Source organism: Pleurodeles waltl, chromosome 3_2 (assembly GCF_031143425.1).
Source record: "Pleurodeles waltl isolate 20211129_DDA chromosome 3_2, aPleWal1.hap1.20221129, whole genome shotgun sequence".
NCBI lineage: Eukaryota > Metazoa > Chordata > Amphibia > Caudata > Salamandridae > Pleurodeles > Pleurodeles waltl.
The window spans coordinates 71,608,626-71,896,983 of record NC_090441.1 but is presented as its reverse complement, the minus strand read 5'-3'; the positions used below and the strand labels follow the sequence as shown (position 1 = coordinate 71,896,983).

Below are 288,358 nucleotides of genomic sequence, written 5' to 3'. Positions count from 1 at the left end.
AAAGATCATCTCTGTTTCTTTCACAGATCATGCTACTGCTTGCTTCCGACCATGAGTGTGCCGTGTGGTCTCCCCTCAGGCGCGTGCAGTCGGGAGGAACAGCACCCCCAACCTGAACCTGATTAATCAATCACGTTGTGCAACGATCCTGCTGCTTTTGAAGGGCAATACCTATGGATCGATTTGGCACTAACTAAATGTGCTTCACAGATCAAAGTTCTGCATGAGAATAATGCAGAGTACCATGGATGTTCTATCAACCTGTTTGATTGCAATTCTAATGGAACAAACATCATGGCTTGTTATCACCTGATCATAAAACACAAAGAGAGAGTAATGGGAGTGATACTATCCCACACGAGCTCCCAAGAGAAATCTATGTAACGACTAAAGGTGTGGGATAGTTGGGGTTGAGGGTGGAGTTGGACCAGTGTTCCCTCAATTGTCAGTACCGGTTGGGTTGGGGTTCGTGATGGGAGGAGAGCTTGTGTGGAGAGTGTCTCTAGAACGGATGGCTGTGTTGAATGGGGGGGGGGGGAAGTTCCTTTACGGACTAGGTGGTCTCACACACATAATAGTGTCTTGCTTCATCATTTGACCACCTAGCCCCACCCAAATAAGATGATACTACTTGGGCGGACTCAACCTCTTTGTTAAAAGAAGAGGGAGTGCTGAAATTAAACTTACTGGATAAATAACAGGGATCCAGATAGGGTGAGAATAAAATTACCATACATGTCACCTATATCAATTAATTAAACTTTAATGGAGGTGCATGTTGGTAAGGTTAAAATAGGGGGAGAGAGAAGGCTCACTAGAGATTAATGTCTCTTAGAGTCTAAAAAAGTATATGTATGACCAACATGTTTCTGCCCTCTCGATGTGCTGGAAGGTCAGGGGCATTCGTCAGGGTCTAGGATCCCGGAGCACTACTGCTAAAGGGTGTGCTCGCTAAGTGAAATCTAAAAGCCTACCTGAACAGGTGGTTCATGGTACGGTAGGTCTGTAAGGTATAATAGATAAACTGCAGATTATAAAAAGGTGAAGGGTGGCACACCACTGCACACAACACAGCAAAATATGGAGGTAATATACACGAAAAAAAGTGAAAAAGAACACTCAAACACACACGCAGTGATGACTTACCCTGGAAATAGGGGCGAATGGCCTCTGGTCTGGGTAACACCGGGGTGGGGTTTTCCCTTGTAGCCACACTCTTGAGGGGGGGCGGAAAGGGGAGAGATGCCAAGGATAATCAGGTCCAAGTAGGAGGCGGAAAGAAAGAAAAGGAAAGTAGGAGAAACGAGGGAAAACAAAGGAAAAGAGAGAAAGACAGCAGGGCAGAAGAAAAGGGGAAGGCACTCACCAGGTATTCCCTTTGGAGTGGTAAGTTTTTATTCCCGGTCCTGTGGCAACCCCACCAGATACCAGCATTTATTTTTTATTTATTTTTTATTTTTTATTCTGCTGGAATCTTCCTCTTCTGCCTGTGAGAAGTTGATTTTAGGACTATCGGGTATATGAGTCATTGGTCAAAAGGGTGGAGTGGAGTGATATTTATGTTTTGACCACTGACTCTATGTTGCACTTAGTTCAGCAGCACACCGTCACATTAGTGACCACCAGCTTAATTTTGCCTATTGATTATTTTAGCATTAGCCACTGCCACGTTAAAAGCTGCAAGTATTTTTCCACATTGTGCAATGTGCATGTGTTCTTTCCCACGAAGGGCTTAGGCTGACAAAAGTGTACTAAGACGGCAGGGAACGGTCTTGTTTTGTAGTGGCACCTTAGGATTGTGGTCAAGTCCCGACTTGTTATTTTCAAAGCTGGCCTAAAGCAATCAGCTTTTTTTGAATAAATAAACTTCTGCAGTGAGAAGGAGGTTTTAGAGTTTTCCTCTCTTGTCTGTTCAAAGTATAGGAAGCCGAGACCAGACAGACCATGGACTGAGTGTGTTTGCAGGTCTCAGGCATATCCAGGACGCTGGAGTGTGTAATCCTTCCAGTGAGGATAATTGTTATATATATATATATATCTCTCTCTCTCTCTCCTCAATCGATTCTGGGATCTGGCGATCTGATGCTGAATAGGAGGGAGATGAAGCAGCTGGGCCCTTGCCTCATGTTGATGCATAATTTTTAATTCATTATTTGCTTTGCATTATAATAAATATACATATATTTGCTGTGTATGTTGCAGTGGATAATCATTTGTACATGTTTTCATTTTATTGCTGTGACCATTTTTAAACATGCTTTCAGCATGCTACTCTCCTTTTACGAACCTTGCGATGCTCAATAAAAAATGTCTTCTTTGGACTAAGAAGCGCATTCCAGAGATTTTTGTCAGTGCATGAGTGTTTCAGCTCGGTCATTAGTGAAGCAAAACAACAAGGAAGGGAAACCGCCTGAGGAATGCTCTTTCTACAAGCTGATCTCACTTCTAAACGCGGAAGCCAAAATATTGCCAAAGTACCAGCCACGTGCTCAATGAAGTGATCCAGTCTCTGATCCACCTAGATCAATCCGGGTTTATGCCCAACCAAAGCACTATACTTAACCTCTGACACCTTCATGCCGTGCAGGGCCAGAGGAACAACATATGGGAGCAGGTCCTGGTCCTTTCACTAGATGCCAAAGTGGCATTTGATAAAGTGGACTGGCTAAACTGGGTTTCAGCCCAACCTTCAGGCAGCGGGTGTGCCTCCTCTGCTGAGGTTCAATGGCGCAGGTCAAAGTTAATGGCAGACGCTCCTTGGGATCTGACTTCAGTAAGGTACCAGGTAGGGCTGCCAGCTGTCCCCCACTGATTTTTGCATTGGCTCTTGAGTCCTTGGCTACGTGGAGCCGCCAGGATCCACTGGTTAGAGGACTGCTATGGAAGGGACAGTGGGAGCACAAAATATCACTTTAGGCAGATGAAGCGCTAATTTATGTCTCTGACCTGGAATATACATTGGCCAGATTAATGCAGAGCATTACAAATTTTAGCAAGTATTTAGGCTACACGATTAACTGGCGTAAACCTGTGATTTACTCACATATGAGGCCATCAATTCATACTTCAAATAGACTGAGGGAGAGGTCTGCTCACTGCTATGGGCTGGTGGCCCAGCAAGGATTTAACTGCCCAAGTTAACGAGAGGCTGGTACGATGGAGGCATGGCTTTACCGAACATTCGGAAATATTACGGGGCGACACAGCTCACAACAATTAATAGCTGTATCTTCCTCCCGCAGACAAAACCAGCATTCCACATGGGTAGGTACATGCTGATACCCCGGGCACACTTGAATGACCTATATGGTGATGAGAGGGTAGTAGACTGGCCTGAACTCCACTAGGATGGCAGTGCAACTTTGGAAGATAGCAAAACATACTTGGGGTGGAACAACACAAAAACAGAGGCAACTCTGCTCTGGGACTCTTGGGTACATTAAGGAAGCACCCTGGTTTCTACAAGTGGGACTTTATTGGCATTTCCACATTGTGAAACCTCTAGACCCAGAGAGACGTCACCCCCAGTCAGACTTACAGAAAGAAAACCCACTAGCACCCTCCAAGACATACAGGTATATTCAGCTCCAGCATGCGATTAGAGCGGTGCTGACATGCAGAATCCTCCCCCATGGAAGATAGGCTATTAGACAAGCTCATGCCACAGAAGGCCACTTCACTGACTAATAAAAAAATAAAAAAAAAGAAGTACAACACCAATGGAATCAATGGGATCAGGAGGTGGAGGGCTCAATGACAGAATAAGAAGAGGCCCTAGCAGCCCCCAGAAAGGGCGAAAGACGCACCAGGTCTACGCATGTGTGGATAGATGGGCACCTTTTTTCATAACCTTTGGGAATGCAGTAATTCAGGAATTATTTGTGGGCTAAAGTGGTGCAGTGCTTTGGGGAGGTGAGCAGAGGGGGCATAACGGTATCCTCCAAGCAGTATGTTTTGAATATCTGGGGAGAAGCAGGGCTGAATAAGGGCACAACAAACATGGATTACCTTGGGCCGGGCAGTGGCAAAAAGAAACACAGCTAGGTCATGGGGGGGGGGGGGGATGGGCAAGCCCCAGAACTGGGAGCCTGGCAGCAGGATTTTGACTGGTGCATGTTGGCATAAAAGGTGTTGTACAAAGTAGAAGCTATCCCTGGGAAGTAGGGTAAAATTTGGAATGGGTGGAACTCCTCTAGGGGCCTGATACAAGGGACCCTGGGCCTTGGCAGGCAAAGATTCAAGTGGGTCTCTGAGAGAATAGGAGGATGAGGGAGGATGTATCAAGGAGGAGGTGCAGAGCGAAATCGATGCCTGAAGATCTAATGTGGCGTTCAACAGTGCAATATTTACGGATTGATATTATATTTCAATAAAAAGATCTGGAAAACAAAACAGGCACTCCAGTGTTGTGTTAGCAGCTTTGGCTCTGGTGGAATCAGTCTTCAGGCCTTCCGGAGGCTGTTTCTTGGCTATAAAATAGCTGATCTTTACACAAAAAAGAATCTATCTGGAGAGGGTTCATTTTTTCATGGCCTGCCCAATGTTAAAAGGTATCATAATCTTTGGGAAGAAGGATGCCTTCTGCCTTAGTACCAACTACCATGAAGGTAGTGTACAGTTGCAGGACACAAAGTGCTTGCTTACATACGCGATGAGCTGATGTGATCACTATATGGATCACTGTTTAAGTGAGAAACCTTATAAGACAACTGTGCATTCACTCAAATGTGGTGCACATAAAGAAAAATCAGAATCAGACTGAGGTCCTACTGGGGCATCAAAGAAGGGTTTTGGCAAGAATACATGGACCAGCCCTTTCAAAAACCACATCATAAAAGGTGACTTAAAGATGGTTCATCAGGCAACTGTAGCAAGGACAGGGCTGACAAATCTTTAACTGTTACACAGAAAGTTCGTGCCAGGCTAGAGACAAGGAAAAAAAGAACATCATCTGATAACTGGGGATGTAAAGTTTGATGTGCTGAGAAGAACACTGTTAGACCTGGCATCCTTAGGGTGGTCTTACCCTAGACTTTTCGCCTTCCCCTCCTGTTTTGTTGCTGTATCTTTTTTTGGCCTTAGTACTCTGAGCACTTTGCCACTGCTAACCAGTGCTAAAATGCATGTGCTTCTCCCCCACATAAATTGTAACATTGGTGTAGCCACAATTGGCATATTTAATTTACCTGCAAGTCCCTTGTAGAGTGGTGTATTATATGACCAGGGCCTGCAAATTAAATGCTACCAGTGGCCCTGCAGCACTGATTGTGCCACCCACTAAGTAGCCCTGTAAACATGTCTCAGGTCTGACACTGCGGACCCTGTATGTGCAGTTCCCCTGCCACCCCGGATTGGCATTTAAAACCCCTTGCCAAGCCTTACACTGCCCTTTTGCTTACATCTAAGTCACTCCTGAAGTAGTCTCTAAGGAGCCCATGGAGCCGGGTGCCATGTAAGTAGAAAGGCAGGACATGTACTGTTAGAAATGGTGTTTCTGGATGGCTAGGGTATACACCTAAGCCAGGCAGAACACACCACTCTAGTCAGGGCGAGGGAGCTAAACACCCAAGATAACCCTCTAGCGAACCGCCTTGGTAGCTCGGTACGAGCAGTCGGGCTTATCCCAGAGGCAGTGTGTAAAGCGACTGCACAACATACACACACACGTGTGACGCAATAAATACACAATAACAAGTTACATAAAAATAAACTGTATTGCATAAAACATCACTAGACCAAAACACAACATGTATCAATAATACCCTGCTACATAAGCAGTTGTCAGAACATCACATAGGTTCCTACTACTCTGCAGAAGCAAGCAGTATTCAAGTAAACATATAGGGTATTAGTATTCTGCAACACCAGTAGTAGTCAGGTTGTCATAACCACCAAAGGGCATATGTCAGAATAAACATAATATCATAGATGCCAAGACATCATCATGAATACACATAAGATGAAACATCCCCCAAATGGAAGGTCATCAGTGACACCAACATAGATGCACATAACAGGAAAACAATTCCAGATGGCAGGTCATTCTCACCACAGTAAATGGAACCATTTCCAAAGGGGCAAATGTCATAAAAGAAAACTTTACCCTCCCACTTCATACAAGGTAGATCCTGGAAACAGGTGGTCACCATCCTTATCATGAATACAAAAGAGAAAAACCATGCCCATGTTGCATGTCATGAAAAAACATTACTCCCCCAGTTCACACTAGGCCGATCCTGAAATATACTTGTGAGCCCACCAGGAGACAGACATAGTAAAACCTCAGGCCCTGTGACACTGGGGGCAAAGGAAGTGTAGACTGGGCACCCAGAAAAATGAGAGGGCCTCGTCCAGGAGTAGATGGGGCAGTGCGCCTATTACAGGTATGCCTGTAATCCAGTGCAACCCTCCATCGAGGTCTTCCCTCTGGGATTGCACTAAGTACGTATTTACCCAGGTGGCGGGGAGGGGCTGGGGGGCAGGGTGGGTGTGTGTTGGGGGGGAGGGGGGAGGGGAGGTTGGGTTGGCGGACACGTAGGCTACAGGGAATCACGGGGAAGCCCTCATCGGGCCCCGCACACTAAATATCACAAGAGACAGGGACCCCTGCCCACACGGTCACCTGTTCTCTTTGGGCGCTGTTGGGGTGGATGCCCATGGGGGCACACACGCAGCCACTAGAAGAAGACATAGCATGTCCTTCTCCTCCCCCCTAAGTCCAGATTGTCATCCGGGCCCTTCACCACAGGGAAGGGGAAAGCACATGCATCAGAGAGGGTTCCCCTACAATGGAGATTGGAACTGCTGCACGTGTCCTCTGGCCATGCGGTGCGGCGGCCACATTCAGTACCTTCTCCCCACCATCACTACCTTAGATGGGGCCTCAGCTGCAGCCCCAGTAACCAGCACCTGGCCAACGCCAACTCCCCTGGCATCCCTCCGTATATGGAAGGAGATGTACCACGCTGGAGTCCTCACGGTGCAGCAGGTGCTTCTCTGGTAGTGGCACACCGGCCTGCATGGCAGGGCCCTTTAGGGGTGTTCTCAAGGTGCGGCGGTCGCTTCGCTTGGAGCAGCGCTCCGGGCACCCTAACAAGGCCCCCCTTTGAGGGTTTTTTGCGAACTGTGGCGGTTGCGGAGTCCAGCAATGAAATCTGCTTCACTCTCCAGTCTGCTTGCACCATAGGAGATGCTCACCACAGAGAAAGTATAATGTGCTCTCATCCTGCACTAATACCATCCTTATGAAGCGTTCTTTACGCGCTAGTAAAAGGGTGAGGGTGAGGTGGCTTGCTTGAGCTGGGCCAGCCACACCCAGCAGAATACTCGTAGTTAGGATTACGCAGGCAGGCCAGCACATGTAGGTCACTATGGCGGTTCCTCCTGGCAGTCTGCCAAAATCTAGGGGCCCCACACTCAGGGAGCCACTGGCAGCAGGTCAATATACAGAAAAGCAATACTGATAAGTCCTTTGTGCCACCTGGCAGACACCAGGTGGCAGGGCAACAAACAGAGGGCAGTGCAGATGAGTCCTTTGTGTAGTCCAGTAGCCTCTCTGGCAGTGGTTCGGTCCCAGTTCCAAAAGGGCTCTGGAAATGTGGGGGAAGACCCCCTTTACTTCTACTAATTTTGAGCAGTCTCCAAAAAAGGGGGGAGAAGGGGTTCCAATCAGTACTAACTGCTTCCAGGAGTGTCACCTTTCTCCTCCAGCAAAGACTCCGGACACCAGTGGGGGGTAAACAATCCCTTTGTGTGAGGCCAGAGCACAGCCTTTGCAAATGCAGGTGTTCCCCGCCTCTCCCTCTCAGCCCAGTAAGACCATTCAGTATGCAGATGCATCTCTGACATTTTCACCCTCCCTGTGTACAGGCTGTATGATAAATATGCACAAAGCCCAGCTGTCACTCTGTCCCAGACGTAGACTGGATTCAAGCTGTAAAACACCAGAGTCATAAGCACAGAGGAATGCCCACTTTCTAAAACTGGCATTCCTACAATGGTAATATAAAATCCACCTACACCAGTAAGAAGCATTTTGCACTACAATTACAACCATACCAACATGCTTATGGCACCCCTCATAGATCAGACAACACCACTTAGACATAACATATGTTAGGGCATTTCCAATGCACTCCTATGAAGGAGGCAGCACCCACAGTAGTGAGAAACCAAATAGGCTGTTTGTCACTACCAGGACAGGGCACACGACTAGGCACATGTCCTGCCTTTTACTCACACAGCACCCTGCCCATAGGGCTAGCTAGGACCTATCTTAGGTGTGACCTATACGTACTAAAAGGGCGTGCTAGGCCTGGCAAGTAAATTTAGATGTCATGTCTTTGTGGCAGACAACTGCGCAAGCAGGCCCTGCGGTAGCAGGCCTGAGGCAGGTTTGAAAGGCTACCTGTGTGGGTGGTGCAAGCTGCACTGCAGGCCCACTAGTAGCATTTAATATACAGACCCTGGGTATAGGGATACCACTGTACAAGGGACTTGCAGGTAAATAATATGTGCCAGATAGCACATGCACTTTAGCACTAATCAGCAGCGGTAAAGTGCCCAGAGTCCTAAGGTCAACAAAAAAGGGTCAGAAAAAAAAAATAGGAGGAGGAAGGCAAAAAGTTTGGGGATGACCCTGTAAAAAGGGCCAGGTACAACACAACCCCCCACCAGCCTAAAGCCAGGGGAGACCAATCAATACCTTGATGGGCTTCCCTGCTTGGGGCAATAGAACATAGACCCTGGCCCGCAACCGCAGGGGCATGTTCCAGTTCTACGCCAATCTGACCCCAGTTAGATCCCTCTGTCCATGCTTCCCAGATAATCAAAGCTAACCCACAGAGACTTCCTGGCTGTCAGTGGCCAGAGCCAGATTAAGGCCACCCAGGGGCCTCTGGCCTCTGAAACCTCTGAGTGGGGGGTGGTAGCCCCAGGTGCATAGCATCCTCTCTCCACTCCATTTCCCACCAGGTGACGGGTTCTCCCCTGCCACTGGTCCCCAGCCTAGGGCCTGGACCTATAGGCTGGACAGGGGCCAGGGGTGAGACTTTCCTCCCCCTGCCCCCCATTTCTGGGATTCCGTACTCTCCTGTTAGGAGTGTTACCCCACAGAATCTAGAACTACCAGGGTGCTGGTGTCAGTCGTCCTGCTCAGCTCTCCCACCACCTCAGATGAGTTACTCTGCAACTGGTCTTCCAACCCAGGTCTGCATCCTTGGGCTGGAATGGGGCTAGATGAGTCCTCCCTCTCCTTCAAATCCTACCCTCCAGAGTTCGGCACCCTCCCATCAGGTGTGGCACCCCTAGAAGACAGAATAGTAGGGATGCTGGTAACAGCTGTCTCTACCCACAGGTCAAGGGGGATTCCCTGGATCTGGTTCCCCAACCTAGGGTCTGTGCCCTTAGGGGGGACAGAGTTAGGGGAGGGTCCTCCCCCTACCTCAAACCCCTTAATCTGGGCTTCTGCACCCCTCTTTGCGGAGTGGTATTGCCAGACAGCAGAACAGGTTGGACGCTGGTCCCAGTCACCCCCTCTCCCAAGTTCTCCTGACACTAGAGGATCCCCCTCAGTGGATGGTCTACCGGTATAAACTAAGTTCCCTCCCTGGGGTCCCCTCAGGGTACTCTCCAGGGTCTGGGGCTGGGCATTGGACAATCTGGAACCTGCACCTCCCCAATAGGGGACCTCTCTGGGCTACTCTGAACCTCCTCTACCCTTGATTGGAGGGGAACCTGAGCCACTCCCTTTAGGGTCACCCCCAAGTGCCTTATACTAGACCCTCTGGCACTCAGTCAGAGACCTGCCTCCTTTGCAAGTTAACTGGGATCAGAGAACTTACTCTCCAACAGGTGCCGGCATAGCCCTGGAAAACAACAGAACGTGCTCACTGACAATCAGATTGAACAGCCCTTCAAAATGGTTAGCTGTTCCATTGCCTTCCAGTGCCATGCAGCAATTTTCCACAAACTCCCCCCCAAGACTGGTGAGACCGCTTTCTCCTGCCCCTGAGCCTCAACCTGTAGTCTTCAGGGGTGAAGTCATACCTCTTTATAAGTGCCTCTTTCATGAGGGGATACTCCTGTCTGTCACTCCCTTCCAGGTGCAGCAGGACATCCCTCCCATCCTCAGAAATATAGATCCCCAGGCAAGTCCCCCAATCCTTCTCAGGGATCCTGCACACTACCAGAGTCTCTTCATACTCCCTCAGCCATTGTTGTATGTCTTCCCCTTTTCTGAACTCAGGCACCAAGTCTGTGGGCATGTGGGGATTGTCCCCGAGACTACATTTACACTTGCTGCCACCACTGAAATCCACCTGCAGTGTAGGTGAGTCCATACTTGTCAGAATGTGCTCAAAGGTGAGTCTTTCCTTGGCAAAGCCTCTGCTATCCTCCCCTGGACCAAGACCTTCTCTCCCTCAGCCCTGCTCTCCTCTACAGTCAACTGTGCAAACTGCAACCTCAGGTCCCTCTCTTCCCACCTATCTCTAGCTCTTCAGGCGACAGTGAATGGGAGCCTACACAGCTTCTAGGACAGGACCCTGTAAGGGACTCACTATCTATGGGGTCCTCTCTCTCTCTCTCTCTCCTGGCATCCATGCCCAGTCATCTTCTCCCACTGCCTCAAACTCTTCAACGTCACTGTCCCCCTGGGGTGTGAACTGGGAACCCTCCCACTCAGCTGTCACAAATCTTGGGGTCCTCCGGAGGGTCTTCCTCAAAATCACTACCCCCTTGGTTCAATCTTGCTATTGCCCCCTCATGCCCAGAAGCCAGCCGGGTATTCCAGAGATCCAGCTGTGTGGCTTCCCCACTCACTGCTAACCTTTTCTCTCTGCAAAAGCCCTTTAGCTCTTCCACTGTGTAATACACCAGTTCAACATTAAAAGGTTGACTTGGGCGTGGCCAAGATGGCGGCCGGAGCGGACGCTGGAGCTAAGAGCTCCGCTCTCGGCCCACCAAAATCTGCCGTAATCCTGTTCCCTGCAATGCCCGATACTAATCCACGTAATGGGTGAAGACCCCTACACAAGTAGGGCCGTTGCAAGCTTCGACGAAAAACAACGCCGACCGCGCGGGATCGAAGCAGCCGACGTGAGCGCTGGAGGGGCCTGGGCCGCGGGCCCCGTTTGGGTGGTGAGCGCGGATCATCGTTGTGCGCGAGCCTCCCGAGTCCCTGCCCGTGCTCGCCCTCGCTACCTGGGGGGGCCGGGTCGGTCTGGCGAACCGTGTGCATCCGGCGCAGAGCCCCCCAGGGTGATACGCCGTCCTTACTGCGACCTACCTGAACTCTCTGGGGAGCCTGGCCCGCACTGCCTGGAACGGGAGCGGACGCCGCCGGTCCCCGGCGCCGCATCCCGACCCCCCCATCTGGGCCTGCTCCCGCGGCGGCGGCGACCGGGATCGGGACTCTCGGGTCGCGGGCGCCCAAGCCTGGGGCCCCCTGGGGGAGCTATTGAGGGAGCGGTGGCTGCGTGCAGGCTCGCTGACGCGGAGTCGGTGGCTCACCCCCCGTTGGAGAGCTGCATACGCACCTCCCTCGGAGGGGCAGAGGAGCGGAACAGGTTGGGCGGTGGCCCCCGAAACACAACAACACAATAATTATATAAAAAAAAAAAAAAGAGAGGAAAAAAAAAGGGAAAGAAAAAAAAAAACGCGCCATAAACCCAAGTGAAACTACTTCCCCTTTACAAAAAGAGTCATAAACCCAGGCTTGAAACTAACAGGATCCCACCTGTCCTCCCAGAATCCAACATACGGATATAAGTTAAAGCCGCAAAGCATACACACGTCTGGACAGGAAGCCTAATAACTGCTTCTTCATTATCAGGACATCGCGTTGGATTGGGTGGCTCAACCTGCCACTCCTCAAACATTTGTACAGTGAAATAAGTAACGTGGAAACGGAACAGAAGACAGTACAATAGACAGGAGGCTCAATTGGACAATATAAATTTACTCCCACAACTGGTCCTGGATAACATATCAACTCACCAGGTACGCAACGTGCATGATTCACAGCTTTGCGCTGGCCTTCCAGTACTCAGCTACTAACGGCGGAACGTCTCCGGACCCCACTCACAGGCAAATAAGCCCATACCAAGCATCATAGAGGAACAAGCTCTTTGGAATCTACAAGAGGGACATAATCAAGGTGGCTTGTACAACTTGCAAGGTAGTCCGCAACTACGAAATTAATCAGATTAAGACACCAGCATACCCTCCATTCTACAGGCAAATTTAACCGACACCAGCCTCAGCAAGTAATCCAGCAGTGACCGCTGCCAACAATGGTCAAGCCAAAACCTCCCAAACCGGGGAGCCACATGGACGGTGGTAACCCACCCTCTGTAAGTGAATCCGACGCACAAACTGCAACACTTCACCAGGTGAACGAAACACTGCGTACCCATTCTCTGCAATTTGACAAACTCTTACAGGCAATAATGGACACCAAGTCCTCACTGGAGGGCAAAATTGACACGGCGGTCATGGAGGTTACACTACTTCGTGCAGACCATCACAAACTATTAGACAGGGTCAACAACACAGAACTAGCACTAAAAACTGTCCAACCTGAGATCGCAGACATGAAAACTAAAATTCAACAAATGGAAATGACGCTACTACAACGCAAGACCGAGGAAGCGGAGGGCCGCTCCCGGCGTAATAACATTAGATTCCTCAGTATACCAGAACGAAAAGAAACACCCAACGCTGAGGAATTCCTAGAGAACTGGCTGAAAAACATAATGGACACACAAGACTCAACTAAAACACCAGTGATAGAAAGAGCACACAGAATCTCCGGCAGACCTCCGCGGCCAGGCGCTCCACCTCGCCCTCTGATAGCGCGTTTCCTAAATTACAGAGTCAGAGACCTTGTACTCCAACATTTTCGAACTACAGGCACAGTCAACCTGGAGAATAGTAAAGTCACTGCCTACCTAGACTACACAATGTAAGTACAACGTAAAAGAGCATCATACATCAAAATCAAACAAATATTGCGTGAGCACAAAATCACTTACTCACTTATGTTCCAAGCTCGCCTCTGAATAATAATGGATGAAAAAACTCTTATGTTCCCAACCCCTGAAGACACATGGACATGGTTACATGCTAAGGGCCTAGCAGTATTGTCCAACGAGGATACAGCAAAAGAGGAATGGATCACTCCCAGCTCTAAGAAAAAGAAAAGGAAAAGCACCGCAGCGCGTACAACCAAATCACAAATAGCGGCTGATCAAAGCAAAAATCGTGAGTGACACTAGCATATTTACGCGCCTATTACCAGACACTAAAGATGAAACAGATTTAAACGACAGTGGCTCATTGCGCAGTGGCTCCAGCTCCTCCCTCTCCCAGTTACTGGGTGGCCCTGACCTCCCCCCACGCCTGGCAGACGAAATCTAAAGACTCGCAGAAGGTGTACGGAAAGAACTCACCAACCCTAGGATAATAGGGGCCGCACCCGCTCCCATCCAACATGCGGGAGCGGACACACATGAGCATCACACAAAGGGACCAGACCAGGCGCAGATTTTACAAGTCTCAAGAAACTAAAGCCACACATCCAGAGTTGTCGCAGTGGAAAGAAGCATCGCTAGGGTGGGCTGGCAAAGTGTCTGCACCAGTTAATCCACGTCCCCCACCACCTGGACGGTACCCGAATGGAACTGAACTGTACAGACTTAAGTTTAGGCACCAATTGTGCCACTGTTCAAAACTGGGCACTGGCCCAAATATCCCTTTATGTTGTTTTATTCACCTCTTTTTTTCTATCACGGGGTCTATCCCAACTACTTAAGGTTGATATCATCTTGCGCAGGGATCGGTATGGGGGGGGGGGTGGAGACTATGAGAGCAGGCTTCCATGGGGGGCTCACGGCAGGGATGGCGGGCACGGATCGGGGGCTTCTCGCGCAATGTGGATATGCAGTGCTTATATTATAATATACAATGCACAAGGAGTCTATCTATAACATACTAACTTGGAATGTGAAGGGTATGGCGGGAATGCCCAAACGCAATAGAGTATACGCGCACTTAAAACGCCATCACATCTACATTGCCATATTGCAAGAAACGCATCTCACACCAGAAGACATTAAACACATAGGGAAGAAATGGGCGGTGTAAAGAAATGGCTCCTTGTTGCAGTTACCCCCCACTTTTTGCCTGATACTGATGCTGACTTGACTGAGAAGTGTGCTGGGACCCTGCTAACCAGGCCCCAGCACCAGTGTTCTTTCACCTAAAATGTACCATTGTTTCCACAATTGGCACAACCCTGGCACCTAGGTAAGTCCCTTGTAACTGGTACCCCTGGTACCAAGGGCCCTGATGCCAGGGAAGGTCTCTAAGGGCTGCAGCATGTCTTATGCCACCCTAGGGACCCCTCACTCAGCACAGACACACTGCTTGCCAGCTTGTGTGTGCTGATGGGGAGAAAATGACTAAGTCGACATGGCACTCCCCTCAGGGTGCCATGCCAACCTCCCACTGCCTGTGGCATAGGTAAGTCACCCCTCTAGTAGGCCTTACAGCCCTAAGGCAGGGTGCACTATACCACAGGTGAGGGCATATGTGCATGAGCACTATGCCCCTACAGTGTCTAAGCAAAACCTTAGACATTGTAAGTGCAGGGTAGCCATAAGAGTATATGGTCTGGGAGTCTGTCAAAAATGAACTCCACAGCTCCATAATGGCTACACTGAATACTGGGAAGTTTAGTATCAAACGTCTCAGAATAATAAACCCACACTGATGCCAGTGTTGGATTTATTAAAAAATGCACACAGAGGGCATCTTAGAGATACCCCCTGTATTTTACCCAATTGTTCAGTGCAGGACTGACTGGTCTGTGCCAGCCTGCTGCTGAGAGACGAGTGTCTGACCTCATGCGGTGAGAGCCTTTGTGCTCTCTGAGGACAGAAACAAAGCCTGCTCTGGGTGGAGGTGCTTCACACCTCCCCCCTGCAGGAACTGTAACACCTAGCAGTGAGCTTCAAAGGCTCAAGCTTCGTGTTACAATGCCCCAGGGCACTCCAGCTAGTGGAGATGCCCGCCTCCTGGACCCAGCCCCCACTTTTGGCGGCAAGTCCAGGAGAGATAATGAGAAAAACAAGGAGGAGTCACTGGCCAGTCAGGACAGCCCCTAAGGTGTCCTGAGCTGAGGTGCCTCTGACTTTTAGAAATCCTCCATCTTGAAGAAGGAGGATTCCCCCAATAGGGATAGGAATGTGACCCCCTCCCCTTGGGAGGAGGCACAAAGAGGGTGTACCCACCCTCAGGGCTAGTAGCCATTGGCTACTAACCCCCCAGACCTAAACACGCCCTTAAATTTAGTATTTAAGGGCTTCCCTGAACCTAAGAATTTAGATTCCTGCAACAACAAGAAGAAGGACTGCCTAGCTGAAAACCCCTGCAGACGAAGACCAGAAGACAACAACTGCCTTGGCTCCAGAAACTCACCGGCCTGTCTCCTGCCTTCCAAAGAACTCTGCTCCAGCGACGCCTTCCAAAGGGACCAGCGACCTCTGAATCCTCTGAGGACTGCCCTGCTTCGACGACGACAAGAAACTCCCGAGGACAGCGGACCTGCTCCAAAAAGACTGCAACTTTATCCAAAGGAGCAGCTTTAAAGAACCCTGCAATCTCCCCGCAAGAAGCGTGAGACTTGCAACACTGCACCCGGCGACCCCGACTCGGCTGGTGGAGAACCAACACCTCAGGGAGGACCCCCGGACTACTCTACGACTGTGAGTACCAAAACCTGCCCCCCCTGAACCCCCACAGCGCCGCCTGCAGAGGGAATCCCGAGGCTTCCCCTGACCGCGACTCTCTGAAACCTAAGTCCCGACGCCTGGAAAAGACCCTGCACCCGCAGCCCCCAGGACCTGAAGGACCGGACTTTCACTGCAGAAGTGACCCCCAGGAGTCCCTCTCCCTTGCCCAAGTGGAGGTTTCCCCGAGGAAGCCCCCCCTTGCCTGCCTGCAGCGCTGAAGAGATCCCTTGATCTCTCATTGACTTCCATTGCGAACCCGACGCTTGTTCCAACACTGCACCCGGCCGCCCCCGCGCCGCTGAGGGTGAAATTTCTGTGTGGGCTTGTGTCCCCCCCGGTGCCCTACAAAACCCCCCTGGTCTGCCCTCCGAAGACGCAGGTACTTACCTGCTGGCAGACTGGAACCGGGGCACCCCCTTCTCTCCATTGAAGCCTATGCGTTTTTGGCACCACTTTGAACTCTGCACCTGACTGGCCCTGAGCTGCTGGTGTGGTAACTTTGGGGTGGCTCTGAACCCCCAACGGTGGGCTACCTTGGACCAAGAACTGAACCCTGTAAGTGTCTTACTTACCTGGTAAAACTAACAAAACCTTACCTCCCCCAGGAACTGTGAAAATTGCACTAAGTGTCCACTTTTAAAATAGCTATTTGTGAATAACTTGAAAAGTATACATGCAATTGAAATGATTCAAAGTTTCTAATGTACTTACCTGCAATACCTTTCAAACAAGATATTACATGTTAAATTTGAACCTGTGGTTCTTAAAATAAACTAAGAAAAGATATTTTTCTATACAAAACCTATTGGCTGGATTTGTCTCTGAGTGTGTGTACCTCATTTATTGTCTATGTGTATGTACAACAAATGCTTAACACTACTCCTTGGATAAGCCTACTGCTCGACCACACTACCACAAAATAGAGCATTAGTATTATCTATTTTTACCACTAGTTTACCTCTAAGGGGAACCCTTGGACTCTGTGCATGCTATTCCTTACTTTGAAATAGCACATACAGAGCCAACTTCCTACAGGCGGGACTAATATATGGATCAGGGACATCAACTTTTGCAAGAGGAGTACTGATTTGGATAGCCCCAGGGGTCCCATACATAGCAGAACACACCACAACGGATAAAGATGGCAGGTTTATACAAATAGTAGGCTCTCTAGATGGTGAAAAGCTAGTAATTAATGGGATATACGTCCCGAACATCAAACAGGGCGAGTTCCTACGCAACACAATCGCACACTTATCTAATGATTTGACCGCACCCAGCATATTGGGGGGGGGGGGGGGGGGGGGGGGGAGGGTGGGGGAGAAAGACATGAACTGCGTCCCACATATAGATATGGATACCCCCCACTGGTGGCCGCCCCAGTAAGAAAAAACTCTGAGATGCTACAGTCATGGATAGCAGACTGTCACCTAATAGATATATGGAGACATCTGCACCCCCAAGAAAGGGAATGCTCGTACCACTCCCCTGTGCATCTGTTACATACCCGTATAGATTTAATACTCACAGGACTTAACGCATAGAATCATGAGCACAGAATACGCTGCAAGGGTTATCTCAGACCATAGCCCATTGGTCGTTCACATTAAATGGGGTAGACCACGTGCTTGTATCCCAACCTGGTGTCTCCAACCAAGATTGCTGCAGGATCCCCCTTTTAGAAAAGATATAGCTACTCATATTGCTTCATATTTTACCCTAAACCATGGGACTACAAGCTCTAGAGCAAATGAATGGGACGCACACAAGGTGGTCCTAAGGGGCACATGTATATCGATGGCTGTGGGAATACGACAAACACTGATGCTGGAGCTTCGTCAGCTAGAGCGGGATGTCAGAACTGCAGAACGCAAGCAAACAGAGGACTCCACCGTATCGACAGATCTTAATAGACAACGAACAGAATGGTGCAAGGCGGATTGGTGCCTAAGGCAGTATGACTACCGTCATTATCTGGCTCGTGCACACGCAGAAGGTGATAGACCTGGTAGATTGTTGGCATGGCTGCTAAAGAATGAAAGTCGCAATTCCCCAATTGGGGCAATCAGCCTTGACACTGGGATAATAGTAAACACCCAAGTGGAAATAAATAATGCCTTTAGAGAGTATTACAGCACAATATACAGGGCCCCACCCCCTCCATCAACAGAACAGTTAAAGAAGTTCTTCAATGGGATAGAATTAAATCGCTTAAACCCAGATCAGGTGGAGGATTTTTTTTTTTTTAAACGATAGATCTGGCGGAGATACAGCTAGCTCTGCAACAACTAGCGCACGGCAAAGCACCAGGCAATTATGGCATTCCCATAGAGTACTATAGTATATTCTCTGCACAAACACTAACCCCATATCTGGGAATGCTGACTGAGGCCTTGAAACTCGGTCAGCTTCCCATCACTTTAAGGGAGGCACTGATAGCGGTACTGCCCAAGTCAGGCAGAGACCCATTAGATGTACGCTCATATAGACCATTATCCCTGTTAAACACAGACTGTAAGTTGCTTGGAAAAATCCTGGCAAATCTGCTGCTCCCGTGGGTGTCGGACCTGGTCCTCCAAGATCAATCCGGTTTTAAACCAGGCCGCAGTACTTTTACCAACATACAGAATCTGCTGCGACTAATGGCAAATACCCCAGAGGGCGAATACAGTCGAGTAGCAGTATCATTAGATATTGAAAAAGCATTCGACACTCTGGGATGGCCCTTCCTTATAGAAACTCTAAACCGCATGGGATTTGGTAAGACTTACATAAGCTGGGTTAGGATCTTGTACTCTAGCCCAACAGCGAGAGTCAAGACAGGCGATATAATATCCGAGAAGTTCCCCATAGAAAGGGGCACCAGACACGGTTGCCCGCTATCCCTACTGCTGTTCGCCCTCGCCATTGAACCACTAGCCGCCCGGCTACGCTCATTGGCTTCGGCATGGGGCATCATGGACGGACACACGCATCGCATAGTGTCAGTATACGCAGATGACGCATTAATATTTTTACGAAATCACTCAGAATCTCTACCTGACTTGCTGGGGTTACTACACAAATTCGGAGTGGTATCTGGGTTAAAAGTAAATTGGTCAAAATCCTGCCTATTCCCTATGCAACCGGTACCCGATATACACTGTTTGACTTCCAGCCCGGGGAACCTGAAATGGTGCTACACCACTTTTAAATACTTGGGAATAAATGTATATCATGATCCCCTGGATCTCAAAGATAGAAACCTGGGCCAAGTGATACGCTCCGTTAAGGGTTCACTATCTTTCTGGTGCTCGTTCCCACTCTCTCCCATGGGCAGAGTTGCTATAGCAAAGATGTTAATACTACCGCGTCTGCTGTACTTCTTCATGGCGCTCCCACTCGTACTCCCCGCTTCTTTTTTTAAATCATTGAACAGCATACTAATAGACCTAATATGGGGCAAGGGCCGCCCGCGTGGCGATAACGAAAATATATCAACCACTCACAGTGGGAGGGCTAGGTGCACCAAGATTTGAATTATATTATGCTTCTGCCCAGCTACAATGGGTGTTTAAATGGCTTGGAAATCCCACAAATGCAGAAACGCAGATGATACTCGTGGATCTAGGTCACACTAGTATACTACAATATTTGATGAACGGAGAAGGATCAACGCACACACAAAACATCCAACTAGATATCGCCCACTGGATATGGGGATGCTTCGTACTAGCTGGGGACAAAAAGCCACAATACTCCCTCAAGATCCCACTACTGGCCATCCCAAAAATCGGAAACATAGCAGGAAAGGTAAGCCTGTGTACATGGCCATAGAAAGGCATACAAACAGCGGGCGATATCTACAGCAAAGGACGCTTCTCAACATACGATGCACTGGCCAATGCCCATAATTTGGGGCAGGGAAGCTTCATAGCATACGGTGCATTACAACACTTAGCTCGCTCAACCTGGAACTGTGGGCAAAATGAACCAAAAATTGCCCCTACACTACATGATTTGTTAGATAGCCCATTAAATGTATCCAGAATATATAAAATCCTGACAACGCACACTGAACACGGACAGGAGCAAGCAAAAAACAAGTGGGATCAGGTACTCTCGGAGCCGCTCCAGGCACAAGCATGGAACCAGGCTATGAAAATGATTCATTAAGTGTCACGTAATCCCCGATTCCGCTACACCCAGTTCAATTATGTACATCAAACATATTTGTCACCTCACCGACTAGCACGCATGTTCCCCCAAATGCCACAGAGTTGCCCTAAGTGCGGCGCCGTAGAAGCTACCTTTTTTCATATGACATGGGAATGTCCACCAATTCAGCGCACATGGAATGATATAATAAACTTGTTGTCCGAGAGGACGGATATCCCAATGTCCCCTAACCCCGAGCTATGTCTTCTGGGTATAGGGGCAAGATCTAAAAGATGGAAGCAGACACACAGATGCATAGCACTAGCACTAGTGATGTACAGACGCCTGATAGCTATGCATTGGAAAGCACCCAGCGCGCCTAGCATACACCAATGGCAAACGGAGTTGTTACGCTGGGTAAAGGCAGAAGAACATACACTGCAATCACTTCAGGACACGGGGATCCAGGTCAAGGGTGTATAGGCATGGAGCTCCTTTGTGACACTTCTAGAAGGCAAAAATTATAAATTAGCCCCCTGAATAGATGTCACGAACAGATAACAACTAACAATCATAGTATATACTTGGAATGACAACAGAATTAGCACACTAACAAACGCAGGGTGGAAGCCACATAGAACGCAGGAACTGTAACCGTAGGAATCACAGGTAACATCTTGGCAGACGCGATGTGACACAAGCGCATCACGCAATATATTAGAGCACATGGATGGAAGGACATAAATGCACTCCCTATCGTTACCGGCCTGGGCGTGGGGACCCCGGACCACAGTCACGCTCGCCTCGTTTGCTGGGCCCCTCGTGCCTGTATGATTGCTGGACCGCCTCTGCGTGTCCAGACCCGAAATCACTCCAAGAACACATATCATCCCAGCCTGGAGGATGACGAAGGGTCTGCTCGAGCACGGCGAGTGCGTCCTGTGCTTCGTCGTCCTCCTCCTCCTCGTACACTCATTTTTACCTCTCTTGACCTCAACCTCTTTTTTCTTCCTTCTCATCTTTAGGCTTTTGCATTCTCTTTGTACTCTCTTTGTTTTTTTACATATGTTACGAGGTACATAATGATTATTATGTGCATAATGCTCCAAAAACCCTCACCTACATGACAAATGGTAATTGTACTGTTAACATGTGAAACTAAGTGGGATAAATGTCGATACATGGAAATAATTGGGCAATTAAGCAAACTTGAACACACTGTAACTTCCTTTTTTGGCATTGTTGGTATAATAACAATAAACATATTAAAAAAAAAAAAGAAAAAAAAAAAAGGTTGACTTCATTTTGGCCAGGTGAGTGCAACAAACCAAAAGTGTAAAACTACAAGAACCCCAAGTGTAAAACTACAAGAACCCCAAGTGTAAGAACTGACACAGGAAAAATGACTAAATGAGAGAACCAGTATAAACAAAATGTAATGGTCTAAGAGCAGTTTGTAGTGCATAATGAGTCACAATGGAATTGTGAAAGTGCAAGTCCTATCCTCACCGCTGATCACAAATGTTAGAAATAGTGTTTCTGGTTGGCTAGGGTACACACATACGCCAGGCAGAACCCACCACTAGTCAGGGCGAGAGAGTTACACACCCAAGTTAACCCCTGATCACCGTCCTTGGTAGCTTGGCATGAGTAGCCAGGCTTATCCCAGAGGCAAATGTGTAAAGCGATTGCACAACACACACGTGACGCAATAAATCCACCACAAAGGAAACACAACAACGTTATATAAAAATAAACTATATGGCATAAAACATCACTAGACCAAAACACAACAAGTATCAGTAATACCCTGCTACATAAGCAGTTGTCAGAACATCACACAGGTTTCTAGTACTCTGGAGAAGCAAGCAGTAATCAGGTAAACATATAGGTTATTGGTATTCTGCAACAGGTTGTCATTACCACCAAAAGGGCACATGGCAGAAAAAAAACATAATATCAGGGATGCCAAGACACCATCATGAATGCACAGAAGCTGAAACATCCCCCAAATGGCGGGTCATCAGTATCACCAACGTAGATGCACATAACAGGAAAACATTCTCAGATGGAATGTCATTATCACCACAATAAATGGAACCATTTCCACAGGGCATATGTCCCACTTCATACAAGGTAGGTCCTGGAAATAGGTGGTCACCATCCTTATGAGTACAAAAGAGAAGAACCATGCCCATGTTGCACGTCATGAAAACAATTACTCCCCGTGCACTCTAGGCCGATCCTGAATTATACTTGTGAGCCCACCAGGAGACAGGCATATTAAAACCTCAGGCCCAGTGACACTGGGGGCAAAGAAAGTGTAGATTGGGCACCAACAAAAATGAGAGGCCCTCGTCTAGGAGTAGCTGGGGCAGGGTGCCTTTTACAGGTATGCCGGTAATCCGGAGGAACCCTCCCTCTAGGCCTTCCCCTATGAGACTGCACCAAGTAGTGCCCAACCAGGTATGCTTCTGTGCAGGGGCACGCAGGCTACAGGGAATCAAGGGGGAGGCCTCCTCAGGCCGCGCACACTAAATGCCACAAGAGACAGGGACCGCTGTTCACGCTGCCACCTTTTCTCTAAGAGCGCTGTTAGGGGGTGGCTGCCCGCAGACACGCATGCAGCCACTGGAAGGAGACATGGCACGTCCTTCCCCCTAAGTCCAGATTGTCCTCTGGGCCTGTCGACGCAGGGAAGGGGGAAGCACATGCATCGGAGAGGGTTCCCCCCACAATGGAGATGGGAGCTGCTGCCAGCGTCCTCTGGCCATGCGGTGCAGCGGCCACACACAATACCTTCTCACTGCTGTCACTACCTGAGACGGGGCCTCACCTGCAGCCCTAGATACCAGCGCCTTGCCCACGCCAACTCCCCTGGCATCCCTCCGCATGTGGGCCGCGCTGGAGTCCTCACAGTGCAGCGGGCACTTCTCAAGTGAAGGCACTCCAGCCTGGATTGCAGGACCCCTTTAGGTGGTGGCTTCTCCAGGTGGGACGGTTGCTTTGCTTGGAGCAGTGCTCTGAGCAGCCTAACAGGGAACCCCCCTTGAGGGGGGGATCTGGAGGTGTGGCAGTCGCAGAGTCCAGCGACGAAGCCTGCTTCACTCTCCAGTCTGCTTGCACCATGGGAGATGCTCACCACTGCGAAAAGTATTATGTGCTATCTCCCTGCAATAATACCACCCTTATAAAGCGCTCTTCATGTGCTAGTAAAAGTGTGAGGGGGCTTGGTTGAGCTGGGGCAGCCACACCCAGGAGAACACTTGTAGTTAGGAGAACACAGGCAGGCCCGCACATGTAGGTCACTATGGCAGTTCCTCCTGGCAGTCTGCCAGCATCTAGGGGGCCCACACTCTGGGAGCCACTGGCATCAGGTCAACATACAGAAAAGCAATATTGATAAGTCCTTTGTGCCTGACACCAGGTGGCAGGGCAACAAACAGAAGGGCAGTCCAGATGATTCCTTTGTGTAGTCCAGTAGCCTCTCTGGCAGAGGTTCGGTCCCAGTTCCAAAAATGCTCTGAAAGTGCCCTGTACTTATACTAATTTTGCACAGTCTCCACAAAAGGGGAAGAATGGGTTTCAACCATTACTAACAGGTTCTACTGGTGTCCCCTTTCTCCTCCAGCATAGGCTCCAGATATCAGTCGGGGGTAAGCAAGCCCATAGTGTGAGGTCAGGGCACAGCCTTTATAAATGCAGGTGTGCCCAGCCTCTCCCTCTCTCAGCCCAGGAACACCATTCAATATGCAGATGCACCTCTGTGACACCTCCACCCACCCTGTGTACAGGCTGTCTGAAAAGTATGCACAAAGCCCAGCTGTCACTCTGCCCCAGACGTGGACTGGAGTAAAGCTGCAAAACACCATAAGTCATAAGCACAGAGAAATGCCCACTTTTTAAAAGTGGCATTTCTATAATGGTAAAAAAAAAAATCCACCTACACCAGTAAGCAGCATTTCTCACTACCATTACAACAATAACAAACACGCCTACGCCACCCCTCATAGATCAGACATAACATGTTAGAGCATTTCCAATGCAATTCTATGAAGGAGGCAGCACCCACAGTAGTGAGAAACCAAAAAGGCGCCTTGTCACTACCAAGACAAGCCACACAACCAGGCACGTCCTGCCTTGTACTCACACAGTACCCCGCCCATAGGGTTAGCTAGGGCCTACCTTAGGGGTGACTTATATGTAGTAAAAGGGGAGTTCTAGGCCTGGCAAATCAATATAGATGCCAGGTCCCTGTGGCAGTAAAATGTGGTAGCAGGCCTGAGACAGGTTTGAAAGGCTACTTCTGTGGGTTTCGCAAGCTGCGCTGCAGGCTCACCAGTAGCATTTAATCTACAGGCCCTGAGTATAGGGATCCCACGGTACAAGGGATTTACAGGTAAATTAAATGTGCCAATCAGGTATAAGCCAATCATACCAAGTTTAGAAGGGAGAGCACATGCACTTTAGCACTTATCAGCAGTGGTAAATTGCCCCGAGTCCCAACGTTAACAAAAAGGGGTCAGAAAAAAATAGGAAGAAGGCAAAAAGCTTGGGCTTGGCCCTGTGAAAAACCCCTCAAGTGTTTTTTCATTATTGTGAGGCCTACCCCTCTTATAAGCCAGCATTAGGAATTCCTTATAATAACTAAGTTATAATTCCTGATCTGAGAGGAATGGCTGGGTCATGTTTAGTACCATTGGAATGGTAATAATAAATCCTCTTTACTGGTAAGGTTGGATTTATTGCTGCAAGTCTAGAAATGTCATTTTTAGAAAGTGGATATTTCTCTGCACTCACTGTCCTGTGAGCCTACAGTCCTCCTCCAATACACATCTGGCTTGGTTGGGGTGACAGTTCCACTTGTGCATTCCCTTCGGACACCCACAACACAGGATTCTCAGCAATATCCGCATCCATCTGCATACTGAATGTCTTCCTGGGGAAGGGGTGGGGATGATCTCACACTTACTTCTCAAAGGGTAAGGGCTGGGGTCTATGAAAGAGGGCTAACTTGAACTGGTGACTAACTTGAAAGGGAGACCTGCATACTTCACAAGCATTCTTTTTTAGTCATCCCCCACATCAAAGGCACTTTTCTGTGTAAGTAATAGGCCCCGGACCCACTTCGGAGATCACAACTGGACCCAGAAGAGACTCTGCCAGGAGTACTGGCTGCTGTGTAAACAGGATCACCCATGCGCTGTGTTGACAGTTCCCAGGAATTACTGCCCTGTCGCTCTGAGCTGCCCTGTGACCTGCTGACTTTTGTCCGGCATACTCAACTTTCCAAATATTGCCAGAGTGACTCCAGGTCCTTGTTGCATGCCCTGTCCCACCAAGAACTATGTTCCATAATGGACCGACCAACTGTGCCCCAGCCGCCTCCTGAGAATGCGGAGACTCACCCCTCCCGGATGGCACAGTAACCCAATTTCACACTGCTTGCCCTGGCCAAACGACTAGTCACTCTCAGCAGAAAAACCTGCCATTGCGGCCCCACTCCTGCTGATGGAATTACTGGAGCAACTCCAGACGAGATCACCCCGGCCAGAAGGGGACAAGAACACAGCGGTGCTGTGTGTTGGCCACCAGAAGACTGCAAGAACACCGCCACGAGCCCCGCAGTTACTACCAGCTGCGGTGCCCTCTCGAACGCCACAAAGCGTGCCCTCTCTGGATGGTGAGGGTACCCTCCGGGCTTGCGCTCCAGCTCAATAGCGTGGTGCACCGGGCACACCTACCCTGGGGAAGCTGCTTCTCTCACGTAAGTGGACTCCAGCAATAAGCTCCCTCCCTGCCCATCCCTCACTGGGACAGGCACATATGGTGGGGCCAGGCTCGACCAACACCGCCTGTCCTCCTCCACATACGACGCACCCACTAGGAAAACTTGGCCCAGTTGTTCCTGATTTTGCTTACAACACTGAACAGGAGCAGTAGTGGCAGAAAGGGTACCGGAGTCCCGATCTCCAATCCAGATGAAAGTCACCTTCCAGAAAGAACTGCCTCAGAAACCCCAACATGCAAAAGTTAGGACACTGCACATTCTCAGCAGTGGCAAAAAAGACTGATCCAAGGTCCCCCCCATCATTGTAAGACACCCTGTGCCACCTCTGAGTGCCGCCTCCCTTCATGATCCATTTAGCAATGCTGACAGTTTGTCTGCCCTAGGTTTTAAAGATCCTGCCAGGTGTTGTACGACTAGGGAAATGCCCTGATCAGTTCCAAACATGTAGAACCTCCAGCCACAAGATCCACAACCCCACCCAGCCTGGTTTGTTGCAGTACCACATGTTGGTGGTGTTGTTTTTATGAGGACCTGCACCCGTTCTCTCGATGGATGGGAGGAAGGAGTTCAGTGCCAAACAGATTACTTGCAACTCCAACAAGTTGATGTGAAGGTGGAATCCTACCAGAGACCAGAATCTTCTGATTGCCACCTCTTTCAGCTACCCTCCACCACACATCAAAGATGTATCCAGCACAACCATTAGTTCAGCGTAGGATAAGGAGAGGGTCTGCTGCCAGTCAAATTGCAGTCCAGCAACCACCACTGCAGATCTTTCACACTGATGGAATCTGAAATGTTTCCCTGGTGCAGAGCCCTCTAAGACTAAGTAAGACCCCCAACACAGAGCGCACATGCGCCTTCTGGCACGGTCCACCAGTAAGGCATGCAGGAGGTCAAGAAGTTTCAGAGCCATTCTCACTGAGACCCTGGACAAAAGTTGATACATTGGTATCGCAGCCCAAATATCCCAGACTCGTTGAAGCGGAGGGAAGGCTTGAAACACCACCATGACTAGTATGTCTCCAGTAAAGAGGGGAGTCTGAAGGAGTCGGGTGTTATTTGCCATTTTGATACAAAATCCAAGAGATTTGGTTGACGAGTGCTTGAGGCTAGCCCACCTTTAGTAACCAGAGGCCAAGGTATGGGAAAACTGGTATTCCAAACCTTCGAAGAAGGGCAGCACCTACCACCATCACTTTCATGCCAAAGAACTGAAGGAACTCATGTCAGACTTGAATCTCAGTCACAGTCTGTGGAACTGCAGGATGGGAATGTGGAAACTGGTGTACCACCATTCTAACGCAACCATCAAGTCGTATTAAACTAGGACAGACAGAACTAGGCCCAGAGTGAGCATCTTGACCTAGTTTTTCTCGAGTAAGATGTTCGGCAGGCAGAAGTCTACAATACGACGAAGCACTCCACCCTTATTTGGCCCCAAAAATTAACAGAAGTAGCAATCAGTCCGATCATCTGGTGCCAGCACCCTTTATATGGCTCTCTTCTCAAACAGAGCTTGAACTTCTTGGAGAATGGACACCTGATCCTCCAGAAGGTTTTGTGGTGTAAGATGCATGTTTGGAGGGGTGGAAAAGAAGGGTAGGGTGTAGCCACATGGGTTGATTTGAATCTTTCTATCCAATGTGATGTCTTGCCACCCCTGGAGGAAATAACTTAAACATCCTTCAACTGGGTGACACTGTTACTGAGGGTAAGCTAAAGAGGTTTTGCAGCAACGGGGGATTGGGTGGTTCATTGCCTTAGGGGACTTGGATGTTGTCATGCAGATCCCAACCTCTGAATCAAAAGGCTTAGGAGATCTGTTGCTGCAAAGTTAAGGTTTGACGTGTCCTGGGGAAAATCGATGTGCTGGTGGAGCCAGGCTGAGTGAGCGCTGTCATCTTACTCTCTTTGAAGCACTCACACGCTGTGTCAGACTCACCTCTGAAGAGTCAGATGTCATCAAAAGGCATGTCCATGAGTGATTGTTGAGTGTCATTCAAGAATCCTGTGAAACGTACCCGGGTGTGCCGCTGATACCACGTTGGGATCAACAGCCTTACCCAGTCTGTAGTGACCAGACCCAACCCAAAAAACATATTTCACTGCGTTGTGGTTATCCTGTATAATTTGTTGAAGGTTCCCTTTAAGGTCATCCAGGACCGCAAGCAAAGTGTCTGCCACCTTGTCCCACAACACATGCAAATAACGTCCCAGGAGGGAACTAGAATTGGCATACCTGAAGGTAAGTCTACCAGAGGAGAATGTGTGTTTGCCAAACGCCTCCATGCATTCTGACTGCCAGGCAGGATGTTCCGGACTTGGCTGGCTTGTGGAGGCCTGACATACCAGGCTTTCAGGCGTTGGATGTTGCTGGACGAAAGATAGGCTGTTCCCCAGAGATCATCTGTGTCTCCTTGCTATTTGGTGCTGACTAGAGGGCTAGAGATCGTGACTTCGCCCAGGTGCCAAAAGCGTGTCCATTAATGCCTCATTGAAGGATAAAAGGTGCTCAAGAGAGGTCTGCCCTGGCTGCAGTATCTCTATGACACGTTAGCATTTACTTGCTCTGAAGGAAGCAGGAGGTTGAGTACTTCAGCTACTCATCCGATTAATATGGCGAAAAAGGCAGGCTCATCTGTAGAGGCTAGGTGGAGAATCAAGGGCAAGGTCTGGTGATTTATCAAGGTCACTAGTCTTTTGTAGATCAAGGAACAGGTTTTCACCACCTGACACTTGTGAGATGTCATCACCACCACCTTGTGGTTCCTGGTCAGAAGAAAGATAATGCAGGGGGAAGAGTTTCAGAATCAGATGGGGTAGTGGAATAGGTCTAGATGGATGAGACTTCAGATGAGATCTCATCGATTTTTCTTCCGAGCTAGAAAGAACTATGGGGTATTTCTACTGCATCGGTGGAGTCGCTGCCAGTGTTGATGCACGGCGCCCCGGTACAGGTCTTAGGGGTAGGCGTTGGGCTCCAAATGAGGTTGAGAGGCACAGCTGTCATCTGGGACAGGACTCTGAAGATATCAGCTGAGGCATTGCTGATGGACTGGGGAACCTGGGCAGCATCAAGCAAATGGCCGGGATCAGATCCCAAGTGGAAGGCGAAGTCTGTAATCTCGAGGTTCTCTGACGTCCATGTGGCTACTCCTGACAAGAGTGGTGGGAAGAAAGGGAGCCATGCTTGGATTTCTTGCATTTGTTTTTCTTCAACACACCTTAAGACTTGGAGTGTGACAACAACCTCTCTCTGGAATGAGAATGCATCAGCTTTCTCGACTTTGAATGGGACCGGGCCTTCTGAGCCTTCCCACAGTGCTCGGTTATTTAGAGCTTGGCCTCACAGACCCAGATGGCTTAGGATCCATCTGAGCACAGACGCTGAGACTTGTGAGGAGCGCAGGTACCCAACACAGACCTCTTTAGAGCAATTCAGGATGGGTTTAAACCCTGGAATTTTAGCAAGAGATGTGTCCCTTGCACATTGGTAAAATGTTCAACATTTTTTAAAAATGAAAATCGGTCAGGTGACAGATCGAGGAAGCAAGCTCTGGATCCACCTTGGAAGGGGCGGAAGGAAAGGGACTGATGTAGACTTGCAGAGGTGGTGGTTATATTGTGGCTCTGACGTCACTTCCGGGGCATAGACCCAATGTACGGCCACATACAAGGGTGTAAGGCAATTGCTGAAAAAAGTTTGCAGATCCAATGTGGTGCTTGGAGGTATTCATAAGGTGAAGAATCTGCAGTTAGATCTATCCATCAGATTTTCTTCATATATTGCTGCTCCTCTAACAGGCACTGTGCCTCTATCCTTTAGATCTGAATGGACTCTTAAGGCTGTAAAATCGAGGGATTTGGTTCTGGCATCAGTATCGAAGCCAATGGTGGCAAAGGCTTAGCTGAAGTTGGAGCCAGCACCAATGAAGCGAGCAGCACCAGTGGCATGAAGGGTGTAAGCGGTGCAGCAACAGTGGCATGAAGGGTGCAAGCTGTGCAATGGAAAAACCAGCCACCAAAAATCTACAGGTCAAGTCACAGGGACCCATGGGTCCAAAGGCGCTCCAGAGGGGTCCTCTGCCCATCTAAAAACCTCATGATGTTTAGGTACGGCGCCTGATCCAAACTGGATACTGGGAAGCCAGTAATAGGCTGTGTATAGGCAGGTGGAATTGGCAGTGGTGCCAGATCCAAAGTGGGCTGGAATTCAACCAGCTCTAGATTCGAGGAGAAGTCTCATGGGAGAAGGTAACACCCCCTGAGACTTACCTCTCTTTTTTATCACAGTTCTCCTTTTCTTTTGATAGCTGTGGGAAGACCTCGCAGGCAATGATCCTTGTTATCTCAACCTAGACCTGCATCTGGCCCTCTTGTCATCCTTGGATGGAGTCTTACAATGTTAAGCCTCCCTCTCTCTATTGGCCATCTGATGCATACTCTTGACAGGACTGTCATGGCTCGCAGGCCTGAGGGGTTAATAAATGAAATCTGCCCCCTACGCCAATCCTTACAGGTATTAAATCCTGAGCAACAGGGGTGATACGTTCGTTGTTGCACTTGCATGTAAGAATATCTGTGTGAGAGAAATATCTCTCAAGAGCTTTGGACCACTTCTTAGGCTCAGAAAGAAGAGAACAGATATCATCTCGATAGTGGAGGCACTTTATAGTCCCTGTGATGCCACATGACATCACTTCCAACATCAGAATGAACCCGGAGCCCACTATCACCAAGGCAGAGCTATGGAAAACGTTTTCCAGACCAGTCAGGCTTTGGGATGGATATTCAAGAGGTGAGAAATCTGTAGGGAGATGTATCCATCAGAATGATCCTAACTTACAAAGAACATAATCCCATACTGTGTTATCCCTGTGCTTTAAAGGGGATATAAAATTCATAACACAGAAGCTAAGTGATACATTTATTTTATAATCTGAAACTGTAGATATATATATTGCACACTCAAGTCTTTCACATCACGGTTTACACAAAAACTTGGGTTTTGGTTCAGCAGGTGAAGACCCTCCTCAAAAACAACCACAATCTCGGTCAGGGAAAACCACAAAAATCACAAACTTAATGTGTGCTGAACCCTCTTGTAGAAGTCAAGTTTTTTAACAGCAGGACTACACAAACACCAAATGGACAACATAACACAAGAACAATCCAACACCAATTTTAGAAAATCGAGGCACTTTTCATAAATAATTTGAGACCAATATAACAGAAATTAAATCAGTAGAACTGGAGGTATACAATGTCAAATTTTTAAGTAAGTATAGCATTTAAAAGCACAAAGCGCTACTCTGGGTCATCTGGTTGTGCTAAACCGGGGGAAGTCACAAGTTCAGGCCGACTGCGATAGAGCAATGGCCGGCTAAAGGGATCAGGATAGTCCTCGTGAAAAAGTTACCTTTTCAACGTCTGGTGCAAAGAGTCCATTTAGCAGTAGAAGACGCTACGAGAAGCGAGGAAAGGGTTGGAGACAGTCGGAGCGGATGTCGTGGACGATCATTGTAGCACAAAGATTCGATCGGCACTGTGGACGGTCATTTCTGGGGTTTTGTGGGGGTGATTACTGCGGGCTGTCGCATTAGCACGAAGTGCAGATCTTGCTTCACCGGTCACTGTAGCACCAAGAGTCGGTTTCACCAAATCTTCAAGTTGGCAGTCAATTTGGACAGCAAGGTCTCAACACGGAATGGGCCAGGATCCCTCCCCATCCTCACGGGAGTAACACAACTGATCCAGCCAAGGCTCCAGGACATGGGGAGGCACCACTTGGGGATCAGGAACTCACTTCGGCAGAGGCCTGCAGGGCTCAGGCACGTCTGGTGCAACAGGTAGTCCTGCGATCAAGGAGCAAGGCCGGACTCAAGCAGCAGGGTACTTCTCAGAGGTACAAAGCAGGCCTCAAACAGCAGGGCAGTCCTCTAAAGTATAAAGAAATCGTTCTGGGGGTCTCCGCAGGTCCAGGAATGAACTGAAGAGTTGGACTGAGGCTCCAATATTTATACCTGGTGCCAGCCTTTGAAGTGGGAGAAACATCTAGATTTCTTTCCACATCTGGTTCTGGAATTGTCCTCCTCCCCTGCCCATACTAGAAGGGTCTAAGACACTGGTCCAGTGTCAAGTTCTCTGCGAGTATGCTGATGCAACCCCTTTTAAATATAAGTGGGGCAGGGAAAAACTCCACCCTCCCAACACCTAGTCCCCCTTTGTCTCACTGCCTTAGATAAATAAATAAAAAAGGCCAACTACACCCAGTCATGGGACCTAGGACACATGCTGCAGGCATCTAATGGTTAGGACAAGAAAATGCCAACCCTCTAAAGGTGCAATTTTGTGACCTGAAATCTCACTTGACATTTAGAAGGTTTTAACCTGCAATTCATTTGAGTGCATACATGACATTCCCACCTGCTCCTAATCAAAAGTTAGGACTTATTAAATGCAATAATGTAATCAAATGTTATCCTATGGGAGCAGTATGCCTTACAGTAGTGAAAAACAGATTTAGGAGTTTTTCACTACCAGGACATGTAAAACCTAAAGTACATGTCCAACTTTTTAAACACACTGTATCCTGCCCTATGTGCTGTGTAGGGCCTAATTTAGGGGTGGCTTATTAGTATTAAAAATGAAGGTTTAGGCCTGACAAAAGGTTTATTTTGCCAGGTTGAAGTGACAGTTTAAAAATGAATTCGAACTGCAATAGCAGGCCCGAGACATGCCTTAAAGGTCTACTTAAGTGGGTGACACAATAAGTGATGTAGCACCACTAGTAGCATTTAATTTACAGGCTCTGGGTACCACTTTACTGTGGACTAATAAGTACACTAGGTGTGCCAATCACATTTAGGACAAGTTTACCATGGTTTAAGGAGTGAGCACAAGCACTTTAGCACAGGTTAGTAGAGGTAAAGTATACAGAATTCTAAAGCCAACAAAAACTAATAGCAGCAATAGGTGGTGAGTATTAATAAAACATTTGGGGATGACTACCATAAGGGCTGTCATGTCAAACACTGTCTGATCCTTGCAGAGCCACTAGAATCCAGCTGCAATAAATCATGCCATTAGTTTTCTACAAAGAAAACTAGCAAAAAAAAGTAACCTTATATATCGGATTTCACTCAGGGCATTATACAGCTTCTAAAAATTCAGCTTTGTTGAGAAAATGTACTTTATATAGCCATTGCATTAAAACAGGTAAACCAGCCAACGCATCTCGTCCCTTTTTCATAAGGACTTCTTTATAAATAGCTTAGTTTATATTTCAAATATGTTTCACTCAGAAAATTCTGATTGAAAAAATAAGGAAGTGTCAGAATGTAAAGCCCAACACTCAATATACTATACACAGGATCCATTTGCTTCTCTGTAGTAGCACAGCGAGCAGATGTATGGGCGTCCAGGCGAAGTCTCATCCAAAGTACACATTCTGCCTCAGAAGCCAGCCAGAGATAAAACCAAACCAGCCTTCACTATCTGCCTTCACACATACCTCAGCAAAATATCCCTGTTGCTGTGCTTCTACAGACAAACTGGGATGGTGAGGGTGCAAGACAGCGCATGGTGTGGTGAGAATTTGGGGGGGAGCAGCACATGAGGAAGAGTGCTAAAAACAAATGTATTTTGAAAACGTTCTGAACAAGAAATAAAAAGTAGCTATCTATATGAGCAGTGGAAAGGTTTAAGTCAGCCAATAAAAAGGATTGTGCTTCAGTGGAAGGACAAACAAAAGAAGAGGAAGACAAGTTATCGAATAAGAAGCAAGTAGCTGAGTGTGACAATAAAGCAAGCCAATGGTAAGCAATGGATGGACTATAAACCCACTGTAAATTAACAATAGGTCTTTCACAGCCAGACAGCTTGCACATCACCCTAGTGGCCCCTTCCTATCCAATGGTCTCACTAAGCTTCAGCTGCACAACCAGTGGCACCATTCATAGTATGCATTTACCCACACCGCAAGTGATCACATTTCTCATATAGTTTTCCTTAGCCATTCTTTTGTTGTTTTTTTGGGTCTTGTAGACTATTGCCATTTTTGGTGGGTAACGGCGTAGAGGGCACAGTGCATGATGTTACTCCTATGCAATGGAAAGTAAGAGTTACTTACTCTACTAATGTTTGATCTTTAGTTTTAAAGAAGACAACCTCCAACTACTCCACTTCACTATTCAAGCTTAAATTCCATCTAAAAAAATCTAAGAAAATTTGAAACATTATTTATAAAATGTTACAAAGTTATTTAATATTTTTCAACCACTTTTCTTTTTAGCATAAATTCAAAACCCACTGATATTTCGTACATAGATGACAAGTAACACTCTGCCATGTTTGAAAGCTTCAGCTACCCATTGCTTTTCTGCAATCTGTGACATGAAGACCAAGATGTGTAGCAGTTAATACAAGTAACTATTACTCAGAATGCAAATTACTGATGCTATAATGCCAAAAATAGTTGAAAGTGTGGCACAAAGCATGGGGTATCTGGCACCTATTTTTGTGCAAGAACATATTTATAGTCATATCATGTATAAACCCAAGCTTTGCGATATAAGCAAGCACAAGATGGGCAACTTTTATAAATATTGAGTATATGACTCACTTGAAATGAAGAGAATGTGGCAAACAGTATTGGTAACGTGGGGAGAGTAACAGAGAGAAAGACAACAGGGAAGCTTGGGAAGGAAAAAAGGGTCACAAGAAGATAGATGAAGGAGGAACAAGAAAATGTTGGAGAGCATTAGACTGTTTTGCTACATCAAAGGGTTTCTCTTCATATAGCGCATGTCAACCACTGATTAAAAGATTGCCTTTTTTCACAAAGATACAGGAAAAGTGCCTGTTACCCAACCTTTTATAGGTGCCTTAAACCCTAGCTACCCTGAGCAAGCTAAAGAAACCACATATATCTGACCTAGGCGGTCATTCCGACCCTGGCGGTCATTGACCGCCAGGGCCGGGGACCGCGGGAGCACCGCCAACAGGCTGGCGGTGCTCCCAAGGGCATTCTGACCGCGGCGGTACAGCCGCGGTCAGAAACGGAAAACCGGCGGTCCCCCGCCGGTTTTCCACTGCCCTGAGGAATCCTCCATGGCGGCGCTGCTTGCTGCGCCGCCATGGGGATTCCGACCCCCTCACCGCCATCCTGTTCCTGGCGGTCGTGACCGCCAGGAACAGGATGGCGGTGAGGGGTGTCCTGGGGGCCCTGGGGGCCCCTAAAAGATTTTCAGTGTCTGCATTGCAGACACTGAAAATCGCGACGGGTGCTACTGCACCCGTCGCACCCTTCCCACTCCGCCGGCTCCATTTGGAGCCAGCCTCCTCGGTCGCCCGCCAGCCCAGCGGGAAACACAGAATAACCGCGGCGGTCTTCTGACCGCGTAGCGGTATTCTGTTGGGGGAACCAAGGTTAGAATCACCCCCATAATGTTGTTACTATCCAAACTACCCATTCCAAGGTCACGTAACCGCAAAAACATGCAAACAACTAGATAACAATAATCTAAAAAAAAAATTATATGCACAAATGTAGTGGATCCTATTTAATTTTCATGGGAATCAGAAGTTTAGCTTAGCCTTCTGGCTTGCAGGCCTGTGCCCAGTCACCTACTGACTTTTAACCTACTTAGCTTGCTCTTTCTAACCTATTTATTTATTTATTTCAAAATGGCTGCTATGTTTATAGTTAGTGAAATGTTTTGAATTTACGTTATCAATGCCACTCTGTAAAGGCGGCACTATCAGCGTCAAAGTAAAGTGAGATGCATAGGTATTCACATCATGCCCCTTTCCCGCTTACATGTGACAGGAACATAGTGTACTTTTGATGGGAACTGTTTATATAATTGCTGCCCAAGCATTCCTCTGTCTATTGTTGGGAACATACCTGCATCAGGGGTCCTTCAAGATCTGTATAAATACATCTCACACAGACAAGGTTATCAGAGGGATTCCTACCAGATGCTATTGTCGTCATCTATGCTGCACGTCTCCTTGATGCAGACCCAGCCTTAGTGTCCCCACAGAGTCTGATCTAGAGACCTCATTCCAAGGTAAAGAGGGTTGGGGGTGCTTCTCATGGACCTAGTACTGGCAGATTAGGTTTATCACGCCTAGCTATTGTTAGGTTAGAGATCAGGTTATCCATGCTAGGGTTTTAGGGATATTTTACATCTTATGTTCATTGCAATATGGTGAGGGTCTTTGTATTTACGACTCACATCTTTACCATTCTGCATTTTTCATTACCCTAATCATTGCAGCTCATACATTTTGCAGTAGATTGCAGTTTTGTTAATACAACATTTTGAAAACTCCACTGCATCTCCTTCATTGCCTGTGTGACAGACTTGCTGCTCATGTGAGAAAAGGGTAATCTCCATTTTAACCACGACTCCCCTGAGATGTCGCACTCTTGAGTCCATGTGTAAAGGCTGCCAGAAATCACCTTTTACTGTTTGGATTTTTTGGTGAGGTACGGATTGTGAGCCAAGAGGGTTGGGCCAACAATTGTGACTTATTGTAGAACTGGCTTAGTCTCCTACAAACAAAAGTGCTGTTGTCTCTATGCCAGCAGTCTCGCTTAAGAGTAAGAGTCCAACTACTACATGGCGCCACCAACGATGGTGTTTTGGCACTAATTTACGGATGCCCGCAGTACCTCTGTCTCACACACAACAGGTACTCTAAGTGCCATGACACAGAAATGTCTGTCTGTGGTCTTGGGGAAGACCCTCCTCAGCTGAATAGGGAGCACCTAAAAAGGCTGTAGGTTGCTTAAGCTAAAAACTCTTAAAAGGACTTTCACCCCATTTGGTGTTCCTTCTCTTTACCCATTATCTAACATGGCTAAGGCCATAGACATTTCAGAAAATGCTAGACATGCATTAACATTACAGCTAATAGTGCATGGCTTTAAAGATGATGACGGGGATGTCACATTCATAGTAGAAGCTAATGAAGGTTACCAAACAAACATTCTATTCCTGGGTTACTTTTCCTGAGGAAGACACTACAACATACACATTTAACACATATGAAATAGCGAACGTACCACAACGGTACCAAGCTTACCAGTATCTTGAAATACCAAATACCTATCAAGAGCATCAGAACTGGTTTAATGGCACCCTATGACACGTAGTACAACTACTGAGATTAGGTCTCTTAAGCAATGAGTTGCCAATGTTTGCCACGTATACACCACATCCAGGTGTACAAACAATACAGGCAGCTGATCTGCACAATCTTTACAATGAATTAGTAACATTATATAGACGACTTGTTCAGTTCATATTACGAAAATTGACCACAACATCAGGGCATCCAGCACCAAACTGATACCAATTGGCCGTTACTGGGATTAACCCACAAACATTACATTCTTTCATGGGCAAGGTGCCCATGAAATGAGAGAAAATCCCATTCTGGATAGCACAAAAAACTAATCAGCTGGAAGCCCATACGGGGCCACAGGAAAAACAGACTTCTCGCAATGTGCATGCCATTCGGAATGGTTCCTTCAGAGAACAACTACACCACATGGGGTATAGTCTTTGCTGCAATATAGACTACAACACATGGTACCCTGACATGCAAAATTCCTGGAAGTGTTAAAACAAATTCAGAATAAGCATAGGGATGCATCAGCCCTGGATTTGGGGATGAAACTGATGTGTAACTTTGACACAGTCTCCTCAATAATAACATTAAAGGAACAGGAGCATCAACTACCGAAAATGATCTCCGACATCTATACTAGTATAGGATGAGATAGTTTGGGAGCAACACCAAAAAAAGCCTGAAATACACAGTACCACCCCTAAGGAAGGTACTAAACAAATATAAGAGGGTTCTAAAAAGCGCTGGGATAAACAAAAACAAAATAAAGACAAATGAAGTCAGAGAGCAGACTCTCCACACCTGGAGACCTCCGAAACGTGATATAATCTCAGACATAGAGAAAATATAAAAGCTTCTGACAGATATACGGATTCTCGTCCCTCACTTTCCTTTCAGGACGCACCAGTAGACGTAGCGAAATAGTGAGCCAGTCAAAGCAACGTCCTGACTACGTGAAACAGAAGAAAGACTCACCACAGTTTTCAAAGAAAGAAGACAAATCCCCACAAGAAAAGCCACAATTAAAAAAGAAAAAGGTGGCAGCTATATTAATTAAAACATTCCAGCAAACTCGAGGACATTGCTGAAGAACAAGATGTGAGCAGTGACCCTGCTGGACAGTGTGGCAGAAGTCATGATATGTCGCCAGAGTCTGAAAGATCATCTGGATGCGAGAGCAACTAGGGACTTTATTGCAGTCGACACTGCGAACGGGCACGTTCTCCCACCAGACAGGGTTTATGATGTAAATATCCAAACTGAGGGGGACAGAGCGCACTAATAGTGTACTTTTTTGGGATGAACCTAATTGTGACATCCTATTGGCTGAAAGAGAGTGGCAAACGAGCATGTCCGTACACTCCCACATGGGGAAGATGTAATTTTGCTCTCTTTCTCAGATCTTGTTCCAGAAGCAGTAAAAGAAGCCTAAGCGGTTGAATTGGCTTTGGCGCAAGCAACCATGCTATACTACAACCACGCAGGGTGGGATTGGGTTTTCCCTACCATATAATGCCCAGTAGGTCTACACCCCAGCCTCAGCCCCAAAATCCTGTTAAACACAAGGCTAAAGCTCCAGTGAGGAAGATCCTCACTCAGCTAGGGTACCAGGGTGTAATTGAGCCCTGTGTCTCTGCAATAAATAACCCGTTATTTCCCATTGCAAAACCTGACCACTCATATAGAATAGTCTTAGACTACAGACAAACAGTCACACATGCACATATGCAATACAATAAAACTCACATAGCACTAATTAACAACATAGCGTGTAAAAAAATACAAAACAACCTTGGATATCTCCAATGCTTTTTTCTGCCAGAATTAAGCACATGAAAGTCGGGACCTGACTGCATTCTCATTCGGCTCCCACAAATGCTTCGGTCATTTGCCCCAAGGCTACAAGAATAGCCCAGGGTTGTTCTCCTGCCTGTGTAACATCAATATTGCACAATATGGACCCCTATGCTTTGCCTTATGTGGATACAGGCTGGTTGGGCTGGGGCCAAAGCAGTTGTCGCCGTCGTCTTGGCAGGGCTTTCAGGTCAGCAGGCCTTCTTCTTGTTTCAGGCTGCAGGAATCTGATTTCCTGGGTTCTGGGGTGCCCCTAAATACTACATTTAGGGCTGTGTTTAGGTCTGGGGGGCAGTAGCCAGTGGCTACTGTCCTGGAGGGTGGCTACACCCTCTTTGTGCTTCCTCCCTGTTCCTATTGGGGAATCCTCCAATCTCAAGACAGAGGATTTCTAAAGGCAGGTGTCACCTCAGCTCAGGACACCTTAGGGGCTGTCCTGACTGGTGGGTGACTCCTCCTTGTTTTTCTCATTATCTCCTCCAGCTTTTTATGCCAAAAGTGGAGGCAGTGGCCAGAGGGGCGGGCATGTCTACTAGCTGGGATGCCCAGTGGTGCTGTAACAAAAGGCATGAGCCTTTGAGGCTCACCGCCAGGATTTTTACAGTTCCTGCAGGGGGAGATGAGAAGCAGCTCCACCCAGTACAGGGTTTGTTCCTTGCCACAGAGTGACAAAGGCACTCGTCCCATGTGGCCAGCAACTCGTCTGGTCAGCCTAGCACTAGGAGTCGGACTGGTATTCAGGGGGCATCTCGAAGATGCCCTCTGGGTGCATTTTACAATAAATCCCACACTGGCATCAGTGTGCATTTATTGTGCTGAGAAGTTTGATACCAAACTTCCCAGATTTCAGTGTAGCCATTATGGAACTGTGGAGTTTGTGTTTGACAAACTTCCAGACCATATACTCTTTATGGCTACCGAGCACTTACAATGTCTAAGGTTTTGCTTAGACACTTTAGGGGCATAATGCTCATGCACATATGCCCTCACCTGTGGTATAGTGCACCCTGCCTTAGGGCTGTAAGGCCTGCTAGAGGGGTGACTTACCTATGCCATAGGCAGTGTGAGGTTGGCATGGCACTCCGAGGAGAGTGTCATGTCGACTTAGTCATTTTTTCCCCCACCAGCACACACAAGCTGTGAGGCAGTGTGCATGTGCTGAGTGAGGGGTCCACAGGGTGGTTTAAGACATGCTGCAGCCCTCAGAAACCTTCCCTGGCATCAGGGCCCTTGGTACCAGGGGTACCATTTACAAGGGACGTATCTGGGTGCCAGGGCTGTGCCAATTATGGAAGCAAATGTACAGTTTAGGGAAAGAACACTGGTGCTGGGGCCTGGTTAGCAGGGTCCCAGCACACTTTCAATCATAACTGGCATCAGCAAAAGGCAAAAAGTCAGGGGGTAACCATGCCAAGGAGGCATTTCCTTACATACATCAACAGTAGTGACCTGTTTGCTGCTTTTAATTTATCCAGGGAACAACAGATAATGGCTAAAGGGGAAGCATGTTTCACCATGCTTCATGTACAAACACTGCCTGTCACGGTAGCAGAAAGTCCATAAACAGTATGGCTCATACTTGGCATTATGAATCTACCTATTTCCACCTTTCATTTCACAAAATGCCAAGGGCAGATGCGAGCGGTTAGGAGATAGCTATATTAAAGAAGAGTTGAAGCTGCCTTTCAAGTTCAAATGTGTCAATGGCGAAACAGAGGTCTTTCTCAGCGGAAGCGAATGTGATACTACTGTTAGTTATTCTATGATTTGCAAACATGTGTCCCTTGATAGCCTTTGCAATGCAGGGGTTGCGAACTTAGACTGTTTTCTAAAGGGTATTCCCAACCCTTTGATTGGTCCAGCATTTCATATACTTTTGAATGTAAGTTATGTGGTCCTGAACTAACAGAGCAGTTGTGGTATGAGACATAAAATTGCTTACACAATTTCAGTCTCCAAGATTGTGACTTGTTGCGGACATGTTATATTCCCCCCCACCCCACACTAGCAATAAGAGTAGCAGAAATGTGGCCTCACATCGATACTACTAATGTAAATTATGGCATGCTGAGCAGATTAAAAGTGTTACTGTTCCAAAAGCAAGTGGCATAGACATTGGCCAGAGAAACGTATGCTCTCCAGATAGCAAGATCACCAGCCGAGATACAATCCCTATTAAATACTAACTTCCCCAAGCACTTTGGAGAGCTGGTTTCCAGAATATTTAACGCCTCGAGCAGTACAGAGATTGTGCACTTCTTTAAGGCTGTTGGGTCTGAATTTGTTTCCATCTTCCAGACTGTCTTCGGATTCATTTCATCGGCAATCCACTCACTCTTTTCAAGTGTGTTTGGCGGCTTTCCAATGACTTTGGCATTGATAGGCGGGGTACTGCTGCTGCTGTTCTTGATTTGCAGTGGTTGTACCTTCTCAGCTAAGCAGACTGATGGAGCTACTACCACCAGCTCAGTTGTGCCATGATCACATGGTGCAGTTCTTTGGTGCTCCGTTGCTGGAAGAATTGGAACATGATTGGTCTCTGTCATTTTAGCCAATCCTATGGTGCGTGCACCGTCTTCCACTGCACCTGGTGCTTCTTTGAGTGTCTACCTTTGGTGTGCCTTGCTGTTCCGCCAATGCCTCCTGTGGACCTAGAGCTGCTAGTGTTCCCGTTGAGGGTTCATTTACAGTTGTGCCTCGTGAGAATGACGCTGATTCGCGAGGCCACCTATGAGCTACCCCTTGTCAATTCTTGCTCTTCAGGCACTTTGGATGGTACTGTCTTCGCGGGTGATCCTGCATTTGAGGCTGCTGCGCACTTCTGCTCCATGGACCTGTCTGTCAATCCTGTCATCGATCTGACATCTGACAATGTGGAGTCATTCCTGGATGCACTTCCTTTCGATGACTTCGGAGACAGTCTTCAAGATCATGAATATTGTTAGCTGATTTGACCACTTAACTGTTTTAACTAGTTTTTAATAAGATTTGAACTTGTTTTTAACTCAGACCATTTTAGCTTGGACTCGTACACCTTTTATGGTGTCATCACTGTGGCGTCATCCTTGTTCCAGCAATGGGGAGGGTGTTGTATATGTAGTGGGAATCAGGAGTTTAGTTTAGCCTTCTTGCTTGCAGGCCTGTGCCCGTCACCTAGTGACATTTAACCTACCGAGCTTGCTCTGTCTTAGCCTATTCATATAGTTATTTCTTTCAAAATGGCTATATTTATAGTTAGTGAATTGTTTTGATTTTACGTTATCAGTGCTAATCTGTAAAGGTGTCACTATCAGCATCAAAGTTAAGTGAGCTATGTAGGTATTCACATCATGTCTCTTTCCTACTTATGTGTGACAGGAACGTAGTGTACTTTTGGAGGGAATTGTTTATATAATTGCCGGCCCAAGCATGCCTTCTCATCTATTGTTTGGGATCATACCTACGTCAGGGGTCTTACAAGATCTATAAAAATACATCTCACACAGACAAGGTTATCAGAGGGATTCCTACCAGATGCTATCAATGCCATCTATGCTGCACTTTGCCTTGATGCAGACCCAGCCTTAGTGTCCCCACAGTCTGATCTAGAGAACTCACTCCAAGGTAACAAGGGTTGGAGGGTGCACCTCATGGACCTAGTACTGGCAGATTAGGTTTATTACACCTAGCTCTCATTAGGTTAGGTTCTCCATGCTGGGGTTTTTGGGATATTTTACATCTTATATTCATTACAATATGGAGTGGTAGTTTTTGTATTCACGACTCATTTTTACCATTCTGCTTCTTGCATTGTTCATTATCCTCATCATTGCAGCTCACACATTGTACAGTAGATTGCAGTCTTGTTAATAAAACTTCTTGAAAAATTCACTGCATCTCCTTCTTTGCCTGTGTGTGACAGATTCATTGCTCATGTGGGAAAAGGGTAATCTCAGTTTTACCACAACTCCCCTGAGTTGTTGATTTCTTGAGTCCATGCGTAAAGGCTGCCAGAAATCACCTTTTATGGTTTGTTTTTTTGGTGAGGTACTGCTTGTAAGCTTGGAGGGTTGGGCCGACAATGCAACTTGTTGTAGGAATGACAGTTGCCTACAAACAAAAGTGCTGTCATCCCTAAACCAGCAGTCTCACCTAGGGCCGAGTGTCCAACTACTACACACGAAATGGAACAACATTTGTTCCAAGTTGAACCTTCAGCTTGACCATGGTCTGCAATAGGGAAATTCTCCATTAAAAGTAAATATTGCTCATACAGGCTCAATGCAAACATACACAAATCCTTTTTGACACCCAACCATCTATTTAAAACAGGACTGCTAAGTCGGACATATGTTTGTACCCCCTAGAATTTATTTGGGGCGTAGAACACATGCTCTTTTAATGTAAAAAACGGGTTCTTTTTGGAGAAAACTGAACAAACTATAAACAAAATATTTCAAACTATTATATCATACAACTTTATTAATACAGTCCTAGGCCCATGGACTTTAAAAAATATATATCTTTATTAATTAACAATGGCAAACAGAGGTTTTGTGAGAGACATGCATCATTATCAGTGGGAGGCAGCACAATACATACTTTGTATTCGTCATATGTAAACAGTACAAAATTGAAGATAATACAGCGAAGGCCCAAAGCATCAAGTTGTACATCCCTCTCATATTCCTGTAATATTATTGGAGTCAAACAGGTGTGTAATGAGAGCAGGTGGATGGAGGCGGTAAGGAGGGACCTAATCTTGGGGAGAAACTCCAGGGCAGTGCATTACAAGTGTTAGAATCTCTCGTTCATCTAGAGTCAGTGGACCATGGAGGACGTCCAGTTCCATCCTGTTAGATCCATGTAGCCCAGATTAGACCTCCCTACTACAGTTAGGATGATCACAATAACTGTGTTACATTCACCTGTGGGCATATATCATTTTTTTGCTTCATTGTTCACTATGTATAGCTCCTAGTTCTCACCGCGATGCTAGCAATGCCCTTGGCCTGCATCTCGTGAAGCACACTGGCTTCCGCCTTAGCCCACTGTAACAAACCAGCCAACTATTTCTTTGTGTCTGGGGTCATGGCCGCTTTCCAATGCATTGCTATTTGTCTCTTAAATAAAAGAGATGCTTAAACCAATAAATCAATGTAGATGTTTCTCCCCCTTGGATTTAGGCCCTCCCACCTCCCCCAGATTTCACTCAAACGCCCAGTAGACACGACTCGGGAGTAGCCCCCAGTATGTAGCCTGTTATCTCCACTGTAATGGCAGTTATCTCCATCCTTAATGGTTGCAGAGGTGGGTATTCCCATATCAAGTGGTAAAAAGTGGTTTCAGGCATTGTGCATCTTGGGCACTCGGGTGCTGACGTGGGAAAGATTTGCTTAATTTGCTGAGGTGAGAGGCAAGTGTGGTGTGTGTATAATTAAATTTTGTAAAGCGAAACCTAGGTTTTCCGGATACCTCCTTTAGATTTTGTACTGCCTAAGCCTGGTGTGTCAAGGGTTATGGAGGGACTGCGTTCCATCAGTCTAATGCTTTCTGTAGGACTGTTGCAGTAGAAGTCATTAGTACAGCATATTATTGTGATGCAGATCCATGCAGTCCACCCCCTGTTAGGAGCATGTGTAGAAGAGGAGATTGGGTGGGTTCTTCCTCTCCTGCCCCCCATGTGGATTTCACTGCATGTACCACTGCAGAGTATGTCAGAAAATGGCTAGTACTCAACTCAAACATATCCGGCATGGCTTCAAAAGATAATAGAGTGTTCCCTTCGAACAAGGCTTCCATATACTAGATTGTGTTGGGAAGCCACTGTTTTCATTGCCAATAATTTGTCCGGCAGAATTAATGGAGTAGGAAAGGGTAGGGCCTCACCCATGTATAAACAATGTCCAGCATACTCGTGTTACACACATCAGGTTTGAGCCTTTCCGAGTAGAACATAATATATGGACACATAGTGGAAAACAGATCATTGGTGCCAGGTGTAGCAGCTGCGGAGAGCACCCCTTTCAACCCATCCATATCTAGTAAAAAAACATGTGCAGCGCCCTCTTAAAAAGTTCAAAACAGTAAATAAACAACAATATTTGAATCCCCCCCCCCCCCCCCAAAGATCAGGAACTCCATGCACATCCCGGCCAATTGCCCCATAACAGGTGTGAATAGAATACCATTCAAGAGTCCAATGGCAAGGCCCGGAATAAAACAAACTCTACCCATTTCATCTGTAGTGCTCAGCTTACCAGTGAAACACAGAGTCAACGTTGTATGGGTTACCCCAAAAATGCTGCAAGTGATGAAACCTCACGTGGTTCATAAGCCATCTGTGGATCTTGCCCTGCAGGCCATCAGTATCCGAGTCGGAGATTGGTGGGTCATCCATCTGCAGCATCGCAAATGCATTAGTGCCTGTTCTTCTGCTGCCTGCTCACACAACAGTCTTAAGTCGAGCATGCACCGCCTTCCGTTTTGCAGGTCTAGTGTCAGCCAGCCACCAGCGGCCAACCCCTCCCATCAGTTGTGCCGATCCCTTGGTATGGAGCTAGGTCTATACCTCCCTCCAGTGAGAACACCTGGGTCCTCTCTCCATCAATGACCTGTAGCTTCACTGGGAATAATAGTGCATACTTTAGATTTAGTTCACATAGGCGTTGTTTCACCTTCTGGTATGAGCTCCATCTTATTTGAACATTAAAATTTGAAAATTTGAACATGTAAAATTTGCGTAGGCTGTGACCTGTGTATTTTTGTATTGCCAGGGGCCTTTGGCTCGAAATTGCTGGAGCAGGAGATCTCTGTCCCTCTAATTAAGTATGCTTGAAATAATGGGGCATGCATGCAGGTGCGCCCTGAGGAAGTGGTCTGCCAGGTACCCAATGAGCTCTTTCAATGGAGAAAAACTTTGGCACTTTGTCCTCTAGCACTGTCAACGAGGAATATAGTTCTACATTTGGGCCATAGGTGTGTTCAGGAAAACCCAGCAGGCGAAAATTGTTACATCAAGAGCGGCCTTCTGCATCTTCCGCTCTTTGCTGCAAATTAGACATCTCGTCTCCCATTTTTTGGAGCTGCTCCTATACTTATTTTTAGTGGGTAGTAGTCCTGCTAGAGTTGACTCAGTCTCGTACATCATGTCCAATAAGTTACGATGATCTGTCCTCTGCAAACTGACTTCTAAATCCACACGTCCATTCGGGTCTCCAGTGAGGTTTTAGTGTCTTATATAGCCTGCAATACCTTTTCAAATTGTGTAGAGGGGGTATGCAATGTGGTTTCCAGGTGTTGTAGGGTAGTAAACGCACGGACGCTGAAACATCTCGGGGTGGAGAGTCACTATCAACTTTTGAAAACATTTTCCAGTTTTTGGGTTCACCATGGTGAAGTTGGTAGGTTTATAATTTCGCCACACTGCTGAGTTAAGTGAAGTGCGCTCCTACAGTTTGATGTGAGGGCCGCAGGTGGCTAGCAACTATTGTGTGTCACCGTGTGAGGAATGGCAAGCCACTTAGATGAGCGTGTTCACGTAAAGTATATCAGCTCCTTGCAGGTAACACCTGCTAATAGAGAGGTACTATTATTCTGCAAATTTTATGAGGATAAAAAGGTAATTCTATGTCAGGGCCGGAGGCGAGGATTATGCAGTTCTTTCTTCACTCTTTATTAAATAGCAAGTTCAAAATGTTCAAAACAAAAACACATAGCAACTACAAGTCCCATGAGTCTGCTTCCACAGCAACCACTGTCCACTGAGACTGATCTTGTCAAAGGTATAAATGCCCTCGACCACGTCATTCTCCCTCTTTCTTCACTGCTTCAGTGACAGATAAGTGCCCTTACTGCCTCTGAGCGTTTTGTCTTTACTGTGACTGTATTTTTTGGCTTGCTTTTACGCTTGTGCACGTTTGTTGGTTATTTCTTGGTGATTGTTGTAGCAACAAGTGTTGCTGGGTCATGTTGCCATAGCGCGGTAGGCTCTTTAGCCCGAGCGCACTTTCGGCACCCAGTGACACGTGGGGCCCACTAGGGGGGGCGCAAGTCAGTTAAATTGCACATTTTCTATAGCGCTCGAGTCGCTTTGCGCTCGGCGCTTGATTTTTTCTGCACACTGGGGGTTTCTTTAAGAGCCTAGGCTCTCTTTTACCCCTCCAACCTCCCACGTACACCGTTTGTGGTCTGTGTAAAACCCCGAGCCGGAAGAGCGCTCTGAGGCCGAATTTGGACGCGTCCTTGCGAGCGTGTCTTTTTTCTACAGGCTTTGCCTTCTCATTTGGCTGTGTTTGGTGACAGAGGGGTGGGGCGGGGCTACCCCCTTTATTCTTTTGGGTGTGTCTTCTGTCAGCTTGCCTCCTGAGTTGAGTGATGCAGCCTTCACAGGACCACGATTCTTTTTCCCTCATGTCTCCTGGGTGGATGTGTTGCTTTCACAGGCTATCGCCCAAGCTCTAGCACCTATCAGGGAGAGCGTGGCGCAGCAAGTGTCCAAAGGGCCAGGCATGTTTGGGGCGACGGGCGTTGAGGCTAAGACAGCACCCAGGAAATTGCACAAGCGTAATGCAGGGCACCTTGAAGACGTTGAGCTTTCCGCCGATATCTCCAGTAAGAGTGAGTGAGCGCGCGCAGAAGCGCAGACCCTTCCGGGAGGGCTCTCTACCCGGCGTAATGGGTGAAAAGCTTCACCACCTGGGCCTTGACGTGAGTCACCTAAAGGCTTCACAGGCGACTCAGATGGGGACTCCTCCTCGGTGGAGGACGAGGAATCTGGCCGCCCTTGGCACCCTGGGGCCTCTTTACCAGACCCACAAGATCTGGGGGACTCGGACATGTTCGAGCCTTAAGGAATATACCACCCTCACTCATCGAAGTGGCGGTCGGAACAGGAAGTGGCCAATTATGTATCGAGCAAAATTCGGCAACCTCTGGGTACAGAGGTACAGGCCCGCCTGAAGGCCAAATGCCCGCGTCCTACCTTGCCTGACAAGGTAGCCGCTACCCCAGATATTTCCCCAAAATGTGTACTTTCTTCGCGAAGTACATTAAAGACCCCAAGAAGGGTATTGATCAGTGTTGGAGGGCGTGTCAGGACAAACTCATGGACGTGTTGGGACCCCTGACTGAAATCATAGAACTGGCGGAGCGTGCCAAGCAGTCGAATACGCCCCTACCGACAGATGTCGTAGCTGGGTGGGCCCAGAGGGCAGTGTGTCTCCTGGGCAATGCCAATTGCGCCATTTCAGCCTATAGGTGCTGGTCCTTGCTCATCAAAATAGACCCCAAATTGGGGGAACTGTCTTCCTCGGAGGCAGGAGCGGTCGCCCAGGGCAACTTATTGGGGACCCTTTTGTTAAGGAGTTAGGAAAGTTTGCTGTCACCTTCTCTACACTCGACAAGACACAGCCTTCTATTAAGAAGATATTCCCGGGCAAGGTTTTAGGAGGGGCCGGACGAGGCAGGGGTCGCTCATCCGGCCGCCAGTACCAGCAAGGCCCCGGTTCCTACAGGAACAACAGATGGCGGGATGGTCGCCAGGGAACCTTCATTCCCAAGAGGGGCAAAGGGAAGGGCAGAGCAAACAGGTTTGCCCGGGAAGCAGCCAACGCCCCAGGAGGACCTTCGGGTAAGGATTATCCCTTCTTCCCCTCAAAAACTTGGGAGATTACGTTTTTTTCAGACACAATTGGGAGCTCATAACCGCCGATGCTTGGGTGTTGCAGACCGTGTCTGGCTTTTACATCGAGTTTTGGGGAACTCCGATCCAGGAGAAACTTCCCACGCCTTAAGTTTTTTTCAACAGGGGATTCCACCCTAATAGATTCAGAGGTTCAGGAGCTCCTTCGCAAAGGAGCCATATGCAACTCAGCACTCCACCCCGGAGGTTTTGTGACCAATCTTTTCCTTGTGGAAAAGAAGGACAAGGGGTTTCGACCGGTGATCAATCTTCGATCATTCAACGAATGGTTGATCTACAGACAATTCAAAATGTAGGGTATACACATCTGCTCCCAGATATCCTCTTGCAGGGAGATTGGATGGTCCGTCTGGACCTCAAGGATGCGTATCACGCAGTGCCAACTTTCCCTCCTCATCGCAGGTTCCTACAGTTTCTGTGGAAAGGTCAGGTGTTCGAGTTCACCGCTCTCCCATTCGGACTGTCGTCAGCTCTTTGGTGCTTTACCAAACTTCTCAAGCCGGTGGAGAAGTTCCTCCGGGGGATCCGCCTCATCGTTTACCTGGACGATCTCCTCCTGATGGATCAATCCAGGTCACAACTTGTATCCAATGCGAACATGACTATTGCTCTCCTTCAGGACTTTGGGTTTGTGATAAACCGACAGATATCGGAGCTTCTGCCTTCGCAGTCGATGTTTTTTCCGGGGTTCCTCATAGATTCCCAATCGGCTTCTCTCAGTCTCCTGACTCCAAAGATCTCCAAGGTCACGAAGGAGTTAAGGAAGGTATTGAGGTATGACAGGATCTCACTACAGCAGCTTACCAGAATAGTGGGTCTGGTGTCCTCGTCGATTCAGGCCATTTTTCCAGGCCCTCTTCGCTCCAGGGCTCTCTAGCGCCTCAAAGCCCATCACCTTTGCCGCGGTCTGACGTATTCCGAACTGGTCTCTCTCACCATGGAGGCGAGAACGGAGTTGCAGTAGTGGCTAGACCACATGGAGATATGGAATGGCAGGGCCATTTTCGGGCCTCTCCAGACCTAGTCATAGAGTCGGATGCCAGTTGTCACGGATGGGGAGCCCAATGCAGGGACATCTCATTTGGGGGACGCCGGACCACTCAGGAGCTCAGCATGCACATCAATTGTCTGGAACTCCTTACTTGGGACATAATCTCCTGTGTGGTTCTTCTTTGGATGGACAACGTGTCAGCCGTGCAATACATAAACCGCCTTGGGGGCACTCAGTCGAAGGCCCTGGCGGAGTTGGTGAAAGATTTTTGGCAGTTTTGCCTCGAACATCAGATCTCCGTCACGGCTGAGAATCTTCCGGGTTCCCAGAACACTTTAGCGGACTGGAACTCCAGGTTCCTGTCAGACTCCAGCGATTGACAGCTGGATCAGGTGATTTTTCAGGCGATCATGGAACGGTGGGGTCCTTGTTCAGTAGACCTCTTTGCGTCCAGGTGGAATACCCATCAACCTCTGTACTTCAGCTGGCGCCCAGATCTGGGGAAAGCAGCAGTGGATGCGTTTCTGCAGAACTGGAGTCCACACCAGGGGTATGCGTTCCACCCCCCTTCCTTCTGATTCAGGGAGTATCAGCCCAGGTACGTTGTCAGGAAGCAACTGTAGTCTTAATAACCCCTCTGTGGAGATCCCAGGCGGTGGTTTCTGTCCCTTCTGGAGCTATCGTGCAACTTTCCAATCCATCTTCCGGTTTTCCCCTCAATTCTTTGGGATCCGGCAGGACACTTCCATCCACTGGTCCTTCAGGGCAATCTATCGCTAGTGGCCTGGAAGATTTCAGGACTCGCTGGCAGGATTGCCGACTTTCACAAGAAGCTAAAAACTTAATTGCACAGGCCTGGGCTCCAGGGACTGGTAAGCGGTATAGGTCTGCATGGACTAGATGGACTCGCTGGTGTGTGGGTAGGCATACCGATCCCATGGGGGCCCACATTACAGATATCCTAAATTTTCTGGTGGAACTAGCGGGGAGCTGGTTTGTCTTACTGTACGGTAAATTCCTTTAGATTGGCCATCATGGAGGGTCACCCCCATCTCGACAACCACCCTTGGGTGTGTAAACTTCTTAAGGGCATCAGACTTTCCAGACCTCTGAGCCTAGGTACTCTGAGTTATGGGATGTCAACCTAGTTCTTTGTCTGTTACCCTCGTGGCAGGACAATCAATACCTTTCTAGGAAAGAATTGTCAGAGAAGCTCGCTGTGTTATTGTGCCTCATTTCATGCAAAAGGGTGTCAGATGTCAGAGCCTTAGATGTTTTGGATAGAGTGTTCTCTCCAGAAGGAGTATCTTTCACCGTTTCTCAGAGAACCAAATGCAATACCAGGTCAGTATCGTACCATGCGTTTCCTCTCGCCCCTAAACTTTGCGTAGTGCGATGCTTAAAGACTTACGAGGAAGTAACAGCTGAACTTCGTCCTCCTGGGAGCATCAGCTGGCAATTTCCTTGAAGAAATCTTTTACGGCAGTTTCTTCCCCTTCCATCGCCAGGTGGATCAGATGGATCTTGGCGGAAGCCGGCATCAACATACAGGTGTTCGGGGCACACTCTGCTCGAGGTGCCATGGCCTCCAAGTAGGCAGTAGTTTGGAGGACATCATGAATGCAGCAGATTGGTCCTCTGAGCCTACTTAAAAAAAAATAATAATAATCTATTTCAAACCGATACACGAGGCAGCCTCTTTGGTGGTGAGTAAGCTTTGAACTTGCATAATCCTCGCCTCCAGTCCTGACATAGAATGCGAAATTTCCTAGCTATCGTGAAGGAAAAGAACGGAGGCGAGGATTATCCCACCCTACACGTGATACGTGTTCTTCCCACCCGGAGGTCCTTTGGAGCTTGTACGGAGTTGGAATATATATATGTTTTCAGGACTGATTATTGTTGTAAGTGACCATATCTGGAATAATCACATTTTTCGTTTTTCCTGCTAATGTATGGTCTAGGATGTCTAGAACGTTTCTAGTTCTAACAGGTTCTTGAGGCATTGTTTAATGACTGATCATGGTTATGCCCGGATTAATCTTTCATGTTTCTCCATAGGATCTGAGGCAGCGGCCACTTGAGAAGTCAATGTTGCCTTTCGCAGTGAAGTTGAGGGAGGATGACGTGGTCGAGGGCATTTATACATTTGACAAGATGGGAGTCTCATTGGACAGTGGTTTCTATGGAAGAACACTAATGGGACTTGTAGTTGCTATGTGTTTTTGTTTTGAACTTTGAAGTTGCTATTTAATAAAGAGTGAAGAAAGAACTGCATAATCCTCACCTTTGTGTCCTTAATAGAATTGAAACTTTCCTTCACAATAGCTAGGAAATTTTGCATTCTGCACAACACAGTCCTCCAGGGGCATTCACCTCACAGCAGGCTCCCGGTCCACAGTGAGGAGGAGCTCAGGGCCCACATATCGCAACACGAGCAGTACTAGCCAGGCAGTTCAGTATAGTGCGCAGCAGTTAACCCTGCACATAGGTGATTCCAAGTAGCTATAGGTTGCAGAGTGATTTTAAAATAATTGTCACTATGCAAATAATAAAGGCAATGTGTTTGCAGACTCACAAATCAGAGAAGCAAAGGCACCAGGCAGTTCTCCAAACTTCCAGCTTTTTACTTCGTGAGCTGTACGTGCCAGGCTGCATGGTGGAGCATCCGCTGTAACTAGAAACAAATCTGCGAAGGAGAACAGACAGGATCAGTTGTTGTCACGGTTGTCCTGGGGAGTCAAGTGCAAGGCATAAAGGTAGGTCGCACGCCAGAATTGTGTCCACTCAAAGTCTCTGCTGGGAACGCCCTGGGAGGCTGCTTTGTAGTAGTTAGAGGCAGCGGAGTCCAGAATACAAGGCAGGCTGGGCTGACACAGAGGCCCACCCCCGCGCCTCAAGGCCAGTCAGCGTCTTGGGAAGCCTTGCGGTCGCGAGCTGTCACACAATCCACCCCTCTCCAGACCTCTCACAGAACACGTTAAGGGTAATCGCCAGTACCACCTCCTCGACTTGCCAGAGTTGCCAGTATTACAGTCCACTGAGCGGGGAGCGAAGCCCCGCAGCGCCATTATAATATTGGCTGTGCGACTCACACTTTACGCACATCACCTCCGGTGGTCCACCGGACCGCTCCCTCAGGCTCAATTCCCACAGTGTTTTGACCACTAATACAGCATTTCACGTCCCCTCCTCAAGGAAAAAGACAGCGCTGGGGCACGACGGTAGTCTCGGGTAGATGGTGCAGTCAGAATACGAATGGATGGGTGGGATAAATATAGAATCAATGTGAGGCCTGCCTCAGAGCTCCTCAGCAAGCGACCGATGCGGCCTCCATCTTTGCCACGCCCATGGACTTTTAATCCTATTCCATATGTTACACCAGACATTCTCCTTCTTGAGCTACTACTAAATGTAAGCACTAATTTGTGAATGGAAGAATTCCAAAAAACAGTCACATTACACCAGGTAGGCCAGTGTCTGCTTTATCATAAGCACTCAGAACATATTATATATGAAAATACTTTCAAACTTAACTCCCCCGCTACCCGCCCCAATGTGCCTGGATCAAACTAGGCTCATATCTGCAAAAATCGAAACCCTGTGGCCTCGACACCTCAAAATGGCTGCCTAAAATGTTTGCTCACCTGATGCATGTCATACAAGAGATTACTTGCTCAAACCCCACCACCATTCCCTTTCCTCTGTATCATGCATACTTCACCAAAACTTTATTATGTATGTCCAGGTTTCAATCCATTATTAGCTGTACTCTTAACTCTCTTTCTTTCCACTTTCTCCAGTCTAGCTCCTCCACTTTTATATAAGCGATACATAGTTAAGTACCAATGACCGAAAAATTGTCAAGCCATACATGTACTTGTCAGAAACTACAAGAATGCAGCAATAAGTAGACTGCAAAAGTCTATTATCATTTACTGTGTAGCCTGTGTATGTTTTTCCTTCTGTATACTTCATATAAAATACCATTAAGAAAAATACAAAATTAAACGAAATAAAAATAGAAATGTGATTCCACACAATGTTTCAGTTGTCCATATATTTTGAGAGGCAGAACAGTACTTAATGCATTCAATTTGCCCTGGGTGTTCTGTTAAATTATATAATGACAAACATGTAGTTGTTTACGGAACAAATACCACAAAGGTTACTATTTAAATAAATTTCCATTCTGAAACAACTTCGTTTTTCTAAGGCACATAAGTTTACATCATCTACTCTGGAATTACCGTGCAATAAATAGGCAGCACAATTCCAAGATGGGGCCTCGATTACCCACGTCAATACCACTGATTGCTGTGAGCAGTGCACTGGGGACAGCCTGCAAAAGGTGAACTTCCATCAGTCAAACTGTGCAACAGTTACTGTGGTTGTATCCTTGCCTTTCAAAAGTTCACTTCTAACAGTCTTGCGACAATGGTCTTCTGTTGTTGAAATTCAGATCAATTCTTCATTATTATTATTTTTTTACAATGCACTGGCCAAACGTACTATTTCAATAAGGTCACTGAAAATTATAGACATTTTCAGACAAATGTACGCAGAACGTGGTTGGGTCTTCCAAATAAGGCTCCAATGATCATAGCCCTTACCGATGTGGAGTACGATTGTGTTAGAAACACAGTGGAAAGGCACTCCTCAGAACCACAATGGAAGTGTCCTGCCACCGAGACAGGCACTTGCATCCATCCAACCTCACTTTTTCAGAACTGAAATGGCATGCTATACAGTGAGATTCATTGTTTCATTACTGCAGTGATGGTCATCTTTCAGTACTGCACTAGTGATCTCCTTGCCAGTGTAAATATCCTGGCCTGTGTAAGAAGTACTCGATTGAAACTTAGTGAAGGTACATTCAGGGATTCAGTGGGTTATTTTGTTAAATAGGAGGCTGATTTTTCATGTCTTGCAGTGAAGGCCACCTCCACTACTGAGGAGGGAAGATGATCGCAGTGAGGAATATTTTCCAAAATAATCACCAGTAGTATGGTAGTGGTTCTGCAAAGATGTAACTTCTGAAATCCATGCATCCAGTACATCACAAGCACAACTCATGAGATTAAGGTGAACTCTGATTTGCAGCTGGAACACAATACTTGCCATATTAATGTGCACGTGTCCCCAACAAGTCTAGAAATCGCTACTCTTCCATCGGTCAAAGTATGCCTTTCCACTTTTCCAATGTGTCCACCTTTTTTAAGCATGTTCTGATGGACCATTGTCTTCTTTCAGTCACTGCAAGTACAAAATAAGATAGTAACCAAGACAACTATTTTTTGTGCATATCAGACTTCTAGGAAGGTACTGGTGTTGGTTGCACAATTACTACATCGATCGCCTATTATTTTTTTGTCACTGCCCGTGATCTTCAGTTTGAAAAGGGTCCCAAATGTTATGATTTGGGACACTGGGTTTTCTGCAGAATGCAATCTTAAAACAAGGGTGTGATGCACACATCATTATGAAAAAGAATGAGCAGTCGCCTGCACACCACATCTTCATCATGACAGCCAGTGCAGGAGGGAGTGTCAGGCACTCCTAGAGAAGGGGCGATCCAGCTGTCCCTGACTGTGCACAGGAGATCACCCCGTCCCTGGGGGTATTCAGAACATCCGCTCCTCTCCCCTTAGTCAGCAAGTTTGCACTGGGCTCCAACAGTCACACGATGGACTTCATGCATGTTTACATCTTCCTGCCTCTTCGTGCCTTATCTATATGCACCCCAAATGCACGGATGTTAACCAGACGAACCTTCAAGTGTGTACTGGCGACACACAAATTCCCATCCATCAGCAGGGAAGGCAGATGAGCACAAGCAAACGTTAACAAGCCGTACACCATTGGTTGAAAGAACTTCCTCGGCCTCAGTAGATTGTTGATCCCTTCAGACAGATCTCTGTACCGTAAAAGGGGTGGAACATCATCGAAAGAGAGGTCTATACCCCCAAATTAAGACAGTACAAAAAATAGATCAGCTTTGGCTATATTGCATATACCAAATTAACACTGTAGAGGAAGGCGTCAATTTACAGCCACATCCTCCCATGAAACTGACAGGTGTTTGGCGGTTATAAGGACGAAAGAACAACCAGGTTTGGGCCTGTGTTTGAGGCGTGGGGGGAAATGGTAGTCTTGGGTATGGAGATGCGTTTCTGGGTTGGAGAGTGAAAGAACAGCTAGGTCAGATCTGAAGGTGTTTGGGGGGCTGTGACAACGGCAGCAGGAACAAATGAAGAAACAAATAACATCATGGCCAAGACCTTAGAAGGTCACCACAAAGTGACTGGAATAGCTCACATATTTTTGGACTGAAAACTATACTCAACTAATAAAGTAGAATAAAATTAAATGGCACAAAAAAAAAAAAAAAAAAATGATAATCATGCACTGTGCAATATCCTATTTTCTGCAAACTTTCCTAACCAAGAACAACCCAACACGCTCCATCTCCAAGAACAATTTCTGAAATTAAGACAGTTCACAAATTCCTTCTCTTACACAGTCAGCGATTAGTGTGCATCGATCAATGCTGAAATGAACCTCACTCACTACCTGCCTCTCAATGAAACCTGAACACGCTACAGAACGTCTAAATAGCTGAACACGGCAGGCAGACTCCCCCTGGTCCTTGAAGAAAAAAAAAACGAAACAGTACTTCATACAAGCTTCGGACATCCATAATGGAAAAACCTCCCATTCCACACCCAGTTCCTCTCTCATTCAGGATACCCTTAAGCAGGTCCTCTTTCCTGCCTCAGGCTGACCTACCCCTAAAACAAAATGTACACTCATCCACGCAGCCTCCAGCAGCATGCCATCAGCTGCTGCAGCAGTTCGACCCCGTGAATCTCTGCTACTGTTCTAAGTGAGTGACCGCACCCTGAAATGGTTGCTCCGACACATGCTCCGCAAATTTAATAATACACTTGAAACCTGTGACCTGCCGTCTACACACAAATCTCTTAAACAGAAGCACAACACTGGCAGATTTTCTTTCTGAAATTTGACCAACTATCCTGGAAATTACTCAGGTCCCAGAAGCATACCGTAAATTCACATTCTTTTTGACTGTAGTTTTACCCACATCTTGCAGGTCTGCAGCAGGTGTATTTTACCTCTTATATTATCTTGCCAGCGTTTGAGCACGTCAAACAGGAAAGGCAGAACTCCACAGCAGGCAACCAATGACCTGAGCTACAGCACTGAGATGAGAAATGAAAAACGCAGGTCAATCCCACACACATCTCTGCAACAGGCTTTCAGTAAAAGGATCTCAGGTTGAACTGCAGCCTCGACCTGCAGGTTACAAACAGAACTTTGCATCAGTCTCCTTAATAGCTTAAGGTAACATAACTGCATTCAAATGTGTGACTAAAAAGATAGATGTAGACCCCAGAAGCACACTTCAAATTTGACGGCAAATAGAACTGATTCCAAAAAGGTGGTCACTCAAGTAATAAGAAAATCATGCTAATATTATCTTATGCAATTGCAGTTCCATAGTCAAAACTGAATCATCACGAGTAACAAGCTCATGAAGGCATCGCCACATTATTCTCAAATCATCAGAAGCCATCTCAACATGCCGATGACTGAAGGATGAGACAGGCGAAAACTTGTTAATGGCTTGTCTTCAATCCTCTCCCTTTCGGGCCTTTGACAACTCCTTTCCACAAGACATCATTCACTTATGTTCAATTTCCTCATTATGCCTATAGTCGCATCTCCCACACTCCCGTCCCTCTTGACATCTCCGCAGCTAGTGATCACTTAAGTATGCAATAAACAATTGTTACTTTATCAGTCACTGCTAAGACAGTGCTCAATCGTACATATCCAACTGCTCTTTCAGCATCTTTGAGGGATCTGAACATTCCCTGTCGGCCCCACTACCAGTCAGGCTCCAACGCAAATTCCAGGGTCCATTCTTTTCTCCTCGTGAGATCTCCTTTGTGCTCTTCCTCCGATCTTTTTCATTACCATACCTATATACAAAAACCTCTAACTGTTTGTCAGTCATCTAGAGCTGCACGGCTCACTGCCCCTTCAACTCAACTACTCAAAATCCATGCTTACCTTTCCCATCGCCCTCTCCCTGAACATCGTCTTTCCCCACTGGGTTTCACTTGGACACCCTGCATGCAAGCCAGAGACCTCCGGGTCACCCTTGGCTTCCGTCACTAGGCTTCAGCTAGTACGCATCAGAAAAATGAATCCACGCCTCCCTTCTAGACTGGTAAGTCCTTTGCCATGAGCATGGTGGATTACAAGAAACTCCTAATAGCTAAACTCTTGCAATGCTCATTCTCTCTTCCAAGATCAAATTAACTTCTACATAAGGATACTGGTAACCTTCCTGAATTTTCTCCCACATCACTAAACCCACACCATGCCATCCAAACACAGGCTACTATACAAACATGCCACAGTAGTTTTTAAAGCCCTCCTCCGTATTGTGCGCGCGCACACACGCGCACACGCGCACACGCGCACACACACACACACACAACACACTTCAGCCAGCCATTGCCCTCTCATACAATGTACTCTGTAAACAACTCCAGCACATCCCTACCCTCCCTAAATTCAGAAATACCATCAAAACTCTTCTTCTTACTCTTGAATAACTCAGTGTCTATTCCTCCTCTCTACTAATTGCTATCGTCACTACCCCGGCCACTAACTGTAATCTATTCCAGTATGAATATACTGCACGTGCTGAAGCTTGTGTCCCATCCTTTATCATCCACGCATCATCCCATGCCTCTGCTAGTATACATGTGTTCCTGAATAATGATTTTTACAGTATTTCAATTAAAAGTGTTTCTTTCATCTATAAATGCAAATAAAATAAGTGAATACAAATCCAAACACTAAGCGAAGGTTTCTGAAGTCATTCTGTTTCGCATGGGTAGACAAGGCCCAAACATCTGGGAGGAGGAGACATCAGATGGAGTCTGATCTGATACCTGCCTGTTCTTAAGGCTGGCACTGAGGAAAACAAAAAGGCAATAAGTGAAATGCTTGAATTAATGTCAGCCATTGGTAACTACTAACAGCATCATCACAAGCCTTCTTTTTAAGGTTCGGTGTTAGTGAAGACTTTTGATTTTAGAAAATAAATATCCATAACAGAATTAGAGGGACTTTCGTTTGCTTACCATGCGTCATCCACATATTTCTTCTACCTATACAGTACACCGCATGGTGCAATGGGCCAGACCACTTCATCCACTGGCTAACTCCACTGTGAGTGAAGCCATCCTACTTTCACAAGGAGCACACCAAACAAAGCAGCTCCATTTAGTGTGAGGGATTACCATTGCAATGTGTTTTTTTTTTTTTTTTAAACACACCCAAAATATTTTTGCTTTCAGCCATTGTTCCGTTTTAATGGGCGAATGCGGTCTATTGAGATTCACGATACTTAGACCCCCCCTTCCCCCTTTTAGTAATTTCTCCGTCATGTTCCCCTTCCAAGCAGAGCCTACTGAATTTCGACCCTTACATTTCTTTCTCTCATCCCAGGTTAGCCAGATCAGCTATGCTTAACACCAACATGTCCTTAAAATAAGTTGTTTCGCGTATGTAACACATAGCAGGCGAGTGGGCTCACAAAAATTATGTTGGTGTAAAATCCACCCTAAAGTGACCTAGAAAACAGCGGACAGCACCCGAACAAATTTCCCATCAACCCCGTGGTGGCACCGCAGAGGCTGATAAGTTAGAATATACTGACGCCTAGAGGCTAAAGTACAATAACATTCTGTGTCAACTAATAGGATTTTGGGTATATAAAAACAAATTTACCTGCCAATAGAAATGTGAAACTAATGCCATCTAGTGGTGTAAACTAAAACTTACATTTATAAGATGTCAGTGACTTAATGTGTGTGAAACGTACAATTCTGTAATTTACCAGTATAATTATCACCTAAATAGGAATTTATCAGATGTTGCATGTTCAAGTCATCTGATTTCTAACAATCTCCTTTAAAAGAAATAGCAGTATTATTTCTGCGTTCCTCTTCAGAGTCGCTACTTTTGGAGCGAACAAAATCCCTTGGTCGAGAAAAGTTCAAATTAACATAAAATTTAAGTCATGCGACCCTCACTAAGGTTCCATAAATGGGGCTGGCATTCTCCGTGCCCATGCCTGTTTTTTTTTTTTTTTTTAAGTTTCTATTGGTATAGGACACTAAAATGGGAAGTCCCTGCTAACCTGGAAAATAGTAATGCAGAAGAAAGCGTCTGATTTCTTTTCCCTTCAAATGGTATCAACAAAGGGTTTGCCTTGCTAAAATTACCATCTTTCCAGTTTTCAGGAACAGACAGACTTTAATCAGAAAAGCACATTTTCAGCCCAGATTTGGTATTTCACTGGGACATAGCCCATTTTTCTTATTTTTGTGCTTTCAAACTCCTTCCAGTTAGTGGTAGAAATGGGTGTGAAATCAATGGTTGATCCCGGAAAGCTAGATATTTAAGAAAAGTAGACAATTCTGAATTCAGCAAGGTGTCATTGTGTACATCCTTCAAGGTGTTCATATGGAAAGCAACAGTTTAAACATTGAAGAGAAATCGGGGGAAAGGAAAAACTTTCCTGCCCCGCCGGTGGCTCTTTGAAACCCCTCCACCCCTCCCAGGAGTAAAACTGACCTTTCTCCACCGGCTTCCAGAGCCTCCAGGCTGCTCTGAGGACTCTGGCACATGGCTTGCACACTGACATCATTAGATAACCTGGGGCAGGGATGGCAGCAGAAGCGCTTCCCCTGCCATCCCTGGTGGGGGGTGTAGAGTGGCGGTCCACAGGGGGGAGTGCCAGAACTTCCCCAGTGGTTGGGTGTCAGGATGGCCAGGGGCAGTCCAATGCATACACCAACTGCAGCGTCTGATGGCTCCCGGTCATCCGACGCACACAAGGGCTTAATAGTGCTATGGAGTAATGCTTGTCCTTTAGGATGAGGATGAATACTGTTACAGGCAAAAGCTAAAGGAGGCCACTCATCACCTGCTTCACTCCTAGTTCTGCATCAGCCAGCACAAAACTACCTGGCCTACCTTTTTATGTTTTTCCACATTAAGAGCCCAATACAGTGCCTGCAACTATGATGCTGCAATCCGTTTCACAGATGGAACCAGCGATGAGGTGTCCACATTTAATTGTGCTCATCCGGACTTACAGTACAAGGCAAAAAAACATTACTTGATAATTAGTGCGTTACAGCCAGGTGACATATTCAGTGCAACCAGTCAAGTTTATGCTGTTGGGTTCTCATTTATTTTCCGATTTGCACATACATGATGGACCTCTATGGTGAAAATATGTTCATAAGTACTGTGTCGGCGGCTTAATTAGAATTTGTAAATGGTTTCCATACCACCTCACTTATGTGTTCTTTAACAAGTGGAACTGCTACTGCCGGGTCTCACAACCAATCAGTAAGCTCGGAAGTGAGGCATCCAGAGCCAACAGCCTCGCATGCTTTATGGCAAAGGTTTCCCATAGTTGGAAATGAACAATCGATGGTAGACTCTTTGCCTGTGGACATCTTCTTGGGACGTTTGATGAGCTGGACCGCCGTTAGAGATGTGGTGTTGAAAAATCATAACAATTAACAAACTGACTTAGCATTTCACGGCAGTAATCTTAATCATCTGTTTGCCAAATAAATATCGGCTTTGCAAATTAAGTGAGTAGACCATTTGCCCAATTCGGGCCTACTTATTTGGGCACAGGAGCAACACTGATTTCATACTCATGTACTATAACCGGTCACCTTTCATGCAGAGATTTGTGACACACTAACTCTTTTATAGCATTAATGCCCCTCAAAGTGCAGAGTTAAACGCCAACCTGTGGGGCACTACGTGTAAGCAAAGTATAGCAGAAAATGAAATTAGGATGGTACGTAGTAACAGTCCCTGTAGTAAGTAGACCACCCATCGGTGGGCAACCAAAACCCTGGGTATGGTTCGATCATAACTGTACAGTGGCCTATGCTGCACTTTAGCAGCTTTGAAAAGAGAGAGGAGATCAAAGTTATAGATATCAGCATGTAGAAAGACACAGAAAATGGTTATTCAAGCCCATTCAAAATGCAGCAACCCACCTGGTATTGAATGTACCTAAACGCCTCTCAGTCGGGGAAGGCAGGCCTCTCTGCACTGGCTGCCTGTCAGGAAGCAGGTGACCTTTAAAGTGGTCTGTATAGTTGATTGGGCACTGCATCTCCACTGCATCTGAGGTCAGTAGTTCACTAGTACTCTCCTTAGAGATGGCCGAGAACTTCCTCTTTGAGGAAGGCAAACATTCCTAGGTTCCGGGAAGGCAGATGGGGTGTGTAGCGAGCCACTCGGGCTCCCCTGTACATTGTAACCCTACACAGACACGTGGGTGGGTGACGCGGCTGAGGTGTTAAAGATGGGCGCTGCACCTCCGGCAGTTGCGTTACTGTTGTATTCTATTCAAGGGAATCTTAGGGGGCTGCTTAGCAACTGGGATGGAGCTGGAATGTTGAGATTAGATTGTAAGGCAGGCAGTTGTTCATAAGACCTGCCAGGGTTGGATGTGTATTTCTTATCTGAAGAATAAAGAAGAAAAAAGAAGCATCCGTGGTGCAGTGATTTCTTTACAGTGGCGACGAGGATGGGATCATAAAGAAGAAGACGTGGACCAACCCTGGCAGCATTGTACTGTGACTGGTGGTGCGAGAAATCAGTGATCTTAATGACCATCGATTTAATTTTTGTGATGGATTTTTTTTTTTTGTGATGGATTTCGAACTCGGTTTGTCAAGTTGACCGAGTTGTGGAGGTAGAGCGTTTTTTTTTAGGAAAAAAAAAAGTTTGTGCCGTTGGGTTGGCATTTTGAATGAGGCGCTTACCTGAAGAGTCTCGCGGATGTTGTCCTGAGAGTCCTCGTGCTGCATCTACACTGTGGATGATCGCGGCTTCAGTTGGATGTGACGTTAGCGACGTCAGCGGTGTTAGCGGCAAAACAAGGGAAACCTCTTGTAGAAAGAGGTCGAAGCAACAGTAAAAACATAACTGTAACATATTGCCTTCGACTTTTAACTTTGCAGCGCTTTCAACCTTCAACTCTGCAGTGCTGTATTTCAGTTTACTCAACGGTGACAACGGGAATAATCAGCCTAAGGACGGTGACAACGGTGACTACTTTATGTAAAAAAAAAAAAAAAATTCTTCTCTCGTCATATTTCATTAGCTTTCTAGATTATTTATGGGATTCTTTATGCTCATAATACTTAAATAACTTACGTAGCAGACATGCAGTCGATTGCACCACCACATTCATTTTTGAGCATGCCTGGTGAACCAACCATGTCATGGGAAGATTGGAGGGAAGCATTTGAAACATATTTAGAGGCTTTGGGAGGTGCCATTTTTACGGACAAAAGGAAGTTGGCTTTGTTAAAATACAATTTGGGCGTGAAAGGTAGAAAGATTTTGAAAACGTTGCCATTTGCAAATTTTGTAACGAATAACGATGGAAGGTCTGAGGATGAGGAGAATGACAATGAGGACGATGTGTATATAATGGCATTGGGGGTGTTGGAGGAACATTTTAGTAAGAAAGTAAGCATTGTTGTAGAACGCCACAATTTTTTTTCTAGGACCCAAGCACCTCATGAATCTGTCGATCAATTTGTGTGTGCGTTACGTACGCTAGCTAAATTGTGCAGGTTAAAAGACTTGCATGAAGAAATTATTAGAGATCAATTAGTAAATTGTACATGTTGTTTGAAAATTCAGGAAAAGCTGTTAAATTTAAAAGATCCATCTTTGGAGGAGGCCATAGCAGTGGCTAAACGTGTTGAAAACACATCTAGGTATGTTAAAGAGTTAAGTAGAAATTATACTGAAGGAGCACTAGTACAAGCGGTAAATTCTGTGAAAATCAGCAAAAATACCACTGTAATGGATGAAAGGAAGAAATGTTTTAAATGTGGGAGCATAAAACATCTGGCATCCTCGATGAATTGTCCTGCAAGAGATGCTAAGTGTTTCAAGTGCGACAGAAGGGGGCATTTTTCGAAAATGTGTAATCAGAAAAAAAGTACTCACAACAGAAGAAATGTAAATTGTTTACAAGATGGTAATCAAGGACAACAATCGTATTCTAGCGGTCAGATGTTGTGTTCCGGTGAGGAGGAGGGAAGGGATAACCATTTTGAAATATTAATACTTAATGTTTTATCCATGGAGATTGCTTATAAACCTCCTAAGTGTGCGATAAGCATAAATGGTGTGGTGATAAACATGTGGGCTGACTCATGTTCACCCTATACCATAATTGACAAAGCAACGTGGAAAGCAGTGGAGGGTGGCGAATTGGCTAAAGCAGAGGTGGATTTGGTGGGTTATAGAGGCAACAAAATTTCTGTGTTGGGGTATTTTCAAGGAGAGGTGTTATTTAATCAAAGACAGGCAATATGTGATGTTTATGTAGTTGAAAATGGCCGATGTTTGTTAAGATGGAATGAACAAAGAACGCTGAAGATTGTGTTAGATCCAAATAGTGAAAGACAGGTTTTGTCGGTAGGGGAAGAGAGTTCAGAAAAATGGAGTAAGAAGTTTCCAAATCTTTTCAATAGCAAATTAGGTTGTTTGCAGAAGTTTCAACATCGTATTGTGCTGAAAAGTGGGGCTGTTCCCAGTGTACATAAGGTCAGGAGTGTGCCGGTTGTTCTGAGAGATGCATTAAAGATTGAATTATCTAGATTATTGAGTTTGGGTGTGATTGAGAGAATTGAAGCATCGGAATGGTTGAGTCCAGTGGTTTTAGCTCGCAAACCTAATGGCAAGATTAGAATGTGTGTAGATTTGAGGGACCTTAACAGTAAAATATCGGTAGACAGACATCATATTCCTAATATTAATGAACTATTGAGTGGTATTCAAGGGGGAAAGGTGTACTCAACCCTAGATTTATCCAGTGCGTATCACCAAATAATGTTGCACCCAGCGTCCAGGCATCTCACGTCGTTTATAACGCCTGAGGGAGCTTTTAGATTTATGCGCATGCCGTTTGGGCTTGCGTCTGCCTCAGCTGTTTTTCAAAGGGTTATGCAAAATCTACTTGGTGGTGTAAAGGGTGTGAGGTTTTTTCAGGATGATGTGCTAATATGGGCTAAGGATTTACAAGAGCATGATACCATTCTGGAAAAGGTATGCCATATTCTTGAGGATGCAGGTTTGACTGTTGAAGCTAGCAAATGTAAATTTGCATGTCACAGTGTTGAGTAATGGCCATACTATTTCATGGAAGGGTATAACGCCCAAGGTTAATCTTATGGAAGCAATTGAGCGGGCACCAAGTCCAGTAAACAAAGATCAACTGAGATCATTCCTTGGATTAGCGGAATATTATGCTAAGTTTGTAAGAAATTTCGCTGACATAGCATATCCTCTAAGAGTTTTAATGAAAAAAAATCAAAAGTATATATGGTCGGATGAGTGCCAACAAGCGTGTGATAAATTTGAAAAAAAAACATTATAGAAGCAGTTGAATTAAACCCTTTTGTGGCTCATTATCACACAATAATAACAACGGATCCAAGCATGTACGGGTTGGGTGCAGTACTAATGCAAGTGCATAATGGAAAGGAACGTGTGGTAGCGTTCGCTTCACGTACATTGAAGGGAGCGGAAACAACATACTCTGCTGTAGAAAAAGAAGCTCTTGCTTGTTGGTGGGGCATCACGTACTTTAAAAACTGTGTGTGGGGAAGAAGCTTTGAATTACGTACAGACCACAAACCGCTTGTGGATATTTTCACTACTTCAGGTGCAAGTCATGCTTCTTCTAGGATTGCCAAGTGGTTATATAGGTTACAGGAATACACTTTCACAGTAAAATACTTACCTGGTATAATGAATGTAAATGCGGACTGTTTGTCGAGGTTGCCATTGGAAAATGTGTGTGGAGAAGAGGAAGAATGGGTTGTGGCTGACCTGCAAGACATAAAGACAAAGGCTATCAGTGAGGAAGTTTGGAAGGCAGCGGCTCAGGAGGATACTGAATTTCAGGCAATAATAAGGAATTTGCATAAGTGTTGGTCTGAATTGGGTGATGAAACCAGTATGTTTCCAAATTTCAAAAGTGTGTGGTCTGAGTTGTCATTACAGAGTAATTTACTCAGGAGAGGTGATAGGTTGGTAGTGCCACATAAGCTGAGGCAGGCTGTTTTAGAGATTCTACATGAAGGACATGGTGGTATGTCGGGTATGAAGAAGAAAGCCAGGGAGGATTTTTGGTGGCCAGGCATGGACAAAGAGGTTGAAAGATTTGTTAGGAATTGTGTAAGCTGTGCTTGTAGTGACAAAACGCACGTGTGCGAGAGAACACCTGTCATTCCTGTACCTTTTCCTGTTAAACCATGGCAAAAGATAGCAATAGATGTGTGTGGCCCATTTAATTTTGGTGATGGTGGAAGGTTTATGCCATGGTTATGGTGGATTACCACTCCAAGTGGCCAGAGGTTAGTATCGTCAAAGACGCTAAAGCTGGAGTGGTGATTGAATTTTGTGAGGAAATTTGGAAAAGGGAAGGTTATCCCGAGGAGGTGGTGACTGACAATGGGACACAATTTACTTCGCATGAGTTTGAGGACTATTTAACATTGTGTGGAGTGAACCATGTGAGGACGGCTGTGGCACATCCAAGAGAGAATGGGTTAGTAGAAAGGTTTAACAGAGTGTTGTGTGACAATATTCAACTGTCAACTCAGACTGGATTGTGTTGGAGGACTGAAGTGAAAAACATGCTATGGAATTATCGGACGACTCTGCATTCGACGACGCGAGAAACCCCGTTTGTTTTGTTGAAGGGAAGGAAACCGTGTACCAAAGCTGTTTCTGGTTGGATGGGGAAAGCTGGTAAAAAACGTGTAAGTGTAAGGAATCTTGCATTTAGAGTGGAGGGGGTGCAAGAGAAGTATGACGAAAGTATATTGAGAAAACCGAAAGAATGTGAGGTGGTAGTTGGGGAAAGGTGCAAACCAGAGTATGGCATGGCGGCAGGAAGGGTTTGTCAAAGTGGTCAGAACCAAAAATGGTTGGGGGTGTGAAGTGTTAGTGTGGTTTTAAGCGACGGTAAAAGATGGAATATGGCTGATGTTGTCAGATGTAGTGATATGGAAGTAGCTGAGTGGAAAAAGCAGGTTGGGTGTGGCCGTGGTGTTGAGGAGTCAAGAGAGGTGAGAAGGTCACAGAGAGTGTTCAAGAAACCAGAATATATGAAAGATTATTATACAGAGTAGTTGTGTTTACGTGTTTTCTTGTGTTAGTTTATGTTATTTTTTTTTCTTGTGTTTTTTTTTAGATAGTTTTGTTATTGTAAGAAGGGAGATATGTTGTATTCTATTTAAGGGAATCTTAGGGGCTGCTTAGCAACTGGGATGGAGCTGCAATGTTGAGATTAGATTGTAAGGCAGGCAGTTGTTCATAAGACCTGCCAGGGTTGGATGTGTATTTCTTATCTGAAGAATAAAGAAGAAAAAAGAAGCATCCGTGGTGCAGTGATTTCTTTACAGTTACACACCTCACTAATGTGTCTGTCGTTCCGGTCACACCAGCGTTTACCTGTGTGCGCACTCCCCCCACCCCGACATAGGGACACGCCACATTGGTGATCAGGATAAACTGATTACGGGCGTGCAGCGGCACGCATCTCAGTGTGTGACCCCAGAGGGCCAGCAACGACGGTGGGCCTACCGTCTGACTGGGGTACCGGCGGAGCTGTACGCGAGTACAGCGAGCAGTTGCTCTCTTACCTGCGGGCTGTCACCTCCTCCCGCGTAGAGGCCTGGTTAAGCATGCGGCCCTTGGAGGGTGAAGGAACATGCCCACTGCTGACCCACCTTTGCAGTGGGGTCAGAGGCGTTCCGTCGGAGCTGCGAGTGGCAGCGGGTAAGTGAAAGCACCTGCCCTGCCATGTGGCTGTGTGGGACGTGCCTGTCTCCGACAGGCAGTCAGAAAGCAAACGTGGAGTGCTTCGACCGCTGAGGCCTGCCCGGCAATCAGCGTGCGTTGGCCTGGGAGCACTTTGAGGCTGCAGCTCGATTCCTGCAGGTGCTTTCCAGGTGAACTGCTACACACTGAGCACCAACCCGGTGTGGGGGCATTCAGGAAGTACAGAGAGGACAAGATAAAAAGGGCTGGGAGTGGTGGCCAGCAGTAAAGAAAAAGAAGCGAGAAAAAAAAGTGGAAGAAGACACTGTCAAGGGTCCCCCTGGTGTGAGCATAGACTGAGAGCAGTGGGGCAGTACAAACAGAGAACCTCATAGCACTCCCTGCAGAATCGGGATCAACAGCCACCACCACCCATTTGGGGGGGGGGGGGGGGCACTTAGTGGCAGCGTTACTCCCCCTTTACTCAACTGCAGACCCCGGTGGAGCCATCGGCTTGGCAGGCTGGACAACTTTTTCTGTGCCACAAGGGAAACGGACGGTGCTGTGCGACAGTCGCTCATGTTGCACATGGGAGGTGATGAACTGCACAAGCTTTTCGGCACACTTCCAAACACAGGAGCAGCTGATTATTTCAATACAGTGGGGGCAGCCCTGAACTTGTATTTTGATCCCCAGCTGAACCCCAATTACGAGAGGTTCAAACTCCGCCAGGTGCAGCAAACTAATACTGAATCAGTGGACATGTTTTATGCTAGGCTGCGGAAGTTAGCCAGCACCCATGTAGACCTCCACCAGCACGAGGAGATTAGAGCGCAAGTAATCCAAGGGTGAAGTTATAACATGCTGCAAAAACTGATACTTCGACAGCCTGGCATGACGTTAGACGAGATCCTAATCCTGTTACGCTCCCATGAATTTTCGGCCAGTCAGGCCGATGACATGGGTGCAGCAAGGAGACATTCTGCAGCTGCATCTAGAGAGACACGCCTGACGGTCGTGAAAGAAGAGCAGGTGGATGCCTTGCAAACCAGTCCGGATCCCCAGCGTCTGCTACAACCCCAGAAGCCAGGCAAGAGAGACTGCAGCAGCTGTGGGCTGGAACATAGGACACCTGGCGTTTGCCCCACGAAGGGAAAAAGTTGCAACAAATGTGGCAAAAGATAATGACTTTGCTAAAGTACGCCGGGGAGGCTGACTCAAGCAGACGTTGGCATTGGAAAGGACGGCGGCGTCAAGACAAATGATGCTTGAGGACCGCAGAGATGGTGGCGCAGGGGAACGAGGAAACACATGGTGTGCTGAGGAGGAGGACATCTTTGTCATTTCATTTGCAGGTGGAAGACAGCAGAAGCAACATCCACACCCCATGTGCATGGTAGACATTCAGGGCATCACTGCTGCAGTGCTTATCGACACTGGTGCGCCAGTCAACGTGATGGACGATGTCTTGTCTGACCAGCTATCACGGCGGCCGACGCCTTGCACCACGAAAATACACCTACGATGGACATAATCCCCTACCTTTGAGGGGAGCCATCAAAGTGACTGTCACCAGCCAGGCCTGCTCAACCAAAGCCAAGTTCCATGTGGCAGAAGGGGACCTTGGGACCCTACTGGGGTGCCACACGGCTGAAGACCTTGAGGTCTTCTTTGCACAACAGGTCCACGAGGCCCACACAGACACCATGCTGAATGACTTCCCCAACTGTTTTGTGGGCTATGAAAGGTCAAGGGGAAACAGTTCACGCTACATATTGACCCGGAGGTCACGCCCAGGGCGGTGCAACACCGAAGAGTTCCATTCCACCTCCGACCAGCGGTAAAGGAGTTGCAGGCACTGGAGGACCAAGGGGTGATAGAGAAGATCACGAGCCCCACTCCCCGGGTGTCGCAGTTGGTAATCGCTCCCAAGAGTGGGATCCTTCCCTTTCCTGGCTGGTGGAGTGGGATCCGTCCCTTTCCTGGCTGGTGGAGTGGGATCCTTCACTATCTTGCCTCCATAACCAGGAGGGTGCCCCCACTGCCCCCTTTGTCAGACTGGCTGAGGTGCTGGGGTGGGTTGTTGGGAGCCTGCTCTTATGGGCAGGACGGGAGCGGGGGAGGGAAGAAGTCAAGTTGGGCAAGGAAAAGCTTCTTAGGGACGGTGGGGTGGGAGGAGGGATGGGAGTGGAGGTTGGGGGAGTGGTTGTTGGAGGAGCACGTCTGCTGGACTTGGGTGCAGGTGCATGGGCAGTGTGCTGATGTGAGGTGGATGGCTGTTGGGTGTCTGAGTGCCTGCGTCTGTATCCTTTAGGAAAGGAGGGGGGACAGACTGGGTGGGAGAGGACACGGGACGCGTGGATGGATGTTGTGGAGGTGTCTGCTAGTGAGGTGTGTGTGTATGTGTGTATGTGTGTGTGTGTGTGTGTGTGTGTGCTGCTTGGTGTGGTGATGCTGGTGTTGGCTGTTGAAGCAGTGCATGCAGGTGTGAGTGTGGACATGACTGAGGGAGGATGAGGGGGAGACAGTGGAGGAAGTGGATATGGATGTGTGTGCAACTGTCTGTTTGTGTGAGTACTTGTGGACCGAAGTGTGATGCCTGTGTTTGACTGTGCCACACTTGTGTGATGCCTTGTGTGCATGCTCGTCTGTATGTGTGGATGGGATGGGTTGGGGTTGAGGAGACTGGGACTGGGAAGTGGTAGTTAGAGGGAGGACAGTAGGAACAGGGGCAATGGCTCCATCAGAGAGGAGGCCAGAGCCTGAATCGATCTCTACTGGGCTGCCAATCCACTGTGGATGCCCTCCAGGAATGCACTGCTGCATCTAGGTTGCCAGCCCCTGGATGGCATTCACAATGGCTGACTGCCCTACAGAGATGGATCCCAGGAGGTCAATAGCCTCCTCACTCAGGGAAGCAGGGCTCACAGGGGCGGGGCCTGAGGAGCCTGGGGCAAAGGAGATGCCCACCCTCCTGGGTGAGCGGGCACAGGCAACTCGCTGAGGGGCTACTGGGAGGGCAGTGCTGGTACGGGGTGGCGGCTGTAGTTGCAGCTGGGGTGGTCACAGAGGTGTCTGCCACCACCAGGGAGCTTCCATCAGAGGAGGTATCAGAGTCTGTGTTGTCACCTCCTGTCTCCGCCGTGGTCCTCCCCTCGCCCTCCGTCCCACTGGTTTCCTCGGCGGACTCTGCCTCCTGGGTCGTGTGGGATGCAGCTCTCTCTGTAGCCAGTGCCCCTGCTTCTCCGCCAGATGATTCTAATGCACACATTGACAGGATGACCGAAGCAGAAAGGAGGGGGGAGGGGGAGAAAGGGAGCACTGGGTCAATTACAGCACCAACACAACAGTTGACATACACAGCACCGTCATACACAGGGATCAGGATTGAGCACTATGCATTGCACTGGCATAGAATTGGCTAGATGCCACAGCAAGATGAGGGCCAAACACCTCCTGGGACCCACAAAGCCCTGACTGACATGGAATGCAAACGAGCTATGTTACCTGCATTTGCCATACACATATTACCCTTGAGCTGGATCACGCTGCAATGTCTGGCCTGGCATTAAGGGGCACCCACTAACTCACAACCACCACCCAAATCCCATGCTGCCTAACAATTACTGTAGTAAGGCCCACAGTACTCACCCACTTGTGGCTGCTGTGATGCCATTACGCGCCCATCCAGCTCTGGGTAGGCCACCGCCAGTATGCTGGCCACCAGGTGGTTATGTTCCGACGGGCACCCCTTCATTGTTGGGAGGCCATCCCCAGCTGGGCCTCCGCAGTCTTCCGTGCCCAGCGTCTAAGGTCCTCCCACTGTTTCCTGCAGTGTGTGCTCCACCTGCTGTAGAACCCTAGGGTCCCCATGTCCTTGGCGATGGCATGCCACAATCCCTTATTTTGATGGGAGCAACCTGCAGAGAGAATACAGACAGGAGGACAGCCTTACATATACAATCCAGCCTGTCACACATATGGCCCACAAATCCCGTTTCCAACTCCAATGGTACACACATCGCATGGCGCACACCATGTACACTACCACCCCACATAGGACACGATGCCTCCACACACATCTCCATGCAACCCTCCCACATCCATCGTGGCCAAGGTGTACTCACCTGTTGGTCTGGAGGCCCGTACAGCTGTCCATACTGGGGCAGGACCCCATCCACCAAGTGCTCCAACTCCATCGAAGTGAAGGCACGGGCCCTTTCCCCAGTCACACAGGCCATGATAGGTTCCAGACACAGGTCACAGCAGCACACGCAATATATTTGTTGTCCTGTGGAAAGTCAGGTATCAAGTGAGGTTATAAACAGAAAATGGCGGTTACATCCGTGGCGGTGTACCCAGTCTCTGCGGACGTTGATCCCCATTGGCCACTGTACTCCATAGAGACCCATATTAGCAAATGAGAAATTGCATGGTGGTGCAAGACCACCTTCCGCCACGACACCCAACAATGGCGGAGAGTTACCTCACTTCCACCTTTCCATAGATACAGGACAGGCTGTCGCCATTTCATGGTGGTGGACTACATACAGATCTTTCATAACTGCGTCATTTATGGAAATTGCACATACATTGCCATTCCCACTGTCCCATCACATTAATGCTGTATACACACTGAGGTGGTGGTTCCATTGTACAAATTGTGACAGCCTACCCACTCTTCTGTCCCTTAGATACCTACCACTGCAGATGAATAGGAGGAGGAGACAAACCCCCATGTACAGACCCCTTGTGGACTTGGCTACACTGGAGGACAGGCACATAATCCTCACCTATAGACTGGACAGGGCCACAATCCCAGAGCTGTGTGCTCAACTGGAGCCTTACCTGATATCAGCTATCCATCATCCCATTGGGATTCCCCCCTCTTGTGCAGGTTCTATCAGTGCTCCATTTCCTATCAACTGGTTCTTTCCAAGCGACGGTGAGCTTGGTAGCAGGAATGTCACAACCAATGTTCTCAATCGTGCTGGCAAGGGTATTGTCTGCCCTGGTGAAACACTTGTGCAGCTACATTTCTTTCCCCCAGGTGGAAGATTTGGTCACTGTGAAAGTGGGATTCTATGCAATGGACATATTCCCAATATTATTGGGGTCATTGACAGTACACATATTGCGTTTGTCCCACCCCCCCCCCCCCATTGCCAGAATGAACAGGCGTTCAGGAATCGGAAGCGTTTCCACTCACTCAATGTGCAAATGGTGTGCCTGGTGGACCAGTACATCTCTCACGTTACTGCCAAGTATCCTGGGTCAGTTAATGACACCTTCGTTCTGAGGAATAGCAGCATCCCAAATATGATGTTCCAACTACAGAGGCACAGGGTGTGACTAATAGGTGAGCCTGAGTCCCCTTCCACTGTATACCTTAAAGTGTTATCACCCCAGCATTGTGTAAGGTTAAATTTTGTCCCTCAATACTTGCAGGCGACTTTGGCTACCCAAACCTATCATGGCTCCTGACCCCTGTGAGTAATGCCAGGACAGGGGCTGAGAACTGTTAGAATGATGCAAATCAGGAGAATAATCGAGAGGACCTTCCGCCTCCTGAAGGCCAGGTTCAGAAGCCTGCATCTGACAGGTGAATCCCTGTGCTACTCACCCAAGAAGGTCTGCCAGATAGTAGTGGCATGCTGCATGTGGCACAACCTGGCCCTCAGACCACATGTGTCTTTTTGGCAGGAGGAGGGGATTGGAGATGACTCTGTGGCAACAATGGACCCTGAGGACAGTGAGGATGAGGAGGCAGAGGATGAGGACAACAGAACATCAGTTATACAACAATATTTCCAATGACACAGGTGAGACAGTGGAACTGACCATTGCTCTGACTATTGATGCTTTCTGTGTGGCTGTATCATGAAGGCATTCACTTCCTTTGCATCTTGACTTACTGTCACCTATGGCTGGTCATTTTACAGATGTTGGTGAGATAACAACTGTGCCCTGGTGTGTTTACTGCAGACAGCTACAGGTCATAAATTGAATGCCATCACAGTGTCCCGATCATTTGCACTTGATGTGACTGTTCCCATAAATGCACATTTTAAACACAAACAGTGTCACTCAAGTTGTGTTCAAGGGTGTTTATTGTAGTGCAAATAAATGACTGAGAAGTGAAATGTTATGGGGTGATGGTAGAACAAAGTCCAGGGTATTGTTCCAGTCTGTTTGTAGCACAGGTTCAGTGTCCAAGGGGCCATAGGAAGGAGAGCAAAGGCAGTTCAAAGTGGACAAGGTGACAGGGTGGGACAAAAAGGGGGAAGGGGTGCGGGGGGGCAATCAGGAGAGTTTCATTTCCTGGCGGTGGTTTACCGCCATTGAATGTCTGCCGTGGTGATTTGTGGGTCATAATGTGGTGAGAGTTGTTTAGTAATGGTATGGGTGTTGGCACCGCCATTTTATCACTGACCTCTGGGCTTGTGTATGTGGTAGTATTCTGTTGGATTTGGGGGGGGGGGGAAGGTGTGTGTGTGTGTGATAATTTGGCAAACAAATGTTCACCTCCGCAGCGGTATGTTAGCAGCCTTCACCACAGCAGTAAGCGGGATTTACCACCAATGTCATAATGACCACCAATATATCATTTTGACAAATGAAAAACCTCCCCTATTTCAGGGAAGAGGAAGCCCACGCCATGGAAGTGGCTATACCTATACAGTGGAAAATGCACTTCAACACATTAAGAAACAGAGCACTTTTATCTGTGAGAGGCTTAAAGAAATTTAAGAAGGATTTTGGCTGGTCATCAATAACTCCAGAGATCGCTGCATATAAGGTATGGTCCCCATTCAAATGTTATGTGGTAGAGAAATAAGTGAGACTGAAACACAATTTCAATAAAATGCATAGTTACTTTGCTAAACATTTTTTAGGCCTTTCCCTATCGGCCATGGAATAAGCAATTTGTGCAGAAATTGGTCTAACGTCCTGGAATTGCACAGCAGCAAATATAACTTACACTATTGGCATAGAATGCCGGTATATCCGAAAGTAAGCGTCATAGCTCTGTATGGAAAAAATGTGCCAGAGCAAGTTGGGTTGGGCAAGAGATACAAAAGTCATCTTAACGAACTGGCCCTTTTACTCAATTTAGAAGATATGAAAAGTGATGCTTCCATAAATTATACAAAAAAGGAGCTAATGGAATAGCTTGTCACAGAATCTAAGGCTAGAGACCCGAGTTATCTCAAATCAAAGAGCTCATTCAGTTCTTAAAAATTAATGCCTGGAATGCACATCTTTCAGATCTATTGAACCCAGCATGGAGTGGAGCGCTCATGAAACTTCGGGTGGGTTAAACCCAGGTTTTGCACTTTTAGCTGAGGGGGAAGTGCATGATTAATCAAGAACGCAACTGTGGCGGTGGTTTTAACATTAAAGCGGTCAGTAGGCACATTTTAATGTATTGTTTATATTTTATTGGAATAAGGTGTCAGTTTTTAAGACAAATTTGAAACAAACATGGTGTTAAGATGAGATCTGAAGCAATAACATTTTATACAATATGTCCTTTTTCGACATAGTGAGTGCAGTAGGTAGGTTTTGAGCAGCTCTAAATGCCTTAAAAAGAAAGGGATGCAGAATGGCAATTGTTTATTAGAAGTTTTTGACTTGGTTTTAATTCATTGTCTTCGCCGTGGCCACTGAAGTTTTTTCTAAGCATCATGATACTGCTATGGATAACCGTAAAGGGTATTTACTATATGTGCTATACTGTGCAATCTGGTCAATGCTATACTGTGACAATGGTCAAAATAAACTCTGAATTTTTACTTTTGTCATTTCTTTGCCTAGACTCGCTTTCATCAAACCTGTGCTAAATATATATATATATATATACATATATATATATATATTTTTTTTTTAACTTTACATATTTTACAATCTGCGGACGTTTTCCTGAATATAGTACATTATATTAGACAAGCCTTATATATTAGAATACAATTGGATGGTTACTATCAATTGTCTTCGTGCGGTGTTAAATGTGCCTTGGATTTTGTGATGCAACTCACACTGCAACTCAACCGATGGATATAGTAACTGATGCTATTTAAAGTGCTTTATGAAGATTAATTATTAAGTAACACTGTACTTCTATGATTTCATTAAAAAAAAAAAATCAAATAAAATTTATATTAATTGACTTACTCAGCATTTAGGACAGTAATAGTTACTTGCCTGGCCTTGAGACATGCAATTTATAATGCCAATACATTCTAATATCTACATGGAGAACATAAAGAACTTTTTCAAGCAGCACTTGCCAGCCATTGCTCATCCATGTTGGAAGTGATGGAAGGTCAAGTACAGTACCTCTCAGACATGTCCCGGGTCAGCATGACAGCGGATGCTTTAGCAATGAGGGGGGTCAGATGTAGGGAAGACCATTGTTGTTCATCATAACCCATGACCATCACGTCTGTGACTGACATACTGATGCTCGTCAGAGTTACTGTGCATTTTATATTTTTCTGCGTTAACATGCAGAACATGGATTTACTCTGGAATTTACATGTAAATATTGACATTATGTTAATGCATTTGAAAAAATGTATGTCTTGTCAAAGTGTGTTTTTCTGGCTTCTGTAACCTAAACCTCAACACCATCTTGCTCAAAATGGATGACTCCACCTGCAAGTTCACTGTTCATTATTTCTGCATTACACAGTCAAGCAGAGTCATGTTTATTTCCATTGACATTGTTTTTCTCAAAGAAAACTTTCCAACATGGGCACAGTAATTTTTGCATTGGTTAAAGCCCTTCCACTACCTCACTGTACTGTATTCATTCATAGTTTGCTATTGTTCTTGTAACTAGTTTGTCCTGCCCTCTCGGATGACAGTTTCATAGACTGGACAAAATCAATATTCACGTAGCGCCTTGATACACTCAGGTTTAGTGCACTCTATAAATGATAATAATCAAGGAAAGTGTTTAGATGCTAAGGCGATATGATGTTTCATGGAATCATGCTTTGATTTGCTGAGAGAATAATTATTTTGCTCACACCATGATGATCTTGCAGAAATGAATGATTTCCTATGCAAGACAACTGTATAGAAACCCTCTATTTTGAGGGTGAGTCACAAAACGTTCTGATGCTAATAGGAATGCTGTCAGTTTTCTTATTGATTTTGCTGTTCATTTGGGACTTAGAATTTTTCTGATTTGCACATATTTATGAATTGTCTTATTTACAGAGAGCCTTCAAGGCACTGATTCTTTATACATCAGCACCTTATAGTTTCTGTACTGCAACTTCTTAATTTTTGTCATAAACCTTTAAAATGTTATTCCTCCTCTAGAAATAAAATAATTGAGCCAGTTGTTACTTAATTGTATTTTTGACATGCTGTAAGATGCCTTATCTAAGAAACTGTCTCGTGAAAACTTAGGTTTAACATCACCTCTGATTTATCCACCTGTTGGCATACCTTTGAGGAATTATTTTTATTATTTTTGGGGTATGCAATTTTAGGGGTTCCTCGGGCCTACAACTCTGAGCTACAGCTTGGAGTATGCCATTTGTGGGCACAGACTGGTGAGGTAAGCGAAGACTATAAACAATATCTCTAAGAAGCATAAATACTCTTCCTCCTTTCACAAAGGAAGCCCTCCTTCTAGGAGTCATCTGGAAGGTAGCAGTATTTCCAACTTCCTAGCTAGAAACAGAAGCAATCAGTTAACGCAAACCAGCTGAAACAGTGTCCACCCTAGACACAGAGGCAAAATGTTTATAAGTGTGTCATCCATGGCACTTCAAGACCAGTTAGATGGAGAATCCATCAGTTCCTACTTTCATGGGTGGCACGTAATTCAGGTGTCTCACAGTTCCACAGTATGGATGGGTATACAATTCTCCACCCTTCTAATGATCTCTGGGACAGTCACAACACCATGGTCAGAAATTGTGAATGAAGAACATTATCTGTCCAATTTCCTGGACAGATAATGTTGTCAGAGTTCACCCAATCAATCTACAGAACAAAGGTTTTAAGCTCAAATTAGGATCTTTAAAACAGCAATACTATGGAGAATCATTCCTCTGGTTACCTTCTGGGAAACTGTTCTGATGCTAAGTTTCATTGTCATCTACCTCCATATCACATCACCAGTGATTTCACCACCGAGAACAGACAATTTTAATTTGAGGTGCTCACATCGGGTTCAGGTTTACCTCTCATACATCCAAAAAAAACTCCCTCGTGCATGCCCTCCTCCACCAATGGGGTTGGTAGATTCTTTAAAAACATTATTTTCAATTACAGTAGGCATAAGAAAAATCAAAAGTAACTCTGTACTTTTACTAACCTTGCATGTTATGGAGTGCAGCTGCAAATGTGTGATAATTAACAGTGCAAATCCCTCTGTTAAAAACTTAATTAAAATTCTTAAGTTTGCACAGGAGAGCTGAACAAATCAATACCTTTTTCACACAGCAAAATAATTATTACAACAGGGATGGCCAATTTACCCATATTTGGAATGTTTAATGCTTCCTCTCCACAGAAGATGAATAAGGTATGACACTGCTGGAATAGATTTGGTACAGTTGGTGGTCTCAGGTATTTGTTACCATCGCACCCGGGGAAGAAGATTCTGGTATTGACTGGGAATATTACAACCACAGCATTCACCAACACGTGGAGTGGCATTCAATGACTATTCCTTGGCCCATTGGTATTTCAGCAGGGGACCGATGAAGAATTCCATCTTACAGTCATGTCTCCTGTTCACACTGGGGGTATGAGAAACACCCGGCCAGGTCAGCTTAGTAGGGCATTTTCAAGATGACACACTTATTTTTTTTGAAATGGTGAGGTCTATTACTGGAAAGTTCAAGGGGGCATTTCTGGACTTTTTTGAGTGACTTAAGAACAACCCTTCTCACATGATTTTGTTTCTAGTTTCCAGATCCAACAGCATGGCGGTGCATGGTACAATGGTCAGTGAACCCAACAACTGCTATTTGGCTTTACAGTCATACCAAGTTATTAACACTTCTCGGAGGGGATGGGGGGGGAAGACATTTTTATTGGTGATCGCTTTTAGACCTGGAAGATCTTGGTTCCCACTGTTGCAAGCACTTGCCATAGAACCTGCATAAAGGCTTCTCTGTCCTCCCTCGCATCATTCCTAATTCTGGGCGAATAAAAGCTCCCTGGAGATGAGTGTAGTTAGTATGGAAATTATGATGGCGGAGCTTCTATAATCAAGAGATGCCCCAACACCCAACCTTAGTACTCCAATAATCTAGCAAAACGTACTCAAGACATAGGACAAGGTTCCAGAATTTAAGTGACGTTAGGAAGGTTTTTGCTATTCACTTCGACTTTCAGATGATTCTACCATTTCCCACTGATGAGGTTTCTTTGTGAACTTTGTGATGCCAGTGCATAGGTAATCAAGGCTTGTATGTGGTTTCTGCACTACCCAAAACCTGGACCCTACTCTAGTTCCCAGAACTCTTCAGGCCTATTACATTCAGCCCTAGGAGGGAGTAGATTTAAACTTCTTTGCTGTGATTATTAATTTCTTTGTAGCAGTGAGTGTGAAGATCTGGACAGTGGTGCTCTGGGCACATCTTCTGGCCTCTTGGCCTCCATCTTTCAAAGTGGTCAGGTGAAAATCAACAAGCTGCTTACCTTCAGTAATGCTCTTTCTGACACATACTCTAACAGCAGATTCCTCAACTTTAGAATATTTCTCAGGTGCCGGATTGGATCTGGAAACGTTCACAGCAGTATGTATGCTTGCTGTTTGGTAGTGCTGAGCAGGTCCCGATGGACTTTGTTCCAGACCAAAAGTGACAGACAAGAGCCCTATAGAAGTGTAACCCCTGCTTGGCAATGTAGGTTTCTTCCTTGACTCATGCGCCCGTGAAACACCAAATAATCACCAGTATAGAGATAGTAATTGTGGCTGTATGTGTCACCAGACACACCAATTTGTCCCCCATATCTGGCGGCCCGTTGCCTCCATGGAGCCCTCGTTGATCACTCGTTGCTTGACCATTTTGCTTTTGGGTTTGCTTCCAAATTCCAGCATGCACTCATTTTTGAACAGTCACAGTAGCCCCAGGAGGAGGCAAGGGCGTGAGAGAGGGCCAGGGTCTGCAGTGTATCACTAATGTTGCGTGACCTCCCCAGCAATGCCACAGTCACCAAGCTAGAGTGTCACCTCTCAGCGTACTGTTGGTCAGCCCCCAACTACAGCTTTACCCGTGGAACTACACAGGGTATCCACTCAGTTCAGTATCACCAAGGTAAATGGCCTGTACTCCCACACGGTGTTATTAGCTTGGTCAAGGATCATTTGTCACCTCACTGGTGAAAAGGCGTGTGTGCCCACAGGAGAGAGAGAGAGAGAGAGAGGAGGCATCAGTCAGTCTTCAATAAAGGTAATGGTGCCCCTGACCAGGAGGCGCAGTTATTGCGAAGCTGCATTGTATTCATAAAAACGAGCAGGCACAATGTCTCTATTATCAGCAAGCGGAGTGGAAGCTAACAGCTATGCAACCACGCTCCTTTTTCAGCAGTACCGTTGTGAGTGGGAGACTGCAGTCGCACAGCTTAGCTGCTCCACATCAGAGGCGGCGGCCGTGACTGTGCTGGATAATCCAATTCCACTTGAGGCCCGGCACTCCCATGGAGATCCAAAGCTCTCATCGCCAGCGCATCAGGCGTCCCTCTCAGCTCCTCAGCAGAGAGTCTAGTGCACCATTCATGCAGCTGTCTCGCAGTCACCACCCTCCTCCGGGGGCCACATCTGGGGCGGAAACAACAGCAGGCAATTGTTGGGACACCTAGAGGACTCTTCACAGGTCTCCAGGTAAGACTACGTGTTTCAGGGTAAGTCACTGCCTAAGGCAACAGTCCTGCGATGTAGGCAACGGCCACGTCAGCAACACCAGATGACCGCCATTTTAATTATCTCCGGCCACTACGCAGGCCAATTCACCCACCATTCAGCCTCTACAGATGATCCCTCAGGGTTCCCCAGCCTCTGTTGTAACTCCAATGGCAATCCTGGCAGAGCAGATGGCACTACATAGCCCACAAAAAAAAAACAGATTTTTGCCAGAGGGGCCTCCAACCAGGCTGGGAGCTCCAGACTATGCTTCCATCTCCATTGTAGACTTGCCACATCCCGTGGTCATGATTCTTGATACAACTTTACCTGATGGTAGGCCGCCATGTCTAGCACACTGAATATTTTTTCACCACCCAACATACTTAACATCTGTTATATTGGTTAGGGCTGCCTATCTACCCACATGTTTTTATTAAGGGCTTGTAAATCAATGCATAGGCTACTTTTGGCTCCCGCAATCGGGGTCACAACAATAAGCACCAGCCATTCAGATGATTCAATGTTTCTCAGCATGTAGCTTATTCAGTTTTTGTTGCAATGGCTCCTTCATTAGAAATTGCACTGACCTAACCTGGTGGTGTTTCCGCTCAGTATTATCCTGCATGTCAAACCCTTCAAAAGTCCTAAATTATCTGTGAAGACTCTGAAATCTCTTCATTTTCTCCTCTCAATCAATACCTGTTATTCGACTCTCACTTGCTGGTTTCACCACCATTACAGGCTATTTGGCATCTGGCTACAAACATCTTTCTGATGACACCATTCCAGAAGGTCAAACCCATCACTTATGTAAACATTACCACTCTCACCTTGTTCTTATATGTTATTTCAATCTACTTTATTCCCGATATCTCTATCCTTTTTTCCTTTAAAACCCATAGCTTTCATGTTCGGTTGCAGTAAATCTTGAATCTTCTCTCCCTATTTCCTTTCATCAGTACTTTTCGCTAATAAGGTAAAGAGACTTACTGAATCAACTAACGTTTTAATTTCAGTAGCTCCCAGTGCACTGTTGAAATGTGTTTTTTCTAATTGTCACAATTGTTTTCATCACTCTTAATTGACGGGTTCACCCATTAACATATTCCACAATATAATTTTGCCCAACAATTGAAAGTTTAAATTCCGGTGCATATTCACATACACCCTCTACCGTTTTCATATCTTGGTAAGTCCCTTTTTTTTCTTAGGATTCTTGGCTGGATGGCCCTTCTGCCCACAATTTCTACAAATTACATTTCTAGCTCCACACGTAGTACTTCAACTGAAGTGTCCCGGATTGCAACATTGATACCACATAATGGTCGTTAGGTCATTGTCATATTAGTTTTAACTTTCTTCCTTTACTTCAATGTTTTTCTTCCACTTGTATTTCTTAATTTCTTTATGTCCATCAATCTCCTTCAGCCAAACTGCTGTACACTCCATACTTCCAGCTATTTGAAAGGACTCTAAGTTGGGGTCCTTAGAAAATAGTCTTTCACTCTTATTATTCATACATCTTACTACTTGATCTCACATTAATGAGTCTGGTAAGCCTCGCCTCACACGAAACAGCCAATCCTCTCATGTAGCTACAGAACTCTATGTCTTCATCTATTCTCTGTGTATGGGAAAATAATGTAGGTCTTTCAAATACTAATTTACTTTTGGAGTGAAATGCTTTTCCAGCATTTGTAATAACATTTCATGTACATATGAAGCTAGGCCAACCCCCATTGCTAGTAAACATTTCCAGGCGATCACAGAGTCTCCTTCCTTCTATACTCTATGATCAGTCAAATAGCTGGTTTCCCAACTAGTCCTTATTTGTCTATTCCTCGGACTAATTGATGTTAAGAATATATTTTCTCATAGTTTCCTTGGGTTTATCGTTTTTTAGGTGTGGGTAAAAAGGTTGGTGATGCAGCCATACTTTGCTGTGCCATTTGTGAAACTAGTACAAAGTAATAAACTAAAATAATGTATTAAAACAACCAACTAACATGATGAACTAAAACAAGCGACTAAAATACAAGATTAAAATAATTAATCTGGATACTATGTTTTATGTAAATTCTCCTTTTTCAGTATTCTAAGTAGTTTTTCTTTTGTTTTATTAATTGCATTGCACCTGTAGTGTGTACCGGTCATCGAAGGAACACTAACTTGTAGCAAGATCTTTAGTTTATACAAAGGTATTAGTTAACAAGGTGTTTAATCAGTGCAGAGTTCAGTTAATTAGAAACTTTGAAGCTTGATCATGTGTTTCGCCTACTCAAGCTCAGGACAACGATTTCCAATCATGAATTTAGCTGGTTGCTTAGCTGTTCAAGCATTATGCGCTTCTGAAGTTAATTTTCACATGCACACTGCTATTCTTCTACTGATCAGGTGCATGAGGTAGCATATAACTCAATGTTTATTTTCAAAATGTCCCCGTAATATGTATAACTTGCAGGCATAAGGTTGAGTGTATTTTCTCCATTGTTTCTTGTAGAAAGCCATACACCTTGTAGTAATTACATTGACATGCACTATAGATAGTAAAAAGAGTGCATATCTTTCAGCTCGACACTAGCACCCTGATTAATTTCCTTTTATATTCTTCCAAAGGAATGATTAGATGCATAAGTAACACATTTAGTGCACAGCACATTTTTGTGGAATGTACTTATGATTTTGTTGTTTTCTCAATGATCTTTTCCCGTTTGGATCACTCAATATCTTCGACTGTTTATATAACTTCACAGTGCTGAATGTTTCCAAGGGTGAAGGTCAGTCTGATATCTGGCCTCTGTGCATGCCACTCGTTGCTAAAACATTTAGTAACTCACTGAAGATCACTTATCAGGAACCAAATTTATTCTTCGAGGGACGGTGACCTCCAACAGCAGCCTCGTATTCGATTTACTTCAATACCACACTAAACACATTCTATAATGCAAGAATTCCCCATAGGAAGGTATATTTAACAAATGGATTCAAATCCAACACCTCTGTTTCTAACATCAAAAAACTCCAGGCATCTCACACTTTTCAAATGCTTAGACATTTTTTTTTTTTTTTTTTAAACATTGCGAGTTAGACGGCCAATCAAAATTCTGAGAATGCAATCCTGGTCTACTAGTAGATGCCCCCAGCTTAAACTCTCAAAAAGACAACTGGCTAAAGGGGATGGAAAATGAAAGTGGCAAATGAGCTAGCGCAACAAGTGTAAATATTATTATTGACCTTCAAAGTGGTCAATAAGTATGCATTTTACAGCCCATTACCAAGGAATATAATGGATCTTGAAGGCTGAAAACCTAAATTACAGGTACAAGCCACAAGTGAGGGAATAGAAAAAAGGAAGAGGGCCTTTAACCTTTATAGCCCTTGGCAAAAAGTCTATAATGCTATTAGAACAGTGGTTCTTAACCAGTGGTCCGGGACCCCCAGGGGTTCCGCAAAGCCTCCTCAGGGGTTCCGCAACTGCTTCGAAAATTAAATAATATTAACAGATTTGTTCCCTAGCTTTTAATAATGACTCAGTGAGGGGTCCTCTGATTGCACCAATGGTTCAGTGGGGGTCCCCAGGTTTCAGTAATGATGAAGTGGGGGGTCCACGAAGTGAAAAGGTTGGGAACCACTGTATTAGAACATTCCACCCATTGAAGGTAGAGAGAGAGAAAGAAAGAAAAACAATTACACAATGGAGCAGAAGGTCCATACCAGCCATTATTTGCACCAAGTCCCAATTATCACTATGGTCACAGTTTTGGTGAAGGCCGACAACTCTGTCAATATTGCCAGTAATGTTTTAAGCTAACGGAGAACTGCATTTGCTTTATTTTTTAGCAGATGGTTCGGTACCATAACTCTCAGACTTCTGCCCTCTCTCATGGGTCCCCGACACCACCCACAGCCCTTAACAACCATTCAACCACCCTAATGCTAGATACAACATCTTTCTGATTTAGGTACACCACAATTGCTGAAGGGAATCTCAAACTCGTACTAGAATATTTCACCGAACAACATTCACTTAATTTTCTTTTATTTACCTTCTATTCATGTGCTGCTCTGCATGTTCCTTCTGTGGTTTGTTTTAGAACAGCGTGTTGGTGAGGCCTTGAGCCAGATGTTTTTTTGTGTTGCCTTGGCGGACTGTCTCCTTTCTGTTCCTTTATTTTATGTATTTATACACGCAGGATTCCGGTCATGTTCACCGAGGGGATTAGGGGGCACAAGACCAATGAGGGAAGGAGACTGCCACATCAGAGAAAGAATAGGGAGAAGGGAGATAGAAGGACTTAAAGGGCTGGTCATGGCTGCTGGGGCACAAAGGGAAAGCCATGAACACCGATCATTGAGAAGCCCAGACAGAAGGAGAATTTAAGAATTATTAGAAACCATAGTCCACTGCCTTGGAACTGATTAGCTGTATGGCTCTCCAATGTTAGTGCCCACTGGATCTCCTTGTTTGCACCTTTGCTGTTTCCACCTTCCGTTCCATGTTTCCTCTCCCTTGCATGTCTACCTTTGCATACTCGTGCTATTTAATGTCTGACCATACCAGTTGAGCTCCAAATCTACCTGGCTAGTGTGTTCCTCCTGTGCTTACTTATATACGGTTTCTTTGGCTTCACAGGTGTCAAATCATCTGTTTTCTAGTTAGCAGGCTCTCTTGGCTGCTAGATGTTTACTGGTACTCTTGGTTTGTTAATGGCACTTCTCTACTGAGACCCTATTAAGTCTTGGACTGGAGTGGGGGTTGCAGCCAGAGGTGGTTTTGACTTGTATTAACTGCCTCCTATGTCCTTTTATATAAACGGTACTGTAAGGACATGTGCTAGCAGATGTGTGTCTGACGACACATGAATAAATGCAAAGCCGATATGAAGCCACCGAAGACTCTTCCCGTGTTTCACTAATCCTTACCTTCAATTTCTCCAATCAAGAGTGTGGGCTCTGAGTTTCTGGCACTTTGTATTCCATTATTCCCTATGGGTGGAGTCCTTGGTATCTGCATCAGAATCCACCAAATGTATCCTTTTACGTTTCGAACCTCACAGTTCTCCTCATACTTCTGATTTTAGTTTAGTCTTTATGGGGTAACAGGGTGCCCCCACACCCTTAGGACTTGCTGTATGTCATCCTCTGCTTTTTCTCCATTGGCAGCCTGCAACTGCTGCACTGTTGTATGCTTCAGTACTGAAATAGCCTGCACTGATGAATATGCAACAGGAAGGCTGCATGCTCTCAAAATCCACCTCTCCAACCCAGTCCCATGGGCTTACGCTATCTGCTCCCAGTAACATCTTGCATTGCCTTGGCAGAAAAGATTCTGGTGGTTTAGGGCAGAGGAGAAGCCAGGACTCCAGGTACTGCTCCTTCTCAGACAGAACACTGCTATCATGTTTAGAAGGTAGCGACTGTTGAAGCAGTATTAAGTACCCAGAGCTTTCACCGAGCAGAAACACTAACCGTATTGACACCAGATTGCTAGTCAAATAATGTGCCCTTCTGTGAGGCTGCACTACCCACAGAGCAAACAGGCCAACGCATGGAATGGTCCTCTTTGTATTCTGATACCATGAAACAGATCTCTTTATATTCTGGTTCCGTGAAAATGTTTGAAGTGAGATTGTCATTTGACAACTTGGACATCAAATCCTCTATGTCCCCCATGTGATAAGCTCCCAAACCAAAAGGTATTCATTTCCAGCATTAAGAAAACTTGAGGGTGGTATTCACCCACAGATGTACAAATACAGCAGGGCTTGCTTTGTTTTTTTTTGGATGGGGGAGGGTTGATACACGGGGAACAGATAACAGATGGTCTAGAGTCTAAGCACTAATAAAGATACAATAAAAAACGGAATTTTCCAAATAGTTAACTTGTGTACCAGTGTATGTATTAAAAAATGTTCATATTGCCTTTTACAGACAGGTTATCAATGTCTTATTGAAACTCGCAGCATCTATTAATCATTGAAATCTAATCTACAGTGCATGGAAAAGGGTGAACACATTTTGAGATCCTTTATGTAACTGAAAATCTGCATATCTGAATTAGCATAAATTCTAGGCCCCCACCAGTAAATGTTTACTGCTTTACAGAACTCCAGCAGTTCAGACTTCTCTAGCAATGGTTACAGACAACAAGTAATTCATACTTCCTTATGCAGTGCATTATCTGTCTTACTAGATTCAAGGTGCAAGTTTTTTTTTTCTTCCCAGAAGTAGCTTATCTGACCATCCATCCTTCTCCAGTACCTCAAGTGCTACAGAAATCCAGTAGAATTAACTTCCTCTACATGACCCATAGCACAGCTAAGTGTGAGGTTCTTCCAGTAACCCCTTCTCTGTGCTATGGGACTCCAGCAATACAATCAAGCACTGCAAGAATAGCTCTGCCCTCTACTCATATGCCCCCAAGTACTACGCATTCTTCCCTGTGGTTCTTTTTCTCCTTAACTGGATGCACGTCTGGCCATTAACAAGATTATGTTGGAATGAAATAGATAAGCATTAACTTGCTTTTCAAGTGCTAAGAAGCAAACCAAACTTTTGTGCACAATGTAAGCTTGTTGACAGAGACTGTATGACTATACATTTGATGAGTCCAAAGTAACTAAAACGTTAGTCAAAACACTATCTTGAGAACAATTTCCTTCGATGGAGTAGTTTTACACAACGGAATGTTTCCTCCCCCCACCCACCCAATCAGAATATGACCTTTTACAGAAATAAACCCTTTGTGACACATTTGGTAGCTCTGTACAGAACTCTAGATTCGGACACAGGGACTTCAAGAATGATAGTTCTGTTTGTCTCCTAACATATTCTCATGTGGCTAATGCTTTCTACAAGGGAGAATACACTTCCTACGTGCCATCATTTGTCATCATTAACTGGGCAAAATTACTAATGATTCACTAACCATGCACTTACAATATATACAATTACATAGTTACGGGCAGCAGTATCCCAGCTAATCTTGCACACATGGCCATAGTAAAGATGCAACACGTGCAGTTCTTTGAGAGGGAAGATGGCAGATTGGTTGGTAGCTTCAGGAATTTTAACGGTTTTACAAAAGGCTATACACCATATGCAGATCACTGACAACTGCACCTTCAGCTGATGGATAAACATCTATGGTCAACGAGGGTACTGGTAAGGATGCCCGTAAAATAACGTTCCAAGCCGGTAGCTTTCTGAACATGCTTGGCTGAGAGGAACCTCCTCCAATCACAGCTTTTATTCAGTATCAAACTGTGGCACAACAACAAAAAACACACAATTAGTATGTGTGAGCATAATCTAACTCAACTGTGTCCAAGCAAGAATAATTTCCAAAATATAAAGTTTTGCGGCAGATTATCAACTGCTACGTGCGGTTCCAACCTTTTTTCCCCCGTTGTAAGTCAAAATGTACTGCAGGTATACTCTGCACAAATCACTGCTCCCAGCAAATGAGGGATCCATCTTTGAAAGCAATAATGTCTTGAGAATGAATGGTTGTTGAGAAGGAAATTTGCTTGGAATTTCCTAAACAACATCTTAAGCAATCTAGAACATGAGAAATGAGCAGATGCATAAACTTCTGGGATTTACAAACCCTCTTTAAACTGGAGAATTCTCAACAGCCGGTGCAGTGAAGGAACCTGCAAAGTTCTCCGCATCTGAGGAAAAAAAAAAAAAAAAAAAAACGTCAGGCAGCAAACAGAAGCATAACAAGAACCTGCGGCCTAACCGCCTTATTCTCAGGAAGACATTTTTATTGGGTCAAATACTGTCTGCGAAAAGGTTTACCACCTAGATGGTGACTAATAAAAGCAAAGATTATCACAACAAACACTAGCTCAATATTGCTTTCGACACCATTTCGAAAAACATACCACACCTTTTCTCACCGACTGTGCACCCGGACTGCTCACCTCTACTGACAATCACTTGACTATCGGATATGCTGCGTCTGTGGCTGTAACAGATGTTTTAACAGAGCCACCTCGACGCTGCCACACATCTAACTCTAAGTTCAGAAGATAAATGTACCACTGGCGAAGGACCCACTATGGTCCGAAATGCACTGGGGCATAGAAAAAGGACTGATATCAATTCACAGGCACTGTTAAATCATATATCACTGAAGATACAAAAATAGAACACCACGTTTTTAAGAAATGCTCAGAATAAATCCAACCTCAATTAGCCAATAAAAATAAGATTTATCACATGGAGTGATGCTGAATATTTCTGATAAACTGTCAGTGGGGATTCTAATTTACTGAATGAAAAAAAGGCCTTCGGGCTGTACGCGAAAGGACTTCCATGAGAGGGCAGCATGTTTCTCAGACATGACATGGTAAAAGACATGGCAGAAAGTAAGACACTTGGTGGAAGTAAGTCCAAGTTAACATTCTAAGAGTACTAGAGTCATGTGACCCTGTGGAAGGTAACTGCTACGGGCCACAAAACTATGAGGTTCTTTGCAATATTCTTTTCATGTACACTTGAGAACCTCTTCTTTTGGTTATATTGTGTAGGAGAGGGGAGGGTCAGGAGAAGAGACAAGGGATGTGAGAAGGACTGCAAAGTAGCATTGAGACCTTTAGTTATTTTCAAGCGCTGCCTCACTACTTTTTTTTTTATTTAAACATTGCTTCTCTCAGAATGTGGCAGTAGATTTAAGAAACAGCCCCAAATGCATTAACAGGCTGCCTATCCATTATCACTGCTACCAGGGTCAGAGACAAATTACACTCTAAAATCAAGGAGCAGCATTATTTTCACAAAGGTGCTCAACAACATACTATCTAAGCAGAGAAGTCTGAAGGTGAAAGCAGTTCTATTATACCTTAGGGCCATTCATCATTGCCACAAGAGGGCGAACAACACAGGCCAAGCCTGGAATCTCTGCTGCATCTCCACACCTTCTGCACATACCCTACCTCAATCCTGTCCCCGCGCTGGACTCGGGGGGGCAAACATCCGGCAGCACATTTGTTTTTGCTTTTCCATGTAATCCCTATAACAGCTGGAAACAAGATACTGCATTAAACATCACATATCTACTAAAAAAGCTTAAATAAAAAACAGAATCGTTAGTATTCTAGGTAACACAAGCTTCCCTGATATAGTCTTCCTCACATTATCAGTGCTACGTTTGTGGTGAATCTTGTGTGCAGAACCCTGCATACCAGTTCTCAAAGTCATGCCTGAGGTCTCCTCTGTAGCCCATGCCTTGGGATTTTTGAGTAATTACTTTAAAACCACAGCCACCAGACCACGGAAATACCATTCAGAGCCACTGGGAATCTGCCAAGGTCTCAACAGCCAGCATCCTCGACAAATCTAAAGTGAACTAGTACTCAGATCAACGCTCAATGTCCACAGGTAGAGGAGTGTTGTTGGCATGTGCAAAAAAGAGAGGCCTAGAGGCTGGATGCTTTGTGCGGACCATAAAAAACAAGCATTGGCAAAGCTAATAGGTTTTGCCTATGCCAATTCTCTTGAATGTCAATTTTTTTTTGTTAAATTTTTTTTACATGCTGCTGTGCAGTATAACGAGGTTACAAATAAAAACTAAAAACACCATGACTGACAATAAGCGAAACCTATTGGCTTTGCCATTGCTCGTTACTGTGCTGAGGACCGCCGCTGCAGCAGGCGTGCTGGAAAAGCAGTGTCTATAAAGCTTTGTGGAAGGCCAAATGAAAATTAAGTGTTTTCTACTGTATTGTATTAAAACCAATCTTTAAGCTGGAAGTCATTTAAGCGCTTTTCGAACTCGTCACCACAAACAATAGCCGTCTGAGTCTTAATGTGGCTCTGAAGCGACAGCCTAACATTCGCCCACTGGTCGTTGGATCGATGTTGCGCATGCCTTTGAGCCTCGGTGGGGACATTTGGAATGGACTGTGTTATGTAAATTGTCTGCCCCTGCCAGTGCCCACCCCTATTTCTACTTCAAGGCTGCGCTTCTTTCCCTCTGTCGACACTACCTGGATTGGAAGGGGTGCCCTATTGGTGCCTATTATGACTCGCCCAGCGGTTATTCGTGTCAAATTCCCTCAAGCAGTTTTGATCACACACAGCAGGGGGAAGGCAGTCTGGAAACGCTGTACTGCTATCCGCATGCTGGGAAATTTATTTCAGCAGTGATAGATACATACATTTGTAATACATTTGTGATCATTGACAATTAATTGATAGCCACAGATAAAAATCCACAAAAATAATTGCCTCAAGACATTGCGCAAACTCGACCCGAAGGTATTGAAGCACTTTACCTGAGCACCAGTTAAATTACAAGAGGACACATTCATTCATTTTTTTGTAGGCCCGGGAGATTAAGTGATGTGCCCAGAATCACAAGATGTTGAGCCAACGCAAACACTCAAACCTGGTTCCCCAGCTCCTACGTCAGCAGCTATGACACTTATGCCACATTCTCTCCCTTGCTCTGTTGTGACTGCTTTACTCTGTATTGGATTGTACAGAAGGAAAGGATTGCACACAGGTTTGCTATGTATACTGATGAGCCTGGGTGCACGGTAGTGGTCAGTCACCAGTGAGTTTGAGCTAATCCACACTGATGTGGCCCTTCACGGATAACCTTAAAAGTAGGACATAGACCAGGGGGGTGTTAAAGTGAATGGCAGAGATACCAGGCCAGTGAGGGGCAAAAGGAGTCAGGGTGCAGCGTAAGGAACACTATTTGAATGCAGAATAAAGGTGGAGAGGCTACCGTAGAAACACAATAACAAAGCAAACAAAACAGCCAGTGCACAGTGGAGGAAGGGGGACAATGAAGCTGCTCGCAATGGCCGTGACTATGGCTCTTACCTCCTGGCCACTGTGGGGGCTGCTACTGATGTTGGGCACATGACGTAATCTTTTCAGACCTAGCAAGATGGCTGGCGCTGCTTTGGAATGCACAATGGGAATGCATTTTAACCCCTTCGCTGCCAGGCCTTTTCCCCCTCCTGTGCCATGCCTTTTTTTGCCTATTTGGGGCAGTTCGCGCTTAGGCCCTCATAACTTTTTGTTCACATAAGCTAACCAAGCCAAATTTGCGTCCTTTTTTTCCAACATCCTAGGGATTCTAGAGGTACCCAGACTTTGTGGGTTCCCTTGAAGGAGGCCAAGAAATTGGCCAAAATACAGTGAAAATTTCGTTTTTTTTAAAAAAAATGGAAAAAGTGGCTGCAGAAGAAGGCTTGTGGATTTCCCCCCGAAAATGGCATCAACAAAGGGTTTGTAGTGCTAAACTCAGCAGCTTCCTAGCTTTCAGGAACAGGCAGACTTGAATCAGAAAACCCAATTTTTCAACACAATTTTGGCATTTTACTGGGGCATACCCCATTTTTGCAATTTTTTGTGCTTTCAGCCTCCTTCCAGTCAGTGACAGGAATGGGCATGAAACCAATGCTGGATCCCAGAAACCTAACCATTTCTGAAAAGTAGACAAAATTCTGAATTCAGCAAGGGGTCATTTGTGTAGATCCTACAAGGGTTTCCTACAGAAAATAACAGCTGAAAAAGAAAAATATTGAAATTGAGGTGAAAAACACATCAATTTTTCTCTATGTTTTACTCTGTAACTTTTCCCTGCAATGTCAGATTATGGAAAGCAATATACCGTTACGTCTGCTGGACTCCTCTGGTTGCGGGGATATATAGGGCATCAAGAACCCGAGGAACCCAGAGCCAATAAATGAGCTGCACCCTGCAGTGCGTTTTCATTCTATACCGGGTATACAGCAATTCATTTGCTGAAATATAAAGAGTAAAAAATTGCTATCAAGAAAACCTTTGCATTTCCAAAAAGGGCACAAGATAAGGTGCTGAGGAGCAGTGGTTATTTGCACATCTCTGAATTCCGGGGTGACCATACAAGCATGTGAATTATAGGGAATTTCTCAAATAGATGTCTTTTTTACACACTCTCCTATATTTGGAAGGAAAAAATGTAGAGAAAGACAAGGGGCAATAGCACTTGTTTTGCTAATCTATGTTCCCCCAAGTCTCCCGATAAAAATGATACCTCACTTGCGTGGGTAGGCCTAGCGCCCGCGACAGGAAACGCCCCAAAGCGCAACGTGGACACATCGACAATTTTGGGAGAAAACAGAGGTGTTTTTTGCGAAGTGCCTACCTGTAGATTTTGGCCTCTAGCTCAGCCGGCACCTAGGGAAACCTACCAAACCTGTGCATTTCTGAAAACTAGAGACCTAGGGGAATCCAAGGAGGGGTGACTTGCGGGGCTCGGACCAGGTTCTGTTACCCAGAATCCTTTGCAAACCTCAACATTTGGCTAAAAAAAACACATGTCCCTCACATTTCTGTGGCAGAAAGTTCTGGAATCTGAGAGGAGCTACAAATTTCCTTCCACCCAGCGTTCCCCCAAGTCTCCCGATAAAAATGATACCTCACTTGCGTGGGAGGCCTAGCGCCGGCGACAGGAAACACCCCAAAGCGCAACGTGGACACATCCTAAATTTTGGAAAAAAACAGAGGTGTTTTTTGCGAAGTGCCTACCTGTAGATTTTGGCCTCTAGCTCAGCCGGCACCTAGGGAAACCTACCAAACCTGTGCATTTCTGAAAACTAGAGACCTAGGGGAATCCAAGGAGGGGTGACTTGCGGGGCTCGGACCAGGTTCTGTTACCCAGAATCCTTTGCAAACCTCAAAATTTGGCTAAAAAAAACACATGTCCCTCACATTTCTGTGGCAGAAAGTTCTGGAATCTGAGAGGAGCTACAAATTTCCTTCCACCCAGCGTTCCCCCAAGTCTCCCGATAAAAATGATACCTCACTTGCATGGGTAGGCCTAGCGCCGGCGACAGGAAACACCCCAAAGCGCAACGTGGACACATCCTAAATTTTGGAAAAAAACAGAGGTGTTTTTTGCGAAGTGCCTACCTGTAGATTTTGGCCTCTAGCTCAGCCGGCACCTAGGGAAACCTACCAAACCTGTGCATTTCTGAAAACTAGAGACCTAGGGGAATCCAAGGAGGGGTGACTTGCGGGGCTCGGACCAGGTTCTGTTACCCAGAATCCTTTGCAAACCTCAAAATTTGGCTAAAAAAACACATGTTACTCACATTTCTGTGGCAGAAAGTTCTGGAATCTGAGAGGAGCCACAAATTTCCTTCTACCCAGCGTTCCCCCAAGTCTCCCGATAAAAATGATACCTCACTTGTGTGGGTAGGACTAGCGCCCACGAAAGGAAAGGGCCCAAAACACAACGTGGACACATCACATTTTTTTATAAAAAGCAGTGCCTACCTGTGGATTTTGGCCTGTAGCTCAGCCGACACCTGAGGAAACCTAGCAAACCAGTGCATTTTTGAAAACTAGAAACCCAGGGGAATCCAAGATGGGGTGACTTGCGGGGCTCTGACCAGGTTATGTTACCCAGAATCCTTTGCAAACATCAAAATTTGGCCCAAAAAACACTTTTTCCTCTCATTTCGGTGACAGAAAGTTCTGGAATCTGAGAGGAGCCACAAATTTCCTTCCACCCAGCGTTCCCCTAAGTCTCTCGATAAAAATGGTACATCACTTCTGTGGGTAGGCCTAGCGCCCACAAAAGGAAATGGCCCAAAACACAACGTGGACACAACATATTTTTTCACAGAAAACAGAGGTGTTTTTTGCAAGGTGCCTACCTGTGGTGTTTGGCCTGTACCTCAGCCGGCCCCGGGGGGGGGGGCAGAAATGCCCTAAAATAAATTTGCCCCCCCCAACCCCCACCCTCCCCCGCCGGGAGCGACCCTTGCCTACGGGGTCGCTCCCCCTGCGTGACATTGGCACCAAAAAACAAATCCCCGGTGCCTAGTGGTTTCTGCCCCCTTGGGGGCAGGTTGACCTAAACTCAGCCAATCTGCCCCCAAGGGGGGCAGAAATGGCCTAAATACAATTTGTCCCCCAGGGGAGCGACTTTTGCCTGATGGGTCGCTCCCCATCTCTAAAAAAAAAAAAAAGAAAAAAAAAAAGAAAAATTCCCCTGGCGCCTAGAGGTTTCTGCCCCCCCCCCCGGGGGCAGATCGGCCTAATAATAGGCCGATCTGCCCCCCGGGGGGGCAGAAATGGCCTAAAATAAATTTGCCCCCCCAACACCCACCCCCCCCGGGAGCGACCCTTGCCTACGGGGTCGCTCCCCCTGCGTGACATTGGCGCCAAAAAACAAATCCCCGGTGCCTAGTGGTTTCTGCCCCCTTGGGGGCAGATTGACCTAAAATTGGTCAATCTGCCCCCAGGGGGGCAGAAATGGTCTAAATACAATTTGCCCCCCCAGGGGAGCGACCCTTGCCTGATGGGTCGCTCCCCATCTCTAAAAAAAGAAAAAAAAAAGAAAAATAATTGCCCTGGCGCCTAGAGTGTTCTGCCCCCCCCCCGGGGGGAGTTCGGCCTAATAATAGGCCGATCTGTCCCCCGGGGGGGCAGAAATGGTCTAAAATAAATTTGCCCCCCCCAACCCCCACCCCCCCCCCCCCCGGAAGCGACCCTTGCCTACGGAGTCGCTCCCCCTGCGTGACATTGGCGCCAAAAAACAAATCCCCGGTGCCTAGTGGTTTCTGCCCCCTTGGGGGCAGATTGACCTAAAATTGGCCAATCTGCCCCCAGGGGGGTAGAAATGGTCTAAATACAATTTGCCCCCCCAGGGGAGCGACCCTTGCCTGATGGGTCGCTCCCCATCTCTAAAAAAAGAAACAACAAAAAAAAACACACAAAAAAAAAAATTGCCCTGGCGCCTAGAGTGTTCTGCCCCCCCCCCCCCCCCCCCCCCGGGGGGCAGTTCGGCCTAATAATAGGCCGATCTGTCCCCTGGGGGGGCAGAAATGGCCTAAAATAAATTTGCCCCCCCCAACCCCCACTCCCCCCAAACCCCCCCCCCCCCGGAAGCGACCCTTGCCTACGGAGTCGCTCCCCCTGCGTGACATTGGCGCCAAAAAACAAATCCCTGGTGCCTAGTGGTTTCTGCCCCCTTGGGGGCAGATTGACCTAAAATTGGCCAATCTGCCCCCAGGGGGGCAGAAATGGTCTAAATACAATTTGCCCCCCCAGGGGAGCGACCCTTGCTTGATGGGTCGCTCCCCATCTCTAAAAAAAGAAACAACAAAAAAAAAAACACACAAAAAAAAAATTGCCCTGGCGCCTAGAGTGTTCTGCCCCCCCCCCCCCCCCCCGGGGGCAGTTCGGCCTAATAATAGGCCGATCTGTCCCCCGGGGGGGCAGAAATGGCCTAAAATAAATTTGCCCCCCCAACCCCCACCCATAGGCCTAATAATAGGCCGATCTGCCCCCAGGGGGGGCAGAAATGGCCTAAAATAAATTGCCCTCCCCCCCAGGGAGCGACCCTTGCCTAAGGGGTCGCTCCCTTTGCGTGAAATTCACGCAAAGAAAAAACTCCCTGGTGTCTAGTGGTTTCTACCCCCCTTGGGGGCAGATTGGCCTCATCAAAATAGGCCAATCTGCCCCCAAGGGGGGCAGAAATGGGCAAAATATAATTTTCCCCCAAGGGGAGCGACCCTTGCCTGAGGGGTCGCTCCCCACCAAAAAAAAAAAAAAAAATGAAAAAAAAAAAAAAAAAAAAAAAGGTCCCTGGTGCCTAGAGGTTTCTGCCCCCCCCTGGGGGCAGATCGGCCTAATAGTAGGCCGATCTGCCCCCAGGGGGGGCAGAAAAGGCCTTCCCGAAAATATGCCCCCCCTGGGAGCGACCCTTGCCCAAGGGGTCGCTCCCTTTTGTCAATAACAATTAAAAAAAAAAAAAAAAAATCCCTGGTGTCTAGTGGTTTCTACCCCCCTTGGGGGCAGATTGGCCAAAATATAATTTTCCCCCAAGGGGAGCGACCCTAGCCTGAGGGGTCGCTCCCCACCAAAAAAAAAAAAAAAATGAAACAAAAAAAAAAAAAATAAAAAAAAATGGTCCCTGGTGCCTAAAGGTTTCTGCCCCCCCTGGGGGCAGAAAAGGCCTTTTAAAAAAAATGCCCCCCCTGGGAGCGACCCTTGCCCAAGGGGTCGCTCCCTTTTGTCAATTTCAAAGAAAAAAAAAAAAAATCCCTGGTGTCTAGTGGGGTTTCAAAAGCCGGATTGCAAGCAATCCGGCTTTTGAAACCCTCGGAGGGACTTCAAAGGGAAGGAAATACTTTTCCTTACCTTTGAAGCCCCTCCGGGCCTCCCAAGTGATTGAAAAAGAAATGCTTTTGCATTTCTTTTTCAATCGCGCTGGAAGCAGAGCTTCCAGCGCGACGAGGGAGGCCCCTGTGACACATCAGCGCGCGCGCTGACGTCACGGGGGGGTGGGGGGGGGTCGGGGGTGGAAGGGGAAGGTCTTCCCCTTCCATCCCCGACTTGGGGGGGAAGGGGGGTGCACGGGGGGCGCGCTAGAGCGCCCCCAAGTTCCCCTGTGCCATGGACGAGATGATCTCGTCCAAGGCACAGGGGAACTGTAGCCTTGGACGAGATCATCTCGTCCAAGGCACCCAAGAGGTTAATTGCACATTCTAAAGGAGTGTCAACCATCTTCTATGCTTTTCTCAAGGGAAGAGCATGTGGCATAAGGGCTAGAGCCTCCGACCGTGAACCTGGAGAAACAGGTTCTAATCTCGGTGGAGGCTTGACATCCAATGAGTCTCCGCAAATCTCTAAATTTATCATAATGCAACTAGTGCCTGTGCAAAGTGCTCCGATACCTTTGGGTAAAGTTCACGCTATGTAAAATTGTATACCTAAATAAAGAAGGAAATTAAACAAAGAACAACATGAAGGAGTGGTAAAAAAAATACAAGGGAGTGTGTAACGAGAGGGGGAGGTGAGAGGCAGCATAAATGCACAAACAATGTGCAGTGGAACGATGGAACACATCCACTGGTATGGAATGTGGTGACAAAAAAAAAAAAAAAAAAAAAAAAAAAAAAAAAACAAGTACCTCAGGAAGCTTGCTGCCAGTAGAAGGATACTGCCCCCGCCAGTCACTAACTGGTCAAGTGGAAAGGGTACTTGGTCCATGCGCCACAGAACAGCAGCCGAAGCTGGGGAAAGAGAGGAAGTGCAGCCTGATGATGTCAGAAAAGGCTGATGACCAGTGAGAAGCAAAAGAAGAGTGGCCGGCAGAGCTTAACAATGGTAAATAATGTGCGCCCCGTGGGCAGGCTGTAAACCCAGTTTAAGATTTTTCTTTTTTTTTTAAATCTCAAAACACAGCACCAGCGCTGTGCAGGCATCACCTAAAATGGATGAGGGTTCCTAAGCACCTCATCCTTTCTGATTTAGAGTGCAAGTCAGCAAGGAGAGGTCTCCAACAAGTAGCTGGTGAAAACTGTTTTTCAGAAAGTGTACTTCGATATTAAATTTACAAACGGGTTTGCAACTGCAAAAAGAAATAAAACAGGTTCCACACTCCTGTTCTCACCATCTCCAAGTAGATCTTCTTGCCTTTCTTCAACGCCACTAAGTTACCAACCAATCTCCTCCAGGGGATAGGAACCTTTCAATGCTCAAGATAAAAGGGCTTGGTCAAAACCTCTTTCAGAGTGCCACAGGGCACGCAGGAGCTACTGGGCACAACTGTGAGTTAAGGTCTTTTTCTCCAGATTCATGGGGCACGACCTACTATGGGGCTATCCCTTCAGCATTTGACTCTGTGGTACCACAGGTCAAGAAGTCCAAGGTACATACAAAGTAGAAAACTCAAAAATGTGCTCAGCAATCCCCCCCCACTCCAAAAAAAAGTCCACCCAGATAATTGCTTTTATGAATAAAGGTATTTAACTACGAACACAAAGTCAAATACGCCACACTACAAATAATACACACAATATTTGGAAGGTCATCACTCTATCATGATCCAAGCATGAATTTCACTTCCTAGTCTACTGACTGGCTATTTTCCATTTAACAAGACAACAATTGAGGTAGGCCCCAGTAGCGAGTAGTAGTCTTAAACGTTCCACTATGGCTTGTAAAGTCAACGTGCCTCAATGCCAAAATCATATAGTCTGTGAAAGTCCCCAGATGGGCTCTGCGGCCCATGAAGCAGTCTTACCTGCTCCCTCTGGCACTGCAAAATTAAATGTCTGGGAGCATGGTGGTCGATGTCAGCAGATGCCGGCGATGAGCAGTAGCCTAGTCACTGCAGGCAAGGTGGCTACACGCCACCAACCTTCCTCTGGTTGCTCAGTAAGTCCTCCTAATTGCAGCTGCAGGTCTTGGGCAGCTTCCGGTTTCCAATGGTAAACTCAGAACCCTTGTTACACGGGTGACCAATCAATATGCTTCACTTTTATATGCCCACAAGTGTAGCGGCCCTCTGTCTTTGCTCTTCGACCACCACTTGGCATATGTGGGTCATGAACAGAGAGACGCAAGGCAAAAGCTCTTTCTGATCACTTAGCTGCTCAGAGGGACAGCAATGCACCAGGGCAATAGTCATTAATCTTCATGGCGGCCCCAACTGGCATTTAGGGTGACCGACTAGAGCAGCTTATACGGACATATGGCCCGATCAGTCAGCGGTCCAGTCTAGATCGTGAATCACACACTTCAAAAAAAGAGGCCACTCAACAGGATCCCCACTTGATCTTGCTCCTGCAAGAGGGGGGTTCATCCTCACAGGGACCTCCAGTCTTCGAAGGCAGGCAGATGCTAGTGCTCTAGGCTCCAGGACAATGGTCTTGGCTCTCCTGGGTGATGTCCCCTCACCTAGCAGAGAGACTAGCAAACCTTGGTCCCCAATCCTGGTCACAGGCAGAAGTCGTGCTGCGCTTCTCCATTCTGATGTACCACTACAGTTTGACAATTTGGGAGACTTAAACCCCCCTTTTTATACTCCGCTTCCACAAAGATGTGATTCAGTTTAAGTCTTTAAAGGAGACAACAGCCACAGCATGAATTTCAAAGTGCCCACTCTTCTTTCCTTTCTTTTGTCCAGGGACCAGTCTGTCACAGGAAGAGTAATTCCAATTTTGAGAGTCCGACACCAGAGGCCATGGGAGTGACCAAAGGATTACATTTGGATGTCACCCACACTTATATATGCCTAACAAAAGGCTACAAAGGCCCCAGCCCTGCACTTTATGATTCCTTATCTCTGCAGTGCTTCACCTATCAGCCCCATCATCTCTCTGACAATGTGCCCAGGCCCCATACACTAGTGACATTTCCAGAATCAAAAAGCCCTTTTGAAGTGTGGCTGCTAAGTTTTGCCGCAATGTATTTACCAACTTGGAGCTATGTCCCGATACAAGACTTAGAGAGACTGAGGGAGAATACCTCTTCAGGCCAGGAAATCGCCCTGGAGACACCAGCAACTACAGGAATAACTGCCTGCCCTTAAGTCACGCAATGCACCTTTGGCCAGTGGTACAAAGAGAAACTTCACCAATAAATGGATACTACAAGCCTGCCATTAACCCAGTCTCTATACAGAGCTAGAGGCTGGCCCGATTTTATTTAGCTGATACAGGGCAAATAAAACTTGGGTGTCACCTAAAGAGTCTGTTGTGCCTTGAGAAACTGAAGGTGGGAGGGCAGGGAAGTGGTTAGTGGGAAAAGGGTGGGGCAGGTTAAAAAAGGAGGTAGGCGGGTAAATAGAGTGAAATAGTTTGAGAAGTATTTTATGTGCACAACCAAGATAGCCCTTCGGTGTATGACATTCATCATAACAATGCCTGGACAGGTTACTGTACAGCCATACAAAGGGTAAAATATTGGGTGCGGCCACGAACTGGCTTCAGGCATGGTTGAAAAGTGGTAGAAAACAACCATAAAAAAATAAATAAAAAAAAAGGACTGGACTATACTTGTTCCATGAAAGTTAAGAAGGAGGCCATGCTAACTGCAAAGCATAAAAAGTAATGCAAGAATGGTGATACCCTTAAAGAGAAGTCTACATGGTGACCATTATGCATTTGAGATGTAGTAAAGTTTGGGGCAACAGGACCATCATAGTGTTATAAGGATAAACATCACACACTTACCTGTCTAACTTTTTTAGTTCCTTGTTTATATCCTGGTTGAAAGGTTCACGTCGTTGAGCTCCAACTAAGAAATTCCTAGCACGCTCGTATTCTGTCAAAGCTAAACAAGCCTAGATAAGAGATAAGGAAAATGCATTTAAAACGGTGGGGAGAAGACAGTTAATGTTACTTATCCAGGACAAAAGTTCCTCCGCACTGGATTCTTCTAAAGGTACACATCCACACGGCAGAACACCCTGCTGCAATAATGAAAATGTCACTTACCCAGTGTACATCTGTTCGTGGCATTAGTCGCTGCAGATTCACATGTTGTGCATAGTCCGCCGTCTGGTGTTGGGTCTGAGTGTTACAAGTTGTTTTTCTTCGAAGAAGTCTTTTCGAGTCACGAGACCGAGGGGGGACTCCTCCTTTGTTCCATTGCGCATGGGCGTCGACTCCATGTTAGATTGTTTTCCCCGCAGAGGGTGAGGTAGGAGTTGTGTATGTTAGTAATAGTGCCCATGCAATGGATTGAATAAGTATGTACCAAATAAGGTTTAGGTAATATATTTACAAATGTACAAATGTTGAAGATAACTTCCAAACGGCTACAGGCTCCCGGGGAGGCGGGTGGGCACATGTGAATCTGCAGCGACTAATGCCACGAACAGATGTACACTGGGTAAGTGACATTTTCAGTTCGATGGCATGTGTAGCTGCAGATACACATGTTGTGCATAGACTAGAAAGCAGTGATCTCCCCAAAAGCGGTGGCTCAGCCTGTAGGAGTGGAAGTAGTCTGAAATAAAGTTCTTAGTACAGCTTGACCTACTGTGGCTTGTTGTGCGGATAGCATGTCTACACAGTAGTGCTTAGTAAATGTGTGAGGCGTAGACCATGTGGCTGCCTTACATATCTCGTTCATTGGAATGTTTCCTAGGAAGGCCATGGTAGCGCCTTTCTTTCTGGTTGAATGTGCCCTTGGTGTAATGGGCAGCTCTCTCTTTGCTTTGAGGTAGCAGGTTTGGATGCACTTAACTATCCATCTGGCTATACCCTGTTTTGATATTGGGTTTCCTGTATGAGGTTTTTGAAATGCAATAAACAGTTGTTTTGTTTTCCTAATTTCTTTTGTTCTGTCAATGTAGTACATTAGTGCTCTTCTGATGTCTAATGTATGTAGTGCCCTTTCAGCTACTGAGTCTGGCTGTGGGAAGAACACTGGTAGTTCTACCGTTTGATTTAAGTGGAACGGCGAAATAACTTTTGGTAAAAATTTTGGATTGGTTCTTAGGACTACTTTATTTTTGTGTATTTGAATAAAAGGTTCTTGTATAGTAAACACCTGTATTTCACTTACTCTTAGAGATGTGATGGCAATGAGAAATGCAACCTTCCACGTTAAGAATTGCATTTCGCATGAGTGCATGGGTTCAAAAGGTGGGCCCATGAGTCTTGTTAAGACGATGTTGAGGTTCCATGAAGGAACAGGTGGTGTTCTTGGTGGTATAATTCTTTTTAGGCCTTCCATAAACGCTTTAATGACAGGTATCCTAAATAGTGAAGTTGAATGGGTAATCTGCAGGTATGCAGATATTGCTGCGAGGTGTATCTTTATGGAAGAGAAGGCTAGATTTGATTTCCGTAAATGTAGTAAGTATCCCACTACATCCTTTGGAGATGCATGTAATGGTTGAACTTGATTATTATGGCAGTAGCAAACAAATCTTTTCCATTTGCTAGCATAGCAGTGTCTAGTGGATGGTCTTCTAGCTTGTTTTATGACTTCCATACATTCTTGGGTGAGGTTTAAATGTCCGAATTCTAGGATCTCAGGAGCCAGATTGCTAGATTCAGCGATGCTGGGTTTGGATGCCTGATCTGTTGTTTGTGTTGTGTTAACAGATCTGGTCTGTTGGGCAACCTGACATGGGGTACTACCGACAGGTCTAGTAGTGTAGTGTACCAAGGTTGTCTTGCCCATGTTGGTGCTATTAGTAGGAGTTTGAGTTTGTTTTGACTCAATTTGTTTACTAGATATGGAAGGAGAGGGAGAGGGGGGAAAAGCGTACACAAATATCCCTGACCAGTTCATCCATAGAGCATTGCCTTGAGACTGCCTGTGTGGGTACCTGGATGCGAAGTTTTGGCATTTTGCGTTCTCCTTTGTTGCAAATAGGTCTATTTGAGGTGTCCCCCAAATTTTGAAGTAAATGCTTAGAATTTGGGGGTGAATCTCCCATTCGTGGACCTGTTGGTGATTTCGAGAGAGATTGTCTGCTAGTTGATTTTGGATCCCTGGAATAAATTGTGCTATTAGGCGAATGTGGTTGTGAATTGCCCATTGCCATATCTTTTGTGCCAGGAGGCACAGCTGTGTCGAGTGTGTTCCCCCCTGTTTGTTTAGATAATACATTGTTGTCATGTTGTCTGTTTTGACAAGATTGTATTTGTGGGTTATGATGGGTTGAAATGCTTTCAACGCTAGGAATACTGCCAACAATTCAAGGTGATTTATATGCAGTTTTGTTTGATGTACGTCCCATTGTCCTTGGATGCTGTGTTGATTGAGGCGTGCTCCCCACCCTGTCATGGAAGCATCTGTTATCATCACGTATTGTGGCACTGGGTCTTGGAAAGGCCGCCCTTTGTTTAAATTTATACTGTTCCACCATAGAAGCAAGATGTATGTTTGGCGGTCTATCAACACCAAATCTAGAAGGTGACCCTGTGCATGTGACCACTGTGATGCTAGGCACTGTTGTAAGGGCCTCATGTGCAGTCTTGCGTTTGGGACAATGGCTATGCATGAGGACATCATGCCTAGGAGTTTTAATACCGTCTTTGCCTGTATCTTTTGTGTTGGATACATGGCTTGTATAACCTTGTGAACATTTTGAACCCTTTGTGGACTTGGAGTGGCTATTCCCTTTGTTGTGTTGATTGTCGCTCCCAAGTATTGCTGTGTTTTGCACGGCAGAATATGAGATTTTGTGTAGTTGATGGAAAAATCGAGTTTGTAGAGGGTTTGTATGACATAATCTGTGTGTTGTGAACACTTTGTTAGGGAGTTGGTCTTGATTAGCCCATCGTCTAGGTACGGGAATACGTGTATTTGCTGCCTTCTGATGTGTGCAGCTACTACTGCTAGACATTTTGTGAATACTCTTGGTGCGGTTGTTATACCGAACGGCAACACTTTGAATTGGTAATGTATTCCCTTGAATACGAACCTTAGGTATTTCCTGTGCGAGGGATGTATCGGTATGTGGAAATACGCGTCCTTTAGATCTAAGGTTGTCATGTAGTCTTGTTGCTTTAGCAGTGGTAACACGTCTTGTAGCGTGACAATGTGAAAGTGTTCTGATTTGATGTAGGTGTTTAGTGTTCTGAGATCTAGGATTGGTCTCAGTGTTTTGTCCTTTTTTGGTATTAGAAAGTACAGTGAGTAAACTCCTGTGTTTACTTGTGTACATGGTACCAATTCTATTGCGTCCTTTTGTAGTAATACTTGAACTTCTAGTTCTAGAAGGTTTAAATGTTGTTTTGACATATTCTGTGTTTTTGGTGGGACATTTGGAGGGAGTTGGAGATATTCTATGCAATAACCATGTCGGATAATTGCTAAGACCCAAGTGTCTGTTGTTATCTCCTCCCAGGATTTGTAAAACTGACTTAGTCTTCCCCCCACTGGTGTTGTGTGAAGGGGTTGAGTGACTTGTGAGTCACTGTTTGGTTGTAGGGGTTTTTGGACTTTGAAATTTTCCCCGGTTTCTAGGGAATTGTCCTCCTCTGTACTGGCCCTGAAAGCCTCCCCTTTGGTACTGTCCCTGGTAGGTAGACGGTGTTGATTGTGAGGTGCTGGCTTGTGTGGCTTGACCCCGAAACCCCCCTCTGAAAGTTGTTTTGCGGAAGGTGCCGAAAGTGCCTCTGCCCTGCGGGGAATAGAGTGCGCCCATGGCCCTGGCTGTGTCAGTGTCCTTTTTCAATTTCTCAATTGCCGTGTCCACTTCGGGTCCAAACAATTGCTGTTCATTGAACGGCATATTGAGCACCGCTTGCTGTATTTCCGGTTTAAAGCCAGATGTGCGCAACCATGCGTGCCTTCTTATGGTTACTGCGGTATTTATTGTTCTTGCAGCTGTGTCCGCTGCGTCCATAGAGGAGCGTATTTGGTTATTGGAGATGTTTTGTCCCTCCTCAACTACTTGTTTTGCCCGTTTCTGAAATTCTTTGGGCAGATGCTCGATGAGATGCTGCATCTCGTCCCAATGGGCTCTATCATATCGCGCTAGGAGCGCCTGAGAGTTCGCGATGCGCCACAGGTTTGCAGCTTGTACTGCGACCCTTTTCCCAGCTGCGTCGAACTTTCGTCTCTCTTTGTCCGGAGGTGGGGCGTCGCCTGATGTGTGCGAGTTGGCTCTCTTGCGAGCTGCCCCTATCACGACTGAATCTGGTGGCAGTTGTGAGGTGATAAAAGCAGGGTCTGTGGGCGGTGCTTTATATTTTTTCTCCACCCTTGCAGTTATCGCTCTACTCTTGACAGGTTCTTTGAAGATCTGCTTTGCGTGCCTTAGCATTCCTGTAAGCATAGGCAGGCTTTGGTAGGTGCTATGGGTGGAGGAGAGAGTGTTGAAAAGGAAGTCATCCTCGACAGGTTCTGCGTGTAACAACACGTTATGGAACTCTGCTGCCCTAGCTACCACCTGTGCATACGCTGTGCTGTCCTCAGGTGGCGAGGGCTTGGTAGGGTACGACTCAGGACTATTGTCTGATACTGGGGCGTCGTATAGGTCCCAAGCATCTTGGTCATCTTGGCTCATGGTGGTATGAGCCGGTGAATGTGACGGAGTCTGTGCCGGTGATGTGTGAGTTACAGGTGGAGGAGAGGGTGGCGGAGTTACCTTCTTCACCATTTTTTGTGGTGTTTGTTCTTGAGTTTGGAACTCGAGTCTCCTTTTTCTCCTGATTGGGGGAAGAGTGCTGATTTTCCCTGTCCCACTTTGTATGAAGATCCGCTTTTGTGTGTGGTCTACATCAGTGGTCTGTAACTCTTCTTCAAATCTGTGTTTGCGCATTTGAGAGGACAGTGATTGTTCCTCTGTATATGAGCTGGCAGTTGGTTCGGTTGCTGGTCGTTTTGGCACCGAAACTGTGTCTCTGCTTGTTTTCGGCTCCGAGGCAAATTTTTTATTTTTCGGCGTCGAGCTTTCTCGGCGTCGATCTTCCTCGGTGCCGCTGTCTCTGCGCCGAGCAGCTTCGGTTCCGCTGTCTCGGCGTCGACCTTTTTCAGCAGCACTTTCTCGGTCCCGAGATTGCTGCGTGCCTGTATCTCGACCCGAGTCGGACGATCTCGGCACCAGTTCGGCCTTTTTCGGTGCCGATGGACGGTCACCTACTTTATGGGTTGAGCCATGGCCTGTTGGCAGTGGCGTCCCCTGGGCCTTGTCTGTTTTCTTGTGTGGTGCTTGCTTCGACGTCTTACTCACGGTTTCTTCGACGTCGAATTCCTCCGAGTCAGATTCATGGATGGATAAGGCTTCCTCTTCTTCTCCTTGTCCCTCGAACTCTCGGTGTCCTGTCGGCGTGGACGCCATCTGCAATCTTCTGGCTCGCCGGTCACGGAGCGTTTTTCGGGACCGAAACGCACGACAGGCCTCACACGTTTCTTCCTTGTGCTCGGGCGACAGGCACAAGTTACAGACCAAATGTTGGTCTGTATATGGATATTTATTGTGGCATTTAGGACAGAATCGGAACGGGGTCTGTTCAATCAGTGTCGATCTTACACGCGGTCGGGCCGACCAGGCCCCGACGGGGGATCAAAATTACCCCGAAGGGCTACCGGAGCTCTTCACGATTTGGTGTCGATTCTATTCTAACCCGATACCGAACGAAACAATACCGACGTAGTTTTCCGAAGTTTTGACTATCTTTCCGTCCCGAAACCCGGAGCGAAAAGGAACACGTCCGAACCCGATGGCGGAAAAAAAACAATCTAACATGGAGTCGACGCCCATGCGCAATGGAACAAAGGAGGAGGAGTCCCTCGGTCTCGTGACTCGAAAAGACTTCTTCGAAGAAAAACAACTTGTAACAATCCGACCCAACACCAGACGGCGGACTATGCACAACATGTGTATCTGCAGCTACACATGCCATCGAACATACTAATTCTAGTTTAAGCTGTGAATTCGGACTTTGTGCAGGAGCGGCTCGCAGTGCTTTGTAAGGGTGGCGCGGTATGAATAAAAATAAAAAAAAGTATCTTTATTGCCGCCGCTGCCACTGCGCCGCTCTCTTGTTGCAGCTGCAGGCACAGGCTCCCAGCCTGCCCTGCAGCCAATCCGAAAGCTGCTGACATGCTGCTGGGAGACTGGGAGCCTGTGCCTGCTCTCTCCAGCCAGGCAACACAGGAGAGAGCCCAGTGCGCATGTGTGTTTGGCCGGCACAAGTCGGCCAGCTAAACATACATGCACACTGAGGGAAGGGTGCTGAACACTCCCCCCTCCATTTTTTTTATTTTTTATTAATTACCCCCACCCCATACACTATGTCAAATAAAATTGTAAAAAATAAAAATGAATTAAATATTTAAATGTTCTGCATATTGGTGTTGGCAGGCCATAGACTACTGATAATTATTTCAAAAGACATACAGGTAAAGTGGGATTTTGGAGTTTTTGTGTCCTTCCCCCTTTTCCCAGACCTAAACTCAATTCATATGGGGTACCTTTTTCTTATTTATGTGACATATACACCTAGCGCATGCAATTCACTGAAGGCCAGAAGTTTTCACAATCAGTAACATTCTCAAGATACAGCTATGCTTGGTCTCCACGGATGTACACATCAAAAACAGTAAAAACCCAAATGAGATCCCAACTGTAGAATAATAAAGGGCTTAGGTGAAAACACACCTAAGCCCTTTCAACACATGTATCACAAGAGGTGAAATAAAGACGGCTAATCAGGCAGACTTAGAAAGGCAAAAAAGCCAACTAGTAACTTTAACAGTGCACACAGCAAAGCTTTGCCGGACTAGGGACAGAATGAATAAAGGAACATCAGACAGCTTAGCCTGAAGAAAGTCACGCTCACAGTGTTCACAACAGGTCACAAAAGTAGCCCAACTGCCAGAATAGATGGTGACTGGGTGGCAAGCATCAAAAATCATATCCTTTACCTCTGATGATACATCAAAACCACTCAGAAGGTTCCAATCAGCTTTAACACATGTAGGTGTAGATTGAGGAGGTTTTGTTGTAGATACCTTGAACTACATCGATATGCAGAGGCCACTGTTGGTCGGCAAGAAAGCACCTGCTGAGTTCATCAGCCATGATATTGTGGAAACCTCTGGGTGACTAATCGTCATGGATATCCCGTGAATTGAAAGTGTTCTGACCCCACAGCAAATGGAAGGAAACATTAATGGGACTGCAGGACTGGAAAATGACAAGGGGTATGCTGCATGACAAGGATTCCATCCAGTCTTTGGGGTCCGAAGCAGACAAGATCTGGGCTAAAGTCCTCATCTGGGATATTTATTCAGAAACATGAGGTCTAAAATCAATCTCAGGTCCCCACTCTTCTAGGACACTAAGTAGTATCGGGCATTGCACCCGCGTACCCTTCTCCACCTCAGGAACCTTCTCTACTTCACATCTGTTATGCAGTGGCTGACCTTCTCCATCCACAATCCTGGCATGATCTGCCAAAGACCAGGAGCAAACTGGAAGAATGTGGGAAGTGGTTGACAAAAATTAAAGAGTGGAACCGGATTGGTCTGAGGAAACCGCACATCAGCTAGTTAAGCAAACCGAATTCTGCCTGGTACAAGTCCCAGGCTACTTTTAGAGAGAGAACTAAGGCAGCTTGGAGGCAGCTGTGGTGGGCGAAGGTGGAGGAAAAGGACTTCTGCAACTACTGGTGCACATGGCCTGTGCCATCACTCCTTTGGGAACCTCTAAAAGACTAAGCAGGTTGCTGAACAGGGGTGTGTAAGGGGTTGGGCTGGGCTGTCTCTGCCGGTAGATAAGTCCAAGAATAACCCACAAACTTCTTGTACTCCTGGATGAATTATCAGACAGGTGACCTCTTCGAAGGCATGTCCATCAAGGATACCTAAACATCTCTAGAAACGGCCGGTGGCTGACATCCCGGTATGAAGCAGAACCATAATGCTGGTATCATGTCCCTATCCATAGTGTTCAGACCAGTCTGCAAGATTAATTTGAATGCATTCTGACACTGCAGTTTGTGCAAAGGTGTTTTCAAACTCCTCTGGAAGGATGTGCATAATCTAACTCATCATGTCCCAAAGCGCATTATAACAATGACTAAAAAGAAACACAGCATTAAAGGATCAAGAGGCCAAACTGGTAAATTAAAACATCTTCTTGCTAAGGGGATTTATGCATTTTGATTCTCTGTCCAGAGGAGCGAAAGGTAAGGTGCCAAGATGCACCTTACTTGCAGACATCTAAACTACAAGGTCCTCCAGAGTTGGATGTTGTATCAGAGAAGCCAGACCCTTCCGAACTATATGTGCTTTTGTAATCACATAGCTGTCACAGGTTCGAGATGCAGGAGACTTCTGGTCCTGACTCTGATGTCAGATTCAGAACTGATCTGGAAGCAGCACCTCTTAAGCCAAGACCAGACCAAGTCAGCCAGAACTAGCAAGGCCTGTGGCAAAGAATCAAGGAACAGCCTGGCAGCAACATGGGACTGGCAAAAGGCAGAAAAAAGGTCAAGAGCTCCAGGGAACGTCTTGGTGGCCCAAGTCCACAAGGATGCTTGGCAGATCCGAGATGCTTGAAGACGCACCATAGAGACACAAAATTGCTTGACTTCAACTTGCTATAGAGTCGACAATGGCAATGTGAATTCAGGGCATATCTGCTCCACTCTCAGAATTTTGTCCAAATCAGATGACAATGGCAGAGTTGGGTTTTAAGAATGCTGAGTACGCAACTCCACCCGGAAGCGAGAGCAGCATGACGGAACAGATTACAGACTTCTTGCGTTTACACAGAGACTTGTTCTTGGACCTAATCTGCAATCTGGACCTGGATCAGAAGTGACCCCCCCGAACTCCAAATAGGACCAACTCCAATTATTGTCCTCAGTGATGTAAAACTTCACACTCCCAGGTGGTCTATGGGTGCATCAGTTAGCACCTGTCAAAGGACATATAAAAGTCATCCTTCGGCAAGCACCAAAGACACATAGGCCCTCATTACAAACTTGGCGGTAAATGCCACCTATCACTGTGCTGACGGCCGCCAACATACCGTGACCGCGGCGGTATACCGCTATGGGTATTATGACCCACACTGAGAAATCTGCCACTATACAGACACCCACACAAGTCCGCCAGACCAAAGGTCAGTGATAAACTGACGGTACCAAAACCCACACCGTTACGCCAACAGGAATACGCCCACAGTATCAGGACCCACGAATCACTGCAGCGGTCTTTCAACCACGGTAAACCATTGGCGGTACACACCGCCACGCTCAAAATACATACATGTTAACAGAACTCCACCACATTGGACAATTCAAACCACACACACACACACCGGACACACACACACACACACCACAACCACAACACTATAAATCACACAACCACATTACCCACAACCCTTTCTACGAAAAAAAGATAGCAAACAGAGAGAGACAAGCCAGGAGCACCCACTCAGTCAGAGCCACAAAACACCATCACCCATACACCGTCCATGAACCTCACACCACACATCCCAACATCACCCCACACAGCCTCACACATACCACTCACACCACATCCATGGCATCCCAAAGACACCCCAGGTTTTCAGGGAAGGAGCTAAGGGTCATGGTGGAGGAAGTCATCCGGGTAGAGCCACAGCTATTCGGATCACAGGTGTAGCAGATGTCCATTGCAAGGAAGATGGAGCTATGGCGGAGAGTCGTTGACAGGGTCAACGCTGTGGGACAGCACCCCAGAACAAGGGATGACATCAGGAAGAGGTGGCACGACCTACAGGGGAAGGTGTGTTCCGTGGTTGCAAGACACCAGGTAGCAGTGCAGAGGACTGGCGGTGGACTCCCACCTCCTCCCCCACAGCTAACATGGGAGGAGCAATTCTTGGCGATCATGCATCCTGAGGGCCTCGCAGGAGTAGCAGGAGACTGGACTCTGGTAAGTCAAATCTTTACTACTATCACCCCCACCCTACCTGCATGCCATCACGAACTCCTATCCCTGCCCTCACCCCCATCACTCACAAATACCCCAATATCACACCCACCCACCCCAATACCAAGCCATGCATGCAACACCCATGCATGGACACCCATCAAAGACCTGCATGGACACCCATCACCAAAGCATTTCCATTAGAGAGAACCACCACGCACACAAGGCAAAGCTGACAGGGCTATCACAACCCTACAGTGAAACACACCCATGCATAGAGTCACAAGACAACAGGGAAGCTGGGAGGACAGGCCCAAGGAACCAACTCTCCACGAGGCACATGCAGGGACCCAGTTGACCTTGGGCCATATACTGGCCAAGTTGAAGGAGACCCAGCGGCTGCAGGAGGAACAGAACCTGGGGATCAGGGAGGGCCTCAAACACATCTACATCATCCTGGTCACCATTGCTGGGGTGCTGGCTGACATGGCCAACACCATGAGGGAGGCAGTGGCACAACAACGGGACCATCACACTAGCCACAGCGATGAACAGCCCTCCACACCTCCGCCGGCACTAATGGACAGGAGGCCCGCCACTGGAACAACAGACACCAGCACCCCACCCCCTGCAGAAGGAGAACCACCCTGCAAACGGTCCCTGCGATCCAGGCAGAGGCCAGAGAACATTGTCAAGACCCCCGCCAGGAAATAAGACTCTCCTGATTGGACCCCTTCTGTCACCCTGTCCACCTTGAACTGCCATTGCTCCACTTCCTATGCCCCCTTGGACAATGCACCTGTAATACCAAGTAACTGGAAATTTCTCCACCATCACCTCAGCCCATTGCAATACCCTCTATACTTATTAGCACTTAAATAAACACCCTTGGAACAAATACAAACCTGGAGTCTGTCAATTGATTGGAATATGTATTAATACAACAAACATTTCAATTCATATGTACAGTCGTATGTACATTGGTATGACCTGTAGTGGGCAGCAGTAAACACATCAGGAGCCAGAGTGGGGCACAGAGACCTGAAAAAAGGAGATGCCAAAGGGTACAGTAAGTGGCCATAAACATAGGGAAATCATGCTGCCAGGTCCAATGTCCTACACAAAACTGAAATAAGTGAAGTTACAGTGTCTTACCGGTGTGTCATTGGAAATACTGCTGTATGATAGTACTTCTGTTGTCTACATCTTCATCCTCTGCCTCCTCTTCCTCACTGTCCACAGGCTCAACCGCTGCCGCAAGACCATCCCCAGGCTCATCCTCCAGCAGAAAAGGCACCTGACGTCTGAAGGCCAGGTTCTGCAACATGCAACAATGATTTGGCACACCTTCTTGGGTGAGTAGTACAGTAGTGTCAGATGGAGGTACTGGAACCTGGCCTTCAGGAGGCCGAAGGATCGCTCAATTATCCTCCTTTTACGCCCATGTGCCTCATTGTAACATTCCTCTGCCCTTGTCCTGGCATTCCTCACTGGGGTCAGTAGCCATGAGAGGTCGGGGTAACCAGAGTCACCTCAAATATCGAGGGATACCTGTTAGACACACACCAACCCTTAGTGAAAACCCCATACTCAAACACCAACATATACTGGGTGGGGACCTTGGGCTCACCTATTAGCCACACCCGGTGCCTCTGGAGATGGCTCATCACATATGAAATGCTGCTATTCCTCAAGATAAAGGAGCCATGCACAGAGCCAGGATACTTGGCATTCACATGGGAGATGTACTCGCCACCAAACACACCATCTGCACATTCATAGAGCGATAGCTTTTTCGATTCCTGAACACTTGTTCATTTCTCGGGGGAGGGGGGGGGCAAATGCTACACGTGTACCATCAATGGCACCAATAATGTTAGAGTTATGTCCCAGGGCATAAAAGTCAGCTTTCACAGTGGCCAAATCCTCCACCTGTGGGAATACAATGTAGCTGCACATGTGTTTCAGCAGGGCTGACAACACTCTGGTCAACACGTTGGAGAACATTGGCTGAGACATTCCTGATGCAATGGTCACTGTTTGGAAGGAACCACTTGCCAGGAAATAGAGCACTGACAGGACCTGCACTAGAGGGGGAATACCTGTGGGCTGGCGGATAGCTGACATCAGGTCTGGCTCCAATTGGGCACATAGTTCTCGGACTGTGGCCTGATCAAGTCTGTATGTTAGTATAATTGTCACAAGGTCCACCAGGTGTCTGTACACTGGAGGATGTCTCCATCTCATGTTCATCCTCAGCGGTTGAATCCTATGGAGGAAAACGGTGAGCAGAGGGTCATTATCACACATCTATTGCAATAACGATGCATTTCTTCATTTACAAAACCAGTATGTGAATCCGGGAGTCATTTGCTGTTCCAATGTCTGCTGTGACGCAGTTAGGCGCCATGGCATGTGCCCCCCTGAAATGGCGGCTGTCTGACCTGTGAGAAGGGACAAGTGGAAATGAGGTAATTCCGCTGGCGTTGTTGATGACCGCCGCGCAACTTCGCATTTGTTATCATTGGGCCCTATGAGTTCCAGGAGCCAATGGAGATGTAGGTCAGCGGTGATGGTACTGCGGAGGAGACTGGTAGATGGGGTCCTACCCAGTACACTTTACTCTACGGTCCTCCAGGCAAACAGGTGAGTACACTGTAAGCATGATGCGTGGGCCATGAATGTATGGAGTGCTGTGTGTGTAAGCCACATGTGGGGGGCGTCCTGGACAGAGTGCTGCATGTATGGTGGTCAATGTATGTGTGTCAGGGGATGGGAGGGATATGGTGGGCCATCAGTGTGACGGTCCGGACGGGTAACTAAATCCCTCTTCTGCTGTCTTTTTCCTGCAGCTCAGCGCCCATCAGAAAAAGGGTATTTGGCGTGCCATCACCAAGGAGGTGCGGACCCTGGGGGTCTTTGACAGCCGGAGCACCCACTGCCGCAAACGGTGGGAGGACCTGCGCCGCTGGGCAGGGAAGACAGCGGAGGCCCAGCTGGGGCTGGCCTCCCAACGAGGAAGGGGTGCCCGTTGTACCCTGACCCCCCCTGATGTTCCGCATCCTGGCGGTGGCCTATCCAGAGTTGGATGGGCGCTTGAGGGCCTCACAGCAAGGCGGGGGGGGAGCTGAGGGAGGGGAGTACAATTTCAGATTCCTTACTATGCGAGCATTAAGGTTTTACCTGGGTGGGGATGTGGACTGTGGGTGCCCCTAGGCTGGGGCGAAAATGCCAGGGCAGGTCCCTTATTGGGCAGGCTCTGAAGCACTCCAACCCCAATAGTGTTAGTGGGCATCTACTACTGGGCAGGTGTGCAGCTGATGGTGCTAGGCACTGTACCCCATGAGCTGGTGACTAGCATTGTAAATGGTAGTGCATGGCCTAGTGCATAGGGTTTTTCCCTGTGAGTTGTGTACGCCAACGGTAGTGTTGTTGCTGGCATTGACCAAGTGTATCCTCTGTCTCTCCCCCCTTTTTTATTTTGTCACCCTGTCCTTGTGTGCATTAGCATCATCTGGTGGAGGAGCAGAGGCACTGGAGATGGAGGGAGCTGCATCCTACATGTTCCTGGAGGCCAAATCCACCAACGGCGAGAGTGCCAGTGGGACGGAGGGCGAGGGGAGCATGACGGGGACAGGAGGGGACACCACAGACAGCGACTCCTCCGATGGAAGCTCCCTGGCGGTGACCTCTGTGCCCACCCCAACAACAGGTACAGCCACCACCCCCTCTACCAGCACCGCCCTCCCAGCAGCCCCTCAGCGTGTTTCCCGTGCCCGTTCACGCAGAAGGGTGTGCATCTCCTTTACCTCAGGCCTTGCCCCAGTCAGCCCTGCTGACCTCAGTGAGGAGGCTATTGACCTCCTGAGATCCCTCACTGTTGGGCAGTCAACCATTCTGAGTGCCATCCAGGGTGTCGAGAGGCATTTGCAACAAACAAAAGCATACCTGGAGGGCATTCACTCTGGCGTGGTGGCCCAACAGAGAGCATTTCAGGCTCTGGCCTCCGCACGGATGGCAGCCATTGTCCCTGTCTTTAGCCTCCACCTCCAACTTCCTCTACCCAGTCCCAATCCCCTCAACCCCAACCTATCCCAAGCACACCTTCAGACTAGCATTCACCCAAATCAACACACAGAAGTGGCTCAGGCAAACACAAGCACCACACTTAATTTCACAGGCACTCACACAAGCACCATCCCCAAGCAAACACACCAACATCCACTGCCTCCACTGTGTCCCCCGCCTCCTCGTTGTCCACCTCCCTCCCAGTAGTGTCTCCACTCACACCTGCATGCACTACATCCTCATCCACTACCTCAATCACCAGCACGCCCATCACCACACCAGTCACCACCCCCACCATCCATGCACACGTCTCCTGCGTCCTCTCCCACTGTGCCTGTGACCCCTCCTCCCAAAGAACACAAACGCAAGCACCCACCCACCCACCCACCCAACAGCCATCCACCTCACAACAGCACCCAGTCCATGCACCTGCACCCAAACTCAGCCGAGAGACACCTCCTACAACCACTCCCTCTAACTCCACTCCCAAACCTTCTCCCTCTTCCCGCCCCAGTGTCCCTAAGAAGCTTTTCCTGGTAAACATTGTCTCCCCCCACCCACCCCCTGGTCCTTCCCCTCGGGCCTGGGTGCCCAGAACACAGCCCAGCACCTCAGCCACTAAGTCCACGTCTGCTGTGGTTCCTGCACCTGTCAGACCAGCCAGTGTGCCACCAACCCCTGCCAGGACAAAACCATTCCGCCACCTGGCAAGGTGAAGGGGACAGCATCCAGCAAGGGGAAGGAGCCATAACCACCCATCAAGGCCACCTCAAAGACTCCAGCTGCCAGACCCATGGTGACACCATCTGCCAAGGTCAGGAAGGCACACAACACCAGCCAAGGCACTTCAGCCATCCAAGCCTGCAGGTGAAGGCCTGGTGGCTACCTGCCCAACCACCAGCACCGACACCTGCACCGTGGCCAGCACCACCGGCAGCCCTGCTGCTAGAACCACCACCTGCACCACTGCAAGCACCACTACTGTCAGCATCAGCAGCCCCAGTGGGCAGCCGTCTGAGGCTGCAAGAGAAGGGCTGGTGCCTCCCCCCACCACTGACAGCACCGGCACCGCAGCCAGGACCGCCACCTGCACAGCCACAAGCAGTGCCGCAAGCCCTGCCGCAAGCACTGCCACCTGCACCGCTGAAAGTAGCACCACTGCCAGCAGCAGCAGGACGACTGGGCAGCCGTCTGAGGCTGCAGGAGAGGGGCTGGTGCCTCCCTTCACCACTGGCAGCACCCCCACCAGCACAAGCACTACCGCCACTGTGCAGCCGTAGCTGCTGCCGGATGGCCTCTAGCCCTGCCTCCATGGACTATCATGCATCATGGGCACTGCAAATCTCGTGGCTCAGGTACCCAGTTGAGGGACTGTGGACTGTGAACTGTGAACTGTTCCCCCCCCCCCCCCAAGTGTTGCATCACTGGGCACAGAGTCCCCTCCAGAACCAGTGGAGAAAGGCATCCACTCACCCTATCCTTAGCAGAATGAAGCACACTGGGCACAGAGCCCCCCCTAGAACCAGTGGAGAAAGGCATCCACTTGAGACTGTGGCCTTGCACTCACCAGGACCAAGCAGTTGGCAAAGTACCCACTTGAGAGACTGTGGCTTTGCACTCCCCAGGACCAAGCAGTGAGTAATCCACCCACTTGAGACTGTGGCCTTGCACTCCCCAGGACATCGCTGTGGGCATACAGCCCCTCTGAGGAGCAGTGGCGCTGTCCCATCTTCCGGCTGAGGTGCCCCCCACTCCCTTCTCGGTCCCCCTGAGGTGCCTGTGTGTTTTTGAACTGATGCCCCTGCAATGTTCTCTCCGTATTGAGGCAGGAGTCAAGTGTGGCTTTGGCCCAGTGGCCCACAGACATTTTGAGTGGACAATGTACCGCCTTATGTACATATTGTATAATTTTGTAAATACTGTTTTTCAACTTATAACATATATCTGAATATTTCAAATATAACATTTATTTGACTCAATTCCTTTTGTCCTTCCATTCTTCCAGAGGGTTAGGTGTATATGTAATGTTGATGCATGCGTTTGTGTGTATGGTGTTGGGGGTGAGGGTGGGAGTGTTGCGTGTGTGTGTGTCACACTCTTTTTCCTTCCCCCTCCCCCATGTGCTAGGTGCAGTACTCACCATGGTAGTCACCACCGCTGGTACTCCTGGTAGATGAGAAGATACACCAGCATGGGCAGGACATGCTGCGGGGGCTCCATGGCGTCCTGGTTTTTCGTTGAGTGTCGAGAGGTGAGTGGTTTCCCTTCCAAGTAATGTTTCCACTGTGCTTTTGATGGTGTTGGTCCCGCCCCAGAAAAGCTGTCGGATGGGCGTGTTGTAAAAGGGAGGGCAGTGCATTGTCTTCCGCCTGGCTGTTGGTGGTTACCACCCGGTGTTTGTTGCTACTGCCGTGGTGGTCGGCGTGTTGAAGTGGCTGTATGTGTTGGCAGTTTCCACTGTGGTCGTGATTCCAATTTTGTTACCGCCGGCCTGTTGGCAGTATTACCGCTGCTTTAACACCGACCGCCAGGGTTGTAATGAGGGCCATAGTGTTGATCTGTAACAGACATCAACTTCTTGCTGGTGCATCATGGTTTCAACTGGTTGTCTTCAGACGGAACAGTTTCCTAATACACGGTTCCGAAAAAATAACTTGGATGTCCATAAAACACCAACAATGTTGGGAGTGGAGCTCCAGATTCCCATTGTAGGGAAAAATAAGAGGATTTGATGTTACTGTGCAGGCGTGGCACCTGTGACTCAGTGTTGTCACTTCCAGGGGTGAGCCAGAACCACCATGGTGGTGAAACACACCACCTTCCAGAGAAATCAAGCTATTTCAGTAAAAGGTTCCAGATCAAGTCTGCCACCTGGTGAAATTTTAAAGGCAAGGAATTTGTAGTTGGACGTCTCCACCAGTAATCCTAGAGGAAACGGACTTGACCAGAATCAGAGTGTGGTCAAATGGTAACTTAAGTATGATTTTCAAATTATTCACTAAAGGTCAGTAACTTTTAAATATGCAGTCTTACTCATGCGCGCACACACACCCCTGTCCCCCCCAAAGAAATTCTTAAATCCATCAGCAAGGTCACCCTGCTTCATGGTTAGCTTGTGGCTGGAACATTAACAGGAACAGATTGTAATAGCACATACAGGCCATGACTAATTCTGACATTACATCCTTAGAACGCTATTGGTTATTTGCGAAAATGATGCCCAAATGGACCAAACTAATTTAAAATAAACAATGGCAAAGCAAATAGGGCTGGTATTGCTAAGGTGCCCAACAGTTAAATTAAGGGATCATGGACTCCCGCCTGTGAGACACTATTGTTTACTAAAATGGCTTGGAGCTCATCAGTTGCTTATCATTTGTTGGTTTCAGTGTCCATTCTCTTCCCAGACTCCCTAATTGGCCAGTGGTGGTTTAACATCACTTTCAATACTTTCAATGGAGCAGGAATCACGTACAGATTGGTTCGAGTTAATCAGTGTTCACCTTTCCTAATCCTACTCGCTCTCCCTGCTGCTCCTTCCATAGTATTTATTTTCTTGTTCAACAAACAAGGCATAAATGGAGCGTGTGAAGCTGTGCCCACACAGGTTCTTCCTCCTTACACAAACTTCCTCAGAATCTTCACTTGTGTTCTTATGGAAAATCTTTTGAGCAATGCAGGCAGAGAGAGCACTAGCTTGCTGATCGGTCAAATGAGCTAAGAACATGCGCTCATCAGGAAGCATGATATTTCAAATCTTTTTGTAACATAACTATTAATTCAGCTTAGCTTCTGAGCTTGCCTTTCTTAGTTTAGTCATGTTTTGTACCTGGGGTAAAACACATGCACAGCATAAAGATGCAGGCAGGTGTGTGATTAAGAGGGAATTACATGTACATATTCAAGCTTAGTTATTTTAGGACAAATAAAATCACTTTGTGGGTAAAATATTTAACCTATAGCGTGGTTCTAAAGTAAACAGAATGTGACTGATTCCACCAGCTGTAGTTTAAAATAAAAAAACTGCCACTTTCTAAAGCACACAGAATATTAACAGCATTTTGAGTACCCATCACAGTAAGTTGTAGGCCAAAATATAGCACAGCTTCAAACCTTCCCTGTACTAGGGTCCATGCTACACCTGCTACAATGCTGCTCTCGTTTCATGAGTCTGAGTGACCAGAGACCTAGACCCTCATTACGAGGCTGGCTGTCAGACCGCTAGCCTCACAATGGCGGTCTGACCATTGCAGACAGGGCGGTCTGACCGCCCCATTATGACCCTAGCTGATTGAAATAGTATATACAGAGCCAACTTCCTACAAAGTAAGAAATAGTGTGCACAGAGTCCAAGGGTTCCCCTTAGAGGTAAGATAGTGTCAAAATTAGATACTTCTAATGCTCTATTTTGTGGTAGTGTGGTCAAGCAGTAGGCTTATCAGAGGGTAGTGTTAAGCATTTGTTGTACACACACAGTCAATAAATGAGGAACACACTCAAAGACTTACTACAGGCCAATAGGTTTTTATATAGAAAATGAAAATGTCACTTACCCAGTGTACATCTGTTCGTGGCATCAGTCGCTGTAGATTAGCATGTTTTGCATAGCTCGCCATCTGGTGTTGGGCCGGAGTGTTACAAGTTGTTTTTCTTCGAAGAAGTCTTTCGAGTCACGGGACCGAGTGACTCCTCCTTTTGTCTCCATTGCGCATGGGCGTCGACTCCATCTTCGATTGTTTTTCCCCGCAGAGGGTGAGGTAGGAGTTGAATTGTAGTAATAGTGCCCATGCAATGGATTGACTAAGTATGTACCTATTTAAGGTTGAGATGATATATATACAAATAGTTGAAGGTAACTTCGGAACTGCTACAGGCTCCCGGGGAGGCGGGTGGGCACATGCGAATCTACAGCGACTGATGCCACGAACAGATGTACACTGGGTAAGTGACATTTTCAGTTCGATGGCATTTGTCGCTGTAGATACGTATGTTTTGCATAGACTAGTAAGCAGTTATCTCCCCAAAAGCGGTGGCTCAGCCTGTAGGAGTGGAAGTAGTTTGAAATAATGTTCTTAATACGGCTTGACCTACTGTGGCTTGTTGTGCGGATAACACGTCTACACAGTAGTGCTTGGTGAATGTGTGAGGCGTAGACCATGTGGTTGCCTTACATATTTCTTGCATTGGGATGTTTCCTAGAAAGGCCATGGTAGCACCTTTCTTTCTGGTTGAGTGTGCCCTTGGTGTAATGGGCAGCTGTCGTTTAGCTTTAAGGTAGCATATTTGGATGCATTTAACTATCCATCTGGCTATACCTTGTTTTGATATTGGGTTTCCTGCATGAGGTTTTTGAAATGCAATAAATAGTTGTTTAGTCTTTCTGATGTTCTTTGTTCTGTCAATGTAATACATCAATGCTCTTTTGACATCTAATGTATGTAGTGCCCTTTCAGCTACGGTATCTGGCTGTGGAAAGAACACTGGAAGTTCCACTGTTTGATTTAGATGGAACAGTGAAATAACCTTTGGCAAAAATTTAGGATTAGTCCTTAGGACGACCTTATTCTTGTGTAGTTGTATAAAAGGTTCCTGTATCGTAAACGCCTGAATCTCGCTTACTCTTCTTAGGGAAGTAATGGCGATGAGAAATGCCACCTTCCAGGTTAGGAACTGTATTTCGCAGGAGTGCATGGGTTCAAATGGTGGACCCATAAGTCTAGTTAGGACAACATTTAGGTTCCATGAAGGAACAGGTGGTGTTCTTGGTGGTATAATTCTCCTAAGGCCCTCCATGAATGCTTTAATGACTGGTATCTTATATAGGGAAGTTGAATAGGTAGTCTGCAGGTATGCAGATATTGCTGCAAGGTGTATTTTAATGGAAGAGAAAGCCAGGTTAGATTTTTGTAAGTGAAGCAAGTAACCCACTACATGTTCTGGAGTTGTGTGTAATGGTTGTATTTGATTAATATGGCAGTAGCAAACAAACCTCTTCCATTTACTTGCATAGCAGTGCCTGGTGGATGGCCTTCTGGCTTGCTTTATGACTTCCATACATTCTTGGGTAAGTTGTAAGTGCCCGAATTCTAGGATTTCAGGAGCCAGATTGCTAGATTCAGCGATGCTGGATCTGGGTGTCTGATCTTTTGGTGGTGTTGTGTCAACAGATCTGGCCTGTTGGGCAATTTGATGTGGGGTACTACTGATAGGTCTAGCAGCGTTGTGTACCAGGGTTGCCTTGCCCAAGTTGGTGCTATTAATATGAGTTTGAGTTTGTTTTGACTGAGTTTGTTTACCAGGTAAGGAAGGAGAGGGAGAGGAGGAAAAGCGTAACCAAATATCCCTGACCAGTTCATCCATAGGGCATTGCCTTGGGACTGTTTGTGTGGGTATCTGGATGCGAAGTTTTGGCATTTTGCGTTCTCCTTCGTCGCAAACAAGTCTATTTGAGGTGTTCCCCAGAGTTTGAAATAGGTATTCAGAATTTGGGGGTGAATTTCCCATTCGTGGACCTGTTGGTGATCTCGAGAGAGATTGTCTGCGAGTTGATTTTGGATCCCTGGTATAAATTGTGCTATTAGGCGAATTTGGTTGTGAATTGCCCAACGCCAAATTTTTTGTGCTAGCAGGCTTAACTGCGTGGAGTGCGTCCCCCCTTGCTTGTTTAGATAATACATTGTTGTCATGTTGTCTGTCTTGACGAGAATGTATTTGTGAACTATTATTGGTTGGAAAGCTTTTAGTGCTTGAAAAACTGCTAGAAGTTCTAGGTGATTTATATGCAGTCTTGTTTGATGTACGTTCCATTGTCCTTGTATGCTGTGGTGATCGAGGTGTGCTCCCCACCCTGTCATGGAAGCATCTGTTGTTATTACGTATTGTGGCACTGGGTCTTGGAAAGGCCGCCCTTTGTTTAAATTTATGTTGTTCCACCACAGAAGCGAGAGGTAAGTTTGGCGGTCTATTAACACCAGATCTAGAAGATGACCCTGTGCTTGAGACCACTGTGATGCTAGGCACTGTTGTAAGGGCCTCATGTGCAGTCTTGCGTTTGGGACAATGGCTATGCATGAAGACATCATGCCTAGGAGTTGTAATACCATCTTTGCTTGTATCTTTTGTGTTGGATACATGCGTTGTATGATGGTGTTGAAATTTTGAATTCTTTGGGGACTTGGAGTGGCTACTCCTTTTGTTGTGTCTATTATGGCTCCTAGGTATTGTTGTACCTTGCACGGCAGAATGTTGGATTTTGTGAAGTCGACGGTGAACCCTAGTTTGAAGAGGGTTTGTATGATCTGATTTGTGTGATTTGAGCACTCTATTAACGAATGGGCCTTGATTAGCCAGTCGTCTAGATATGGGAACACATGTATTTGCTGCCTTCTGATGTGTGCAGCGACTACCGCTAGACATTTGGTAAAGACTCTTGGTGCGGTTGTTAATCCGAAAGGCAGTACCTTGAATTGGTAATGTATTCCTTTGAATACAAACCTTAGGTATTTCCTGTGCGATGGGTGTATTGGTATATGGAAATACGCGTCCTTGAGGTCTAAAGTTGACATGTAGTCGTGTAGTTTTAGCAATGGTAATACTTCTTGTAGTGTGACCATGTGAAAATGGTCTGATTTGATGAATGTGTTCACTATTCTGAGGTCTAGGATTGGTCTCAGCGTTTTGTCCTTCTTTGGTATCAGAAAGTACAGTGAGTAAACCCCTGTGTTTATTTGTGTGTTTGGCACTAATTCGATTGCATTCTTTTGCAATAGTGCCTGCACTTCTATCTCCAAGAGATTGGAATGATGATTTGTCAAATTTTGTGCTTTTGGTGGTATGTTTGGAGGGAATTGTAGAAATTCTATGCAATAACCATGTTGGATAATTGCTAGAACCCAAGTGTCTGTAGTGATTTCCTCCCATGCTTTGCAATAATGACTTATTCTTCCCCCCACTGGTGTCGTGTGGAGGGGATGAGTGACATGTGAGTCACTGCTTAGTAGTAGGGGTTTTGGGGCTTTGAAATTTTCCTCTATTCCTAGGGAATTGCCCTCCTCTATATTGTCCCCGAAAACCTCCTCTGTACTGTCCCTGGTAACTGGACGGTGTTGCCTGTGAGGTGCTGGCTTGTGTGCTCTGACCCCGAAACCCCCCTCTAAAGGGTGTTTTACGGAATGTGCTGTAATTCCCTCTGCTCTGCGGGGAGTAGAGTGCGCCCATGGCTTTAGCAGTGTCCGTGTCTTTTTTGAGCTTCTCAATCGCTGTGTCCACTTCTGGACCGAACAGTTCTTTTTCGTTAAAAGGCATATTGAGAACTGCTTGCTGAATCTCTGGTTTAAATCCAGACGTTCGGAGCCATGCATGCCTTCTGATAGTTACAGATGTATTAATTGTCCGTGCAGCTGTATCTGCAGCGTCCATGGAAGAGCGGATTTGGTTGTTGGAAATGGTCTGTCCCTCCTCAACCACTTGTTTTGCCCTATTTTGTAGGTCCTTGGGCAGATGGTCAATGAGATGTTGCATCTCAACCCAATGGGCTCTGTCATAGCGCGCAAGTAGTGCCTGGGAGTTAGCGATGCGCCACTGGTTTGCAGCTTGTGCTGCGACTCTTACCAGCTGCATCGAACTTGCGGCTTTCTTTATCTGGGGGTGGTGCATCTCCAGATGTGTGAGAGTTGGCCCTTTTCCTAGCTGCTCCTACAACGACAGAGTCTGGTGGCAGCTGTGTAGTGATGAAAGCCGGGTCTGTAGGAGGCGCCTTATACTTTTTTTCCACTCTTGGTGTGATTGCCCTGCTTTTGACCGGCTCCTTAAAGATTTCTTTTGCGTGCCGGAGCATACCAGGGAGCATAGGCAGGCTTTGGTAGGAGCTGTGGGTGGAGGAGAGTGTGTTGAATAAAAAGTCATCCTCGACCTGTTCTGAGTGGAGGCTTACATTGTGAAATTGTGCTGCTCTAGCCACCACTTGAGAATACGCAGTGCTGTCCTCTGGTGGAGATGGCTTCGTAGGGTATGCCTCCGGACTGTTATCTGACACTGGGGCGTCGTATAAGTCCCATGCGTCTTGATCTTGGTCACCCTGGCTCATGGTGGTGTGAGCTGGGGAATGTGATGGAGTTTGTGCTGGTGAGACGTTAATCACAGGTGGAGGAGAGGGTGGTGGGGTAACTTTTTTCACCACTTTTGTTTGTGGTGTCTGTTCAGTTTGGAACTCCAATCTTCTCTTTCTTCTAATAGGGGGAAGGGTGCTTATTTTTCCTGTCCCCTGCTGTATGAAAATACGCTTTTGCGTATGGTCTACATCAGTTGAGTGTAGCTCTTCCTCAAACCTATGCTTTTGCATTTGGGAGGTTAGCGAGTGCTCTTCTGTATAAGAGCCTGAAACTGGGTCGGTTGCAGTTTGTTTTGGCACCGAAACCCTGTCTGCATCTTTTTTCGGCTCCGAGGTGACTTTTTTCTTTTTCGGGGCCGAAACATCTCGGCGTCGATCTTCTTCGGTGCCGCTGTCTCGGCGTCGAGCCGTGTCTACACCGGTATCTCGGTGTCGATGCTTGTTTCCAGCACTTTCTCGGTCCCGAGAAGGCTGCGTGCCGGTGTCTCGACCGGAGTCGGACGATCTCGGCACTGTTTGGGCCTTTTTCGGTGCCGACGGTCGGTCACCGAATTTATGGGTCGAGCCATGGCCTGGTGGCAGTGGCATCCCCTGGGCCTTGTAAATCTTCTTCTGAGTGGCTTTCGACGTCTTACTCACGGTTTGTGTATCGTCGAATCCTTCGGAGTCCGATTCTTGGATCGAAAAGGTTCCCTCCTCTTCTTGTTCCTCGAACTCCCGGTGGGCTGTCGGCGCGGACGCCATCTGAAGTCTTCTGGCTCGACGGTCTCGGAGTGTTTTTCGGGACCGGAACGCACGACAGGCCTCGCAAGTGTCTTCACTGTGCTCAGGTGACAGGCACAGGTTACAGACCAAGTGTTGGTCTGTATAGGGGTATTTATTGTGGCATTTGGGACAGAAACGGAACGGGGTCCGTTCCATCGGCGTTCTTCTGCACGCGGTCGGGCCGACCAGGCCCCGACGGGGGATCGAAAAACTACCCCGAAGGGCACCGGAGCTCTTCGATCTTCGATGCGGTGTTGAATCTAACTACGCCGATCCCGAACGCAACAATACCGACGAAAATCTTCCGAAATTAGCTATCTTTCTGTTCCGAAACTCGGAGCGACAGGAACACGTCCGAACCCGATTTCGGAAAAAAAACAATCGAAGATGGAGTCGACGCCCATGCGCAATGGAGGCAAAAGGAGGAGTCACTCGGTCCCGTGACTCGAAAGACTTCTTCGAAGAAAAACAACTTGTAACACTCCGGCCCAACACCAGATGGCGAGCTATGCAAAACATGCGTATCTACAGCGACAGATGCCATCGAACATATATTTTCTTAAGTTTATTTTAAGAACCACAAGTTCAAGATTTGAAGTAAATATGTAAAATGCAAGGTACTCCACACAGGTAACTTAGGAATTTTGAGTTAAAGCAATATCATATACAGTCTGTTAAAATGCCAATAAGCTATTTTAAAAGTAGACACGAGTGCAAAAATAAATCAACAGTTCCTGGAGGAGGTAAGTAATGGTTAGATTGTGAGGTAAGTAAGACACTTACAAGTCTCAGTTCCTGGGCATAGGCAGCCCACTGTTGGGGGTTCAGGGCAACCCCAAAGTTACCAGACCAGCAGCTCAGGGCCGGTAAGGTGCAGAGGTCAGAGAGGGGCCCAAAACACATATGCGGCTATAGAGAACAGGGGTGCTCCGGTTCCAGTCTGCCAGCAGGTAAGTACCCGCGTCCTCGGGGGCAGACCAGGGGGGTTTGTAGAGCACTGGGAGGGGGGGGGGGGGTGGTGTACACAAGTAGGCACACAAAACATACCTTCAGCGGCACAGGGGCGGCCGGGTGCAGTGTGCAAAGCAGGCGTTGGGTTTTAGATAGGAAACAATGGAGAGATCCGGGGTCACTAACGGTGCAGACAGGCACGGGGGCTTCTTGGGACAGCCACCACCTGGGCTAGGCAGTTGGTTGCCTGGGGGGTCACTCTTGCACTGAGGTTCAGTTCCTTCAGGTCCTCGGGCTGCAGGTGCAGTGCTTGGTCCAGGAGTCAGTTCCCTTGTTACAGGCAGTCAAGGTCAGGGGGGTCGTCTCGGGCTACTCACGGGGTCGCAGTCGCCGGGAGTCCTCCCTGTGGTGTTTGTTCTCTGGATGTTGAGCCGGGGGCGTCGGGTGCAGAGTGTGAAGTCTCACGCTTCCGGCGGGAAGAGTGAGTTCTTTGGAAGTTGCTTCTTTGTCGCAAAGATGTAGCTGTTGTTGGGCAGAGCCGCTGCTCACGGAAGTTTCTTGGTCCTGGGGGTTAGGGCAGTCCTCAGAGGCTTCAGAGGTCACTGGTCCCTGGTCCCTATTTGATGCGTAGCTGGTTGCAGGTTTTCGACTCTGGAGACAGGCCGGTAGGGCTGGGGCCAAAGCATTTGTCGTCGTCATCAGTCGTCTCTGCAGGCTTGTAGGTCAGCAGTCCTCCTTTGTAGTTCAGGTTGCAGGAATCTGATTTCTTGGGTTCTGAGGTGCCCCTAAATACTAAATTTAGGGGCGTGTTTAGGTCTGGGAGGGCAGTAGCCAATGGCTACTGTCCTGGAGGGTGGCTACACCCTCCTTGTGCCTCCTCCCTGTGGGGAGGGGGGCACATCCCTAATCCTATTGGGGGAGTCCTCCAAAACTAAGATGGGGGATTTCTAAAGGCAGGGGTCACCTCAGCTCAGGGCACCTTAGGGGCTTTCCTGACTGGTGGGTGACTCCTCCTTGTTTTCCTAATTATCTCCTCCAGCCTTGCTGCCAGAAGTGGGGGCAGCGGCCGGAGGGGCGGGCATCTCCACTAGCTGGGGTGCCCTGGGGCGCTGTAACAAAAGGGGTGAGCCTTTGAGGCTCACCACCAGGTGTTACAGTTCCTGCAGGGGGAGGGGAGAAGCACCTCCACCCAGTACAGGCTTTATTACTAGCCACAGAGGGACAAATGCACTCCCCCCATGTGGCCAGCAACTTGTCTAAGTTGTGGCAGGAACTTGTCAGCCTACACTAGTAGTCGGATTGGTATTCGGGGGCATCTGTAAGATGCCCTCTGGGTGCATGTTACAATAAATTGCACACTGGCATGCGTGTGCATTTATTGTGCTGAGAAGTTTGATACCAAACTTCCCAGATTTCAGTGTAGCCATTATGGAACTGTGGAGTTAGTGTTTGACAAACTCCCAGACCATATACTCTTATGGCTACCCTGCATTTACAATGTCAAAGGTTTTGCTTAGACACTGTAGGGGCATAGTGCTCATACACATATGCCCTCACCTGTGGTATAGTGCACACTGCCTTAGGGCTGTAAGGCCTGCTAGAGGGGTGACTTACCTATGCCACAGGGAGTGTGAGGTTGGCATGGCACTCAGAGGTCATAATGAGGGCCTTATTGTTTACATATCAGTAGGCTTACAAGCCGCCCACAACATACCATTGGTTGTTTTTATAGTTACTCATTTGCAATTTTTTTAACTGCTTAGCTCCCATAGGCTTCCCTTCTTGCATTAGCTCCTCCCTGAAGCGCGGACCAAGTACATGTGTTATAACTTATTTTTATCCTTGTCTTTTTACAACACACTATTGTTTTTAAGTGTAGGTGGTTTGTTATCATTCCTGGCTGTGCAATGCCCTTTCCTACTTTTAACAGGCATAGAGCGTCATATTTATGTTGTTGTAATACTATCTGTTGTTCTCTATTGCTGTTACTTACACCAACCCCACACCACTCTGTTACCCCACTACACCACCTTTTTCAACTCTACACCACTCCTCCAAACCAGTCTACTGAACACGGAACTCATGCCACTCACATCACTCCTCTCTAAGTCACTCTACTCAATGCCACTCAACAGCACTCTACTACACTCTAAGTTACTGTATGCCACCCTATTCTACGCCACTCCATGCCACTTTATGCCACCCCACTCCATACAATGCTACTCTATTCCTTACACTCTACACCATGCTACTCTATGCCAGAATTCAACACCCTGCTAACCTACACCACTCTATGCCACTCCACTCTATGCCAGTCTATGCCACTACATTCTACCCTATACCACTCAATGCCACTTCACCTTCAACCCACTCTATTCCAGGCATGTCTATTCTATGCCACTCTACAAAACTTCACTCAATGCCAGTCTACGCCACTCCATGACACCCTTTTAAAAACTCTACGCCACTCTGCCCCTCTATGCCACTGTGTGCTGCCATAGGCCACTTTACTGTCCTCCACTCCACATCACTCTATGCTATGCCACTCCACGCCGGTATACACCACTCTACATCACTCCACACCAATCTCCTTCACTCTCCTCTATGGCACTCGACTCTCCACTAGGCCTCACCACTAACTTTTAGCTACGCTGCTGTACAACATGCATACAAGACACTGGAAAAGCCAATGGTTCTCACATATGCAAGGCCTATTGGCTGTGCCAATGCATTTTTTTTTCCTGAACACATATGCCACAAAAAGAAAAATGCAAATTTAAACCTAAACAGGTCTACTGCCTGCTTGCGTTAAAAATGTTAAATTTAAAATACATTGGGCCATTTTACTGGCGATTTGTTTGTTTAAATAAACCTTTTAGTTGGGATATGCATTTTATTATAATTAGTATTAATATTTGTGAAGGGGGCACAAGAATAAATCATTGCACAACCAAGCACTCATAGCTCAGGCAGCTACAATGTTAAATACTTCATAACTTTTTTTAAAGTAGGATAATAAAATCACTATAACTGAGCACCTAAAGTCCAAGCAAAAGAAACTGGATTTAACAAAAATATACAAAATAAAATAAAACAGCATACTTTTCAGCAGCTTTGTCACTGAAGAGAAAGGAAGTATTTTTAGGCGGGTGTGAACAATGTGCAGTTTGTGAAGTCAATCAAAGTGAACTGAGTCAATGTTAAAAGTGGATTGACAAACTGCTCCAGGCCGTATGCTGGAGTAGGCGGAAGCTAAATTTTAATGACAATTTAACAGATCAATGGATAAAGCCCTCTGACAAAAAGCTATGCCTAGTATGCATATTATGAATTATTTTGGGAAAAACCAATAACCTGCAAAGGAATTAAATCTACCTCAACGGCCAGACCTAAATACTTTATTTTTATTTTTTATTTTTAACAAAGGAATGATCGCTTAATGAACTCGGTTTCAAGAGTCTTCACAGCACTGGCAGGGGATAATGCTCATGACACCTCAAGAAGTATAGCTGCTTTGCTTTTTAGTGAATGAAGGTGTAACCATGGAAGGTGGGATATCGAATACTAAATGAACCAGACTGTCATGTTCATTTAGAAATCAATATACCAGCAGCCAATATACAAACCACCTATGTGACAGCAGCTTCATAGGCTTGCCATCAGTGTCACGCTGCTGCTGATCCCAAAATGGAAATTCCTAAATTCTATTCATAATAACCAGATCAATATCTGTCACGCATCTATGGATGGAGCACTACATCCACTGGTGCAAGCAGAGGGACCTGCTCCTACAGAAGCCATTTGTAAATCTTCCAGTATTCATGTATCACTCACTTTCATCCAGCCCACCTGAGGAACCATTGAGGCTCGATCAGTGCTGAGCCCTCCCTGCTCTGGAATAATCAAATGGCGCAACACCATTTTGGTTTCGAAAGCTTTTTTTAAAAATAAAAAAAAGTAAGTCTCATCAAGTTAGTTCTGAAAGAACACAACTCATCTAATGAGATAATGAGAACACTGTGAAATTGAAACACTCTTGGATGGGACAAACACAAGAACAGGAAACAATGTCATCAAATCAGACCGGGAAGCCAGAGAGACAGCAAGGCATCCAATCATGAGCAAGAGGCTGACCTAAAGTCCATTCAAAGTAAATGATACATATTTGAAACAATACGTCTGCCAAGAAACAGCTAAAGCTCCCTGTTTCGGAGACAAGAAAAACAAGCATTTTCAATGCAACGGGTCTTGCAGTTGCTCGAGTTAGAGCTATTAGCGTTGTAAACTCCTAACCGGACTTGAAACACTGCGCGATCGCGGTGAAATTCAAAACTGAAAAACCGAGCACGATTGCTCTATGTAAACCCCAGCGAGATCACGCTGTGTGGAAAATAAACAGATAAAGTAGTCCAGAAACCAGGCTGAAAATATGGAGCCTCGAATGGTTTCAGTAGTTTACCGGTGCTGTGTAGGTGGGCTAAACACCGGAAAAGGCATGACGTATGCATGCCTTTCACAAATGAAAGCAAGCAGTTTTTAAAAGGCATGCCCAGGTTTTAAAAGGCATGCCCACGAGCCAATGAAAGTGACTGACTTGACATGGGCGTGGTTGGGAGCCCAAAGAGAGATTACAGCCCATTAAAAATGATGCTGTATCATTCCCTAGGCAAAGCCAATGGGTCAAAAAGACAAGATCTATCAAATTTACGAATTCTTGTTTTTGTAGCTTTCTGTGCGTGGTTCCAACATCGCAACTCTATTGCTAGTTGCTTGCTGTGTTTATGATCCTCTTGTGTGCTACTGATTCCGCCATAATATCTTAACAGTAAAATTAGTAGAGATCAAAAAAGGCAATATGAAGAAGTGTGGGAAAAGGCCACAATGTAAGCATCTACAGTCTCTGTTGCTGGGGCTCCCTTTATTACTCATATTCAGCTTACATCTTTCTCTGTAGCTGTGAGACGACAACGTTTTGGGTGCACTCCACCACATTTTGCTGGGGTTTTATTTATGTCGTTGGCTCAATATTAACTTGAGTTCTTATGTGGTATATCTGTTTTGTGTTTGTGGAGAAACTTGAGTGCCTTTGTTCCATGTGTGCATGATGAGTGCGGCTGAAGGATGCTCAGAGTGATGTTAACAGCGCAGTATCTTATTTCTTTAAGTTGAGGGCAGTGTTAACTTACACTACTGCTATTTGTGCTGTTATTCCTCTAGGAGTGAAGCGGCACTGCTGCTGATTATACTTGTCTGTTTTGAGGACCAAGCAGTAGGTTGCACTGTTTCTGCCCGTACAGTACCAGCTCTGTGAGCATAGAAACATTGCACTAGACTGGTGTTTTTAAGTATCTTATAGTATGTTTCAATCTTGCACTGAAGGAATTTGGGATCACATGTACAAAGCCTTTTTTGAGGTCGCAAACAGGCCTATTTGTACCAAACCCAAATGGTGATTCGGTAACCGGTTATCGAATCGCAATTCAGGTTTGCAATTCGATATTAGGAAGGGGCATCTTGAGAGTGTCCTTTTCTAATACTGAATCGCAGTGGTATGTATGAATGTTTTGGAACCGAAATGCAGTCACACAACATTTGCATTTTACCACCAATTTCAAATTGGTGGTAACCCATTCGCAAATTGGAAGGGTTCCCCAAGGGACCCCTTCCCTTCTGTGAATGTTTGTAAAAGTATTTTTGAAGAGCAGGCATTGGTTCCAAGCACCACTGCCTACTCCCCAAAAATTAAAAGAATTTTTTTTTTTTTTTTTTTTTTTTTTTTAAACGCATACCGTTTTCCTTTAAGGGAAATGGGCTGCATTGAAAAAAAAAAAAGATTGCTGTATTTAAAAGCAGTCACAAACTGTGTTCTGCTGAACCCAGGAGGCCACCATCCTTGTGATTTTAGCAATTTCCTAATGGGTTGCAAACCGAGACCTACCTCATTAACCCCTTCTATGCCACAAAATAAATTCTCATCCCACATACAATGTGCCAAATCCACATTGAAAAATTGCACAGTAACATTATTTATCTTGAAAATGAGATGATTGGTGTGTCAGTTGCACTTAAAGAACAGTGATCACATAAATTCAGTGAAAATGTGGGACGACAAAACTAAACTCCAGCTCTATTCCTTTGTTGCATTTCGTTATCTGTGTGTAACTGAATCCAAGACAGGATTCCCAAATTCTCTCTTCTAACACTGCACCAAAACAATTTATTGTGCTTCAGATTCTCGAAATATAACGAGCAAGTGATATAAAATGACCTAATTCACGGAAAGTATGAATGTCTCATTTTGTTTAAAAAAAAAAAAAAACTCAATTGTGTAGTGTAAGATCGTTTGTAAACCAACCATACCTGTGTGTTTAAATGCGCACCTCTATAACTCAAAATAACCCATTTTAAGGCCATTGAAGAAAGGAGGAACAGCATCCTAATATTGTCTAAAATGCATAAGAATGCATCGTGTCTTTTATGTAACAGTAAACACGGCATAGGACGGTGTGTAGTGTAAAACGTCATTCACAAGCACTTCATTGTGATGTAGGCACGCCTACATCAAAGTCCACAGGAGGCAACCTAACTATAATAAAATGTAGTTAGAAATAATCTTGACCTATTGGAAAGCAGTGTGCGCTGTTGAGAACAAAAAAGGAACAGAATTATGCATGTTAATTAACTACTTTGCGATTGCAAAAAACTGCAAAACGTCTTTGCAAAATGGCTGAAGTATAGAAAAATAAAATGAGAGAATCAATTAAGATGTATAAAATTTAAGATACATAGTAAATATCTAGAAGATAGGTTTAAGATGCAATAATGAGTGACAACAAACCTAGCTCAATATACTTCATGCCTGCAACCTCATCTCCAGAACAGGACTGCTGGGAAATAACTTGTAATTTGCCACAAGCTTAGACTAGTGTTTGCAAATCGTTTGTCATTTCGAATCAGTGCACAAAATAAAGAAGAGGAATGCTGTGCAGGTGGCATATATAATGGTTATAAAAATCTCCAGTAATAAGAGTTTTTTGCATGGATGCAAAATACCGGGTCAAATATACTTTACATAAAATAAAATGTCAAATATAATTTACTTTATAAATGATTAGCAATGCAAGTTTACAAACAATGCTATTTTTGTAGTAAATACATTGACTGTTCCTGACTGAGCTGACAGCTTCTGCCCTAAATAGTGAAGTCTCCAATATTTAAAAAGGTACAAATACATTGTTCTGGAATCTAATAGAAAAGATTCCTGCAGATGTAGGTGGTTGTTTTTGCACAGGGGTGGAATATTTATTTTAGTCAATGTACACAGGACTAGGGAATATTCCGTAATACGAAGATCAGTATAAACCTTATAGCTATACATCTCAGACATAAGGTGAGTAATTGACACCCACTTGTTGTGTCTAGGACTTGGAAGCTCAAGACAGACTTGGAAGACTGCGAGAGTGGTTGTGTTAGAGAAGGTCCCTTTGGGATCCTTTACCGTTGTTTGGAGTGGGATGGCATCATGGCACAATTTAAACAAATGTTTATTAATATGTATGTACTGCACAGACAGTGACTGAATATACATTACCTGGCAATTCTGTGAGTAGGTCTCACCTTGGTGTGATGTGTATAACATATGCAGTAGTGTGGGCTGAAGAGAGGTGACAGCCGGGCCCCTATGCTGATCACGCACATTGTGGAACACGTGTATTTCACATTCGCTATTTATAAAAAGCATTCCTTTAAGTCAAACCTAGACTGCACGCACTGAAAAGATAACGCTGGAAACTAAAAAGCTTTTCGTGTGTTTTTGTCAAAAGAAAGATGTCTGGTGTTGAAAACGCACCACCTTTTCATTGGACAATTGTTAGCGCAGTCAGAGAATTCATGCGCATTACTCTTTTACGATCATAAATTGAATGTCCGTGAGCCCAAAATGTAGCCCTAAATTAGGATACTTCCCTTTTTCCGCATAGCATGCAAATCCAAGACAAGTAATCTCCTACATGGATAGCGCTTCCTCATGGAAGAAGGGGCGGCATTACAGCGCTTATGTGCTCACAATTCATTCACACATGTTCTAAGTACGAAACAACGACACAAAATATACATTCATGTTAGAGCTAATAGCGTTGTAAACGTAGACGGCAAAAGTGCAATTATCTACGTAACCGGAAAAAATGCACTAACTGTGTAACAGGGTCGATATTATGCAACGCGCTCGACTTCTGCCAAGCGAGATCGCCCTGCAAAAATAGAGAAAAAGTAGTCCACGAACCGGATGGAAAACAGTGAGCCTCGCATATTTTCAGTACTTGGCCGGGGCGCTTGAGGAGGGCTAACCACCGGAAAAGGCATGACATACGCGTGCCTTCCACTAATGAAAGCAAGCCGATTTTAACAGGCAAGCCCACGAACCAATGAAAGCCACTGACGTGATGTGGACGGGGCTCCGAGCCCTTTTTAATTCCTAAAGCGTCTCGCTAGCGAAACGCATGCGCAAGCGCATGGGACGCAGGCTCTACCCTAAACAGCTCAGTCCTGCCAGCACTGTCATTTACAGATGAAGAAAATGAATACTATATTCAAATAAAATTGTTAATTCAGTACTCATGCCACATGAAGAATAAAAAGAGTATCCCGAAATTAAATACACTGCATTAAATCTCCTGAGATTAAAGACCAACGGCCTGATTTAGAGTTTGGCAGAGAAGGTACTCCATCACAACTGCAAAGAAGTACCCTCTACACCAAACTAAGGATTTGCACGCCTCAGTCAGGCAGATAGCTTGTCACTGACATACTTCTCCAACAGCCCGATGGAGTGAGGGCCATTGGTGGTTTGGGCATTTGACTGCCTGCACGATTTAGTGTGAGCTGTCAAATGGCCAGTTTTCACAATCGTCATATAGACAGTTTTCGCTATCTGACACTGTCAAGTATGACACCCATACATGGGAGAAAACTCCCATGGTGTGAGGGTCAATCATTTTACTATTTTCACAAACAAAATCCTGCTTTGGGATTTTGTTTTTGAAAATATATTTTTTTTTAAGTCTGATGGGTGCTACTGACTTGTTGACAGAGACGCCAGTCAATCTTTTACAAGAAACGCTGTGATGGTGGTTCCTGCCTGTGTAAGAAATGTCCACTGAGGTGGCAGGCATCCTTAAATTTGGGGTGCAGGCAACAGTGTAATTTACTTAATCGCCACGATGGAGTAATAATAGTGCTCTGAAGTCTAACCCAGCCCCAAAGTAATTAATTGATCCAAAATATTAAAGATCCATTTAGAAACATAAAAGAAAATCTAAGGCACCTCTGAAAAGATAATTTATATCAGACATGCCAAAAGGCCAATGTTATTGAAAATCTACTGCATAAACACTAAACAATTATTTGCAGTCACATCCCTGCACAAGACATGCTGACACCTTCGGTTCTGATCTTGAATCTTCAATTGTTCTTTGTGTCCCTACCTGTAAAGGCTAAAGCTAGACACTGGCTGTGAGGGAGTTTCTACCTCCTAGTGCCATCCTTGACGCTTGTCCTTGGTACTCAAAGCTAGGTACCCAAAGAGAGTAGCAAGAATACTAAACTGAAGTGCAATTTTAAGTCTGAACGTGGGGCACCAGCGAGGGAACCGTAGTATCCACGCAGGATACTGACCAATAACTACAGACTGTCTCTGGACCTCAAGAAAGTGGCCTACTCTCATACCATAATAAAAATAAGGTGGCCACACCTGTTGGATTACTTTTTTCCTGTCTGCCATCTGGGAAGGAAGGCCGACTACTGGTAGCTCAGCGAAATCTATTGTGTTTTCTCTATGGCTTTACACAGAACAGAGAAACAATAGGAGTGCTGCATTGTGCTCTTAAAGGGGTAGCAGCGAATTTCCTGCACAGGCTCCAGTAAAAGTTGTATTTTTTGATAAATTCTAACCATTATGATCTGGAAGTATTCCAGATGAACGCTTGACTTAGTGATATGTACTGCTATGAACACAGTAATTATACCCGGGTTGCAGAACCATCCCAGCTACGCATAAAAAACAGTCTCTTACAAAACAGGGCAGGATGCTAGCTTAAAAGCGTAGCTTAAAAAGGTACATTCCTAGAGTCCAACAGCAAGATAGCAGCTCTTATTTACTCCTCAGTTATTTCTTACTTTAATAATTCCTGGTCTCCTTAAGTGTAATACTGTTGCTCTACCAATGCAGAGATCACCACAGGAATGAACTCAAACAAATGTACCTCCTCGGAGGCAGAATAAGGGGTAAGGATAGAAGTGGAAGACAGACTGAGTAACTTTGGGGCCAAGAGAAATATTTCACAAGGTCTGTTCTGGCACAGTTGGTGAGTGATGATGATGCAAATAAGAGGAAGACAGACATGAGCAGAAACAAACACCCAAAATGCTCGAGTCCCTCCAATGTATAATAAAAAGTAGGAGCAATAAGCCTAGCACATGGATGCCCAACATTCTATGCATGCTCAGTTACAGAGAAGAAAGGGAGAACCCCTCACTAGCAATTCTCACACGTAAGTGAAGGCATCAAGCATGCTCAAAAGTATTTGTATAGTCTTGATCCCCACCTGTTTAATCCCTTACATGCTTATGTCCTTCAAGAGGCCAAGGCTATTTCTGAACCACATGCTTTTAAACCTGTGGCAGGAAACCCTTGTTTGCTGTTATTTTGCCTGTGTAATACTGCACCCTATTTGCTTCCAAGCAAAGAACACATTTCCAGAAAAATGGCCTTCAACTACAGAATGAACACACAAAAAAAGCTAATCTCACTAGGATCATGGACAGTGAACCCTTAGACAGCCCAGCTTTATCACCAGCAAAACTGGTCATGATGTAAAGATGTGCACCTGGGGATGGAAAGTAACCCATGACAGCATGCTCCAGTTCAACAAGCCTCACAAAGTGCTGAGGGAGAAAGGAGCCCTCACACACCCAAAATCCAATACCTGTGTACAGTGAATTTTCAGAGTGCAGTGGTTCACATCCAAAGGAGAGTAAAGGGACCATCAGAATATAAGAAACCATCAGGCACACTGGCATGCTGAAGGGAAAATATGGATGACCAGGTTTCCAGTAATACTACCACCACGTGGTTGGATACAGGCCCTGGTTGCTAATCAGGTTTTGTACTAAACTTTTCACACACATTTAATACCCACAGCACGCTGCATTTAGCCATCTGCAGGAGCTGCTGGCCGTGGGGCAAATGCACCGCTGAGCATGAATGAAGGCATTGTATATGGTATAAGAGCCATGGTCTGCATGGTGGTCATGCATATTATGGACAGTGCTCTGAACCATAACTCGTGAACTTTAGTGTTTGTTCTGGTTTAATCTGTAACCATAACTCCACTTCAACTTTAAGTGAATTTCTTTAAATATACATCGAGATGTTCTAACACGAATAACTTCAGGGACATTAATGATGACATCACAAGTGACATCATTCATTACAACATGAACACCCTCACCATTAACATTGTTTGACCCATAACTTGTACCACTTAGGCTTTTGCAGTTTTGTATTAGCTGACCCATAACGAACCTTCAACTACGTTGCAGAGATCAACTTCAAGTTCATCACCACAGCAGAGCAAAACCCACAAGAGAAAAACAATTTACTGCTTCAGACAGCATGTTACAATTGCACAGGAAAGCAATTTCCCTTATAGTCTAAAGACCTCTTCAAGGTAATTTTACCTTATTGTACAAATCTGTCCCCTTGCACCTTAGTTACGGGTACATTACTCTCTTAAAACAACTGCTTGTGACAGAAATTACATGGCAAAAAAAATGGGAGTGTCAGAAGTTGCTAAAACAAAAAAATAAGTTACTTGCCTGTAACAGTAGTACTCCTGTATTGGCATCTTTCATATATTCTCATGCTTGAAACCTTCCCAGTCATGCACTATATAATTGGAAAGCTATACAGTATAATACACGTAGCCTATAATGACTACACACCATTCTCTTATCCACATCATATATTAAGAACCAAACTTCAGCCAATCAGGCGACAGCAACCTGCATAACACTCCCCACAGAGGCTAAACTCCCTCATTCTGGCACTAGTGGGGAAAATATAATCCCATGAGAATCCGGGGAGCCTCTACGGGGAGGTGTGTGTTTCAAATGTGAACTTATGAAACATGCCAAAACCAAAGAACTACAGTTACAGGTAAGTAACATTTTCATCTCCATTATTGGATATTTCAAGTATTCACACGCTTAAATCAGTATCGCTAGCAGTTAGAAGACATGCATAATTACAATGACAATAGCGGATGATAGGATAATAGAATAAGCAAAGGCTCACCTTACTGGAATAAATGATGCAACACTGCTTGGCCCACAGCCACATCACTCTGCACTGACTCCAGGCAGTAGTTTTGTGTGAACATGTGCCTGCCCTTTCATGTTGCCGCTCAACATACTTCCTCGAGAGATACACCAGCAGAAAAAGAGGTAGTCATAGAGACAGCTCTGAAAGGGTATACTAGTACCTTGTGCGTTCAAGGTCTTCCAGCCTTACTATGACATAGCTGGATAGCCACTGAAATCTATCCAGTGTACTCTGCATGGAAACTGGAAAACTTTCGATGGTGTCCATATTCAACCAGCACTGGTCCTTTTCCCTAAATTGTCTTATCTAATGTAAATAGAATTTCAGACATCTTTTAACATCCAAAATATAAAAGGAGCTTTCAGCAGCACCCTGCGGGTTTGAAAAGAATGTCTTCAGGACAATTGGTTTATTCAAATGACTCTGTTGGGACTTTATGGGATTGGTTTTCAGGACCACACTATTATCACTGACATGCATAGATGATTCTTTAATCGTTATGGACTGTATTTCACTAACTGTTTTTGCTGAAGTCCGAGCGAATAAAACTGCCATTTTCCACATTATAAATTTCACATCAGCTTTGTGAAAGGGTTCAAAAGGAGCCTTCGCCAGTTGTGCAGCACTGTACTTAACTGCCAAGATGAAGGAGGTTTCCATTTTGGAAGAGACTCTGTAAAAGCCTTCAAGAAGTTGTCTGACCACCTTGCTAAGCCATAGGGATGGTGAACAATCTCGAAATTGCTGCTAAGTGCACTTTAATTGAAGCATGGTGTACGATGTTCCAGTGGTGCCGATCTAGAGTGAATTTCTGATTTGAGACCATAAACAGAAACAATTCCATTTCAGCTTGTATATCCTATTTGTGGCATCAGTTCTGGCTTTTGCAAGAATTTCTCTACAATCTTGTTCGCAAACTCAATGTATTCAGGAACCAGGCCGACAAGTGGAAGGATGTTGGGTCCGGATGAAGAAAATGGTTGTGGCTCATGGTGAGTAATGTAGGCACATGTTTCAGCCAACTATGACTTTTCTCCAATAGGAGGAGTAGTAGTTCAGTGAACCACTGCTGTCTGGGCCATCACAGCACAATCAAAATTATTCTGCACAGTTCTCTTTTCATTTTGCTGAGACATTTTGGTAGTAAGAGGAGCGGAGGAAAATCTGACCGCCAGTTGAAAAAGTGTTCCGCCACAACCCCCGCTACGGGCGCCAACATGAATAAAACCAGAATTTTCTATTATCATGCGTCACGAAGATCTAGATTTGGTCTGCCCAAAATGCGGTCTAGAATTTCCCGTTTAAACTCCCATTCACGACAGCTGTTCCTGGTTCGGCTCAAAATATCTGCTAGAACAGAGCTTTTTCCTGAAACATGTTACGCCTTGATTGTTATGTGCTGTTGCAGAGTCCACACCCAAATTTCTTGTGATAGAGCTAGAGATCTTGTATCCCCTTGCTTGTTTACATAATGCAATTTTGTGGTGTTGTCTGTATGCATCAATACTGGCTACCCTTTTATCCTGGGTAGGAATGACCGTAGACTCAATTCAATAGCTCAGAGTTCCAGCAAATTTATATGCAGTTTCATTTGATGCAGAGTCCATATCTCACTGATTCTTAAATCTTGTACGTAAGCACCACAACCCTCTAGGGAAGAGTTTGTGGTAATAATAAAAAAATTAGGCTAGATGCAAAAGGAAAGGTAACCCTGTTGAAAGATTGGCATCCTGTGTCCACAGGGTAGACTCATGTTTGGAGTGATCTGGATTACATTAAAAAATGTTTGAAGCCATTGTTTCTCTAACCCTTCCTGCAAATGCCGCAAGCCAAGGTGGCAAAACACCACTAGATAAGTGCAAGAGGACATCATCCCCAGATGTAACTTGACTGAGCAAACTCAACTGGACTTTCTTTTCAGTAATTTCTGCGCCCAGAGTTGGAGTCTTATTCGCCTTTCTTGTGGCAAGAATGTTTTACCTCAAATTGTATCCAGAACTGCTCCCAAGAACGTTATCTTCATTGAAGGATTGAGCATTGAGGGTAAGACTGAGGTTGTTGAAATGCGTTAGACAGACTCCTGTGTTGTATCATTGCCTGACAAGAAGTTGGCGCCTTTATCATCCAATCATCAAGGTATAAGTATACCTGAAAGCCCAGGTGTCATAAATGAGCTGCTACTGAAGGCAAGCATTTTGTAAAAGAAATATGGCCCACCGATTTCAGCACAAAAGGTAATGAATTGATAATGAGTGGCAGCCACCATGAATTTTAAGAATGTGCAATGTCTTGGGTGAATTGGGATGTGAAAATAGGCATCCTGTAGATCCAATGCTGACGTGTAATCTGTTTGAGGAAATGCATGATTGTTGAAAAGCGGGCATGCAAAAGGATTGCTTTCTCAGGTGCTTAGCTTCTGCAGATCCATTCTCCTGTTTTCCTTATTATCGAGAAGAATCAGAAATAGAAATTTATTCCTTTCTGGATGTGGGGTACCCTTTCTATTGCTCCCTTGCTAATCACGGTTAATATTTCCTGCTTAAGCAGGTGCAGATGAGGTGAGGGTGCTCCCTTCAGAGGGGGGATTTGGTAGTCTTTGGATCTAATCATCTATGGTCAATGTATGACCCTAGGGGATTAGATCCAAAACCCACCTATCAACCGTTATCAGTTTCCGCTGACTTTGTTGGGATAGAGGGGTTGTACACAGGCACATCAAATTTGTCGTTTTTGACCAGTGTCCCTTTCTTGAGAAGTATGCTTCCATCTCGGAGCTTGTTTGTTGTTTGCCGCAGTTGCCGGTTGCCTAAACTGCTGCTGGGGATATGAAGGATGATACTGCTACTGACAGGGCTGACACTGATACCTATATGGTCGATATCCTCCTGTGTGTGAAAATTGCCCTCTTGCTCCTCAAAAAGGCATTTTGCATCTGCATGGTACCTAAGGATTTTGTGGCCAGTGTGTCTGCTTTAATGGCCTGTAAGGCATCCTTCATGTGCTTGCCAGATAATGCGTCCCCCATCATATGGCATGTCCAAGATTTTACTCTGGAATTGTGGTCAGAAGAAATGTAGCTTTCAACCAATTCATGCTTTCGGAGAACAGCAGCACCTGCCAGCTGGCAAACCCTGTCAATGCGATGTCTAGTGCACAGTCAGTCATTTCAGATGTAGTTCTTTCCCCTTCCTGTAGGATCTTTGGTTTCTCCGCTTACATCTTCTGGAAAGAGATCTATGTATGCAGCGATATCTGACCACATTTGCAAGTCATAACTCCAAGGAACAGCCAATGAACTGGAAGCTCAAACAGTGACGTTGAGATGGGTGAGGACAGGTTCTTGGATCAATGTTGAGCTGCTGGCGTTACAACAAAATCTGGTTTTGAATGACCAAGCATGCTGTTGAACTTTCTTGTGCTTTCCATTTTTTTTATCCAAACTAGGTATAAACTGCAGAAGCTGTAGCTGGGCTCTTCATTATTTTGGTGTGACCCCCTGACCTGTTTTTGGCCATGAGTCCACTTAGCTCCACCAGTCTGCCTCCGTGCCCCTGACTCCGCCATCTACCGCTAGAAGTTCGAGGCTCTCCACCACCCGCAGGCACCTGCCTGCGCCTCATCCCTGGTGCCTAGTGGTAGGCATAGCTAGTTGTGCTCTGCACAAAATCGTTTTTCGTTGTCTGCACGGTTTTTAAATGCTCCAGTGCCCTTTTTGAATTCCACTTCGTTTTGCCCTTGTTGTTTGCACTGCCTGTTTTCCAGCTGGCTCTTGCCAGTCTCCTGATCCCTGCCGCTGCATCCCCGCCCCCCTCGTGCCCCCATTGGTCCTTACCTCCCGCCTCCCAGCTGCTCCTCCCTCCCACCTCCCCTTCTTAATGGCGTCCGCTGTGTGGCCACACCGCTGGCGCGCCAGAAGCAAGCCCGTCTGCACCCGTCCGTGCCCCCTAGCCTTTGCTGCTCAGACCCCCCCCCCCCCCCCGGTCCCCCTAGCCTTTGCTGCTCAGACCCCCCCCTCCCCCCCGGTACCCCTAGCCTTTGCTGCTCAGATACACACACCCCCCCCTCCCCAGGCAGCAGCACTACTCCACACCCTCAACCCAGGACAGCATTACGCCTGCACCCAACCCCAAGCACACACATGCCACTCATGTCGTTTTTCCTGCACTCACACAAACTCCACCAACACGCACCACAACACCACCACCAACCCCCACAACCACCTTGACTGCATACTCCTTAACACCCGCTCCATCCACAAGCACGCCATCGAGCTCTGGGACCTGATCACAACATACTCCCCTGACATTGCCTTTCTCACGGAAACATGGATGAACCCCTCATCAGAACCAGACCTAGTCATCCCAGAAGGCTACAAAATCTACCGGAGGAGGTATCGCCATAATACACCATCAAAATCTCCACCAACACCATCGATACCCTAGACAGCGCAGAACACATACACTTTTTTAATACACATCAACGCCAACACCACCCTTAGAGGAACCCTCATTTACAGACCACCAGGACCCACCCCCCCATTTTGCGACGCCATCGCAGATACTATCAGCTCCCACGCCCTCACCTCCACAGACCATACTCCTTGGTGATCTCAACATCACCTGGAAAGCACCCACGACCGCAACTCCACAGCCCTGCTGGACAACCTCACGAATCCCGGCCTCAAGCAACTGGTCACCTCACCCACTCACTCACTCAGCAGGACACACGCTTGACTTTCACCCCCAGCAGCCACGTCACCTTTACCCACACCACCCAACTCCACTGGACTGACCACCACTGCGTCCATTTCTCCTTCATGAAACCACCCCACCCACCACCAACACACCGCACCCTACCTAAAGTGGGACAAGATTTCCAAAGAACATCTGATCGCCAAGCTCACACAAGCTCCACCCCCCATCACCAACGACCCCAACACTGTCGCCCACAACCTCACACAATGGTTAACAACCTGCACAGACTCCCTCGCCCAATTGAAAAGAAACAACAACACCCGCACCATCAAGACTGCCCTCTGGTTCACCACAGAACTCCAAGCCTCCAAACGTGAATGCCGCAAAATTGAGAAAGCATGGCGCCACGAACCCTCAATGAGCAATTTCTCCACCCTCAAAACAGCCATACGCAAACACCACCATCCGGACCACCAAACGGTCCTTCTACAAAGAACGCATAGACAATAACTCACATAGTGGCAAGGAACTCTTTGCCATCGGCAAAGAGCTCACCAAACCCAAATCCAGCACCATCGACCCCCCCCCCTCACACCCAAAACCTTTGCAACTCCCTCTCCAACTACTTTCACCTCAAAATCGTAGATATACACAACAGTTTCACAGCATCAGCACCCACCATCACCACCACCGACACGACCAACACAACAATGCCCCCCACACCAACCAACTACACACCTGGACCCCAACCAACGACGAAGAAACCGAAAAAACCATGAACTCCATCCACTCAGGCTCCCCCACAGACCCTTGCCCCCACCACATTTTCAACAAGGCCAGCCAAATCATCGCTCCCCAGCTCCGCGCCGTAATCAACAGATCCTTCGACACCGCAACCTTCCCAGACATCTGAAAGCACGCCAAAGTCAACAAGCTCATCAAAAAACCCGAAGCAAACCCGGAAGACCTCACAAACTACCGTCCCATCTCCCTTCTCCCCTTCCCCACCAAGGTTGCTAAGAAGATAGTGAAAGCCCAACTGTCTCACTTCTTAGAGGAAAACAACACAGTCAACGCCTCCCAGTCTGGATTCCGAAAGAACCACAGCACTGAAACCGCCCTCGTAGCTTGCACAGATGACATCAGAACCAGAGTGGACAAGGGTGAGACAGTCTCTCTCATCCTCCTGGACCTCTCCGCAACGTTCTACACTGTATGCCACCAAACCCTCCGCGCACGCCTTTTTGACGCAGGAATCTGATACAAGGCCCTAGACTAGCTCACCTCCTTCCTCGCCGAAAGAACCCAAAGAGTTCGCCTCCCTCCTGTCTGGTCTCCAGCCACCAAGATCATCTGCGGGGTCCCCCAAGCATCCTCCCTCAGCCCCACCCTCTTCAACATATTCATGGCCCCCCTCGCCAACATCCTCCGCCCCCACAGAATCACCATCATCTCTTACGCAGACGACACCCAGCTCATCATCTCCCTCACCAGGAACCCTTCCACCGCCAAGACAAACCTGCACGTCGGACTCCTCGACATCGCCAAATGGATGACAGCAAGCCACCTCAAACTTAACTCCAACTAAACAGAAACCATCATCTTCAGCCCCAACAAGATAGCATGGGTTGATTCCTGGTGGCCCACTGCCCTTGGACCACCCCAAACACCCACCACCCAAGCATGCACGCAACCTCGGCATCGTCTTAGACTCATCTCTCTCCATGGCCCAGCAAATCAACACCATATCATCCTCCTGCTTCAACACCCTTCGCATGCTATAGAAGACTTTCAAATGGATTCCCTTAGAAAAAAGAAAAACGGTCACCCATGCCCTCATCAGCAGTAGACTGAACTACGGCAATGCCCTCTATGCTGGTACCACAGCCAAGCTTCAGAAAAAACTCCAGCGAATCCAAAATGCAGCCGCACGCCTCATCCTCAACCTCCCCCACCACGAACACATCTCCGCTCACCTCGGATCCCTACCCTGGCTGCCCATCAGCAAAAGGATCATCTTCAAAGTCCTTATCCATGCTCACAAATCCTTCCACGACACAGGACCAGCCTACCTTAACGAACGAGTAAACTTCCACATACCTACTCGACTTCTCCGCTCCTCTGTCTTTGCCGTCGCAACAGTCCCCCGCATCCAACGCACCACCTCCGGCGGCAGATCCTTCTCCCACCTCGCCGCCAAGATCTGGAACTCCCTTTCCCACCAACCTACGCAAAACCCAGGACCTCCTAACTTTCAGAAAGCACCTCAAGACATGGCTTTTTGTGCAGTAAACAGCAACCCTCTCCCCCACAGCTCCTTGAGACCCTAACAGGTGAGTAGTGCGCTTAATACATTTTTTGATTGATTGATTGATTATTTTCACATCTTCCTCCCAAATAAAATCTGTTGTAGGGATTGACATGACTAAATGTTTTTAGCAGGGTCCTTAAAGGCTTATTAAAAAAAACGAAAAAAAAAAAAAACGGATTGTTTGATGGTCCATGATAATTGAAACATCTTCAAGGCCCTTTCCATCAAATTATAAAATTCTCCTATACTATCCAGTGGAGAGTCAACCAGTTGTGGTGCCAGTTGAGATGGTGCTAAAATTAGGTAGTTATCCTATTCATTGGGTGTGGACTGATTGTCAGGGGATTTCCTCTTCTTCTCTACCCTCATCCGAGGATGCACCATCATCTGCAGGTGGAATTGCAGTGTTTAAAGTTGATGCTCTTTTGGTTGCTTGAGGCGTAGGTAAATTACGCGTTGTGTGCAGAGTGGGGGTTTATACTTGTTGGGATTGTGGTGGTCTCATTGGCTGTGATGCAGCCCTTGTAGGTTACAGAAACCTGCAATCCTGCAAGATACCTCGGAGGTTGTTTACTAAAGGTATGGTCACCTGAACCATGCCTTCTTGAAGCGGATGAAGACCATAATTGTTGATATTGGTTATTATACTGAGCAAATTTTGCAACATATTGCTGTGGTCCTGAGGAATAATAATGTTCATAGTATTCCTCTGCCTCCTGATATTTAACATTTAGTACAGCAGGACTATGGGTTGTTCCAAAAGATCCTTTGTCTTCTGAATCCTCCTCATCCAGTAAGTGGGTTGGTAGGAGAGCAAAAAAAAAAAACTTTACTTGGAGAGAAGTATTAAGGCTTCTAAGTGTCAGATTGTATACTTTCTCTTGTCAACAATGTTGATGACTTAACAGTCCTCTTCATCATCAGCGAAGTCACCTTTTCCGTTACTGACAGTGTTGCCAATGGTTTCTTCATCAACAAGGCTACAGTCAGCGATGGTGCAGTCAACGCTGTTGACATAGTCGTTGTCCTTATCAGTGTTGGCACGGCCGGTGTTGATGACGAGGCTACCGTCAACAATTTTTTGTATGAATTGGCAGTCATCATTTAGAAAGCTGTTTCAGTCAACAGCACTAAGGAGAGCTTCTTCCTCTGTAATACCAGACTAGGCGAAGGCATGGTAGGCTCAGATCTTAATTTTTTCCTGAGGAGACCTTCTCCTTTTTTCTGTATGAGACAGAGTCCTCCTGAAGTCCTATGCACTCCTAAAGGCCCACAATGGGTCTTTGTCAATGCCTTTTTTTGGTGATTCTGAAGGCATCTGATCATGTGAGCTTTCTATGTTCGAGGCCTCATTTCTGTTTTTGGCGAAGCCTCACTATTCTCCTCAGAAAGCAGAGTTACTTTAGATTTTAGAATCAATTAAGCCGCCTCCCTTCTCAATCCTTCAGTGTCTTAGAAGAAAAGGTATGGCATATCATACAATCGTTAACCTGTGTGACGGATATAGACCGCATATATACATTCCTTGTGTGGATCCTCAGAGTGTAGTCTTTTCCTCCCACATGTACGAAAAGGTCTCAAAAGTCCTTTCTTTGTTGATTCGGATATCCTGAGTTGTGGGACCTTGGTAGGCAGCGGTTGGAACTGGATTTCCTGATGAACAAGCCCCTATAAAAGAGAAAATTTGTAACAAACCGAGCAAAGCTCTAGGACACTCCCACCACATGACGTGCAATAGAAAATCTGAGGGAGTGAGGCCTCTGTGGTGAGTGTTCTAGATGGTGCTGTCACCTGATTAGCTGAATCTTGGGTCTTAATAAATGTGGGTAAGTTAGTGAAGTGAATGTTTTCTTGCCATTAAACGCAGTGTGTATTACACTGTACTGCTTTTAAATTCCCACAAGAATCTTTGCTCTCCGAACAGACAAAAATAAAAAAATGCTGAAAGAGTTACAAACCTGCCTTAAAAATAGAAAGTTAGTCAAGGAGGTTCCACTGTTTGGTGTGGTGCAAACTGATTCATTAGTATTTAAAAAATATTTTGTGGTGGGCTTCAAAAAGGTTTAAATGTTAGAGATATTTAATTCAATTTGCATTTTTAAAACGCGATACTCACCCGTAGGGTCTGAAAGCGCTGTGGGATAGATCCTCAAGATTCAGTCAAAGAGCTAGGTCTTAAGGTCCTTCCTGAATTGAGGTAGAGATGGCGACTGCCTGAGATGGAAAGGCAAGTTGTTGCAGTATTTTTCTGCAAGGCAGGTGAAAGATCTCCCTCCAGCCGAGGACTTCCTTATGCAGGGGTATGGTGGCGAGCGACTGCTGGGAGGAGCAGAGAGGTCTGTCAGGTAAGTAAAAGGTGATGGAGTGGTTTAGGTAGCTGGGTCCAAGGTTGTGGAGGGCCTTGTAAGCGTGTACGAGGAGCTTGAAGTTGATCCCCCTTTGCGACAGGGAGCCAGTGGAGATCTCAGGTGTCCTGTGATGTGCTCTCGGCAGGGGATGTTTGGGATGAATCTGGCGGAGGTGTTCTGGATTTGGTGTAGCTTGCTCATGTTCTTCCCGGTGCTTCCGGCATAGAGGGTGTTGTCCTAGTCAAGTCTGCTTAAGATCAGGGCGCGTGTTACCTTCTTGCGCAGTTGTTTGGGATTCATCTGAAGATCTTGCAGAGGAGTCCGAGGGTGTGGAAACCGGTGGAGGCGAAAGAGTTGATCTGTCTTGTCATGGTGAGCACTGAGTAGAGGACCACGCAGTGGTTGCATGCGTGGTTTGTAGAGGTGGAGGGCTGCCAAGTTTGGAGGGCCACCAGGAGTCGTCCCAGACTGAGGAGGAGGGTCCCAGGACAAGGATCTCAGTCTTGTCAGAGTTTAGCTTAAGGCAACTCTCCTTCATCTAGGCGGTGACTGCTTCCAGTCTTGGAAGTTCTTCTTGGTCGTTGTGGGGTTTTCTGTCAGGGAGATGATCAGCTGGGTGTCATGAGCGTAGGAGATGATGTTCAGTCCGTAGTATGACGATTGGGGCAAGCTGGGCCATGTAGACATTGAACAGTGTGGGACTCAACAAGGATCCTTGGGGTACTCCGCAGCTGATCTCTGTAGGTACTGACAGGTGTGGTGGGAGTATGACTTTCTGCCTGTCAGGAAGGAGTGTATCCACCGAAAGGCCATGCCACGTATGCCTGCTGCGTGGAGTCTGGCGCATAGGATGTGGTAGGACACTGTGTTGAAGGCAGACAATAGGTCCAGTGGGATGAGGGCTGCTGTTTGGCCACGGTCGAGGAGAGAGCAAATGTCATCTGTGGCAGCGAGCAGGGCGGTCTCGGTGCTGTGGCTAGTTCTGAATCCTGATTAGGAGATTTCCCGGATTTTGTTGTCATCGATGTGTTGGCAGGCCTGAGCATGGATTCATTTTTTGGCAACCTTGGCTGGGAAAGGCAGCAATGAGATGGGGCGGTAATTCTTGAGATCCGTGGGGGTCTGCTGTGGATTTCTTCCAGAGAGGGTGGATCTCAGCGATCCAGTCCTCGGGGAAGGTGGCCAACTCTAGGGAGCAGTTGATGGTCTTGCAGAGCTTGGGTGCAATCGAGGCACTGGCTTTGTTTTAAGATGCAGTGGGAGCAAGGATCTGTGGGGGCTCTGGAATGGATGCTGTTCTTGATGGAGCGAGTCTCGTCTGTTGTGAGAGGGGGGAGGTCTAGGTGTGCAGAACTGTGGGAGTTCAGTGGATCCGAGTTGGGGAATTGTTGGTGAGTTTGGAGAGTCTCAGGGTCTGAAGCGGTCGTTGATATCTGATTTTCCGACGGAAGGAGGAGGCTAGTCTGTTGCAAAGGTACTGAGATGGAGGGACGTTAATGGTTTGATGAATTCCTTGATGACGGCAAAATGTTTTTTTGGCCAGCGTCCATCTCTCCTGCGTGGCCACCACTGCTGCCGCCACTTGTGTGTGCCTTGTGTTTGAGGCCCATCTACACCTGCAGGCACCAGCCTGTGCCTCATCCCTGGTTGCCTAGTGGCAATCTGTGACTGTTTTTCTCTTTTAACTCCTTTTTACTTTTTCTCTCTTGTTCTGCACTTTCACTCATTCCTGCTTTTGGCGCTCTGCCTCTTTGCAGCTACCGCACTTCACTCCCTGCCACTGCTGCACCCGTGGCACTGCCCCCACCATCTGAGCTCTTAAACCAATCTCTTCCTTTCTTATAGCAGTGGGTGCACCGCTGACGCGCAAAAGGCAAGCCAGTCAGCACCCATCCACACCTGGACCAGGCCCAGCGCCACAGACCCCGGTTGTCGCACCATCCACTGATACGATGCTGAAACCTTCTGTGCACTGAACCCAGGATGTTCGACCACCTGCCACCTTACTTCCCCTAGAGGCACCCATGGACCTTTTGCTTGCCGCAACTGCTACCTCACCTTCTCCGCACTCCAAATGCCAAAATGCAACCCCATTTCCCCCCTCCCCCAGCCACAGAACCGTCGCACTCCCATCCAGATCACCTCAAGTGCATCCTCTTCAACATCCGCTCCCTTCACAACTTGGAACTTTGGGACCTGATGGACTCAACCTGCCCCGACATCACCTTCCTCCCCGAGGCATGGACAAACAGCATCAGAACCGGATATCACCATCGCCATCCCCAGCGACTACAAACTGCTCAGCAAAGACCGTCCTTCCAGACCAGGCAGCAGATACACAGGAACACTCCTCCCCCCCACCCATGGAGCACCTCCACTTCCAGTCCACGTCACCCTGAGGCCACCATCCGCAGCACCCTCATCTACAGACCACCCTGCCCCTGCCCAGCCTTTAGTGACTCCATAGCCCACCCCCACACTCTCCTCCACCAATTACATACTCCTGGGAGACCTCAACTTCCACATCGACGACCTCAACACCTGCTCACTATTCGAGAACCTCGACACAATCGGTCACCTCACCAACGCACATCGCTGGATACACACTCAACCCCCTCTTTTCTGCCAGCAACGTCACCATCGACGACTCAACACCGCTACACTGGACCGACCACAACTGCATTAATTTCTCCATCACCACATCTACAGCTCGCATCAACACTAACCCCTTCCCCCTCTCCCCTCTTCTTCCCCCCCAGAAATGGAACCAGACCACAGAGGAGCAACACACCAACACCCTCAGCAACTCACCACCCCCCCAACACAACAGATGCCAACACTTCAGCATGGATCCCTGATTGTGCTAACACCTAGCGCCACTCCAAATGACCATAGGGAAACACACCACCAAGAAAGCCAGCTGGTTCACCCCCCACACTCAAGGAATCGAAGCGCACCTGCAGAAGACTGGAGAAAAGATGGAGAAACACCGAATTCCCGGAAGACATTGCACCCTTCAAATCCGCTACAAGATCCCACCATGTCCTCAAAGCTACCAGAAAAGAAATGCCCTGCTTAACGGTATCAACGTGACCACTGAAAACAAAAGATATCTAGACCATTAGTCCACCAATGGCTGTTCAAGGAAAATAGCCGGCCGCAGCTTGGAGAAAAAAACATTACTGCCTTTATTAAGGGACTCAAGGACCTGGACTCAGATTCCTGAAATATAAAACTTAAAGAGCCATAGGGATCAAGGGGAGCATTGCCTGACACTCTGGCAGTTAGATGGGGGCAGAGAAACCATCCCAAAGATCCCACTTGAGTAAACAAAAACAAAAAACAAAAAAAAGAAAATACATTTTGCTCACAAAATTCACAGATCCTGAGCTGAGGCTGTAAGCAACCAAAGTCCGCTAAACAAGACCAAACACCACTCACCAAACAAAGCTTATGTACTCTCAATAGTTATACAAATAAATAACAATGCTTAAAATCACAATATAATTAAATAACACTTATTCAAACAGAAAAGGAAAACTTGCTTCATAGTCCTCTTTCACAGCATTACTGGTAACATATGTGATCTCATTTGTAAGATCATTTATGACATTTATAATTGCATCTCTCATCACTGGTGAGGCCGTAGCATTACATTTGCTGTGCAAGTTATGGTTTCAGTGGCTGTTCTGAGGTATATGACTTGCAGCACTAAACATAACTTGAGAATTTTAGTATTTTAAATGTGGGCACCTGCCATATTTTGCACTCGTTTATCTTTTTTTTTTATCTTGTGCCATTATCAAAATGGTTTATATAGCTTGCCGAGCAGTTTGAGCTATGGTACAAGTTGCATACCATACCTTGCAAAATTCTGAGGTTTTGTTTGTTTGAATAATCTTTAAAGGACAGGTTACTTACCTTCAGTAATGCATTATCTTGTAGAGACAATATCTAGTTGCAAATTCCTTACCTTTAAATTTCCCCAGGCGTCAAGCTGGATCCAGAGATTTTGATTAAGCAGTAGCCCTGCATGCCATTAGGTGACACTGACTGATTTCTTGTCAGTCAATCTGCTCTGCATCCGTCATTGTCCTTGACGGATATCACGTCACAGGTCCAATAAAGGCACCACCCCGGCGTGCTGATGTCTGTGCTTCTGGCGTGGAAATTCGTGAAAAGAAACTAAGTTATGAAGAACACTGACAACTGGCCCTGAAAGAGTGCCTGTCCCTAGAAATCAGTTCACAGAGCATTGGGGATGGTTGGGTCAGTAAGGAATTTAAAACTAGATATGGTCTTTACCAGATAAGGCATTACCAAATGTAGGTAACTTGTCAATCAGAATGAGACATCGCTTTGCAGATTCCTTACAATAGATATACAAGCAATTGCATACACGAAGGTGGGCCTGCCAACTAGGTTCATATTAGAAAGTCCTGCATGACCGAACAGGCAAGGTGCCTGTCCCTACAGACCCACCTGTCCAGGAAGTAATGTTGGGTAAACATGTGCCGAGATGCCCACATTGCCACCTGACGGATGTCAACGACTGGAACTCCGCGTGCAAACACGGTAGTCACAGCTTTAACACTGGTAGAATGAACATGCAAGCCTTCAGGGTGTTGCTTCTTAGCCCTTTTAATGCAGAGTATGACCCTTCTGGAGATTGTTCTCTTCTGCACTGCCCCACCTTTCTTCTCACCCACATAATCAACAAGGAGTTGATCATCTACCCAGAACTCTATGGTACTATCAAGGTAGAATGCCAATACTCTTTTGGGTGCAGGCGGTGGAGTCTCTCCTCTTCCTTAGAACGATGCAGGGGAAGGGCGTAAAAAGTAGGCAAGACAATGACCACTTTCGGCAAAAAGGAAACCTAGTGCAAAGCACCACTTTATCAAGACAGATGGAAAGGAAGAGTGGCTTAGATGATAATGCCTGAAGCTCACTCACCCTGCGGGTACAGGTAATGGCCACAAGGAAGGCTGCTTTCAAAGTGCCTGAGAGGACAATTGTGGAGAATGTGTTAAAGGTGCATGCATCAGAAATGCCAAGATCAAATTCAAATCCCACTGGGGCATAATGAATGGAGAAGGAGGAAACATGAGTAAGGCCTTTCAGGAACCTATTTACAAAACGAGATTTTAAAACATTGAAGGTTGGTCAGGCTACTGCAAAAAAGCAGAAATGGCAGACAGATAACCTTTGAGAGTGCCCATAGCAGAGCCTTACTGAGACAGAGATAGGACAAACAATAAGACCTCGGAGGCAGAAACAGGATCAACAGACTTGTTTGTGCACCATGTCACAAATTTATTTTCCTGACAGACATATGTGGAGGACGCCTGGCTGCCAAAATTACACTACAGACTTTGGGGAGAAGGACAAAAGCTGTCAACTGTTGCTGTTCAATCTCCACACAAGAAGGCAGAGACTGGACGGGTTCAGATGGAGAACGCTCCCCTGCTGCTGCAACAGAAGATCCTCCAGAAGGGGCAGTCTGATTGAGGGATTGATGGCCATGCTTGGTAACTTGGAATACCAGACTCTTCTTCCTCAGTCCAGAGCCACAAGGATTACTTGGGCCTGGTTGTTCTTGGTCTTCCTGAGAACTCTGGGCAGAAGTGGATTGGGCGGAAAGCCGTACTGGAGGCCTGAGTTCCACTTAAGACAAAAGCGTGGCTGAGAGACTGCCGCCTTGGAAACTCCAACACGCAATACTTCTGACATTGCTCATTCGCTACAGAGGCAAACGGATCTAACCATGGCTTTCCCTACTGCTGAAAGAACTTGCACCACCTCCGAATGGAGCCCCCATTCGTGATCGACTAAGCATTGTCGACTGAGTTTGTCTGCTCTGGTGTTCAGGGAGCCTGCCAGATGTTGAACCACCAAGGAAATAACCTGTTCTAGCCAGGTCCTGAGGCGCAAAGCCTTTTGACAAAGCGTCCACGACCCTCCCCTGTCCCTCTTTTGCAGTATAAGATGGCGGTGGTGTTGTCCATACACACCTGCACTACTTTCCCTTTGAGAGAGGGAACAAATGCCTTCAATGGTAGTCTGATCGCCTGGAGCTCCAACAAGTTAATGGGGAGTCCTGACTCCACCCCAGACCACAAACTCCGCCTCTCCAAGGTGGCCACCCCATTCCAGGAGTGACGCATTTGTTACAACTGTCAGATCTCACTGGGGAAGGGAAAGCGATCTGCCTCTGGCCAATTACAGTTAGTTAGACATCACTGCAGATCTCATGCAGTTCTTTCTGAGATCTGGACCATGTCCGAGAGATTTCCCTGATGCTGTGCCCACCGGAACTTCAAGTCCCATTGCAGAGGCTGCACATGCCACCTGGAATGTGTCACCAGCAGAATGCAGGAGGCCATGAGGCCCAGCAACATCAGTCACTCTCACCGAAATCAAGGACAGAGACTGAAGTATTGAATATCCTGGACTTGCCACTCTGGAGGATAAGCCTGAAACTGCACTGTGTCCAGAACTGCACCGATGAAAGGGTGCGTCTGGGAGGGAGTCAGGTGTGACTTCGGCACATTTATAGTGAATCCCAGCAAATCCAGGAGGTCAGTCTTAATCTGGAGGTGAGAGACAACAGCCTGGGGTGAGCCCCCCCCCTTCAACAGCCAGTCGTTTACATAGGGGGAAGACTGAAACCCCTGATCTGAGCAGATGAACTGCGACCACTGCTATTACCTTTGTGAACATCCAAGCGGCATCAGTAAGGCCTAAGGGGATCACAGTGAACTGAACGTGCTCATGGTCTACCATGAACCACAAGTAAAGTTTGTGGGCAGGCAGGACGGGAGTATGAAAGTAAGCATCCTGCAAGTCCAACGCTACCACCCAGTCTCCAGGGTCCTGGGCATATAGAACCAGAGCTACAGTGTGCATTTTGAACTACAACTTCTTGAGAAAGACTGAGGGAATAGAAAGTAGCAGGAATAACTACCATGACCTACTCCTGGCACAGGGACCCCCTCTATGGCTCCCTTAGCCAAGAAAGCCATAACTTCCTCTCGGAGAAGTGCCAAGTGATCCTCCGTCATCCGATCGTAGGATGGTGGCATGGATGGAGGGGTCGTCTCAAAGGAGGAGTAGCAGCCCCTTTTGACTACATGCAAATGGACAGCCAGCAGAGCAGGTGATGGCGGATCCTGACTGGTCCTTGGTGAGGAATGGTCAGACTAGGAAGGTTTGGAAGCAACTGCAGGGGAAGAGGTGAACAGACTGGCCAGACCGCTGGATCCCATGCCCCTGGCCACAAAGAGGCTGGGCAGCATGCGCAGCACAGTGGCTGGAGGTGAACGGACATAGCTTGGCACCCCTTCCACAGCCACAAAAGGGGTGAAAAGCAGACTGAGGGGGACAGGCAAACTCAGCACAAGAATCCTTGAAGCACTTTAACGCAGTCTGCTTTTTCTCCAAAGAGACGTGAGCCATCAAAGGGCATGTCCATGTGATTGGCTTGGACATCCCCGAAAAGCAAGCAGACAACGGAAGTAGAGTTGTTCAACGCGACCTAACGGCATGAAGGGGTACTGCTTGAGAAAAAGCTCCAGATCCAGAATGTTACCTGGGGAAATTCGAAGGTAAGGAATCTGCAACTAAATGTATATCAGAATGTGCTTCTAGTGAATTTCTATAGGTTTTTATAATGCAATACTTTCATATGCCATGTACCCATTCGGTGCTATGCACAGTCTTTGGTCATGAGCAGCTGGGATCAGCTAGACCTTGGGCCCAGCCCACCACGGTCAGACAACTGTCAGCATCAAGCAAAAAAAGTAATAAGATCAAAGCAAGTCACAGGCTGTAGATTACAGTGTGGACAACCCAGTAAGGAGGGTTAAGAAAGAAGCCTGGAAGGTATGAAACCAGTCTATGAGATTCCCAGGATCATGGAATTTTGTACCTCTGGTCCAGTGCAAGAAATAGCAGAAAAATTAACCATGGTGCCTCACAATCTTCTTGAATGTAAGACTTCTGCCGGCATTTAGCTTATTCAACATCCAGGGTTTCTGCACTTTTGTTATTCTCCTCCCTCTGTGGATTTTTCTCTGTGTAACTGCCAAATGTTCCTGCATATCATATTTTTGCTTCATACTGCAATTCAGTGAAGACTCCTCAGCATGATTTCCTCACAGAATCCATCCTGGCATTCCTGTGCTGATGTAACATGGGATAATACAGTCACTGAGGGGTTCTAGGGACACCATAAACCACGGAGGTGAAAGCTCAGTGTGTTGCCTGTATGATGTACTTGTGGGTGCATACACCTTAAATCCACCCACTGAGTAAAATGCAGTCCATAATGCCCATTGTAAAAGGCATCTGCAGTCCATGCTGGAATGTTCTGTTATCCTATCAGAATTGAGAAACAAACATAGCATGCCTCCTGAGGAGCTGAACTAAAAAAACAAAACAAAAAACAAAGAACTGATGGAAAGGAGGAGGTGCCAAAAGAAAAGTCAATACCAAATTCTTGCTATAGGCAGAAAAGTTAGAAAACAGAAGAAAAAGAAAATAAGAAAAAAAAGGAACTGGCATGGGACTATGTTTGATGCACAGGTAGGGTGTAAGACCAGTAATGGCAGCACAAGTCTTCTCAGTGGTTTGTAAGATTTTAACAGTGACAGCATTCCTTTGAAGACTTTTTCCTGCCCTGCCTGTTGCATAATCAATTTCCAGCAGCTCCTGAAGGTGGGACAGCAGAAAGAAAAAGTAAGCAGTAGTATTATATGTGATTTGTAGTGTATGACTATTGTCAAACCTGCACAAATGTAGCCCTGAACCATTTATCCGAAATTTAGAACTGTCAGCACTACTTCTAATTATTACATAGTCTTGTACGATGGCTCTAGTCAGACCAGTGTGATTCCGAGCAGCAATGTTATTAATTTCTGACAAGCGCCATGCTTGTCTTAAACTAGTCCTGAAACACTAACCAATTTCTTAATTAGTCTTAAAGATCTAGTCTGCCGTCATAAATATCCGTTCATCAAGCTCTGGCATCTTGTTAATCAAAACTCTTGTTGTGACTTACCTGTCCACACCTAAAGAGGGCTTTGGGGTTGCTCCGGTCAATTTCAAGGGCCCTTTCACCATACAGAAGTGCACGGGAAGGGCGCTCCAGCTTCATGTATGTCAGTGATAGGTTCAGAAACACCAGCAGCCTTGCAGTCCCAATCTGATGTTGGTCGCTCTCATTAACAGGACTACGGCCTAGGATCGAGGAAGCCTAGCATTAAGTAAGGGTCAGAAAAAAAATAGTTATGAGAAAGAGCATAATAAGATTATTTAAAAAAAAAAAAAAAGGGGGGGCATAGTAAGGTTGTATTTACCCTACCAGATCTCCAGATTCCTACACTATCCTTTCCAGCAAAACTCTGGACTAGACCGCATCAGCGACTACTGGTAAACGCAAAATATGTTCTTTAGCAAAATTAACCTGCATCAAGAGCTTCTCAGTGCCCAACACATGCCAACATTCAGCTGCTCAAATAAAGTTATTATGTTGGTGCCTTAACGTATAGCCTATGTTGCATAAAAACCTGATGAGGCAAGTGAAATTGCTACTTGCACTCAAATGCCAGGACATTTTTGCATCACTCATTTAAAACTCTAAAATTTTTACAGAAGCTCACAAACCGGACTTAAACAAACTAATGCAGATGACTACAAGTTAGACACATTCCATTTTAGCACGTACCTTTCTGCCAGCTTCTGTAATATCTTACCCGCTTGTATCGATCCTTGGCATCATCGAAGCGATTCTGGCGGAAGAGGTAATTTCCAAACTCTCTCTCTATGTTAGCAACCTTCAGTACTTTCTCCAGAGGGAATGTACTCTGCTGCTCCTGAAAGCAAACAACACGTCAAACAAATGTTCTTTACATGCATACCTAAAATGCCTTCTTACTAGCTACTGGTGTATATCTGGGACAGAGAGAGAAGTAGGGAAATCTGACTGACTACGAGAGAACCCTCCTGCTCTTTAACAAGGGCAAACACCATTTGATTGTGCTCTTTGAACTATCTGCTACTGTCAATGGAATCAATATAAGATCCTCCACACCCTGTGCACAAGAACTTCAAGTGCATGGTACAGAGCTACTTTAAAGTATACCTGTCCTACAGAACTTACTACATTAAAAACAGGAAGCTCCCACTATTGTATCTGGTTTATCACAAGGATCCACACTAGCCTCTCTACTACGCAACCTGTAAGACGAACAATTAGGTGATGCCTTCTCAAAAGCAGGTACTGAATTGCACCACTATCTACATGATACACAGCTACTTTGACACTCTGGCTCAATGTCTAAACAACATCTGCAGATGGATGAAATTTTAACTAAAACTCCAAAGAGGGAGTTCCTGTTACTATCCCCTAACACTCTAATATCTACCCTCCAGAAGGCACAGATAAATTCCAGCACCTAAACAACATCCCCAAAACTGCGAACCCTGCTAAGCTCTGTACTACATGCTAGCCAAATCACTCAGCACTGACCTTAGCATCAAACAAATTAGTAAAAGCACTAGATTCCAAATGAAACTATTAAGGAACATCAGACATTTCATCCCTAACAGGATTTTAAGTCTGCTGCCCAAGCTCTAGTGAGATCATACGTCGAGAATGGGAAATCCCTCAGCCATTTTACCTAAATCCTGCTTATTCAACACTCATTTGCCAGTCTCCTAGCACAAACACATGACAAAGTCAAAACTGCTCTAAATTTGCTCATATGGTTAACACACATCTCACTCTAATCACAATACTACCTGTCTCACTTATTCATCTGTACACTTATCCCCCAGCTTCTTCCCAAACACCTCAACTCGCATTGAACTGGAAGGCAAAGCCAGAACCCTAAAAAGCACATCAAACTTTCTCAGGGAACACACCTAGAATTTGAAATGCCTTACCCATTAACAGAAGACCTGACCACTCATTGCACATCTTCAAATCTAAAGGAGCACCTACATAGCATGAATTAACAGTCTGCACTCAATAGAAATGCCTAATCATACTCTGTTGAACTCTAGAACCACAGTTTTTTTATCGTACAGTATTAAATGCTGATACTTATCGAATAATATTCAACATTGATAATATCATACAGTTTATTTCCTACACTGTAAGCTGCAACAATGCTCAACTCCTCCCCACCTCCTCGAGATCCAGCCTGACGTCTACTTTTTTCTTAGCCCCATCCTTGTCATGCTTGTATACCAAGACTACTAATGTACAGATATTTCAGCAGACTGTCTACGGTATTTATTCTAAAGACAGATGTACTTCTGTGTTATGTACAGTTGTTAAATGCACTTTATCGAGATCGTCTGTTAATCTATAACATGCGCATACAGCTCTCCTCAGGATGCAGCAGCTCTCTATTTAAGCATTAATAAAGGGACGTTTCTGCAAACAGATGTGGCTTATTCCTGATTTTCTAAAAATACATCAGCCCTACTGGTGAACTTAGAGAATAGGGCCATTGAATGTGAACTAGTGCACCCACAAAGAAAGTGAAAGTGGGTGCGTTTGTCTGAAGGAGAGGTGGGGTTGTCAGGAGATCATGAATTACCAACACAATGGCAATTATCTTGCGTGCACTGGCAAGCCAAATACCCCTTTCTGTAGGTTCATAGGAAGACTGACAAGCATGAGATTCTACAAACGAGTCAACGTTCTAAGCAGTATCTCAGTGAAAGAAATTAAGATTCTGGCCAAAATGGTTACTGGCCTAACTGCAGAATATTCTCTGGAGAAGGTAGAGCATCAAATGTATAGCATTCTGAAACGCAAGCGACCACCAAATGAGTAACGGAAACCTACTTACCAGGCAACAGAAAACCTGACTGAAGAACAGATGTAAGGTCCAATTGAATTCAATATAACAGTGTCGACGCTACTTGGAGAACTGACTGGGGGGGGGGGGGGGCTTGGGCAGAGGCTCTGAAGCACAATATTCTGGTTAACATAGATATCTGAAAATAAAGGACGGGTAAGGAGAACCACCTTGTCTCCATCAAAAATCATAATCTCAGAGCAAGAAAGATTACATCATCCATTCTCTGTGTAAAGGTAACAAAGAAAAAACAATCTTATAAATACCCAGTTTACCATCCATAGACGCACAAACAGAAAGTACCAAAGTGAGCTCATGCATATCAGGGCTCTTGAATCAGAAGGTGCACATTTGAATGTCTGTAAAAGGGGAAAATGTGTGGGCCAACCAGAGCCAAAGATGACCATGTTTGCTGGACTAGCTCTTGAACTTTAATCTGTCAGAGCATGCAGCATAGGGTAGCGCTGTGGCCCAAAGGCCCCATTATTATGCAGCAGACTACAAGAGGCAGCTAGGCTCATGGATGAATTGCAGGTTTCTGAAGCACAGGGTCTATTGAGTTCTCCTTGTAAACACTTAAGTATACCCACGAAGTGGCTCTAGTGATGGTAAGCCAACCACACACATTGTCCTGTGGCAGTGCAGTCTGGTGGCAGGAGAAGTAGGATGAACTGGGGGTGGCAGGAGACACAGGAAGTGCATACAGCTAGACAACTACTACAGGTCAGAGCTATGAGCTCCTTCCAGACCTTGGGCAGGCAGAGAATCTCACCAGGGAGACCGTGATCGCAAGCAGAGTTCCCCATTAAAACACCAAGAACCACCTCACATTCCAAGCAAGACAGACTTTGTATGTTCACATGCCTCAGGGACTTGGATAGCAACTACAGGTAAGGCCTGTGCTGCAAACAGTTACTTGCCCAAAAAATGTTACTATTGGCTCGTGACAGGGAGAGGGGGATTTTCCTCCATTACAGGGTCAGTGTCATTACAGTCATCTGCCACAAATTTGGAGATTTCACAAAACAGGTCTTGCAGCAAAAAGAAGGGGCTCCAGAACAGTGGAGGAGGACTCTATGCAGAAGTCACCAGGAAAGAGAAAGCAGTTCTAAAATCTTTGAATGCACTCCACCTTTGAGAAGAAATTACACAATACAGAACACTATGCATTAGGTGGCGAAGAAAATGGAAGAGATAAAGAGGTATAAGTCAAAAAGAAGCAGCAAGATAGTCTATAACAATACAGAGGCTGGAAGCCAAGAGTAGAGAACCGAACACGATTTGCCAAGAATGTCCACATTTAAGTGTTGGAGAAGTTAGGTGGTTGTAGAAGTGGAGTGAAATGCTGCACAATATGAGGAAGAGTTCAAGCGAAGGGTGTCAGAAATTCTCACCACTACGAATTTGAGGTCCGAGATACTGAGGGATTTGCTCACAGGTCAACAGAGTAAAACACCTAAAAAGATAGTGTGCAAAGAGCACAGACTTCATGCAATGCCAGCAGATGGCAAGGAAGCAGGTGGCATGGTGATTAGGGTCCTTGATGCACCAGAGACACATTAGAGAGCAGCGATGCAGAGAAGTATGTAGTATATAATAATTGTGTGCCTGAACACTCTAATCAGGGAAAGAAGAACTGATGAAGGTCAAAATAGCTCTAGTATCCAGAAACAATGAGGTGTACATGGGGATTTTTAATGCTAGTGAAAGTGTCCTGCTAAATGAATGAATTTATATTTTCACTGAGAAAGGCAACCAAATCTACAGGGTCCAGATTTAGGCTACAGAATGATATCTTAGGTGGCCATGGGCGTTTTCTTTGTGTCTGCAGCCTTGTCCAGGCATGGAGGGGAGAATACTTCTGAATTGGAGGTATGCTTGCAGTGTTATTATCAATTGTAGAAGGGGATTGGACATTGTTTGGCGGGGGCTAAAAAGCTGATACTTATTTTTTCCACTCTGCTTTTTTCCACATGAGCCCACCTTACATTCCTGTGTGGTTAAGCAGCCTTCAACAATTATATTGTGGTCAGCTGTATGAGGCCAAGGGACAAGAATATTTGTGCTAAAAGGTTTCGAATCTCCTCTTTCAACCTAAAACAAAGATACTGAAACTTAAAAGGGGGTAGGTTCAAAGCCTGGAGTAAAATCAACATTGTGCCTTGTGCTCCCTTTAACAGCTCTGTCATTTTGGGCAGCATTCGGGTACTTGAAGGTGCTTGGACTAATTACTAGAGAGAGATTCCATTTTTGGTGAAGCTGAAGGTTCAGTTTAAATATGTAGTGATCGTGGAGGCTTATAGGACAGGGGGGCAAAGAGGGACTCTTCCGCAACAGTCGAAGGAGAAGAAAAACTGCAACCCCGGCTCAGGTGAGGCTCCGCAAGCTTGGACGCTGCCAGTGAGAATGTTGCGCCATGTGCACTACCGATCAGACAGGAAAGGGATATTTCAAAAAGGACTGTTGGGGGGGGGGGGGGGGGGGGGGGGGGGGGGGAGAAGGGGGGGGGGGGGGGTCCATTGACTATACATGGATCTGGACTGATTCACTGGTGCCATAGCATGGCACTGAGCTGGTGAAGCTTCAAAGTAACAAAAGAGAAAAGGGTTGGTAAGAATTCTCTGTGCCAGATGAGTGGAAGTCTTGTGTGTGGGCTTAGATGCAATGTGTCAGCTTTACTGACCCAGCAAGAAGAGGCCATGCTGGGCATGAAGAAACAATGTTAAGAAAACCGATTATTTTTGTGAGAAGAGACCTCTTTTTGACCGGATTAGCCCCCACTTTGTGTATCACCTGTTGTGATGCACTGGCACAATTGGAGACACCTTTAGCTGCCACCATAAGTCTCTAGTAAATGGCACTTAGTACCTCCTGCCCTGGGTATGCCCCTGAGGGCAGCAGCACTGATTGAGCCACCCTCTAAGGCCATACATTCAAGTGCACCCAGCAATGCCTTTGCAGGTTAAGTGCCCTAAGGCAAACCTAAAATGCAAGTGCGAGATGGCACACTCCCTGTGTTCCCTGTCCACTACATACTGTATACAGTATGGATAGGTCACCCCTCTGGCAAGCCTGCCAGCCCTAACACAGGGTACACTATACTGTATGTATGCATGAGCACTATACCCCCACTGTGCCCTTGCCAAACCTTAAGCATAGTGAGTAGACCGAGCAGCCATTTTAATACATGTGCTGGACATTGGTCAACATGAGATTCACAGCTACATGATGGCCACTCTGAACCCTCAGTTGTTTGGTATCAAACAACTCAGAATGATAAATCCAAACTGGTGCCAGTATTAGATTTGTTCCTAAATGTTCCCAGGTACTTCGAGGTACCCCCTGCAAAAGCCAACTACCCTGGATTGGTTGTTGACTGATTCGAACCAACCTGCCACCGCCAGACAGCCAATCTTCTACCTTGGGGGTGAGAGATTCTTCTCTCTGCGTTACAGACAAAGCCGTTCCTGGGAGGAGGTGCTAACACCCCCACCCTCATGAATGTGCACTGCCCTGGCGGCAAGTTTCAAGGTGCTTACCTCCTTTAACACCCGACCCCCAGTCCTGCTGCTAGCAGCAAATGGCCACCCTTGTTACAAACCCCCACTTTTGGCGGCAGCAACAGTGGGAAAATACACAAAGGGTAGGAGGAGTGGCACCAATCAATCAATCAGGAATTTGTGAAGCGCACTACTCACCCGTGAGGGTCTCAAGGTGCTTAGGTGGGGTTGGGGGAAGGTGGGGGGGTCAGGGGGTGAGCACCGGGCATGCACCACCCCTAAGTTCACTCCATTTAATTTTGCTCCATCTTGGATGGAAGGAAAATAGCCAATCAGTTATAAGGAAGCAACCTCTTCCCACAGGAAGCCACCCTAAGGTAGATGATCCATTGTTCGCTATCAGGTTCCCCTAAATGCCCACTAAATGCAGTATCTGATGGGCATCCCTAGACAAGGAAACCAGATTAGACTGACAAAAGACGTCCAGCACCAGGAAGATTCAAAGCATGAGAACTGTGGACCTGCTGCATCAAACCCTGTCTGCTGCACCCAGGACCAGACAATCGCCACTGAGGAACTGTTGGACAACTCAACAAAAACCCTAGCGGACCGTCCGGCTTCGCCAATCACTAGAGAACTCCCTCAAGAGTGGAGGTATCACTCTAACCGCACAAGAAATCATCAAGCCACTGAGGGTCACTTCACCGGCCCAGCCGCTAGGTCCCAAACTGGACTCCGCAGCCCAATGACCACGAGGACGAACCCTGTCAGTGTGCCAAGTTTGGTGGCACTGCGACCTCCAGCAGCAAAACCGTGCCTGGGGTATTGGTCAGAACACGTCGGGCATCAGGAAAGGCAACCCACCTGGGGCTGAAAAAGGACTAGGACGACGCCCCAGTCAAGGGACTACAGAAGCAACCTGGACCGCCAGCCAGAGTGCCCCCATTATCCTGTGAACAACATTAGAACCAACTTAGGACATTCTTGTGCACAGCTCCTGGCTCACTGATTCACTCTGCACCCGGCCACCCAGCACCGAAAAACCGACTGTGCTTTAAGGGTCCTCCACCCCTTGCGACCTCGACACTCCAAGGAGACCCATTCCCCCCACCCACCCCCCAGGATTCACAGTTAAACTTACCTGTGCAGCACATTTCTAAGTGGTCCACCACAGTGGTGCTGCACCACCTCCAGAGACCTTCTCCCGCCGGAACCAGCAGTCGCCCCAACTTCTCCAGCTGGCACAGTGTGCCCACTGACTACCTTGATCAACCTCCAAAAGAAGAACTTGGTAAATCAACTGTACGATTTCAAATTTATTTTTTAAGGTGATCCTCTATTGATTCCTATGGTGTATAATTACATATAAAAAGACTATTTTTAATAAACTTAAAAAATTCATATCTCGAAAAGTACTTACCCAATTCCAATGCTCCTGGTCTTAAAGGAATAACTTGAGACCAATTTATAAAAATACTTCAATTTCTATATATATTTTGAGTGTGTGAGTTGCAAGATTGATGCTCTGGGCGCAACAAATGCTTTGCACTTCTCCAAAACTGGCCTAACTCCTAACCAAGCTACCTTAAAAATTAGAGCATTTGATGATCCAGTTTTTACCCATGTAAATCAATGTGTAGATACCTTGACCCCCTGCACAGTGTGCCTAGCTTTGCACACTACATAGAGGGCCAGCTTCCGACAACTTTCAACTACAGATAAAGAGGAAATAGTAGTAGAGAAAGAAGAAGATGGGGGGCATTCCTGGTGGATCTGGTGCGAGTCCAAAAAGAAATGATAGTGGCAAAAAAATTCACAGTGGGTGATGAAAGCTGTGAAAGCAATTGAGTCACAGGCCCGAAGTCCATGGTGTCTACTGGGGAGTCCAGGGAGATTAGAGGAGCATTCCTATGTTGCTGCGAATGATCTGATAACTTACTGGCAGGTTACATTGGGGGCCTTTCGTCATCTATAATACAGGCTTGAGATCCTGGATTACCATCTACAGTGGTTAATGTTATAGTACATCATTGACTGCAGAGGCAGATTTTACTGTGGTAATGGAGGTAATCATTTCAGAGCGTCTATATCACTCTGCCCACCCTCAACCTTTCAAGATTAACAAGTATTATAGACTATCCTCAGGATGACGGGGAACACCTACCCTCCAGATGCCGCCACAATCATGGTCCAGCTCGAAGATCATAACTGGTGTAACCCTTTTCTAATAAGTGCAGCTGCCTTACAGCATCATCTACATGTATGCATCAGTCACATTCTGCTGCGATAGTTTGTGTTTTATAACTAAAGCCCTAAGACAAAACAGCTTTAAACAAAGGACTTGATTTAGATATTGGCAGGCAAGTTACTCGGTCACAATGGTGACAAATCTCCTTTTTGCTGACATCTAAATCCCATAGGATATAATGGGAATTAAATTATGGAGGACAGGATATTAGTCACCTTTGTGTTGTCCGCCAATATATAAATCATGCCCTATGTATTCAAGCATTGCTGTTGAACCCAGCAAGACATAAGGTAATGCATGATAAGCTTCATGTGAACGGAAGAAGCTAAGTTGCTTCACAACAACTTGAAAGGTTTTTCACAACTCTAAAATTAAGATGTCTGCGTTTTTTAGATGCAGAGGACAGCTGGCCTGCTCATCCACGGCAGTGTTGCCCAGAAATAAAAGCAATGCCGAGGTATGGTACACTGGGGCCTAACACTATTGTAGTGTTCTGCTTTGGTGAATGATTGTAGTAGGTCTCTTTTTCGCTATCTAAAATCTCCCTCCATTCCTTTTCATTGCGTTTTTTCAATCATTTACCTTTTTACTCCTCTACTTTCCACTGAAGTAATTTCATCTATTTGTCAAAATGGAAATATACGAAGAAGGCTTTATGGTTCTGTTTCGAGAATATTTCTCAAGAGTGAAGGTATAAGGACTATGTGGCTGCATTTGATAAGACCTGTTTTGGTTGCTCACTGTGAAGCCCAGTAGCCCATTTTGCACTTATCCTCTGGTGATATTATATTATATAAAAAAAAAAAAAAATGTTTAAGTATGCAAAAAAAAAGTCCTCAACAGCAACAGCACTCTTCTAACGAATCTTTAGAATCCCTCAGCTGTACCTACATAGAATCTACAGGATTCCACTTATACTCCCTAGCTGCCTGAAGGAAGACAACAAGAAAAAAAATAAAGATTTTGCCAAGCTCCAGCACCAGACACGGATACAATGCAAGTCGCTCTTGCATTGGGTTTTACAAGACTGTCTTAGGAAGGCTGGAGGATAGTGAAGTTGTCAGCAGAAAGACCCAAATAGTGCAGATAGCTAACCTGAGACCAAGGTCAAGGATGTAGCGGGATAATTAAGCATCTATTGAGAAAGCTTAACTCAGGTGACCTTAGGAGACAAGGGAAAGAAGTGGAGAGCTTATACAGCATATATGGGGGATGTTACTGCTTCAGTGACAGCATGGTCAGGCACTTTTCAGATGGCTTCTGATTTTCCACTGGAGGTGTAGGGTAAAAAAGAAATCCAAGAATTAGCTCCAGGGGTTACATTGGAACCCATGTCCGTTCAAGTCAGCACAGGCCTGAACGGAATCATCATAGTGTTAAGCTTGATGGTTATCCCAGAACAGAAATTTCAGTGAAGTCTTGGCCAGAGGGCACTCTTGCATATTTGCGGCTAGTAGACACCTCAGAGGACACCCCAGGTTAGGAGAAAAGCGCATCTCAGAGTTCAAAATTTCTTCATGTGGGACATTACTGTCTGATTGGTGGTCTGAAGAACACTTCCACAACTGTCAAGCTACACTCTGAGAAAAATTGATTATTTAAACTACTTACCAAAAAAGATCATTCACCTTAGACCAATTCTGTAATGCAATAGTCTCCTGAAGAAAACAAAATGGAAAGCCACATAAGAAGCCAGTAAACTATAACCTTGAAGAAGGAAAACACCAGTGTGTACATTCAGGCTAGGGGTTCTGGGCTTCCTGCACAGCATGCACCAATGGAAGAGGCAAGCTCCAGAGAACCTGAATCTCAAAGTTCGCAACAGCGGACTCTGAAGGAAGAGGCTGCTAGAGATATGGTTTCAAGGAAGAACAGAAAAAGCAGAGAAGACCTTCACACCTTATAGAAATATGTTAGTACCTTAAGCAGAATAAATGGGAGGTGGGTATGGGGTGATTACAGGAGATCCAGAGAGCCTCCTCAAACATTTAACTATACCGCAGGTGTTCTGGTAATCTAGGAGTACGGAATCAGGCTGGATATGGAAGCACTGAAAATGAAAACTAACATAAGTAAAATGTGAAATAGTACACTAAGCACCAGATGCACATTCAAATGTGCTTAGCCATTTCATCACTACCACAGTAATCTGCTTAATAATTAAAGGTGTGGTTGCTTTTAACATGCTGTTGAGGTACTAAACCTGCTTCTAAAAAGCAAATTGTACTTGTCTTTTCCAGCTTATAATTTCAGAACTGATCAACTTGCAACGTCTGCAAGAGTCTGTGGGTCTGATAAATTAAGATTCCTATTAGGAAATCATAAATTGCATCAAATATTTTGTAATTTGTGATTTCTTAATGAAAATCTACTAAAATCCATTTGGTAGAAATGGGTACAATTTGCATACTGACTTTTACCGGACACATGGATATTTTGTGAACAAACCTATGCATTACTAGGTTGTTTAGCATAATACCAATATATAGTGGGTCGCAATTCGACCTACCTCATTAATATGAGTTACTAGGTTGCAAATTGAGACCCTCTACGATTGGTTAAAGTCACAGGTATGGTGGCCTGATTGGGTCTGTGACTGCTGCTAAATTATATATTTTATATCTGCAGTCCATTTTCATAAAGGGAAATGGATTTATTATAAAAATGAATACATTTTAAAACAGTTTTTATTAGCAGGCAATGGTCCTAAAGACCAGAGACTTCTCTTAAAAAAAGTGTTTTGACATTGGGGACCCCTTACATTTGCAAATGCTTGCCAGCACTTTTGATTTTGTGGGGGGGGGGGGATGATTTGCAACCCGATTTCGGGCACAAAGCACAAATATATAAGCTAATAAATCTGTATTCTGAAGGGGCGCCTTTTACACACCCCTTCCAAATACAGATCCTATATGCATTCTAAAACCCAAACTGTGGTTAGGCAATGTGTCATGGCACCGTAATATGGGTCTGGTACACATAAAAAAAAAGCCATATAGTAGTTGAAAAAGCTCAAATTTTACCTTTGCGACCGTAAAAATCATTTGATGCCTCACAAATAGTATTTTTGAATTAAAGGAGAAAAAAAATTGAGAAAGGCTATTAAACTGTTCTCAGGTTGCCATTAGTCAATTTTCATTTTTAGGTTGAGCGTAAGCGTTCCACCTATTGTATACATTAAAGTATACTTCTTCTGTAGGCTTCCTACTATTTCATTTGTTAGTTTCAGTGTCATTTAACAAACCTTGCTTGCTAGTGGTCAGTTATGCCTCTTTGTCCCTCCTTCTTCTGTGCGGGAGCAGGAACCAACTACTGTATAATTACACTTTGTTATGTTTATCTGGTCTGTAAGGGACTTTTTTTTTCTTTTTTTTCCCCACTTTGTTTCCTGCTCCTGTCCAGTGAAGCTTCCCTTTTCATTTGCAGACACTTCTTGCTTTTAGCTTAACTGTAAAAAAGGCTATAAATGAGCCTGTTATCTTGATCCCATTTGTTGGTTGTGGGCTCTTTGCACCCTCTCTCAATTGCCTGGCTCCCGCCCTTCCTTGGCTTGCATTTGCTTTACCAAGTGTGCCTGCTTCTTGTCCCCAAGGCAGAGGATCATTTGTAATTGTTTATAGCCAAGGCACCCAGCTCTACCAGGGTTCTACAATACTTAAAGACAGTGCCCACTTCTGCTCCATACTGGGATCTCACTCACAGCTCCATCAGTGCATCTCAGTTCACACACTCCAAGCATTCAGCTCTTGCAGTCAGTACACTCTGCTGTTCTAGTACTGGGACCTCGGGCACAGCTCCATCATTGCACCTCAGTTCTCACACTCCAAGCCCCTCAGCCGTGCCAGAACCCTACACACGCTGTCTGCCAGAGTACCTCAGATATTACAGTTAGCACACACTGCTGTTCCAGTACTGGGACCTCAGACGCAGCTCCAAAGTGCACCTCAGTTCACACAATCCAAACCCCTCAGCCGTGCCTGTGCCAGAACCCCACACAGTCTGTTTGCCAGAGCACCTCAGTTCTTACAGTCAATACACTCTGCTGTTCCAGTAGTGAGACTTCGGGTGCAGCTCAATCAATACACCTCAGTTCTACCCTAGCGAGGTCACTTCCTTTCTTATACTGGGACCCCACTCACAAACAGTTATGTTACAGCAATTCTAACATTCAGTCCCACTGCCAAGCCAATACTGGACCCAAAAGAGCAAAACACAGCTCAACCAGTGCACCTTAAGTCTAACATCCAACGCCACTATTAATGGGAACTACCACCGCTCTATCAGACTCCATCAATTTTAACATTTAGTGCATTCAGTAGTATGCTTTCCACATGCCCCTCGCTTCTGTGGTTCAGAGGCAAAGCCACTCCCATGCTGGGCAACACTCACAGCTTCACCAGGGAACCTACAGGCTAACACTCAGCAACACTGGCACGCCAATATTAGGCTCCACACAACTCCAGTTACATACCTCACTTCTGACCTTGTGTGCCCTTTACTATTCCAGTACTGCAGCCCACATACAACTCCGTCAATGTACCGCAACCCTATCCTGCAGCACCCCATTATTCCAATACCCCGAATTACACAGCGCTCAGTTTCTCATTCCTCATCGTTTTTTATTCCAACACTGCGCTGGTACATAGGTCTGTCTATACCTCCAATCCGGATCTGAAGCACCCCAATATTGCTGTATTGTGGTTCACATACAACTCTACTTATGCACTTCCAGCTGTTCTGCAGTGCCCCCTGCTGTTCCAAACTCAGACTTCTGTTTGAGGATGTGGAAGAGCAAATTAAATCTATTCTTAGCCGCCATCTTTATTTGGAAGGGTCTGTTTCTCCTATCTCACTCGGTTCTTTCCTTTACTCTGTTTACTCTCAATGTTTTCTTTCTCCCCCACTTCTCTCTTTCACAGCTTTTAAAATCCACACGTTAACAGTTTAGCTCTTTCTTTCAACTGTTTATTTCTACTCCTCTCTTTCTTTTAATTTCCTTCTTCCGACCTCCACTTTCAAACTTGGTTATTTCTTTCCCTTTTTCATTCTTTTTTCTTCATCAGGTGTTCAGTCACACTTTCTTCTCTTGATTTCATTCTCTGTCTTTTTAATTTGCTCTTTCCTTTGACACAGTATGCATCCTTTCACTTTTTTTTTTATCTGTCTTCCTTCCTTTCTCTGGTGTTTTTCTTATCTTTATCTGTCAATTCACGTTAGACTATAAATCCCTCTTTTTCCCGTCTCTATGTGGAAGCCACAAGTTACTTGTGAGGAGCGGAAGTGTCACAGTTGTTTTCTCATTCTGTGTCCGTGGGAAATGTGTCAGTACATACATGCCCTGGTTCTTTCGCTGCTTGTTTCTCTCACCATCTCTCTTTTTCTCTAATGTTCATTTTTCTTTGTTTTCACACTTTATTATTTTTTTCATTTTTATCTTTCGTTCGCTAGCTTCTTTCCGTTTTTTCTTCTTTCTCACATGTTTGCTCTATTTTTTCTTCTTAGGTGTGTTCATTTTCTCATTCTTTCTTTCCCTTCTTTCATTTCTTTGCAACCTCATCTTTTTTCCTTTTGTCTGTTGTATTCCTTTTGCTTCTCTTTTTCTTCGCCATCCACTTTCCCTCCTGAGGCCTAGTTATCAATAGAGAAACAGGTGCAGGGGCACCGGGGCCCAGAGACCTACCAACCTCACTCTACTAATTACTGCTCTAATTTCCTAAAGAAATTCCAGTCAACCATTTTCCTTTCTTACTCCAGGGCCCATGACACCGTTATTATGCCACTTGTCCTCTTCATCTTTACTCCCAACTCCCTCTTTCCTTTCACTCTCCAATCCGTCCCAAATGATAATTTTGTTATGGTGTTTTAAGCATTACACTCTAATACCAAAAGGTTATTTCTTCTTAAGGTTTTTATGATAATTGCATATGTTTTGAGATAAAAGGAAGAAGGTAAATGGAAGTGCTTTGGTTAAATGCTGGGCCACTGGAATTATATGGCAGGAAAAGACAAAATTATGAGGCAGGGTTGACCAATTTATGTGGCAATAAAAGTCCAGTTATGAATTTACACGGCCAATAGCTCGAACTCACAAGAACGCGAGACCTACTGCATTGCAAATGCTTGTTAGATTTACCACCAATAGAAACTAGGCACTTGTTAATGTACTGAAAATAAAAAACAGCCCAATAATCCTTAGTACACTGTAAAGTGTGAAATTCAGAAGAGAACTCACATTACACCACTATGACAGACTAACGAACATCATGTCACAGATTTTCATGTCGTCTCCAGTATCTGACTTACCGGTGAAAGATCAAAGAAGTCATCGGACAGAGCAGTATCTAGGAAGTCCAACAGCTCCATCTCAAAGAGTATTGTGGCATTAGGTGGGATGAGTGGGGGGCAGCCCAAAGTTCCATAGGCATATGAAGGCTTGAACAGGTACCTGGAGAGCTCTCCCTTCCGCATGGTCAGCAGAGCCACCTCCATGCCCCACAGAGTAATATCTGAGAGAGAGGACCACAACTTCGTTTCAGCATAAAAGCATCTGGTGCTGCTGCATGTGCTTAGAAGTATCGATCTCAGGACCACAAGAAACAAAGCACTTCAAAGGTACTAGTGTGCAAAGTCATTGAGAACCATCTTGGTTAGAGCAAAAAGTGAATGGTGTGGGATCAGACATGTTCTATGTAAGTATCTGAACCATACAACACATGAACTGCTGTTAATCTTTTAACATGTTAAATATATATTTAATTGTATAGTCCTTTAATCAGAGAAAAAGTCTCAGACACCAATGTTCTGTTTTTGCATTCACAGAGAATAGATGAGACTGTATCCCTCAAGGGACAGCGTTTTTACAATTCTTTGGGGCCACCTTAAGCAGCTGTAAAATGTGCAGGCATGTACTTTTAAATGTTTAGATAATTATGTTAGAGGCAGTTTTGGATCTGCCCCATCACTTTGTCCCACCATCTAAAGGAGGAGCTAGCCTTCAGCACTGTGTACACTGCAACTTTTTTCCTTGCAACTCGTCCAATTAAAAGGTATCACAATAGCCACTGTCTCAGCAGAAACATGAAGGAAGAATACTAGCAAGATCTAACTGAACATAGGTCACCCACTGCTTCAGCAGGACCAAGCAATGTGAGAGCCATTCAACAAAACCAATGAAAAAAAACTTGGAAGTAGGGTGACATGTACCTATTACAAGATGTCACTCTGCATCAGGCCTGGGTTAAGTAAACTTTTAGGTTATTATGAAATCAAAATATTTGTATCAAGCATGCTGCACTGCTAGAAGTTGCCCACGCAAACAAACATGGACTGCTCCTAGCATCAATCAATGACAATACTATGAAATGGTACATCTGCAGGACGATGGATGATGTATAAACACACATTACTATTAGAATAACCAGGTACTTTCCAACACAGTAAACCATGTCTGCCTTAATCTGGTTACCCTACAAGCGTACCACCGACCAGATCAATGTGCAGTTACCTGTGCCGAGCTTCATTAGTTTGGGATTCCGTCGGTAACGGTTTGTGTCAAAAGGCTGGTCTGCATACTCCAGGTACCCAGAATACTTCACTGTGGGAAAAGATGAAGAAACGGTGCTTACATACACCTAGGATTCATTAAAAATGACACAGCAAAAGCACACAAGGCTAAAAGACATGATGACTTGCAGCACAGGGAACACCACATTTTGGGCCCTTCTCCCGATCTCAACATCCCACCCATGGCTATTACTGACATGAAAACCACCAGAGCATTCCCCATAGTAAAGTCCCAGCCAAAAGCTATACCACTATGAACATGCTGGAGGAGAGCTCGAGGCACCAGTCACTGTGCTGGTAAGTCAAGTAAATGTTTACCTTCATGGAAAAGGAAAACAAACTAAATGAATTTCAGATTTGTATTATGAAAGACAAGCTGGGAACCCCTCGCCAACACCTGAACCCATGACCTAGGCTTACATGCATTCCACAGCTAGTACATTAGCCAAATATGCGGTCTTTGCAGTTTGAAAAGAAAGAACATGATTTAATTGGCTTCCAGACCTACTCATCTGTGTTGATTCTGACCAGTTACAGGTCTGCTGCAGGCAGAGGACAGCTGTCTCCAGGATCATGAAGGAACACTCACACATAGTGTCTATGCTGGGCTGACTGCCTGTTCGCAGACACGCCCTTTTCTTTACACAGGTGACACCACCTGGGTCAGTGGGTGTGCGTATGTGCACATAGGTGCTGTGTGACACTCATTCCTCAACAATAAACATTAGAAAAACCTAAATAAGAAGCTATATATATATATATATGTGTTACTTTAGTTGTCTTTCTGTTTAGCATAGAATGTCTTTCAGTGTGACTCCTCCTCCTCCTCCTAAGTGGCCTTCACCTGTCAGGGTTGCCTTTCAAACAGGGTCTAGAATTTGCTTCCTTGCATCAGTTCTTGCACCAGGGCCCAGTCCTCCACCTTTATTTTGGCTATCTGTGGCTCTCAGTCGCCAGATGGAGTCAGTGTTTTTAGGTCGCAGACTTCAATTTGCTGCCTTTATTTGTTTTAGGGTGTGCAGCTTGAGTTTGGACCTTACCATTCCAAAAGCTTATGCATTCTACGCCAATGAACTATACACAACTGCACTCTACACGACCACCATCACTGTACTATATGCCACTGTTCTACGCCACTCTACATTACTGCACCCGAACACTTTACTCTGCAACACTGTACTCTCCACCACTGAACTCTGCTCCACTCTACCACACTATACTCTACACCATTCTATGCTACTCTACAGAACTCTACGGCCACTCACTTTACTCTGCACTCCACAGCACTCTATGCCACTCTACTTTATACTACTGCGCCCTGCATCACTTAACTCTACGCCACTCCGTTCTGCTCCACTCTATGCCACTCGACTCTCTGCCACTCATCTCTACTTTGCGCAACTGCCCTCTGCATCACTCAACTCTATGCCACTCCACACCATTCTATGAAACCGTACTCTACGCCACTGCACCCTACTATGCACCACTCTAATAAATGTCACCCCATTCTACGACGCTGCACTGAACATTACCCCACTGAATTCAATGGCACTGCATTTGACATCCCTATACTCAGCTCACTCTACGCCAATGCACTCTGTGTTATATCGGGCCTTGAAAAATCTACTTGCCCACTCACTACAGCAAGTCATATTTGATCAGGTCGAGCTGTATATAGGACCTACTCACCCCTTCAGGCAAATTGACAGAACAGGTGTTTTGCTCCGTCTAACTGAAGTGAAGGAGCAATAAAGACCTTTAAATCTTGCTTGTGTCACATTTGCTCTGTGTTAAGAGACAGAGGTCAAAAGTCAGTTTGAATATTTACGGATGAAATAAATAAAAAAAAAAAGACTGTAGGGTGCCTGATTTTTCCTAACACATTTAAATGACTAAGTCAACTTTACAAATATTTCTAAATATAGGTCAGCAGTTGTGAAAACCTGTTTTTTGTAATTCTGTGTCATGAAACATAAAATGATAGAATGAAAACAAATCGCAACACTTTACTTGATAAGCAAATGAAATGTTTTCTGAAACCCAATTTTCACAGATTATTGTTAATACACAATACAGTTTTATAAATAAAGCTGCAAGTTATGGGGAAGGCTTTTTGACATTTCTTGGAAATTTACTGTCTGTAAATGACGGTGTGCTACCTAATCATGCCTTGGTAATAAAAGTATTGAAAGTGAATGTTTAAACAAACTGAGAAACACTCCTGCTCTGATGACAATGCTATTAGTAAACTAAGAGGCAAGTCATAGATCACATGTACCCTATGTGTGGGCTAGAGTCTTGTTATACATGGAGCATACGGTTAATCTAATTAAAACAGCAGTTTTTTTTTTTTGTACAGCAGAAATGCTGAATTCACATACTTGACAGTGCACTCAGACGTGAGAATGAAGAACAAGACGGCAAAAATAAAATATTTTCCTAGGTTCACACAATCTGAGACCTGTTTATGGGTCAAGTACATTACACAGTTAGGTGGAGTGCATTATTCAAGTTACACGACCTGCACCTCTGGTATCATTTTTATGATTTTTCGAGGCCTGTATATGTTGTTTTATGTTATTGCCACCGGCTATAATGCAGTGACTCACACCCCAAAGGTGTATCTTGGCACTTCTCTAATCGAGGTCTAGAGGGTATATCAAAACAACCAAGCCTTTAACAGTCTTTTAAACTTGTCCAGTTCTGAGCACAAACAAATTTGTAGATCCACTGACCGTTCCAATGGAATAAGTCAAGATACGATAACGCTCTGCTCCCCAATCTCGAGGTGTGGCTAAGAGGAATCTGCAACAGAGCTTTGTTCGTGGATCTGAACAGTCTGGGGAGCAGTAATGGCAGAGCCTGTTCTACAGATAAACTAGTGTCTTGCTGGTTAGTGCCTTAGGAGTAAGGCAATATAGCTTGAAAACGGCACGCTTACTGGCATGAAACCAGTGCAAGGCTTTCAGAGTGTTAGAGTGGTGCAGAGAAAGAGTGTGAAGGGAGGTTGCAAATCAGCCAGGCAGCAGAGTTCTGCACGACCTGAAGCTTAGATATCAGTGTGTTATTTGCTGCAGTATATTCCCATAGTCTAACCGACTCGTGATCATGACCTGGACTAGGGTTTTCCTGGAGGCGGATGAGAGCCAAGGAAAGGCTTTCCTTACGCACATTATGGCAAAGCATGAGCCACATATGGTGCTGACCTGGTCTTTTATACATAGTGTCTGATCCCAGTTTTATGCCAAGTTTTTTTACTACCTGGCCTCGGACATTGGCCTAGCCTAATTTAGCGAGCCACCAGATCACAGACCAGAGCTCCTGAACGTTTCCGAACAGCACTACCTCAGTCTTGTCACCGTTTAATTGAAGACAATTGCTACACCAGTCCACTCAACTCTATGCCACTCTAACACAACTTCACACTATGCCACTGCAATACGCAACACTCTTTGCCACTCCACAACACTCCATTCCACTCTACAACACTCCACACCACTCTCCTCTACGCCACTAATGTTTAGCCATGCTGACCAGTAGCCACGCTGGTTTACAACATGGCCAAAACACACTAAAAATAAATAAATAGCTCTTGCATGGGTGAGACCTATTGGCTTTGCCAATGCTGGTTTCTCTTTCTTTTCCTCTGTGCTTGGTGATGGTTCGTATGGGGGATGGGGAGGTGGGTTACTCACAGGCTTGTCAGCCCTCCCAAATGGCAGGTGAGCTGGGGCACAATTTGCTGCACAGTGGAGGCCGTGAAGCGAGTCAGAATGTGATAATGAATCTCAGATTTGTCTGACAGTTACATTCCAATACTTATATTCTTATTGAAGATGTGCACAAAAAGCTTACCCTCCGCGCTGGCTCAGGGCCACCTCAGTGTTATTTTTCCATGTTTGACTCCCTATTCCTCCACGTATATTTTAAAGTCACAGGTTTGGAAAGGTGGCCCGTTGTCAGAATGGCATGCTAAAGTCTATGAATATATTCTTGAACATGGACTGCACTGGCTCAAAGGCAGTTAAGCTTACAACTTCAACCACTAGGATTGACTACAACCAGCAGCTTATTTAAATTGGCAAGGCACAAAAGTCTGCATGGATGTAAGAAGCTGGCCTGGTGTGTGGTGGGTACCCAAGGTACTTAACTTACACCTTATACCAGGTTTAGGTATCCCCTATTAGTGTAGTGTAGGCAGTGCCTAGAAGCTAGGCTCTGCAAAGGCAGCTGTGGATGAGCAGCCAAGGCTTATATAGGAGACATGCAAAGCTCATGCAATACCACTGTAGTCACACAGCACTAACACAAATGACAGAAAACGCTCAGTGTTACAAAATTAATGGTACTTTATTTTAGTGACAATACCAAAAAGTACTAGAGGCAACCCTCCAATAGGAGGTAAGTAACACACTAAATATATACACTAGTTATCAGCAATAGGCATATAGAAAACATTGCAAATGCAGATAGACAATAGTGACCCTAGGGGGAGCCCAAACCATTTACTAAAGAAAATGGAATGCGAACACAGGACCCCTCCCCCCCCCCATCTAGGTTAAGTGGAATGTGTAGATGGGAGCTGGGGGTACTAGGAAATCCCAAAGGTAAGAGGACCAAGAGGACTACTCTGGACCACCACCCCGGATGGAGGATCCACGCAGCTCAGGATGAGAGGAGATTTCAATGCAGCTGGTCATCGTTGCAGTTGGTGCCTGCAGAAGCAGAGAAGTGACTCCTTCACTCTATTGGAGATTCCTTCTTCGTTCTCGTGCAGACTGAAGACTTGCCACCCTCAGAAGATGCAGTGTTAGGGAAATGTTGCAGAAGCTGGAAGGAGCTGTGGACACCAATGCTGTGGATGCAGATTGTCGATTCCTGGAGGGTCCAATCACGGTTCCGGAGGCTAGAAATCGACGTAGAGGTTGTAGGAGTCCTGCTGGAATATTGCAAGCCAAATCTGAGGACCCACCCAAGAGAGACGCTAAATAGCCCTGAAAGAGGGATTGGTCACCTAGCCAGGTGACTAGCTATCAGGAGGGTGCTCGGACGTCATCCGTCTGGCCACTCAGATGCTCCCAGAGGTCCCTGCCAACCTTGGATTCAAGATGGCAGAACCCAGGGAACCTCTGGAGGAGCTCTGGGCACCACCCCTGGGGTGGTAATGGACAGGGGAGTGGTCACTCCCCTTTCCATTGTCCAGCTTCGCCCAGAGAAAGGACTGGAGGTCCCTGAACTGGTGTAGACTGGTTTGTGCACGGAGGGCACCAAATGTGCCCTTCAAAGCATACCAGTGGCTTGGCGTGGCTACCCCTCCCAAGCCATGTTACACCTATTTCCAAAGGGAGAGGATGTTACACCCTCCCGTCCCCTTTCCCAAAAGAAATCGATTGTTCTGCCTTCTTGGCCTTGAGCTGCTCAAGCAGCAGGAGGGCAGAAACCTGTCTGAGAGATGGCAGCAGCTTGGGCTGCCCGGAAAACCCCAGAAGGCTGGTACGAGCAAGGGGACCTCTAAGGAGCCCCCAGAGTGCATGGAATCATACATCCAATACTGGCAACAGTATTTGGGTATGATTCTGACATGCTTGTTACCAAACATGCCTAGGTTTGGAGTTACCATTATATAGCTGGACATAGGAAGTGACCCATGTCCAGTACACATAAAATGGCGTCCCCGCACTCACGAAGTCCATGAAAATGGCACTGGAGTTTGTGGGGGCACCTCTGCTAGTGCAGGGGTGCCCTACCACACAGGTACTTGCACCCTGCCCTCTGGGCTAGGAAGACCTGCCACAGGGGTGACTTGCAGTGACCTGGTGCAGTGACCTATGGTGAAAAAGTGTGCATGCCGTGTGGGGTCCCTCAGGGCTCGTCACTCAGCCCTACGCTGTTTAATGTGTACGTGGCACCGCTGGCAGAATTAATTCGTACTTTCGGCTTCATTCCCACCTTGTATGCTGATGACACTCAGATCATCATCCCTATCGATAATGATTTGGAGAAAGTGGCTATCCGCTTTAATGCTTGTATGATAGCAGTAAACAATTGGATGAGAGCCAATTGGCTAAAACTCAATTGTGAAAAAACGGAAATCCTGTGTTTCGGGGTGAAAAGGGATCTCTGGTCTTCCATGTGGTGGCCGAAAGAATGCGGCACCCTCCCGGAGCCAGGATCCACCTCGAAAAACTTAGGGTTACTGTTTGATGACCAACTGTCATTTAAACCGCAGGTTAATCTGATAGTTAAGTCCTGTATGTGGATGCTGAAGAAATTAAAGAAAGTTTTCCCTTTTATTCCACCCTCCTGTAAAATTGCCGCTACTCTGGCTCTAGTCATTTCTAGATTGGACTATGGAAATGCGCTGCTGCTTAACCTGGATAAAGCATCCCTCAACAAGCTACAGGTGATGCAGAACACCGCGGCTAGGCTTGTATTGAAGTTACCTCGTGGGGCCTCTGCTAAGAGCTCCCTCAGAAGCCTTCATTGGCTTCCGGTAGCCCAGCGGCTTTCTTTCAAGGCACTCTGCATCACTCATAAAGCTGTCCATGGGATTGGGCCCAACGTTCTGACCTCCAAGCTACAATTCTATAGGCCTAATAGGCCGTTGCGGTCTGCTTCTGCCTATCGAATTCAAACCGTCCGTACTAAGAAGGCGAAATGGGGAGATAAAGCGTTTACCATTGCGGCCGCCAAAATCTGGAATTCACTCCCGTTGAATCTTAGGCAAGAACATAACCATTTAACATTTAGGAGATTGGTTAAAACGTGGCTCTTCCCGCAATAACTGGGGAGTCCCTTGGTACATGGATTCTGCCCCACCTCAGTCAGCGCTTCGATGCCCACGGGTTGGAATGCGCTTTACAAATACTCAATACATACATACATACATACATGCACCCTTTCATGTAGCTGCAATGGCAGGCCTGCAGAACACTTTGCATGGGCTCCCCATGGGTGGCAATACATACTGCAGCCCATGGGGATCTCCTGGTACCCAATGCCCTGGGTTCCATATTCTAGAGATTTACATGGGGGCACCAGGTTGCCAAATGTGCGGTGAAAATGGTACAAGTTACCAAGTTAGAAGGGAGAGAGCATAATCACTTGGGTCCTGGTTAGAAGGATCCCAGTGAACACAGTGAAACACAATGACAACAGGCAGAAAATGGGGGTAACTATGCCAAGAAAGAGGGTACTTTCCTACAATGGACATTCTAATATGGGTGTGTTGCAGCTTCCTTAATTATCACTTGTAGGCTGGGAGCTCTTGTCGCTTGACAGATCAGGGATTAAATTATTTCTCCAGCATGTTTGCCCATTCCTGGGTACCATACTTTTCCCCTCATTCTTGCTTTGGTTATGACATTGGCTTGGTGGCCAACTTGTGCCAGCTGTATCATCTAGTTTCTTAGGGAAGACGACATGACCAGTCTGTGCCATCTCACGATGCAATATCACAAAATAAAACGATGGACTGAGTGTTGAAACTTTTCAAACACTCACCCCCAGTCACAGATCTGGGTTTAATCCATTGTTATTTTGCTTCCCGTTCGACCCCACCTATATGCAAATCAGTCTTGACCCTGCTGGCTATGGGAGCAGCCTTGTGCGCCCTGGCTGGGGTATGCCCAGACGTAGGTCCCTTGCTTGCTGCGCCACTGGATTCAAGCTAGCCTGGCTGATGAAGGGTGATACCCTGAAACCAGTCCCAGGTTACTTGAAAATAACGATTGATTAAATACGCGTCTGTGACTGGTGGTGGGTGTTTGAAAAGTTAACACACTGTCGATCATTTTATTTTGTGATATTGCATCTCACGATCAGACATTCTGCGGATGAGCAGAGTTAATTTCATATCCTCTACAGACTAGGCTATGCTGTTGTTCAGGTTAATTTTTCTGCTTCAGATTGAAAGTGCTCTCCTGGGTGGCTTTCGCTGCCATTTGGAGACATCCATCTTCATTTCTGGCTCTGATTAGTTCTGGTTTCGAGACTGCTTTTGACTGAGATGCCTTGGCTATCAGGCTGATGTGTTCTTTGCTCTCCTGGGTGTCAGTAGAGAAGTCGTCTGGGTTATTACATCAAGGTTGGTACAAAACTTTAAGTCTGCATCTCTGCAACTGGTGGATCTATTTGCAGATGTATGGCGCGGTTAGCTCCACTGCCTTGGAAAACAGATGGATAAGGGATTTGTTAAAACTTAGTTCACATTTTTTGTCTCTAGGTGTACAGGTAGAATTGTTCACACTCCCATCAGACCGTCAGTGCTTCTCTCTCGATTTGAGTGTATTGAGTCTTTGCGGATGACAAAGTTCTGCTGGAAAAGGTTATTGGCACCAGCATTTGTTGTTCAACAGTTGTAGAAGCATTGCCTCCAGCCTCATGGGTCTCGCACCCAAGACCACTCTGGTACTTAGAGTTGGACTGGGTAAGTCAACTACAATACCGTAACAGTCACCGCACCTGTAATGCATGCATCACCCCATCACTCTCGCTACCACCAGGACCACATCCCCTACCCAGTCCACAACACCCACACACTCACATCCAGGTCAACTGCATGCCCACAATCCCCTATACAAATCACCATCCAGCCCCTGTGCAGTCACCAACCGTGCATGTAATCCCAGTAGCACTACAACACCCACAATGCACCACCATTCATTCAAAAAAATGCACCAACACGAAGGGACTCAACCACACATTACTGCTGACCAGTGCTGCAATTGACAAGGAAGTGAAGGACACTCACATCTCTATTCTCTCACACACAGGGACTACCACCCATGCCACCCGGACGAAGACGTCAAGGAGTGCCAGTCTTCCACCTGAAGACGAAGGCCCCACTCAGGAGAGTGCAGAGGGATGTCTGGAGACAGAGGAAATCCCTAGCCCATCCCACAGCCCTGGACAGTCACTCTCCATAAGCCCCACCCAGGGCATCACTGATACCCCTACCAATCAGCCACCACCATCAGCTCTGGCCAAACGACCCCACACCAGTGTCACCAAGCCACGGACTGGCTGCCAACATGTACAGAGGCCTCAGTCTCCACCCACCACCAGCCCGGATGATGAAGGGCCCACTGCAAGTGGGACTGCCAGACCTGTGCAGGGGACATTTGCACAGGGTGCTGGAGCAAATGGGAGGGCATCAGTGGCCCAGGGGGGGTGGGCAAGTAGGGATGCTGCTGCACAGGAGATGATTTTCGAGGTCCTGGGAGCATTCCACCATTCCCAGGACAGGATGGGCCGGATCCTGGCCACCTTGGAGCAGAATCAGACACTACAGGTAGCGCACCACCAGGAGTCCATGCAGCAATGGAAACAGCTCAATGCCACCATGGCCTACATTGCAGGGGTGCTGCAGCACCAGACAAGCATCCAGCCTGAGTCCTCCAACCAACTGCAGGACGCTTACACTAGCCAGGACACTGCCCTGTCACCAACCGTGACTGCAGCAGCTACTGGACTGGTGGCACTGCCAGAGGACTCACAGGACACCAGCACTCCTATCCCTGCAGCCCAGCTTCACCCTCTCAAATGTGCCCTCAGACCCAGACATCCCACTGAAACGCCAGCCAAGACCGAGCCCTGCGCCAGGAAGTGACTCTTCCCTGAACGGTCTCCCTTGTGTGCCACTGAGCTACCTCATTGACTTGCCACTGACATCTCACCATCTTCCAATGACCCCATGGACAATACCCTGTGCAACCAACAGCTAAGCATATGTGCCCGAGTATGTTGTTCACCATGTGCCCACTCCCTTACACAGTCCGAACACTCATGTATGTTTTCACTTGGAATAAATACACCTGTGCACTCAGAATATCTGTCCTTAATCAATGTGAGCTATCAACTGAATGTGAATGCATTAGCCAGTTACCATCATAATGCCGCTTTTATTGCAAGAGGGGGTCGAACAGACTAGTGTCTGAAGTATGTCACACTGTACATTCTACACTTGTGTTAAGTGGCATCTGCCACTTCAGTCATGATTTGGCCTTATCACTGGTAAATGACACCACAGTACTTACTACATGAGTCAGCCTGAAACAATGCAGTGAAGCCATTAGCATCATAAGAAATGTACCCGAGAGTCACTGGAAGTATAGCCGGATTAGCTGGGTCCAGGAGGTGATGTCGTCCCCCTCTTCCCCATCAGTCTCATCCCTGCTCTGAAGTGGCAGGGCTGGTTGGACAGCATTCTCCTCTTCTAGAAGTGGAACAGCTTTCCTCACAGCCAAGTTGTGGAGCATGCCACCACTATCTTACACACCTTGTCAGGGATATAGCAAAGGGATCCTCCAGAGAGATGGAAGCAACACAATCTTGTTCTCAGGAATCCTACGGTCCGCTCAATCACCCTCCTAGTACGACCATGTGCCTCATTATAATTCCTTTCTGCATATGTCCTGGGATTCCTCACAGGTGTCCGGAGACATTGCATGTTGGGGTAGCCAGAATCCCCTGCAAAAAGTGGGCAAAAGAGGGTTGAAACACACAGTTTACTTGCATACAGCCTGGCTGTCAGCTATGTAACTGATCCAGCGTCATACACACTCACCTATGAGCCAAGCTCTGTCACCCTGTAGTTGTCCCATCATGTGTGGCACACTGCTGTTTCTCAGGACAAATGAATCATGGACTGATCCTGGGAACCTTGCATTGACGTGTAATGTACTGATCAGCAGTACACACCAATTGGACATTCATGGAGCGATAGTTTTTACGATTCCGATACACATGTTTGTAGGAAGTTGGCTCTGTATGCACTATTTCAAAGTAAGGAATAGTATGCACAGAGTCCAAGAGTTCCCCTTAGAGGTAAGATAGTGGCAAAAAGAGATAATACTAATGCTCTATTTTGTGGTAGTGTGGTCGAGCAGTAGGCTTATCAAAGGAGTAGTGTTAAGCATTTGTTGTACATACACACAGGCAATAAATGAGGAACACACACAGACAAATCCAGCCAATAGGTTTTGTTATAGAAAAATATATTTTCTTAGTTTATTTTAAGAACCACAGGTTCAAATTCTACATGTAATATCTCATTTGAAAGGTATTGCAGGTAAGTACTTTAGGAACTTTGAATAATCACAGTAGCATATATACTTTTTACATAAAACACAATAAGCTGTTTTAAAAGTGAGCACAGTGCAATTTTCACAGTTCCTGGGGGAGGTAAGTTATTGTTAGTTTTAGCAGGTAAGTAAATCACTTACAAGTCTCAGGTTTGGGTCCAAGGTAGCCCACCGTTGGGGGTTCAGAGCAACCCCAAAGTTACCACACCAGCAGCTCAGGGCCGGTCAGGTGCAGAGGTCAAAGAGGTGCCCGAAACACATAGGCTTCAATGGAGAGAAGGGGGTGCCCCGGTTACAGTCTGCCAGCAGGTAAGTACCCGCGTCTTCGGAGGGCAGACCAGGGGGTTTTTTTGTAGGGCACCGGGGGGGACACAAGTCAGCACAAAAAGTACACCCTCAGCAGAGCGGGGGCGGCCGGGTGCAGTGTGCAAACACGCGTCGGGTTTACAATGGTTTTCAATGAGAGATCAAGGGATCTCTTCAGCGTTGCAGGCAGGCAAGGGGGGGGGGCTCCTCGGGGTAGCCACCACCTGGGCAAGGGAGAGGGCCTCCTGGGGGTCACTCCTGCACAGAAGTTCCGTTCCTTCAGGTGCTGGGGGCTGCGGGTGCAGGGTCTTTTCCAGCCGTCGGGACTTTAGGTTCAGGCAGTCGCGGTCAGGGGGAGCCTGGGGATTCCCTCTGCAGGCGTCGCTGTGGGGGCTCAGGGGGGACAACTTTGGTTACTCACAGTCTCGGAGTCGCCGGAGGGTCCTCCCTGAGGTGTTGGTTCTCCACCAGTCGAGTCGGGGTCGCCGGGTGCAGTGTTGCAAGTCTCACGCTTCTTGCGGGGAGTTGCAGGGGTCTTTAAATCTGCTCCTTGAAACAAAGTTGCAGTTCTTTTGGAGCAGTGCCGCTGTCCTCGGGAGTTCCTTGTTTTTCTTGAAGCAGGGCAGTCCTCTGAGGATTCAGAGGTCGCTGGTCCTTTGGAAAGCGTCGCTGGAGCAGGTTTCTTTGGAAGGCAGGAGACAGGCCGGTAGGACTGGGGCCAAAGTAGTTGGTGTCTTCTGTTCTTCCTCTGCAGGGGTTTTTCAGCTCAGCAGTCTTCTTCTTCTTGTAGGTTTCAGGAATCTAAATTCTTAGGTTCAGGGAAGCCCTTAAATACTAAATTTAAGGGCGTGTTTAGGTCTGGGGGGTTAGTAGCCAATGGCTACTAGCCCTGAGGGTGGGTACACCCTCTTTGTGCCTCCTCCCAAGGGGAGGGGGTCACATCCCTAATCCTATTGGGGAATCCTCCATCTGCAAGATGGAGGATTTCTAAAAGTTAGAGTCACTTCAGCTCAGGACACCTTAGGGGCTGTCCTGACTGGCCAGTGACTCCTCCTTGTTATTCTCATTATTTTCTCCGGCCTTGCCGCCAAAAGTGGGGGCCGTGACCGGAGGGGGCGGGTAACTCCACTAGCTGGAGTGTCCTGCGGTGCTGGAACAAAGGGGTGAGCCTTTGAGGCTCACCGCCAGGTGTGACAGCTCCTGCCTGGGGGAGGTGTTCGCATCTCCACCCAGTGCAGGCTTTGTTACTGGCCTCAGAGTGACAAAGGCACTCTCCCCATGGGGCCAGCAACATGTCTCGGTTGTGGCAGGCTGCTGGAACCAGTCAGCCTACACAGATAATCGGTTAAGGTTTCAGGGGGCACCTCTAAGGTGCCCTCTGGGGTGTATTTCACAATAAAATGTACACTGGCATCAGTGTGCATTTATTGTGCTGAGAAGTTTGATACCAAACTTCCCAGTTTTCAGTGTAGCCATTATGGTGCTTGGGAGTCTGTCAAACACGGACTCCACGACCATATACTCTTATGGCTACCCTGCACTTACAATGTCTAAGGTTTGGCTTAGACACTGTAGGGGCACAGTGCTCATGCACTGGTGCCCTCACCTATGGTATAGTGCACCCTGCCTTAGGGCTGTAAGGCCTACTAGAGGGGTGACTTATCTATACTGCATAGGCAGTGTGAGGTTGGCATGGCACCCTGAGGGGAGTGCCATGTCGACTTACTCGTTTTGTTCTCACCAGCACACACAAGCTGGGAAGCAGTGTGTCTGTGCTGTGTGAGGGGTCCCCAGGGTGGCATAAGATATGCTGCAGCCCTTAGAGACCTTCCCTGGCATCAGGGCCCTTGGTACCAGGGGTACCAGTTACAAGGGACTTACCTGGATGCCAGGGTGTGCCAATTGTGGAATCAAAAGTACAGGTTAGGGAAAGAACACTGGTGCTGGGGCCTGGTTAGCAGGCCTCAGCACACTTTCAATTCAAAACATAGCATCAGCAAAGGCAAAAAGTCAGGGGGTAACCATGCCAAGGAGGCATTTCCTTACAATGTTCATTTACTCTTGGGGGTTATGAGGGCTATGTGGGTACCATCAATGGCACCTATCACATGGGAGAGATTTGCAAAGGCATAGAAACCAGATTTGATGGCGGTGAGATCAGCCCTTTGTGGAAAATGGACATAACTTTGCAAGTGTTGAACGAATGGAGCACAGATAGTACCTGCACAGTTAGAGGTATGGCATGGTGATTCCTATTAGCCGGTTTCAGAACAGGATCCATTGCTGCACAGAGGTCAAGGATTGTAGCTCTATTAAGTCAGTAAGTCATGATGATGTGACGTTCCTCCAAGGTGGCCAAATCTACCAGGGGTCTGTAAGTAGATGGGGCTCTCCCTCGCCACATTGGTCTGTACCTATGGTTGATAAAGGAACACATCTTGAGTTTGGACATACACTTGCATCACATGGTGACAATTCATGTTTTCAATGCAACACATATGTAACACACAAACCCAAAAAATGAGGTAATCCTGTCATGCTAATGTGTGGTGAGGTGTCTCAGTCATAATGGCATCACAGTGTAGACACACTTCCCACCATGATTACATGTGGGGGACCAGTACTCATGTCAGTACTCGACGAAGGGGAGAGGGAATGGGGCCATGGATGAGGCCCCTGGCCAGGCTAAGGAGATGTGGTGAATGCAAAATGACAGCCTCCAGCCATCCAGGTAGTGTAGAAGTGACTTCATTCCGCTGGCGTAACTAGTCATGGAGGTAGGCGGTGTTCACTGCCGTGCACCTGATCGTTGGATAACATGGTTGTCAATGGGGAACATGGGTCAATCATGATACCTGCCGGCGGTGACGGTGCACACCGCTGCGGTATTTACAGCCATTCTGACAGGCCCTTGACACCGGACTCCTGCACTACGAGAAGGGAAGAACTCCACTGCGTGTGCTGCTGGGTCCGGACTCTGGTCCCCGAGATGGCACGTGTCACAGGAGAACGGGCCCAGCCTACACCGAGGAGGAGCTGGAGAAGCTGCTGGACGGGGTCCTACCCCTGTATGTCAAGCTGTATTGGCAACCAGAAGAGCAGGTTAGTTGCTATTTGTCCTCCTTAGAAGTGTGCGATTGTGTTGGATGCCTGTATGCATTTTTGTTTGCTGGGTGCATGCTCACCCGTAGTCTGTCTGGCAGTTTTTGGCTTGAAATTTGTCCATACGTATGTCCCCATGGGCCATGTCAGTTTGAACGGGCATGGCATTTGTGTATGGGGCACCCACACGGACGTCTGTTTCTTTACTCTGTGTCCCCCATGCAGGTCAGCGCCCATCAGAAGAGGGGACTGTGGCAAGCCATCGCCAAGGAAGTGCAGACCCTGGTGGGGAAGGAGTGGGGGGGGAGGGGGGAGGAAATGTAGGGTCTACAACCGGCGGAGTACCCACTGCAGGAAGCAGTGGGAGGACCTGAGGTCCTGGACCAGGAAGACCGGTGAGGCCCAGCTGGGGAAGGCCTCCCAACGAGGGAGGGATGCCCGTCGGACCCAGACACCCCTAATGGCCAGCATTCTGGCGGTTGCCTATCCGGATTTCGTTGGGCGCTTGAAAGCAGCACACCAGCCACAAGGGGGTGAGTACCAACACTGTTGTGATGTCACTATGATGAGTGCAGTTAGATGCTAAGAAGTGCATGCATAGTAGTGCGAGGCACAGACAGGTGTCTCCCTGCAGTCCTGCTCCCCTCCACATCCGTGGGGTAGTGTCATAGCTAGTTTTAGCAGGGTCTGTAGGCCCGTGAGGGGTCCTCTGTTTGGCCCATTGAATTCAATGTAACCTCATGAATTTGCAGATGTGTTGGCTTGGCATCATCTCTCATTGGTTTAGTTCACAAAGTGTATCAGAGTAGAGGGTCAGGATGGGATTGTAGTGTACTGTGGGGTCATGCCTACCAGTCAGGGGCACATTCATAACATGTGTTGTGTCTGCTGAAGGTTTGTGCCTGAGCTGGGTGGGAGTGTATGTGTCCCAACATTTACATATTTCCTGGAATTGACATACTTCTTTCTCGTTTTGTTTCCCCACCTCTGTGCTCATGTCCCTGTGTACATTAGCATCATCTGGAGAGGGAGCTGTGGCACCAGCGAGTGGGGATGCAGCAGCCCACGGTTCCCAGGAGGCAGAGTGCACGGACTTCAAGAGGACCAGTGGGTTGGAGGGTGAACGGAATACCACGGGGGAGGCAACTACCACTGGAGGTAGTGACTCCGACACCTTCTCCGATGGCAGCTCCCTGGTGGTGGTGGACCATACTGGGCCCATCCATTCTGTCATCTTCCGCCACCCCCATACCATCACCACCAAGCCCAGTGGCTCCTCACCCAGTTGCTTGTGCCCAAGAGGGTGGGTTTCTCCTTCGCCCCAGGTACCTCATCCCTTGCCCAAGTCAGCCCTGCTGTCCTCACGTAGGAGGCTACTGACCCCCTGAGAACAATCTCTGTAGGGCAGACAACCATCATGAATGCCATCCAGGGGCTAGCATCCAAGATGCAGCAATGCAATGCATACCTGGAAGGCATTCACAGTGCCATGTCTGGCCTACAGATCTTGTCAGGCTCTGGCCTCTTCTTTGACAGCAGCCAGTGTCCCTGGTCTTTCCGTTCCCCCCCCCCCCCCCCCCCACCACCACCTCCACCCCTTCCAGCACCCCACTCCCTTCAACCATCCCAAGCACACATATCAACACAAGAAGCACACTGAGAAACACAAGCACCACACCTCCCACCAAAGGCAGGCAGGCACCCAACATACCAAAGCACAAACAACATCCACCTCCCCCACTGTCAGCCTCCCCCACCTCCCTGTCTGTCACCTCACCATGCACACCCACATACACTTCACCCTCAGTCACTGCTGCAGCCCCCATTCTTGCAGTCACCACAACAGCTGACATCCAGACATGCACCCCAGACACCACACCTGCACTCACCACAACTACATTCACTTGCAGCACATTCACCAGACCTGCAGACACCCACACAACATCCATATACACTGGCAGCCTGTCTTCTTCCACTGTGTCCACCCCCCTCCTCCCAAAACATTCAAACCCTCACACTCATCCATGCCACATACATCCACCATACATAAGCAGACTAAACAGGCACCTGCATCCACATCCAGTACCACCTCTCCCTCAACCTCCCCTCCCAGACCTGACTCCAAATCCCCTCCAATTGCTCCAAAGAAGCTTATCCTCTCCCTTGTCAACCTGTTTGAACCCACTGGCCCACCCAGTCTTGTCCCTAAACGTTCCCATGCCCTAGTCCAGACCTCTCCACTCACCTCTCCACCCTCGTCAAATTTCTCCCCAGTCTGCCCTTCTGATTCCCATGCCCCTTCCCCAGGGAGGAAGAAGCCCCGCGTTGCCCCAGATCCCGGTGCGGTATGCACAGGTATGTGGTATTTGTTGGCTTGTGTCTGGCAAGTACATTGTTATGGTATGTAGGGCTTGGGATGGTGGAAAGGTTTGGAGTGCGTTGCGGTGTGCTTAGGGTGGGTGGTTGTGTAACTGTGCCCTTTCCTCCCATGTGTACTAGGCTGCAGTACTTACCGTCGGTCACGGTTCTGGAGAAATATGGCAAAGAGAAGCACTGGGATTATTTCCAAATCTCGCTCCATGTCTGCTTCTGCGTGTTCTGTGTGCCTCCGGTAAGAGTTCACCTTTACATGGGCCATTTCCACCACGCTTTGCTGCTGGTGGTTCCCCCCCATAACTGATGGCGGTATGGTGTTTCAGAATTTGGTGGGTGGGTAGGACCTTTCTCCCGGGCTGAGGGTGACCTCCCCAGTCATCGGCGGGACTGCCAAAATGGCGGTGGGGGCGATGGCCCACTGCTGGTTTCTCATGTGATTCATTATTTGGCGGACCAGACCGCCAGCATGTTTGCAGTTGTTACCGACACCCGCCGACGGTGTGGGGTTTACCGCCATGTTCATAATGGCCACCTAAATAGCCACAGAACTCCACTGTGTATGTTAGGAGTACCTATTTTGGCAAGAGGGTCAGTCAACAGTCAAATAGTCTTTAGACGGTTGCTCTCAGCCTGCCATGGTGTTCCCGATTGGTGCATGCATGCATGAACATGTCGTCACACAAGCGGAGGACTCCAGCAAGTCTGGCGACAGCTTCTTATATCATGTTTTGAAATACTTCTGCTGAAGAAGATATCTAAATGTTCAGGCACTTGATACAGCATAGATCGACATGTGTGGATAAAGTCGTTATGTAACCAACTATTTAATCCAATGGAATCTGATTCTAACCGGCAAAGAGTTCTACTTTTAAAAAACTACCAAGAGACACTTGCATCCAGCAGAAGGTAAGCTATTGTTGGGTTGATCTCCCTCTCCCCTGGTTGTGTTGGTTTTAGCGACACCCAAAGTGTAGACCCTAATACGTTTTCAATTACATGAAGGATTTCAAGCTAACCCAGTTCTTCCACAGAGAGCTGGAAGGGGTCCTCCAGTATTTGAGTGCTACAGGCCAGATTCACTTATCAATATGTAGTGATGCCCGCTTTGTCTTCTGCCACCCTAGGCATTCAAAAAGGTACTAGAATTCTTTGACATGGTCTTCTACTCCTGCTTTATGTAGCTATTTGGCGAAAGCCATAAACTTCAACATTTTGGTTGTTTCACAGCTGATGAGTGTGTCAGCACCAGTCTCAGTGATGAAGAATTTGGCCAAAACATTTTCTTCCTTGTTCAGTATTGTAGTTCTGAATGGTCTAAATACTGCAAGTGGATCTTTGCAACCATATACAAAGAGCCTACTCTTTGTTATTTACTATTGCAGGCATGGTTTTAGTTTGCGAAATTAGCAGGAATACATTAAGTCTGCTGATGCACTCATCTCTAGATGCGATGGACAGGTCTAGTAACCCGATGACGAACCTGGGCTGCCTGAATTTGTTCTTTTTAGGAGTATTCTGGGGGAAAAAGAAACTTTCATCATCTTCAGGGTAGATGGGAAAGGTTGACATGCATGCTCTGCTGCTTGAGCACACTGTTTCGGACACAACTGTGTGAAAGGGGCATATCTTCAAGATCATGTTGCTCAAAGAGTGTCCCCTCTCCTTCCTCTCTACACTCAAGAATAACGATTTGGTTTTCCACAATTGCATCATGCCTTCACCCGTGCCTGGCATGGAGCTGCTGTTGTGGTTCTACTCCACAGCATTCAAACATTTTCCGATTGGCTTTGGGGGTACATTGGTGTATGTCACTCCTTGGGTTGCACCTGTCCTGCACTGCGATGATGGGCTGTCCCCTAATCAGAGTGGTAGAGTCTTACTCTTCCTTGGCTAGTGCAGATTCCATATGTTCTGCTGTCATTAGATAGTTTATGTGGCCTACCGAGTGCTGCAATTTTAATCAAGGGGCATGCCAAACTTCAGAATATCATTTTTTGTGGTACCATTATCCTTCTACGACTTGCACCCTGACCCTTGTGGGTTTGTCGTCTGTGCATATGCTAACTCTTTGGGCATGCACAAAATTTAATCAATAGACTAATCATCTCACTGTTTTTTTTTTCTTACCATGAAGCACTCAGTCTGGACTAAGCAAAGGGTTAAAATGAGCCCCCACGTCAGTCAACCCCATCCTGTAGTTGTCTTCACCACCAATTTCAATTAAGTTCTCAAAAAATGTGAATATTTAGTCCCTACATAATGGAGAAGTAGTGATCTCTTTACTCCTTTATCTTCTTTTATGGCTTGAAATAGTTATTTAATCTGGCCAGCCACACTGCCCACCTGGCTGCCATTGTAGCTGGGTCAGCTTACTCACCGAACAGGGGTAATAGGTTGTTGGATGCCTCTCTAGTTAATGTGTCCTTGGTGCAGTCTCGTGCAGACGTGGCCAAGCTCAGGGAGGCCACGGTTACGACTTACTCTGTGTGCCCTTAGGCGTTACGCTCATCATTCTCCCTGTGGTCACTCTCACTCAGTGCACAGAATACTCAGGAGACTTACACAGTTGATTTGTTTCTCCTTTCAGAGATCCATAGGTCCCACAGTTCACTCACGATTATAGGGTGTTTCAGCACACTTATGGCACGTTCGGCAGCGCAGGGGTGGTGCTGCTTTCTCTTCTGGACGGTGTGAGATCAAGTGGGGCCTTCTTCGTGTACAGCGTGCGACTCAGCGTGTTCCTGCTGATCGCCAACGTGACAGCGTGTAACGGTATTGTTGGTGTGGTCTGCGCTTGAGCCGTAATTTTTGGCTGCCTTGTTAGGCTTACGTTGTTTTACAACAGAAGGCACGATTGAACGACGCGTCCCTCGCGTGCGCTTGGTGTTGCTTAGCAACGTGCTCTGCGTTATCACGCTCGCTGTAGCCTGGTTCCCTGGTTACCAAGGGCGCATTACTTTATGCTGTACGCGACCCCTGACAAAAGACTATTAACGGTACTTGCAACAAGGACGTGTTACATTGTTGCTGCCACGTTTGCTTCTTCTTCCAGTACCACGTGTCGAACTTAACGCACTTGTCATGTTTCTTCAAGGATTCTACACATTTTTGCTCCTTGTTTTCCATGTTTCTGCTTTTGGAAAGGCCATTACTTGCCTAATTTACAATATTTATTATTGTTTTACAGTTCTTGGAACATTCTATATTTTATAACAACATCTGTACATTTATTATTCTTTTTTTTTTTTGCATCTAGGAGAGAGAAGATGCAATTTGATCCACCTGCCAAATTTTTACAGAACAAAGGGGATCCACCCATACCATGGGCTAGGTGGAAGGAAGAATTTTTGACACATTTAAGGGATATTGATGAGGATGGAATGTCACAAGAAAAGGAAGAAAAATGTATTGCTGCTTTGTCTGGGATCGGAAGGTCAAATGGTTTTTAGGACCTTGCCACAAGCATCTATACAGGATGAGGAGTTTGATGTATTTAAGGATGCGCTAATTAAAATTGAGAACAGATTTAAACCCACAACGAGCATTGCTTTGAACAGGTTAAAATTTTACACTAGTACTCAACAAGTGGAGGAAACTTTTGATGAGTTTCTAGCAGCACTAAGAAGCTTGTCTGTGCATTGCAACTTTGGACCTATCACAGATGAGATGATTAGGGATCAAATCATTGTTCACGTCAGGAGCAGGAGGATTCAGGAACAGTTGTGGGTCATGGGAGATCCAAAATTGCAAGATGTGATTAATACCGCCAAAGCTTTGGAACAATCTGAGAAATGGATGAAATCTGCCCAGGAATTGTCAAAGGACAAGAACTCCATCCACGATGTAGGAGCTGTTGGGGGGGGGGGGGGGGGGAAATGCTTCAGGTAGTAATGCTCCTCCCAAGTCTGTTGTATGGAATAAGAGGGAAGACAAAAATTTGAAAAATGATAGTTTATCTTGCTATCGTTGTGGGAGTCAGAATTATCTGGCAAACTCCCATCAGTGTCCAGCCGTAGGTAAAGAATGTAAGAAGTGCGACAAAGTAGGACATTTTGCTAGGGTGTGTAAGGAGGTTAACAGGAGCAACAATAAGGGAAAAGTTTCATATGTGAACAATGATGGAGAAAAGGGTGTTGTATTATCACTTAAAAACAATGGGGACTGCAATCGTTCTGTGAGACAACCCAAGTGTTTGGTACTTAATGAGGGTCAGGAGCTTGAGGTTATGGCTGACTCAGGGTCACCCAGGACGATTATTACTACTGATTATTTTAAACAGAAGTTCAAAGATGTGTGGAGGATGTCAGATTTGGTTTTTCCGGATATCATTGCAAAAGGTTTTGATGGAACGGCTATTGATATCAAAGGTTATGTAGATACTGAAATTGAGTTTAAGGGTAGGTTTGCTAATATTAAATTGTATGTGGCTGAAAAAGGGGTCAATGTCCTAGGTTGGAGGGGCCAAGCCAAGTTGGGTATTCTTCTCAATCCCAGAGCTTGTGAGCCAGTGCTGAGGATTGAAGAGAGTAATGAGATGGATGCTATTGTGTTATAATTCCCACAAGTATTTACAGATGTGCTGGGGAAATTGACGAATTATAGCCACAAAAGCAAACTTAAAAGTGGTGCAAGGCCAATTGTACAAAAGTTGAGGAATGTTCAAATTGGTGTGGGTGATGAGCTGAAGACAATTTTAGCGGGAATGGTCAAGGATGATGTTATTGAGGAATTAGAGTCCGCTGAGTGGGTTTCTCCCATTGTCTTAGCTCGTAAATCAGACAAGTCTAAGATTGTGTGTTGACCTCAGGGCACTCAATGCGAACATCATTGTCAATTGTCATCCATTGCCTAATATTAATGAGGTTGTTACTATGTTGCATGGTGCGAAAATCTTCTCTACATTGGATTGGAGGTCTGTGTACCATCAGATTGAGCTTACTGGGGATTCCAGGCATCTCACTGCTTTCATCACACCACAGGGGCTGTTCTAGTTCAAACATATGCCATTTGGTCTCTCCTCTGCGGCATCTGTGTTCCAGAGAGCTATGTTCATACTTTTTAAAGAAATGGACACTTTTGTAAAGTGTTTTCAGGATGATGTTTTGGTTTACTCAAAGAATGTGGAGGAACACAAACATCATATGCTAAGAGTGTGTGAAGTTCTCGGCAAGAATGGACTAACGCTAAAAATTAAGAAATGAATTTTTTTTTGCCAAATCTGTGGACTATTTGGTGACACACCATTTCAAGTGAGGATGTGATACCCAAGCGTTCTCTTGTTGATGCTATTGTTAAGGCTCCAGCCCCAGATAGTTGTGATAAATTGTTATCGTTCACAGGCTTGTGTGAGTATTACAGCAAGTTCATAGAGAATTTTGCCACCAAAATGGAACCTCTGAGGGAACTGACAAGGAAGGGAGTGGAGTACAATTGGTCTGAAAGACAGATGAATGCTTTTGAAACTATTAAAGAGAGAAATTGCTGATGCGCCTACTCTCAGACCTTTCAATGTTAAAGCACAGTGCGTTGTTACCGTTGATGCGAGTATGTATGGTGTTAGGGGTGTGCAGTCTCAGAAGTGTGGTAAGGACATCTGGAATGTTAGTTTTGCTTCTCGCACTCTGTCTGATGCTGAAAGGAGGTATGCTGTCATTGAAAAGGAGGTGTTAGCGTGTGTGTGGGCCATTGAACACTTTAGAAATTATATTTGGGGGTCACGTTTTGTGCTTCAAACGGACCACAAACCTGTGGTTGGTATTCTGTCACCTGGTGGTGGGTGGAATGCCACTGCTCGCATTGCAAGGTTGGTATCAAGGTTGCAAGAATAGTCTTTCCAGATCGAATATGTACCAGGAAGGAGGAATTCAGTGGCTGATTGTCTTTCACGTCTCCCTCAAAGTGAATCTGGTAGTGTGAGAGATCATGTGGCATTAGAAATGGATGTGATTTCTGTGGCGTCTGACTTTATGTCGGAGGAATTCAAGATGGTGGAAGAGAGAGAGTGGCTAGAATGTGATCTGGTGGATGAGGTGTTGCAAAAGGTCGGAGAGTATGTGAGGTGTGGGTGGCCGAGTAGAGATAAGGTGGATGGGGAGATTGCACCTTTCTTTAGTGTGAGAGAGGAATTGGAGGTGGTAGATATTCTTGTGTTCACAAAAGGGAAATGTGTTCCTCCAAAAGGGATGCAGTAGATTATTCTAAAGATTGCGCATGAAGGTCGTCCTGGCATGTCTTCTATGAAGAGGTTGATAAGGACTGGTTTTTGGTGGCCGCGCATGGATAAGTTGGCGGAAAGGACAGTCACAGAGTGCAGTGTGTGCGTCAATGTAAAGAAGATTTTGAGGACGGTACCAGCTCCTTTGTGTCCGATGCCTTGGCCTGATTCTCCTTGGCAGAAGCTCGGTTTTGATATTTCAGGGCCATTTTATTTTTTACCTGCTGAGGCTCGGTATGCCTTGGTTTTGACTGATTACCATTCAAAGTGGCCTGAGGAGAAAATGGTGTCCCAGGTCACATCTAATGCCATCATAGAATTTTTCAAGGAGGTGTTTGCAAGGGAAGGTTTTCCAGAAACGGTGGTGTCTGATAATGGTGTGTAGCTAGTATCTAAAGAGATGCAAAGTTTCTCTAGGTAAAGCAATATCAAGCACGTCACAAACTCCCTGTATGAACCGCAAAGTAATGGATTGGTTGAGAGATTGAACCGTGTTTTGAAAGATAGTGTTTGTTGGGCAAGAGGTTTTGGAGGTCTTTGGAAAGAAAAGTTAAGAGAAAAGTTGTGGTTTTATCGTATTACTCCTCAGAGTACTACCGAAGTAAGCCCTTTCAGATTGTTGAGGGGAAGGAATCCTGTGTCAAAACTCTGTTCGTGGTGGTTTAAGAAGCAAAATAAAGAATTGGAGAATGTGAATATAGACTAGGTTAAGGAAAGAGTGGGAATGAAGCAAAAGAAGTATAAAAAAGTGTATGATGAGAAGTCTTTTGTTGTAGGAGATTGGGTCAGAATAAGGAAACCTGGGCTGGTGAGAGAAGGTATGTCTAAATTTGGTAAGGCCATGAGGGTTGTGAAGGTGTTCAAAAAGTCTGTTGTAACTCAAGATGGCAGAGTGTGGGATGTAAAAAGGTTGGCGAAGTGTGAACCTGGGTATGTTGGTACTCCCACTGAGGATTTTGATGAGGACTGTTGGGATTCTGGGTTTGTAATGAGTGAGGGGAAGGAAGTGCCTAGAGAAGACGATGTTGTGAATGGTGTGGATGGTGAGGTGAGAGGTACTAGTGATGATAATTTTGGAGATGGGGTTGGGTATAAGAGTGTAGAGAATGTACGGAGAGAGGACTCCATTGCCTCCCGGGTCAAATCTGAGGCCCGGCCGAGGTATCTTTCCTCAAAGTTGAAAGGGTTTGTGTAGTCTATAGTTTGTTTTCTGTGTTTGATCGTCAATTTTACTGTGAATGCTATGACAATATTTTATAATCATTGTATATAGTGTATATTATTTGCTTCTTTTGTTTAAGGGGGAACATGTGTTGTATTCTTATGTGGGATTCTTATCTTTAGAATTGTGGGGTTGCCTAGGGGATGTTGTTGGAACACTGAATGTGGGGAACTTTGGAATGTGGGAAGAGTCAGTTGTTGCTGAAGGAGCCTCTTGGGTGGCAGCTCTGCGCTGTTTCTAATAAACTCTACAGCTATAGGTCGTCCACTTAAAACACAACAACTGGTCTTAAAAGTCTGAGTACATTCAATTATCAGATTAACCCCCCACCGCCCCCACCCCTCACCCTTTTTTAAGCCCACTTAATTGGAAAAACATCCCACCTGCTAATGGCAAGGTCTACAGTCACAGGGTAAGGTGAAAGGTCGTAGTGTCAAACCCCACCACCCAAACAAATCCCCACCAAGACCTATTCAATAAGGAACTGCATAAGCTACAGAAGATAGTCTGCAGGAGGTTCCTAATAGAGCCAAGAGGCAAAGGAAATGGTGAACATTTGTGTACACAAAACATACAACATAAAATTGTGAGTGAAGAGACTCAATGAAAACCAGTTAAAAAGAACTTTCAGTGGATGTAAAAAGGTAGTGAGCTCCTTTCAATAAAGAAATTAAGTATTAAATACTACCATGCTAAGATGTTATGCCATTAATTGTGTTTGACCAATGACTGTTTCACCACTGCGCATATTAGTTTTTCCAATGTTCATCAGTAGCACATTACATGTTGTATTCAGTTTAGCTGCCTATTGGCTTTAACGTGGCATTAGACATTACATTTTGTATTCAGTTTAGCTGCATAGTGGCTTTAACATGGAGTTCGACATTGGAGTTGAGAAACTGCAGATGAGCTGTGTTTTTCCACATGACAGACCAAGCTGTGTTTTTCTTATTGTGGTCACACCGAACCCTAGCGTGATAAGAGCATATATTTTGTGTTTTCCTCTCTATCCAGCCTGGGAACGAGCGAGGTTTGGAGACTTGGCCACTCTCCAGCTCTTGTTCTGTTCCTACTCTCAGCCAGCATGTTTTGACTAAGGGGCCTGTTAGCAGGCTTTTCATTAGAAGACGGTGTCCCTGGGCGGCAGCAGCAAGGGGGAATTTTCCAAGGCTTCAGTCAGGAGCGGACGTCAGCTGCCAGACCTCCCGTTTGGGTTGAAAATCTTTCACACAGTTGAACAGAAGTCATCAACTTGCAGGCATGAGAAAGATGACAAGCAGTGATAGGCCCTACGGTGATGAATTCTGACTTTTATTCTTTGCTTTGAAGTTATGCTATAATATAATCACATGTATTTGCTGTGTCCATTGCAATTGAGAAGTACTTTGATATATTTTGCTTTCATTGCTGTGACTACTTTTAAACATGTGCTTCCTACTAATCTCGTTTCTCAGGAACCTCGTGGTGAAGTAGTAATAATAAATGTCTTCTTTAAACTAAGAAGTGCATTCCAGAGAAGTTATCAGCTCAGTCATAAGATAAGGAAAGCAAAACAGATGTCAAAAAGGCCGGCGCTATGAAGTGATACCTGTAGTTCAGAAGTGGTTTAATAAGGGGCATTATATTGTCCAAACAGGGAAGCATATTATTTTTATTCAATTTGTTGTAGTTTCCTGTAATCAGTGTTTCAACAGGTTAGAACTCTGATAAAACTACAGTACTAAGGATCTCCTACGATGTCTAGATCAAGATAAAGCTTGACATTCTCATCACAGTAGCACATCACAAGTGCAGGACCATTGACTTATCAATGACTGTCTCAACGAAAAGGCATGGCAAGAAATCCACCAGTCGTGCAAACTATATAAACTTACCACATACCTAAAACAGAAGCATCAGGAGGCACCAGTTCCCCACTGCCAGAGCGAACAAGCTCCTTCAGCACGCCACCATCCCCAGATACATCTTCCATGCGCTGTTCCAACCTCTGGAACAGCGACTGCAAAAGAAGTGAATGTGTTTTACTCAAATATAAACAGTTCTTCGGAGTGGCTTTCTTTTGAAATTATAATTGCATCACAATATTTCATGCAGTAGAAAAATATTAGCAAGCCCATAAAGTAATTAACCAGGGAGCAGTCTCAAATAGGGTTTAGACCCTAACCCCACACTCACTCAAACACACAAAAAACATCCAGCAAAGGAACATCTAGATTCCTAGTTCTTGCTGATACAAGACTGGCAAATGGCACATGGAATTATCACTTTACATGGTATGGCCCGTCAGACCCCAAAGGGGAACGTGAGATAAACAGGCTTACTGGGCCTTAATAGTGTGGGTTAAGGTTGTTTGCTTCGGACGACCCTTGGGCCATCAGACTGTGGCTCTGACAACTGGGCCAAGTAGAACCCCTTCAGCACTGGACTCTGGCAGCTATGGCTATTAGTCACAGACATCTCAGAGAGATAACGTAAGGGTGCTCGAGCTCATAGCTCAATAATCACAACAAAAAATTAAGTGTCCAACACAGTGTTTATAGTGTCAAGAAAGTGAAATATTTTAATGCATACTACAGCAGAATACAACATATTATAATAACATGATGCAGTTTAGTGTCTTCAATTATCTCAGACAGTCAAGCACCTCTTAACCACTCCTTCTCCCTTGATCCAGGCTCTTTAACCTAAAGCCTAAGTGGACCCCCACTTGTATGGGGTGAGAGGGAGTAGTTCGAGTATGGTTCAGGTGCAGTTCTAATGCACTCAGTATTTAGTTCTCGGTCTTAAAACACAGGGAGGATCAGTTCCTGTAGGATCAGTGCAGCCACCCAGCTCTACAGCAGAATAAAACCCTTTCTCCCAAGTGGTTGCACATAAGCCAGCAGCATCATACAGGAGTCCCACTTCATCCGCTAGGCCCACACTCATGCAGCATGCCTGGCAGATGTTAAATTCCTGAGGCTTTATGGTCCCAATCAGACCATAAGTTAATGTTGCAGTGGCACCGGTCTTAAACAGTGGCCTCAGGTGCGCTGCTGCTTCTTCCAGCTGGTCATATGTAGGAATATGTATCACTGCAAAAGCTGGCATTTGGAGCCAGGTACATAACGCTAAGCAGTTGTGGTTATACACAGGCAGACCATTTAAAAGGTTGTTTCAACATTGCACGGCCAGATCATGCAAGGCAGTTTCGGCCACACACAGGTCAATCACTCCAAAATGCAATCAGAGCCCTGATAAACACAGCTTCGGCAATTGCGGGCATAATGTTTGCCTTTCCTGCCATAGAAAGAGCACAGAGAGGCTTCAAGCCCACAGATACCGGGTACTCAGGTCACTCTTTCGATTCTCTCTCTCCTAGCATCTATCAAATGGCAGTAGCCAGAAAGCGGTCTAAGGTTTCTGTACCCGGCTGTCAAACAACTGAAGGAATAACCAGAGAAAGGGAAGACCACCCCCTAAAGGCTTCTTCACCTCTACATAAGAGTCTGCACGTGCACGCCGCTCTCCTACAGCTACCAAATGACAGCATTCAGGAAGACTAAAATCAGTAGTTTCTTAGTAAAAGTCCTAATCAAATTTTTGAAAGCAGCCCAGTCTCCACTCCCTTCCCTTCCCTCCACTCCCCTCCCCTCCCCTCCACTTCACTGTCTAGGTCTCCTTCCTATAATAAGGCCAGGAATGCACTTTCATTGCCTGGGAAATACAAGATCACATCCATTTTGTGCAAATGGTTGAACTGGAGAATCCAAAATGGATTCCCACAGTTCTCCATTACTCTGGCTCACACACACACACACACACACACACACAACGTACAAGTACCACACAGGCGGCTATATACAGAAATATGCTAAACATACACTAATGATGACAGCACTAGGAGTTGGGAAAGTGCACAGCGCAGAACTGTACATGTGTGCCAATAGGCCTCAACTCCTGACTCAGATAAAAAGATCTCGTCTCAACCATGTATTCAAAAACATGGTACATTGCTGTGGTGGCAATCTGTGCTAAACCTATGAAAGGGACAGTTCTTCTCTGTCAGTCAATGAGGGCATTCTTGGTGCACCACTCCATATCAGAGGACAAGCAAGTCCAGGACCTACTCATGTGAAGGGACAGGCCTAGGCTTCTGCACGCATACTGCATTAGCACAATGCCAAGGCTAAAATTCCAAAATCAGGATACCAGATACATGCAGTCAGGCCCTAAGGGTGTGGGGACTCTCCTTCATAAAATGAAGACATTCCCATCCAAACAGACTGCCCTCCCTGATCAGACTACCAGGAACCTTACTCCACCGCTAGAGAAGACTAGTCACTGGATCAACAAAACAGGATGGAGTGTCCACCTGCATACACATGATTTATTCCAGGTTTGTGCTTCACCATAATATCTAGGCCTTGCATTCGGATAAACCATTTTAGCAATTTGGAATGCTCACCCTTCTTTGCCATCAATCACTTTAGTGATTGTTTGGTACTTAGTTTACGGTACAAACAAAAGTCCACATTACATCAAAGCATTTCCTTTTCAATGCCTGTACAGCTCTTTTTTCTATGACCTATAACTAGTAAAGGCCACTGAACCCGCTCTACCCTTGTCATAATGTTGAGCTAGCATTGCTCCAACGTCCTTACCTGAAGCATCAGTCAGTACGATAAAGGGCTGGGTGCAGTCTGGGGACTTCAGTACAGGCACAGTGCTCTTTTCAGGTCCTTAAATGCTTTCTGACATTCCTCAATCAATATCCACAACTTGGGCTGCTTCTTCGATGCCAAAGTTGTCAATGGAGCCCATGGGCGCCATTTTACAAACATTAATTCAACTATATAGAAAGTTAAATAATCCACAGCACATGCAATGCAACAAGTGACCACCGTAAGACTAGATCACCGGTTTATCCAATTTGTTTTTCCATATATAAAAATGTATCATAACATCAACATCTTCACATAAACATCAGTACACAGTGTCCCCAGTTAATTTTGAAGAACCACAAAAACCATAAATAAAATAAAAGTGCATTACCATCAACATCCTTGGACGAGACATTAGGCCACAAGAAGAACTTCAGTGGTCACTCTGGCTCAGAAGGTTGGAGCAGCGATGATAACTGAAGGGGACCACCTAGGCATTAGAACTTACCAACTGAACCCTTTCCTTAACAACTACCAATGTGCCAACCCCACTTTCCATTTTTCAACCCTGCATGCCAACACCATAGAATTTTTTTTTATTTTTTTTAAGCAAGAGGCCAGGGCAGAGACAGAGGCAGAACCAAAGGAATAGGCAAACAGGTGCACTGGGGCATGGAAGAACCACAAATAGTGGTGAGGAGCCAAGGCAAGGAGTTGCACAAGACAATTTAATTGTCAATCTATCAAACAGACCCTTGATGGAGACAGAATCCCAACAAGGGCTTAGGCTTTGTTTTAACACCGCAAGAAAGTCCCTTCAGATTAAATTGTGAGTCTTGAAAGATCAAAATACAATCTTCCTTTCAAGACAAGAACCCCACCATCAACTACACCTGATTCAGGATAGAGAAATCCATCTACTTTCACACCCTCCCCTATCACTTGAGGTTCTCCTCTTTGAGAAAGCAGTCATAAATAATATCCAGAAGATACAACCTCAACGGTCCTTTCAGAATCTCACTAGAAAGAAAAAGGGAAGCCGTAAACTCCTTGGCCAAGATGAAGCCATAACTATCAAACCAGCAGATAAGGGGAAAGCAATTGTCATTCTCTCCACCATGGATTACAGACATGAATGTGTAAGATTAATGAGACACACCCAACATTACCAACCGTTCCATCAAGATCGGACTCCCAGATTACAAAATACGACAAGGGTCAAATTAAATGAAACAGGAACATCCAGGTGATTACAAAAGAAGCCGATTTTCTTATCATTCAGCAACTGAGAATGCATTATTTTGATTCTCTCTGCAAAATAAACAAGAAGACCAGCCCCCAGGAAGATCCATTGTCTCCAAGATAGGATCCCTATTTGGACTAATGTCCAGGTTCTGTGACCATTTCTTACAACTAATTGTGGAAAGATCTCCAACATTTCTGAGGGATACCAAAGATGCATTAAAATTAATTGAAACCATCAACATGCAAAGGACTACAGACATCCTAATCACATTGGATGTACAAGCTCTCTATACTAATATCCTTCAGGATGACACCTTCTCAGTTATTGAGGAAATGTTAAAAGTATAGATGTGGGATTCAGTCACCCCAGTCCATTTCATTATATAGTGTACCACCCTAGCACTCAAAGAGAAAATTTGCCTATTCGAGAACCAACTACAGCTACAAATCCAGGGAACTTCAATGGGCAACATATTCGCTCCTAGCCTGGTCTGTCTGTACGTGTATAGCTAAAGAAAAAGTTTATTCTCAATCTTAATAATCCTTTTTTCCAGGGTAAATAGCTGTGAAGAAGATTTATTGACAACATGCTCATCATTTGGAGAGGTAGCTCAGCAGACATACCAGATGGCTTAACGAAAGGGAGTCATACTTAAAATTCACAGCATCAGTTTCAGAGAAATAATTTATTTCTGGATTTAATAATATCCATTGATGTTGACCAACTGAGAACAAAACCATTCTACAAAGCCATTGACAGAAACCATCTCCTGCTCTTCAACAGTCATCATCCTTGATCCCCAAGAATGAACCCTCCCTGTGGATAGTTTCTCAGAATAAGAAGAAATTGCAGCGAGACTTCCACTCCACACTTAATAGGCCAGCAGTTGATCTGACTAACAGATTATGCAATAAGAACTATCTGGAACAGATCAAACACTGTACAGAATAGGGCCTGTAACAACCACAGAGATGCCATTCTAGCAACCTGTGCCATACATAACCAACCCAAACTCACATGTGTAACCACGTATACTTGATCTTCAAGCATTAAGAGAATCATTAACAAACTGTGGTCTTTATTGGGTAGTCGCAGAGTAGACATTGAAAGAAACTGGTTAGCCTTTTAAAGAACCAACAACATACAGTATCTTGTAATCCACATGAGACCAAGACAAGCCACCCCTCCCAGGTAGTATCACTACTAGCTGGGGCCTCCAAACAGTTACTGGACACTACCCTTGCAGGCAATGTAAAGTCTGCCCCCTGAAAAACTACCAAAGAAGTTGATTTGGGTCCAGAAGGGAGATGGAAAATGCTGAAACACACCAACTGCAAAACCAAAAACGGAATCTACCACATCAGTTTCCCACGTGGCATACACTAAATTGGGATGACCACGAAATCATTAAAATTCAAGTTAACATAGGAGTAATATCAGATGTCAGTGAAACACTATAAAAATGAGTACCAACTAAATTTCTGTAACACATTCACCGGATGACATACAGTGGGCCATTCTAGGAACCCTACCCATTGGAGACAACACACCTAGGAAATTATTTGATAAAGAACAACGATGGGAGTTTGCCTAAAAAGAAAATTTTTGGGCTTAATGATGACATCCCCTGAACAGAGAGGTGCTGGATGCAAAGGAATGTTGCTGACAAACTTGTTTCTGTATCTCTGTGAGAATCTGGAGGACCTAAGAAAGGAACAAACAACTCATGAGAATACCCGAGGACTGGATTTGCTCTGAATACTACAGAATGAAGTGATATTATAACAGACACTTGTTACTACATGTATTATAGCATCCTAAACTATTCCACGCGTTTCATCGCAATTCCAAATCAGAAAGTTCACGCCATGGCAAATTTCCTACAAAAATAGTAAGTGATCATCGAGAGATGAATCAGGTGGTGCAAATCCAACAACAAATCAAGGGTCTGCCAGGTTTTCCAACAGGTCATACTTATGTGTGGAGCCTGACAAATAAAGTGGCAATAAGAAACATCAGGAAACTTTAACTCAGTCGAAGGACATAATTGTAGCTGTATTATACCCAAATATGCCCTCTTCACTGCTACAAACAAAAAACAAAAAGAGAGCATCACATGGAATGTTCGTGTTTTTTTTTTTAATTTATAAACAAAGTGTCACATTGCCAGAAACATAATCTGGCCCCCACAAATGTTAGGCCTACTAAAACACCCCCTTAAAATATAGGAGAATGCAACACACCTATCAACCATCAAATCCCAACAGGACCTCATACTACTTACTCACTAAAAAAGCCATCCTTGAGAGAATGGGGCACATCCAACTAAAACACCTTACTGGGCAATAGGTCAAGCTGATTATTGGCTGCAAAGGGCCACTAGTTACAAAGAAGAACTCAAACAGGATTGTATTCACGACTCCAAAAAAATCTACTCGACCACTTGCTATGGCGAGTTTCATTTTATAAGGTCGAGCTATTTTTAGATCCTACTGCCCTGAGTGGACAAAGAACAGGTGTTCTGTTCAGTCACAAATTGAATTAGCAATTAAGATGCATTTAAGTAGTATTTGTGTCACATTTGTTCTGTGTTCAGAGACAGCGGTCAAAAGGCAGTTTGTCTTCTTGCAATGCAAATACTTTTCCTTGTGACTGTGGAGTTCCAGAATTTTGTAAGGTGAACTGTCCGACCTTTGTGAAATGAAAGGCGGTTGGTATCAGGTTTTTTCTAACACACAACATTTACATAACTAAGTCAACTTTACAAACATTTCAAAATATATTTCAGTAGCTGTGAAAGACCATTTTTAGTACTTCTGTGTGACGTAAAAAAATTATTTTAACAGGATCAAAAAAAAAAAAAAGTCATAAAACTTTACTTGGTGATGTGCAAATAATAAATGTTTTCTGAAACCCAATTTTCACCGATTGTTCGTACACTGTAGTTTTATCAGTAAAGCTGCAAGTTAGAGGGAAAGTTTTTGGACATTTCTTGGAAATTTACTGTCTGTAAATGACAGTGCGCTACCAAACCATGCTTTAGTAATATATTTATTAAAAGTGAGTGTTGAAACAAACTGATAAACACTCCTGCCCTGATGGCAAAGCTATTAGCAAACTAACAGGCAAGTCATGCATGAATCATGTGTACCCTATGTGTGGGCTGGATTTATTATACATGGAGCAAACGTTTAGTGTATTTATTCAAACAAAAGAGGATTATTATTACAGCAGAAATGCTGAGCTCCCAAATTTGAAGGTGCACTCATGTGAGAATGAAGAAAAGGGTGACTGTAAAATACAATATCTACCTAGGATCACACAAGTTGAGTCCCGTTTACGGGGCAAGTACATTACAGTTAGGTCGAGTAGATTATTCAAGCTACTGGACCTGCAGGTCTAGTAAAATTTTTATGATTTTTCGAGTCCTGGTATTAGAACAATATATCAAAACCTCATCCCACTCACCCAAGCAAAGGAGGAGTAAGGCAACACTTCAAAACGCCCTTGCAATCACTTCTGGCTCAAGGAAATCTTCCCCAATTGACTGGGTGAATATCAGACATGTCAGGACGCACAAGAACAATATCCCACCAAGCTTAACAATGAAGCCAAACAGAGTTAACATAACTTCATCTGGTTTCTTTTTGCAAAAAATGAAGAGGGTAGCTTATCATATTTTTCAACAAACAGGACAGTTACCGGTAACAACAATACAAACAGTGTTCCAATTGCCACACAGTCACATTATAGCATCTATAAACGAGTTAAGGAGACAACAAAATATTACACATAATAGTCAGAAGCATTCTCTGTGAGGGAAGAGTAACTTCTACACAGGTTACAGGCATATCAGTGCATTTCTTTGCTAGTCTGTGTTTACCACTGAAGATACTAACAGACCAGAGCATCAATTTCAAGTCTCCTCTTCTACAGCAGCTGTCCTACATTCCACATCTGCAGCCGGATTTGTTGCGTGAAAGTAACTGAAAAAAAATAATAATTTTAAAAAACACAAGCAAATGTTTCTTTAATGGGAAGGATCCCACCAGAATTGTCCATCCACTGGTTTAATTCATCCTTGACAACACGATGCAAGCTTCAGCGTGGAAGGAGAGTGAAGAACACTTGATGTGAAAGGAGGCTGTTCGGCTCTTTGGGAGCTACATGTGACTGGAATGAAGGATGATATGGCTATGATTTTTTACATTTACCTGTGTAAAAGTCAAGAAGGATGAGGGCCACAGTGTCACCTTGGTCCATGATGATCCCGATCAATCCTGCTCGTGGTGACAATGCGGGCAATATCAATGCTGTGGCTAGGTCTGAATCCAGATTAGGATGGGAACAGGCGGTAGCTGTTGTCTCTTGTTGAGGGGTTTCTCAAAGACTTTTGCTGCTCAGTGTAGCTGGCAGATCACTCTAATTTGCTGGCGAGGTTGGATCTGCTAGAGGTTTTTTCAGCAGCGATGATATGTTGGCATGTTTATAGGCATATTGGAAGGTAGGACTGAGTCAATGAGGGCAGTGCAGATGGGCCAGAGACTTTTGGAGTAGACAAGATTTGGCCAATGGTTAGAGAGAGTTCCTGAGTAGACTGAGCACACAGACTGAGCACACAGTGGCAGCGGTTTCCATGGGGGTCATGGTGGGCCAACTTGTCGGGGTTGTTTCTAGTCCACTGAAATTGTAGTGATGGAGTGCTGCCAGAGTATAGGCAGATGGTTGGGGTGCGAAGTTGTCAGACACTGCTTATGTTGTTGCAGAAGTAAAGAACGAGCTGAGAGCAGAGGTCCAGAGAGAGGCCGATTGTCACTGAGCTGGCAGCAGGGGAGGCAAATTCTTCCACTATGGAGAATATTTACTTTGAGTTATTAGTGCTGTTGATAATCCACTCAGTCAGAGCTGGTCGCTTGGCAGTTTTTACTTGCTGGTAGTGACGGAGGGCTACTTTGTAGACCTGTTGGTCGCTGTTGTTGTAGGTGAATCTCCAGCGGCACTCCAGATGTCTGTAGTGGCAAGCAGGTTTTTGGTGTACCAACTTGCTTGAAATCTAGTCCTCGAGAAGTCATGGTTTTGAGTGGGGGCATGGCATCTACACAGCAGGTGATCCAGTTGTTGAAGTTGACAACGTTGAAGTCATCTTGGTGCATCTGACGGTGATTTAGAAGTTCTGTGGTTTAGGTTTCTCCTGAGGTTGCGTTCCAGTTGCATCGGGTAATTTCAGGAGGAGCGGGTCTTTGTTGACAGTTAAAGTGTATGTTGAAGCAGATGAGGGAAGAGGTCAATCTAGATGAGAGGGGTGTATTTGTCCATCGTGATGTTGGTGGTAAAAAATAAGGTATAGCAGACAGCCAGCGGTGTAGGTGGGGGTTCTCCAATTGTTGGGTGCCTGCGAGTGTGTTTAGGTTTTCCAGGGGGTTGGTGGTGTTTTGTCAGTGACGTCCTCCATGGAGGAAGTAGAAGTCACTGATTAAAATGAAAGAGCTAGAGTTGAACCGGACGGGGGTGTCTGTAGCCTTAGGGGATAGAGTGTCAATGTCTAGAATGGAGGTAGTTTAGCCACGTCTTCGTGAGAAAGTAGGTCCAAGGAGAGGATGAATAGAAGGCCTGAGATTTCAATTAATTGTTTGGTGAGCAAGAAGGTCTTTAGGAAAGTGCAGGTCTGTGTGGGTTGGGTGTTTTATGTGTGTGTTACGATGCATGCGTCTGTAAGTGTGATGAAGAGGGAGGGGAGGAAAAGGATGGAGAAGGGGTGAGGAGGATGGCAGGGTACTTGAAGATGGCAGGAAAAGCAGAACACACCTTCGAAGGTGGCCCAGGTACCCAACAGCAGTGAAGGGAGAGGCATCCGGTGCTTAGGGTGTGGAGGGCTGCAGCAAGGTAGCATCTTTGGCCATGCTTTGAAGGTGGAGGACCAGGGGCCCTGGAGCTGCATGTAGGCCAAATGAGGATAGGCTCAGACGAGCTGGTCTTTGACACGCCTCTGGCACGCCAGGAGCACATCTGCCCTTAAAAACAGTCCAGGATGGAGTGGAGCCCTAGTGCGCGATACTAGGCTCTAGCTTCCACCAGGAGGTGCAGTATGAATGAGCAGGTGAGAGCACCAACACGAGGCAGTCACAGAGGGGGGAAAAAAAGACTATGGAAGCAAGACAGACCAAAAAAGAAGCAGGAAATAAAAAAATAAAAAAAGGGGTAGAAGGAGAAAGCATAATAGGGGAAGTTGAGAAAAGCAGCTTAATTGGCAAAAAGAAAAGCAAATATGAGAGAGAGAGCAATCTAAGAGAAGCAGAAGGGAAGCTAAAGTGAGAGACAGAGGTTGAGAAGCAAAGTAAGGGAGAAAAGGTGCTGAAAAGCAAAGGGTGGAGAGAAGCAAAGGATGCAGAGGAGGAAACAAGAAAGCAGAAGAAGCAGGCAGAAGGCTCAGGGCCTCCGGCCAAAGCAGCAGTGTGATGTGGGGTCTGAAAGGGGGAGCCTAGCCAGAGGAATGAGGCAGTCAGGTAAGGTGGTCAAACAGGGCCAGGCAACGCCATCTCATCCGTGTGTCCTCTTGGAATTTATGACATGAGTAGGCAGATATCTCAGGAAATTCTCCTCCCCAGTCCTTAATGCCTATGGCATTCTTCTTCCAAGGACATAAAGATCCCATTCTCAATGATCAGCAAGGACACTTAGTCCTACTCTATCTAGGTCCGCCCTGGCCTTCTGCTTCGAAATTGGCAGTATAGAGTAAGAAGACAAGGAATATACAGTCAGGTCGAGCCAATGTTGCCCCAAATTTGTCAGTCTCAAGTTTGCCATTCTTTAAAGACAAATGTTACAGATATGGAGATGTGTTAGACTAAGACTGTAAAGTGGGTATAAACATTATTGTAGCTATACAGCTCCAAGTCAAGGACCACCACATCCCATACAGAATGTCGGGGTGTGCCCCAACAAATATCAAGTTACTTGTCCACACACACACACACCACTCTGATCTATAGTCTATGGAAGAATGCTCTATTTTAGTAGTGTGAGTAGGTTTTCAAAGAGATAAAAGAAAATACAGTCATCTTGATCAAGGCAATCCTACCTGCCACTGGTAGCGTAGCTCTATCCAGTGCTCTGTTTGAGTGGCTAAGTGTTCCATAGCAGGACTGTAGTTGTTTCCACTCAGTACTACCTCTTGTTCACTATTCACACAGAGGCCAAGATACTAACAACACTGACAGCACAGTGGCTTTGGCAAACAGGAAAACCTCAGATTTCTCCCGGTTGATTCGCAGCCCCAACCACTGACCAAACTTGAAGATATTGCAACAATTGGAGAAAATGTATTTCCTGTCACTTGAGTGAGTGCCTACCACCTTCAGCAGCATGACAATTCTCCAACAGATAACGATTCCCACATAAGGGCATACTTTAATTCCAATGTACTTGGCTTCCTAAACTGATGAATTACCACTTCATGCAATTTCTAGATCTGATGTGACAACGCTCTGAGAACGTTGAACTAATCAATGCTTTTCTTCTTTGCATGCACCTTGATGGACTGTTAGCTTTAGATGAATTACTATTCCACTTGAAATATGGCCTGGAAGTCTCCACTGTTGACCTATTTACTCTTTTGGTTTGTTCGGATACTGACCTGATAATCCAGTTACAGGTCGAAACACTGACCATACCTACAAATGTACTAAGGACATCCCTTTAAAACAAGGTCTTGCTCATAAAATTATTTCCTGTCACTTGTTTTCATAACAACTGCTTCTAAAAATAATGGATTATCAGAAGATTATGAAGTTAGTGTCAGTGATAACACTTATAAATTGTAAAATACCCATGTTTGTCACAAAATAAAAACTATAGAGATAAAGGTCTTTTAACAATCATTTTCAGTGTGCATGTTTCATGTATATTGAAAACACCACCAACCAGTACAGTATCAAGTCTTCCAAAAAACAAAAAAAAAACAAAAAAAAAGGCTACGGTACAGTTTTAAATTTTGACCTGTGACTGTTTTTGAGCACAAGGAAGTGTATCCACAACACAGTAGACTTACAAACTATCAGTACCTCTAAGACCATACGTAAATACTATCAGAGAAACGTAAAGAATATGGATTCCCAGAATATTTACACTTGAGTGATGACACTTGGACCACATTTTCTGGGCGCAACATATCTGAAAAAGACCCATGGTCTGTGCATAATCCACAATTTCAGCTTGCCCAGGTGTTTCTACTCAATGTGATGTTGAGAAAGTTCTTGATATGTTCTGATGTAATAGCCGCTTTCATAGTTGCATATCTACAGGCCTCCATGGAAACCAGGTATTTCCAAAGGTGCTTAAACTCTTAACAAGAAGCCAAATCATCTAAAGTAATTTAATGTGCAGTTAAGTGGAAGAGGATCTGTTATTTTCTGTAATATGTTCTTGGTATACAAGTCTGGTATGAGGTTTGCATGCCAGAAAACCATTTCAGACCAGTTTTAAGTGCTTTAATAGCTAAATATTTTGTCAAGCTTATTTTTATAATGTTATTTCTGTAGGCTGGAGAAAATACAAAAATATAATAAAGCAGAATATATATATATATATATATATATATATATACACACACACGCAATCGCGCTCTTAAATATATCGATTTAGAAAGATTCTGACTTAAGAAGTCCATTGTTACTATAAAAATCAGTGTATGGATTCCTAAATGTGGCGAGTCACTATGTATTATATATATAAATATATATATATATATATATATATATACACACACACACACACACATACACACACAGGTACAAGTCGCAGCCCAACCCAAACCTAAAATGTTAACTCATTCTTTGCATTTCAGGTTACAATACGATAATCTCAACCCCCTCCAGAGCCTCAAAATTATTTTATGGTTTGGTCTTAGCCTGATAGTGTTCACAATTATAAATATCCAACTTTTTATCTAGCTAGCTACTTATCTACGATGTTTTGGAATTTTTCAATATTCGTGTAATTACTAAAGAGGCAAATAAAATTGTAAAAAAGATTCAAACTTGATAGTTAAACCTCATCATCACCAGTACATAGTCAAACACTAATTGAAGTTTAGTAACTGCCATAATTCGAGATAACACCTTGCTCCAACACAGAGTTAAGCTTTAACATGTGGCAAACATATGTACCCAGTTTGCAATGTTAGAATCGCACATCTTGTATTTATAATTAACGCATGAGTCCCACTTACTGAGTTATATAGAAATAAAAAATGTTTGGATATTGCTGCAGATGATAATCAGCAATATCAGCCGACCTGTAGCTCAAACTGATGAAGAGCTCCAGGGTATCCAAAGATACTTCTTTACCAAGCCAATTTGCTTGCAACATTATTACCACTCATCGAGGTGATCCTGTTCGGGCTCCGTAAACAATGGCTTAGTACCCCACGATTCTACACTGTGTGGTATAAAGCAGGGCTTTGCAAATATTTTGTAAAACATTCCGATTGTTCTTTACTCTTTTTGAAGACAGTAAATTTCTAGCCTGTAAATATCTGAAAAACTTGATAAATTCCAAATTCTTCATGTAATTGTTGAAATAAATAGTAATTTTAACATCCCTTGTGAAAACAGCTGGCACACAAATATTACTTGAGACCACTGAGAATCTTTATGTATTTGGATCAGAATAAAAATAAGTTGTTCCAGTGTGGAGTACCCATGTATTTGTGATTTTTTTTTTTTTTTAAAGGGATATCTAGCCAAGTTAAACGGAGACCGCCAATTGCTGTATATTTAGTGTGTAGAGAATGAAATCTAGGGTCAGAAAAATCAAAAAAGATAATATTTGGAGGAGTATTTCAATATGGCCTCAACAAAGGATGAAGGAGTGTTATTAGGATATCTCAGGTTAGCCCAGCGAAAACAAAGTGCCACCCAATAATAATAATTTTGGGAATTAGGAAGGGCTAGTCCTTCTCTATAAAAGGGAGGTATAGGAATTTATCTGCTCATCATGGTTAACAATGTGCCCAAATAAGTGAATTAATCAGCTTTTACATCCATCAAAAATGAGCACATGGAAGATACATTGAAAAAAAATAACCCTAAACAAATATGAACATTAGAGTCTTATAGCTAGCTGCTGAAGGCCCTGAAACAGAGCTATAGGCCAGAGCCGCAGGCGAGGGCCTATGACAAGGGGGAGGGCCTTTGATAACTGGTATAGCCAGAGGCAGAAGGGCTATAAGATTACTAGGACATTCCATCCACTAAGGGTAGAGTGTTCTAAATTAAAATGGCAAACATGGAAACAAACATTGGAAGGTTGGAGCTCCAGGCTTACACCAGCCATTATAAGCCTGGAGCTACTTCACTGTATTCAACGGCACTCTCAACATTCCAATGTTCCAATTTTGAATAATGGTCATTTAATAATTTTAACCTGGCCTAGCTATGTGATAGCCTCTCCTAGTTAAAAAAAACAAGCTGAGTAATGTCTTGACACAGTAATTGATAATTGGCAGCTAAGAGTGCTGTGTAGCTTGGGGTAAGCCTCACTCCCAAGTAGTGAAGTTTTGTTTCAGCTTGTACACCTGATTAACAGTTTACTGATCTAATATCTGTTTTCTGCACATCAGGTTTGTAGCCTGATAGGGTGCTAAAGTATTGGGCAGATTCTTGAAGTGCCGCTATAGCCGGTCCTTCTGTCTGTGTAAGAATTGAGTGGTAATCTGCATATGCCATGAATTTCATTGACAGTTTGGGGGTCCAGATTGGTTCTATTATGAGGTTATTCTCAGGGAGCCGGAATAATGGCTCCAGTGATGTAGAATTCTGTGGAGCTCTGCCGATTAGTAAATATAAACGGCTTAGGACACTGATACATCGACTCAATCACTATCAATTTGCATGTGGATCCTAATATGAGCGATTACTGCTCATAAAATAAGGCCATTGATCCCTGAGTGATGTTTTTTCTTTATTCAGCGTGATTAACAATATAGCTTTATAGCCTGCCGTAGGGGGCTATACTGGCCATTAAAATGTCTAGTCCAGCATTAAAGGAGCAAGCTGAAGCTGAGGGCCTTTAACAAGGGAGCAGGCTTTTAATGGCCAGTAAGCCCATCTACAGCATGCTATAAAGCTATTAGAACATTTCGCCCCATGAGGCTAGACTGTTCTAATTAGAAAAACTATGGCCTCTCAGAGCTGTTTTTCAATAAAGCTCTTTACATTCCCATCATCTAATATAACCTTATAGCCTGCTGCCAAGGGCTTGACTGGTTGTTAACGGCTCTGAACCACGGCAAGGGCCTATCACAAAGGTAAGGACCTTTAAACAACAGGTACAGCCTGAGGCACAAGGGCTATAAGACTATTAGAACAATACACCGGAGGAGCCAAGATGGCGACCGGGATGGACGGCTAGAATGCGCGCTCCGTCCCGGACTCGCTGCTAATATCCTGTTGCAAGCCCCCAGAGCGAGGCCAGCACACAGGGGCGCGGGAAGTGCCCCCAGGACATCGGCGCGACCCGCTGGGGCCCAGCGCCGCCGTTGAGGGAGCTGCTGACTCGGAGATAGGGCGCTGGCATGCGGAGCGTCAGCCATTACAGGCCCCGTGGCGCTGTGGACAGCGCTGCGGGCGCCCGAGTGAGAGTGCTTGCCTCACTGACGGGGCCAGCGCTCGGGCGCTGCATACGCTACGCACGCCGGAATAGTACTGCAGGGCAAGCAAAAAGAAGATTGGACGGGGCAACCCGCCCGTAGCTCCGCTGCCCCGAAACCGTGAGGAGGCGGCCGAAACGGAACCGGCGTACTTCGGGCGGCGCACCCTTGAGGAATCCAGGGCGCCTCCCGGCCCCCCAGCACACCGGCCGAATTGGCGCCGGGACGGGAGGGTTCGCCCTACTCGAGCACCCTGCTCACGACGCCTCGGGCCCAACCCCTCCACTGACTGCGGCGTGGCCTGGTGTTGTTCCGAAAGGCGGTGAGAGGGGGCACGGGGGACGCGCTGTGGGCTACGGCTTGGAGTGCTGCAGAGGGGCCGGATCTGCGCCCCCCCCTCTCCTTGTCGCTCCTTCTCCCCCCCATGACTCCTTGCTAATCTCCCCGCCTTTGTGGGCTGCGGCGGGGGCACACCCTGTCTCGGGCCCCATACCAGACAATACGTGAATCGGTAAACCGAGGGGTGCGAGTGCAAGCCGCCTGGGAACGGGGAGAAGCAAAGGCCGCCCTTTGAAGAGTTGGATGGCCCGCCCCCTCCGTATCAACGGGGGCCCCTGTAGCCCGCTCGCATAGACGCCTCCTACCCGGGGACTATTACAGTCTGAACACAGGACCACTCACGCATGTACAAGATGGCGGGCAGGCTTAAATCAGCTAAAAATCAAGACAGGACAGCACAAGGAGCAGCGCCCACCGACCAACAAACTAGCCCGACCCTACAAACCCTGGAGAGCACACTCATGACACAATCTGCGCAGCTGGAGAGGGTACTACAGGCGATTATGGACACTGAAACATCACTGGAAAATAGAATAGACGCGGTATCGCAAGACCTGAATTTACTCCGGGTAGACCATCGCAAACTGGCAGAAAGAGTTAAAACGGCGGAAGAGGGGCTGGCCGAACTGACCCCTACAGCTCAGGGCAACCAGAAGCAGATTCAACATCTGGATGCAGAACTGAAGGCGCTATGGAAAAGGGCGGAAGAGGCCGAAAGTAGATTGCGCCGTAATAATATCCGATTCCTGGGGTTCCTTGAAAACACGCAGCAACAAAGCATGGAATTAACTTTAGAACAATGGCTAATCAAGGAGGTTTCTAAGTGGGACCCCAACAAAGTTTTTTTTACAGTTGAAAGGGCGCACAGAAACCCGGGCAGGCCCCCGCTCCCTGGGCAACCCCCCAGACCACTGATTGCTAGATTTTTAAACTTCCGGGACCGAGACGCAATCCTTCAACAATTCCGCAATAAAGGCCCATTCAAATACGAGGAATCAACAATCAACGCATATCCAGACTTTACCCAAGAAGTGCAAAGGAAACGTGACTCGTACGCAAGGGTCAAACAACGCCTGCGCGAACTTAGTATCAAATACGCTTTACTATTCCCAGCCAAACTGAGAGTGATATCCGAGGAACGAACGCACAAATTTACTTCGCCGGAGGATGCCTGGACATGGTTACACGCTAAAGGCCTCGCGAACATGTGCGACGACGAGGGTGGCGGAGAGGAATGGTCACTCACGTCGTCAAAGAAGCGCTCCAGGAGGCGCACTAAGGTTCAACCATCTGCTCAACAAGCAGCCGCGGAAAGAGCAAAAGTTTTGAAAGAAACCCCCCTGCTGACACAGAATACCTTTGAGGTCATAAGGGAGACCTCGGAGATCAGCATAGACTCTGACACAGCCATCTCTGTCTCTACGATAACGGGGAACCGAAACGCCCGCGGGTCACCCCCAGAACAGCGGATGATCTCTGACTTTGGCTCACAGCAACGATCCCGCACTAGAACTCGGAGGAAGCATGGCTGGTCGACACGGGGGAACCCAGAGGACGCGGGAACCTGAAGCAAGGACTTTTTTCAACACAAAGCTTATCTTTTGTATAAATCTGTGCCTGCCCCTAGAGGGCCCCACTGAATAGGGGGAGGCGGGGGGGACGGAAACTAGGGGGAGACACGCTCCGGGGGTGTACACAAATATTTGCAGACATAGTCTGCGGTCAGATGTGAGCCCTACAAATGAGCCACATCAGACGGTCATGGAAATACCACCACGGATATCCAGATGGATACGGGTTCTTTTATATCTTTGTGAGTTAACTAGTGTTATATTAGTTGTTAGAAGAGTGGGGGAATTAGTTGGGAGGGAGGGTAGTTGCAAGTTAACCAAAATACACACCTTAATCATAGCACAAGCAAACGTACACTACTGCGGCGGGCGAATGCTTCACGCGGAGGTAGTAGTCGGCCAGGAATGGGAAGGCCAACAGAGCAAGGCGGAGGAACAAGAACAAGTTCACCCCATAACCCTACATGGCATCACAAATTAAACGCAACAGTAATCAATATGGCATATTGACATGGAACGTAAGGGGAATGGGCACACTGACTAAAAGATCTCAAATTTATGCACGCCTTAAGTGACTGGGAATACATATAGCCATCCTCCAAGAGACACACCTAATGGAACCAGACCTACGGGAGCTACGTGTGAAGTGGGGAGGACAATTGGTAGGCACAACATTCTCGGCGTTCGCAAGGGGAGTATTAATATGGATTACAGGAGGCGTCCCATTCCATCAAACGGCACACAGAATAGATTCAGGGGGCAGATACGTAGTGGTGGAAGGCCAGTTAGATGGTAGACAACTCTCTGTATATACGCCCCAAACGGCAGCACAGCGGGATTCCTGAGCACACTCACGCCGTCATTGTTAGCAAACCCATCAGCACCGGCCATATGGGGCGGGGATTTTAATAGCACACCGGACCCCACCGTAGATAGATCCAACCCGCTAGGGGGCTCAAAGGCGATGAGAACCAACACGAGTCCAATGCAACACTGGGCAGACATCATGAGACTATATGATATATGGCGCCTAAGACATCCCCGCCAGATGGAATACTCGTTTTACTCACCCCCGCACAAAATACACACCAGAATAGATATAATCTGGGGCACACAGTACATATCAGATTTGATTAACAGGACAGAATACCTTGCGAAGACACTGAGACCACTCACCGCTGAGGGTGACATTGAACTGGGGCAGGTGCCTGCAGGGGATCTCCATTTGGCGCATACAAGTAGAAGCGCTTCAGGATCCGGCATTTATAGTCACACTAAGCACCACACTACGTCAATATTGGGAAACAAATGACCTCACCGCAAATACAAGGGCTGCGGAGTGGGACGCCCACAAAGCGGTGGCCAGAGTCTCTCCGTAAGCTGGGGAGTGAGGCACACTCTGAGGGTCGAAATCGCCAAATTAGAAAAGGAACTAAGAATAGTGGAAACAGCAGTTGCGCGGGGAGAAACCCCATACACAGTAAAATACAACGCAAAATACAACAAAGCAGACCATATACTGCGGTGCTATGATTACAATTACCACTTAACACGACTGCAATCGGAAGGGGATAGATCAGGGGAAATGCTGGCTTGGCTATTGCGGGAAGACAGACAACACTCCCCCATTGGAGCGATTAGGGTAAATAATTGCAAAACGGTCACTAAACAAGTAGAGATAAACGAAACGTTCAGGGAGTACTACGGAAAATTATACTCTAAACGCACCTCGTGCACGACCACACAATTCGAGTCCTTTTTGAGCGGATCCCCCCTACCGCAATTATCCCAAACAGATAGGGACACATTGGAAGCTCCCCTTACAACAGGGGAAATAGATTTAGCTCTAGCACAGATGCCCAGGAATAAATCACCGGGAATAGATGGCCTCCCAATAGAGTACTACTCAACATACTCATCCCGACTGAAGCCCCACCTATTGAAGGTGTTTGAAGAGGCATGGGCCACTGAACTACTGCCCTCATCCCAAAGAGAGGCAATGATAGTGGTACTTCCCAAACCAGGGTGTGATCCCACAAATGTCAAATCCTATAGACCACTATCCCTGTTAAATTTAGACTGTAAAATACTCGGTAAAATATTGGCTAATAGACTTGCCCCGATCATACACACTGTAACTCACGTCGACCAAAATGGTTTCATCCTCAAGCGTAACACCTTTTTAAATATACGTAGGCTCCTGAGCGTAAAGGGAGACACCCCCCCCCCTGAGGCATTTGATGAAATGGTACTATCACTAGACATCGAGAAGGCATTTGATACGCTGGAATGGGACTTCCTCATGACCACAATGCGACAGATGGGAATAGGCCCTAACTACATGCACTGGGTCCGTACACTATACTCCAACCCACGAGCCAGAGTAAAAACGGGGGGAGCGATCTCTGACAGCTTTCCAATCTCCAGGGGCACGAGACAGGGCTGCCCCCTCTCCCCACTATTATTTGCTATAGCTATGGAGCCACTAGCGTCTAAAGTACGATCTATGGCAAACGAATGGGGCATAAATAGGCACGGAACACACCATGTAATCTCGTTATATGCTGACGATGCTCTAATATATACCCGAAAAGGCACGGAATCGTTGCCCTCCATAATGTCACTCCTAGCCGAGTTTGGATCGTTATCTGGCTTGGCAGTAAATTGGGAAAAATCGTGTGTCTTCCCGTTGGTTAGATGGCCACCGGGGAGACAGGAAGAGGGCCCCACGCGGACGTTTGAAGTGGTGCTTCGAAACGTTTAAATACCTGGGGGTTCACATACACCACAGTGCAGAGGACCTCAGAGACAGCAATTTGGGGAGAGCATTAGCCTCCATGAAGGGCTCTCTGCGCTTCTGGAGGAAACTGCTGCTCTCCCCACCCTGGCAGGGTGGCGGTAGCGAACATGTTGATTCTGCCCAGGCTGCTATATTATTTTGCGGCTTTGCCACTCACCCTTCCACGGAGCTCCTTTAAAAATCTGAATACAACACTGTTACAGCTCATATGGGGGGGGGGGGAAGAGCGCGGGTGGCACTAACCACGCTGCAGCGCCCGGTGGACTCGGGCGGAATGGAAGCCCCCAACTTCGAATTATATTATGCAGCAGCACAGCTACAGTGGATACAGCTGTGGTTCCACAGACCAGAGACAGCCGAGTCTGTATGGATGCAGACTCGGCTAAAAGGAATCCACCTGCTTACATGGCTGTCCAACAAGTATCCCAAAAATGAATCCAACAACCCATTGCTGGCTGTGGCACATGCTTGTTGGGGGAAATATGTCAGAGGGGACACGAAGGACTCCCATATACCCCCCTTGTCCCGTTAGATTGTCTTCCGGGACGACGCATGATCGAGCTGCGCTCACTTTTACAGTGGTTAGAGGCTGGGATACAGATGGTGGGCGACTGTTTCGAGGACGGCAAACTAATGCCGTTCAAAGCTATCCAGGCCCTCACCATGGTGAACACTGGGCTATTCTTATCATATCATGCAATGTCCCACACAATCAAAAAAACATGGGGAGCAGGCGTCTCAGAACCAGAGACCTCTCCCATAATACATCACATATTAAAAGGCGATGCACAAAATAAAGCAATCTCTAGCTTATACAAGACACTTAGTAAACTCTCAGAACCCCATCTGGAGAGGGCCAGGGAGAGATGGAACTCTCGCCTTCCTGACCAGATCCCTCAAGTTGACTGGCTGAAAGCACTAACCTACGCCAGGGGAGTATCAAGGAACCCTAGATTCCGCTACACCCAGTTCAATTTTATCCACCAAACGTACCTATCACCGGCCAGGATAAAGCGGATGTTCCCCGACTCGGCTCCGACATGTCCCAGATGTCTGGAGCCAAAGGCTCACTTTTACCACATGGTCTGGGACTGTCCTCAGGTGCAAACAGTGTGGGAAAAGGTGGTGAAAGCGACCTCAGACTACACGGGGCTCGAGCTGGCAGTGGATCTTGTTTACTGGGATTGAGGCCCAGAGCAAAAAAACATAGACACTTACATAAGTTTGTGGACTTGGCCTACGTGATGTATAAAAGATTAATAGCAATGCACTGGAAAGCGCTCAATCCCCCTGACCAGAAGTCCTGGCACACCCTTACACTCCGCTGGGCCCGCACAGAACATCAGGTGTTTAAAAAAAAATCGGCACGGGGTGCGATGTCTGGGAGGCACTAGTAGCCAAGCTCGAGACAAAAAACGATGATAAACCTCCATGAAGGGGGCGGTAGAACACACAAGCCGCACCCATCAGATCCCACACTGGAAATCAGACAATAGGAACCCATCGAAACAGCAAAATAATTGCAAGGTGTGCTCCCCCACACCCAGGAATAACTTGTGCGAGGGAAATATCTTAGGAACACAAGGAAGGAAATGTGCTAGAATGAGAAATACCCACTGTTTCCTCAACCCAAACGCTCGAATGAACGCATCCAATTACCCCTGGGACCCGATCCAACAAAAACTGGGGCGCTACGGTAGACACATAGGGAGCCTCCCTGAACCGCAACTCGGCACGGCGCCACGAACTCAGCCGTAGAAAATAATTACTGAATGTAATAATGCTTTTAAGTGTGTGTATATGGGGGAGTTTGGTTGTTTCTAACTATTATTAAACCAGATAAATGTGATCCTGCAACAGTTTTGATAACGCTTGTACCGTATATCTGAAACATAAAACCAATAAAAAAATATATTAAAAAATATATATATTAGAACAATACACCCACTAAGAGTAGAATGTTCTAAATTAAAGTGGCAGAAACCTAAAGACAAGCATTGGAATGTTGAAGCTGTGAGCTCACACCAGACATTATAATCCCGGAGCTATTACATTGTCTTTGCTGGAGCTCTCAACATTTCAATGCTCCAATAAAGAAGAATGGGTAGTTTCCGCCCAGTCAATTAGTACCACAGCTAAGCTGGCATAAGCCATGGTATCTCGTCTGGGTATAAATTGGTCTTACTTCTGAGGACCTTAGTATAAATCTACTTGAGAAACATCCAGGCTCTCAAATTTAACCGCTCTTCAGCAATAGCAACATCTAAAGAGAGGGAAACATGATCAGAATCCCATATAAGAGGAGATAAAACAAAAGAATGTGCTAAGAGTCCACTACTAATCAAAAAAATAATCAAAATGAGAATATTGAAGTATAACTTTGAGCTGTGAGATTCTGGCATCTCCATGGGTCTACTAATTTCAAGCTATACACCAAAAGATCAGAGCAGCAAGAGAATTAGATAACTACACCTTCTCCCATATGTACAACACCAACAGTCCTGTTGCGTGCACACAGCCATAACACCTGCTCTTCCCTAAGTGTGACCATAAGGTCAAGTCCATTCCAGTCTTTATAAGTGGCAGCGGACCGTAAAATCACAAAAAGGTCCATCCAGATATGTATCTCAACTCAATCTTCATTTCCTTTGATGACACAAAATGAGACAGCCAACACGTTTCATTCACCTCCTTTTAACTTCAGCAGGGCACTCAAAGTACAGTATCAAATGTTCAGAAGAATTTCTTGGTGGATATCATAATTCATCAATTCGATCCCAGTTGAAAACAAGTACTCGGTCCACATAATAATGGCCGGTCCACCAATCCACAAGTAATCAAAATGACCACACCATTATGAATGACACCTCTATGCCTCTATCCCCAGCCCAGCATGCCGTGCAGTGTAGTCCTATGTTAAAAAAGCAGCACTGGTTGTTTAATGTAGGACCACACTGCATGGCACTCTGGGCTGGGGTTAGGGGCACAGAGGTGTCATTCATAATGGTGCGGTAATTTCAATTTATGCTTAACTAGACTGATAGCTTGTCAAAAGGATTGTGTAGATTTTCCCTACCAAGTTTGGGTGCTGTGAAACGCATCAGGTCTACGGCAGACAGGCGCATTTGCCGCTCTCCAATGACTCCTACCTACCCTTCTCGCCATCTGGACCAATCCGCAGTTCCTCAATAACAGGGCCACATGCGGGGGCAAGCCAGTCTTAAATAACAATTAAACCAAGATGGCTGCCGCGAGTTATTGAAATCTCACAAGACTTTACCCATTTTGCGTAAGGCTGACTATGGAAGTAATCTTGGAATGGTCAAGGGTTACAAAGAGACTGTGGGCAAAGCAGGACCAAACCAACATGGTTTCCGCAAGCAGAGCCACTGCTTGCAGCAGCAGGACAAGTAAAGCTTTCCACAGCTCTGCGAGACACACCGGCAATGTGCTGGCACCGAAGAATCAGTTGAGGGGTGGGAGCTAGTCTGTCTGCAGCGCGAGATGGGCATGTCGCTTGCAGGCCATGACAGTCTGCACTTAACCCAGGTCAGCAACATAGAAGTTGCACCGGAAGGATGCATGCCTGCACCCCTAATTCAAGTCACTGTGGTGTAAAGCCTGGATGCACTACAATGCCATCAATTTAATCTGAACACATTTCTTTATATAGTTGATGAATTGGTAGAAACAAAATGAGGTTAATACCCAAAGTGTGTAAATACTTCCACAATGTTGCACTAGCTATCTTATTGAATTGAGTTTTAAAAACTCAAAATCTGGCATATACTAGTTGTCCAGATTCTACTGTGCTTTTAAGAAGTAAAGATAATATTAATGCATTATCAGTGGTGCGGCTGTGGCCCTAAAGACGGTCTGAAAATTATTCAGTTCAGCCAACAAAATCTTAGCACTGCATTTTGCCTCTTAAGCAAGTAACACTATTAGTCTACAGCACCTAGTGTCTACTGGGGGTTACTTTTTATACAAATGGGTGTAATACCAAGCCTCTCCAAGAAATCTCGGGTCATACCATTCTAAAAATAATTTTGGGACGATGGAATCAAACACATGCCCCCAAAAATGTGTATCAGGCTAGAACAAAACTGCCGCCAGGACATTAGGGCCAAGAAAAAAACTGACTGTCTGAACAATCAACTGTTGATAAAAATGTTGATAAAAATGGAGTAAGCAGAGGAAGAACAAGTTTTGTTCACAATAAAACAAGTTACAGCACAGCTTGGCCCGAGTGGGAATGGGGATGGACGCTTAGTCTGAGGCTCTGGAGGTGAACAGAGGCCCCAGAGTAGGAGATCATCAATGGGGGTCATGTAGAGTCCCCCTCGTTGGCAGGGTCTGCACTGGAAGTGCACTGTAGCCTGATCCTGTGCAGTCCACCAGAGTCTGTGCCCTCTGAACGACAGGCTGAACCACAGTCACCGGAGATCGACCGGGTACAAAATGGTGCTTGCCCTTCATGGTCCTGCAGCTGGGGAGAGGATCGCTGTGACATGATCCTTCACACAGCAAGGAAACATGGGCTGTGGACCCTGACTGCTCCAAAAGCTAAGAGGAAAATATGTACCACTGAAGAGTCCTATGACAACTGGACATGAAATATGTACTCCTCTATTAAGCAAAGCTACAAGTTGTTCATGGCGGGAACACTCAGTTCATGGGCACTTCACAGGGGGCCCGGCTAGAGACATGGAGGCTTTTGGTCTGGACAGCCAATGGGCGAGGGACTGATGGCGGATGGTGACGAACAAGCATAGGAGCTTGAGGAAGAAAAACAAAGCTTCCCCAACTCAGACACAGATAAGAGGCGCAGGCCAAGATAGTTCTGGTGATTAAACAACAAAGAGATTCCCCGAGTAACAATTGGCACTCTCTGGCCCCAGAGGGAGGGGTAAAACAGCTTGGACCATACGGAAACAGAATATGGGTCAGAGGAGGACACGCTGCGGATCGTAACACCCACGACGTCAGACCAACTGGGCTGAGAGGAGCCACAAGGAACACAATCCAGGCACTATCGCTTCGAGCTCCGGGAAGAAATCCTGGCAGACAATGGGCATAGACATATGTTTACAGAATTCTAGCGTTATGAGTGATCATATGGACAGGCTGAAGGTGGTGGCAGCAGGCTGCACCCCAGGGACAATGTCACGGCCAGGTTATTAGGTTTGAGGATCATACATGTGTGTTTGGGCGGGTGGTTTAAATTGACACAGTAAAGTAGGGTGGGGGATTGTTTATAGGGTATTGTTTCGTAGTTTACCATGCCAGGGTACATTATTAGTTGCAGGGAAGTCGCTCACCAGATACTGGAATAGCAGGCATGCACCAAACCTAGTATGATACAGACCAGACAGCTGTCGCTGGTGACATGGAACGCAAACAAATTGGGAAACAAGGTCAAAAGGGGGCTGGTTCACAACTCCCTCCACAGATACAAACTAGACATAATATATAAGCAGAAGACACACCTGGTAGATATACAGCACCAAAATATGGGGAGGAGCAAATATAAGTTGGTGGGGCACACACAGTATACATCTGGATCCCGGGGAGTGTTGATTCTTGCTCCCGCTCCATACACTTTGAACTTGGGCTGATCAACAGGGGTGTTACTTAGCATTGCTGGGTGAATATGAAGGTGAATATGAAGGTGAATCCCTGTTAATGTTTGACACCCCCGGACTCCAGGGGGTGATGCTTCAAAAAGTGGACGACCTAACTGGTGAAGACGCCACAATCCCACACAATTATGGACGGCAATTTTTACTTAGTACTCGATACTCACCTGGATAGGACCAGCCTAAGGGTGAACGGGAGTGTGATGCAGGGAAAAAAAGGAAGGCTTTGCAAAGGGAATGTATGATGGGTTTTTTTGTGGGGGGGGGGGGGGGGTACTCTTTGTACTCTGGATCCCATGATGGACATTCAAGACTAGATTAATTCTTTACAACTAATAACAGACATCCTCCCTAGATTTGGGGAGGCAGAATATTTAGCATGGGGAATTAGTGACCATTCACCTTTGAGAATGGTGCTAGATATGGGTGAGAGTACAACCAGAGCTCAGTAGATGATGGAGGCATAACACCTACTGAATACGTCAGAGGTCCGGTGTCTGGACTGGACCTCAAAGCTCTTTTTCGCAGAGAACAGACACACAGTGCAGAACCACACCACAATATGGCAAGTCTATAAATTTAAGATTCAGGGGGTTATTCTAGCTGGGGGGGGGGGGGGGGGGAACATTATGGATTAACGAGAGAGACTGGGTACATTGGAAGACGAACAGACAAATTTAGAGAGGGACTATGAGGGGTCACCCATGTCAGACAAGAAGTTGACAAAGGATAAAAAAAAAAAAAAAAGGCTAAATACCAGTTAGTACCTAATAATGAGATTCGGCCACTATGCCCAGTGAAATAAAAACAAAATGTATGAAACCAGCAATAAAGCTGGTAAACTACTGGCTTGGAATGGTAGTAGGGAGCGGGAAAGCATGTTTATTAGGGAACTGAGGACGACCTCTGGAGAGTGGAAGAATTGGCAAAGAAGCTTGAAGATTTCTATGACTAGCGACAGAGCTAATGATCAGGAAGTCTTAGACTTTATAAAAGACTGCCCTCAAGAGCTGACTGACCCACAACATAAGATCGACTTAGAGGCGGACATATCAGTTAAGGAGGTGTCCTTGGCCATGGGACAAATAGAATCAAATAGAGCTTTGGGAACCAATGGGTTCCCGGTGGAATTCTTCCGAAAATTAAGCAGGTGCTGCTCTCCTCCACACAGCCTTTGAAGAGGCATTGAAATCTGGAGAACTCCCGGTAGATATGCGTTCAGTGATAATAATCCTTATTCCTAAAGCTGGCGGGCCCAGAGATAGATGAAAATCCTAAAGATCTATATCCCTACTAAATGCTGACATTAAAATCTTGGCTACATTTTTGGCCAATCAGTTCTGAAAAGTGATAACCGGTCTGGCACATCCAGACCAGAACAGATTTATGCCAGGTAGATGCACCGCACTGAATCTATGTAGACTCCAAAATAACTTGGCGTGGAGCTGGCCTCACTTGTGGGTTGGGCGATAGCCTCACTGGACAACAACAAAGGGTTTGGGTCAGCGGAATGGTCATAACTCTGAGTTTAAACAAAAATGTGCTTTGTCACAAAATTTAGGCGTTAGGTTAAATACCCCAAGACAGACCACAAGCACGGGTACTGGTCAATGGCTTCTTTTCAAGGGAATTCTGCTAACACAGGGGGACAAGGCCCCCTTTCTCTGATGTTATTTGCACTGGCAATAGAGAGATTAGCAGCGTGGGTGAGAGTGGATGCACAGATCTGGGGTTGGCTGGGGAAATCCAGGAGGGAGGATCATATACGCTCTATGCGGACAATATCTAATATCTTACGCACACAACTAAGATTTCATAGACTAAGCGATAACTTCCAAACCTTTGAGGAGGTTTATGGGTTTGCTATTAACTTGGAAAAACCCTCCTATTTCCAGTGGGAGAAAGGGATCAGAGCCAGGTGTTAGCTCTTTTGCTCGGAGTAGAAAGAGAAAAACTAAAACATCTATGGATATGGATTACTAGAGGACCAGATTCACACTACGAGGTGAATTTTGCTCCTTTGCTGGTGAGAGTTGCGCTGGATATCAAACACTGGCAATCATTGTCGTTTCATTACTCGGGTAAGGGGCAATACTCAAAATGTTGGCTCTCCCCAGATTTCTTTACATCCTTCAGAACTCTCAGTGTAAACTGCCAGATTCACTTTTTGGTAACAGCAGATGTGCTAGTGCAGGACTTGTTAAGGGCAGGTGGCCAGCGCATGGTAGCCTTACAGACCCTCCAGCGGTCCAACTACTAGGGAGGAATTGCCCTGCCGAACCTTAGGAAATATGAGGCGGCGCAGGTATCTGTGATTAATCATTGGACATATACGGAATAGGAGGACCTTGCATTTCGTTTTGGTAGAGAGTCAATGGGAGACAAAAGCTACCTTCACCCGCTTTATGGTGGTAAACTTGGGCGTGACGCATGCCCAGCCACAGAGGCAGTGGTACATGTCTGGAGGAAACTGACCGAAGAAATAGGGTGGGGGAACAGTCTGACCCCGAGAAAGCTGCTGAGGGAAGAGTCCAGACTGAATGTCAGATGTGTACGAAATGCCTAAAGTATGCTCAAGTCAGAACTTTTCTTTAAAAAGACGTGTCTCCGCAGGAACAGACACAAGAAGATTCACCGCTTGAGCTGCAACTGTTAAATGAACCGGTGGGGAAAAATGAATTTCCTTAACATCTGGGACCCTGATGAGGAACACACAAACATCCCCACCCCCTCCCTTTCCATCCGGAGAGGTGGTTGCGCAATTGCAGAGACTTGTATGAGGAGGATTGGCAGGAGATTCTGTAATTTCCAGCCATGGTGGCCATTCCCACAAACCTCCACTTGATTCAATTTAAAATTGTGCATAGAGTATATTATACATGCACCTTACTCTATAGACTCGGCAGGGCTACAGACGCTTATCGTTTTAAGAGGGTGTGGACAAGAGGGCACACTTTGGAGTTGTTCCAAGATAGCAGGCTTCTTGGAGTCAGTGAAGGGGACGCTTGAGGAAGCAACAGGTATGCCATTGGAACTCCAGCCTAGGCCTGCACTACTGGGAGTGTGGGATCAGACCAATCATACCAGGTAACACAAACTCCTTGTTAATTTAGGCTGCATGGTGGCGAAACAAGATATTGTGTGACAATGGGGAGTGGGAACTCTTCCTCAGCACTGGGAATGGAAAAAAAGGAATGGACCAGTGCAGACTAATGGAGAAGAAAATATACCGGGGAAAGGAGTTGTCAAAAAGAAATGAGAAGATTTAGGGCCAGATGTACCAAGAAGGCCTTTTGCGAGTCGGAAATAGCGATTTTTAAGAAATCGCTATTTCTGATTCGCAAAATGCAATGCATCACATTTGCGATTCGGTAATAGCGATTTCTTAAAAATCGTAAATGCTATTACCAAATTGCGATACCGCCCCATTCACACCTATGGGCCTCTAGGCCCATATTTGAGATTTTTTTTCTGTTTCCAAAATTGCGATTTCTTAACTGGAAATCGCAATTTTGGAAATACATAACCTCACGGTGCTGGGGGCCTAAGGCCCCCTCTGCTGCACCCCAAAAAGTTTAGGACTTGTAAGGTGCACACATGCCAAAAGGGCATGTGAGCTTTACGTGTACATTTTAAAAATGCATTTCAAATGCATTTTTAAAAAAATTGCACATGGTTACCACCAAGTTCAACTCGCATTAAAGAATTGCTTCTTACATGTGCTTAGAAATCGCATATAAATAATCCTTATTTGCGATTTCTTGTTTAGAGAGTCGCAATCTGTGATTCTCTAAACAGGGTCGCAATTTTAAGAATCGCTATTTCAGTGATTCCTTAGAATTGCTTTCGGAATGCCTTTAATACATTCTGAAATGGAGTTTTGCATTCGCAAACGGGCATTCGCACCGTTTGCAAATTCAAAAAGCTTTCATACATCTGGCCCTTGGTGTGGACAGGATGCTGGCATTACTTAGATGGGCGCCCGGTTCTTCTCGTTTATCGGGAAGAAGCAGAAGATGATCCTCTTGAGTTCTCAGGCAGGGGAAAGGGGATGCAAACGGACATTCAAAAAATGATATTGGTAGTGACAAACCAAAACCAATTCTGTATGTATAACCTCTCCTCCCCCCACGACTGTGGCGCGGGGGGGGGGGGGGGGGGGGAGTTATTTTCTGCATATTTGGTAATTTGTAGTACAATCAAATAAACACTTTTAAAAGTTGTATCACGGTTACCCATTTCAATCACCTGAGAAAGTCTGCCCATTGGAGTGGGGCCCGAATTTGGGCAACCAGAGTGAGGGTGTGCAAGGAGGGAACAGACACACAAACATCCTTCAGATGTATGGTGGCTTTTGTTAATGGATGCAAGCCAAGATATGTAACTTCATAGGTATGGTGGCTATACAACCAGATGACCTGCGTCATCTTCATCAGAATGAAATTCCAACTTAAAGTTAGATCAAGGAAATTAAATTGTGAAGCATTAGATGTTCATGAACCTTGTGACACTCCACAAAGGAGGTCTTTAAAAGTTTAGAATTCAGGGGTGATCAAGGAAGACGATCTGGTAATGATCTGACACAGGTCGAAAAACATCTTAACGTCAGAGCTCCAAGTTTCATAGAGTGGAGCCTGGAGAGCAAGACATAATATCCTACAGATCAAAAGTAGACCATATCAGGACCGCTACACCACCACATAGGATGCTTCAAGGGGGTTCAAGAACTTTAGGAAGTAAAGCCTTGATGCTAGAGGAACTGTAGAAGCATTTTGCACTCAACAAATTTGGAAAAGTGGAAAATTGCAGTGTTAGTAATTTCTCCAATATTCTGACGAGTCATAAAGTTTCTTTGGGTCCAGGAAATTCTTCAGACAAGAATTTCAAGAGACTACTTTATGAACAGACATGCCCACCATACAGGAACTGCTGAGGTGATAAACAGAAGCCATAACACAAATGTTAAAGTGTCTGACGGGAAAGACTGAACAGATAAATCAAGTTTAAAAGAGCCTTTGCTACCAGTAACAATCATCATATTCAAATCATTGAGAATTCAACCTTTTCATGAAGTGAAAACCATTGATAAAGGGCTGTCATCGTTATCACTTTCTTTTTTTTTTTTTTTTTTAAACATCAGAGGCAATAACCTTTTGCTCTCATCCTCTGGCATTTCTCATAATAACTGTTAACTGATTCAAATGCTTTGGAAGGAGGAAATGCCCTAAAATGCTTCATTTTATTCCCCTTAACCTCATAATCATCATTTTATTGGCAGTCCGGTCCAATCATATTTGTGTCAATGTGACCATGCTGGAAATGTCTCATTTTTTGTTGTGCAAGATGACCTTAAAAAAAAAAAAAAAAAAAAAAAAAAGACGTTTAGGTACATATCCTGTACAGTAACAACTACAGATTGCTGAAATAGTAGGAGCTTAAACCTGTTTTACTGCTGCCAGAACTTGCTCGGGTGCTACGGGGAAAGCAGGGGTTACTGGCCCGCAACTATAAGGGTTGAGGCAGTTTAACACTTGTTCCAGGGCCTAATTATGAAACTGCAAACTGAACACCAAGTATACATTTTCAATACTAGTCACTTACAATTGGACAGCAAGCAGTCAAATGCATCTCAATGAGGTAGTTGGGGGGGGGGGGGGAGGGGAATTTCCAGACCCATAGCTCAATGCCAAACAGCATTCAACAAGAGGACCACTCCAGTCCTTAAGTTACATAAAAGAATAACTTTACTATACCAACATGAAATACAACACCAGTGGGGGCATGGTTCTTAAACAGGTACTACAGGGAGAATAGGAACAAACATATCAGATTCAGAATAATCTCAGACGTGCATGTTCACAGTGAAAAGCATAAGCAGACCTCTGTGTTGGGGCTCACAGGCCAGTAGTTTAATGTCCCTGTTACCATTAACCCCTACTAGCTTTTCCTAAATCCATGAGCCCCAATGTCTGATAAGCACAAGTTCAAAGGTCCTGGAGAGTATTGGCAGTGAGGTCCTTAGCATGAGGCTCTAACTACAGAGTGCATGTGATATGGCCCCACCTTTTTCAGATGTTGTTCAGAATCTCTGCACATGACAGCTTACCTTCCCCAGTGCCAGTAATTTTTCAGTAATAGCCGGCAATTACACTCTCTCATGCTGGTCGTCTTTTTGGTTAGCAGCAATGAGGAGACAAGACAGCCCACAAGTCAGCTCCTGCGTCCCTCACATGCTAATTCACAATTTTGGGCTGTCACAACAGCTGGGACCCTCTGTAAAGTGTCCTCTATATAGCCATCTTGAGCTATCCTCTCTAACTGGGCCAGTCAAGCGTCAGTAGCAGAGCTTCTCAATCAGCTTCCTGGGGACTTCCATGTATTGTCCCTTCAACGCTTGGAGACTGCCGGTCAGTGGCACCGGATCTCAGAATTTCCTCTGGTACTCTGCGAAGAACCACCTCTTCAGTCAAATGGAAACTGGGTCCAAGAGGGGATGTTTCAGTCTCACAATATCATGTTGCAGACAGGGAATGTTGATTCCATTTTCTGGGTCAGGAACCAGTCCAAAGTGGTCCCCACTGTGTATTGCTCCTCTGCCGAGCAGGCATGTTCTGTTATTTTGCATTTATATTGCCCTCTAACACCAGCAAATTCTAGGCACTTCAGAAGCACATAGGGTATTTGATTCAGGTGAAGTACCAAAAGCACCAAAAATATTAGCAAAATCAGACATAAAGATCTGGTAGACATCAACCTCTAGGAGTAGTACCTCTGCAAGAGACAAAGCAGCAAGCCCTGCGTGGATGATGCTTACAGTAAACTGGCATTTAGGGCCAGATTCCAATCTTGACGGATGGGATACCCCGTCACAAATGTGGCGGATATCCTGCCCGCGTTTTACAAGTTCCATAGGATATAAGGAACTTACAGTATGCCGGACGGGATAGCCGTCACATTAGTGATGGAGTATCCCATTCGCCAAGGTCGTAATCAGGCCCTTACTCTGGGAAGAACTTCTCTGAAGCTAGCAGCATAGGAGGAAACATTGGGACCAGAAATAAGGATGTTTGTCTTGAAAACATAAGACATCAGAAGATTACACAAAATCTGCTGCATGATGCACTGGAGATCAGCAGCTGATAGAATGGTATCAAGCAGAATCTGTATGCAGCCTCCAGAATTATAAAAGATGTGAAGGATCATGACTCAGGATGTAAATGGAAATGTAGATTAAAGGTCTATTACACTAAAACAACTAGCATTACAACCCAAGATTTTGCTGCTGTTGGGAAGAAGGTGGCGATCCACCCATAAGATGGAGTTAAGATCTCTCTGTACTACACACCTTAGGCTGTCTCTGTCAGTTCAGAACGACAGAGGCAAGATATTCTGAGGAATCTATGGGTTTGATCATTTTTGTTTCGACAAGTTTAATTCCACCTCATGGATCTCTAGCGAGATAAGAAATTGTGCGGGCTTTATAAACCACTAAAATGTCTCTTTCCTTTTGTGCTGAAAGTTTTAAGAAGGTCACATTTTTATTCAACACTTCAGGACCTTCAGTACAGCACTGGGAATCCAGGATCTCTCAACTAATACTCTGTGCACTTCATTACAATAGATCTTCATTCAAAGCTCCTTCCGATGTCTCCATCCTACTGGATCAGTTTCTAGATACGTAAACCTTTTCCATCATGGGCCTCACTTTGAATTCAATATATATCCTTACGTTCCCCCTAAGGCAATAGGATCTTGGCTGTAAAACCCATCTTTTATGTCTGGTTATTGAAGTGACCAGATTGCCAAAGTAAACTTCTCACAGAACACTCCATGAAAGTGGAGGAGGAACAAGAATCACCCATCACTTTAATGGTTTGCCAATCTAAGCTAAGATTACAAGTAGATGCAACATTTACATTATCTTCAACTTAAAAAAAAAAAAAAAAATTCATCTAAATTCAATTAATCTGTTAGCTTCCCTCTATGCATTCTATAGAATAATGCCTTCCTTTGCCATACTTCCAGAACATCAAATTCCTTGCCATGTAGAAAGTGCGGTCAGCTAAGTGGTGCATACTGCCACAGCAAAAACACTTACATGTGTTGGTATTCAGAGACGCTCTTTACATGCAACCCTGTATTCTGAAGAGTCCTCAATTTTTTGGGGTATCCCCTACTTTACACACTTCTTGAGTGGTAGTTTTCATTTCTCTCACTTTCAGCAACACATTCAACACTATTGACAATTTCATCACCTGCGGGTAAGATTAGGTTGTAAGTAAGGAGTTTTTCTTGAAAACTAGGATTATTAGTGCAATATTTCAACTGATCCCTGATTAGTCACAAAACCTCTCCATTTGCAATCTTTTAATAAGACCCCATAAAACTGTAGCTTAGTACCTTTTCATTCCTCACTTCAACACACCGAAAAAAAACTTGTTTTTCAAGGGCTAGATTGATTTTTCCACCAAAGTGATCTCATTTTTTTAATGTTGCTTCATAAACATATTGTTCTCCTGCACCTTGTACTGTAGGTTCAGGCAGCCTTTTGCAGACGTTCAGTTCTTCAATGCAAAGGTCATGTAGTAGAACAGGCTGTTTCCCTAGGGGTGTGATTCTTTTTGCCACCTGTTGCTATAAGATTAAACAACTCCTTCCAACGTAGAACAGATTCTGAAGAGTAGTTAAGAAAGGTTGGAGGCTAAGACCTAATAGTAGCATTTATACTCAGGTGCCTAGTAGAGTTAAAAAAAACATGTAGTATGGACACAAGTAATTCTTTGCAGCTTTCCACAGTAACAGTATTATGCAATCAATATTTTGTTGGGGCAGAGGAGAAAAACAATATGGGTCCTATTGTTTTGGCATGTTCATGTGAAAAATACAGGAAATTCTAACAAGTCCAATTTTCATTTCTCTTAAATATGGTCAATTAGGTGCAGAAAAGGTAGCAACTGTGGTGCAGGCTTTCAACAACCAAGACACCAACTGTAGTGCAGCCGGTCAGTCACACAAAACATAGACCCAGCACGCATAGGTAAACAGGAACCTCTGATGGTACGGAAGTGAGAACATACATTGGTCAAGTGAGCTTCATCACGCTTTGCACCAGCAGCACACAGAGCCCAGGCTGACACAGCAAGTTGTGCCAAGCAGGGAGGAGGCTGTTCATCTTGAATAACTGCTGGGCGCTTAAGATACTTGGCACAACAGACAGATGAATCGTGCCAACGAAAAGGAAACACCACAATGGGACAGAAGTGGTCATAGGGCCCATTAAGCCTAAGGGTTTGTACAGAATTCATCAGCAACAGGTGTGGTGATGGAAAGCTGTCCCCTGCACAGCTGTATCTTGTCTCTGGTGACGTGAAGGCCCACAGAAATAAGGAAAACAATATTTTTTACTCTAATATTCCTAGAGAAAATGTCCAGGGTCCATTAAGTCACATCTGACAGAGGTCTCTCACAAAAAGGGAATCCATACCATATATAGATTGAGCTCATCAGATGACAAAATAGAGTCACACGAGAAGGTAAGATTGGGGAGAAGAAAGGAGCATACCAATCATCTGTAACAAAGAAAAGGCAATAGAACATTAGAAAAGTCTTATAACTTGCATTAGCCTGGAAAAAGTGACTCACCTGACAAAACACATGGCTGCCAGAGGACAATTCATATCAACGACAAGAGGATTGAGAACAGAATACATTTGTGCTGATTTCTACTTGATGTTTTTCATACGGACAATTATGAAGATAGATTAATTCTTTGGTGGTAAAAGGTATGCTGGACACGTTCTCAGCACCAGCGCTTAGGGGCAGAGGATGTGTCCAGCATGTCCTAGCACCCTCCACCCCCAAAGGGGAAGCACCAGTACTACCAAACTCCCCCCCCCCCCCCCCAGCAAACAATAGGACCCCTGCCCCCATTAGTGATGGCAGCCAAAGTGCTTTTGCTGCCTATAGGGTCCGACTTCTTGCCTATGCTTCATGTCGCCTTAGGGGCAGATCAGACATTTGTGATGCCGATACCCCCTAAGGGCAGACGTCATAGCGTTTTATGATGTTAGCTGTTTTATTTCTTGTCATTTCCATTGCATCTTAATGTTTTATTTCTCCTTTTTATTGTAGTGCAATGTTTTTGATTTCCTTGGTTGCGACTCCCGCTTGCAGTTTCTGAACTGGTAGATCTGTAGTTTGTGTTGTTGCACGAGTTTGGTAATGAAACCTTTTTGTAACGTTTATTTCAAATGAGTATCACTGCCCTGCTTGAATGTTTAACAGCTGTAATAACTAACTTATTTAGCTTATGATTTTTTTTTCCAAATTCACTGAGTTTGTGCAAGATCTTGTATTGTGTTATCTTGTGTGTATTTTTTCCATTTTCTAGTGTGGCATCCTTGGTGCTTGCTGTGCCTGTGCAGGGTAGGTGCAGTTGATCCTCAGTCTAGCTGCCTGTGGCAGGTGAGAGGTATCTTTGTAGAGCGTTAAGCTATTTGTGTGTACTGTATTGCTAGTTTTCCCCCCCCCCCCGAATATGTCATTAGTTATATTTACTGTTTGATACAGCTGAGTTTATTGAGTTCTAATTTGACAGTGTTGTTTTGTTGTCTTATGTTTTGTTTTAGTTTCATAAGCAAGCATTATGGTTGCCTGAAAGCGGACTGCCCAGCGAGTTGTAGGTTTGCTTTTTGAATCTGCCTCTGAACATGATTCAGCACCTGAAGCAGAGAACCAAGTTGATGATTCTGGCAGTGAATTTTCTGTTCAAGAGGAACCACCTGATGATGAATCCTCTATTAGTGAAGGTGAAGTGCCGCTTTTAGAGGAGGACAGTGATTTCCTAGTCGTGCAGCAAGAGCAAGCTGGATTGTGGCCAGTGGCTGGAAGGCTTCCCATTGGCAGTGCTGAACCCTTGGGTGACCCTAGTATAGTGCAGCCTATTTTGTCTGCCTGTAGTGGAGTTTCAGTGTGTAGAGTCAATACAGATAACTTTGTCTGTTCACTTCTTATAAATGTTTATTGATGATGTGGTTTTGGATGACATTGTTGAGTAGACTAATTTGTATACAAAAATGTTTTTAAGGAACAATAGTGCCACACCTAAGAACCACTCCACAGCTACCAGGTGGACTCCCACAAATCTGTGAGATTAAGCAGTTCTGGGGTTTAACTTTCCTGATGGGACTGATAAGGGAGCCATTGCTGTCTTTATATTGGTCTACTACCCCCTTGATGGCAACTGCTATATTTCCAATAACCATGAGTCGAGATTAGCATTTGCTTCTGGAGCAGATGCTGCACTTTGTGAATAATGTCACAATATCACCCAGACTGACCATATCGTCAAGATTTGGTTGGTCATGGAACATTTTGTGGATTGTTTCTGAGATCTATGTTCCAGGGAAAGATATATCTGGGGATGAGTCTCCATTCTTGTTCAAGGGCCATTTGGTTTTCGGACAATACATTCCCAACAACAGAGTATGCTATGGTATTAAGATGAATATGCTGTATATAAGTGCCGCTGAATATGCATATAGCTTCAGGGTGTACACTGGCAGAATTCTTCAACTGACCCACCCCCACACAGTTGTCCTTCGACTTTTGGAGGCCTCAACATAATTGTGGGAGAACTGACAAGAGCCCTTTTCACAAAGGTTACCAATTATATATGGACCATTTCTACACAGGTGTGCAATTATTTAAACAATTGTTGAAAGTGGGCACTGTAGCACAATTTGTTTTAATCACAAGGGTTGCCCTAAAGAGCCTGTGTGTAAAAACCTTGAAAGGGGACAGAGCAGTGCTTTGCGTAGTGATGAACTTCTTGCTGTGTAATTTTCAGACAGAAGAGATGTCCACATGCTCAACTATTCACAATGTAAGTACCGCACCTGTGACTGTTTGGGGTCAGGCTGCAGAAGTGCGCAAACAAATGTGCATTCCGGACTACAACAAACACATGAGAGGTGTAGCTACAGTAGATCAAAGGCTGGAGCCTTACAATGCTGCTCAGACATCCTACATCTGGCACAAGAAGCTGGCTGTCCATCTATTTCATTTAGCATTCTTCAATGCTTACACTGTTTTAAAAGATCATTCTCCAGGATCCAAGATGAGTTTGTACAGTTTCAGTAGTCTATAATATGAAGCCTTATTGCAGCTGAGCGGGTAACTGTTCCTGGAGTCGGAGTGGTAGGGGGTATGGCCAGATTGAAATATCGCCACTTTCCTGAACGCATTCCTCCTAAACCCAAAAAAGGCTTTCCTTATTGGAGATGTAGAGTCTGTGTCCAAAGAGGAGTACAAAAGGAGAGTCGTGTGTACTGCCCCAGAGTGTCCTCCTAATCCAGGTCTATATGTGCCCCTATGTTTTAAACTGTACTATACACAGACACAACTCAAGTATTGGGAGCAACCAGGGGAGTAAAAGGCAACTGACTGGTCTGCATTGCTATACATTTTCAGTTTTGATACCTGGTTGGAAGTAGTTGGATGTTTTTAGTTACAATTGTTCAGTATGCAGTCATGGTTGGCATATCATATTCTGCTGTTTTTAGTTCGATGTTTAACTTTTCCTGTCATTTCATTGTGGGAGGTTTTTTTTTTTTTTTTTTTAAAGAAACGAAAGTGGTGATGTCTGAGGGGTGTCTGGCTGCTGATGTGTGTGGCTGGACTTACGTGTGGATTGGCATTTGGCTGCTAGTGTGAATGTAGCAGCCAGCAGCAAGTCACTACACATACACCATCACCGAAACAACAGTCCTCACACTGCACCAGCTGTTAGGTGGTGTGATTGCTGTCTCTGAAATGGTGTCGGTCTGGCTGGTAGTGTGTGCGACTGGTAGTGTGTGCGGCTGATAGTGTGTGCGAACTGGCGTTTGGATCCTTCAGCTGCCAGGCGTTGCGATTGTTGGGTCAGTCCTGGGAGTGCATGTATGGCAGTGATGGGCCATTGAATTGTCTTGTTCGTTGATAAGAGTTGTAATGTGCTGTGCCCGCAGCTGGTGATGTGTCTCTTACACATAACCATTCACATGAATGGCTTGTGAATGGCCTGTAAAGTGGATGGAGCCTTGCTGTAGCTTTACAGCTCACATGCTGTGAGTCACTGGTGCAGTCTTACTCTATGTTTTGATTTTTAGGAAATCTTTTGTTAATAAAATTTACATTTTGAACTTTCCACTCGCCATCATGGTAAATCCAACCAGTTTGTGTGTGTACTTAAGTAGTAGATGGTGGTGTTTGTAATATTGTCTTTTCTGTCTTTCTCTGCCAGGGTATACATAGTCTCTAAAGAATGTCTACCAATCACAGATATTTTCATAAACTAGGGTGGCTCGTCTTGCGTGAAACCCACAAGGTGTTCTTTACCAGAAGCCCTTGCAATCCTCAAGCTAAAAACACATTTTCTTTATATTTCTGTGACTCAAAGTAGTGCAATCTGCAGGGATCCACAAATTTCCTGCCAGAGTTCCCACGTCTCCCAATAAAAATGGTACTTCACCTGTGTGGGTGGGGCTAGCTCCTGCTAATGGGTGTGAACCAAGATACAAAGTGGCACTATCAACAAAAGGGGTAGCCACAGTTTTTGGGCCTGAGCTCAAAGGCCACCCAGGGAAACCTACCAAATCTAGGCATTTCTGAAAACTAGACACCCAGGGGAGTACATGGTGGTGTGTCTCCCACAACATTTTCTTATCCACAATGCCCTACAAACCTCGAAATGTTCCTAAAATTACAGATTTTCCTTGCATTTCTCTGATGTAATTGTCCAGAATCAGAATCTACAAAGTTCCTACCACCTAGTGGTCCCTCACTTGTCCAATACAAGTGCTGCCCCTCTTGTATGGCTGGGCCTACTGCCGTAACAGGAATGGATCAAACCTAAATCAACCTGAGTCCTTGCAAAGGGACACTCCTTGACCTTGGTTTGATCTGTTCATGTCACAGGCATTAGGCCTAGCCACATAAGTGAGGTACCATATTTAAAAATCGGCAGATTTGGGGGAATGGTAGGTGTCAGGAAATGGGTTGCTCCCGGCAGAAATGTGAGGGAAATGTGTTTTGAGTCTATGTTTGATGTGTGTGAGGGCTTATGGGTAGGAAACCCTTATAACAGGAACACAAGTCACCCTACCCTGGATGTCTAGTTTTAAAAAAATGTGCAGGTCTGTTCGATTTTTCAGCTATCCACACTGCAAGCAAAATGGGTCAGTTTTCAGTAGAAAAATGTGATGTCTCCATGTTGACTTATCAGGTCTTTCCTGTCGCTGACGCTGGCACTACGCACACAAGTGAGGTACATTTTTATCTGGAGACCTGGAGGAATACTAGATGCTAGGACATTTGTGGCTCCCCACAGACTCCAGGTTTTCAAGGGTTTCTGGGTGGGAAAACCTGGTGGTAGTCACAAGCCACCCCACTCTGGATTCTTTTAAGTGTCTAGTTTAAAAAAAAAAAAAAAAAAAAGTACAGCTTTGGTAGGTTTCCCTAGGTGCCAGATGAGCTAGGTCCACAGAGGTTCAATTTTCAATGGAAAAAATGTGATTGTGTCCATGTTGTGTTCTGTGCCCTTTGCTGTTGCAGGCACTAGGCCTACCCATGCAAGTGAGTTTTTTTTTTTTTTTAAAATAGGCAGACATGTGGGGAATACAGAATGGTAGAACATTTGTTATTACTAACTGTAATTCTCTGCATTATGCCTTCCAATAGTAAGTCACTATGTAAAGACGAAGAGGTTTTGAAAAGTGACCTCTGAATCATGTTACCTATTTAAAAAAAACATAGGTTTCCTTGATAACCAATTTTCAGTCTTTATATTTTACCTCATAAATTGCTCTATACCCAGTACACAACGAAAAACCACTGTAAGATGCAGTTCAGTTGTTGGCTCTGGGCAACTCGGGTTCTTGGAAAACCTATCAACCCTACATAAACACCCCCAACGAGAAGAGTCTTGTGGACATAAAGGTATATCGCTTTTTGTAAATTAGCCATCATGACAAGAAGTTACAAATAAAAATTTCACAATGAACCATTTTTCCTACTCATTTTCAATATTTTTTTTTTATTTCAATGGTTAGTTTCTTTGAGAAAACCATGAGGGATCTATAAAAATCACCCCACCCTGAACTGAGAATTCTGTTTACTGTTAAAAAATCTTTAGCTTTGTGGTTTCCAGCACACACTGGAAGTAGGTTCAGAGCACAAAAATTAGGAAAAATAGGCTGTTTGAAAAATGCCAAAACTGTGATAAGAGACAGTTGATTTTTTTTTTTTTAAATTCAGCTCTGCATGTTCCTAAAAGCCAGGAAAATTGCAACTCTAGCAGAACAATCCTTTTGTTGCCATTTGTAGGAAAAAAACATTTTTTCAGAGCACCTTTTCCCTGTTGTTCCCCCCCAACTTTGATTTTTTTGGCTATTTTCACAGTCCTGTCCATGGGAACCTACTAACCCTGGGTACCTTTGGAATCCCCAGGATGTTGGGCAAAAAGGACACAAATTTGGCATGGATACCTTGTGTGGAAATAAACTGTTATGGAGGCCTAAGCGCGAACCACCCCCAATAGCCAAAAAAGGGCTTAGCATTCTGGAGAAGGGGGTCAGGAAGAAGCTTAACAGCCAAGGGGTTAAAGTTAGTAATGTTTTAGATGCCTCACAATACCTTTGTTTACTTTGATAACTGTTGTGTAGCAAGTATTGGCAGTGTTTCTTCGGAGTGCACGGTTACATCACTTGGTTATTTATAGTCAATTATAACCCCAGTTGTGCAGACTAGAATGTTTTTTTGTGTTTGTTTTAAACTTGAAACATACCTTTTATTATCTAAAAGGAAAAAGTAAACACTTTCGACTTTGAATACTTATTTTCCTCCATGGTCACTGAGCAAGCTAATCTGGAGAAACAATGCCAGAAGTTTCGGCTGTGGCACCAAAGAGTGGTTTCTTGTATTTTTTTTTTTTTTTTAAACATCACGCTCCCAAAACACAGAGCACCAGCGCAACGTCCCAAAAAAACAAAATGCAAGGCAGGTGACAATAATAGCACTGCAAGGTTTCCACGAAAATAACAGTGTAACAAAAGACACAGCAGCAGTGCAGTCTCTGTACCTCCGCCTGCTGCACTGGATATAGAGAAGAGGGGCTATCTTCCACTCATATCCTCTCTTTCTTCACATTTTAACAAAACTTCCGATTTTAAAGGCTGCAGAGCTCTCCAAGAAGAAAACTGGTTGTCATACTTGCCATAGAGATGGGTGTGTAATATTCTGATCTCAGATGTGAATTTTTTATATTATTAAATATTGTAAGAAGGTTGTGTTAAACAAGATCTTGTAGAGAGGATCTGGATGTCAATATATAAAGAGCTTCACCTCTAACAAGTGTGGGATTAGCTTGGTCCTATCTCTTCTAATAGCAAAACATCCACCCACAAAATCCCACCCCCTGCTCTAACTGCAAACTAAATGTGCAATTAAAGTTGTTCGGTCTACCATGCTATGAAGATACACCTCAAGGGAACACCAAGTGAGAAAGAAGGCATGTTTCTACTGTTATGCTAATGTTATTTCTCATCTCCAAAACGCCTCATTAACCCTACAATCTGGCCCAGTTCTAGATGGGATGCCAGATGAGCCAGACCCCATTCCACCCTGCTCACCCTAACCCACTCCTCATGGGCCCACCAAAAGCCCACTCATACATGGATGGGCACCTATCTTATTTTTTTTTTTTTATAATTAGAGTGTACTTACAACTTGTGTGTTATGCATCATTATCTTATCTGCATAATAACTAGCAGTGGCTTTTTTATGTACATGTGACAGGACAGTCACAAAAAGCGTGCAGCTGGGTCTTTTTTCCCTGACCTGTATTTCATGACTGCCCCATTATAAATAAAAATTAAAAAACAGGAATTCTGTTTGCTGTGGCGACAGTGAACAGGAGCTGCTGTGACCTTTTCAGACTACAGTCATAGCATAAAGTGGAGCTAGTCCTCTCAGTGTTCAGACCTAGTAGTAATTAAAAACGTTCTTTTCATATCCTTAAACTTTACAAGTAAAAACACTGATCAATTTCTCAACAATAACCTTAAGGTATTACACGTCATCAATGCAGTCCTTCATATATCACATTTTCCTTTATTTTGCCTAAACTTTTTTTTTTTTTTTTCCAGATGACGCATTTTTGTAGTTTTTTTTTTTCCTTTCCCCATACAGCCTGAGTCTTGTGTAACATATGCAGTGAACAGAGTCACTTCTATGTGTAGGTGAAGGGGTGGATAGGTATTAATAACAAGACAAACAAAAGCTCCGGAGTGAAGGCTGAAGGCAGTGTGAATTTATCGGTGCCTAATACAGGCCTCACCTCTGGGAAGCTGTTCAAATGCTTTTTCTGCGTCCAGGAGAATCCTAGCCATCCAGGCCTCCATAGCCTCAACGATATCAAATAACGCTATAGCTCGCCTAGTATGGTCTGATGTTCCTATACTGGGTATGAACCCATGTTGCCATGGTGATACCAGATAGGCTAGGACTTCCTCAGATGTGTTGCCAAGATCTTGGCATATAACTTGGAATCTTCATTAATCAAGGTGATGGGACCGTATGAGCCAGGATTATCAGGGAAAAAAAAAAGGAAAGAGGAAAGAGGGAAAAAAAAAAAAGGAAAGAGGAAAGAGGGAAAAAAAAAAGGAAAGAGGGAAAAAAAAAAGGAAAGAGGGAAAAAAAAAAGGAAAGAGGGAAAAAAAAAAGGAAAGAGGGAAAAAAAAAAGGAAAGAGGGAAAAAAAAAAGGAAAGAGGGAAAAAAAAAAGGAAAGAGGGAAAAAAAAAAGGAAAGAGGGAAAAAAAAAAAGGAAAGAGGGAAAAAAAAAGGAAAGAGGGAAAAAAAAAAGGAAAGAAGGAAAAAAAAAAGGAAAGAGGAAAGAAGGAAAAAAAAAAAGGAAAGAGGAAAGAAGGAAAAAAAAAAAAGGAAAGAGGAAAGAAGGAAAAAAAAAAAGGAAAGAGGAAAGAAGGAAAAAAAAAAGGAAAGAGGATCACTATATTCATATCATGCCATGATAAAGGAGACAGCCCATTCCGTTGTACCCCTAGGAAAAGCTTTAATAAAAATGAGGCTAGCTCAGCATATAGTATTTAAAAAAATTCTAAAGAAACACTATCAATGCACAATAAATTTCTTCTATGTAATATCGGCCTCTAGGTCCCTACAAGCTTCTTTAGAGAGCACCCGCCCGCCCTGATTAGGTTAACTTATTGTGACGAAAGAAGATGTTTGCAGGATATCTTCCGTGTGGAGAGCCCTGTAATACCCTTCAAGGGTTTCGACAATATAAACTGAATCTATGACACTAGTGTCATCTGTCTTTTTAATAAACTCAGTGCTATTATGCTTCTTTCTGCCTGGTGCGCAGGGCTAGATACTTTCGCCAAATTCACAACATTCATTTTTGTGCAACTGATATTTTTCTGCCAACAACTTAGTGCACTGAATATTGGTCTTAGCCTTTACTATTGCGATTTCTTGTTGAATTTGCACAATATTTTGTTCTATGAAAATCCCCTGAGTAGGACTTTCTTCTAATGTAGCCAGCTGATCATAAAGTCCTTTAATTTTTGTCTCTTGCTCTTTCTTCTGACTGGCAACACAAGAAATAGTCTCTCCACTTACCCCTACTTCAAAAGCGTCCCACACCATTTCTCGTGCTGAGCTATAATGGTTTGCATCAAAATACTTGGTCACACAGTGCCTCATATGTTCAATATATTGAGGGTTTAATAATAATTTACTGTCAAATGACCATTTAACCAAGGACCTGGACCCACCTACCCCTCGAAGTTCAAGAATAAGAGGATTATGATCTGAAAAAAGCATGTGGAGTTTCAGATATCAGTTTTAGACACTAAACCATTAGAAATCCAGACGTCATCTGGCATGCCATACTTCCTAGGAGGGCAGGAAAAATATATATATAAGTAGGGCCCGGATTCTTTAGATGATACTAGACATCTACCAGTTCATGACTGTCAACTAGATATGTCAAAGAAATAAATACCTGTGTTCCCTCCCCCTCCAATATTTGGTCTTTTGTTGCAAACCTTTAAGTGAAAATTCATATTGCCACAATCAACAGGGTAGGCCACATAGCGAGTTCGATCTCTAACTTCTCAAAAAGGCTGGATCACTCTGGTTAGAACAACAAATAGTTCAGCCGGTAAAGCTTGTCCTTGCCAGGCAACACTCTACTAAGACCCACCGCCCCGACTAATCAGACAGCTTCCATTTAATAGGGCCAACATAATTTTTGGCCAGTATAGCTACCCCCCGATCATGGTCGTGTGTGAGGTACAGACTAGTAATACGTACCTTTTCATAACATAACAGTGTTGTCTTCCCCAGATGCGAGTCTCTTGCAGGCATATAATATCCGAAGCCAGGGATTTAAAAATCACTGAAGGTGGTCCTCTAAAGGGGCAGACTCCGGCAATTGCTCATTCTCCGGGACGTGTTGGAGCAATGCGTGCCGCAGGTCCCTATTCCGCTCAGTGTCCACCAAAGCGTATTCTTGCTGAAGGACTTCGAACATCAACAGTGCTTGGCCCCTTTAAATATCTCCCAGGTGGTCAATTCCCAAAAGAGACCCTTCGCGAAACCTCCCAGGGCCCCAAGATCCCCCAATAAATCACTACACCACAGTAGGGTTTGGGCCATCAAAGTAGATTTCCAGCCCAAAAAACATGTGGCGTCATTCCACACTCTCACAACTGTTCCGTGAGCATCGGAAATGATCACAAGCTTGCGCTGGTATATAGGGCGGATTCATATCTCTCCCTACCCATCGCCTTTCTGTCCACATGACGCCGGGTCCCCCTGATCAGCAAAGGCTCAGTCATTAGTGGTGACCAATTGTGTCGCCCAGTAGTAGTGCAGGGGGTCCGGGATAGCCACCCCACCCTCATAGACCCCCTGTTTCAATTTTTGCAATGCCACATGGAAGCAGCAGTCTGATTTCCCTGCCCAGTTGTTTAAACACCTCTGCGGGGATCCTATAGGGAGTGTTCTGGAAGATATATAGGAGCCGTGGCTATGTCATTTTGTAGAGAGCTCCTCTACCCATCAAGAAGAGTGGTAATGACCTCAAGTGAGCCACATCTCTATGGAATCTATTGAGCTGAGCCTGTAGGTTTTTCCTGAGGAAATACTTCTGATTCCTATTGACATATATACCCAAATATTTAAAGCCCTCCTGGCAGATTGGTACATTGCAATGCGGGGACAAGGTGTGGGGAGACCCTGCCGGGGGAAGACCAATGATTTGTCCCAGTTAATCTGGTAACCAGAGCGTTCCCCAAATATGCAAAAAACCTGTATTATCCTATAGATCAACCATCGGAGGTTGGTGACATAGCAGAATATCGTCTGCGTACAAGGAAGTACACTCATGTATTGTGCCAGAATCTATACCTCAAATCAGGGGGTCCTGGCGGATCCACACCACTCAGGGGTCTACTGCCAGCATGTATAGGATAGGACAGAGCAGGCACCCCCTTTCGGTTTCTCCGTGCAAGGCAAAGGACTGTGAGAACATGGCATTTACCCGCACCCGGGCCACCTGATCCTGGTACAACAGTCAGACACAGTCGAGGAACTGCGGCCCCACACCAAACTCATTAAGAGTGGCAAAGATGTACGGGCACTCAACATTATCGAAGGGCATCTTGGCATTGAGAGACAGGAGTGCTGCCTGCTCAATCATCTAGTGCTTTGTCACCTGTAGAACTCCGTTTAGTCGCCTCAAATTCAAGCATGTGCATCTTGACGGCATGAAGCCGGACTGGTCTGAGTGGATCAGCTTTATAATAATTACACGCAGTCTGGTTGCCAAAACCTTCCCCAAGACTTTGACCTCCGCATTTAGAAGAGAGATGGGCCTATAAGAGGCACACTTCTCTGGGGCTCTGCCTTTTTTCGGAATCACAACAATGGTGAGTGTCCTCTGATCTGCTGGCAACAGCCCAGCCCCCCGCATTCCCCCAAACATGGCCATGTGTTTGGCTATCTCGCGCCCCATGTACTTAAAATGTTCTGCTGGGAGTCCATTTGGCCCCACTGCTTTGCCCGATTGGAGCTCATGCAATGCCGAGGCAACCTCTTCTTCAGTCAACTCAGCCTCTAACGCTCCTTTTCTTCCTCTGAAAGCCCAGGCAGCAGAATGTCTTGCAGGAGGTCAATACAGTCCTCCTCGGTCATCCGGGTTGCCGATTTATAGACGTCCTCATTGTAAGTAGCGAAGGCTTCCACTACGGCATCATTGGACATGCAGGGGGTACCCTCCTTGTTCTGTATCTCCCTGGCCCAGGGCCGATCTCGGTCTCTCTTGTCCAGCCAGGCCAATAGTTTATTGGCTTTATCGCCCACATCGTACAGCTGATGCTGGGAAGCTAACGCTTAGGCATGATGAAGGCAGCTCTTGCCGCTTGAGCTGCAGCCGGTGCAAGTGACCCCCCCCCCCCCCCCAACCTACGTAATAGCAGGTCTCAAGGGCTTCAATTTCCCATTCAAGTTCTGCACCCTGTAGATTTGTTCCTTTTGTCGCCCCCTATCAAACCCTGAGCGTGTCCCCCGATTACGGTTTTAAGGGCTCTCACAAAATACATGCAGAGTCCACTGATCCCAGGTTTTCCTCAAAATATTGTGAAGCCATCTTACTTATTTTATCCCTGAAGGACTTATCAGTCAGATGCCAAGGGCCAAGTCTAATCGTCAGGGAGTAGGATTGTGTGGGACCGAGCAATGTAACTCCCACAGGGAACTGGTCTGAAATCCCTCTCAGGTAACACGTGGCCTCCCTAAACCTCCCAATATGTGTCCATGTGGTGAATAGATAGTCCAGCCTCAACGAGCTACCATGTGGCATGGAGAAATAAGTGATCTGCCTCTTCCCTGGGTTATGTTCCCTCCACAGATATGTCAGGCCAAGGAGTCCAGAAAGGGCCACAATGTCACTGATGCATTGGGCGTCTTCGCTCGTGTAAATCTGTCAAGGCCTGGGTCAACACGAGGTTCATATTGCATCCCAAAAACCAGGAGTCCCATCAGGAGATCCACCAGCAGAGCACCCAGGTCTGCTAGATTAGACCCCTGAAGTCTCAGCGGGGGCATAACCAGAGCATATGTTGAGCATGTGGCCCTCCCAGACCACTACATAACATCCCAGTGTGTCCCACCAGGTGCGAGTCAAAATGAATGGTATTGATTTTTTAAGGAGGATGACCACTCCCCTAGAGTCTGCTGTGCAACCCGCATGTGCCACCAGCTGGTAACCAAACCTGTCTAGTGCCCTGTAATGATTCCCTTTTAGGTGCATTTCCTGTAACAGGATGAGATACGGGCCATGTCTGCGCAAGGATTATGGTGCATTTAATGAGGCTGCCTGGCCCATTCACATTCCACGTCATGACCCTAAGGGTGCGTACTACTGTGGCTGCCATTAGGGAACGTTTCTATACCCAGGAGGATTACTGCATCTGTCCCCCACTCTTGCGTATTCTCATGTATCTCCTCGCCCCCAGTGATGTCCCAGGTCGCCACATGGCTGTGCAATAATGCTATCTGTATTCAACCACCAATTCCATCTTGACCACCGACTCCATTTTCTGCTTAGCTTCAAATGCCGTCACATCAGTGGCACAGGTATTTTTCCACGCACAGCTTTTTCCCTAAATTGAACGATTTTCACTTTTCTCATAAGGGAAGGGAACATAAAATGGGAGATGCAACAATGATAAGAGTGTAAAAGGATGAGAATGTTTATAGCAGAGAAGGGTACTGCTCTGTCTTGGAAATGCACCTTGGGATCTGGCCAATCCTTTTGTGTGTTTTCAACACTGAACAAGTACAGTTTGAGCTTGAATTTCACAACTTACTCAAAGGGAGGGGGAGGTTACTAAAACCTTCCTCTTATGTTTTTTTAGGGTATATAGGGAGGGGAAGCTTGGAGCTGAGCAGAAGGACTTCATTTCTGAGGGTGGACACATTGCTCAGAAAAATGAGAGTCCTATTAGGGAACATTTCTCCTGCCTCAGCTGTCCAGGGTTTCACAGCTTGACGCTGGCAAGGACCAGAATGATGTTGGATTCGATCCCCATGGTGATGCATTTTTAATTCTTAATTATCTAGCTTTAATATATATATTTACTGCATACATTCCATTGTTGATATATTGCATTTTTTCTGATTATTATTCAACTGCTGTGATTATTTTGGTAGCTGCACGTTTTTTTCCGCATTCAAGTTAAATGCTCACATTTATGTTTTTGTATACTTTTGCTTGAGCCCTGGGATGTGCCTTAATAAATTAATTACTCAGACTAAGAGTGTTGCATTATTTAGCCTCGTTCCCCCTTAGTTAGAACCTAAGCAGAACAGGGGTAGTGTTTCTTTTTCTCTTTGGTGGACTCCATAAAGTGATTTACTGGTGTAATAACAGTAACTCCAGAGGCCAGGCTTTTCTCAAGAGCCAGGATTATCCATAAAGTGGTTTACTAGTTGCATGACAGTACCTCAAGGTTTTGGACTATTTGTGTGCCGGGATCAACGCTAAATATCTCTCCTAGAGAGGGAAACTTTTTTTTTCCTCCAATAAGCAGTAGCAAATGTCAAAGCCACCTGTATTCTGATTTTTGTATACCACTTCATATGTGCAATGCATTTACATGCTTTTGTTTGGAGCACACTCACAAGGCACTGACCCACAGCAAGAATACTCTATACTTTAGATGACACTGCAAACAAAACACATTCACGAAATGTAAGATGGTGTCCTTCCTAATTGTACACTTGGAGAGTGCATTGATGCCCCCACACGAGATACAGAAAGTACTATAGGAATGCTATGGTACTACTTGATGATTAATAGTAAGGATTCATTAGAGGTGGTGCCCCTAAAAGCTGGCAGGATTGGGTCAGAGTTACAGGTCAGAGAGAACTTTAAATTATATTTGATGCTCAGCATGTGAATGAATACTCCCTGGCTTATAAACACTTTCATATATACCAACCAGTTATAAAATCCAACCTATTTCTATGTCTTGTGTTCTTATTCTTCATTTCCCGTTATATATTAATCATTGCTACTGTCTTGGGTACTTTTAAAGCATTGTGCCTTTTCTAAACAATTATTGGAGAGAAAATACAAGTAAAATGCATTTGTGTGTTAAACAACGCTACTCGTCTAAATTGCACCATTCGCCAGTTCCCTCCATGTTTTTTTTTTTTTAAGGGGAAGACTCATTTCCAATAACTTTAAAACATTCTTTTTTTTTTTTACATCAATGCATTTGTAAACTATGGACACTAAAACACGTTAAATTTAAAATATTTAATTTTGTCATTCGTGTTTTCAAAAGTTACCAAAGAGAATTTTAACCCTGTTTAAAAGGGTCTTTAAGTACACTCAGTTTGCAACCAGTGACACTGCAATATCTCCTAAAAAGACACATTTGCTTTAGATGTTTGAAAATCGGTTTCAAGAAGAACTAAGAATAGGACCTCATCAGTAGATTTTTACCAAGCCCCCCCGCCCCCGCCCCCACCCCCACCCCGAAACATCTGACTATCCTGCTGTCCAGATAAATGTGCATCCAGTGAAGAGGAAATCTGGTGTTATCACACCATCACCCATCCACAAATGAACAGCATGGTTTGCCACGGCACTCCACCACAACTAAAGACAGAGTGTGCGCTCTCATTAGAAGCTAGTTTAAAGTCAAAGAAAGAAATATGCATGGTGGAAGGTCATACCAACTTGATCCAACATTATTAAAGATAAGGTACTTTGGCATCTCAGATATTTCCATATCGGACATATGTCAAAGTCTAAAGGGAAGCTGCCCCAAATACCGTTGTTGATTTTTGCCTACTTCTCTTGTTTATCTTATGGGCTCAAACAGGAGTTTTCATAACCCTCCCAGTCATAGAATCCTGGAGCAGGGCCTGTCTAACTGAACTGTGCACTGAAAACGTAGTCACGCTAAATCTCCTTGCAGAACTTGAGTTTGAAAAAACAGAACTACAAATTCAGGTTTCCAGATTTTCACCAAGGTATCCATACGATCGCTGCCCCTGTGTGGGTTTTTGTGAGAAATGCGCCACAGCCTTCATTCCTTCACCGGACACGATACTAGTGTGTTCATTTACAAAACTTCGACGATGCAACATGGTTCTCACTCACAAGGCCTTTATAGAGAATAGAGCACTCTATCCACATTGTAATCTGCTTCTGAAAGTAGGGACATTTCATTGTCAGACCTTCCGTCGCGACAAGAACGAAACACAAGTCCGTCGCACCACTTTTCCATATCAATGTGAACTGAGACGTCCTTCACGCCTACGGGTATTCAATGTAGGATGTCCTAATCTACAAACGACTTCGGATCACGCTTGCTTGCTTTATCAACCACATTCCGGTCTTACTCGTGGGACTCCCCTCCCAATCTCGAATGCTGTCTACATGGTGTAGCTTCCCAGGTCAAGGGGAACTCAAGTCACACAACGCATTCAGAAGCAGGCACTCATTGCTCCAATGAAACGTATTGCGTTTTTCTTGGGAAGTGCAGGCCCTCTCCATCGCAAAATAAAAAAAGTGCCCATTTAAAACATTGCCCCAGTATAAATAACACTGACAGCGGTAAACCAGGTACGCCTTTCTAACATTACTCACCGTGCCTGGGCCGCCACGCCCGTGTCCTGGCGTGGGATGGTTCTGTATTCCATTACGGTATTTCAAGTCATGGGCCATGGCACCAGCTCTTTCAGGAAACTCTCACCACGCAGAGCGTGAGAAAGCCTGTAACCAATTAAAGCTTCCTACGGCCCAAAATCTTTCCTCGTTTAGCTGATCATAGGCCGCGGGCTCGTTTTAGCCCCGCCCCCTACCATTTAGCTCACGTACGACGTCAAATAATTCGGTGCGAAAGGCTGAAGTTACGCATGGATGTACCAATCAGAGCGTAGCTGCCGAGGGTCTGCTCTAATGGTTTAAAAATGGGAGATTTGGGGCTTTGAGGAGAGGATTTGTATCATTATTCTAAAGAGGATATTTTCAGGGAACAGGTTCTGTAATACAAACGTAGGACTTTTATAGCGGCAGGCAGGGCTTTCGCAGTACAAATGCATGCCTGCCACCAGGTTCTGTGTGACACTTTGTGAGCCATTAGAATTTAAACCTGTAGCGTTTTGCATGTTGGACTTTCAGAATGATAGCAATAGTAAAGGTGAATCTATAAATCGTGCCATTAACTAAAAGAAAAGGATAGGGTGAACATTTTATACATAATGTGGGAAGTATTTAGTGGCCATTTCACTGGCATTTATGGGAATTTTTAAGATACAGGGTAGGGCATTTAAGGCGTTGAGGGAATATCTGGTGCAATTAGTTTTTGGTGATCCACATTAGCAGTGCTTGAAATGGAAAAATTAAAGTGCCGGTACTCTATATCAGAGTACCTGCTTGTTTCTAAGAAGTGCCGGTACTCTCCAATTGAAAGTATTACGTTATTCTTGAGATGTGCCGGTACTCTCCCTCTCAAAATAAAAAAGTGACGGTACTCAGTACCGGACAGTACCGGCCCATTTAAAGCACTGCACATTAGTACAAATTAGAGCTACAAACACAAGAAATCCGGAGTTATTAATTAAATGGAAATAAGTTGTGAGTGTGACACAAAAGATATGCTGGTATAAAAATGACATAGTTTGGCCAATACTCTGCTTTTTGGTGCTCAAATATGAGGGTTGTGGAGTACAACTAAAGTGCGTTGGGTTCCACTGGCTTTAGGAATTATAATGATGGGAACAGGGGCGTAGGAGACAGTAAATTTCTGGGGGGGACAGGGACAACCTTGAGGACTTTCAAGTGACCCTATACAAATCGCCCATTGTGTGAGATCACCCGGGTAAACAAATACAATCGCATAGTTTTAAGTGAAATATTGAGAAAGGCATGCTTGTAGTCACAGTTTGCAAGTATGCCTTATTGATTTTTACATTCACAAAGTAATTGGACCAAATGCACAAAAAAATGTTTATAAATCTCGCATCTTCATGCACCAAGCAAACAAAGGTAGGACAAAAAAAGGACGAATAAACTAAATGTTCTTGGTGAGATTCCTAAACCTCAACATGCAATTGGCCTAATTAGAAATGATTATTTCTTGCTGTAGGTATCTATAATAAAATTATGAACTTGAATTTGAAAAGCCAAATAATTTCTTGCGCCGTTCACTGCGGAGGACAAATTGTTTTGCTATTGTCTGTAGGTCAATTGAGTCCATCATCTCTTTATGTATATTGCATATGGCAACATGATTCAGTCTTTTCTGGGACATAGTTGATCTTAGCCAAGTTTTCAGGCGGCAGAGACCACTGAAGCTTCTCTCAGCCTCACAACAAGATACTGGAATAATTAAAAGAATCTGCAGTAGCTTTTCAACATGTGAAAAGAAAGCTCCCTCTCTTGGAAGCATTTTTCGGAGTATGTCTGCCAGTTCTGGGACTGAAGAGTACTTGAACATACTTGATAATATAGTTAATTGAGCTTTGAGCAGCAAAGGGTCAATTTCTTTGTACTGAGCAATAGAGTCCATGCCACTGCCTGTTAAAAGCACATGTTCAAGTTTTTCATATCTTTGGATGCCTTCCTGGTCAAAACGCTGAGTGAGATGAACAGAAACTGTATCCAAAAGTTCAAAGTACTGAAGTCGATAGTAGTCCCCCACGGTTGCAGGATGAAAACTTTCTGCTGCTCCATCATCTATTCTTTTAGGGATTCGCAGCAGTCGTGGCACTTCAATGGCATTAAGATGTTACTTAGCAGTCATGTGGTTAGTGGAATGGATCAGACTGTTGAATGACTCATCATTACGAAGCTTCAGTATGGCACATTTGCTACATTCACAGCAGCCAGTAGCCCAGATATAGTTTGCTGGCGGCCTTGCATGGCAATATTCAAACATTCCAGAAGCTGCAGTATTTGGAGAGCAATCTGAAGACCTAGGACAGTTGTTCCTCTCTGAAAGTGTGCAAGCAAACCACGAGCACGAGCAGACACATCACCACTGGACTTGGATGTTGATAATTGTTCTAGGGTTTCCAGAATAGGTTCATAATTATCCATTACTTTTTGTACAGCTTTTACACGGACCGTCCAACGTGTTGGACACAGTGGCTTTATTTTTAACACATTTGTGGTGAGATCATGAATAGTGGGGCAATTCAGCTTACCTTTCTTGCCTGAGCAGGACACCAAGGTCACAGAACCCTCCAAAGTGTGCTGGCAGGGATCGGTGGCAACATCCAGGATCGCGGGAGTTGCAAATGATCACTGGCATCTGGTCCCTAGGGCCAACCACTAGCGCATGCACAGTGGGCACAAAGCTAGCATTTGCCTTTGATGAAGGGTAGGTTTTAGGGTACAGGACGGGGAGGTCACGTAGTTTTTAGGACAGGGACAGATAGGTTTTAGAGTTCAGGGTGGGGGCGAGGTAATTTTTAGAACAGGCCTGGGTAGGTTTTAGAGTACGACGGGGCGCCGGGAAGTTTTTAGGACAGGGTGGGTTAGATTTTAGGGTTCAGGGCAGGGGGTCAGGGTAGTTTTTAGGACAGTGCAGGGTAGGTTTTTGGGTACAGGACGGGGAGGTCAGGTAGTTTTTAGGGCAGAGCGGGGTAGGTTTTAGGGTTCAGGGTGTGGGGTCGGGGTAAGTTTTAGAACAGGGCGGGGTAGGTTTTACGATACAGGGTGGGGGCGGGTAGTTTTAGGGTACAGGACGGGGAGATCAGGTAGTTTATAGGACAGGGCGGGCTAGGTTTTAGGGTTCAGGGCAGGGGTGGGGTCAGGGAAGTTTTTAGGACAGTGCAGGGTAGGTTTTAGGGTACAGGACGGGGAGATCAGGTAGTTTATAGGACAGGACGGGCTAGGTTTTAGGGTTCAGGGCAAGGGAAGGTGGTCAGGTAGTTTTTAGGACAGGGTGGGTAGGTTTTAGGGTTCAGGGTGGGGGCAGGGTCAGGGTAGTTTTTAGGAAAGGGTAGAGTAGGTTTTAAGATTCAGGGTGGGGTCGGGGGTTTGGGTAGTTTTTAGGACAGGCAGAGTTTTTTTTAGGGCAGGCAGAGCAGGTTTTAGAATTCAGGGCAGGGGCGTCTGGTAGTTTTTAGGACAGTGCAGGGTAGGTTTTGGGATTTAGGGTGGGGATGGGATCGGGGTAGTTTTTAGGACAGGCAGGGTTACTTTTAGGGCTCAGGGCGGGGGGCTTTAGAGCTCAGGGTAGGGGGGAAGGGGGAGTTTTAAGTGCTTGGGCGGGGTGGAGTATGGTATCAGGTGTAAGAGGGCAGGGCGGCAAGAATTTACCATGCATGTTCCTTTACCAAACATGCTTTTACAACAAAATTCACTGTTAAGGCTTGCATGGTAATGGTGTGCATGGTAAAGGCATGCATGATAAAGACGTGGCCGTTGTTGAGAACACGTTGTTAAGGCATGCGTGATGTACACATGTGTTGTTCCATCATACATCCCTCATACCAGTGTAGGGTGTCAGAGCACTTTATATCACACAGACATTACACAGAGACAATCATCATATGTGTGTAACTCAGTCTATAGGACATGTTACATAAGACAGAGGACTACAAGGTGTGGGAGTCACAGGCCATCCATACTGGTAGCAGGTATAGTTTAAGAGTACCCTGTCTGGAGAAGCCGAGGCTCAGAATTTAAAACATAACGCCATGGTTGGGGGTTCTCTTTAATAATAAGAACTGATTTTCACTGAAATTAACCCCTTTTGCAACATTAAGTTAATGAAAAAATGGGGAACAACCATAACGTTCTAATCTATACCTTGCAGTTTGTATGCATCTCTTTGCGCTAGTACTATTTTATGATGACTCAAAACTTCCACTAGACAAAACTTCAATCTCTCTCCAGGAAGACCATTAATCACCGGATTGAAATTTTTATTGTTGCCTGAAAACTGTCCGGGGCAAGGAACACCCAGCAGGTGCTTTCAAAGCCACTTTCAAGCACCGAGTCACCTCAGGGGACAATAATTAGCACTGTGGCAGTCGGAGACCCTGGTGAAAGGGAGACAGAGGGCGACAGAAACAGGGCCCTAACAGACATTGTCACACAAGCGCGCTAAAACCTGCCCTGCTCATATCTTACAGTGAACCAACAATAATGTATAAAAAAGGGAGATGCTCGGCAACACAGCACTTTATTTAAAAAGTAAGGGAAATACTTTATTTAATTACCCAAACCTTACCTTATTTAAATCTTGCTGATATCTTCAGGCTAGAGGGCGGCAGGAACGGATTTCAGACAGCAATCAACAAAGGGCCTCTCTCTCCCTTTGTTTTCAGAAGTGCAGACTCCAGGCAGCTGTGGGCTGTTGGGGGCAAGGTGTGAAAGAACTCCTCCTGTGCTTGCAGCACAACAAAAGGGCAGAGGGAGAGTGGCCTTTGTGACGTCACCCTCATGATCAGATTGGTCGCAGGTAGCTGGAAGCAGGTCACAGGTCAAGTGCAGGGCCAGTATAGGTCGCGCTTTCCGCGCTCATGGCCCTGCAAATCAGATCATAGAAGGGTAAATCCTTTGTCCCCTCGTCCCCCCCACCCTTGTCCCCCGTGTCCCCCCCACTCCAAAATCTGGGGGGGATTTATCCCCCGCGTCCCCCACACTTCCTACGCCCATGGATGGGAATGACCTGAGATGCCACGTCACAGTAATGCGCAGAGAGCTACCAAATCAACAGTCTCTTTCGAATGCCAGCCTCCAGACAGTTATTTGTTTCTCGTTGATTTCACGACTTATGTGTTGGGGCCTAATGGCACCCGCAGGCCTCCTGCACAAAGGTGACTGTTGTGATGAAGCTTTCCAAATGCTTCTTTCTTGAAATACATGTTTATTTCTGATAAGACTGCTTCACGTAGTCCTTCCCCAGCAGTCAGCTGCTTCAACTGAGTGTGAATGGAATTCCTGTGCGGAATCCACTTCAATATTCTTTAAATGACATATATAACATTACTGATTGGAAAGTAATCCAACTCATGATATAAAATTATCACATATATCCTTCCTTACAAACAACATTTTATAATGAATGATATAATGTTAGATTGTAAAAGGACATCCAACAATACAAAACTAACACTTAACACTGTATGAATCTAAACTGATTAAAATTATCTGACAAAATCTCTCAAATATTCCGGAGCCTTGTGGCTCCTCTGTGTTCTCCTTGGCTCCAGTGATTCTCTTTTAGGCACTGTCTCCCTTTGCTCCACTTGTGCTCTTCGTCTTAAATTCTCTTCCCCAGACATCTCTGCAAGTTCCCATCTGAGATTCTCATGTAAGAGTGCTTTGCTCTCCTTTAACTGAAAACTGCTACACCTATCTTCCTCTTTCACATTCACAGAACCTGCACTGCCATAGCATGCCACCTTCCACCAATTCCACCGTTCCCCATTTTCCAATGCTATGAAAAAATTATGCACCTCCTCAACTTTGAAAGGTTCTCAAAACGTTTTCCAACTCCTGAAATTCTGCCTGAATTCACCTTCACACAGTGCTTGAAATGGAAAAATAGAAGTGCAGGCACTCTGTGCCAGAGTACCTGCTTGGTTCTGAGAAGTGCCGGTACTCTCTAACTAAAAGTATTAAGTTTTTCCTGAGAAGTGCAGGTACCCTCCCTCTCAAAATAAAAAAGTGCTGGTACTCAGTACCAGACAGTACCGGCCCATTTAAAGGACTGCCTTCACATAGTCTTCTACCTGAATATTCCTGAAAATGTTCACCCCTCCTTCCCTAGTACCTCTACAGTCATCAATCTTTTCAACTTCCAACCCTGTATCTAATAGACTCCTCATCCATGCTGGGAGTATTGTAGTACCTGCTTTCCTTCCCCTCATTAATTCGAAGGGAGCTTTCCCTGTTACAATACTCTTGGTTGTACAGTAAGCCCATACCAAATCCATCACAGTTGACTATTATTTCCATTTGTCACTGCCATCTGAATGGCACCTTTCACCATGCGGTTAGCTCTCTCAACAATTCCATTGGCCTGTGGATTGTATAGACTAGTATGAGAATGTTTGATACCAGTCTTTTCCAGGTACGTTTCATTTCTTCAGACACTAATCGCATCCCATTATCAGTTATAATCTTATTAACTCATTGTACTACCCTTCCTTCTTGAAAATCTCTTCCATGGTTTTAAAGATTGATCTGGTGGAGATTTCTTTAAGAAACTTCATCACCAGCCATTTGGAGTGAACATCTACCATAACCAAGGCAAACCTTAGTTCTACAATCAAATTCACTTTTGGGCCTATATAATCCATGCACACGCAGTGCCACAACTTTCCCAAACCTTTAGTCACCCCTCCACATACCTGATTGTCCACCTTCAATCTTTTTTCACTGTCTTTACATTTTTTGCAACTCTCTACCCATGCCTCAACGTACCCGTCCATTCCCAGCCACCAAATATTTTCTCTCAATTTTCTCTTCATCAAAGTTTGTCCCAAATGTCTCTCGTGTGTTAGCTTGAACAATTTCAAAGCAAATTAGTGGGGGTTATGAATTTGTCACCTCTCATTAATACCTCACTCCCCACCGCCGACAACTCATCCAATACCTTTAAATATGGACTTGCTAGTATACTTACAGAACTTTCTCTCTTGCTTCCATTTTTAACCAATTACACCATTTCTGTCAGTATAATATCTTCCACCATGCCTTGGTGCCGCTCTTCTCTTGATACCGCACTTTAAACACATTCAGATATATATCCTATACTTGCTACCACACCCTCTTTTCCCATTTTCCACATTTTCTTTGTCCACCATTTGACACTCTAAAGGTAAGCATGATAAACAATCCACTTAGACATTGCGCCATCCTGGAATATGTTCCACTGAATACATGTATTCTTGGAGTCGGGATGCTAACCTTTCCAACCTTGCAGTACTTTTTCCCGCCCCAGCTGGTAAAAGTACCTTGACCAAAGGTTTGTGATCTGTGCGCAGGGTTATTTGTATACCCCAAATGTATGTGCAGATGTCCTCTAATCACCATGCTGCAGCCAAAGCATCTCTCTCAATGACAGTAATTTCACTCACTGATAGTGAGCGACCTTGATACAAATGCTACTGTTCTTTCTCCCCTAGTATGGGTTTGGGTCAATGCCACCCCTATTCCCACTGCACTGACATCCACAGTAATTATAGTTTTCTGTTCTGTGCCAAAAGAAGTCAATACATTAGAAAATGTTGTAATGAAACTTCCCAAATGCGTCTTTCTTGTAATATATTTCAATTCTGATAAGACAGCTTTGCACAGTCCTTCCCCACCAGTCAGCTGCTTCAACTGACTTGGTGTGGAATTCCTGCATGGAACACACTTTAATATTCTTTAAATGACATATATAACATTCCTGATTGAAAAGTACTCCAACTCAGGATATAACAGTGACCTGCATGCAGATGCTGTTAACAAATGAGTTGTGGTCTGCCTAGGCAGAAGCGCTCCGTTTATTTATCACTATATTGGGAACACCCATGGGAAGACCGAACTGTGTCCTGTTAGCAGAAGGGGCCCTTTGAATCAGGACATTACATTCCTCCCAACATTAGATAAAACGTCAAACTTTTCAAGGATTGGAAAAGAAAAATGAAGAGAGAAATTGCAACGTAGGTAGTTTCAGTCATTAGGCAAGAATCATAGTCCGATGAAACAGCATATACTTCATCGCTCATAATCTCTGTACTTCTGCGAAGGCATAAGGTTGGGCCTCAAAGAGTATGGTTGTCGGCCAGCTCAAGGATTGATATCGCCCAACGTTGACATTTGATTAGGCAGTTGATTGGACAGCGATGCTACTGCTTTCTCTTCAGGTGTAGGAATCACCTTGCCAGATCTTTCAGTAATTTCACCATACTATCTTCTGGGACAGACAGAGATATAGGTCGTGATTTCCCTTCGGCTGCGGTTGGAAGGCCTTGCTGCACTACATGTTCTGAAATTCTTTTAAAATAGGAAATGTTGTGTGTGATCTTGGCACTTCCTTGATTAGCAGTTCTAATGGAAACACTGGTGAGGTATTACAGTTTGTGGTTCAAATCATGGCCTAAATTTGTCTCTGTGATAGGTGTGCAACAGCACCAGATCACCAACAGAGAGTGACCCAGGCCTTGCACACCTGCATTAGCTCACAGCATAATTGTGTGTATGCCGGTGGTCCTGAATAGCTTCAGGGGTATTAGCCAGAGGAACCCACAATTAATGTTTTGGGATATGGTCTTTTACAGGCTACCCTCCTAGCACTGCAGCAGGGGATGTCTTGGTGCTAAGATGCAAAGTATTATGATACTTTGTATATGGCCCGTTCTTCATTGTCTATTCCTGCAATTGGGATCACTTAGTTGAGAATTTAGATAAACATCTCTACTTCTGTTTGTTTAGGGCCACTGAGGTGTAATCTTCATGTGCTTCAAACTGATGGAGCAACCATTTCTTGACCTTGGAAGGGTGGTCTAATATCCATTTTCACTTCTAATGAAAGTTTTGGTATTACTTCATCAACTGATGTGGATTTTACAAGTTTTACTTGTGGATACTTGTTGCAATCGTCCACCATGAAAATGAGGTGTTGACTGTAAAGTAAAGTGGTGAAATCAGTGCTTAGCTTGGCCCACAGCAGCATGGAGGCATCTTCGGATATTATTGGCTCAGGCCGATATATCTACCCCATTGCTTATGAAGATTCTTTAAAATGGGGCTGGGGGTATAGAAGTGTTTAAAGTGTGTTCACTCCACTTCCACCGATATTACTTGAAAATCAACCAATGGTAAGAGAACCTACTAGTGGGTCAAGTCACTCGTCTTAGACTATCAATTTAATCTCTCATCCTACCTAGAAGGGATTTTTTTTAAAGGACTTTCACCCACTACAATTTGCCAGTGCATGCTTCACCATCGAGTCCTCACCCCGAGACCTATTGTGTCTGGATGGAGTCACCCTTTCAAAACAAGAGAGCTTTTCCTAATATGTTGTGGGATCTTAGAATTTAAAATTGCCTCACGTTCCCTTGTATTGATTTGTTTAATTTCAGGGTGCCAGGGCAAAGTTGAAAAAACACAGGAGAATTAGTGTTCTCCTGTATCTAAAAATTACTTGGCACAACAGGCAATTAGCTCCAGACACTACAACTTGAGCTTTTACATCTGGAAACTAGACCTTTTGCCTCAATCTTATTTACATCTTGACAACCTCTGGGTGGCAAAGATGGACTGCCTCCATGAGTCAGGGTACTAGCTGCAGAGGGTTGACTTGGCAATTTCCTATGAAAATCTGGTCATTCTCTACAGCTCACTCGGATGTTCGGCATTGGTTAGATTAGCCTTTCAGCCTCAGGCCTCCAATTTGATTGTTTCTTCATGACCTGCCACCAACTGTTGTCTTCAATAGTCTTTTGTTTGTGTTGGAACCAGTCTTGGGAAGCTTGGCCAATTTCAACGCTGGAAGGGGCTTGGATTGAGAGCAGATAATGACAGTGGTGGCCAGCAGCTTTAGGAGGGAGGGGGGCGGGCGGGAAGCATACACACACTCATTCTTTCACACACACACGCACGCACGAACGCACGCACATCCATTAACAACGCTCATAACATTCAAACATGCACGCACGCACCAAACATTCATTTAAAAAGATCACACACACACACACTCATTCTTTCACACACACGCACGCACATCCGTTAAAAACACTCATAACATTCAAACATGCATGCACGCACCAAACATTCATAAAAAAAAATCACACACACACATACACACTCATTCTTTCACACACACACGCACATCCATTAACAACACTCATAACATTCAAACATGCACGCACGCACCAAACATTCATTTTAAAAGATCACACACACACACACACACACTCTTACCTTCAGCCTCGGAGGTCCTAGGATGGTTGGGACTGCTGTCTTACCTCATTGGCTGACCTTAGGTCAGCCAATGAGGGAAGGTAGCAGTCCCAGCCTCGTCACAGAGTAGGATGTGGTCAATCAATCAATCAATCAATAAAATAAATTTGTAGAGTGCGCTACTCACCCGTGAGGGTCTCAAGGCGCTGGGGGGGGGGGGGAGGTCGGGCCAGGGAAGGTCACTGGTCGAACAGCCAAGTCTTGAGGTTCTTTCTGAAGACTAGTAGGTCTTTGGTTTTGCGAAGGTCGGTGGGGAGGGAGTTCCAGGTTTTGGGGGCGAGGTAAGAGAAAGACCTGCCTCCTGTGGTGGTGTGCAGGATGTGGGGGACTGTGGCTAGGGCGAGGTCGGCTGATCGGAGGTTGCGTGTGGGAGTGTGGAAGTTTACTCTTTCATTGAGGTAGGTTGGGCCGGTGTTGTGGAGGGGTTTGTGTGCGTGGATGAGGATCTTGAATGTGATTCTCTTGTCTATGGGGAGCCAGTGTAGGGATTTGAGGTGTGGTGAGATTCGTTCGTGTCGGGGGAGGCCAAGGACGAGGCGCGTGGCTGTGTTCTGGATTCTTTGGAGTTTGCATTTGAGTTTGAATGTGGTGCCGGCGTAGAGGGCGTTGCCGTAGTCCAGTCTGCTGCTGATGAGTGCGTGGGTGACTGTCTTTCTGGTCTCTGGGGGGATCCATTTGAAGGATTTTTTTAGGGTGCGGAGTGTGTGGAAGCAGGAGGAGGTTAGAGCATTGATTTGCTGTGTCATGGAGAGGGCGGGGTCGAGGATGATGCCGAGGTTGCGTGTGTGGGTTGCGGGGGTGGGTGCAGGGCCTAGGGCGGTGGGCCACCAGGAGGCGTCCCATGTGGTTTTGTTGGGGCCGAAGATGATGACTTCGGTTTTGTTTGAGTTGAGCTTGTGATGGTTAGTGGTCATCCAGTTGGGGGTGTCTAGGAGATCGGTGTGTAGGTTGGTTTTGGTGGTGGTAGGGTTGCGGGTGAGGGAGAGGATGGGTTGGGTGTCATCTGCATATGAGAGGATGGTGATTCTGTGTGCTCGGAGAATGTTGGCTAGGGAGATCATGTAGATGTTAAAGAGTGTGGGGCTGAGACAGGACCCTTGGGGGACTCCGCAGGTGATCATGGTAGTGTTGGAGTGGAAGGGTGGGAGGCGGACTTTCTGGGTTAGGTCGGTGAGGAAGGAGGAGAGCCAGTCTAAGGCTTTGTGGCTGATTCCTATGTTGTGGAGGCGTGTGCAGAGTGTGTGGTGGCAGACGGTGTCAAAAGCTGCGGAGAGGTCTAGGAGGATGAGTGCGACGGTCTCGCCTTTGTCGACTTTGGTCCTGATGTCGTCAGTGCATGCGATGAGGGCGGTTTCTGTGCTGTGGTTCTTGCGGAACCCAGATTGTGAGGGGTCAAGGGTGTTGGTTTCTTCGAGGAAGTGGGATAGGCGAGTGTTGACTAATTTCTCTGCAACCTTGGCGGGGAACGGGAGGAGGGAGATGGGGCGGTAGTTGGAGAGGATCTCCGGGTCGGCTTGTTTTTTTTTTAGGAGAGCTGTAATTTCTGCGTGCTTCCAGGGGTCTGGGTAGGTGGCGGAGTCAAAAGAGGAGTTGATTATATTGTAGAGTATGGGGGCGATGGTAGGGCTAGCTTTGTTGTAGATGCGGTGTGGACAGGGGTCGGAGGTGGAACCGGAGTGGATGGAGTTCATGTTTTTTTCCATTTCTTCATGTGTAGTAGGGGTCCATGTGGATAGTGTGGTGGGGTCTTGAGGGGGGGTTGAGTTGGGTGGGAGAGGGGTATGTGTGGTGGGTGTGTGTGATGTGAAGCTGTTGTGGATGTCCAGGATTTTGTGGAGGAAGTGGTTGGAAAGGGCGTCACATAGGGGCTGTGTGTGTGTGGGGTCTATGTTGCTGGCTTTGGGTTTGGCAAGTTCGTTGATGATGGTGAAGAGTTCTTTGCTGTTTTGGGAGTTGTTGTCAAGGCCTGTCTTGTAGTGAACTCTTTTAGCGGTGCGTATAAGTTGGTGATGGGTGCGAATGTTGGTTTTGAGTGTGGAGAAGTTGGTTGAGGAGGGTTCTATTCTCTATATTTTTTCAGCTTGGCGGCATTTGCGCTTGGAGTCTTGGAGTTCAGGGGTGAACCATGGGGCGTTCTTGATGTTGCGGGTGGTGATGTGTCTTCTGAGGGGTGCTAGTGTGTCTGCGCAGGTAGTGATCCATTTGGAGAGGTTGTGTGCTCCTGCGTTGGGGTCGTTGGTGTGGGGGGGGAGGTCATGGGCCAGTTGGGAGTTTAGACGTTCTGTGGGGATCTTGTCCCACATGCGGTAGGGTGTGGTGTGTTGATGGTAGTGTGTGGGGGTTTGGTGAAGGAAAAGTAGACGCAGCAGTGGTCTGTCCAGGGGGGTTCGGTGGTGTGGGTGTAGGCTATGTGTTGGCTTCAGGTGAAGATTGCGTCCAGCGTGTGTCCTGCTGAGTGGGTGGGTGCGGTGACCAGTTGTTTGAGTCCGAGGTTGTTGAGGTTGTCTATGAGGGAGGTAGTGTTGTGGTCTTGTGGGTTTTCTAAGTGAAAGTTGAAATCACTGAGGATGATGTAGTCTGTGGAGGTGAGGGCGTACGGGCTGATGCTGTCTGCGATGGTGTCGCAGAAGGCGGGGCGTGGTCCGGGTGGTCTGTAGACTAGTGTACCTCTGAGGGTGGAGTTGTTGTTGATGTGGACGAGGAAGTGCATGTGTTTAGTGTTGCCGATAGTGTCTTGGGAGCTGGTGGTGACTTTGATGTTGTCTCTGTGTAGGATGGCGATGCCTCCGCCTGGCTTGTTTAGGCGGTCTTTGCGGAGTTTGTACCCCTTGGGGGTGGCTATGGCTATGTCGGGTTCTGAGGAGAGGTTGGTCCAGGTTTCCGTGAGGAAGGCGATGTCAGGTGAGTGTGTAGTGATGAGGTCCCAGAGTTCTATGGCATGTTTGTGAAGGGAGCGGATGTTGAGTAGCAGGCAGTTCAGGTGTTTGTGGTGGTGGGTGGCGTTGGTGTGGTGCGTGAGGGTGTTTGGGAGGGCCAGGGGTTCTGGCGCTGGGCGCGGTCCAGGCGTGGACGGGCGCAGACGGGATTGCCTTTGGCGCGCCTTTGGCTGCCATAAGAGGAGGGGAGGGTGGGAGTGGCAGCTGGGAGGTGGGAGGGCCTGTCCTACGAGAGGGCTGGGGGGTGGGGATGCAGGGGACGCAGTGGCGAGGTTTTGGAGAGAGAAGAAAGGTGAGAGAAGAACGGAGAGTGAAGAAAGGTGAGAGAAGAACGGAGAGAGAAGAACGGTGAGAGAAAGGAGGGGGGAGGCGGGAGGGGCTGCAGGGGACGCAGCGCCGGGGTTTTGGAGAGAGAAGAAAGGTGAGAGAAGAACGGAGAGAGAAGAAATGTGAGAGAAGAACGGAGAGAGAAGAACGGTGAGAGAAAGGAGGGGGGAGGCGGGAGGGGCCACAGGGGACGCAGCGGACGGGGTTTGGAGAGAGAGAGGACGGGAGAAGGAGGTGGCGCGGAGGGCAAGGCGGGGAGCGACCTACTTGCAAGCAGGGTCGAAGGTTGCAGTCAGTGAGACTGCTGACCCCACCCCACTCTGTGACGAAGTGTCACTGATTGACACTCGCCCTGGGCGCTTCTGGGCTTAAGCCTGAAGTGCCCAGGTCCAAGTCAATGGGTGATGCTTTCCTCATCACCCAGGGGAGGGCCTCGAGGCACCTTTGCTGAGCCGAGGAGGTCACGCCCATAGGAGCTGTGACCTCCTCAGCCCAGCAAAGTTCAGCTCAGGCAGCCAGGAGTCTGCGCAAATCTCGCATGTCTGCTCCTGGATGCCTGAGCTGAACATGAAGAGTGTCTGTCAGGCTGACCTCTGTTCAGCCTCACAGACACTCTTTATGAGAGGCAAAAGGTGGGGGGGCGTGGCCCCTTCGCCCTAAAGGACGGGCCGCGCCTGGTTAATGACCGTGCAGACATATTCATCTGTCTCCTTGGCCATTTCTTGTTCATAGTCAGCAGGACTGTCCTGCCCAGGCCGGCACATGACCTTGAATGAGAATTCTTGAGAGTTGCAGGATCCACTTTTTGATCAACTGTGGCAGTTTAGACTTGGTCCCTTGAAATGGGTATCGAGGATATGTGGTCTGTGCATACCCAAAAGTTGTTTCCATATAGATGTAGGTGGAAATGCCTGCAGCCTCACAACACAGTAATGGTTTCCTTTGCTCGGTGTGTGAGTGCCCTGCTGCCATAGGCCACAGGAACCCAGGCATCAGTGTGTTGTTTTTTATTAGGGCATCTCTTAAGCTTGTGGGGCTTGCATCGACTACCAGTTATGTTGCTTTCATGGTGGTCTCTGGCACCAGGACTGCGTTTGGTTCTACAAATGCTCACAGTTGGTCTGATTCCCATACCCAAGTAAATATGTTTTGAGGAGATCATGCTGCGGTTTCACTAAAGTCATGAGGTTTTATATAAATCTGCTCCAGTAAGTAACTACACCAAGGAAGCATCTTCCTATGAATTGTCCAGTGGGCATACATTTTGAATATTCTGCACCTTCTTGCAGACTGTGGATACACCTAAGGAGGGGTAGACAAAGAATTCATTTTTTTCCTGAGGAATTCACAAGTCTCGTGGTGAAGAGTCAGGTTGTTTTGTCATATTCTTTCAAATAGAGATTGCAGACCATCTATATGTTGTTCGATGGAATTGGTGAAAACTAGAATGAAATGGCTGACATTCAACACCTACTTTGCACTGGTCAGCATTTCCAGGATGTAGTTCTGAAACATTTAGATGGCACTGGAGATACCGAAGTACAACTGGTGGTAATGCTATAGTCCTACGTGAGTCAACTCTTTGCTGAGATTGATCTGGTGGTAACCAGACTTCAGATGAATTTTCTAGAACCATTTGGTTCCATTTATTTATGCTATGATGTCGCTGAATGTAGGTGTTAGGTGGCACTCCCTTTTTATGACTTTATTAGGCATCCGCATGCTGACTCTAATGTAGACACCTCTGGGTTGCTTTGGTTTCAGGGCTATGACAATATAAGATATCCTGCGGTGGTGCAGAACTACTGGTTGGAATGTGGAGTCAATGTGGAGCATGACATAATTATTTTTAAGGCAGGTGATGCTTTGAAAACATCAGAAAACTCCTGCACAAGGGACTGTTGTTGCACCCGAGTTTCGAAGGTGATGAGCTTCAGAGTCTCTGCCACACTGCAGGTGATCAACGTCATGTCTTTGGCCTCAGTTACGAAAAAACCGGGCCTCTGCACTCTCCCCTCATGTTTGACTTTGTTAAAAACACTTGTCAGGTCAGCCAGGGTGTATTTGCCTTAAACATAGATTTTGGTTGCTATTGACTTAAAGAATGAGGAGACTCATAGGCCATGATTTAACCTTTTTGGTGCAAAACTGCACTAACGCAGTTTTGAACCAAAAAGTTTAGCACCGGCTTGCACCATTTCTGTGCACTAGCCAGGCATCATATTTATGGAATGGTGCAAGCCGGTGCAAAGGGTAGGCTAGCATAAATAAAATTACGTTAGTCGGGTGGGGCTGGTGGTATGGAAGAAGGGGGTTTTGCACCCAAAAATGACATTAGGCAGGTTAGAGTAAAAAATTAACTCTAACCTGCCTAGAGTCATTTTCTGATGCAAAACCATCCATACCACATGACTCCTCTCTTAGAAAAGACAGGAGTCATGCCCACTATCCCAATGGGCAGCACAGGGGACAAGGGTCCCCTGGGCATGGCCATTGCACCCTGTGCCATGTAGGGGGGCCCATTTCGGGGCCCCCATAACACTTAAAAAAATAAAATAAAATACCTACCTGTACTTATCTGTACTTACCTGGGTTGGGGTCCCCCATCCTCCGCAGTTCCTCTGGTGTGGGTGTGGGTGTACCTGGGGCCTGGGGAGGGCACCTGTGGGCTTATTCCATGGTGCTCCCCCATGGAAATAGGCCACAGGTCCCCTAACGCCTGTCCTGACCCCTTTAGTAAAAAATGGAGCAAAGCAAGTTTTGCCCCATTTTTTGACCCCTCCTCCCTCCTGTGCACCATTTTTGCATGGGAGTATAAATATGGCGTTAAGGCCATATATTCATTGTTTGCACAGGAACGCTTACCTTTCATCTCATTAAGGCAAGGTAGGTTTCCACGTCCAAGAAATTACATTAACTCCATAAATTTGGCGCTAGACTGGTCTAGCGCCAAAGTATAAATATGGAGTAAGTTTTGCACGAATTAGAGTCAGAAAAAATGACGCTAATTCGGTGCAAACAGAGTATAAATATGCCCCTTAGTTGCTTGTTGCCTGTCCTTGGCTTTTCACATACTGTGGCGTTAGTGGTGATGAGGCAGGTTATCATGTATTCGTGCCATGTAGTCCACACCAGGGCGGTGCTCTCCTTTAGGGGTATGTGGAGCTACCAATTGCCAAGATTGTGTGACCATGCTCCAGATCAGACAAGGTGGTTTTGTCGGAGTCTTCTGATAGAGGTCCTCTGCTGCTGGTGCTTGTTATGTGTCTCACCTTGATAGTTTTGTTTTTCTTCTGTGCTCGTTCTGTTATTGTGTTTGTTGTTGTTAAAGAACAGCATATGTTTGTGAAATGATTCACCTTGCCAAGGTGGAGCACAATTTTCCTTTCAAAGGCCATTGGAGACCTCAGTGTGGGGTGTTGCTACAGTCTCCACATGTTTTTTCTTGTCATTTTCTTGCACTTGTTCTAAAAAATGGCATGAGCCTTTTCGCTGGGTGCTTTGGGGCTTGGATGCAAGAGATAACTCAGTGTGGGCAGCTCTTGCGTTTGCCACTTAATGGGTTCATCCTGTGCGAGCTTCGTAGCCAGCCACTTCTGGCAGTATTTACCATTTCTTTTCTAAGGACAGAGAAACAACACTCTTGAATGATCTAGGTGCATACTTCTTCTTCCACATTTGGAAATTTGTGCGTGCTTACTAGGCCACTTAATTGTGTTTAGACAGCATCTACTGCTTCATTTGGCCCCTGTTCTGCTAAGCATGAATTTGCTTGCGTGCTAAATTGGAAGTTAAGTACCAATAGTGCAGCACCATATTCATGGTCAGGACCAAGTTCTGGGAGTGTCAGAAACGTTTTATGAACTTCCTCTCCTACCAGGTGAAGGAGTAGTGACCTCTGTGTGGCTAGATTAGTTTCTTTTGCAGCTTTTAGGTAATTTTCAAGTCTAGTTACTCCGGTCTTCCACCTCACTGCCACAGAGGATGGTGCTGACAGCATATGGTAGGGTAGAATCACATTCTCAGCATTGTGGAGCTTATTAGGTTAGTGCAACAACGTGGCTGCAGCTGCCTGTTAGCATAGTGCGGGAGCAAACATCAAATGGACAGTGGAGCTATTTGTTAAAGGACTAACATAAACATCCACTGAACTTTGGTAGGCCTCCCTCCGCAGGATGATTCAGCTGCCCTTTTATATTGTGCATTCTGGCTCATGTTTAGCATCAGGCAGTGAAGTGAACTCTCTATAGGCATGGTAGCACCTCCAATAGTGAGGCCAGACAGTGATGCCTATAGAAGTGATTTTTGGGGAGGGGCGCACAAGCGACCACAGATAAAAGTGGCAGTGCTGTTGGTTAGGCTCTCATTATCCTAATGAGACTACTGAATTCGGGTGGAGGAATCACTTGCACTGTGGGGGACTGAGTCTGAACCCACTACAGGTGAAACCTCTCAGCCTAATCCAGGTTTTGTTCTGGCTAAGTAGCAGTGCCTCATCGCCACTCAAGAGCACGGATGATTGGACAACGGAGCTCATGACACAATTGACGCCTCAGAGAGATCGTGGTCACTCAAATCTCATCTGTTTCTCTCAGTTAAATTAGTCTCATGTTTGCAAGGACAATCAGAGGCAGGATATAGTTCAATAAGGTTTTATTTAAGTAACTGCATCTTAGATAATAAAGCATGGATTGCAATAACTAAGACGATGAAACATGACAGGATAAAAATGGTGACAAGGAGAGTGAAACATAAAAATAAAGTTATCATATTGTCACTAAGATCGTTAAAATAGCTCCTACCTAGGCTATGTTAGAACACAGCATGTTAAACTCTAGTTCTGCCCTTCAGGTTCCCCTGGGAAGACATCATCCCTCATACCTGAGCAAGAGGCCTGTAGTCTACATAAGCAGCTGCAAAGAAACACTCAGCAATCAGCATACAGTTGTGGTCATCTGGCTGTGATCTCCCTCTCACGTACAGGGGTCAAAGTAGTGTTTTTATAATAAAACAGCTGATGTTCCAATAAAGGATCTCCACGTAAGAGTGTGTATGTTTCTGTGAACGTTAGAGACAAAGCGTACCACGTTTGCCAGCAACCTGTCTTACTGCAACCTTGAGAAAAGCACAGAGTGAAAGAAATGTCTTGTTTAACAATGCAGTGCTGGCCTAGGCAAAGAACAGCTAGATAGAGAAAATGAAACAAGACCGCACATGTGGCTATTGTTAAGATAATAAAAATGAAGCTGAATAAAATATGTCTAGTTTAAAGTGCACAGCAGCAGGCCTAGTTTGCTAAAATAACGTGTATGAAGCTATAACTAAAATGGCTACACAACAGTGCTACCCACAAGGCAACATCATGAAGACTGTGAACACGTGTAATATATTGTGTATTTATGTACACATACATATATAAGCAAACAATTTCATTAAAAAATTTTAGGCAGGCCATGGACTAAACAGTAAGGTCTGCGGAAGGGGGGTGATCTTTGAAGTCTCTCAGTCACTCTAGTTCTCCTCTTTACACTGCTTTCTGTTGCAGTCCCTCAGCTAGACACTTATGCCCTTTTTCTCCTGTTATGCTTCTCTATCTGCATATCACACAGCACATCTCTTTCCTATTCAGCACCCTCTTTTGACTCTCTCCTGCACATATTTCCTTGCATCTCCTTCACCTCTCCTTCCCAACACACAATGCACCCACTTACATGTAAGCACTACCTTTTCTTTACCTGTTGCCTTGGAAATATTCTGACTATTGTGTACCTTCCTTCATGCACTTTCACATGGAATCACATTTATAGTTGGCACACCTGTCCATTTTTCTATGCGCTCTATAGAAAGCGCAAGGATTGGATGAGGATGTGTTCTGAACCTCTTTATGAGGCACTGACAGTGTGAAAAATGTGAGCTGCTTTCAGTCTGAACTCCATAGCTCTCTATCATTGGCCGTTATAAGCACCCATCCACAACCTGAACTCACACAGATCTATGGCAGCAGCTATTTTCACTGTACATGAGTATTATGTTGTTTGAAAAAACTACTACAGAAACAGCGCATCCTGAAAAAATTAAATACTTTTAGAGAACTCAAGAGCAAGTAAAACATGAAATTTAAACATGAATAACATTGCTGTTCTCAAGATGAGAGGCTAATGCCAGTTTTTGCTGGGTACAGCAGTTGCCTAGTGGTGGGACACAAGGGGGGGGGCAGGATTATTACAGATGGAGTACCATCTCCACCAGTTCTCCCTCCTACACAGCAACACCCCTCAAGCCAAATGGTTTAGAGCTCTTCCTTCAGGCCAAGATTGTGGTAAAAACATTTCCTGAAGCCTCAGTACCAGGAGGTTGGGTTGGGTTGAGAGGGGGCTAGACTAGGGGAGCCAGAGAGGTGCTGTATTGGAGGCTGCGCTCCTCCTAAGCTGCAATGTACTGTTTCAGCTGAGAAGATCCTGGAGGTACACTCGCACATTCAGCAATGCTATTTGGAGGGGGTGTGTGGCCATGACTGACCTCTGGATTCGCAACCTCTCCACCACATTGTTCTGTTGGGGCTTATTCGATATCGCAGACCACTTGAACAGAGATGACTTGCACACAGGTGCTGTTAATATGTGAGTAGTGGTCTGCCTAACCCCAGTGCGCTCTTTTAATTATCGTCAAAACAGCACACATGGAAAAACCCAAGTGTGACCTATTTGTAGAGGTGTCTCTTTGAGCTAGGATAGTACACAACACAAGCCACTACAGTACTTTAATTAATCCTACTTACCCCCTTGCTCCTTACATTTTCTTTGTCACATCCACTATGTGCCACTGTTCATGTAGAGCTCCTAATATTTCTATATCTATGTGAGTAGCTCTTCCAGTCCGAGTTTTTTACTTAGCAATCCAAGGCTTGTAGACCTGATTGTATAAACTGATAAATCCTACCACAAATCCCAGAATGCACAGCAAAAACCTTGAACTGGACTGAATGAGCTACACACGCATGGGCTTGGGAAACTTGAGAGCTCACTCATGGTGATTCAAGGTAGGGTATCTAGTACAGTTTGACAAGTATTCGCCTAAGGTGGAGCATCACTTTGTGCTGGCAGTTAACATTTCTTATTGTGACTCTGCTTTAGGCAGTGCATTTGTGCTTTACATCTACTTTATTAGATGCAGACTACAGGTTGGCAGCAGTGATTAGCAGTGGTGGGCCAGAAAAGCATAAATTATTCACATAACTTCATATTTTGGGCTATTGCTATAAGGTTGTTAGCTTCAGCATTTCAAGTCCACTGCCTTCAAGCTGTCAATTGAGAAATTATTTGCTGCATCGAGGTCATGGAAATAGCCAACGTCCTTGCATATGTGATATACATGTAGGAGAGTAGATTTGATTGAGTGAGGGATGGTAAAAAGCACCATCCATTGCTAATGCAAATTCGTCTTCTAATTGCTTCCTCGTATGGAGGTAGAAGTCAATCATAATAGGTTTTGCTTGTCCCTTCTTGCCAACATGCTCAAGCTACCTGGCCTCAATGCTGGGCCAGAGAAGAACTGCCAAGCCCCTATTAGTCAGACCGAAGGATATGAGGTTATAAGGAGTGAAGAAAAACATGTGTAATAGATGTATGCATATTTCAGAGTCCCAGACAATTAAGGATGTGATACTGCCTCCCGAGGCAGTAGAAGAATATTGCCTGCAAGGTGTATCCTATTGAAGTGTGAAGGATGACACAGGGCTGCCTTTAGAAATGTTATGGTAACTGTTTTAGCGGTGTATCTGCCTGAGATATGGGAGCCTGCCTCCTTGCTGGGAAGGGGGCTACTTGACCAGCAGGAGCTGTCTGCCCAAGGAGAGGAAGCCTAGTCGCACAGTCCAGAGAATGGTGCAGCCCAGGAGAAGCAGACTGCTGTGGGAGTGTGCCTGTAGTTGACTCAGAGTGTGGCCAGAGGTCTTCCGACCTCTCTACGTGCCCAAGGTAAGCCAGAATGAGCCTGTGACTCACCATTGTGCCTGCCACAGCAACCACCACAGAGGAAGGGCAAACGATCTGTGCTGACTCTGCCTATGCTGCACCCTAAGGACTGCAACCCTGCACCTATACCCAAAGGAAGTAATCCTCAATCTGTGAATGAGAGAAATGCAGAATGGGAGTGCCTTTGCCCATGTTGCTGCAGCTTTCATGAGCATGACATGAAGAGAAGGAGATGTGGTCTTATTAAAGTACTCCTTTTTTCCTAAATGAAAAGCACTGGGACGGACATTCCCTTATTGTCTCTGTTATTTGGCTGCGTCCCTACCTACCACATACTTACCTGCGATGCCTTGGACTGATCGTTTAAATTGATGTTTGTGAATGGTTGACTGGTAACTTGCCTCACAAACTGGGGTACCCATAATATTTGTGGGTATACTTTCATTGAAGGCAAACATTTTAATTCATTTGAGTTTTAGATTTATCCTAATTCAGATAATGATTACACACAAATTATTGTGATGCAGCTTTTGGGGACCAGGAACAATGAAAGAAGAAATTAGCAAAGATTGATATGGTCTACAGGATCAAATGTTGCAGCAGAGCCCTGGCTGCATGCTTTAGTTGAGTTAATTAATAACCCCAAGGATAACACTTGTAGAAGTAATATAATTATAGAGGCAATGATATAAATGAGTCCTACTTAAGTAGTACCAGCTACATTTCAAAATCTAGTGTCGCATACGTTCTCATTATGCTAATGAGGCTACTGGATTTGGGTGGTAGGATCACATGGATTGTGGGTACTGAGTTCCACACCAGGTGACAGTTCGCCTAATCTGGGTTTTCCAGATCACTAGCAGCGCCTCATCTCAGGCCGAGATGATTGTGACAACTAGGCACATGGGCACATGGCAAGAAAGACTCCTCAGGAAATCATGGTAATCAGATCTCATCCCTTTCTCTCAGTTACCAACAGTCTCACACAGGCAAAGACAACAGAGGCAGATTATAATTCAATAAGCATTTATTGAAATAACTGCATCTTAGATATACTGGCATGTATAGTAATAACTAGGATGACAAAACTCAATGTAAGCAAGCATGTGACTAAAAGGGTAAAACATAAAAACAGGATTACCACAATGGCACCCTAGGAGAAATCTATAGTTCTCCGGCATATGCTAAGTATGAGCACAGCATTCTAAACCTAATCTGTCGTTCAGGTTTTTCCCCTGGGAGAACATCAACCCTCATATCTGGAGAGGAAGTCTGTGGTCTAGAGAGACACCGTCCCCATGTGGATCAGGGGTTCGGCCGTCTACACAAGCAGATGTAGCAAAGCAAACAGCACACAGTCGTGGTCATCTGGCTGGAATCTCCCTCAAACATGTTTGGGACAAAGGGGTGATTTTATAATAAAACAGCAGACATTTTAAGCAATAGTCCCCTTGTATGAATGTGTGTTTTCCGTGAATGTTGGAGACATAGCATACCACGTTTGTCGGTGATCCTATCGGTAATCCTAGAATGCAATGTTTTCCTAGGCGAAAGAACAATGCAATAGAAATAATAAAACAGCACCGCAAAAGTGTCTCTTGCTAGAAAAATAAAACCATGCTGAAGAAGATGTATCTAGGTGAAAGTGTATAGCTGCAGGTCTAGGTAGCTAAAATAACGTGTATAAAATATGGCTAAAATAGCTATACAACACCCTTCCCATGCCGGTCAAAGGTGGATCAAAGCTAAAAGCTAAAATAAGGCTTATAAACCCTAAACTAAAGCTGTAACAAAAACATCAATTATGACAAGTTAAGAGACATAAGCAGTGAAAGTGCAATTTCAGAAAGCCACGAAGTGGCTCAAAGACCAAATTTAACAGCAGTTTCATTTTGAAAATCGCCAATTATATCCAGGACAATTGAAACCAGGAGAAGCTCCACTTCGGCAGGTGATAAAATATCCAGATCATTTCCAAGGAAAACCACATAGCACTCGTGTTCAGCTGAGGCAGCAGCATTCTGTGTATTGCCACCAGTGAGCCCAGAGCCACAGTATTCATAAAGGGCAGCTCGTAGGCAGCCTCCCACAGCAGACGCACCCTCAACGCACATGTCTGATAATGAGCCCTCATCGAGAACATCAGCAGATCAGCGTCCAATGAAAGTAAACGCTGCGTAGAAAGACAGACTTCCAGTGCACATTCAAAAGCGCACCAAAAGCAACGAAACACAGGCTGCACACAATCCAAAACCGGTCAGAATGACAAAGACCAGTCACACTCCAACTGTGGCAGGAGTGGTGCTCTAAAATACTGCATCATGCGAAGCCAAAGTAATCGGAAATCCCCTGAAAACACTTGAAAAAATTGAGTGTATGGCTGAAGGTATTAAACTGAATATGGAGGAGAAGGTGTGAACAAAACCAGAACTAACAGCCTTAAAAAAGTGGGCGATTCCAGTAGTACTGGATGCCTTGAATATTTGTCCCACGAGTTTACCAAAGTGTCTTGGAAAAATAGTATTTAAAGGGATTGAACCTCCGCTGATGACCTCGCAAGCTGAAGTGCATAGGTCTCACAGGCTGATGTAAGCGCCACATGTTTTTTAAACAATAAAGCCCTTAGTCTGCTCAACTTGGCAAAATTCACATCAGAAGTAGCTATATGAGGCTAGATGTCCACTACTCCTTTGAATTGGCGGGGGGAAAAAGGACATTCCCACAACATGTAAGAATTTGGGAGACCGAAACGACATAATGTATTCCAGCTCGCATTCCATAACAGCTCTCACTGTTAAGGAGCACATAGCTAACATTGGAGAGCACCTGGAACGCTGGTCTAATCAAGGGGACCGGGACCCCCTTCAGATAACAAGCCAAATTTGCTGCGGAGGCATTACATGCCCCCTGCAAGGACAGCTGCTTACAAACCATTGAATGGCTCACAGAAGTCTCGCATTTACTGCTGCTAAGAAATACCTCTTTCATGCCATTGAAACATTTGTATGTAAAGGGAAGATCCCACACCTTGTGTATGTAACTATCTCCGAGCCTTTCATATCTACCTACTGGAATGTGTTTCAAACAAGAGGTAAATTGAAGTGTTAAAATAGGCAGATTAATAACCCCATGTAGTAACCACTCAGCAGATGGTACTTCAGCCACAGTAAAAGGCAACTTTTCGAATTTCTCTATACACAACATGATATATGTTGCTTCCTTCTTAGCCATCATTTGTTGCTGTTGCGTTAAATGATTTAAAAAACTCCCTTGCGCTCACAAGGGACGTGACTTGCTTTCAGCGTTTGTAATGTACAATCTAACTGCATGATGGATCTTAGCTGACTTTGTCCATGTTGCAAAAATGACACATCACTCTGTACTATGTCTATTGTAGAGGACACAATGTTATTTAAAGTGTAAAATAGGTTGGACAAGGTATTAATTCCATTATCCACAATGGCTAATGCTTTCTGTAAATTTTCCTGATCTATTTGTCAGATGTGTGTGGGAAAGTTTCCAAATTTTATTATATGTTGCATATAAGAAGCGTTTTCTGTGTTGTCTTCTGGGGCCTAACAGGAAATCCAGTAAATCTGTATTATTGGACAGGAGACTAAGATGTTCTTTGACAGCATCCAGTGAGGAGCCCTACAACCATTGCTGGCATAGCTTTTTTTACACTATGGGGGTCATTCTGACCCTGGCGGTCCATGACCGCCATGGCGGAGGGCGGCGGAGGGCGGCGGAGGGCGGCGGAAGCACCGCCAACAGGCTTGCGGTGCTTCCTGGGCGATTCTGACCACGGCGGTAAAGCCGCGGTCAGAAAAGGGGAGCCGGCGGTTTCCCACCGGTTTCCCGCTGGCCCAGGGAATCCGCCATGGCGGCGCTGCTTGCAGCACCGCCATGGGGATTCCGACCGCCTTCCCGCCAGCCTGTGGATAGCGGGAACGGGTGCCGTGGGGCCCCTGGGGGCCCCTGCCCTGCCCATGCCACTGGCATGGGCAGTGCAGGGGCCCCCTAACAGGGCCCCACAAAGATTTTCACTGTCTGCTGTGCAGACAGTGAAAATCGCGACGGGTGCCACTGCACCCGTCGCACCCCTGCAACTCCGCCGGCTCCATTCCGAGCTGGCTTCATTGTTGAAGGGGCTTTCCCGCTGGGCCGGCGGGCGGTCTTCTGGCGGTCGCCCGCCGGCCCAGCGGGAAAGCCAGAATGGCCGCCGCGGTCTTTCGGCGGGAACCTCTTGGCGGGCGGCGACCGCCGACCGCCGCGGTCAGAATGACCGCCTATATGTTGTCACAATACCGAGTGTTCCGAGGATACATAGCGAGGGTCCAGCCTATTGGTCCTAAACCCCACCGAGGAGTTTACAAAACGCGTATGGCACCCATTGGTGTTTACAGGCCACAATAACCAACCACAATGATGTGAAAATGACGTGTTATATGTTCCATTCTGGACCCATTCATCAAGCTGATCTTCAGATTAATTTATATACTTTTGCCATTTGTTAAATTTTGCAGGGGTGGGAATGCTGTGCGCATTTAATTCTTTGTTTTTGCTAAGCCTAAACAACTGGTTTCTTGCACTGTTTCATGAATAAAGCTTCTATTCCTCTAATTTGCCAATTCTTTGTTCCCCACACACTTTTTAAATCAATCGATTTCAACCAATGTTCATAACCTTCCCTGGCCAATCGGGAAACATAGGAATCAGAACATATTCATTTTGTGTCTGTCAATAAAACATGCAAATCTTCCATGACTGGCAATTTAACATAATATGATTCAGTATTTATAACATCGTGCCCATAAAAATATGCAAACTTTTCAGTATACGTTTTAGAACTGCCCACTGGCAGAGTCGGGCAGTGTTCCCATTGTGTATATTTAAAATTAGTCTTTGGGGTACTAGGTCTGTGAATGAAATGATGTCCATAGTAGTTGTAACAGAACATATCTTCATAATTTCTTTTAAACTTGTACACATCATCATTTAAAAAAAAACATATAATACTGTAGATCAGACATCATAGTATCAACTGTTTTTACATCCTAATCATCAGAAACCACACCAGTTGTAATTACATCAGTTAATGAAATTTAAATACATATGGAATTTGAATGACCTCTTTAGGACCATATATATTGAATAATACTTTATCCCAAACAATCCGATCAGGAATTTGTATAGCTGAAATGTTCACTAGGGACAAGTCTCTTTGAATTTTGTTTGATGAAAAGTGTGCTCTTAAAACTTCGTCCACCAGCTCAACTGTAAAGCGTTTAGGAAGGTAATGACCATGTATAAGAAGAAAGAAAACAATGACAAACCCCATCCAAAGAAGAAAAGCAAATATAGTTAATGAGAACCATAGATAGTTCCATGGACGAATGAAATAGTTATTTTTTAGCCAATGTATTAGCTTACATGCTCTTGACAGTTCTGTTACAGTTGAGGTAGATGAGTCTTAATATCGACAAAATAACCAGAATCTGTGCGTGTAAATATTGGAGCCGTATTTTGAAGAGGAGAAGTTGCAGAAGACTCCCTCGGTGGTGCATAGTAGATTATGCCATCTGTTTGGTAGAATTTGTATAATTTTGCTCTGTATCAGAAGAAATCAATGTAGAAGTAGTTGTTAGTGGAACCAATAAAAGCTCATTTTCCACAATTTCCAAGCTCGGAGAGGTGTCAGCATTGCTGTTGGTGACTTGTAGGGGAACATCCTGATTTGTAGTGGGAGGGATTTGGGTACTACCCAGGAGTTCTCTAGGTCAGCTGTGCAGGATTGGCCACATGGTGTAAATTGACGTTATCAATGGAAACAAAACGATTCTCTCTCAAACCAGGCAGCAGTGCTAGAATGACAATTCTGGTACCGTGTATTCCAAGGACTGGAACCAGTGCCTGATAGGAAGAACCGAACTCCTTTTTCACAGCAATCTTTTCACGTACTAGATCCCCTAGCTTAGGAAACCAGCCAGTAGATGTTAGTGGTACATCCCTAATTCCAGAGGAGGCAGCACTGACAGATGCGTTGTCATCACAGAATTGTTGTAACTCCTGCAAGACAGTGATGTTCATTTATGTCAAAAGGTGTATCTGCTGCCACCATGCCAGGACCATCAAGATCTGGAACATACATTTGAGTTCCAAACAGGCACTCGTATGAAGTACACCCTCCCAGGGTCCTTCTCTGCATATTATTAAGTGCTCTCTGAACTCCATACAGGTGTGTGAGCCAACTACGACCCGTGCCTAATAATCCAGCTGTTAAGGATTGCTTTAAATCTGTTTCGTCGCTCCACAACACTATTTCTCTCGGGATGAAATGTAGAAGCGTAATGCAGTTGGACCCCTAACGAAGCCATGGCATCCCTGTAAACCCTTGAGGCAAAAAAAGGTCCCCGATCCGAGTGGAAAGCCGCAACAGCATATGTACCGATCAAGACTCGCAAATCTTTAATAACAGTTCGAGCGTCAGCCGAGCATTGTGGCCAAACCCTTAGAAATCTGGAGCATGAGTCAACAGTGACTAAAATGTATTTGTATGCACTGTCTGGTCTGGTTTTAATGGCCCAAGTACACACATTGTAATGATTTGTTTGAAATCAGGAGGGGTGTCTGAGGTGGGCGCATAACATTGGAGCCTTTAATTTGTTGGCAGATGTCACACGCAAAGGACATACTGCTTAGTCTGTTTGTAAAGACCTGGCCACCAATAGTATGATTGTAATATTGAAATTGCAGCTGCCACACCAGCATGTGCAGAAGCAACTCCCTCATGCACTGCTTTTACTAACTCAGGTCTTAGGTCTTTATTGGGAATCACTCAAACTCCCACGCCTGGTATTGTCACTTATAAGTCAAACATGCCTGCCATCTGGTATGAATATTTAGCAGGATAGGCTTTAGGCAAGGTTGTGCCATCAAAGCTTTCACAGCTGTTAGTGTTTCATCATCCGCTATTGATTTAGAACAAGTTACTGCTGCAAAAGAAGCCATAGCAACCGCCGACTGTGCTGTTTGATCAGCTAAAGTGTTGCCTTCCACGTGTATTCCAACACGTTGGTGTCCTAGTGTATGTACAACATGGACATTAGGTAGCATTTCTTTCAGGTCCGCTACTTTCCCCCACAGAAGTCTGTGTTTAATGGTATTTCCTTTTGAATGTCTGAACGTGTTTTGTTGCCATTAATGCAGGTATTCATTGAAGGATTGGACACAGTAGTACAGATCACAGACAATCAACGTCTTCTGTTCAGGATCAGTGTGTTCCAGTGCCATCACCAGAGCCTTGAGCTCTGCAAGTTGTGCGGTACAGTCCCCTAGAGTCTGTGTTTAAGTATTTTGTGGATGGAACTTGCCATCCTTCAGGTATCCACTCACAATTGCACAAGCAGCTGAGTATTGTTGTTTGGTGCCTATAGCAGGTTGAGGTGAACCATCGGTGAACAAGATGGTCTGATATTGTTCAACAGGTAGTGTATTTGCTGGGACTGGATGCTCAAGTTCATATTGTAAGAATTCTTGGGTCTGCAATTTGGAGTCAAAAACATAATCAACATCAGTGGTCGTCAGAGACGTTGCCTATTGAATCGAACGTGGATGTAATGCTTTAGCATTAGGAACGCTTGCTTTGGTAACAGCCTTAAGGGCTGGAATGGGGGATACGACAATAATACGTTTTCCTTGGGCCAGAGGTCTCTCTTTAAGGACCACCATCTGAACAGCAGTGAGAATTTTCTCAGTGGGAGCAAAGTGTTGTTCAGCTATGGAGTATAAGTGTGATTTATATGCAATTGGGACTGTCACACCCTCCTTGAATGTCACGTAGGTAAAACCAATGGCACCAGTAATTATTCTGATGACCAAATGTGTTTTATTGTCCCTTGTATGTAAGTGTTTTGCTTCAAGCATGTCTTTTTATAATGCTCTGAGAATACATATGTGTTTGACTGTCCAGAATTTGCAATGCGGGCCCCCGTCTTAAATGATGCATGAGGTCTTCATCCGTGAGGTAGATATCATCCACATAGGACAACGCCTCAGGGTCTATGTTGTGTAATATTGATGTCACACAAACTGAGAACAGACCTGGACTGTTCTTGTAGCCTTGTGGGAGTCTGCAATTTTTTTTTTCTGGGAGCCTAGGGTGCTGAAACTTGTTAACTCCCTACTTTCAGGCGCTATGTTTGGGCAGAAAAACCCATTGGATATATCCAGGGTCGTTTTGTATTTTTTCTGCACAATGTTGTTTATTAGTGCTGTGTTATGTGCATTTTGTATAGCAAATGTCTTTGTGTGACTGTTTAAATGTCGGTAGTCTAAGACTATTCTATATGAGTGGTCAGGTTTAGCAACTGGACATAATGGCTTATTCATTGATGAGTCTGAGGGTTCAATGACACCTTGGTACTCTAATTTCTTTTTTTTTCAAATCTGTTTATTAATTTAAAAACATGTACGTTTCGCTGGATATATCTCCACTTTTTCAACATTTTATCTTTACATTTAACATTTCATTGCAATTTACATATTATGTCGGTAGAGCATTCAATATGCGATCTGCTGCCAAATAAGGCAAAGGAATTTAGAAGGAGGCGAAACAAAGAAAACAAAAAGAAATCAAACCAGCAAGAAATAAACCAGCTGTAGAACTTAGTAGCAGGTGATGCCATGTATTGGTTGTCATATTTGTGCGTGTTGCCTATTTGTGTCCAGTATTATGTGAGGAGATGATCCTTCAGGGAGGAGTGAGGGGGCATGTCGAAGGAGGGGAGGAGGAGGTGTATAGTTCAGATCAGTTGTAGTTTTGAGTCTATTATTTGCATATTGGCTAGACTTCACTGGTAAGTGGTATTCGGACATGCTTGTTACTGGGTTGGCCATTTATCTAGTTCAGGGGGGTCAGATATCGTCTTTTTGCTCCAGCTGTTCTATGATAGTGTCCCATATATCTGCTCCTTTGATTTCCACTCCACTGTCACGTAGTGTCTGTAACACTTGTGTTTCAGCTTTAGACCAGTGTAGCATCTCTTGTGTCCAACGGTGTATGCTAGGTGTACTGGGTGATTTCCATTGTATTGCAATTAGGCGCTTGAATAGAATAAACGCAAGGTCTGCGCTTCTATGTTTTTGTTTATCTGTTCCTTGTTGTGTGCGTATTCCCAATAGGCAGGACTCTGGAGTGGGGGTAAGGGGTAATCTCGACCATATGGCTGTTTGCGTCGTTACTTCCTGCCATATGCGATGTACCGGTGGGCAGCTCCATGTCATGTGTAGGAAATCTGCTTCTGGTGTCCCACCTCTTGGACATTCTGGATTGGATTGTGAAAACATGCGTTTGATTCTTGCTGGGGTAAGGTAGGTCTGGTGCAGGTAATTGAGTTGTGTGTACCGGAAACAGGCATTACGTGATATTTCTTTTGTATTTAGTAGTGCCATGTTCCATTGTTTTGTATGTAGGGGTGTATGTAGCGCCGTCTCCCATCTATTTTTTGCGTGTGTTTGGGGCTCCTCCGGGTGATTCTGTAGGGTACAGTATATCCAGGATATATCTGCTTGTATGCCTGACCCTGTCAATAATTCATGTAGTATTGGTGCTGTGGTAGGTTCATTGCTGCCATTTCCCCATGTACTGCATACTACATGTTGTAGTGCCCTGTATGTGAGAAATTCGCCTTTACCCAGGTTGTATCTGTCCGTTAGTACTTCATATGTTAAGAAATGTCCTTCTTCAAATATGTTGCCAATTGTGTTAATCCCTTTGTCTACCCAATTGGTTAGTTTGAAACGTCGTATTGTGTTATTTAGCCCCAGGGTTGCTAGTAACGGGATTTTGGGTGAATATGGTGGTTTACGCCCTGTTGTCATTACATATCGACGCCATATCCAGTCCGCCATTCCCAGTAGTACATTGTCTGTCTTCGTTGGTTTGTCACGACCAATGAGCCAGTGCATCGTGTCCATGTGTCCTGTTAGGGTGTTTATCATTTGGCTTTCTGGGCCATTTGGGTTACACGTCCAGTCCATTATCCAGTGTATTTGTGCCGCTGCGTAGTATAGTTCAAATTGGGGTGCACCCATCCCTCCTTTCTCTAATGGTAAGTATGTCTTAGCTAGGGCTACTCGGCGGCGGCCCGTGGTCCATATCAAGTCTGTTAGTAGGCTGGTTAGAGGCGCGAAGTAGCTCTTAGGGAGCTTAAGTGGTAGTGCTGAGAAGTAATATAGAATACGTGGTAGTATGATCATTTTGGCTATGGCTACTCTTCCCATGGGTGAGAGCGGGAGTGAGCACCAGAAGGGCATTGAGTTTCTTGTCGCCCTGATCATCCAATCTAGGTTACCTTCTCTGAGGTCTTGTTCGCTGTGGTAGATTTGTACCCCTAAGTACTTGAAAGTGGTGTGACACCACTGTAGTTTATGTGTGGGGATTATTTCTCTGTGGGAGTCTGGTATTGATTGCATCGGGAACAGGCATGACTTTGCACAATTTACCTGTAGTCCCGTTATGTCCCCGAATGTGTCTAGCAGGTGCAATATGTCTGGTAGGGATTCCGAGCTATTACGCAGGTATATCAGTGCGTCATCTGCATATAGCAAGATGACCTTATGTGCCCCTCTGTCAGGGATGCCCCATGGTGGAGCCTCCTGTCGTAGGCGCACTGCTAATGGTTCTATTGCTATTGCGAATAATAGTGGTGACAGTGGGCATCCTTGTCTGGTGCCTCTGCCTATTTCGAATTTCTCCGATATGATTTTACCTGTTTTTACTCTTGCTTTCGGGTCTGCTTACAGTATTGTTATCCATCTTATGAATGTATTGCCGAAGCCCATATTTTTAAGGGATCTCAGCAGGTGTGGCCAGCTCAATGTGTCGAATGCCTTTTCTATATCCAGTGATACTGCCCTCCTTGTGTAATCTAGCTCTGGTGTTTCAGCTATGAGTCGCAGCAGGCATCTGATGTTTGTATGTGTGCTGTGACCAGGTATGAAACCGGATTGGTCCGGATGAATCAGTGTAGACATTGATGGGAGTAATTGGTTTGCTAGTACCTTCCCCAGTAATTTACAATCAGAATTTAATAGTGACAATGGTCTATATGAACGGACATCTAGTGGATCGCGTCCTTTCTTGAGGAGGACCACTATAGTTGCTTCGCGCTGTGACTCTGGGAGGTGTCCACTTTCGAATGCTTCTTGCAGCATTACTAGATATGGTGCCATTGTTTGTTTTGCAAAGGTCTGATAGTACTCCGCTGGGAGCCCGTCTCCTCCTGGGGTTTTATTATGTGCCATTTGCTTTAGCGCCTGTTGGATCTCATCTAGTTCAATGGGTTTTTCTAGCTCTGTCAATTGTTCTGCTGTCAGTTTAGTTAGTTGGAGCGTCCGGAAAAATTCACTCATTTGTCGTTCGGTCGGGGGGGGGTTTGCTTTGTACAGTGTTGCATAGTATTTTTTTTAACTTTCGTTAATTTCTATCTGTGTGTTGACTATGTTGCCTTCCTCTGTTCGGATGGCATTTATAGTGGAATGTTGTTGTTCGCCTTTTAGTAACCAAGACAACAACCTGCTGGATCGGTCGCCTTCAGTGTGCATTCGCGCTGTGTAATGGCGGTAATCGTATTTCCGTAGCCTCGCATCAGTGTCAGCCCATTGCTTTTTCAGTTCGATCATGTTATCTGCTCCCTCCCCGTTTTGTTCCATTGTCTTCTCTGCTTCCCTCATTGCCCTCTCGATCTCACATAATTCTTTATGCAGAGTCTTACGGACTCCTCCTGACGTGGTCATGCATAGGCCTCTTATCACCACCTTGTGGCTGTCCCATTCTATTGCTCACGACGATGCCGTGTTTGTGTTTGTTTTAAAGTATGAGTCTATACCCTCTGCTAGTTCCTCTCGGAAGGGGGGTCACGTAATAGAGGTGGCTGTAAGCACCAGGTAGGCGTATTCGTATGTGTTCTACCCCATCGTATCGTAGACATTAAGGGGCAGTGGTCTGATATTGTTTTAGCCAGGTAGGCTGCCTTGATTAGTGATGTTGTGAGCTTGTTCGTGTATAATTGCAAGTCTATGCGAGTGTGTACTTGGTGTACCGGGGAGAAATATGAGTACTCTTTGTCCATGGGATGTAGGTTCCGCCATGCGTCATGTAATCTTCTATCTGACATCCAGTTCTGCAGTGCTTGTGAAAGTCTTCTGCTTGGGGCACCTGCTAGTGGGGTGTGTGATCTATCCATGTTGGTATCTGGTGCACAGTTGAAATCTCCTCCCCATATATTAGGGGTCAGTGGGTCCCATGTTAGTGCTGCATAAGTGGACTGTAGGAAGTCTATCTGTTTAGTGTTGGGTGCGTATATACCTGTGATGCTTAGTTGTTTACCATCCAGTTCCCCTCTTAAGTGGACATATCTACCATCTTTATCTATCTGTGTGTGTTCCACTGCATAGGAGACATCAGGGGCTATCCATAGCAGTACGCCTTTTGTGTACGTTGAGGTGTTGGTGCCATATATTTTTCCTGACCATTTTCTGGCCAGCTTATTTAAATCTTCAGCTGCTAGGTGTGTCTCCTGTAATGTTGCTATGTGGATTTTATGGCGTTTGAGGTAGTTATAGATTCTATTGCATTTATTTATATTGGCCATCCCCCTAACGTTCCAGGTTAAGATATTGTATGTAGCCATAGTGTTAGTTTTATGTCGCTAGATAATTTCACCGCAATGATTGTGGATCTTTTAAGATTTAGCATCCCCTCTCTGAGTCCCCTCCCCCCTGTGCCTATCGTCTGTGGCAACAATTGGAATATACATGCTGGCATATTATCATTAACAAAAACCAGAACCTTAACCATACCGAACTGTGTGGCACAACCGGTGCCATGTTTAACATTTCTGAGCTTCAAGTCCATACGGTGACCCCCCCTGGGTGTGGGGACGTGGTCGATGAGGGGGTCCGGGCCAACGATCGAACTTGGCCCACGTGGATAATTTCGTGTCTCTGGGCGTCACGATCGTCCAGGTTTCTAGCTTTTTCCTGCGCTTGGGGTTAGTTCATACATGTCAGCCTTTCTCGGTGTCCAACTGCTGTACGCATTCGCTGAGGAATATAATCTGTCCTGTGTATGTTGGTTTATGTATCGTTCCTGATCTGCTCCAGGTCGATTATGCCTGCCATTATTTTGGTGTGACGCTTGCTTATTTAGTGCCTTAGTTTTTCTTGCTTGTTTGTGCGGCTTCATATGTCATCTGCTGTGCGTGGGGTCAGGGCTGGACCAGGCATGAGTGGTGAAGGAGGGGGACTCGGGTAGTCTCGTGAGGAGTTTGAATCCGAGTCTCTGTTTTCAGTTCTGGGTGTTGGTTGCGCGGATGTGAATGTAGTCACCACCTTAAGGACCTGTGCCTGTGCATCTGCTGCTTGCGATCTTGTTGGCCTGGCTTGAGCCCTATTGGTGGGTTTCCTTTTCCTTCTGGGGCGTTGCTCCAGCCACTCATTGCATCTGTCCGGCTCCGTTACTGGGTCCACCAGTCCCTTGGCGTGGAGCCATGTCCACGTGTCTTCTGCTGATGGAAAGACGAGAGTCCTGTCGCCGTCTATTACTCTCAGACTAGCCGGGAAGAGGAGGGAGTAGGCAATATTTTTGTCGCGGAGGGTCTGCTTCTCTCTGGTGAAGGTGGCAAGTTAGCGTTGGACCTCCATTGTGTACTCGGGGTACGCTGTTATCTCGGCGTTCTCCATTTCTTATCGGGTTTTTGTTACGACTTGATCAGTACTTGATCACGGTCCCTAAAGTTTAAGAACCTTGCTATCAGCGGGCGGGGCGGAGAGCCTGGTCGGGGCGGTCCGCCTGGGACTCTGTGTGCGCGTTCTATCACTAATGTTTGTGCAATGGTTTGAGGTAGTACTGTGTCTTTGAGCCATTGCTCTAAATAATGCTCAGCGTTTGGGAGTTCTAGTCGCTCCGGAACCCCCATAAACCTTACATTATTCCTTTGCGAACGGCTTTCAGCGTCCTCCGCTCTGCGTTGTAGTGATGCTATGTCATTTTCCATACGTTGGATCTGTGCTTTCATCTCGATTATTGCTGGTTGGGCCGTCTCTAGTGCCGTCTCAGTGGTGGCGACTCTTTCTGCCAGTTTCCGTTGATCGGTGCGGAGAAGGTTGACTTCCAGTACCACTAGTCTATTTTTCCCTCTAATGAGGTCTTCGTGTCCAATACCGCTTGTAGCACTTTAGTGAATTGTGCAGAGTGAGAAGCTAAAGTTTCAGACATCCTTCGTAAAGCATCAGTTTGAGTGTCCATTTCTCCCTCGAGGGGGGTTGTCTCAGTCTCTATGTTTGGGTGTGTCTTAGGAAGTTTTGATTTGCCCATGTTTATACGTGTCGTGATAACGTTGTTTATTGCGTGAGGCAGTACTTGTCCTGGTGTCCTGTATTGTTTGATTTGCGTGGTATAACACGCCGTTGGGTTTGCTTCAGATTTGTTTTAGTTTTTTGCTCTACCTCCCTTGTTTGCCGTGAAAGTTCAAATGGAGGCTGGGGCCTTATATGGTCACAATTTGCTGCTGGCTCCTGTGGGAAGTTTATTTGTTTGATTCTTTTATCAGCTCTCACTTTTTTTTTTTTCCCCCACTTTCCTTCTATTGCAGTGACTGTTCTTTCTTTTGTTGTTTCCTCTTATTCTGTTCTTTTTCTTTTTATTTGCCTTCCTTCTTGCTTTTCAAGCGCCCTCCGATATGCCCTGATCCCCTCGGGGGAAAAATTGTACCTGCCTCTAGAGGAGGGGGACACCGTCCTGCCTCGTCTCTTCCAAAGGGCGGCGCGGTCCTCCGGGGGTCTAGCGCCGCCCCCGCAGCCAGGCCAGCCGGGCGAAGGCGAGGCCTCTCCCCGCCCGTCCGGGCTCACTCGCAGGGCCGCGCCGTGTCGTCGGTGGCGAAGGAGGTGAGTCTGCCCTGCTTTTTGAGTCTCGGTCGATTCTAGAACTGGCTTGTGTTTCAGGGCGCACCCCTCGTCCACGTAGAGGGGCCGCCGCCGCTATGCTTGATCCCCTTTAGGGGAGAAAACCGTACCTGCCCCCGGGGGGGATCGCTGTCCCGCCTCGGCCCCTCCGAGGGCCGGCGCGGTCTTTCGGGAATCCAGCGCCGCCTCCGCAGCTAGGCCAGGCCGGGCGAAGGCAAGGCCCCTCCCCATCCGTCCAGATTCACCTCCGGGGCCGCGCTGCGCCGACCTCCCGATTTGTCTCCGTTTTTTTTTTCTTAGCGACGATCTCTGCTACTAGCTTGCTGTGTCCCCGCGCAGCCGTTTTAAGCTACTGACGACTGCAGGGACATCCTTATTTTGCCGATTAGTGGTGGGCCGTGAGCTGAGCTCAAATCACACGTCCGCTCCGGCCGCCATGTTGGCCACGCCCCACCTTGGTACTCTAATCGATTGAGGATTTCCCTCACTGGGGCTTTTGCATCATATTTTATTGGGCAGTGAGGTTGAGGCTGAGGTTGGGATTTTATTGGTATTACGTGGTAGGGAGAATCTGTGTCCCACCCTACATGATTGCAATATAATGCAGGTGCCTGCGCCACTGCCCGGTCAATAGCATACCTTTCAAAGAGCTTTTTAGGAACAAGGGGCGAGAAGGACTTTTCAAGTTAGGTCCTCTCCATATGGGAGATCACGGACAAATACTGGCAGCCAATCTTTTTCAGCCAGCAGGATATGATAAATACAGATGACACGGTCCCAAAAGATGCCACTGATCATGTGCTCAATGTCCTCTTCTACCTGATTAGTCACTTTATACACCCTATTGGGTGTGGAGTCACTCATGCCTGTAGTCTCTACTTGTAGGTAGTCATCAGTTGCTTTCGCCTCCAGATGCTCTAGAAGATCCTGGCGAACTATTGTGACTTCTGCCGCACTGTCTAGCAGTGCCAGTGCCCATTTCTTGTTCTTTAGTAAAGTCCTTTTATTGAGTGGCATGTCAAATTGCAACTGCTGCCACTTTTTTCTTTTTAAATTGGGGTTTCTGTTGTGGAAGTTTCTCTTCTTTCTTAACTGAAACTTCAGACGAGCGTTGTGAGTCCTTTCTCAGTATCACATACTTGGTCCGTTGCTCTGACCGCCCACCTCTCTCACTGTATTTTTCTGGCGAGTCCTGAAAGGAACGAGATTGGCGTGTATCAGTATTTTGATATTTGTCAGGCATTTTTATGTCATCTCTATTTCTAAGGTTATATCTATTTTGGGGGGTATCCGTATGCGGAAATTCTCCTCTATGTTTTTTAGCTGTTTGTTGTTTTTTATCCCAGCATTTTATGGAGCCCTCAGGTGCTTGCTTGGCAGTATCCTTATTGGATCTACCTTGTAGTTGTGGTTTAGTCGGTCTGGCTCCCAGACTATCTTGACCAATACTAGAGAAGGTTTCAGCGATAATCTTTGGCAGCTCACGTTCTTGATACTGTGCAGGAATGTCACAAAGCCGCATGAGCACTGTAAGAGCTACAGCTTTGCCGAGCATCCCGCCAGAACCAAACACAACCACCTCATTTGCATCCTCCTCAACACCCGCTCCGTCGCCTTCCTAACCGAAACCTGGATGAACACCTCCTCGGAACCTGACATCGCCATAGCCATCCCGGACGGCTATAAGATCACCCGCAGAGAGCACACCAACCGACCGGGAGGAGGGATCGTCATAGTCCACAAGAA

At 45.7% G+C, this 288,358-nt stretch overlaps 1 protein-coding gene across 2 annotated transcripts; it reads right to left on the bottom strand.

Moving 5' to 3' along the window:
* Window positions 1-87,413: 87,413 nt before the first annotated feature.
* On the bottom strand, window positions 87,414-250,284 carry FKBP6 (FKBP prolyl isomerase family member 6 (inactive)). 2 transcript variants are annotated; one of them, XM_069226776.1, is made up of 9 exons: window positions 250,084-250,284; window positions 198,353-198,470; window positions 172,109-172,198; window positions 170,908-171,110; window positions 156,739-156,858; window positions 156,045-156,239; window positions 100,191-100,300; window positions 89,154-89,239; window positions 87,414-87,884 (listed from the first exon to the last, which is right to left on the bottom strand). In XM_069226776.1, the coding sequence occupies exons 1-8, from the start codon at window positions 250,159-250,161 to the stop codon at window positions 89,155-89,157; spliced, it is 999 nt and encodes a 332-aa protein (XP_069082877.1). In that variant the 5' UTR covers window positions 250,162-250,284; the 3' UTR covers window positions 87,414-87,884; window position 89,154. The 2 variants fall into 2 exon arrangements, with proteins under 2 accessions (XP_069082877.1, XP_069082878.1); XM_069226777.1 differs by lacking the exon at window positions 250,084-250,284 and adding an exon at window positions 249,595-249,635.
* Window positions 250,285-288,358: the final 38,074 nt, after the last annotated feature.

Excerpts from the sequence above, each read along its gene's own strand:
- FKBP6 (XM_069226776.1), bottom strand. The coding sequence starts at position 250,161 with ATGGCCCATGACTTGAAATACCGTAATGGAATACAGAACCATCCCACG. Across the intron at positions 172,199-198,352 it reads TCCTGATGCTTCTGTTTTAG|TGAAGTATTCTGGGTACCTG; the intron begins GTATGTGGTAAG and ends CTTTTCCCACAG. Across the intron at positions 156,240-156,738 it reads CCAAGGATCGATACAAGCGG|GCTTCCTCGATCCTAGGCCG; the intron begins GTAAGATATTAC and ends ACTTAATGCTAG.